Here is a 288,358-nt window from a genome sequence, read left to right as displayed (position 1 = left end):
GAGTTCAACTCTAGTGTTACACCTCGCAAAATGAACAAATGGCTTCCTCTAGCACGTAAGCATGCACATCTATTCTTCATCTCCATTATTTGCAGGCCCTGTGATCACCGCGGAACCAGCGAGATGCTTCTCGCAGTGGTCGACACGCCCACCAACACGTGTCCAGAACGCTTATCACACCCTTTCTCGGCAATGAGAAACACCTGGCACAACATGCAGGTATTTAAGAGCTGCCTCAACGAGAGCGCATTCACCGCGGAACTCTTGACCGGACAACAGGTACCAGACGGGTCTGACTTCCTTGCGCAGTGAGTATGCCATACCTAGCACTTTAGCGGTACAGCCGCCAGTCATGCTGCCACCGGCCGTGACTGAGCGAGCACCTCTTTACCGCTCACAGTGCTGGGTCCCAGAATCTCCAACTATTCCCTTTCTTCTCTCCCTTACAACTCAGAGTGCAAATCATCCTGGCCCCCGGCAGAGATCCATGAAGAGTTATTCACCGTAATTAGGTGTAAGCAACCACTTTTATACGTATTTTATGTGTATTCACATGCACGATTACCCGCATCTGGGCTCTTTTTCACGATAGGTAACGCATACTTGAGACCAGCTATCAGACACTTACCGCCACTGACACCTACACAACCACCTTGCCCGTTGACACTTCTAGGCACTCAGTGCGGACTCACTTTATGTACAAAGCCTAAAAACGATGATCCTTTACATATATGTTTTGTTTGTCTATTTCCCTTTTTTCCCCTAACAGGTACAATTTGAGAGGAAACCCCTCTTGCATATATAAGCACCTTAGCATGTGCTTTACACACAGGGCACTGACAAACACTTTAGATCCCTGTAACACCCTATCACATACAAGGTCCTGAATAAAGCCAGTAGAAGAAAAGTCCTGGCTGAAACTAGTTGACCGCACTGGACGTCGGAGACCATAAGTCAACCGTGCATGTCCCAATTCTTTGTTTTTAATGACTGTCTGGGGCCCAACCTTAAAGTAACCTTTGGGACCCCAAGGACAGTATTTTAAACCTCACACAAAGCACACCCACTGCACTCTCACAAACCAAACTAAACCCGCTCTGAAGTAACCTGGCATCGACGCACACCTGAGGCACACTCGGTGCCTTGGGTGGGGCCCGATGATGAAGCATGCCACCAACTAGGTTAGTGGGTGAGGGCCTTCATAAAAACCTAATGGTTTCCCATACAGACACATAAACCCTTTACACATAGTTAGTTCTTATTGATCTAAAACTGATAAACTAGTCTGTCATCAATTGATTGTTCATCGCAGGTGCAAGAAGACTCAGGAACGTCTTTGGCACCCAAAAATCCATCACTCAGAGATGCCATAGACCTTGCTAAAGTACTTGAACAATCTAAGCATTGCATGTGTGAAATGGTCAAAAAAGGAGGCAATAATGGGAATGTTGTCTCTACCGTTGTCAGAGAAGTCACTGATGTAGCCGCTGTACTAAAATCTGGCCACCATGCACCAAAATGTAGGTCGTCAACTACATCTTGCTATAGGTGTGGCAGAACTTTCCACACTGCAGACTATCACAGATGTGTAGCTATAGATATAAATTCTAGGAAATGTGGCTGGAGGGGTCACTTTGCGGTAGTATGCAGGCAAATGTGTAAACCCAGGGTAGCTACCAGGGATGTAGATAATAGTGTTGGGGCACATGAAGATATGATTTTAAGTGTGGATGAGACTGAAGAAGGACTGGGCAGGAGAAATAAATCTAAGGCAGAGTTCACTGTCAATGGGAAAATGGTACAACTTCAGGTAGACTCTGGTTCTATGTATATAATAATTTAAAGAGTAGTGTCTGAAAAACTGTGATCTGGATTGAATATGTTTCCTAAGGATATCAATCTGTGTGGGTATCAAGTGAGGCCATTGACTTGTTGGGATACATGGAGGCAACTATAGAATTCAGTGGAAGAACAATACGAGGCAAGGTTTATGTGGCTGTGGATGGGCCACCCATTTTAAGCTGGATTCATCAATACAACCTTGGTATTGTTGTGAATCCCAGGGCTCAAATTCAAGTAATGGTTGTTGAAGACTTCAGTTTGAAGGACATTTTAGAAGAAGGTACAGAAGTCTTAGAGAAGAGCTTGATGCTTGGAGGGGTATGTTCATAAATTAGTATTGAAGCCTGATGCAGTACCTGTACAGCACAACCTACATAGGATTCCTTTAGTGGGTCGAGCAGCTGTAAAAGAAATGCTTAAGGATATGGTGTCATCTCTTGTGATTGAACCTGTTGAAAGCTCTCTGTGGGTTTCCCCTGCTGTTACTGCCAAAAAACGTGATGGTAAACTCAGATTTTGTATTGATTTGAGATCGCTCAATCAGAATGTACTAGTGGACATATATCCGTTGCCCAACATTAATGAGCTAATCTTGGCTGCAGATATTTCTCCAAGTTGGACTTGAAGAATGTGTATCATCAAATCAAGCTGCATGAACAGTCCAAACCACTCACAGCATTTATGACTATGGAGGATATTTTCCAATGGACCAGAAGGTCACTTGGCATGTGTTCGGCTACAAGCGTTTTTCAACGCATGATTAGTGAGTAATTTAAGGACATGACCAACATTGTTTACTTTCAAGATGGTATTCTTGTATTTGGGGGTACGTTTGAACAACATAATCAGATTCTCAGACGAGTTCTACTCACGATAAAAGAGACAGGGTTTTCAGGTTTTCAGGTTTTCCCGTCTTTATTTCGATTCATAAAATAATCGTTAAAGACAGACATTTAACAAACATTACTTAAAAAAATACATAATCTTTAAATTCATAAAACTAGAACTAAATGACAAAATAGTCAAACCTGAGAAGAAAATTACTAAGATTAAGCTCATGAATAAAGAACGCTAAAGTTTACAGATAAATTCCAGGCAGTTTTCGATAACATGAGCAGAAATTAAAATTGAAATTGACAGCCTGATGTGGTGGTGCTCGGTACATCATGGAGGAGCATTAGCATGATCAGTGCAATAGTTATATTATGGTTTCAACCTTAATATCCAAGCCCATCCCAGATATTTGGCCAGGCACACTGAAATAAACTCAGAGGTGTTAGTTGTTAATACACGAATAGCCTCTTCGGATTTTCTTATGGGCATGCGCTGGAACAGTGGCTTTAACCATTTGGCTCTAGGTGCTGAATATCTAGGGCAGACAAACAAGAAATGTCCTATAGTTTCCTTGTGGCCAGGGCACCATTTGCAATGGTCCATGGTACTCATTTTCCAAGTTTTAGTGAATACATTCAACGGCAATGCACCCACCCGAAACTGGTGGTAGAGTTTCCTGTCCAGTGTTTTGGAGATTGAATCCCAATAAAATTCACGGGACGAATCCAACTTAAATGACAGGAACCTACCCGTGAGATTGGTGCAGCTTGAGGCATTAACTCTAGACTGGCGGATCATGGCCCAGTACAGTTCCTTGAAAGCTAGTTTAGATGGAAAAGTGCTGGTGGAGGGGGATATCCAAAGTTGCTCTAACCCCATATCCGTCAGGATAGATTTTACCATTTTGAACCATTTAATTTTTCCTGAACCCCCAAGTGACCTAACTTCAGCTACCTCGTTGGCGAATCGGGTAAGTTCAGGGGTTATCCACAAACGCCTCCAAAAAGCAACCATCTAAATCTGGCCATCTCATTAATCGGGGGGCAACCCATGTCCAAGCAGAGAGGGATGGAAGGGGTTGACTGTGGAAAACCCACTAGGTTACGCAGGAATTTGCATTGTATTTTAAACAGACCCATGAGATCCATATAACCCCACAAATCTGCACCATATAAAATTGCTGGGTTAATTTTGGCGTCATAGATCTTGAGAGCCGGACAAACCCGCTTAGTGATAGATCTTTTTTGTTCACTTAATAGACAGCCGGTAAGGCGGGCAAGCTTTAGATGTTGTGCTTCGACTTGTGCTTTCCATCCCAGGCGGCTGTCTAGAGTGACCCCTAAATACACCATATTCTCCACTTGATCCAGTTTAACACCACCCATATTAACAGTGCACCGGACAGGACGATTCTTTGTTAGTACCATAAACTTGGTTTTCCCGACGTTCACCTTAAGGTCGCTGATGACACAAAACTCCCCAAACCGGTCCAATGCCCGCTGTAGGCCGGAGCGTGTCCGGGAGAGGAGAAGGGTGTCATCAGCGAAGATGAGCATCGGGAATCGCTGTCCTGCGAGCATCGGGGCGTCCGTTGGGGTATCCTTAAAAAATTTGACCACTTGGTCAATAAACAATAAAAAAAGGGTTGGTGCCAGAACACACCCCTGGCGGACACCTCGGGTTACTGGGAAATGTTCCGTCACTTGCCCCTGGCCACCCCATCTCACCCTCGCAAAATTGTCTTCATGCAATTTAATTATTAAAACTAATAACTCCTCGGGCATTCCCAATCTCCTCAACACTCCCCACAGTTTATCCCTCGGGACTAGATCGAACGCGGACTTCAGATCGAGAAACGCTGCGTAGATTGTGCCACCGCCAAGCTGGACCACCTTCCAGTAGATCAGACAAAATCTGAACACCTGGTCAATGGTACTCGTTCCCGATCTGAAGCCCGCCTGCATTGGAGATAGTATGTCCTCTAGTTCGATCCATCCTTGGACCCTACCTAAGATCATACGTGCAATAAGTTTCTGGGTTGTATCAATGAGGCTAATCGGGCGATAGTTACCAGGAATTGACCTACTGCCCTTTTTGTAGATGGGTAATATCTCAGCCCCCTTCCAGGATTTTGGTATACTTGCACCGGCGGCTATTGAATTAGCCACTTTAGTAAGGTAGGGTATCCATAAGGCGGGGTCGGTTTTAAACAGGTCTGCTGGTATAAGGTCCATGCCCGGAGCTTTCCCTCGCATTGTAAGACCTATAGCCAATTCGACCTCTTTTTCCGAAAAGGTAATAGTCCTAATTTGTAAGGGTGGCTGTAATGCCGTCGCCGTGATGCTGGGGGGGTTGGGGTTCTCGGCACAAAACTGGGTTGAATAAAATGTTACCCATTCCACGGGGGACACATGGTTTACAGGAGTGCGTGCATCCGGATCTTTACCCCATTTAACTGTTTCCCAAAACTTAATGGGGTTATTTGAAGTAGCAGCCTCCAATAAATCCGACCAATGCTTATCCTCCCACACCCGCTTAGCTTCCCACTGCGTTTTCTTATAGTTTACTCTAGCTTCTTTCACTGAGATCATTACTCTGGACTTAACTGCCCTGATAAGTTTGGTATGGGCTTCCCTACATTTATTGTTATACCATTTCTTGGGACAGATTGGTATTTTAGGGTTTGCCTGGGGCCGTGGTTTTGAAAGTAGGGATTTGAGGTCAGCAAAACAACGATTGTGGAGGTTTATAATATTGCTGGCCATTTCGGGATCGACCCCCAGATGATCATGTGCCAGCATCTCACTAAGTGTGTTACTGACTTTTATATTTACCTTATCCCTTAAAGTAACATCCTCCATGATTTTGGACCATTTTAGTCTCTTCCTGTCATTGGTTAGGAAGGCATCCCCAGGGTTTTCACTTAGACGTGAGAAATGTACATTTTTATTGACAGGGTGGAGTATTTGGGAAAATATATATCTGCTGAAGGTGTTAGGCCAAAGGAACATATTTTGGATGCTATTTGGTTAGCTTCCACACCTGATGACAAAGATAAATTGAGGTCCTTCTTAGGTTTCATTGAATCTTATTCAAGAGTTGTACAAAGATTTTCTAAGAAGACTGAGACTCTAAGGTTGCTCTTAATGAAGGGCGACACTTTTGAGTGGGAGAAGCAGCAACAATATTGTTTTGACTTGATCAAAAAGGAAATTTGTGGGGCTGGTATTCTTACACCTTTTGATACTAAATTAGGGTCCATTCTTACTGTGGATGCCAGTGCCACAGGTCTTGGGGGGTGATGGCACAAGGTTATGATGGGCATGACAAAACCGTGGCATTTGCATCCAAGATATTGACTGATTCTGAGAAGAATTATTCTGTTATTGAACGGGAAACCTTAACGGCAGCCTGGCTTTGTGAGTATTTTAGAACTTACTTATGGGGTTCCAAGTTTATTTTAGGATCTGATCATAAACCCCTGGTAAAGGTACTATTGCCGGGAGGAATGAGTAAATGCTTGGTGAGACTTGCCAGATTGGCTGCTCTTTTAGAGGAGTACTGTTATAAAGTGGAGCACATCCAGAGATGGGAAACATTTGGGCGGATCGTTTATCCAGACGGTCTGTAGAATGGCAGAAAGTGGATGGGCCATATGTTTTGGTGAAAGAAATAGAAGTGGCTGTAGGTTCAGTCCATGATGTTTTGAGTGTGGTAGGAGCGCATGCCATTACATAGCAGGAATGGATCAAAGAGATGGAGTCCCAATGTTACCCTGCGGGAAGAAAGACGGTTAGTGTTGCAAGGAAGCAGGAGAGAGAGTACTGTGTCTGTCTGTGTCAGGTCTTATCTAAAACTTTTAGATGAGTTGTCTGTGTGTGGTGATGTCTTGGTGATGAGAGGTAAGCAATTCATTCCTCCTCAGGGCTTGAGGAACAAACTTATTGAAATAGTGCATGAGGGGAACTTAGGGCAAACTAGAACAAAACAGAGGTTGTGTGTGGGCCGGTGTTGGCCTGGGATGGATGTTGAGGTAGATACATGGGTGGAAAGGTGTGGTGTTTGCAAGGAGAGTGAGATGCTTGTGAGAGTGGGAGCGCAAGTGGGTTTGGGGCATATAATTGATCCTGAGCAACCTTGGCATACTCTTTGCGTAGATTTTATCAGCCCTATGAATGAATTGAGAGGAGCTTTGAGATTTGCCATGGTAGTCGTGGACGTGCATACCAAGTGGCTAATTGTAAAATGTATGAAGGAGATTACACCAAAGCGACTGTCGGTGTATTGAGGGAGATTTGGAGTGATGAGGGTATACCATCATTATTACAGATAATGGCATGCAACTGACTTCTCAGGAAATGCGAGGGTTCCTAGAGGCTTCTGATTGATGAGGGTAACGTGGACAAGCTGATGGTGCAAGAGAGGGAAGAGAAGAAAATGGAGGCAAGAAAGAGATGGTTTGATGACAGAAAAAGAGTTAAAGCTACCAAAGTGAAGGTCGAAGATCGGGTGAAAACCAGAATGCCTGGAAGTTGTAGAAGATTTTATGGGCTGATACAGGTCTTAAAAGTGTTTAAGAATGCAATTAAGACAATAGATACGAAGGCATTGAATCTGTGGTGAACCATGGGATGGAAGGCAAGGTGGATGAAGGGATAGAGGAAAATGAAAGTGGGCGGAAGGAGTAAGAGAGGGAAGGTGTGGGTTTGAGATGAAGTTTTAGAGAGGTAATGCGTCCGAAATATTTGGAAAATTATGTTCATAATAATACATCTGGTTCATTGTTTTTCTCCATTAGGATTGTAATTTTGTGTTGTTATATTCGTTGCCTCTCTCATTATCATCCTAGGTATATATTTTACTTCTCCATTGGTTTCGTAATTTTTGTTTTTTTTTACATTTCGACTACTCTTTTAGTTCTTTGGTAGGCTTGTCTTTTTTGAATAATTATGCGAGAGGGAGGTGTGTGGTAACTGGTAATTGTCTTGTGCGCCCATGCTGAGCTTAAATCTAACTACGTAGAATGTGATGGTGGGGTGTTCTATTAGAATTTCTACTTGGGTATGTTCTAATGCAATGTATTTTTATGAAAAGTAAACAGCAGCTTGCCCTTGGCGGATGGCTGGGATGTCTCTCCTATGACGTATACTTATTAAACCTCTCATCGAACCCTTCTGCATCTACTGTGCATCTCATTTGGAGAAGAGACTACTTTGTAAGAATCTCTAATATCAGTCTCTAAAATGCCACCTATATATTTCATTTCTTAACCCATTTTAGCATCGATTGTTTAAATGATGCATATTAGCAATGGGCACCGCATTACTAATTCACTCCATATTAACCCAAACTTCCATTAATAAGCATAAGTTTCATTATTACAACTTCGTTTACATATATTGATATTATTCCACATATGTTTTCTTCATCTCACTTTCTAAAAGCACACTTTTACAGTGCGTCTACTACATTTGTGTCTGTTTCATGTATCCCAATCTGTCCTGTGTAATGAAAAATGTCAACCTTTTCGTGTACTTTACTAAAAAATGTGTTGCGTATTATAATTTTCAAAATCTCACTGCATCAATGGCATGGGCTGCCAGTGTTGACAAAGAAATTCCGCCTGCTCTACCGAGCGGCCTCCCCCTACTCTCCTCCTTCCTTCACCTCAAAATCCATCTGACGCAGGTGTCAGCATTTGTACTCCGGCAGTTCTTATTATTTCGCTCCATTTCATCTGTTCAACTATCCACTTTCCAGCTAGGCTCTCTAAATAGCATCTCAATTTCCCAAATTTGAGATGTTGGATTAACCTCAGTATCCATTACATTTCCATTGCCTCCGTTGGAAAAATGAGCAGCTTGGCCCCAGGGGGAAAATGAGTAGTGTGTTTTGTGATGACACTAGCAACAGATGTTCATGTCTGCAGATGCTTGCCTTTATTCTTGTGATCTTGCAGTTCTGCATTTGTGTGCTTGTGCAAGCCTTAGTCTATAAAGTCAGTCAGCATGTGCATGAGATACAAACTTGTGTGTGTGTGTGTGTATTATTTAACTGATAACTGAATTGTGGGCTCATATTGCCATTTTGGAGAAACAGCAAACAACAGAAGCACAGACGCTAAGTGCTTTGAAAGTAAAATGAAAACCCAAGGTGCCATTTGCCAGACCCTGTTCAGGAGACCACTGGCCAGCAAGGGGCTACTGGGCCACAACCGTGGGGTTAAGGACTTTTACCACTGCTGTCCAATTGCCACTCTACTATTGCTTTACAGACTGGGCCAAAAAAAAACCTATCCGCACTTAACTCTCAGTAGTAGCGAAGAAAAGCAGTCACAAACTTTTCAGGAAGATTAGTGCTTGGGGTTACTGATGCTCAATGATAAATACCACTGCGCTAGCAACACATAAGATGAATGTCCAGCCTGGTGCTTCACTTTGTAGAAAAGACTAGTACTTTATTGCACAGAAAACATAGAATTCCACTACACAGTCAATAATACATGTCTAGGAGGTTCAAAGGTGTGAGTCTTGGGGTCTTTACTGTCTAGGCCTCCGCCTGTCTCTAGTGAGTCCCTCCTTACAACTGGTTCCCCCTTTTTAGGTTCAGAGTTTGAGGTGGGTGTAAGGGTGCAGTGTGTGCTAGGGTGAGTATTAGCACCCAGCCTCCCGGGCCAAGGCCCGTTCAGTTTCTCACCAAGTTCATAGCAGCAATACTGGGTCGCATTCGTCCCTCCTGTGGCACCTTGATCGCACCAGCAGAAGGAAGCCTCCAGGCGGCATGCAGCAGTCTTCTCTGGGGCAAAGAAAGCCAAAAGGGGAGATCTAATGCCAAAGCTTGTTGCCAGCCCCTCCTCTAATGCGCACTAGAGGGCTTGGGAAATATTGTGAGTGCTGGCGAGATGGAGGGAAGGCAGAAACCTAATGAAAGCTTGGCTTGTTTTTGTCCTGGAAGTCCTACAGGACTTTGGGCTGAGTCAGAGATAAGCATTGGGCACGACAAGCCAGGCTCGAGTCTTTAGAGGCTCACCCAGTTCTAGTTTGAAGAGACTCAGGGACACAGCTCAAAGATGATAACGAGGTGTATGATTGCAGTTTTATGATGATATAATTAACTTGGGAGAAATGGGGGACTATCAGGGCAAATCCTCCGCAGTAACTTGTATGTCAAAGTGCCCGGATGATACAAAGAAAATTAGCCCCTTGTGAAACAATTGAAAGGACGTCAATTGTTTAAGGGTGGAAGCCCTCACCCACCCAGAGGCAGCATGCTTCACCGCAGAGCCCATCCTCACATTGGTGAAAAAGACCAACAACTTCTTCTCTGACCAATCAGGGGAGCTCTTCAGGGTAGAAAAGTCCATTCCAGTGGATGTGGGAACCTCAATGATCTGGAGTGGTTATGATGTGTGGCTAATGTACAGAGAAGAACTGCTAAAACTACATTCTGGTAGGTCAGAACATGTCCCCGTGGGTAGGATGGAAATCTTTTTTCGGGGATAATTTAAAAGGTTGAATTATTCCCCTTAAAACAAATTTTCAATCCAAAATTCGAAATATTTCTCTTTAAAGGATTTTAATCCAAAGGGTTGAATTATTCTCCTAAAAAAGATTTTAATGCAAGGGTTGAATTATTTCTCTATTTTTTTATCATATCCACTGGGGACTAATTTAATGGGTGGATTTCTGCGTGTGTTCAACACTTGAGGATTATTAATAAAATCCTACTTTTCGTCTCTAATCCATCCTGGTCAATGTTTATATTAATTTCAAACTTGAATATGCTAATGGCTGCTACATAACCATTCCTGTCGTCTCCAAGGGGTATAAGATATGGCAGTTAGGCTGATACGTAATTTATCAAAAACTATTGGGTCTTTGAAGCCCGTCGATCCCTTAACCGGTTGTTAATCAAATACAATTCAAATATTTGCTACAAAACTGCTCATAATAGGAATACAATGTTTCTTCAGAAATTGCTTTCCAGGTACCCTACTCTGTGCCACCTCAGATCTAGCTCTAATTGTTGCTTACTGTTCTGGGCTTCAAACGAATTAGAATCAGGTAAGTGCTTTTGTACATTTTCCATTGCAGCTCCTTGCTTCATTAAATATCTCCCACTTCATCTTTGTCATGTACAGAATCATTCCCAGTGCAGACGGCACTGAAAACGTATCTTTTCTGTTGAGACTTCTGGCTCCTCTATCAGTCCCTTAGTATCTTGGGTGACTGTTCAGTGCTTTATAAGTTTTTATTAATTTGTTCTTCAGTCTCTGAGTTTGTTCTGCCTCTGCTTCAGTCGATTTTTCACTGGGGTTGCCTGCCGTGTTTCCTTTGGCAGTTCGGGCTGGACTGTTCCCATGAGGCACAGGTCAGACTGATTTGCATATGGCCTGTCTGAACTGGGGTGGTGGAGTGAACTAAAGAATGTTGATGGATTAAACCCAGATCAGTTGACTGGGGTGAGTGTTTGATTTGCTCAAACGCTCCGTCCATCATCCCCTTTGGTATCGCTTTGTTCGCCCTAAGTTGACAGGGTATGCCCAGACGTGGGTCCCTAGCTCACTCGGCGACTGGATTCAAGATAGCCTGGCTAATGAGGATAATGAACCCGAAACCGGTCCCAGGATGCTTGTTTCTGGTCCAGGGATGAAATGGCTTGGCAGTTCCGGCTGAACTGTTCCCGTGAATCACAGGGTCAGACTGATTTGCAAATGGCCATGTCTGAACTGGGGTGGTGGAGTGAGCTAAAGAATGACGATGGATTAAACCCAGATCAGTTGACTGGGGTGAGTGTTTGATTTGCTCAAACGCTCCGTCCATTATCCCCTTTGGTATTGGGGTGTTTCCTATGCCTGGTCGATATATAGCTTCAAAATTCTAGTGTCGTAATTGAAGCACCCACTTTTCTCTGTATTCCCTTTTCTTTTCCCTGGCTATCTAGATGTCGCATGAATTAACGGTCTTATGGCCAGATGCATGACCCATTTTTGCAGTCGCAAACGGGAGATCGGCCCGTTTTGGACTGCAAAAAAGGGTCCTGGCATGCACAAATGCTACTTTTTGAGTTACTGACTTGCAAAATAGAATTTGCAACGCTCGCTATTAGGAAGGGGCATCCCTTCCTAATAGCGAGACTCAATGCCATGTACTATTGTTTTGCAACCGCATTTGCGACCGCAAACCACTTTAAGTTTACCACCTACTTCAAGTAGGTGGTAAACCACTTGCAAACGGGAAGGAGTCCCTAGGGGACCCCTTCCACTTTGCGAGTGTGTGCGAAAATATTTTTTAAAAGCAGGCAGTGGTCTCAGGGACCACTGCCTACCCTTAAAAAATCAAACTGAAAAGTCACTTGCCTCATGAATATTGATGAGGCATGCAATTTGCGACCCCATTGAGAAACCCAAACAGTGTCTGAGACACTGTTGTACATTCACTTTTGCAAGTCTCAAATTGCGAATCGCAATTTGAATCAATTTGCAACTCACAAAAGTGAATGGTCGTACATCTGGTCCTTGGTTTCCAGCATTTTAAAATGTTCTCTGACAAAATGATCAGTCTAAGTTCACACACAATGTTCTATAGAAAGGATAGAGTCATAGCACTCACTAGCACCTAGAGTGACGGCAGGCAGGCAAACTAAGATGGCCAGGCAGGCAGTAGGTGTACCTTCCACAGCTCAAGCAGCAGAAAGGCCATGAAAAACATCTCAAGCTGCTTGCTCTCATTTCAATTAGAGCAGAGAGAAACAACTGCCCATGTCTCTCCATTCTTATCAGTCTTCTGGCATGATCACAAGTTACCACTAGAGTAAGGATGTATCCTTCATTCAGGACACACCGACCTCTCTCTGTGGATGCAACTGTGAAGCCCCATGGACAAAGGAGTGAGACCTGATCCTAGACTCCACAAACTGATGAGACCAGCTGACCCTGATTGAGTCAGATGATAGCGACATGTCAAAGGGGGATGGATGTGAAATCAGTTAAAGGTAGGGTCAAAGGCCTGGAGTCAGTACTACAAAGTGACTAAGCAGAGGAAGAGTCATCCAATTTAAGACACCATGGGATATTTGGCCTGAGACAGCGCAAGTGAATAATGCAGCGTCAACACCTGGAGGAAAGGAAACAATTTGCACCAGTAGGTGTCCCTAGTTGGGCTCGTTCTAGGAGCAGTCATATATAACAAAATAGTTTTGCCTTATCGGATATCAAGATTGTATAGTTTTTTGGATTGAGGGAACCAATGGAGCTTTGGAAATCTGTAAATAAAGTGGTTGGGAGCAGACGTATGCCACTAGTTGTCCTGCATTGGAGTTACCATATTTGCAGGTCATCTGGAGATTAAACTGGGAAAACCCCTCAACACACTCCCATAATTTGTAAGAGAATCATTTTGGCAGAGGAACTCATGTATTTATTTAAACATGTATATACTGCACATGGACCAAAAGGTATTAGGGCCCTTCACATTGAAAAATAAGAGTATTACAGGGATTACAATATGATGGGGTACACAGACGGCCCTGCCACTCTGCTGCTCTGGCATTTTTTTGCTGAGCTGCTGACTAGGAGCCTGCTTTGAGAGCAAGATGGGCTGCCATAATTCATCATGCCCCCAAGGCCTCATTATATACATGGCCTTATACAGTACGGGTTGGTTCCAACATTGCTGCTAGGGCTGATTTTGATTTCCAGTCTGACCCTGATGAAAGGGATTTCAAGCAATTAAAAACATTAGAGAGGCAATCAAAAACAGTAGCACCATTACTGTAAATTCAAGAGACAATTTGCAGAGATTAATTGAGGTATTGTCTGAAGAGGTGGACTTTTAGATTTTCTGAAAGATGATGAGCAGGGTCAAGATTCTAAGATTGGGGCAAAGGCTTCCAGGCTGTGGTTTTTAAATTTCAAGGAATAAGGGGAAGATTTCCCCCTAGCCTCCCTAGATGGTAGTTCTGCTAGGCAGGGTGGGGAGGCATAGAAAGGTTTATATTCAAGGAAGCATTTTTTACACAGAGTCCCTTGTCATGATGGCAAACCAGAGGAGGTTGTGGAGCATTGGGAGTCATGCAATGGTAATTCCTAACAAATAAACGGGTCTAGCAGCCAAGTGTAATACTGCTTTGAGTTGAGCAATGGATGTTTGCTGAGCTATTGCTAGTATGGTATTTCAGAAGTTTAGCCTTCTTGAGATTATTAAGAGTGGTTAGCTATTGTAAGCTGATCTGTGAAGAAAGACTGACATATTTTTTATAAGGTGTGGGGGTTAGAATTAGTTAGTTTTGACACCTTCTTTTATGATGGATTATTTTAAGAGGCCACTTTAGAGCAAAGCCTAATAATTTGACTGAAGGGTTGGAGTAGGTGGAAAACCATCTAGTGATAATTGGCTAAGAAGGCTAGGGCCAAATTTACTTGAAAAAGAAGGAATTCAGATGTATGGGTGTTGAGAGGAAGGAAGGCTCCTGCATCCATGTTTGAAGTTGGAAAAGACAGTTTCTTAGGTTGGGGATGTTGAAGATTCTCAAGATTTCTAAGCAAAATATTGTATGGTATAGGTTTAGGATTCATTGCTCCGTTTACTGATTGAATAGAGTGGACTGTAAAATAGACCTCTGAGCAATGTTGCATACCAATGTGGCTGTAGTGCAAATGTGAGCTCTGATTTTCAATGTTTGATATCTATTTGTCAGAAGGATTTGAACCATTGTAGAACCTTGTGTTAGAATCCCAAGTGGTCCTTGGGTGTCTGATAGCCTGCCATGGTTGATTCCATGGTTGATTGTATCAAAGATATCTAATAGGTAAATGTAAATGTAAATGTATGTAAATGTATAGGCATTTATATAGCGCACTACTTACCCGTAGGGTCCCAAGGCGCTTCGACCGCTGCGAAACCCTTCCTGGCTTCCCTGAGAGATGGTCCCTTAATGGGTATCTCCAGGGTGAGACCAGGCATCCCCGGCGGTCTGGTGGGGCCGTTAGTGAAAATGAGGCAAGCTAATGCCCAGAGTTGCCGAGTGTGAACGCTGATCAGAGTGGGCACCGAGGCGAGAGAATTATCGAGTCCGCTGACCCTGGTCCAGAAACCTGCCGCGCCGGGAATCGAACCCTGGTCCCGGGCCGTCCTCTGCTCTCGGGTCTGCCGCCTCTAACCAGTGAGCCACACTACTTCACTAGGTCTAACACCATGATTAAGCATGAGGCAAATTGATCCAGAATATGGTATATACATCACGCAGCAGCACCGGCAGAGCTGCTGTTCCAATATGAAGCCTGCTCTGAACCCAGCTCGGTAGTTAGCTCATGTATGCAAGATAAATGAACTGCAGCACAAAAAAAGGCTGAGAGGCAAGAATAACATTAGAGAGATGAGTAAATGTATGTTCAGATGACACAGAAAAACAGAGCTGAAGAACAAAATGCACCTGGAGCCCCAAGGGGTCCAACTGTCCATCAAAAGGCGAGGAGAATGAGAAGTACTTCTACAAAGAGGAAGAACTTAAAGGCACTAGATTGGCATTCTCTTTCCCCTCCATGGTCATAAGTCAGATGTAGCCTTTATGTAGAAACCAGGAGAAATCTACCATTGATAAATTTAAGCTTTAGATCCTGACGTATGTACATAAATACCAATTTTGAGTCATCTTAGGGGGTCCAGTTGTCAATCTCTTGAGATAGAAATGTTCCTTCCATGGCTCCAGAGTACATATAGAAAAACCAAAGGTGGTGATGGACGGAGCGTTGACAATACAAACACTCACCCCCAGTCAACTGATCTGGGTTTAATCCATCACCGTTCTTTAGCTCACTCCCCCACCCCAGTTCAGACATGGCCATATGCAAATCAGTCTGACCCTGTGCCTCATGGGAACAGTCCAGCCCGAACTGCCAAGCCATGTCCTCCCTGGACCAGAATCAAGCTTCCCAGCACCGGTTTCTGGCATTACAGCCGTCTTCAGCCGGGCTTGCTTGACTCCAGTGGCTAAGTGGCAAAGTGAGCAAGGGACTCAAGCAAGCCGGGCTGAAGACGGCTGTAATGCCAGAAACCGGTCCTCGGAAGCTTCCGGTCCAGGGAAGGCATGTGTGAGAAGTTCGCCTGATGTATGATGTCCACAGTTCTGTGGGCACCTTGTATCAGTCCAAACAATCCCTTATGGTGGTGGTTGTAAGTCAACCTTAAAGACAAGCTATCCTAGAGGTAGCATGGACTAAGCAGCCTAAAGGCTTAACTCAAGAGGACATGTGAAGCCAGCTGTTTTACCATATACAATCCTGTAATATCAAATGAAAGGACACCACACAAGTTATATATTATCAAAATATATGTATTTATTCTTAGAATAATCCCCACTACTCTTTATGAGCAATGAAGCACAAGCGTTTAAATAAAAGCACAGTATAACATAGACTAGTTGCACAATTTGGATGAGGCCGGTGGCCACTCAAACCATATATCAATAAAGTGGTATAACAATCACTAATCGATTGGGGGTAAGGCCTAGGGCCTTGTGAATCGCTTGGACTACACTGGACTAACAGCAGTTAGGACGGGAGTATCCCGCGGGATTCGGGTGCAGTGCCTAAAGCACAAGCTTGCACCAATGTAAAGTCAATAGTGCGTAAAAGTTATCGAGTTACAGTTTTAAGAGTCTTCCGACTGGACTAGAAGGACAAAACTTTAGAGTTAGACACTAGAGGTGTATACTACTACAGGAGCACCGGTGTTCAAGTGTTACCTCACCCACAGGAAGCGGGTGCACAGGTGCGAAGAAGTGTCGGGTTTCGTCACGAAGATCTAGCGTGCCTGGAGATGAAGATGCTGCAGGCGTCCAGAAGAGAAGTGTCCGGTGTGATCCAAGGGTGGATCGAAGTTGAAGAGTACCTGAAAGCAGAGGGGACAGAGTCTGGGTCACTAGCCAGTGACCAGGAAGGAACCAGGAAGGAACCAGGCAATGTCGGGCGCAATCAGGTTGATGTCGGGAGCCTTGTCTCCGCTGCCACGTGGACTCTGGGGCACCGAGGATGTCCTGGAGTGGAACACGAGCTGTCCCATGAAGGCTCTCGCTGTCGGCGGTGTCGGCTTCCGGATCGGAGTCAACAAACCTTGGCAAAGGCAACCCACACAGGATTCAAAGAAGGCTTAACACTCGGACCAGCAAGGTCAAAGCGGGTGCTCCTATTCAGGGGAGCGAGTGCCAGACTGGAGCAACCAGACCAGCTGTGTAAATTCTTAGGTTCGTCGGTTCTGGGGCCACTAGCCAACGGGCAAGCGACCGGACCAAAGCGTCGAGCAGGAAAATGCAAAAGGGCCCCACGCAGCACTCATCGAGTGTGGAGGGGTGAGCTTTAGTGCAAAAGCTGCTCGGGGCTGGAGCTTCTCAAACTCCAATGCACAGCTTCGAGGGAGCCTCGGGTGCTGCACGTTCAGCGCTTCGTTGTTCCTCCAAGATGGCCGCTCCCACGCTTCAGGTCACCTCCACGGGTCTCAGTTTTGCAGGGACTGTGGATCGGGCTGGTAGAAGGCAGGCACGCTGGGTCTTGTTGATCTCTGTTGCTTGAGTTCCGGCAGGAACTGCAACAAAGCAAACAACAAGGTGCTGGATGGTGCCTGTTTGCACAGGGTGGTCACTCCTTGACCACAAGGGAGATTCTTCAGTCTTCTACGTCGAGTAGGATGTCGAAGGGTCCAGAGTTTCATTTCATAAGTTTCAGTCAGGATAATCTGATGTGCATTGGCACTGCTCCCACCTATATTCCAAATCTGGGGGCTGGATTACCTGCTAGGTCCCTCCTACGGGTGGGACCCAGGAAGGGGGTGGTTACACCCCTTTCCTTTGTCTAGTTTGCCACCAGGACTGGGGCTGGATGGCCCCAGAACCGGTTTGACTGGAATCTGCCCAGTGACACCTTGTGTGCCCCAGGCAGTGTCTAGTTTCTTTCAACCCTCCCTGCTACAATCCACTATCTCCTGTCTGGGGTGGTGTGACACCTCCCTGTGGCAGGAGATCCTTTGATCCAGCATCCTCTGTCGAGTTTCGGTCAGCAGCAGGAGGCCAGACTCGTGTCTGTGGCAGCAGCATCCATTTTGTGATGCTGGGGCTCTGGTTAGGATTAACCGCCTTTTCAGTAAAGTAACATGTCTTCTCCCTCTAGAAGGGTGGAATGCTACCCCCGTCGCCAGAACTGGCGAGGGGGTAGTATTCCAAAGTGTATGACATCAAACACGACATGTTTTGATAAAGCCAAACCAAAGTTAGCAATAACCGCGAGGATTATAATGCACTTAAGAGTATATGGTATGGCAGTATCACTGGAACAGCAGTAAGGAAATGGTTCCGAACACTGCAGACAGGCTCAGCTCTTTCTAGAGCACCATCTCACATAAAACCAAGCACTCTGCCTCCAGGATTGTTAAGGCCTGCCATAGGAGTGCCTTATAGGTATATATGTGTCCAGATATAGGTTTAGATATAGGTTTATCTAAGGCTATATCTAAGCACGGGGTGATTACACCACCTTGCCCCAGCTGTGGGAACAGCCAGTTGTGTCGATTTAAGTACCAGCCTGGGGTGGCAAAAGATATGCTGCAGCCCCTGGTAGGCCTTGGATGCACCTATGACCTGAGCACCTATAGTGCATGGTACAGGGGCTGACAAGGTGTCCAGTACCAAATTGGTTATGTACCTATAGTACATGTCTGTGAATTTAGAGAGAGAACAGCAGGCTGTGGGTCTGATTAGCAGGCCCACAGCCACATTAAGTCGAAAACCAGTGAAGCAAAAAGCAAAAATTGGGGTGACCATAGGATAGCAGACCCTACTCTCCTACAGCATGGCTTGGCAGTTCGGGCTGGACTGTTCCCATGAGGCACAGGGTCAGACTGATTTGCATATGGCCATGTCTGAACTGGGGTGGCAGAGTGGGCTAAAGAACGGTGATGGATTAAACCCAGATCAGTTGACTGGGGGTGAGTGCTAGTATTGTCAACGCTCCGTCCATCACCACCTTTGGTTTTGCTTTGTTCGCCATAAGTTGGATGGGTATGCTCAGACGTGAGTCCCTTGCTCACTTTGCCACTGGATTCAAGCAAGCCGGGCTGAAGACGGCTGTAATGCCAGAAACCGGTCCTCGGAAGCTTGTTTCCGGTCCAGGGAAGGCATGGCTTGGCAGTTCGGGCTGGACTGTTTCCATGAGGCACAAGGTCAGACTAATTTGCATATGGCCATGTCTGAACTGGGGTGGCAGAGTGGGCTATAGAACGGTGATGGATTAAACCCAGATCAGTTGACTGGGGGTGAGTGCTTGTATTGTCAACGCTCCGTCCATCACCACCTTTGGTTTTGCTCCAGAGTACACATACCCTGCCCGACAATATTTTCATGTGTGGAACAAATAGGTTTTTGATTTGTACCTCAATGAATATGAAAATTGTGTTTAAGCACCTCCTCATTAACATGGACTGAGAACTCAGACATTGCTCTGTGTTCAAGGTTGTCACCTAAGTGTGCCTTTGTTTGAGAGAGTGACTACTGTCCTCTCTGCCTAGCTTTGTGAAACCGGTGGCAGTGGCAGCATAATTTATAATTACAGGGAAAGGCTGTTTGCCTGTCTTGTTGAGGTGGAGGTGACTACTGGACTTTCCTGTTTAAAAGGCTCTGCAAATCCAATTTGACTATGGCCTTTCACCTGCATCTGTGTCAAATAAAAAGGTTTAGGCTGTGTATGGTGGAAGGTGAGTGCCAAACCAGTGCATATGTGTGGCTGAATGCAATAGGGAAGTGATTTTAAATTCTCTTTGTGTGAACAGCACAAAAAAAAGGAGCACATCCTGGGCGAGGAAGACAACGTCTTTCTAACCTGGAAGGCTAAATTGTGAAAAATTTTCTTTCCACCAGAGTTTCACTGTAGATTGTTTGTAGTATCTAATAGGGGAGTTGTCAGAGTCCTATCTAGTTTCCCTCCTGTTTACCTGCCAGAGTGCCCCCAGCTCTGCCCTCTCTCCATGGATCAATCTATTAGTCCTGGCTGTCTGGGCCCAATAAGAAAAAACATATGGAGTGTTTGGAGCCAACCCACAGTATGCCTCCAGTTATTCAAGCTCCTGCAGTGGCCAGGCATAGTTGGAGAAGCCCCCAAAATCTAAAGGCGGCACCAGGGATGATTCGTCAGATCTGTAGGTTAAAATTCAGCAGTTTGCCATTTGCTGTGTTCCAAAAATCCTGACCTCCAGTAATACCAATAAGCATAACACTCACCAGTCTGTCATCTGATTATATTTCAAACATGCAGCGTAATCATACCTTTAACGGCATCAACCTCTAATACTCAGGTAACATAAAACCACTATGGGTAATGTCCACCACCCAGTACTATACCAATCTACAGCCACAAGCTACCCATCTTAAACTGAACAGGCCTAGAATAACTGAAGAGATCTGTCACATACCCTTGGCCAATAGAGGACTCTGAGGGGCCTATAACGACCTTTCAGCAGAGCTGTGGCACAGTGGGGGAAACCGCTGTGCCACCGCTCTGCCGAAGGTCGCCCCGCCCGCCACATTACGGCTAGCAAGTAGTCTGGCAGGCGGGTGGCGTGGGAGTGCCTCTTTTAATGTGGTGGTGCCATTAACAGAGGCAACATGGCAGTCCCGCCAAGCATATTGCGGCCTCTGACTGCCACTCCAACACCCGGGAACGGCGGTTCCCTGGAGAGTTGACTGTCCCAGGGCAGTCCGACTGCCCAGTTCGCAATCAGAACGTTGGTGTGGTGATGACTGGATCTGCCACCGCTGTGCCACCATGAGTCTGGTGGTCCTCGGACCACCAGACTCGTAATAGGACCCCAAGTCCATCACTGCAGGCTCCAAACTAGCTACATACTATGACTGTTTTTTGACATCTCACAATGGCAATCCTATAGGGATGCTTGTAACAAAATCCATCCCAAGCAGATATCTCCACCATCTCTCCCTCCAACCTATGCCTGCTCAGCCTTGTTTCATGAACTTTAAACAAAAATATCATATCCCTGTGCAGTAATTAGCTCATTGATCTATGATTAGAAATACCATAAAGGGACCCTTAGGGCTTGGTAAAGCTGCCAGTTTACTGAAAACAACAAACCACACACCTATCACTCACACTTCTTCGCCCATCACCCTGCCAAGCACTGCGCCACATAACACAATAACCACAACTCGGTTATCACTATGCATGACATGGACTCCCTTCCGCGTAGGATCAAAACAAAGACAACACCCCTCCAATCACACACCCTACATGGTTTAGCATGGTTTACCCGTATAGGTGGGTATTGCATGGTTTACCCGTATAGGTGGGTATTAAGCTATATATAAATGTTAAAATACAATACCGTGCAGAGGAATATTTGGTGTAGGAGACCAACTTTTGTGCTGGACAATGATCTCCCTAAAAATCCTCAATTTCCATTCGCACATTTACTTCTAAAGTGACAATGTCAAATTCCATTGCTACTATCAAAGTACATTGTAAATAACATGAGAAAACACTGCTTAATGACTGGGTAGGTTGGATTTTATAATGACAGAGGTTAACATCTCTGATGATTGTCAAAAGTTCTACTCAGCATGATTTTATCTGAATACATGGGTATAACCCCTTACACCATGGGGAATTACACAATTGTGCTATATTCAGATCTGCTAAGAATAACATGGCCTCTGACTTAATAAACCATGAACAACTCTGGTCAGTTCTGATTTATAAGGGATTAACCAACCCACTAATAAGGGTTGTTCAAGCTCATTACCAAACTGCAGCTAGAGCGAGGTATGGAAATTCAAGTGAATGTACACAAGGATTCCCAATGGAAACAAGGGTTTGACAGGCATGTGAACGTATCCCCTTTTTTATTAGGTCTTGCTTATATTGCTCATGTGCTGTTTCTTTGAGGCCTTTTGTTTTCTATCAGTGAGATTAAAGACAGCCCAATTGTGGGGTTGGTTAAACTTCTTGACCATCTTATAGAGTTCTTTGGGGTTGGATGCACGCATTTTGGGTTTGTCTTGCATAGAACTCTTGCTTATCTTTCAAGATGAGATGGGGATGTGATAAATGGTTCTCACATGTCAGAGGTCATTAGAGGAAGCCTGAGATAGGGCTCTTAGTCGTCTGAATTTTAACTTACGGCAATCCTTTTTTAATATCTGCAGAACGTCTGAAAATCAAGGGTTGTGTTTTGTTCTTTTGAATCTTTTTTAACCCCTTCAATGCTCATGATGAGCTCAGCTCGTCATGCAGTACACTGGTCGTGTGCTTATGACGAGCTGAGCTCGTCATGCAGAATGGGGATCTGCAGAGTTCAGCACCAGGGGGGAATTGCTGTAGCAGTCAAGGTGTTAATTAGGGACAACAGTGAGCGAACCAGGTGTTGACTGAAGAGAGATGTTTCTTGATGGTGGATTCAAATAATTCAGACTGATGTTTCGTCTTGGAGCGGAGTTGGGGAGTGCATTTGTGATTAGCTGTGGGGAGGGAAGGAGGTCAACAGAGATCAATAACGTGTGCTGACCAGATCATTTGATGTGGTAATGCTGAGGTTAGAGAGATGTAGGACATGGTTAGCCATCTTATAAAGGCAGTATCCCAGGATATGTGGTAGTGCTTTGGAATTGATTTCTAGACTAAGGCCATGGCATGTGAAGAAACTTCTTTAGAGGAAGGAATGGAATGATCTTCTATATTATGTCTCCAGGAGGTGACCAGATGAGAAGAGGTCTGTGAGGAGTGATAAGAAATCTTCCCAAATGCTGTGAGCTTCACTGTGTGGGTGACATGTTAACATTTTATTAGTATACCATTGTAAACACTAGAAAGAATCTGGAAAAATCACTACAATCATTGGCATTGGAAGTAGTGGTGCTGGAGGTGCTGCAATACCCTCAAAACAACCATGCTGTAGTTCAGAAGGTGAATGAGCAATGGTAATGCCTTTAAATGTTGTCCTCATCTTGTCAAATTTGACAACGGTCAAACGTCAGGCTAGAGCTTCTAACAAATTGCTGCTTATTTTTTTAACTACAAACTGATGTTCACGTTTCTTTCTCTGACTGCAAAGTGAGAGGATTTTGTAATAATGACCTAGGTGACAATCCTGCTGGGGTACAGGGAGTGATAAAGAAAGGCTGTAGGGCGTACCTTTTTTCTAATACTCAACAAAATGTAAATACCTGTAAATCAACAATACCTATATTTCGGAATATATCAGTAATTAAAAAAACACAAATTAAGGATTTTTTTGTAATTCTGAAGTGTGATCGATACAAAGATTTTAAAAGGATCAAAACAATTCAAGACATTTATTTGGTGATGTACACATTATATATATGTTTTCTGAAACCCGATTTACACACAGTTGTGAGCTATATATATTTATCAATAAAACTGCTCGTCTATGCAAATTTAGTGACCATTTCAATAGACAATGTGCTATCTATAAATGACAGTCCACACCAGTGCTCAAAATGAACCACCAACTACATACCACACCCTTACCACTCTCCTATTGAATGGGTGTAGTACATTTGCTGCACTTGTTTTTTTTGTATCGCTTGGATTTTTTACAATGCCTATGACTTTAGCGATTGAACACTAATTGCAGCACCACCCCACTGAAACTTGTTCCAGCAACACTGACTACAATTCGGAATAAGGACTACAAAGAAAACAATGTTTCACACAAAGTTGCTCTTTTAAAAAACTATAAAACAGATATTAAGAAATCAGTAGAATCGAAGCAGATAAAAACTCCCCCATAGCACTATTTAGGATTGTCAAGATACTTCCACAACCTTCAATTTACTTTCCAATGCCTCACCATCTCAGTCACCATCTCAGGCGTTATGCAATTCTTCATCTTTGTTTTGTTCTGAAGAAAAACACTAATGTCTGTCTGCCCCTCTCACCTAGCAACAAGGCAGTGTCACAAGTTATTCAAGTGCCTACCTCAATGTTATTGTCTGGTTTCTCCTGTCTTTCTGTTGAAAGTGTTATTGGAATAACAAAATCTAGTACATCAGGCTCAGCATCAGATCCTTATTCTACCTCTATCTTCCATGTGGCAATGGACATAGTGGGTGAGTGGAGATACACCTCCATAACACCCCTCTTTCTACAGCAATAGTTTTCACTCTATGGAATTGAGCCTTAGTTGTTCCTCGGCTTCAAAAACCAATCATAGAACACTAAGTCCTAAATAATTACAGACTTACCTTGCTTCTTCATTTTATCTCCAAAATCTTGGATAAAGAATTTAAACCTCAGCTGTTGCACTTTATTGAGCACAGGTCTTTCCTTACATTTTAGCAATCTGGTTTTCACAGTAGCTATAGAACTGAACCCACCCGATCAAATACATGCCAAAAGACCCCATTTAGTTGGGAGACTCCTGACTTCAATGCTCAAAAAGGGCTTTATTTTAGCTGTCTCTCGCCTAATATTGCCTCTGCTTCAATATAAGTCAATGGAGAAAATATATTCCCCGGATTTATTTTTTTCCAAACTCTCTCGCTTTCCCATTATAAAATGTTGCATGTATGCTATCAGCAATCTCTGGAGATCTTCCATTTGTCCTAGACCAAGGACATGGAGCCAACCCATCATGTTTTTAAACTTCAGCATTTCCTACTATTTTGCATGAAACCTAGATAGATTCAATCCTGGTATATTTTTATAATGGAGTCACTGCAATTCTTTGAATTAGTTATTGTTAATCGACCTTCCACAGGCATTAAATCATTCTCCGTATCGGTCTACTAATAATTCCTTCAAGAGTAGGGTGCCAGATGGCGCTTATCCCCTTCCTACAATAGTCATTCTGTACATGTCTACACTAAACCCCTTTTGTTTAAACTTTTTTTGGCTTTTCCATCATGTCTTATGTAGATGACACTCGGGTCATTGTGTCTCTGAATGATGATCATCTAGCAGATGTCTCTGCTAAATTTCCAATCTACATTTCCAAAGTTTATAAGTGGATAAATCTAAATACTTTGAAATTGAACAGTGACAAAAATCAGGTTATGATCTTTGGAGACCCTCTGAAGCTGATCCATGGCCGGGAGGCATTCTGAGTTGGAATCACTGACTTCACTTGTTACTTCAGCTCGAAACCTAGGGGTAACTGCAAACATCTCCCTAACATGCCTTAGCTGGGTTACTAAGGTGACTGCCTCTTATTTTTTTCATCTTCATATTCTTTGTAAAATTATATATTTTCTGGCATCTGATCATAGTAAAATTGCTATTCAATCATCATGACAAGGATTGACTATTGCAATTTCCTCTAGCTGAATTTGTCAAACTAAATCATCCAACATCTCCAGATGTTACAGAATGATGCCCTTTACTGAAACTGGGGTGTTCTCCTTGATCATCTATCCCAAATCATCTACTCTGGTTACACTGGTTACCAGTTTCCAAATGGTCTGTTTTTTTACGGCACTTTGTCTCTCTCACAAAGCCATTTGTATAGCTGGTTGCTCCCTTCTTCAGGTCCTTGTATCTCATTATGTCCCCACCAGATCCTTCTGCTCAGTCAATGGAAACACTGGCATTTCATCCCCACAAACATTCGCACCATTTCAGACTATCTTAGTTTCTGGAAAAAACTGAACCAGCTGTTCTGTAACAATTAACTTTACGGCCAGGACTTCCTTTTTAGGGTACCAGTGTTATTTACAAGTTTATCATTCAATAGTAGTGTAGGAAGGTGGGGGGGTAAAGATAGGGACTTCAAATTGCTGGCTTGAAGGGACAGCTTTTTTACGTGTAGAAAGTCCAATGAATGATGGCTAATCACCTCCTAACTCTAATGGCTTGTTGGGGTGAAAGAGGGAATAGTTATGAGAGGGAAGGGTGCTGAAAGATGAAATGGGAGGAGTGTGTGAAGCATCTTTCAGTGATGAAGAGGAAATGTAAAGTGTAACTGAGGATCAGGACATGGAGGTCGGGCATGCTTTGGGATGATCTCACATTAGTTAGGCAACATTTTACCCTGAAAACATTTTGATTTGCATTAACAATGCACCTACGTTGCGCGTAGGTGCAATGTAAATGTACAGTATAGATAGTAGAAGAAAGAATTGCCTAGCAGCACAAGGTTTTAGTTTTAGTGTGTAATCATAATGCCTTTGTCAGTTCTGGGTGTCTTATCTTTATCAACTCCCTGAGCAAGCTTTGGACAGCTCTGCTTGTTCCATTGAGGGGTAAGTGCTAAGGGGGGGACTTGGTGGGCACTTTGTATACAGCGATACAGAGATCACAGAGCACAAGTGGTACAGGCCTCCATGGTAACAATAGACGAAAAGAAACCCCTGAATGCCCTAGAACCCCAGAACCAAGTCTGACATGGTCTTAAAGGTATATATCCTTGAAGAAGACTTACTAGGATACACCTTAAGTATAATAGGGGACTCATCTTGTAATAACAGCTGAGGCTGTCGCCATCCCCCTGCCCACCTTCTAGAGACTGTTGCCATTCATTCCTGGCCCAAAGGCTCAACCACACCTTCCTAACCCTCCTTTCTCCCACCCGCGTCAGTTAATCCACTTATTTTGATTCACCTTTCTTACTCCCTCTCTCCCCAAAAACAGTTGTTACAGACCACGGAAGTCTAAGGCTCATCTGCAGCTGTAGTTTGGCACATATTTACATATTAACGCCTGCCTTAGTTCAAGGAGTGAGTGCATATGAAAGGTGGAAATTCCTAAATGTATCACATCTCTTGGGGTCATGGCTATATTGCAGACCTAAGAACTGAGAAGGACTTATTGATAATAATAGTAACTGTAATTTATAAAGCTTGTGTTTGGGTCCTTGGCTCCTGGATTGCCTGATATGTTGGTGCAGAGCAGTGGTTGAAGCGGGGGAGGGAGGGGGGGAATCAAAGGGTAATGCCGTGCCCATGCTTTTTTAATTTTAGGAAAAACAATTCCCCTACTTTTTATGAACAGATAACCGTTCTGGAATGGTTATTTCCGACAACAGAAAAGCCTCAGCTGTAAGGCAGGGAGGAGGGGCAGACAACTAAATAAGCCTTCTTGCCAGATTGCCTGCTGCCTGTTAAAAATGTAAATGTGCGCAGCTGATCAATCTGTAAACTTAAAGGGTGCTTTGAAGCCTGTATTGGCTTTAACCCTTTCCATGCGTCAGACGGTGGGCCGTCCAGCGTCACAGTGTGTGTGTGCCGAGGACAACCGGGGGCCGTCCAAACCCCAGCCACTCATTATTTCGCCCGCTCCGCGGGTTAAGAATAATTCACTTGAAGCTTCCTGATGATACACATTTATTCTTTTTGAGAGGTATTTGTTATATATTAGACAGGAACAAGCAGATTCTTGAAAGGTTCATTTAATGTTAGTGGCACAGCAACAAACAGCAGCTACTTGGCAGGCAGGAACAGTGCAACTGACCTGGTGCCTAGCAGCTACTTGAGTTCTATATGGAACTCAAACCATAATGAAAAATGCAGTACAATTAAAGTGACAGGGAAAAATAAATGGAAATAAATGGAGGATGTAACAGTATTGTAAGGGAGCTACCAGCTAAGCTGTGAGGTTTGTGCTTTTAAAAGACAGTTATAAGTAAAATGTGCTTCCTGATGACACACATTTATTCTTTTAAAGTGGTATTGTAAAAGAGAATCCAACTAAACTGTGAAGTGTGTGCTTTTAAAAGACAGTTGTAAAACAGACTGCACTATGTACAGTCTGAAAAAAAATCTATATTTTGGAAACACTTTTTTTTATACCTTTTTGTTCCTTTTGTAGAAGCTGATCATACTGTGTGTAATGCAAGTTTAAAATGACTTACATATTCACAGTACGTTCTCTCCCAGACTGGGACCTTGTATCACTAAACATACACAAGTCACCATTCTCCACTGCATCGACCAGGATCTAATTCTGCGGCTCTCTGGTGCAGTGCACTAACCAATAGAGCTTTCATAGCGTATGATAGTGCTTTCTCACTAAATATTATCACTTGTATTTCATTTTCTTATAAGCAGTGAATTATTTTATATGTAGTTACCGGAAGGTGAAAAAACGAAAAAAAGTTACACAATATTTTGTTTTTTCACCACACCTTTGACCATGCCCTCACACTTCCCATTCCCTTGTATTCAGCATCACAGTTCCCATACTTTTTAGGTTTCGCATGTACAGTGCTTGCGCTATTCTTGTGAAATCTCTTGTATTAAATATATCTTAAAAGGGGGCTCCTATCAGTTCTCATAGCTGAATTACTGTGTTCTTTCCTTTTTGTTTGGAGCTTTCTTTTTTGTTAACTTCCCCTTGCTGCACGTATTTACAATACTTCTATGAAAGCTGTTCACACTGTTTATACCCCATTCACTGTCAAGATAACATCTCTTCCCATGGAAAAGGCAGACAGCCTCCAATAGTATGCTGGAATACTTGCTTTTTAGGTCGAGCCTAGCTATTGCGTAAGCAATGGCTATGCGAGAGATATAGAGGGGCACCAGAAAATCCTGCCAAGAGGGCTTTGGAATGCGGATTATGGCCAGTGCATGTGCGCCGGGCACTCACCATTTGCTCCCCCCCTCAGACTTGAAAGGAAGCCGCTCGCACACCACCATTTGTCTGAGCCTCGGCATCAAACTTCAAAGGAAGCCGCTCCCCCGCCCCCCCATCAGTCTTTAAAGGAATGCGCTCCCGAACTTGCTGGCCTCGCTCTCGTGAGCCTTTATTTACTTGTATGTTTCCTCACGCACATCGATTAATGCGTCTTCCTACGTGCAGTCTTCTATTTCCTTTCAGCTTCAGATTAATTATGCAGACCACGTCAGTGACTACACCAGAATCTATTCTGCTTTTCATATGCTAAATATATCGGTATATAGAATGATGTTCTGCATAAATAATTCTCTGAGCTAAAGCATCCCGTTGTGTTGAAATTGTTCTCTTCCTGCAAACTTCTCACCTGTCTTTCTGGTCTTTCTCTGTCTCTGCTCTCCTCCCCCTGTTGTCCTCCCTGTCGTCTCTCATCTGTCCCTGCATCTCCCGCTCTTTCTCTGCTGCCCTCTGTCCTTGCAATCCTTCATCCCTCTCACTGTCCCTGCTGCTGTTTCCCTTTCTCTGCCGCTCGTCTGCTCTCTGGCTGTCTCTAGTGACGTCTACCTGCCTCTCTCTCTTTCTCTGCCGCCCCTTGGCTGCTCTCTGACCGTCTTCAGTGACCTCTCCCTGTTGCTGCTCGCCCCTCTCTCTCTGCCGCCGTCTGTCTGTCTAGGCTGCTCTCCGACTGACTCCAGTGGCCTCTGTCTGTCATGGGTCGCCCCTCTCTCGCTAACGTCCTTTTACCTGTCTCAGCTGCTCTCGGACTGTCTCCAGTGGTCTCTTTCTGCTGCTGGTCTGCCCTCTCGCTTGGATGCCCTTTGCCTGTCCCGGTTGCTCTCTGACTGTCTCCAGTGGCCTCTCTGCCGCTGTTCGCCCCGTTCTCTGTGCCGCCCTTTGTCTGTCTCTCCTGCCTGTTGTCTCCAGTGACCTATGTCTGCCTCTGCTAGCTCCTCTGTCTTTGCCACCGTCTGTCTGTCTCAGCTGCTCTCTGCCCGTCTCCAGTGGCCTCTCTCTCTGCCTCTGCTCACCCCTCTCGTCCAACCCGGACCATCTGCCCCAGCGGTAGTTCCAGGTCCGCACAGGAGGCTGGTGACTTAGTCCGTGCTTGGTTTTTTTAGATAACTTCGATTGTGACCCGAGCAGATATGGACAAACATCACTGCCACGACATTCTCTCCCTCATATTCATGAGTGAATCGCATGCTCTGGTGTTTCTCCATTCACATTTCTTTCCGATCCTTCTGGTTCTTGCAAGTGATTAGTGGGTTTTCACGCTTGTTTATTTTCTGCCTGCACTTCAACTTTCCATCCAGTCAACAAGCAGTACTTTCTTTCTGTTCTACCAGTCTATGTACATTTTTCCCAGGTCTGTCGCAAAGCTTTCAGTTTCTCGTGCATGTGTATAGCGCACTTTGAGGCTGTCTCCATAACTGCTCTTTAAACAAATGCTTTTTTTGGGAAATCTCCCCATGCCGTGCTTGCACTTCAATGGCATCCGTGCCCCTCCCTCAAGTCGCAGCTCATCGGATTCACTTTGTCGGTGCTGCTTGCACAGCTGAGCACCTCCCTTAAACACATAGGCCTCCCCCCTGCAGCATTCCCCTCCTCCACCCTTCAGTGTGCTTGGAGTGAGGTCTCGCATTTGTGAAAGTTTGAGCCATTGGCATTATAAATGACAATGCTATTTATTTATTTATATATTGGTTTAATAGATAAATAAAAAGGCATTGTCATTAACAATGCCAATAGCTTAAGTGTAAGCAAATGGTTGTTTTATTTCATTGCACTTAGATCCAGAACTGTTAAACCAGTTGAATATTTTGATGGCAACAATATAATATTTGAGTGCAGGGCTTTAAGTGGGATGAAAACACTGGAGGGGTCTCTCAAAGGGGCGTGGCCATTGTAATAGGCGTGGCATTAAAACACACACTAAAAATCTGAGCTTAGCATAGTGTGCCGCCTGACTTGTTTTTTGCGGTTTGCGTCATGGCATCCAGATATGTGATACAACAAGTAACATCATACCTACAACATGTAAGGATTATTGGCTTTGTCAATGGTTATTAGTTGCAGAAGACAAATGAGCTGCAGCTATGGCTTGTATATAATATTGACAAAGCTTCCAATTAAAGCCCTGGTGACCCTACCACAATACTCTTGCGTTTCAGAAAAGAGAAGGGAAATCCAGAAAGAAAATGACTCTTTAAAGGATTTCCCTTCCTCCACAACGCTCACCTGGCATGACACCATGCCGTAACGCCTCCACAAGTGAGAAGTGAGCAGCGCACATTGATGTGCAGGCTGTCTCGAAATGGGTCTCTATCGGGCTTTGGTTTGCATCCTGGCACTTTTTTCCAGACTGCAGTGACAGCAAACTGCTGTCACTGCAATCTGGGGGAAAAACGGACCGCCTGGCCTGTGTCAGTGCTCAAAACAGAGCCTGATATAGACCCGTTTCGAGGCCCCCTGAAAAAAACTGCCGGTGCTCAGACCCCTTGAGACCCGGCCCACTTAGAGCCCTGTTTGAGTGTATAATTGTGATTCAAGTTATTTTGTAGCTGAGTTGTGCTTTTGTCCGGAATTACTGAACTGGCATGTGTAAATAGTTGGCTGCTTCCGTAATCATGGATGACTCTGGTTACCAAGAGTATAAACACAACAGAGACATAAGTATAGTATAGGTTGGACTTGCTGTGGTACATATCATACACAGACTGCGTGCACACAGTTGCAATTTGGCCTTAGTGGTCAACTTGAGGCTCGGTTGCATGATTTTGAAAATGGCGGGAATTCGGGTCCCTTAGTTCAATATGTTGTGGTTATTACCAGATGGAAAATAGAAATGTGCTTTCTTTACTGTGTAGTGCATTCATTGGAAGCACCTCCTTTCTGCAGTGTATCTATTACGGAGTTGGAGGTAGGTCACACACATAGATTGGGCTATTATGCACTAATGAGTGCCCAACAGGCCTTTCTGTACTCCCTTAGGTACATGAGATAGATGGCACATTTTGGAACGTGATGAAGCCTCAAAATCTTAGGAAAGGTTTGAAATGTCACTGAGGCTTTATTACTTAGTATTTAACTCACAAAGAATTAGCATGGATCCATGATTGTGTATACATTTGGGTATCACTTTTGTTCCACACTTGCACTTTTGAGCACTCCGCCGTCTTCACTCACAAGACCGTTTTTAACATGTCAAGGAGAATATAATTTTGTTAAACATGGCCAGTGAAATTGTTTTTTGCTTTTACGTCATAAACTGTTGTCTTGAGTATTTACAGGTCTACATATGTGGTACTGACCGGGTGTAAAATGGACCCACAGAACCTTCTGTGTTCGTTTTTACCCTAAACCATCTAGTTTGCAGATTGTAAGCGCTGTAAATAGCCATTACTGCTATTACCAGCTTTTAATCATACTTCAAATACCAACCTCGGAAGGATGGAAGACACAGCCCGGCAGGAAAACAAACTACTGGCTGCACATCATGGCAGAGGTGCAAACCAATCTTTTGAGTGACAGAGCTAAATTGGCAACAATTGCTAATCTGCAGCACTCTCCCTCCCAGCCTGTTGTTCTAACTCCCTGCCCTCTTCTCCTGTGCTGTTCTGCTGTTCCCTTTTCACCCGCCTCCTTCTCTAACTCACTGTTCTCTTCTCCCATGCTGATCTGCTGTTCTCTTCCTCCCGCCTCATTCTCTAACTCCCTGTTCTCTTCTCCTGTGCTGATCTTCTGTTCTCTTTCACCCCGCCTCCTTCTCTAACTCCCTGTTCTCTTCTCCTGTGCTAATATGCTGTTCTCTTCCACCCGCTTCCTTCCTTAACTCCCTGTTCTCTTCTCATATGCTAATATGCTGTTCTCTTCCACCCGCTTCCTTCCTTAACTCCCTGTTCTCTTCTCCTGTGCTGATCTGCTGCTCTCTTCCACCCCACCTCCTTGTTTAACTCCCTGTTCTCTTTTCCTGTACTGATCTGCTGTTCTTTTCCACCGCCTCCTTCTGTAACTCCCGGTTCTCTTCTCCTGTTCCAATCTGCTGTTCTCTTCCACCCCGCCTCCTTCTTTTACTCCCTGTTCTCTTCTCCTGTGCTGATCTGCTGCTCTCTTCCACCCGCCTCCTTCTTTAACTCCCTGTTCTCTTCTCCTGTGCTGATCTGCTGCTCTCTTCCACCCCACCTCCTTCTTTAACTCCCTGTTCTCTTCTCCCTTGCTGATCTGTTGTTCTCCTCCACCCACCTCTTTCTCTAACTCCCTGTTTTCTTCTGCTGTGCTGATCTGCTGATCTCTTTCACATACATCCTTCTCTAACTCCCTGTTCTCTTCACCTGTGTTGATCTGCTGCTCTCTTCCACCCCACCTCCTTCTTTAACTCCCTGTTCTCTTCTCCTGTGCTGATCTGCTGCTCTCTTCCACCCCACCTCCTTCTTTAACTTCCTGTTCTATTCTTGTCTCCTGTGCTGATCTGCTACTCTCTTCCACCCGCCTCCTTCTTTAACTCCCTGTTCAGTTCTCCTGTGCTGATCTGCTTCTCTATTCCACATACATCCTTCTCTAACTACCTGTTCTCTTCTCCTGTGCTGATCTACTGCTGTCTCCCACCCCACCTCCTTCTCTAACTCCTTGTTCTCTTCTCCTGTGCTAATATGCTGTTCTCTTCCACCCGCTTCCTTCCTTAACTCCCTGTTATCTTCTCCTGTGCTGATCTGCTGATCTCTTCCACCCCACCTCCTGCTTTAACTCCATGTTCTCTTCACCCGTGTTGACCTGCTGCTCTCTTCCACCCCACCTCCTTCTTTCACTCCATGTTCTTTTCTCCTGTGCTGATCTTCTGCTCTCTTCCACCCGCCCCCTCCTCTAACTCCCTGTTCTCTTCTCCTGTGCTGATCTGCTGTTCTTTTCCACCGCCTCCTTCTGTAACTCCCGGTTCTCTTCTCCTGTGTCGATCTGCTGTTCTCTTCCACCCTGCCTCGTTCTTTAACTCCCTGTTCTCTTCTCCTGTGCTGATCTGCTGTTCCCTTCCACCCACCTCCTTCTCCAACTCCCCGTTCTCTTCTCCTGTGCTGTTCTGCTGCTCTCTTCCACCCCAACTCCTTCTTTAACTCCCTGTTCCCTTCTGATCTGCTGCTCTCTTCCACCTCACCTCCTTCTCTAACTCCATGTTCTCTTCTCATCTGCTGTGCTGATCTGCTGCTCTCTTCCACCCACCTCCTTCTTTAACTCTCTTTTCTCTTCTGCTGTGCTGATCTGCTGCTCTCTTCCACCCACCTCCTTCTCTAACTCCCTGTTAACTTCTGCTCATCTGCTGCTCTCTTCCAGCGCATCTCCTTCTCTAACTCCTTGTTCTATTATCTGCTCCTGTGCTGATCTGATGCTCTCTTCCACCGCACCTCCTTCTTCAACTCCCTGTACTCTTCTGCTGTGCTGATCTGTTCCTCTCTTCCACCCACCTCCTTCTCTAACTGCCTGTTCTCTTCTCCTGTGCTGATCTGCTGCTCTCTTCCACCCTACCTCCTTGTTTAACTCTCTGTTCACTTCTCCTGTGCTGATCTGCTGCTCTCTTCCACCCCACCTCCTTCTCTAACTCCCTGTTCTCTTTTCCTGTACTGATCTGCTGTTCTTTTCCACCGCCTCCTTCTGTAACTCCCGGTTCTCTTCTCCTGTTCCGATCTGCTGTTCTCTTCCACCCGCCTCCTTCTTTTACTCCCTGTTCTCTTCTCCTGTGCTGATCTGCTGCTCTCTTCCACCCGCCTCCTTCTTTAACTCCCTGTTCTCTTCTCCTGTGCTGATCTGCTGCTCTCTTCCACCCCACCTCCTTCTTTAACTCCCTGTTCTCTTCTCCCTTGCTGATCTGTTGTTCCCTTCCTGCGCCTCCTTCTCTAACTCCCTGTTTTCTTCTCCTGTGCTGATCTGTTGTTCTCCTCCACCCACCTCTTTCTCTAACTCCCTGTTCTCTTCTGCTGTGCTGATCTGCTGCTCTCTTCCACCTGCCTCCTTCTTTAACTCCCTGTTCTCTTCTGCTGTGCTGATCTGCTGATCTCTTTCACATACATCCTTCTCTAACTCCCTGTTCTCTTCACCTGTGTTGATCTGCTGCTCTCTTCCACCCCACCTCCTTCTTTAACTCCCTGTTCTTTTCTCCTGTTCGGATCTGCTGTTCTCTTCCACCGCCTCCTTCTTTAACTCCCTGTTCTCTTCTCCTGTGCTGATCTGCTGCTCTCTTCCACCCCACCTCCTTCTTTAACTTCCTGTTCTCTTCTTGTCTCCTGTGCTGATCTGCTACTCTCTTCCACCCGCCTCCTTCTTTAACTCCCTGTTCAGTTCTCCTGTGCTGATCTACTGCTGTCTTCCACCCCACCTCCTTATCTAACTCCTTGTTCTCTTCTCCTCTGCTAATATGCTGTTCTCTTCCACCCGCTTCCTTCCTTAACTCCCTGTTCTCTTCTCCTGTGCTGATCTGCTGATCTCTTCCACCCCACCTCCTGCTTTAACTCCATGTTCTCTTCACCCGTGTTGACCTGCTGCTCTCTTCCACCCCACCTCCTTCTTTAACTCCCTGTTCTTTTCTCCTGTGCTGATCTGCTACTCTCTTCCACCCGCCTCCTTCTTTAACTCCCTGTTCAGTTCTTCCGTGCTGATCTGCTGCTCTCTTCCACCCGCCCCCTCCTTTAACTCCCTGTTCTCTTCTCCTGTGCTGATCTGCTGTTCTTTTCCACCGCCTCCTTCTGTAACTCCCGGTTCTCTTCTCCTGTGTCGATCTGCTGTTCTCTTCCACCCTGCCTCGTTCTTTAACTCCCTGTTCTCTTCTCCTGTGCTGATCTGCTGTTCCCTTCCACCCCATCTCCTTCTCTACCTCCCTGTTCTCTTCTCCTGTGCTGTTCTGCTGCTCTCTTCCACCCACCTCCTTCTTTAACTCCCTGTTCCCTTCTGATCTGCTGCTCTCTTCCACCTCACCTCCTTCTTTAACTCTCTTTTCTCTTCTGCTGTGCTGATCTGCTGCTCTCTTCCACCCACCTCCTTCTTTAACTCTCTTTTCTCTTCTGCTGTGCTGATCTGCTGCTCTCTTCCACCCACCTCCTTCTCTAACTCCCTGTTAACTTCTGCTGATCTGCTGCTCTCTTCCAGCACATCTCCTTCTCTAACTCCCTGTTCTATTATCTGCTCCTGTGCTGATCTGATGCTCTCATCCACCCCACCTCCTTCTTTAACTCCCTGTACTCTTCTGCTGTGCTGATCTGTTCCTCTCTTCCACCCACCTCCTTCTCTAACTGCCTGTTCTCTTCTCTTCTCCTGTGCTGATCTGCTGCTCTCTTCCACTCCACCTCCTTCTTTAACTCCTGTTCTCTTTTCCAGTGCTGATCTGCTGCTCTCTTGCACCTGCCTCCTTTTTTAACTCCCTGTTCTCTACTCCTGTGCCGATCTGCTGTTCTCTTCCACCCGCCTCCTTCTTTAACTTCCTGTTCTCTACTCCTGTGCTGATCTGCTGCTCTCTTCCACCCCACCTCCTTCTTTTACTCCCTGTTCTCTTCTCCTGTGCTGATCTTCTGCTCTCTTCCACCCACATCCTTATTTAACTCCCTGTTCTCTTCTCCTGTGCTGATCTGCTGCTCTCTTCCACCCCACCTCCTTCTTTAACTCCCTGTTCTCTTCTCCTGTGCTGAACTGCTGCTTTCTTCCACCCCACCTCCTTCTTTTACTCCCTGTTTTCTTCTCCTGTGCTGATCTGCTGCTCTCTTCCACCCCGCCTCCTTCTTTAAATCCCTGTTCTCTTCTCCTGTGCTGATCTGCTGCTCTCTTCCACCCCACCTCCTTCTTTAACTCTCTGTTCTCTTCTCTTCTCCTGTGCTGATCTGCTGCTCTCTTCCACGCACCTCCTTCTCTACCTCCCTGTTCTCTTCTCCCGTGCTGTTCTGCTGCTCTCTTCCACCTCACCTCCTTCTCTAACTCCCTGTTCTCTTCTCCTGTGCTAATCTGCTGATCTCTTCCACCCCACCTCCTTCTTTAACTCCCTGTTCTCTTCTGCTGTGCTGATATGCTCCTCTCTTCCACCCACCTCCTTCTCTAACTCACTGTTCTCTTCTCTTCTCCCGTGCTCATCTGCTGCTCTCTTCCACCCTGCCTCTTTCTCTAACTGCCTGTTCTCTTCTATTCTCCTGTGCTGATCTGCTGCTCTCTTCCACCCCACCTCCTTCTTTAACTCCTGTTCTCTTTTCCAGTGCTGATCTGCTGCTCTCTTGCACCCGCCTCCTTCTTTAACTCCCTCTTCTCATTTGCGGTGCTGATCTGCTGCTCTCTTCCACCGCCTCCTTCTTTAACTCTCTGTTTTCTTCTCCTGTGCTAATCTGCTGTTCTCTTCCACCCGCCTCTTTCTCTAACTCCCTGTTCTCTTCTCCTGTGCTGCTCTCTTCCGCCCCACCTCCTCCTCTAACTCCCTGTTCTCTTCTCCTGTGCTGATCTGCTGCTCTCTTCCATCTGCCTCCTTCTTTAACTCCCTGCTCTCTTCTGCTGTGCTGTTTTGCTGCTCTCTTCCACCCACCTCCTTCTCCAACTCCCTGTTCTCTTCTCTTCTCCTGAGCTGATCTGCTGCTCTCTTCCACCCGCCTTCTTCTCTAACTCCCCATTCTCTTCTCTTCTCCTGTGCTGATCTGCTGCTCTCTTCCACCCGCCTCCTTCTTTAACTCCTCGTTCTCTTTTGCTGTGCTGATCTGCTGCTCTCTTCCACGCCGCCTCCTTCTTTAACTCCCTGTTCTCTTCTCCTGTGCTAATCTGCAGTTCTATTACACTGCCTTCTTCTTTAACTCCCTGTTCTCTTCTCCTGTGCTGATCTGCTGCTCTCGTACAGCCAAACTCCTTTTTGTCAATCCCTGTTCGCTTCTCTTCTCCTGTGCTGATCTGCTGTTCTCTTTCACCCGCCTCCTTCTCTAACTCCCTGTTAACTTCTGCTCATCTGCTGCTCTCTTCCAGCGCATCTCCTTCTCTAACTCCTTGTTCTATTATCTGCTCCTGTGCTGATCTGATGCTCTCTTCCACCGCACCTCCTTCTTTAACTCCCTGTACTCTTCTGCTGTGCTGATCTGTTCCTCTCTTCCACCCACCTCCTTCTCTAACTGCCTGTTCTCTTCTCCTGTGCTGATCTGCTGCTCTCTTCCACCCTACCTCCTTGTTTAACTCTCTGTTCACTTCTCCTGTGCTGATCTGCTGCTCTCTTCCACCCCACCTCCTTCTCTAACTCCCTGTTTTCTTTTCCTGTACTGATCTGCTGTTCTTTTCCACCGCCTCCTTCTGTAACTCCCGGTTCTCTTCTCCTGTTCCGATCTGTTGTTCTCCTCCACCCACCTCTTTCTCTAACTCCCTGTTCTCTTCTGCTGTGCTGATCTGCTGCTCTCTTCCACCTGCCTCCTTCTTTAACTCCCTGTTCTCTTCTGCTGTGCTGATCTGCTGATCTCTTTCACATACATCCTTCTCTAACTCCCTGTTCTCTTCACCTGTGTTGATCTGCTGCTCTCTTCCACCCCACCTCCTTCTTTAACTCCCTGTTCTTTTCTCCTGTTCGGATCTGCTGTTCTCTTCCACCGCCTCCTTCTTTAACTCCCTGTTCTCTTCTCCTGTGCTGATCTGCTGCTCTCTTCCACCCCACCTCCTTCTTTAACTTCCTGTTCTCTTCTTGTCTCCTGTGCTGATCTGCTACTCTCTTCCACCCGCCTCCTTCTTTAACTCCCTGTTCAGTTCTCCTGTGCTGATCTACTGCTGTCTTCCACCCCACCTCCTTATCTAACTCCTTGTTCTCTTCTCCTCTGCTAATATGCTGTTCTCTTCCACCCGCTTCCTTCCTTAACTCCCTGTTCTCTTCTCCTGTGCTGATCTGCTGATCTCTTCCACCCCACCTCCTGCTTTAACTCCATGTTCTCTTCACCCGTGTTGACCTGCTGCTCTCTTCCACCCCACCTCCTTCTTTAACTCCCTGTTCTTTTCTCCTGTGCTGATCTGCTACTCTCTTCCACCCGCCTCCTTCTTTAACTCCCTGTTCAGTTCTTCCGTGCTGATCTGCTGCTCTCTTCCACCCGCCCCCTCCTTTAACTCCCTGTTCTCTTCTCCTGTGCTGATCTGCTGTTCTTTTCCACCGCCTCCTTCTGTAACTCCCGGTTCTCTTCTCCTGTGTCGATCTGCTGTTCTCTTCCACCCTGCCTCGTTCTTTAACTCCCTGTTCTCTTCTCCTGTGCTGATCTGCTGTTCCCTTCCACCCCATCTCCTTCTCTACCTCCCTGTTCTCTTCTCCTGTGCTGTTCTGCTGCTCTCTTCCACCCACCTCCTTCTTTAACTCCCTGTTCCCTTCTGATCTGCTGCTCTCTTCCACCTCACCTCCTTCTTTAACTCTCTTTTCTCTTCTGCTGTGCTGATCTGCTGCTCTCTTCCACCCACCTCCTTCTTTAACTCTCTTTTCTCTTCTGCTGTGCTGATCTGCTGCTCTCTTCCACCCACCTCCTTCTCTAACTCCCTGTTAACTTCTGCTGATCTGCTGCTCTCTTCCAGCACATCTCCTTCTCTAACTCCCTGTTCTATTATCTGCTCCTGTGCTGATCTGATGCTCTCATCCACCCCACCTCCTTCTTTAACTCCCTGTACTCTTCTGCTGTGCTGATCTGTTCCTCTCTTCCACCCACCTCCTTCTCTAACTGCCTGTTCTCTTCTCTTCTCCTGTGCTGATCTGCTGCTCTCTTCCACTCCACCTCCTTCTTTAACTCCTGTTCTCTTTTCCAGTGCTGATCTGCTGGTCTCTTGCACCTGCCTCCTTTTTTAACTCCCTGTTCTCTACTCCTGTGCCGATCTGCTGTTCTCTTCCACCCGCCTCCTTCTTTAACTTCCTGTTCTCTACTCCTGTGCTGATCTGCTGCTCTCTTCCACCCCACCTCCTTCTTTTACTCCCTGTTCTCTTCTCCTGTGCTGATCTTCTGCTCTCTTCCACCCACATCCTTATTTAACTCCCTGTTCTCTTCTCCTGTGCTGATCTGCTGCTCTCTTCCACCCCACCTCCTTCTTTAACTCCCTGTTCTCTTCTCCTGTGCTGAACTGCTGCTTTCTTCCACCCCACCTCCTTCTTTTACTCCCTGTTTTCTTCTCCTGTGCTGATCTGCTGCTCTCTTCCACCCCGCCTCCTTCTTTAACTCCCTGTTCTTTTCTCCTGTGCTGATCTGCTGTTCTCTTCCACCCGCATCCTTCTTTAAATCCCTGTTCTCTTCTCCTGTGCTGATCTGCTGCTCTCTTCCACCCCACCTCCTTCTTTAACTCTCTGTTCTCTTCTCTTCTCCTGTGCTGATCTGCTGCTCTCTTCCACGCACCTCCTTCTCTACCTCCCTGTTCTCTTCTCCCGTGCTGTTCTGCTGCTCTCTTCCACCTCACCTCCTTCTCTAACTCCCTGTTCTCTTCTCCTGTGCTAATCTGCTGATCTCTTCCACCCCACCTCCTTCTTTAACTCCCTGTTCTCTTCTGCTGTGCTGATATGCTCCTCTCTTCCACCCACCTCCTTCTCTAACTCACTGTTCTCTTCTCTTCTCCCGTGCTCATCTGCTGCTCTCTTCCACCCTGCCTCTTTCTCTAACTGCCTGTTCTCTTCTATTCTCCTGTGCTGATCTGCTGCTCTCTTCCACCCCACCTCCTTCTTTAACTCCTGTTCTCTTTTCCAGTGCTGATCTGCTGCTCTCTTGCACCCGCCTCCTTCTTTAACTCCCTCTTCTCATTTGCGGTGCTGATCTGCTGCTCTCTTCCACCGCCTCCTTCTTTAACTCTCTGTTTTCTTCTCCTGTGCTAATCTGCTGTTCTCTTCCACCCGCCTCTTTCTCTAACTCCCTGTTCTCTTCTCCTGTGCTGCTCTCTTCCGCCCCACCTCCTCCTCTAACTCCCTGTTCTCTTCTCCTGTGCTGATCTGCTGCTCTCTTCCATCTGCCTCCTTCTTTAACTCCCTGCTCTCTTCTGCTGTGCTGTTTTGCTGCTCTCTTCCACCCACCTCCTTCTCCAACTTCCTGTTCTCTTCTCTTCTCCTGAGCTGATCTGCTGCTCTCTTCCACCCGCCTTCTTCTCTAACTTCCCATTCTCTTCTCTTCTCCTGTGCTGATCTGCTGCTCTCTTCCACCCGCCTCCTTCTTTAACTCCTCGTTCTCTTTTGCTGTGCTGATCTGCTGCTCTCTTCCACGCCGCCTCCTTCTTTAACTCCCTGTTCTCTTCTCCTGTGCTAATCTGCAGTTCTATTACACTGCCTTCTTCTTTAACTCCCTGTTCTCTTCTCCTGTGCTGATCTGCTGCTCTCGTACAGCCAAACTCCTTTTTGTCAATCCCTGTTCGCTTCTCTTCTCCTGTGCTGATCTGCTGTTCTCTTTCACCCGCCTCCTTCTCTAACTCCCTGTTCTCTTCTCCTGTGCTAATATGCTGTTCTCTTCCACCCGCTTCCTTCCTTAACTCCATTTTCTCTTCACCTCTGCTGATCTGCTATTCTCTTCCACCCCACCTCCTTCTTTAACTCTGTTCTTTTCTCCTGTGCTGATCTGCTGTTCCCTTCCACCACATCCTTCTCTAACTCCCTGTTCTATTCTCTCATGCTGACCTGCTGTTCTCTTCCTCCCGCCTCATTCTCTAACTCCCTGTTCTCTTCTGCTGTGATGATCTTTCTGCTATCTTCCATCCGCCTCCTTCTCTAACTCCCTGTTCTCTTCTCCTGTGCTGATCTGCTGTTCTCTTTCACCCCGCCTCCTTCTCCAACTCCCTGTTCTCTTCTCCTGTGCTGATCTGCTGTTCTCTTTCACCCGCTTCCTTCTCTAACTCCCTTTTCTCTTCTCCTGTGCTGATCTGCTGTTCTCTTCCACCCACCTCCTTCTTTAACTCCCTGTTCTCTTCTCCTGAGCTGATCTGCTGCTATCTTCCACCCCACCTCCTTCTTTTGCTCCCTGTTCTCTTCTCCTGTGCTGATCTGCTGCTCTCGTTCACCCCGCCTCCTTCTTTAACTCCCTGTTCTCTTTTGCGGTGCTGATCTGCTGCTCTCTTTCACCCCGCCTCCTTCTTTAACTCCCTGTTCTCTTTTGCGGTGCTGATCTGCTGCTCTCTTCCACCCGCCTCCTTCTTTAACTCCCTGTTTTCTTCTCCTGTGCTAATCTGCTGTTCTCTTCCACCGCCTCTTTCTCTAACTCCCTGTTCTCTTCTCCTGTGCTGATCTGCTGCTCTCTTCCATCTGCCTCCTTCTTTAACTCCCTGTTCTCTTCTGCTGTGCTGTTTTGCTGCTCTCTTCCACCCACCTCCTTCTCCAACTCCCTGTTCTCTTCTCTTCTCCCGAGCTGATCTGCTGCTCTCTTCCACCCGCCTTCTTCTCCTAGCTCCCTGTTCTCTTCTCTTCTCCTGTGCGGATCTGCTGCTCTCTTCCACCCGCCTCCTTCTTTAACTCCCTGTTCTCTTTTGATGTGCTGATCTGCTGCTCTCTTCCACGCCGCCTCCTTCTTTAACTCCCTGTTCTCTTCTCCTGTGCTAATCTGCTGGTTTCTTCCACCGCCTTCTTCTTTAACTCCCTGGTCTCTTCTCCTGTGCTGATCTGCTGCTCTCATCCACCTCATCTCCTTCTTTAACTCCCTGGTCCCATCTCTTCCCTTGGGCTGAACTGCTGTTCTATTACACCGCCTTCTTCTTTAACTCCCTGTGCTGATCTGCTGCTCTCGTACATCCCAACTCCTTTTTTTCAATCCCTATTTGCTTCTCTTCTCCTGTGCTGATCTGCTGTTCTCTTTCACCCATCTCCTTCTCTAACTCCCTGTTCTCTTCTCCTGTGCTAATATGCTGTTCTCTTCCACCCGCTTCCTTCCTTAACTCCCTGTTCTCTTCTCCTGTGCTGATCTGCTGCGCTCTTCGACCCCACCTCCTTCTTTAACTCTGTTCTTTTCTCCTGTACTGATCTGCTGTTAGCTCACACCACCTACTTCTCTAACTCCCTGTTCTCTTCTCCCATGCTAATCTGCTGTTCTCGTCCTCCCGCCTCCTTCTCTAACTCCCTGTTCTATTCTCTCATGCTGATCTGCTGTTCTCGTCCTCCCGCCTCATTCTCTAACTCCCTGTTCTCTTCTGCTGTGATGATCTTTCTGCTATCTTCCATCCGCCTCCTTTTCTAACTCCCTGTTCTCTTCTCCTGTGCTGATCTGCTGTTCTCTTTCACCCGCCTCCTTCTCTAACTCCCTGTTCTCTTCTCCTGTGCTGATCTGCTGTTCTCTTTCACCCGCCTCCTTTTCTAACTCCCTTTTCTCTTCTCCTGTGAAGATCTGCTGTTCTCTTCCACCCACCTCCTTCTTTAACTCCCTGTTCTCTTCTCCTGTGCTGATATGCTGGTTTCTTCCACCCCCCCTCCTTTTACTCCCTGTTTTCTTCTCCTGTGCTGATCTGCTGCTCTCTTCCAGCCCACCTCCTTCTCTAACTCCCCGTTCTGTTCTCCTGTACTGATCTGCTGTTCTTTTCCAACACCTCCTACTGTAACTCCAGGTTCTCTCCTGTTCCGATATGCTGTTCTCTTCCACCTCGCCTCCTTCTTTAACTCCCTGTTCTCTTCTCCTGTGCTAATATGCTGTTCTCTTCCACCCGCTTCCTTCCTTAACTCCCTGTTCTCTTCTCCTGTGCTGATCTGCTGCGCTCTTCCACCCCACCTCCTTCTTTAACTCCATTTTCTCTTCACCTGTGCTGATTTGCTATTCTCTTCCACCCCGCCGCCTTCTTTAACTCTGTTCTTTTCTCCTGTGTTGATCTGCTGTTCCCTTCCACCACCTCCTTCTAAAACTCCCTGTTCTCTTCTCCCATGCTGTTCTGCTGTTCTATTCCACCCAGCCTCCTTCTCTAACTCCCTGTTCTCTTCTCCTGTGCTGATCTGCTGCTCTCTTCCACCCGCATCCTTCTTTAACTCCCTGTTCTCTTCTCCTGTGCTGATCTGCTGCTTTCTTCCACCCCACCTCCTTCTTTAACTCCCTGTTCTCTTCTCCTGTGCTGATCTGCTGCTTTCTTCCACCCTGCCTCCTTCTTTTACTCCCTGTTTTCTTCTCCTGTGCTGATCTGCTGCTCTCTTACACCCGCATCCTTCTTTAACTCCCTGTTCTCTTCTCCTGTGCTGATCTGCTGCTCTCTTCCACCCCACCTCCTTCTTTAACTCACTGTTCTCTTCTCTTCTCCTGTGCTGATCTGCTGCTCTCTTCCACCCACCTCCTTCTCTACCTCCCTGTTCTCTTCTCCCGTGCTGTTCTGCTGCTCTTTTCTACCACACTTCCTTCCTTAACTCCCTGTTCTCTTCTGCTGTGCTGATCTGCTGCTCTCTTCCACCCCACCTCCTTCTTTAATTCCCTGTTCTCTTCTCCTGTGCTGATCTGCTGCTCTCTTCCACACGTCTCCTTCTCTAACTACCTGTTCTCTGCTCCTGTGCCGATCTGCTGTTCTCTTCCACCCGCCACCTTCTTTAACTCCCTGTTCTCTTCTCGTGTGCTGATCTGCTGCTCTTTTCCACACGTCTCCTTCTCTAACTACCTGTTCTCTGCTCCTGTGCCGATCTGCTGTTCTCTTCCACCTGCCACCTTCTTTAACTCCCTGTTCTCTTCTCCTGTGCTGATCTGCTGCTCTCTTCCACCCTACCTCCTTCTTTTACTCCCTGTTCTCTTCTCCTGTGCTGATCTACTGCTCCCTTCCACCCCACCTCCTTCTTTACCTCCCTGTTCTCTTCTCCTGTGCTGATCTGCTGCTCTCTTCCACCCCGCCTCCTTCTTTAACTCCCTGTTCTTTTCTCCCGTGCCGATCTGATGTTCTCTTCCACCCGCCTCCTTCTTTAACTCCCTGTTCTCTTCTCCCGTGCTGATCTGCTGTTCCCTTCCACCGCCTCCATCTATCACTCCCTGTTTTCTTCTCCTGTGCTGATCTGTTGTTCTCTTCCACCCACCTCTTTCTCTAACTCCCTGTTCCCTTCTGCTGTGCTGATCTGCTGCTCTCTTCCACATACATCCTTTTCTAACCACACACACACATACATATAACCAAGCACACACACACACACATACAACCACACACACACAACCACACAAACACACACAACCACACCACACACACAACCACACACACACACCCAACCACACAATCATACACACAACCACACACAACCCCACACACAACCACACACACAACCCCACACATCACCACACAACCACACACACACACAACCACACACACCCACAACCACACACAAACACACACACACAACCACACACACACATAACCACACACACACACACAACCACACACACACACACAACCACACAACCACACACACACACACAACCACACAACCACACACACACACAACCACACACACACAACACACACAACCCCACACACACACACACAACCACACACCCACACACAACCACAACCACACACCCAACCACACACCCAACCACACACACAACACCGCACCACACACAAACGCAACCACACACACAACCACACATACAACCACACACAGCCATACACACACACAACCACACACAACCACACACCCAACCCAACACACCCAACCACACCCAACCACACACACAACCACAACCACAAACACACACAACCACACACAACCACACACACAACCGCAACAACCACACACACAAGCACACACACACACAACCACACACCCAACCACACACCCAACCACACACACAACACACACACACAACACACACAACCACACACACAACCACACACACAACCACACACCCAACCACACACCCAACCACACACACAACCACACACACAACCACACACAACCACACACAACCACACACACAACCACACACACCCAACTACACACACAACCACACACAACCACACACACACACACAACCACACACCCAACCACACACACAACCACACACACAACCACACACACACAACCACACCCAACCACACACACAACAACCACACACACACACCCAACCACACACAATGACACACACAACCACACACCCAACCACCGACACACAACCACACAGACAACCACACACATCTATCTATCGCCCTCACTCTATCCATCTATCGCCTTCACTCTATCTGTCACCCTCACTCTATCTATCTATTGCCCTCATTCTATCTATCTATCTATTGCCCTCACCCTATCTATCTATCTGTCGCCCTCACTCCATCTATCGCCCTCACTCTATCTATCTATCTATCACCCTCTGTCTATCTGTCTATCGCCCTCTATCGCCCTCACCCTATCTATCACCCTCACTCTATCTATCTATCCATCTATCTATCTAGCTATCTATCTATCGCCCTCACTCTATTTATCTGTCTATATATCTATCTATGTATCTATCTATCTATCTATCGCCCTCACTCTATCTATCTATCTATCTATCTATCGCCCTCACTCTGTCTGTCTGTCTATCTATCTATCTATCGCCCTCACTCTATTTATCTATCTATCGCCCTCACTCTATCTATCGCCCTCTATCGCCCTCTAGTTATCTATCTATCGCCCTCACCATATCTATCTATCTATCTGTCTATCTATCGCCCTCACTCTGTCTATCGCACTCACTCTATCTATCGCCATCACTCTATCTATCGATCGCCCTCACTCTATCTATCTATCACTCTCACTCTATTTATCTATCTATCGCCCACACTCTATCTATCGCCCTCCCTCTATCTATCTATCTCCCTCACTCACTCTATCCATCTATCTATCGCACCACCACAGCATCACTCAGGGGCACCACAGCATCACTCAGGGGCACCACAACATCATTATGCGCTACCACAGCATTACTGAACGCCACAGCATCACTCGTCACCTGCACAACTTCACTCAGCGCCACCACATCATCAATCTGTGCAACCATTCAACAACAACTGGTTCAAATATGTTCTCTCAATGTTTCAAGCTTTATTACAAATATCACAAAAAGATGTTAATATTTCACTTGTGTTCTTGGATTTCGGTCACAATAAAATACACTGAACATAATCTTCACAAAAGTTATTTACAAAAGTTGAAGCTATTTCCATTATAAATTACAATAACTTTTATTTAAGTAGTAATTATTTAAAACAATTAAAAGCCATTGTTATTTGTAATATCAATACATCTAAGTCACGTAAATACAAAACATGTTGCATTACAAATGCTATAGGTGACATATTTGCAAAAGTTAAAAGTATTGGCATTGTAAATGACAAAGCTATTAATTTCGCTATTTTCAAAACCAACACATAAATAAAAAAATTGTCATTTACAATACCAATAGCTCAAACATTCCTAATTCGAGACCTATTGCATTGCAAATGCTTGTCATTACATAGTAGAGTAAAGCAGATGCTTTAGCCTTAGAACGTTTGTGGCATTTCCTATTCATGCCTCAGTACCTTCTTTGCAGTTTGTAGGCATTATTGTATTGAATTTTTAGACTTAATCTATTAGGCCATTATGATCAAATTCTAAATGTGGTTGTTAAACATAAAGTTAATATACAAGAGTGATGCTATGTTTTACTTCTAAACAGGCAGCCGCAAGTGCAGTTACCTTGCAGAGAACAGGGTCATGATTTGAATGGTGCAGCAGGTGCAGCTGCACCAGCCCCAAAAGTTGTCAGAACTCCTCTAAACACATAAGATTGTTATATTTGACTATTAAACAGGCAGTCACAATTGTAGTTAGCTTGCAGGTACAATGAACTTAATTTGAATGGTGCAGCAGGTGCCATGGCACCGGGACCAAAATCTCTAGGGACCCCATTAAACCCAGATTATTGCAAAAAAAATTAATTTAACAAGCAGTCACAAGTGCAGTTACCTTGGAGACAACAGGATCATGATGGCAATGGTACAGCAGATGCAGGGAAATCCAGACCAAAAGCTCCAGGCACCCCACTAAACACCTAAAATTGCTCTATTTCACTACTAAACAGACAGTCAAGAGTGCGGTTACTTTGCAGACAACAACGTCTTGATTTGAATGGGGCAGCAGGTGCGGGGGCACTGGGCCCACAAGTTGTCAGAACTCCTCTAAACACATAACATTGCTATATTTTACTTCTTTACAGGCAGTCACACTTGCAGTTGTCTTGCAGTTGAAAGGGGCTTGATTTAAATGGTGTAACACTTCAGTTGCACCAGGGCCTTAAGTTGTTATAACTCCACTAAACACCAAATATTGCTCTATTTTTCTACTAAACAGGCAGTCACAAGTGCAGTTATCTCGCAGGCAACAGGGTCATGTTTTCAATAGTGCAGAAGGTGCAGTGGCACCGGGACTAAAAGCTCCAGGCACCCCACTGATTATTGCTACATTTTACAACTAAACAGGCAGTCACAAGTGCAGTTATCTTGGAGGCATTATGGCATGGATTTAAATGGTGCAGCAGGTTCAGTGGCAGCAGGGCCAAAAGTTGTCAGAGCTCCACTAAACACCAAGGGCCTCATTACAATGTCGGTCGGAGTTGCCTCTGAATGACAACGTCACAGTCTCTGGACTGACCAACCTTCGGTCGGCGGTCCTGAAACCGCAATTACACTGCGACTGCACATGGTGTAGTTGCATACTCTCATTTCTTTGTGGGAGCGTGTGCTACGGTCATAAACCGTCCATAGTGCAAGCTCCCATAAACAATTGAGAGGTACCATTAATCCCTGCACTACGTGGCATGCACCTCAAGGTGCCTGCCACGGGGTGCAGGGATTAGCAGGGGGGCACCATAGGTGCCCCCTCTGCCCCCAACTGGAGGCCGCAGGGAGAAGGGTGACCTGCTAAGGGCCTCCAAAGCCGCTTTCCGACAGGCTTTCCATGGTGGAAAGCCCAGGGGAAGCGACATTGTAATCCTGATGGCGGAAAAGCTGTCCGATAGGGATTACATGCCGGTTCCGACTGGCCGACGGGCTCCTTTAGCCTGTCGGAATCCAGCCGGATGGCCAGACGGTTTCAGTTTCAATCACTTACCATGTAATTAGGCGGTCAAAAGTGAAACCGTAGATGTTGGTCACAAAGCCTCCAACCACAGGTTGGAGGCTTTCTGACTAACATCGAAATAGGCCCCCAAATATTGCTATATTTTACTACTAAACAAGCAGTCACAAGTGCAGTGACTTTATAGACAAAAGGGTCATGATTTGAATGGTGCAGCGGGTGCAGTAGCACCAGGCCCAAAAGTTATCAGAACTCCTCTAAAGTCATAATATTGCTATATTTGACTACTAAAAAGGCAGTCACAATTGCAGTTACCTTACAGTTTAAAGGGATTTGATTTGAATGGTGCAGCAGGTGTAGTGGCACTGGGGCCAAAAGCCTGAAGGCCCCCACCAAACACTGATTATTTCTAAATTTTAGTACTAAACATGTAGTCACAAGTGCAGTTCTCTTAAAGGCAATATGGTCATGATTTGAATGGTGCAGCAGTAGCAGTGGCACCAGGGCCAAATGTTGTCATAAGTCCTCTAAACACAAAATATTGCTATATTTTACTACTAAACAGACAGTCACAAATGCAGGCACTAGGGTAATGATTTAAATGGTGGAGCAGGGGCAGTGGCACTGGGCCCAAAAGTTGTCAGAACGTTTCTAAACACGTAATATTGCTATTGCCTCAATTCATTTTATTATTTCCCTCTTACATTTTTCAAAATGTTGCGATTAGTTACCCGTACTATACTACTAGTAACAGCAAAATATATTGTCTTTTTGTACACAAATAAGACATAACACTTGAACAGACTTTCTGTAACTTATAGTTTACAACTATTCAGCAAGCTACAATTTACAATAAAAAACAGCTTATAATTAATCACATAGGCTTAACCTAATGCATTTACCATTGCTTGTTTCTAATGCACTTCCATCACTGGTGCAGCTACACTGGGGCCCTAGGGTCTCTGAATATGACCCTGAATATTGCTGTCTTTCACAGTTACAGCGGCCACCGTACCCATTCCTTAGTTGCACTATGTACAATGCCACACTAAGGACCAGATGTACGACTATTGTGATTTGCGACTCGCAAATGGCGACAAATTGTGAGTTGCAATTTGCGAGTTGCAAATCACAATGCACAAAAGTGTCTCAGACACTGTTTGCGATTCCCAAAGGGGTCGCAAATTGCATGCCTCATGCATTTTAATGAGGCAGTCGCAATATGCGACCCCATTATGGATGGCTGGCCCTCCCAGGGATGGTGGCCTGCTGGGCTCAGCTGACCACCATGTCTGAGACTGCTTTTAAATAAAGCAGTTTTTTTTCAAATGCAGCCCGTTTTCCTTAAAGGAAAATGGAATGCATTTAAAAAAAAAAAAAAAAACTTAGAAGTTTCATTTTTTAAGGGCAGGCAGTGATCCCTGGAACCACTGCCTACCCCTACGAAAATGTTGCATGCATTCCCAAAGGAGAAGGGGTCCCCCGTTTGCGAGGGTCTTAACACCCTCTTGAAGAGGGTGGTAAACTGAGAGTGTTTTGCGACCACAATTGCAGTTGCAAAATATTCTTACGTACGGTACAGACTCACTATTAGGAACGGACACCCTTGGATCACCCCTTCCTAATAATGAAATGCTAACCCTATTTTGCGATTCGCTAATTAAATAGCGACTCACAAAATAGGTTTAGTACATGGGCTATAGGTTTTTTGAATGCGCAAACGGGTCTAAAACCAATTTGCGCATGCAAAAATCCATCGTACATCTGCCCCTATCTCCGCAACTGGGTAGAAGAGCTCTGCGTCCAAACCAGTGACAGTTTAAAGTACGAACAGGGCAATGTGAGGGAGTCAATACAGTTTAGACTATGCAGTGGCAACAGTTACACAGAGGAAGTCACGCGAGGCATACACTGCTGGCCTTTAAATATTAGGCCCAACGCAATGCAATGTATTATGTTGAAATGCTAATATGAGTGCAGTGCCCACTGTCACACACAAGCCCTGTAAGAACCAAAGCAGCGAACGCTATAACCGGTGTGATGTAGGGTGATCAACCGTCCGTAAATTTCACGGACAGTCTGTAAATTCGGCCGTCTGTCCATTGTCCGTGAAGGTTTCTATAACGGAAGCCATTTGTCTGTAATTTCACCTGCTGTTGGGTGACAGCCTATCATGTGCCTTTCTTTGCTAACCATTGCACCAATGTTTGTTGTGGAGAACAAACAAAGTGATCTAGGATTGGCTTGAAAGCCACGAGCCAATCCTAGAGCTCGCTGGTACACTGCAGGAGTGTTCTTCCAATGTGAACAGCTTTAGGGTACCCAGCCACGGGAGCCTTTCCCTTTTAAAAGTTTGCGGGACCTGGACTCGACCCCTGACCTGTAGGCTCCTGTGTGCTGCTACTGCCAGTCTGCCAGAGGAGGAAGACCCGGACAGGACTCACCAGTCTACTGCGGACCGCCATAATCCAGCAAACACCACTGCATTCTGATTTGGTGATCAGTAAATTCAAACACTTGTTGGAATTAATACATTGTAGAGTTTACGTTCTAGTGTTTGCACGTCGCGTCATGACGCGACGTGCTGGCGGCCATCTTTAGGATGCGCGCGCAGTGCAGGAGAATACGGCGCGAGTCTCGTAGCACAGTTGCACCGGCTCGGCGCTCTCTGGAAGAGTACTTCATAAACACAGCGTACCACTCAACCACGGTGTCCTGTCGTTCCTGGGGGGCCCTGGCATCATTACAATGGTGACGAGGTCGAGATGAGGACCTAAGGAAAAAAAAAACGGAAAGAAACGAACAGGACAGCAGAGAGGCCACAAACAGAAACCAAGGGCCATACGCATCACATGAATCATCTGCCTGTAAGCAGCTACCACATACATGCAAGTGGACACCAGAGAGCGCGGCAGAGCCTACAGGCACACTGGGGGAGTTAATTGGAGCATCGAGGAAGTAACATAAGAGCGTGCAGAGGGGCAGACGACCCTAGACACCCCACTACACCAACCTATCAAGGGCAGGAGCACTGGCGACCTATGGGAAGAGATCCCCCAGCCAAAAATAGAGAAGCTAGAAGAAGACAGTGCACCAGGCAGCCCCAAAAGCCACAACAGCACCCCACCTACAGAAAAGCGCGAAAGGATGTGTGCACAAGCAGCGTCTGCGACGGCCCCTGTGCAATTTTTATCCAAGCCAGGAGAACCACTCATGAGATGGGAGGATTGGAGAGACTATATCGACAACTTCATTGAGGTGTTAGAAGACGAGAACGAGGAAAAGTTTTCAAGCAAAAGAAAGAGGTGAATACTGTTACATAATCTGGGCCCAGAGGGGCTCAGGATCTTCAAGAATTTGGTACCCAAACAACGAGGGAGAACAGATAACGACGTGTATGCCCACGCAATTGAGGAATTGAACGAACATTACAAACCGGCGGTTTGTGTTTCAATTGATAGGTACAACTTTCAGCAAAGAAAGCAACGACCAGGGGAGTCAGTGGAAGAGTATGTGGCGTTGTTAAGGAAGTTGGCATCCACGTGTAAATACGACACGTTCCAAGATGAATTCATCAAGGATCAGATCGTGATGCACACCACGAGCACCGCGGTGCAGGACAAGCTGTGGGCCAGCGGGGACGCCACACTGCAAGAAGTAATGATAGTTGTCAAGAGAGCGGAATTGGAGCGAAGATGTGCGGAAGTGGCAAAAAGAGAACCCGCAGCAAGTCCGATGGTGAACAGGATAGAGGACGAGGAGCCCCGTAAGGACAGCAGAAGCAGGGGGGCCACGCCGAAGGGACCGAATAGGTGGCAAGGGAATACGGGACCACCAGGAAAGCAGGTGGGAAACAGCAAGAAAGCCTCCTACAGATGCGGAAGTTGGGCACATGAAGCCCACGACAGGAAGTGTCCGGCGTTTCGCGCCAAATGCATGTACTGTGGAATCGTAGGGCACTACGAGAAAGTGTGCCGCAGGAAATCCTCCAGAAGCATGGTTAAGTACATCGACCAAGGACAGGAGGACAGGGAAGAGAATGACCATGAGGAGAAGGACACTGTACTCTGCATCTCCGACCAGGTGTTGAGCGTAGACAGCAAAAGGTCAACCAAGCCAGTACTGGACATGACGATTGGAGGAGTGCCGATAAGCATAGTGGCAGATACAGGATCGCCCTACACCATAGTCCAGAGAGCGGTGTGGAATGAAACCTTCAAGCCACATTTGGGCCCAGACCTGGAGAGGCTAGACATAAGGCTGGTCACGTACAACGGAGATCGCATACCCATGTTGGGATTCCGACCGCTAAAATTTGAATTCAGAGGACGCACCGCCAACTGCAAATTGTACATATCCGAAAGGGGACCATCGGTGCTAGAATGGTTAGACCAGGGCGACCTGGGCATCAAACTGGACCCTGGAGGTAAGGAGCAGATCCTCCTCACCGAGCCGGAAGTGTGGCCAAACCTGGACAAGTGGAAGGAAGAGTACCCCAAAGTATTTGGAGGTACGGTGGGAAAGCTTGAGAAGTTTGCACACAAAAGTGTCCTCAAGGCAGGTACCATACCAGTGTCTCACAAGGTGAGAAATGTACCTCTTGCAGTGAGAGAGGTGGTACAAGAAGAACTGCAAGGATTAGAAAGACGAGGAATCATTGAACCAATCACGTGCGCTGAGTGGCTGGCGCCATTGGTAGTGGTCATGAAACCCAGCGGAAAGGTCAGGCTATGCGTGGACCTACGCGAGCTAAATAAGAACATCGTGGTAGAGAAGTTTCCCTTACCAAGAATCGAAGAGATGTTGGCCAAGATGAGAGGGGTCAAGTGGTACTCTACCATTGATCTGACCTCAGCATACCATCAAATCGCACTACACCCGGAGAGCAGGAGGTTGACTTCATTCATTACCCCATTCGGGTGCTACCAATTCCGACGCATGCCGTTCGGACTGGCATCGGCGGCAGCGGTGTTTCAGAAATTGATGCACCAGCTGTTTAAGAATATGGACAGCATCCAGTATTTCCAGGATGATATCCTAGTGATGGGATGAGACAAACTAGACCATGACGCCAAACTGACCAAAGTGCTAAGAGTGTTAGAAGAGAAAGGCCTCACGGCGGAGTGGGAGAAGTGCCGCCTGGGCATGGAATCAGTGACCTACTTAGGGCATGAAATTGGAGTGCAAGGGATCACCCCCAAGGCGGACAATGTGAAGGCGATTTGCGAAGCACCACCACCCGCCAGCAAAGAAGACGTCAGGTCCTTCTTAGGAATGGCCGAATACTATAGTAAATTTGTGCAGCATTTCGCAACAAAGACGCACAACATGAGGAAGTTAACAAGAGAGAGCTCAGTGTTCTGCTGGACTGAGGAAGCACAAGGGGAATTTGAGAGCATAAAGAAAGATGTGGTAGGAGCAATACCCTTGCAAGGATACGACCCTCATGGAAAAACTGTACTCACAACGGATGCCAGCGATAAAGGCTTGGGCGCGGTGTTGATGCAAGATCGGGGACAAGGGGTGATGGACACGCTAAGTTTTGCGTCTCGCACCTTGAGCGACACAGAAAGAAAATACAGCGTCATTGAAAAGGAGATGCTAGCTGTAGTGTGGGCAATGACAAGATTCAGACAATTCTTGTGGGGCACACGATTTCAATTAAAGACAGACCACAAGCCCTTAGGGAAGGTCCTAACCTCCAGTGGGCACGCGAGTGCCACCCCCAGGATCTCAAAAATGATATTAAAGCTACTGGAATTCAGGTATGATGTGGAGTACATCCCTGGCAGTCGGAACAAAGTAGCAGATTATCTAAGCAGGGCAGTGGCCATGGAACCCAGAGGAGATGACCAGGCAGGCGGGGAAGAGATGGTGGCCCTGACGGAGGACCAAGAGAAGGTCATAAGCAACCAGGAGTTGAAGGAAGCATACAACGAGGACCCAGCCATACAGGAAGTGAAAATGTACATAGTACAAGGATGGCCAGAGAAGAAGCGCATCAGTGAAAATCTAAGGATGTACTATGAAGTCAGGGAAGAACTATCTGTGGACGATCAAGGAGTGTATGTTTATAGGGGGGGCAAGGTCATTCCCCCAGCTGGCATAGTTCCCAAACTACTGGCGATACTCCATGAAGGCCACTTGGGGATAGGCAAGATGAAACTAAGGACTAAGCAAGGCTACTGGTGGCCAGGTATGGACCTAAGAGCGGAACGGTATGTCAGGGATTGCCCACAGTGCCAGGGAGCAGACAAGACACTCAAGCCACTGCGCCCGGCGCTGGGAAGATTTGATCCTCCACAGAACCCATGGGAGGAGTTGTCCATAGACATATTGGGTCCCATCTTGGATGGACAAGGCATTCAAAAGTATGTGTGTGTCCTCGTGGATAGATACTCGAAATGGCCGGAGATGAAGGTGGAGGAAGTAATGGACACAGAGATGATATTAAGGTTTTTGAGCGACACATTCGTGAGAGAGGGCATTCCAAAATCCATCCTGAGTGATAATGGCCCTCAGTTCACCTCAGACAAATGGACCAGCTTCATGGAAAGAAATGGCATTCTCTCCAAACACACGTTGATCTATCACCCGGCAGGTAAAGGACTAGTAGAACGGTTCACCCGTGTGGTGATGGGATCCGTGCAAGCTGCGATATCTAATAACAAAGACTGGGAGAAAGAAATCTGGCAAATGATATGGACTCCCACAGGAACTCGATATAGTCCCTTCCAAATATTGAGGGGACGTGACCCTTTCATGAAGGACAACCAAGTGTGGAAAGAGAAAACCATAATGAGCAAGTGGTCCCCTGCAGTGGTTCAGGCGAACTTGGAGAAGGCACAGGCCGTCTACGCAAAGCACTACAACAGGCGAAGGAACGTGAAGGATACCGGACTAGAGGAAGGTGAATGGGTACGAGTCAAGTTGGCAACGATGCAAAGGAAAGGGGATAGCAAATATAGTAAACCCCTGCAGGTGAAGAAGGTGTATGACAGAGCGGCCCTGTTGAGTGACGGCAACGTATGGTCTCAGGACCGCATGGCGAGATGCAACAAAGTACTACAGTGGAACCAAGGGGGACAAGACCTGGAAAGTGCGGAGGAGCCCGAGGCAGGAGATGAACAATTTGATGGAGAGATGGACTTGGGGAATGAAGAAGTCAGTGAGGACCAAAACAACGGAAGTAGCCCCGGAGCGGAGAGAGAGATGAACAGGAGTAGATCGGCGGAGAGCCAGGCCGCGCTGAATAATAGGGGAGGTAGCGCAGAGACTCCTGAGAGAGAGGCCATGGCTACCCCGGTAAGACTGACCCGCAGGGGAAGAACAGTGATGAGACCAGCCAGGTTTCGAGACTTTAATATGAACGGCGGACTGTAAGTTAAATGTTTCACTGTTTGGGAAAAAAGGGAGATATGTAGAGTTTACGTTCTAGTGTATGCACGTCGCGTCATGACGCGACGTGCTAGCAGCCATCTTTAGGATGCGCGCGCAGTGCAGGAGAATACGGCGCGAGTCTCGGAGCACAGTTGCACCGGCTCGGCGCTCTCTGGAAGAGTACTTAATAAACACAGCGTACCACTCAACCACGGTGTCCTGTCGTTCCTGGGGGGCCCTGGCATCATTACATACATGTTCTATAACATTAAAATACAAAGCGCAAAAACAGATACAAAATGTGTGTTGACTTTTATCGTGAGTGTATTTTGATTTTACTTCAGTGGTACTGTTTATGCGAACATTTTTTTAAATGTGGTATTGGCGTATGTACATTTTTTCCCCAGAAAAAGCATCAGCACATTTTCTCGATTTTTTTTGCCAGTAAAATGATAATGGAGTTTAAAAGCACACCCTGCTCTCGAATAATTTAATGTGCTTGGTGTTAACGCTGGGGTCTGAATAAACCTTTTCAGTGGTGACACCTGTGCATGGAAAGTTCTGCCATGAAAGTGTAGGTATCTCGCTGCACCTGTTTGCTGGCATAGATAAAGCAAACTGATAAGGTAGGGCTGATTAGGTGGGTAGGTTCATTTTATACGGTATGACGTTTTGCTGTTGACTTGGCTAGAAGGCATTTAATGTGATGCAGGGCACAAGTCCTAACAAAAGAAGTGGGGGGATGCTGTCACCGGAAGTGACGTCACAACAGGAAGTGACGTCACGAAATGTGGCTCCGATCTCATCCCAGAGAGGCCAAAAAGTTGAAGTCCAGCTGTTTGGCAGGGGGGACGGCGTCCACCCTGCAAAAAAGTGGTGAGACGCCGTCCACCCGCGTGGTACCCCGACTCGAGCCCTGATGTGATGCAATAATCCATTCTGTAAATCAGTGTGTCAAGCATTCGAGCAATTCGTTGCAGGTGCAAAAAGAGCAGAATTCCTCAAAGGACACTTGGGTAATACTAGGCATTTTTTCACACTTTTGATGTCAATGGCAGCACCTAGGTCGTGGACGTCTTACAAAGGTGCTTGTGTTAGCCTGTGGATTGAGACTATTTGAATAACAAGTGAAACAGGTCTTAGTTGCGGTATCTCAGTCTTGGGGGCATTGCAGTCTTGATGGCTGAGCAGAAGATCCCAGTTGTAATTACCTATGTATTGGAAGCTTTAACAAGAAGTCAGTTTTGGTGCATCCAGATTTACATGCCCAGGAGACAATCCAGAACTTACCAAAGATCACCTAGGCTTTGACGTGAGTGTCATAGGCATACATGTGTTAACCCATATTGAATCTTTCAAGTATGTTTTCAAACAGTGTCATGTCGCTATCACAGATATAGGGTAACAGATGATCCCTTTGGGACACCATAGGTTAACTAATTGAATATGGATTTGTATGAGGTGAGTTAAAGCTAAAAAGGTAGCACACACCCAGTTTAATAAAGTTCCAGTAGTTGCGCAGATCAGACAGTTAGGAAGTGTACATGGTTATTTGTGAACACTGCTAAATACCAATTATGTAGTCGTAGTGTTGTAATGAGAGGCTCTTGACATTCTTGTTAACAGTCTGAAAGTATATCAGCCAGTCATATCTATGGTACAAAATGTGCATTAGTAGTGCATATAACAGTGTCCAATGGGAACCTTCAGATAATTTTAAGTAGTGCAGCAACCAGCCAAAATATGTTTCGTCCCATTAGGAATTATTTCAAGGGACATTTATTGAAGATGGTATGTGCTGAAGCAAATTGATCCTCGAGTCTAAAATAGGTTTTTAGACAAGAGATCAGTCTCTCCTACCTACTATAGGCCCATGTGAGCATCACATGAGTGAAATGTTTAGCTTTGGCACTTTGCCGATGCCCACTTAATCTATAGCATTGCTTTTGCATAGTTTCTGCCATTTCTTACTCCCACAATGCGCGTGCGAGCAGAATTGAGAGATTGTAAATGGTGTCACTCAGAGTAGAGTGTCACTCACAGGGTGAGTGTCTTTAAAATGTTTACGAATTGGGTTATGTGTCTGAACATACGTTGACAAGTATGACCTTCAAAAGGTAGAGGAGGATAAAGAATATTCTCAGTTTCATGAATGGAATGTGTACTGTACACAATTCTTCATCTGTGCTCATTTCCATAGATCTTTGTGCACATCTTTCAAATGTTAAAACTGGGAAATCAGTTGGATGATACAGTTGAATGGCATCAAATTAATAATTTATCCTCCCACCATTAGGAAATGAGGTCCCTGGTGTACCTGTACCTGCACTAAGTCACAAAAACAAAAATAAGTTACACATGCCCAGGATCAGACAACGTATGCAGAGCTTGGGCAGGTTTTATAAATAGAGGAGGCAGTGTTCAATTAAGAATATTTTAAGATACTGGCACAATTAAGGTGAAAACATAAAATGTCCCTGTAGGAAAGTCCGCCTCTGACTTCGTATCCCATGTTTGTTTAAATTTGTTTAAACATTTCAGTTTTACAAATGCTGTGATTCTCCTATGCCTCAGTCTCCGGTGACCAGATCAGCCTAAAAACGGCTGACTTTCCGGTCACAGTATTATGTTTAGGTCTAATCATGTTGCGTGATAGTAGCATGCACAAGTTGTCACCTCAACCAAAAGAACTCCACATACTGAGTGCCTAAAGTAAGGCAACTCACCACTCTAGCCAGGGCAATGTAAGGAGTTTAATATAGCATAGCATGGCTGTATCAAACTCATTACATTGTGCTCACTAGAATGCTAAGTTGCATTACTTTAGGCTCTCAGTATGTGGAGTTATTTTTGGTTGAGGTGACACGTTGAACTTTGTTGGTGATGTTTAATTTTATTTTTTATTTACTTAAGTTAAAATACGTTCGGTTGAGAATATTTTTATTCTCATATGCTGTCATACTATATTCTCCCTTGTACAATTCCAAGTTACATTTTAAGGATTTTGGGGGCCACTCATCACAACACCCTTGAATTTATTATAAATTTCAGCTCTTTGATGCCCTATTTGCAGAGGTCACTGAAACAGGCAGGCTGGTACAAATTGTTAATGAATTTACAGCTACTGTTCAGGCCAGGATACTGATGTGTGTTTTCAATATTATAATTCAGCAGCGGGTCACTAATGTTACATATAAACATGCAACTTGCAACCCAGCATTACACTGTGTCCTGAATGCCTTTAATTTATTTGCCGTAAACCCAACATACATATTCCAGTGGGGAGGTGCACTACAAGTGGATGTTATTTTTAGATTGCTAAGCTTTCAGAAAGTTGCATTTTTAGATCTCAAAGATGTATTGAGGGAGAACATGCTCTTCCTTTGCATAATACTGAGTCTTGCCCTGAACTTTTCTTACTTATACCTAAGGATGTTTTTTCTTCCTGCTGCTTGTCGACCTCACCCTAACTGCTGTAATTCCCTTCAAACTTCAGTGTATAGCATCTCACAATATTTTTTATTGTGGACTTGATGTAAACATGGGGTTGCAGTCCGTTTTTCCATTCGATCAATCTATTTCATGCCATTTACTAAATCTGGTCCACAAAAGGTGATGCAGTGAGCAGGCGATGGGAGGTTAACGGAGCCTGCAAGGTGGACATTTGTGGGTGTTTTTTTGGGGGGGTGGCGAGTTATGAAAAGTGCAGTAGTACTTTGGCCTCAGGCACTCAGCAGTGCACACAAGCAAGTGCAGAAAGGGCTGCTGGCCTCAAAACCAGTGGCGTCACTAGGGGGGTGCAGGGGGTGCGGACTGCACCGGGTGACACCCTCACATGGGGTGACACCATCTGGTTACGCTGTGTATGTAACACAGCTCTGCAGCCTTGCCTCTGTTCTGTGTCTATTTAAATGTATCCTCAGCAGCGCGAGCACAAATTCAAAGCACATTTCATGTATTCATTTCAGTCACTTTGAGAAAAGCCAAGAACTGTGAGGGAGAAACCATGGGGGGGAGAAGGCAATGAGGAAAGGGTTAAAAGAGCAGCAGGCGGGGGAGGGGGTGCAGGCAGAGGAGGAGGATTGGTGCAGGCAGAGAGGGAGATGGTGCAGGAAGAGGGTGAGATGCTGCAGGTGGAGGGGAGATGGTGCAGGCAGAGGGAGAGATGGTGCAGGCAGAGGGGAGATGGTGCAGGCAGAGGGAGAGATGGTGCAGGCAGAGGGAGAGATGGTGCAGGCAGAGGGAGAGATGGTGCAGGCAGGGTGAGATGGTGCAGGCAGGGGGTGAGATGGTGCAGCGGAGGGGAGATGGTGCAGGCAGAGGGGAGATAGTGTGGACAAAGCGAGGAATGCTACAGGCAGAGGGAGAGATGGTGCAGGCAGAGGGTGAGATGGTGCAGGCAGAGAAAGATGGTGCAGGCAGAGGGAGAGATGGTGCAGGCAGAGGGAGAGATGGTACAGGCAGAGGGAGAGATGGTGCAGGCAGAGGGAGACATGGTGCAGGCAGATGGGAGATGGTGTAGGCAGAGAGAGAGATGGCGCAGGCAGAGGGGAGATGGCGCAGGCAGTGGGAGAGATGGTGCAGGCAGGGGGAGAGATGGTGCAGGCAGAGGGGAGCTAGTGTGAACAAAAGGAGAGATTGTGCAGGCAGAGGGTGAGATGGTGCAGGCAGAGGGTGAGATGGTGCAGGCAGAGGGTGAGATGGTGCAGGCAGGGGGTGAGATGGTGCAGCAGAGGGGAGATGGTGCAGACAGAGGGAGAGATGGTGCAGGCGGAGGGGAGATGGTGCAGGCAGAGGGAGAGATGGTGCAGGCAGAGGGGAGATAGTGTGGACAAAGCGAGAGATGGTGCAGGCAGAGGGGAGATGGTGCAGGCAGAGGAAGAGATGGTGCAGGCAGACGGAGAGATGGTGCCGGCAGAGGGAGATGGTGCAAGCAGAGGGAGAGATGGTGCAGGCAGAGGGAGAGATGGTGCAGGCAGAGGGGAGATAGTGTGGACAAAGGGAAAAATGGTGCAGGCAGATGTGAGATGGTGCAGGCAGAGGGTGAGATGGTGCAGGCAGAGGGAGAGATGGTGCAGGGGGAGGGAAAGATGGCGCAGGCGGAGGGGAGATGGTGCAGACAGAGGGAGAGATGTTGCAGGCAGAGGGAGATATGGTGCAGGCAGAGGGGAGATGGTGCAGGCAGAGGGTGAGATGGTGCAGGCAGAGGGTGAGATGGTGCAGGCAGAGGGTGAGATGGTGCAGGCAGAGAGAGATGGTGCAGGCAGAAGGAGAGATGGTGAAGTCAGAGGGAAGATAGTGTGGACAAAGGGAGAGATGGTACAGCGGAGGGGAGATGGTGCAGACAGAGGGAGAGATGGAGCAGGCAAAGGGGAGATGGTGCAGGCGGAGGGGAGATGGTGCAGACAGGGAGAGATGTTGCAGGCAGAGGGAGAGATGGTGCAGGCGGAGGGGAGATGGTGCAGGCAGAGGGAGAGATGGTGCAGGCAGAGGGAGAGATGGTGCAGGCAGAGGGTGAGATGGTGCAGGCAGAGGGGAGATGGTGCAGGCAGAGGGTGAGATGGTGCAGGCAGAGGGTGAGATGGTGCAGGCAGAGGGAGAGATGGTGCAGGCAGAGGGGAGATAGTGTGGACAAAGGGAGAGATGGTACAGCGAAGGGGAGATGGTGCAGACAGAGGGAGAGATGGTGTAGGCGAAGGGGAGATGGTGCAGGCAGAGGGAGAGATGGTACAGGCAGAGAGGAGATAGTGTGGACAAAGTGAGAGATGGTGCAGGCAGAGGGGAGATGGTACAGGCAGAGGGTGAGATGGTGCAGGCAGAGGGGAGATGGTGCAGACAGAGGGGAGATGGTGCAGGCAGAGGGAGAGATGGTGCAGGCAGAGGGAGAGATGGTGCAGGCAGAGGGAGAGATGGTGCAGGCAGAGGGTGAGATGGTGCAGGCAGAGAAAGATGGTGCAGGCAGGGGGTGAGATGGTGCAGCGGAGGGGAGATGGTGCAGGCAGAGGGGAGATAGTGTGGACAAAGCAAGGAATGCTGCAGGCAGAGGGGAGATGGTGCAGGCAGAGGGAGAGATGGTGCAGGCAGAGGGAGAGATGGTGCAGGCAGAGGGAGAGATGGTGCAGGCAGAGGGAGAGATGGTGCAGGCATATGAGAGATGGTGCAGGCAGAGGGGAGATGGTGCAGGCAGAGGGAGAGATGGTGCAGGCAGAGGGAGAGATGGTGCAGGCAGAGGGAGAGATGGTGCAGGCAGAGGGAGAGATGGTGCAGGCATATGAGAGATGGTGCAGGCAGAGAGAGAGATGGCGCAGGCAGAGGGGAGATGGCGCAGGCAGAGGGAGAGATGGTGCAGGCAGGGGGAGAGATGGTGCAGGCAGAGGGGAGCTAGTGTGAACAAAAGGAGAGATGTGCAGGCAGAGGGGAGATAGTGCAGGCAGCGGGTGAGATGGTGCAGGCAGAGGGAGAGATGGTGCAGGCAGAGGGAGAGATGGTGCAGGCAGAGGGGAGATGGTGCAGACAGAGGGAGAGATGTTGCAGGCAGAGGGAGAGATGTTGCAGGCAGAGGGAGAGATGGTGCAGGCGGAGGGGAGATGGTGCAGGTAGAGGGAGAGATTGTGCAGGCAGAGGGTGAGATGGTGCAGGCAGAGGGTGAGATGGTGCAGGCAGAGGGTGAGATGGTGCAGGCAGAGGGTGAGATGGTGCAGCAGAGGGGAGATGGTGCAGACAGAGGGAGAGATGGTGCAGGCGGAGGGGAGATGGTGCAGGCAGAGGGAGAGATGGTGCAGGCAGAGGGGAGATAGTGTGGACAAAGCGAGAGATGGTGCAGGCAGAGGGGAGATGGTGCAGGCAGAGGGAGAGATGGTGCAGGCAGACGGAGAGATGGTGCCGGCAGAGGGAGATGGTGCAAGCAGAGGGAGAGATGGTGCAGGCAGAGGGAGAGATGGTGCAGGCAGAGGGGAGATAGTGTGGACAAAGGGAAAGATGGTGCAGGCAGAGGGGAGATGGTGCAGGCAGAGGGTGAGATGGTGCAGGCAGAGGGAGAGATGGTGCAGGGGGAGGGAGAGATGGCGCAGGCGGAGGGGAGATGGTGCAGACAGAGGGAGAGATGTTGCAGGCAGAGGGAGATATGGTGCAGGCGGAGGGAGAGATGGTGCAGGCAGAGGGAGAGATGGTGCAGGCAGAGGGTGAGATGGTGCAGGCAGAGAGAGATGGTGCAGGCAGAGGGAGAGATGGTGAAGTCAGAGGGAAGATAGTGTGGACAAAGGGAGAGATGGTACAGCGGAGGGGAGATGGTGCAGACAGAGGGAGAGATGGAGCAGGCAAAGGGGAGATGGTGCAGGCGGAGGGGAGATTGTGCAGACAGGGAGAGATGTTGCAGGCAGAGGGAGAGATGGTCCAGGCGGAGGGGAGTTGGTGCAGGCAGAGGGAGAGATGGTGCAGGCAGAGGGTGAGATGGTGCAGGCAGAGGGGAGATGGTGCAGGCAGAGGGGAGATGGTGCAGGCAGAGGGTGAGATGGTGCAGGCAGAGAGAGATAATGCAGGGAGAGGGAGAGATGGTGCAGGCAGAGGGGAGATAGTGTGGACAAAGGGAGAGATGGTACAGCGGAGGGGAGATGGTGCAGACAGAGGGAGAGATGGTGCAGGCGAAGGGGAGATGGTGCAGGCAGAGGGAGAGATGGTACAGGCAGAGAGGAGATAGTGTGGACAAAGTGAGAGATGGTGCAGGCAGAGGGGAGATGGTGCAGGCAGAGGGTGAGATGGTGCAGGCAGAGGGAGATATGTTGCAGGCAGAGGGAGAGATGGTGCAGGCAGAGGGGAGATGGTGCAGGCAGAGGGAAAGATGGTGCAGGCAGAGGGAGAGATGGTGCAGGCAGAGGGAGAGATGGTGCAGGCAGAGGGAGAGATGGTGCAGGCGGAGGGGAGATGGTGTGGACACAGGGAAAGATGGTGTAACCAGAGGCGAGACGCTGCAGGCAGAGGGGAGATGGTGAAGGCAGAGGATGAGATGGTGCAAGCAGAGGGGAGATGGTGCAGGCAGAGGGAGAGATGGTGCAGGCAGAGGGAGAGATGGTGCAGGCAGAGGGAGAGATGGTGTAGGCAGAGGGAGAGATGGTGCAGGCGGAGGGGAGATGGTGTCAACACAGGGAGAGATGGTGCAACCAGAGGCGAGATGGTGCAGGCAGAGGGGAGATGGTGAAGGCAGAGGGTCAGATGGTGTAGGCTGAGGGAAAGATGGTGCAGACAGGGGGTGAAATGGTGCAGGCAGAGGCGAGATGGTGCAGACAGAGAGAGAGATGTTGCAGGCGGAGGAAAGATGGTGCAGGCAGAGGGAGAGATGGTGCAGGTAGAGGGGTGACGGTGCAGGCAGAGGGGAGATGGTTCAGGCAGAGGGGAGATGGTTCAGGCAGAGGGAGAAATGGTGCAGGCAGAGGGAGAGATGGTGCAGGCGGAGGGGAGATAGTGTGGACACAGGGAGAGATGTTGCAACCAGAGGGGAGATGGTGCAGGCAGAGAGGAGATGGTGCAGGTAGAGGGTGAGATGGTGTAGGCTGAGGGAACGATGGTGCAGGCAGGGGGTGAAATGGTGCAGGTGGAGGGGAGATGGTGCAGACAGAGGGAGAGATGTTGCAGGCAGAGGGAGAGAAGGTGGAGGCGGAGGGTAGATCGTGCAGGCAGAGGGAGAGATGGTGCAGGCAGAGGGGAGATGGTGCAGACAGAGGGAGAGATGGTGCAGGCGGAGGGGAGATGGTGCAGGCAGAGGGAGAGATGGTGCAGGTAGAGGGGAGATAGTGTGGACAAAGCGAGAGATGGTGCAAGCAGAGGGGAGATGGTGCAGGCAGAGGGGAGATGGTGCAGGCAGAGGGTGAGATGGTGCAGACAGAGGGTGAGATGGTGCAGACAGAGGGAGAGATGGTGCAGGCAGAGGGAGAGATGGTGCAGGCAGAGGGGAGATAGTGTGGACAAAGCGAGAGATGGTGCAGGCAGAGGGGAGATGGTGCAGGCAGAGGGAGAGATGGTGCAGGCAGACGGAGAGATGGTGCCGGCAGAGGGAGATGGTGCAAGCAGAGGGAGAGATGGTGCAGGCAGAGGGAGAGATGGTGCAGGCAGAGGGGAGATAGTGTGGACAAAGGGAAAGATGGTGCAGGCAGAGGGGAGATGGTGCAGGCAGAGGGTGAGATGGTGCAGGCAGAGGGAGAGATGGTGCAGGGGGAGGGAGAGATGGCGCAGGCGGAGGGGAGATGGTGCAGACAGAGGGAGAGATGTTGCAGGCAGAGGGAGATATGGTGCAGGCGGAGGGAGAGATGGTGCAGGCAGAGGGAGAGATGGTGCAGGCAGAGGGTGAGATGGTGCAGGCAGAGAGAGATGGTGCAGGCAGAGGGAGAGATGGTGAAGTCAGAGGGAAGATAGTGTGGACAAAGGGAGAGATGGTACAGCGGAGGGGAGATGGTGCAGACAGAGGGAGAGATGGAGCAGGCAAAGGGGAGATGGTGCAGGCGGAGGGGAGATTGTGCAGACAGGGAGAGATGTTGCAGGCAGAGGGAGAGATGGTGCAGGCGGAGGGGAGTTTGTGCAGGCAGAGGGAGAGATGGTGCAGGCAGAGGGTGAGATGGTGCAGGCAGAGGGGAGATGGTGCAGGCAGAGGGGAGATGGTGCAGGCAGAGGGTGAGATGGTGCAGGCAGAGAGAGATAATGCAGGGAGAGGGAGAGATGGTGCAGGCAGAGGGGAGATAGTGTGGACAAAGGGAGAGATGGTACAGCGGAGGGGAGATGGTGCAGACAGAGGGAGAGATGGTGCAGGCGAAGGGGAGATGGTGCAGGCAGAGGGAGAGATGGTACAGGCAGAGAGGAGATAGTGTGGACAAAGTGAGAGATGGTGCAGGCAGAGGGGAGATGGTGCAGGCAGAGGGTGAGATGGTGCAGGCAGAGGGAGATATGTTGCAGGCAGAGGGAGAGATGGTGCAGGCAGAGGGGAGATGGTGCAGGCAGAGGGAAAGATGGTGCAGGCAGAGGGAGAGATGGTGCAGGCAGAGGGAGAGATGGTGCAGGCAGAGGGAGAGATGGTGCAGGCGGAGGGGAGATGGTGTGGACACAGGGAAAGATGGTGTAACCAGAGGCGAGACGCTGCAGGCAGAGGGGAGATGGTGAAGGCAGAGGATGAGATGGTGCAAGCAGAGGGGAGATGGTGCAGGCAGAGGGAGAGATGGTGCAGGCAGAGGGAGAGATTGTGCAGGCAGAGGGAGAGATGGTGCAGGCAGAGGGAGAGATGGTGTAGGCAGAGGGAGAGATGGTGCAGGCGGAGGGGAGATGGTGTCAACACAGGGAGAGATGGTGCAACCAGAGGCGAGATGGTGCAGGCAGAGGGGAGATGGTGAAGGCAGAGGGTCAGATGGTGTAGGCTGAGGGAAAGATGGTGCAGACAGGGGGTGAAATGGTGCAGGCAGAGGCGAGATGGTGCAGACAGAGAGAGATGTTGCAGGCGGAGGAAAGATGGTGCAGGCAGAGGGAGAGATGGTGCAGGTAGAGGGGTGACGGTGCAGGCAGAGGGGAGATGGTTCAGGCAGAGGGGAGATGGTTCAGGCAGAGGGAGAAATGGTGCAGGCAGAGGGAGAGATGGTGCAGGCGGAGGGGAGATAGTGTGGACACAGGGAGAGATGTTGCAACCAGAGGGGAGATGGTGCAGGCAGAGAGGAGATGGTGCAGGTAGAGGGTGAGATGGTGTAGGCTGAGGGAACGATGGTGCAGGCAGGGGGTGAAATGGTGCAGGTGGAGGGGAGATGGTGCAGACAGAGGGAGAGATGTTGCAGGCAGAGGGAGAGAAGGTGGAGGCGGAGGGTAGATCGTGCAGGCAGAGGGAGAGATGGTGCAGGCAGAGGGGAGATGGTGCAGGCAGAGGGTGAGATGGTGTAGGCAGAGAGAGATGGTGCAGGCAGGGGGTGAGATGATGCAGCGGAGGGGAGATGGTGCAGACAGAGGAAGAGATGGTGCAGGCAGAGGGGAGATGGTGCAGGCAGAGGGAGAGATGGTGCAGGCAGAGGGGATATAGTGTGGACAAAGCGAGAGATGGTGCAGGCAGAGGGGAGATGGTGCAGGCAGAGGGTGAGATGGTGCAGGCTTGGGGAGAGATGGTGCAGGCTGAGGGGAGATGGTGCAGGCAGAGGGGAGATGGGGCAGGCAGAGGGATAGATGGTGCCGGCAGAGGGAGAGATGGTGCAGGCAGGGGGAGAGATGGTGCAGGCAGAGGGAGAGATGGTGCAGGCAGAGGGAGAGATGGTGCAGGCAGAGGGAGAGATGGTGCAGGTGGAGGGGAGATGGTGTAGACACAGGGAGAGATGGTGCAACCAGAGGGGAGATGGTGCAGGCAGAGGGGAGATGGTGCAGGTAGACACTCAGATGGTGTAGGCTGAGGGAAGGATGGTGCAGGCAGGGGGTGAAATGGTGCAGGCGGAGGGGAGATGGTGCACACAGAGGGGGAGATGTTGCAGGTGGAGAGGAGATGGTGCAGGCAGAGGGAGACATGGTGCAGGCAGAGGAAGAGATGGTGCAGGCAGAGGGAGAGATGGTGCAGGCAGAGGGAGAGATGGTGCAGGCAGAGGGAGAGATGGTGCAGGCAGAGGGAGAGATGGTGCAGGGGGAGGGGAGATGGTGCAGGCGGAGGGGAGATGGTGCAGGCGGAGGGGAGATGGTGCAGGCAGAGGGAGAGATGGTGCAGGCAAAGGGAGAGATGGTGCAGGCAGAGGGAGAGATGGTGCAGGCAGAGGGAGAGATGGTGCAGGCGGAGGGGAGATGGTGTGGATACAGGGAGAGATGGTGCAACCAGAGGGGAGATGGTGCATTCAGAGGGTGAGATGGTGCAGGCAGAGGGTGAGATGGTGCAGGCGGAGGGGAGATGGTGTAGACACAGGGAGAGATGATGCCACCAGAGGGGAGATGGTGCAGGCAGACAGTCAGATGGTGTAGGCTGAGGGAGAGATGGTGCAGGTGGAGGGGAGTTGGTGCAGGCAGAGGGAGAGATGGTGCAGGCAGAGGGGAGATGGTGCAGGCAGAGGGTGAGATGGTGCAGGCAGAGAGAGATTGTGCAGGCAGGGGGTGAGATGGTGCAGCGGAGGCGAGATGGTGCAGACAGAGGGAGAGATGGTGCAGGCAGAGGGGAGATGGTGCAGGCAGAGGGAGGGATGGTACAGGCAGAGGGCAGATAGTGTGGACAAAGCGAGAGATGGTGCAGGCTGAGGGGAGATAGTGTGGACAAAGGGGGAGATGATGCAGGCAGAGGGGGGATGGTGCAGGCAGAGGGGAGATGGTGCAGGCAGAGGGGAGATGGTGCAGGCAGAGGGGAGATGGTGCAGGCAGAGGGTGAGATGGTGCAGGCAGAGGGAGAGATGGTGCAGGCAGGGGGAGAGATGTTGCAGGTGGAGGGGAGATGGTGCAGACAGAGGGAGAGATGTTGCAGGAGGAGCGGAGATGGTGAAGGCAGAGGGAGAGATGGTGCAGGTGGAGGGGAGATGGTTCAGGCAGAGGGAGAGATGGTGCAGGCAGAAGGGAGATGGTGCAGGCAGAGGGAGAGATTGTGTAGACAGAGGGAGAGATGGTGCAGGCAGAGGGGAGATGGTGCAGGCAGAGGGGAGATGGTGCAGGCAGAGGGTGAGATGGTGCAGGCAGAGAGAGATGGTGCAGGCAGGGGGTGAGATGGTGCAGCGGAGGCCAGATGGTGCAGACAGAGGGAGAGATGGTGCAGGCAGAGGGAGGGATGGTGCAGGCAGAGGGCAGATAGTGTGGACAAAGCGAGAGATGGTGCAGGCTGAGGGGAGATAGTGTGGACAAAGGGAGAGATGATGCAGGCAGAGGGGGGATGGTGCAGGCAGAGGGGAGATGGTGCAGGCAGAGGGAGAGATGGTGCAGGCGGAGGGGAGATAGTGTGGACACAGGGAGAGATGTTGCAACCAGAGGGAAGATGGTGCAGGCAGAGAGGAGATGGTGCAGGTAGAGGGTGAGATGGTGTAGGCTGAGGGAACGATGGTGCAGGCAGGGGGTGAAATGGTGCAGGTGGAGGGGAGATGGTGCAGACAGAGGGAGAGATGTTGCAGGCAGAGGGAGAGAAGGTGGAGGCGGAGGGTAGATCGTGCAGGCAGAGGGAGAGATGGTGCAGGCAGAGGGGAGATGGTGCAGGCAGAGGGTGAGATGGTGTAGGCAGAGAGAGATGGTGCAGGCAGGGGGTGAGATGATGCAGCGGAGGGGAGATGGTGCAGACAGAGGAAGAGATGGTGCAGGCAGAGGGGAGATGGTGCAGGCAGAGGGAGAGATGGTGCAGGCAGAGGGGATATAGTGTGGACAAAGCGAGAGATGGTGCAGGCAGAGGGGAGATGGTGCAGGCAGAGGGTGAGATGGTGCAGGCTTGGGGAGAGATGGTGCAGGCTGAGGGGAGATGGTGCAGGCAGAGGGGAGATGGGGCAGGCAGAGGGATAGATGGTGCCGGCAGAGGGAGAGATGGTGCAGGCAGGGGGAGAGATGGTGCAGGCAGAGGGAGAGATGGTGCAGGCAGAGGGAGAGATGGTGCAGGCAGAGGGAGAGATGGTGCAGGTGGAGGGGAGATGGTGTAGACACAGGGAGAGATGGTGCAACCAGAGGGGAGATGGTGCAGGCAGAGGGGAGATGGTGCAGGTAGACACTCAGATGGTGTAGGCTGAGGGAAAGATGGTGCAGGCAGGGGGTGAAATGGTGCAGGCGGAGGGGAGATGGTGCACACAGAGGGGGAGATGTTGCAGGTGGAGAGGAGATGGTGCAGGCAGAGGGAGACATGGTGCAGGCAGAGGAAGAGATGGTGCAGGCAGAGGGAGAGATGGTGCAGGCAGAGGGAGAGATGGTGCAGGCAGAGGGAGAGATGGTGCAGGGGGAGGGGAGATGGTGCAGGCGGAGGGGAGATGGTGCAGGGGGAGGGGAGATGGTGCAGGCGGAGGGGAGATGGTGCAGGCAGAGGGAGAGATGGTGCAGGCAAAGGGAGAGATGGTGCAGGCAGAGGGAGAGATGGTGCAGGCAGAGGGAGAGATGGTGCAGGCGGAGGGGAGATGGTGTGGATACAGGGAGAGATGGTGCAACCAGAGGGGAGATGGTGCATTCAGAGGGTGAGATGGTGCAGGCAGAGGGTGAGTTGGTGCAGGCGGAGGGGAGATGGTGTAGACACAGGGAGAGATGATGCCACCAGAGGGGAGATGGTGCAGGCAGACAGTCAGATGGTGTAGGCTGAGGGAGAGATGGTGCAGGTAGAGGGGAGATGGGGCAGGCAGAGGGATAGATGGTGCCGGCAGAGGGAGAGATGGTGCAGGCAGGGGGAGAGATGGTGCAGGCAGAGGGAGAGATGGTGCAGGCAGAGGGAGAGATGGTGCAGGCAGAGGGAGAGATGGTGCAGGTGGAGGGGAGATGGTGTAGACACAGGGAGAGATGGTGCAACCAGAGGGGAGATGGTGCAGGCAGAGGGGAGATGGTGCAGGTAGACACTCAGATGGTGTAGGCTGAGGGAAAGATGGTGCAGGCAGGGGGTGAAATGGTGCAGGCGGAGGGGAGATGGTGCACACAGAGGGGGAGATGTTGCAGGTGGAGAGGAGATGGTGCAGGCAGAGGGAGACATGGTGCAGGCAGAGGAAGAGATGGTGCAGGCAGAGGGAGAGATGGTGCAGGCAGAGGGAGAGATGGTGCAGGCAGAGGGAGAGATGGTGCAGGGGGAGGGGAGATGGTGCAGGCGGAGGGGAGATGGTGCAGGGGGAGGGGAGATGGTGCAGGCGGAGGGGAGATGGTGCAGGCAGAGGGAGAGATGGTGCAGGCAAAGGGAGAGATGGTGCAGGCAGAGGGAGAGATGGTGCAGGCAGAGGGAGAGATGGTGCAGGCGGAGGGGAGATGGTGTGGATACAGGGAGAGATGGTGCAACCAGAGGGGAGATGGTGCATTCAGAGGGTGAGATGGTGCAGGCAGAGGGTGAGTTGGTGCAGGCGGAGGGGAGATGGTGTAGACACAGGGAGAGATGATGCCACCAGAGGGGAGATGGTGCAGGCAGACAGTCAGATGGTGTAGGCTGAGGGAGAGATGGTGCAGGTGGAGGGGAGTTGGTGCAGGCAGAGGGAGAGATGGTGCAGGCAGAGGGGAGATGGTGCAGGCAGAGGGTGAGATGGTGCAGGCAGAGAGAGATGGTGCAGGCAGGGGGTGAGATGGTGCAGCGGAGGCGAGATGGTGCAGACAGAGGGAGAGATGGTGCAGGCAGAGGGGAGATGGTGCAGGCAGAGGGAGGGATGGTACAGGCAGAGGGCAGATAGTGTGGACAAAGCGAGAGATGGTGCAGGCTGAGGGGAGATAGTGTGGACAAAGGGGGAGATGATGCAGGCAGAGGGGGGATGGTGCAGGCAGAGGGGAGATGGTGCAGGCAGAGGGGAGATGGTGCAGGCAGAGGGGAGATGGTGCAGGCAGAGGGTGAGATGGTGCAGGCAGAGGGAGAGATGGTGCAGGCAGAGGGAGAGATGTTGCAGGTGGAGGGGAGATGGTGCAGACAGAGGGAGAGATGTTGCAGGAGGAGCGGAGATGGTGAAGGCAGAGGGAGAGATGGTGCAGGTGGAGGGGAGATGGTTCAGGCAGAGGGAGAGATGGTGCAGGCAGAAGGGAGATGGTGCAGGCAGAGGGAGAGATTGTGTAGACAGAGGGAGAGATGGTGCAGGCAGAGGGGAGATGGTGCAGGCAGAGGGGAGATGGTGCAGGCAGAGGGTGAGATGGTGCAGGCAGAGAGAGATGGTGCAGGCAGGGGGTGAGATGGTGCAGCGGAGGCGAGATGGTGCAGACAGAGGGAGAGATGGTGCAGGCAGAGGGAGGGATGGTGCAGGCAGAGGGCAGATAGTGTGGACAAAGCGAGAGATGGTGCAGGCTGAGGGGAGATAGTGTGGACAAAGGGAGAGATGATGCAGGCAGAGGGGGGATGGTGCAGGCAGAGGGGAGATGGTGCAGGCAGAGGGCGAGATGGTGCAGGGAGAGGGAGAGATGGTGCAGGCAGGGGGAGAGATGGTGCAGGTGGAGGGGAGATGGTGCAGACAGAGGGAGAGATGTTGCTGGCGGAGGGGAGATGGTGAAGGCAGAGGGAGAGATGGTGCAGGCGGAGGGGAGATGGTTCAGGCAGAGGGAGAGATGGTGCAGGCAGAAGGGAGATGGTGCAGGCAGAGGGAGAGATTGTGTAGACAGAGGGAGAGATGGTGCAGGCAGAGGGGAGATGGTGTGGACACAGGGAGAGATGGTGTAACCAGAGGCGAGATGGTGCAGGCAGAGGGGAGATGGTGCAGGCAGAGGGTCAGATGGTGTAGGCTGAGGGAAAGATGGTGCAGGCAGGGGGTGAAATGGTGCAGGCGGAGGGAGAGAAGGTGGAGGCGGAGGGTAGATCGTGCAGGCAGAGGGAGAGATGGTGCGGGCAGAGGGGAGATGGTGCAGGCAGAGGGTGAGATGGTGCAGGCAGAGAGAGATGTTGCAGGCAGAGGGAGAGAAGGTGGAGGCGGAGGGGAGATCGTGCAGGCAGAGGGAGAGATGGTGCAGGCAGAGGGGAGATGGTGCAGGCAGAGGGTGAGATGGTGCAGGCAGAGAGAGATGGTGCAGGCAGGGGGTGAGATGATGCAGTGGAGGGGAGATGGTGCAGACAGAGGAAGAGATGGTGCAGGCAGAGGGGAGATGGTGCAGGCAGAGGGAGAGATGGTGCAGGCAGAGGGGAGATAGTGTGGACAAAGCGAGAGATGGTGCAGGCAGAGGGGAGATGGTGCAGGCAGAGGGTGAGATGGTGCAGGCTGGGGGAGAGATGGTGCAGGCTGAGGGGAGATGGTGCAGGCAGAGGGGAGATGGTGCAGGCAGAGGGGAGATGGTGCAGGCAGAAGGGAGATGGTGCAGGCAGAGGGATAGATGGTGCCGGCAGAGGGAGAGATGGTGCAGGCAGGGGGAGAGATTGTGCAGGCAGAGGGAGAGATGGTGCAGGCAGAGGGAGAGATGGTGCAGGTGGAGGGGAGATGGTGTAGACACAAGGAGAGATGGTGCAACCAGAGGGGAGATGGTGCAGGCAGAGGGGAGATGGTGCAGGCAGACACTCAGATGGTGTAGGCTGAGGGAAAGATGGTGCAGGCAGGGGGTGAAATGGTGCAGGCGGAGGGGAGATGGTGCACACAGAGGGGGAGATGTTGCAGGTGGAGAGGAGATGGTGCAGGCAGAGGGAGAGATGGTGCAGGCAGAGGAAGAGATGGTGCAGGCAGAGCGAGAGATGGTGCAGGCAGAGGGAGAGATGGTGCAGGCAGAGGGAGAGATGGTGCAGGGGGAGGGGAGATGGTGCAGGGGGAGGGGAGATGGTGCCGGCGGAGGGGAGATGGTGCAGGCAAAGGGAGAGATGGTGCAGGCAGAGGGAGAGATGGTGCAGGCAGAGGGAGAGATGGTGCAGGCAGAGGGAGAGATGGTGCAGACAGAGGGAGAGATGGTTCAGGCGGAGGGGAGATGGTGTGGACACAGGGAGAGATGGTGCAACCAGAGGGGAGATGGTGCAGGCAGAGGGTGAGATGGTGCAGGCAGAGGGTGAGATGGTGCAGGCGGAGGGGAGATGGTGTAGACACAGGGAGAGATGATGCAACCAGAGGGGAGATGGTGCAGGCAGACAGTCAGATGGTGTAGGCTGAGGGAGAGATGGTGCAGGTAGAGGGGAGTTGGTGCAGGCAGAGGGAGAGATGGTGCAGGCAGAGGGGAGATGGTGCAGGCAGAGGGTGAGATGGTGCAGGCAGAGAGAGATGGTGCAGGCAGGGGGTGAGATGGTGCAGCGGAGGCAAGATGGTGCAGACAGAGGGAGAGATGGTGCAGGCAGAGGGGAGATGGTGCAGGCAGAGGGAGGGATGGTGCAGGCAGAGGGCAGATAGTGTGGACAAAGCGAGAGATGGTGCAGGCTGAGGGGAGATAGTGTGGACAAAGGGAGAGATGATGCAGGCAGAGGGGGGATGGTGCAGGCAGAGAGGAGATGGTCCAGGCAGAGGGTGAGATGGTGCAGGCAGAGGGAGAGATGGTGCAGGCAGGGGGAGAGATGTTGCAGGTGTAGGGGAGATGGTGCAGACAGAGGGAGAGATGTTGCAGGAGGAGGGGAGATGTTGAAGGCAGAGGGAGAGATGGTGCAGGCGGAGGGGAGATGGTTCAGGCAGAGGGAGAGATGGTGCAGGCAGAAGGGAGAATGTGCAGGCAGAGGGAGAGATTGTGTAGACAGAGGGAGAGATGGTGCAGGCAGAGGGGAGATGGTGCAGGCAGAGGGGAGATGGTGCAGGCAGAGGGTGAGATGGTGCAGGCAGAGAGAGATGGTGCAGGCAGGGGGTGAGATGGTGCAGCGGAGGCGAGATGGTGCAGACAGAGGGAGAGATGGTGCAGGCAGAGGGGAGATGGTACAGGCAGAGGGCAGATAGTGTGGACAAAGCGAGAGATGGTGCAGGCTGAGGGGAGATAGTGTGGACAAAGGGAGAGATGATGCAGGCAGAGGGGGGATGGTGCAGGCATAGGGGAGATGGTGCAGGCAGAGAGTGAGATGGTGCAGGCAGAGGGAGAGATGGTGCAGGCAGGGGGAGAGATGTTGCAGGTGGAGGGGAGATGGTGCAGACAGAGGGAGAGATGTTGCAGGCGGAGGGGAGATGGTGAAGGCAGAGGGAGAGATGGTGCAGGCGGAGGGGAGATGGTTCAGGCAGAGGGAGAGATGGTGCAGGCAGAAGGGAGATGGTGCAGGCAGAGGGAGAGATTGTGTAGACAGAGGGAGAGATGGTGCAGGCAGAGGGGAGATGGTGTGGACACAGGGAGAGATGGTGTAACCAGAGGCGAGATGGTGCAGGCAGAGGGGAGATGGTGCAGGCCGAGGGTCAGATGGTGTAGGCTGAGGGAAAGATGGTGCAGGCAGGGGGTGAAATGGTGCAGACGGAGGGGAGATGGTGCAGGCAGAGGGGAGATGGTGCAGGCAGAGGGGAGATGGTGCAGGCAGAGGGAAGATGATGCAGGCAGAGGGGGGGAGATGGTGCAGGCAGAGGGGAGATGGTGCAGGCAGAGGGGAGATGGTGCAGGCAGAGGGGAGATGGTGCAGGCAGAGGGAAGATGGTGCAGGCAGAGGGGAGATGGTGCAGGCAGAGGTGAGATGGTGCAGGCAGAGAGAGATGGTGCAGGCAGGGGGTGAGATGATGCAGCAGAGGGGAGTTGGTGCAGACAGAGGGAGAGATGGTGCAGGCGGAGGGGAGATGGTGCAGGCAGAGGGAGAGATGGTGCAGGAAGAGGAGAGATAGTGTGGACAAAGCGAGAAATGGTGCAGGTAGAGGGGAGATGGTGCAGGCAGAGGGGAGATGGTGCAGGCAGAGGGGAGATGGTGCAGGCAGAGGGGAGATGGTGCAGGCAGAGGGAGAGATGGTGCAGGCAGAGGGAGAGATGGTGCAGGCAGAAGGTGAGATGGTGCAGGCAGAGGGTGAGATGGTGCAGACAGAGGGAGAGATGTTGCAGGCAGAGGGGAGATGGTGCAGACAGTCAGATGGTGTAGGCTGAGGAAAAGATGGAGCAGGCATTGGGTGAAATGGTGCAGGCAGAGGGAGAGATGTTGCAGGCAGAGGGAGAGATGGTGCAGGCAGAGAGAGAGATGGTGCAGGCAGAGGGAGATATGGTGCAGGCGGGGGGAGATGGTGCAGGCAGAGGGGAGATGGTGCAGGCAGAGGGGAGATGGTGCAGGCAGAGGGGAGATGGTGCAGGCAGAGGGGAGATGGTGCATGCAGAGGGAGAGATGGTGCAGGCAGTGGGAGAGATGGTGCAGGCGGAGGGTAGATGGTGTGGACACAGGGAGAGATGGTGCAACCAGAGGGGAGATTGTGCAGGCAGGGGGGAGATGGTGCAGGCAGACAGTCAGATGGTATAGGCCTGAGGGAAAGATGGTGCAGGCAGGGGGTGAAATGGTGCAGGCAGAGGGTGCGATGGTGCAGGCAGAGAGAGATGGTGCAGGCAGGGGGTGAGATGGTGCAGCAGAGGCGAGATGGTGCAGACAGAGGGAGAGATGGTACAGGCAGAGGGGAGATGGTGCAGGCAGAGGGAGGGATGGTGCAGGCAGAGGGCAGATAGTGTGGACAAAGCGAGAGATGGTGCAGGCAGAGGGGAGATGGTGCAGGCAGAGGGGAGATGGTGCAGGCAGAGGGTGAGATGGTGCAGGCAGAGGGAGAGATGGTGCAGGCAGAGGGGAGATAGTGTGGACAAAGGGAGAGATGATGCAGGCAGAGGGGGGATGGTGCAGGCAGAGGGGAGATGGTGCAGGCAGAGGGTGAGATGGTGCAGGCAGAGGGAGAGATGGTGCAGGTAGAGGGAGAGATGGTGCAGGTAGAGGGGAGATGGTGCAGACAGAGGGAGAGATGTTGCAGGCAGAGGGGAGATGGTGAAGGCAGAGGGAGAGATGGTGCAGGCGGAGGGGAGATGGTTCAGGCAGAGGGAGAGATGGTGCAGGCAGAAGGGAGATGGTGCAGGCAGAGGGAGAAATTGTGTAGACAGAGGGAGAGATCGTGCAGGCAGAGGGGCGATGGTGTGGACACAGGGAGAGATGGTGTAACCAGAGGCGAGATGGTGCAGGCAGAGGGGAGATGGTGCAGGCAGAGGGTCAGATGGTGTAGGCTGAGGGAAAGATGGTGCAGGCAGGGGGTGAAATGGTGCAGGTGGAGGGGAGATGGTGCAGGCGGAGGGGAGATGGTGCAGGCAGAGGGGAGATGGTGCAGGCAGAGGGGAGATGGTGCAGGCAGAGGGGAGATGGTGCAGGCAGAGGGGAGATGGTGCAGGCAGAGGGGAGATGGTGCAGGCAGAGGGGAGATGGTGCAGGCAGAGGTGAGATGGTGCAGGCAGAGAGAGATGGTGCAGGCAGGGGGTGAGATGATGCAGCAGAGGGGAGTTGGTGCAGACAGAGGGAGAGATGGTGCAGGCGGAGGGGAGATGGTGCAGGCAGAGGGAGAGATGGTGCAGGCAGAGGAGAGATAGTGTGGACAAAGCGAGAGATGGTGCAGGCAGAGGGGAGATGGTGCAGGCAGAGGGGAGATGGTGCAGGTAGAGGGGAGATGGTGCAGGCAGAGGGGAGATGGTGCAGGCAGAGGGAGAGATGGTGCAGGCAGAGGGAGAGATAGTGCAGGCAGAAGGTGAGATGGTGCAGGCAGAGGGTGAGATGGTGCAGACAGAGTGAGAGATGTTGCAGGCAGAGGGAGAGATGGTGCAGGCAGAGGGAGAGATGGTGCAGGCAGAGGGAGAGATGGTGCAGGCGGAGGGGAGATGGTGCAGGCAGAGGGAAGATGGTGCAGGCGGAGGGGAGATGGTGTGGACAAAGGGAGAGATATTGCAACCAGAACGGAGATTGTGCAGGCAGAGGTGAGCTTGTGCAGGCAGAGGGAGAGATGGTGCAGGCAGAGTGGAGAGAGTGCAGGCAGAGGGAGAGATGGTGCAGGCAGAGGGAGAGATGGTGCAGGCTGAGGGAAGATGGTGTGGACACAGGAGAGATGGTGCAACCAGAGGGGAGGATGGTGCAGGCAGAGGGGAGATGGTGCAGGCAGAGGGTGAGATGGTGTAGGCTGAGGGAAAGATGGTGCAGGCAGACGGTGAGATGGTGCCGCAGGGGGTGAGATGGTTCAGACAGAGGGAGAGATGTTGCAGGCAGAGGGAGAGATGTTGCAGGCAGAGGTAGAGATGGTGCAGTCAGCGGAAGAGATGGTGCAGGTAAAGGGAGAGATGGTGCAGGCAGAGGGGAGATGGTGCAGCCAGAGGGGAGATGGTGCAGGCAGAGGGGAGATGGTGCAGGCAGAGGGAGAGATGGTGCAGGCAGAGGGAGAGATGGTGCAGGCGGAGGGTAGATGGTGTGGCCACAGGGAGAGATGGTGCAACCAGAGGGGAGATTGTGCAGGCAGAGGGGAGATGGTGCAGGCAGAGGGTGAGATGGTGCAGGCAGAGAGAGATGGTGCAGGCAGGGGGTGAGATGGTGCAGCGGAGGGGAGTTGGTGCAGACAGAGGGAGAGATGGTGCAGGCGGGGGGAGATGGTGCAGGCAGAGGGAGAGATGGTGCAGGCAGAGGGAGAGATGGTGCAGGCAGAGGAGAGATAGTGTGGACAAAGCGAGAAATGGTGCAAGCAGAGGGGAGATGGTGCAGGCAGAGGGGAGATGGTGCAGGCAGAGGGTGAGATGGTTCAGACAGAGGGAGCGATGTTGCAGGCAGAGGGAGAGATGGTGCAGGCAGTGAAAAAGATGGTGCAGGCAGAGGGAGAGATGGTGCAGGTGGAGGGGAGATGGTGCAGGCGGAGGGGAGATGGTGCAGGCGGAGGGGAGATGGTGCAGGCAGAGGGGAGATGGTGCAGGCAGAGGGACAGATGGTGCAGGCAGAGGGAGAGATGGTGCAGGCGGAGGGAGAGATGGTGCAGGCGGAGGGGAGATGGTGCAGGCAGAGGGAGAGATGGTGCAGGCATAGGAGAGATAGTGTGAACAAAGCGAGAGATGGTGCAAGCAGAGTGGAGATGGTGCAGGCAGAGGGGAGATGGTGCAGGCAGAGGGTGAGATGGTTCAAACAGAGGGAGCGATGTTGCAGGCAGAGGGAGAGATGGTGCAGGCAGTGAAAAAGATGGTGCAGGCAGAGGGAGAGATGGTGCAGGCGGAGGGGAGATGGTGCAGGCGGAGGGGAGATGGTTCAGGCGGAGGGGAGATGGTGCAGGCAGAGGGGAGATGGTGCAGGCAGAGGGGAGATGGTGCAGGCAGAGGGACAGATGGTGCAGGCAGAGGGAGAGATGGTGCAGGTGGAGGGTAGATGGTGTGGACACAGTGAGAGATGGTGCAACCAGAGGGGAGATTGTGCAGGCAGAGGGGAGATGGTGCAGGCAGACAGTCAGATGGTGTAGGCTGAGGGAAAGATGGTGCAGGCAGGGGGAGAGATGTTGCAGGGGAAGGGGAGATTGTTCAGGCAGAGGGGAGATGGTGCAGACAGTCAGATGGTGTAGGCTGAGGAAAAAATGGTGCAGGCATTTGGTGAAATGGTGCAGGCAGAGGGAGAGATGTTGCAGGCAGAGGGGAGATGGTGCAGGCAGAGAGAGAGATAATGCAGGCAGAGGGAGATATGGTGCAGGCGGGGGAGATGGTGCAGGCAGAGGGGAGATGGTGCAGGCAGAGGGGAGATGGTGCAGGCAGAGGGTGAGATGGTGCAGGCAGAGGGAGAGATGGTGCAGGCAGAGGGAGAGATAGTGCAGGCAGAGTGGAGATGGTGCAGGCAGAGTGGAGATGGTGCAGGCAGAGGGGAGATGGTGCAGGCGGAGGGTAGATGGTGTGGACACAGGGAGAGATGGTGCAACCAGAGGGGAGATTGTGCAGGCAGAGGGGAGATGGTGCAGGCAGACAGTCAGATGGTGTAGGCCTGAGGGAAAGATGGTGCAGGCAGGGGGTGAAATGGTGCAGGCGGAGAGGAGATGGTGCAGACAGAGGGAGAGATGTTGCAGGCGAAGGGGAGATGGTGCAGGCAGAGGGAGAGATGGTGCAGGCAGAGGGAGAGATGGTGCAGGCAGAGTGGAGATGGTGCAGACAGAGTGGAGATGGTGCAGACAGAGTGGAGATGGTGCAGGCAGAGGGGAGATGGAGCAGGCGGAGGGCAGATGGTGCAGGCGGAGGGGAGATGGTGCAGGCAGAGGGAGAGATGGTGCAGGCAGAGGGAGAGATGGTGCAGGCAGAGGGGAGATGGTGTAAGCTGAGGGAAAGATGGTGCAGGCAGGGGGTGAAATGGTGCAGGTGGAGGAGAGATGGTGCGGACAGAGGGAGAGATGGTGCAGGTAGAGGGGAGATAGTGTGGACACATGGAGAGATTGTGCAACCAGAGGAGAGATTATACAGGCAGAGGGGAGATGGTGCAGGCAGAGGGTGAGATGGTGTAAGCTGAGGGAAAGATGGTGCAGGCAGGGGGTGAAATGGTGCAGGTGGAGGAGAGATGGTGCGGACAGAGGGAGAGATGTTGCAGGCAGAGGGAGAGATGGTGCAGGCGGAGGGTAGATGGTGCAGGCAGAGGGGAGATGGTGCAGGCAGAGGGGAGATGGTGCATGCAGAGGGTGAGATGCTGCAGGCAGATAGAGATGGTGCAGGCAGGGGGTGAGATGGTGCAGCAGAGGGGAGATGGTGCAGACAGAGGGAGAGATGTTGCAGGCGGAGGGGAGGTGGTGCAGGCAGAGGGAGAGATGGTGCAGGTAGAGGGGAGATAGTGTGGACAATGGGAGAGATGGTGCAGGCAGAGGGGAGATGGTGCAGGCAGAGGGGAGATGGTGCAGGCAGAGGGTGAGATGGTGCAGGCAGAGGGTGAGATGGTGCAGGCAGAGGGTGAGATGGTGCAGGCAGAGGGAGAGATGGTGCAGGCAGAGGGAGAGATTGTGCAGGCAGAGGGGAGATAGTGTGGACAAAGGGAGAGATTGTGCAGGCAGAGGGGATATAGTGTGGACAAAGGGAGAGATGGTGCAGGCAGAGGGATGGCGGTGCAGGCAGAGGCGAAATGGTGCAGGCAGAGGGTGAGATGGTGCGGGCAGAGGGAGAGATGGTGCAGGCAGGGGGTGAGATGGTGCAGGCGGAGGGGAGATGGTGCAGACAGAGGGAGAGATGGTGCAGGCAGACAGTCAGATGGTGTAGGCTGAATGAAAGATGGTGCAGGCAGGGGGTGAAATGGTGCAGGCGGAGGGGAGATGGTGCAGACAGAGGGAGAGATGTTGCAGGCGAAGGGGAGATGGTGCAGGCAGAGGGAGAGATGGTGCAGGCAGAGGGGAGATGGTGCAGGCAGAGGGAGAGATGGTGCAGGCAGAGGGAGAGATGGTGCAGGCAGAGGGGAGATAGTGTGGACAAAGTTAGAGATTGTGCAGGCAGAGGGGAGATAGTGTGGACAAAGGGAGAGATGGTGTAGGCAGAGGGATGGCGGTGCAGGCAGAGGCGAAATGGTGCAGGCAGAGGGTGAGATGGTGCGGGCAGAGGGAGAGATGGTGCAGGCAGGGGGTGAGATGGTGCAGGCGGAGGGGAGATGGTGCAGACAGAGGGAGAGATGGTGCAGGCAGATAGTCAGATGGTGTAGGCTGAGGGAAAGATGGTGCAGGCAGGGGGTGAAATGGTGCAGTCGGAGGGGAGATGGTGCAGACAGAGGGAGAGATGTTGCAGGCGAAGGGGAGATGGTGCAGGCAGAGGGAGAGATGGTGCAGGCAGAGGGAGAGATGGTGCAGGCAGAGGGAGAGATGGTGCCCCTTTGTTTCCTCTCCACCAGAGTTTTCATGAAGGAGATGCCATGGAGAAGAAACTCGTAATATACTTAGTGGGACCACTGCAGTCCTGCCAAGCATTTTGCGACCTCAAGACTGCCAAACCACCTGGTGGTTGTATGGGTGCAATAGCGGTTTGACTGCCCAACACGCAATGGGGCAGTCAGACCATCGGTGCCATGGTGGACTGGCTGCTACGTCTGCATCACCACTGCACCACAGTGCGACTGGTGGTCCATGGAGCACCAGACTCATAATCAGGCCCGAAATTCAGACTCATGTTTTTACCACATAGTTGTTTGTAGCCATAAAATATTACTGTAACACAAAAATCTGTGCAAAATAATATAATGTTTAACCACAAAGACCCCAGATAAGATCTAGGGAAGGGAACTAGAGGCATGGGGCACTAGGAGCAGGCAGCCTGTACCCCTATAAACCCAGCAACCTGCTACAGCACTAAAAACACAAATAAACTATTACATTACATTTCAAATACCTACAAATGGACAAACTATATTAGAAAACATTAACAATGTTTATATTACAATTTCAAACACATAAAAATAAAATATATGTTAAAATACATAAAAAATCAATCATTAAAAAATTATATTATTATTTTGCTGCTTTCACATCATATTGCCAGTTTGGGATTATGCCATCACGTATTGTCGCATGTTGTCACATATTGCCAGTTTGTGTTTTTGTCTCTGGTTCCATTTGACAGCTTTTATGCCCCTTTAGCTTTGATACCTTCTCTGGGACAAGAATCGCTCATGCGCGATGTTCCTGCAGTGAGACACGCCCAAAACGTCACTCCGTTCCCGTGAACGGAACAAACTGCCGAAGACGTCAGGGTGGGTCCGTTCTATAAAAGGGGACCTCGTCCATGTACCGGCGCTCGCTATTCCTGGTCGACTTCTACGCTGGAGCATCGTCTGGGGAATCGGCTCCGGAATCTTCTGCGGTGCTTTCCTGTGGCCGCATTCGGGATTCCAGTTGTTAAGAGAGTGAGCGCAGAGAGCAGAGAATAAGTTTAACAAATTAAGGCGATTTTGAAGACGAAAGACAGTATCTTCTAGCTTGACAGCTTTTATGCCTCTTTAGCTTTGATACCTTCTCTGGGGCAAGAATCGCTCACGCGCGATGTTCCTACAGTGAGCCATGCCCAAAACGTCACTCCGTTCCCATGTACCGGCGCTCGCTATTCCTGGTCGACTTCTACGCTGGAGCATCGTCTGGGGAATCGGCTCCGGATTCTTCTGCTGTGCTTTCCTGCGGCCGCTTTCGGGATTCCAGTTGTTAAGAGAGTGAGCACAGAGAGCACAGAACACGTTTAACAAATTAAGGCGATTTTGAAGACAAAAGACAGTGGGCCAGCTGTATCAAGCAAATTCACATTCGTAAAGGCTGAAATTCGCAGAATTTCGGCCTGCCTTTGCGAATGCAAATTTGCTAAATGGAATGTATGAAGCAAAATCTGGTGCAAAATAAGGAATCCCAAAATTTGCTATTCCTTATTTTGCAATTGCATTTAAGGAATCGCAATTTAGCGATTCCTTAAATGCAATGTATGTAGCAAAAAAAATTAGCAAAATGCCCTTAAGGAATCGCAGATTACCTCCAACTTCAAGTTGGTGGTAAGTTGCGAATTCCTTGAAAAAGGCACATTTTTGCAATTTTCAAAGTGCCATGTGACGCACATACATGCCCTTAGGGCATGTATGTGCGCCACATGTGCACCCATGCATATTTCTGGGGAGCAACAGGGTGTCCTTTGGACACCCCTGCACCCTTGAAATTATTCTCAATTTGCGATCAGCAAATTGCGAATCGCAAATTGATAATAACTTCCCATTCATTCCTATGGGCGTCCTGGCCCATAGAAATGAATGGGAAATTATTCCTTAATTGCGATTAGCAATTTGCTAATCGCAATTAAGGAATTTTAAGAAATCGCAAAAAAATAGCGAATTTCCACATACATCCCAATTTGCAATTCCCAAATAGCGATTTCTAAATGATGGTAATGATACATCTGCCCCAGTATCTTCTCACTTGACGGCGTCTATGCCCCTTTAGCTTTGATAAAGCGGTAAGGGTTTGAAGTTTGATTTCAAGCAAAGGAAGGTCACGCTTCTCTCCTTCGTGACACAGCATAATTTGTGACATATTTTTTGATCTTGGGAAAAAGAGCTCTTTCCATGTAACTAGAAATGAATGCAAGAATTCATTCTTGAAGGATAATCTAAGGACATTGGAACAATTTTGGACATTTGTGTCAAGAAGTAATTGGAACAATTGAACAGTTTTGTGTGGCAGGCCCAGCAAGCTATTGGAACATACTAAGCCTATTTAGACAACAACCCCCTTTTAAAGAATAACTGAATAGGTGTTAAGGTAGGTGCCAATATTAGCACTGTACTGTAGTACTGAAAATTCTGGACCCGTGTTATAAACATCATCGTACCATGACGATTTTGATATCAGAAGACCGAGAATGGTTAGTACACTATGCACAAGCATTTTCGTCATATTCGAGTGACGATTTCACCTTGAAATCGTAGTTTTCATCCTGAACCCTCGGGTTCCATTTTGTGTACGGCAGCCATTTTGTGAGTTGCCCTCACATAGGCCAATGATTAGGGCCAAACACGGTCCTGAAGGACACGTACACCTTTCCTGACTTCTCTGTGACCTGGGCAAGCTGACTCCACTGCCCAAGGCCAAACCTGTTCGGTCAGTTCCTCTCCCAGTGGCCAAGCGAGATAGTATCAAGGCACAACATGCCATAAACCTTTCATCGCACACAAACCCTTTCTAATCTTGCACACACCTGTCCCTGTTTCCTACTTTATGACCTGTTTTACGAGAAGGAGGTGCCCATTTTTATTGGGGGTCCGTCGATATCTGATGAAAGTGTTGGGCCTTGCCGGGTAATTTGTTGTGGGCTGGACGAACTGAAATATGGGCTTGTCGTCATGACTCTGCTTTTTCTTTGTAGTGAAAATATGTGAATGGTCAACTATAAACTTAACAATGTTTGCCTAAAGCGTAATATTTTGTATAAAAAGAGAAGGCTGGCTTTGTAAGTTTGAGCAGTCTCCTGAGAATATACACTGTGTTGTACTTCTAGGATACCTGTTACTTGGTTGCAGCCAATAAATTCGATCTTTGACTTCACCTAGAAGACTCTGTGTTTCTGTAGTCTGAAACAGGAAGGACCCGAAGTCATAGGGTGTTTCCCTGACACCCCTGGGTTACCGGTTCAGTACCGGTTCTGAGAAACCCAGTACTTCAGTTGGCGCCAACGTGGGGCGATTTCAGCGGTACCGGTCCAAGCCAGAGGTTCGTGAGGAGCTTCGTGTGAAAATTCTGGAGGAAGGCCGCCACTTCATCAACCCCTGCATGTCGACGTGGTCCGAAAGTCTTTGCTGCGAGGTTCCCTGCTTCCCGACGGCTACGAAGGACTGCTGCCCTGACTATCTGTCAGGGTCCAGAAGGTTTGGCACCCCGTGATGTTCAGAGTACCACTAACCTGTCTCTTTATCTTGCCCGCGGGGACCACGGTCTGAAGAGATGCCTCCCAATTCCCTTTAATGCCAACCCTCCCAATGCGATAGATACACTGGAGACAGATAGCACTCCGGGGGAAGAGGGAAGGGTTATATCCTGGGGGGCACCCTCTAGGTCTGGTCTTGCGTAGTTCTTTGATACTAGAAAAATAAAGGACACCGTTACTACGTTCAACGGAAACAGGCTAGACAACAATTTAGTAGGGTATAGGGGGAGCCACTCACTGTCTGCCCCACAGCGTTCGAAGTCTAGTCTTGGCGTGGAAAAGGGTTGGAAACTCTGATGAGGCTCCTCAGGCTGTTACCACACAGGACTCTGAGAAGTTGATCGTAGTTTGGGAGGAACCCACTAGGCGTTACTGAGCATGCTAACAGTTTGTCACACACAGTTTCTAGCAAGTCGGGGAAGTCTGACCGGGAGAGGCACTCCGGTATTGCGTGAAGCACAAAGGTTCAGACCTGAAACAAAAATAGTTATACAAGGTTGCACGGCCGTGCAAGTCTTACCTCCACTCTGGTAGTGGGAAAGAAAGCGTCCGCGGGTTCAGCTGCTTGAATCCAAAGAGCGGGAAGGAAAGCGTCCGCGGGTTCGGCTGCTTGAATCCAAAGAGCGGGAAGGAAAGCGTCCGCGGGTTCAGCTGCTTGAATCCAAAGAGCGGGAAGGAAAGCGTCCGCGGGTTCAGCTGCTTGATGTCGGGTACGGGCTCGGAATCCGGGAAGATTGACAAGCACCTCCTACTTCCTGGGAGGTGCTTTTATACCCTTCTCCCTTTCGCCGTTTCCGTACTGTTAGGGCCCCGGGCTTTCTGGGACTTGTAGTTTTATGGCGTCTTCGACGCCCTTCCTTCTGTATTGCACTCAGAATCGGAATCGCTACACTATCGCCCTGTTTTGGACCCTTGATGATTGGAAGAGCGAAACGATAGACGAGTCTTCTGGTGCCGTCATCGATACCTCAGTTAAGTATAAGTGGAGCGTCTCCCAGTCCTTAGTTGGTTCTTAGTTTTGAGTATCCCTTCGGGATCTTTGATTTGGAACTTGCAAGTACCAAAGCCGAGGGACTCGTGTATTCACAAGAACATCGTAGTCGATAATCCCTTGAAGTTTGAAGCTAGACTAGTGAGCGAAGATGCCTGGTCTTAGCAGACTTGGAAATTTGTTTTGTCTTGGTTGTAATAGGGATTCCCGATTGGAGGACTCGTGTCCGGTTCCTCCGATTGGAACTCCAACATATGAATTATATGTGAAACATGGAGTAGGCCCCATCACATATAATGATGTATGGATCAAATACACCAGAAAGGATGGTGTTTTAAAATGGCCCCAATATGGTAGCTTTGACACGGAAATCCTAGATAATCTAGAAGTTAAACTTTTTAAGAAGAAAGCCCGGCCGGCGATGTTTGACTCTTTCCGCCTATGGCGAAAGGAAGCCAAACAGAAAGAAATTAAATTAGCGAAGAAAAATAAGAGAGAAAGAAGTATTTCGATAATGCAAGCTGCCATGCAGTTTAAAGATAACGAAGAAGAACAGATGAATGAGCAGTTGCACAGGCAACGTAAAACGGCAATCGATAATTGTTATCCAGTTTTGCCGCCTCTTCAGCAAGATGCAGCAAAAGAACTTGAAAAAGACCCTCTAATGTCGCATTTATTGAGTTCGCCACCCCCTTATGCGCAGAATGCTACGGCACCTCCGCAGCCTTTAGCCGCACAACCTTCGGTTGTATTGCCTCCTGCTCCTCCACAACCACCGGCTGCTCTTCAGTTGGCTCCTACTCTTCCGGTGCAGCCTCCTCAAGGGCCACCGACTTTGACATCTGCTCTGCCTTTACTTCCTACAACTTTGACCACTATATTGACTACCACACCTGGTATTCCTCCTGCCACTGCCTCTGCGTCTGCCTTGACTCACTCTGCTCTTCCACCTGTCCTTTCATCGACTTCTCCTTCTGTTCACCAGAGAATGACTAGCACTGTTGCTAGCCTTCTATATCCTCTCTTTGGAGCAACTGGTGTATCTCCTGTCTCACAGCGTAAACAGTTGCGTAGCCAATTGCCTGATTCTAGGGAGAAGGAAACATTGAATTATTTGGCACATAAATGGGTTACCGAACCGACGAGATATGAGCTAGAGTCTGTTATGGATGTCTTCCATCAGGGGGAAGCACCAAAACAGAGATACGTTTTTGAGAAAATGTGTACTTTCCTGAGTGAGGATTTAGAGGAGAATGATTTGGAGCCCAATCCACCTGAGTTATGTCATATACGGTTCGAGTTTGGGAAAGGCGCAATTGTGGGTTCAGATGTTAAGAAAGCAGTTGCGACTTTGTTGTCGTTTAGGAGTGAGGGTGTTTCTCGGTCGTTGTTTGAGCATGATTCCTCCGTTAAAAGGAAAGCGAGACAATATCCCATGAGAGAGGTCCCTCCGGTATGGAAGGAAGCAACTCAGGCTGATGTTGCTAATAATATCGATGCTGTTCCAGCTCACTTTCAGCGTGTTTGGGTACATGTTCCTTGGAAGTGAGCTGAAGTTTTGGCCCTTAAACAGACATTACCTGATCCCCGTAAAAATCCTGCAGGGTTTTACAAGGAATTGTCACAGACTGCAGGCTCCTGCATTATGAATCTAGCGGATATAGACATGTTGTTCGGAAATGTTGTTCCCCAGCCTTTATGGGGAAAGATTCGTCATGCGGATCATGATCAAGAGTTAGGTGATACATGGGCTAATATTAGTGTTGCAAATGACCGACAAGTTGGTGGTGCTATAGCCGAGCCTTTAGTAGCAGATCTCCCTGGTAGGATCATTACTTACATGAAGACTTTAATGCCTGCGATGCGAGTGAATTGGGACAAATTGTCTGCGTGTAAGCAGAAGAAAGATGAAACAGTGTCTGATTTCTTCACTAGGTTTGAAGAGACGTTTATCGACCACAGCGGTCAAGATATGAGTACAGAAGGTGGTCAACGGTTGTTCGTTGACAAGTTTGTACATAATTTCCTTCCTGAATTGTGTAAGAAATTGAAAGATTCAGAGAGTTCTTGGGCCGTTTCCTCTTCAGCACAGATATTGGCTACTTCACAGTATTACAAAAATAGAGATAAAGATGAGAAAGATAGAGCAGACAAGAAAACGAAAGAGTTAAAAACAAAGGTTCTTCTACAGCAGGCGTACCCGCCTCGTGGTGGTCAGAGTAACTATCAGCAGCCTCAGCAGTTTCAGAGAGACACGCAAAGGACCGAATATCCTCAACAACGTTTTCCTGTAGGCCCTAACCAGTGTGCATATTGTAAAGAAGAGGGCCATTTTAAAAGTAGCTGTCCTGCTTTATTACAGCGTATGAATGGTGTTTCCAGCCCAAGAGGTAGAGGTACTTCACAAGCGCCTAGAGGTAGAGGACGTGGAAATTTTCCCCAGAACGCGCGTTCCTTTCCGCCTCAAAATTCAATGAATAGGTTTGATCAGCAGAATAATGCGTCTGGTAGGACAGCTCAGTACTATGCTGATGACTACTATGCAGAAGATGAGCACATGGAAGGTAATGATTGCTAGGACAGCCGTAGACAAAGAGAGGGAGTTGTTTCAGTTCCAGTAGATCAAAGTGGACCTTATGTTGAGGTGATTACATCAGGTGTGTCAGAGCCTTTTCTGTTGGATACTGGTGCTACAAAGAGTTCTATTATGCACTCTAAACTCCCTGGCGCACCTTTGTCTGGCGAAATGAATGTTTCAGTAGGTTTTTCTGGCGCCCCGGTTAGGAACCCGATTTCTAGCCCTATGTCCCTTTCTGTTGGACCTTGTGAATTCGAAGCACCCCTTATTCTGACGACAGGTTGTGGTGAAAACTTGTTAGGATTGGATCTTTTAAAGAGATTGTATGCGACTTTGTACTGTTCTCCTTCGGGAGTACAACTTACACTGGGTAGGAAAGTGGTTTCTCCAATGTATTAGTCGAAGGATAAACTTCCAATAGAATTGTCATTTCTTCCTGATACTCTTTGGGCTACTGGTCCTAATGATGTGGGCCTTTTGGAAATACCGCCATATGTTGTGACATTGAAAGCCAACGTTAAAATGCCACGCATTCCCCAATACAAGATTTCTAGTGAAGGTGAAAAGGCTTTGTTAGCGATCATTTACGATTTGATTGAAAAAGATGTAATTGAAGAGACAAGAGGCAACGTTTGCAATAGTCCTGTTCTGCCTGTTTTGAAACGTACTGACCCTTCTCAGCCACCTGTTTACAGATTTGTAATTGATCTTAGAGAAGTGAACAAAATAGTTGTGCCACAATATCCAGTTGTTCCTGATATCACTGCCCTATTGACTATGATTCCAGCTTCCGCGACTTGGTTCTCTGTGATTGACTTGAAGAATGCCTTCTTCAGCATCCCTATTGCTGAGGAAAGTAGGGATATTTTCGGCTTCAGTTTAGGAGGTCGAAGCTTCCGCTTCAAACGCGCTCCCCAGGGCTACTGTGAAAGTCCATCGATATATAGTCAAGCTTTAAAAGCACAGCTTGACACAATTGTTTTTTCTGATGGCGCTACCCTTATTCAGTACGTTGATGATTTGCTTGTTGCTGCAGATACTGAGGAAATCTGTAAAGAAGCCACGTTGTCGTTGTTGCGTCACTTGTCTGAGTTACACCACAGAGTGTCTCTTTCAAAGTTGCAATATTGTCGACAAGAAGTGACCTACCTAGGTCATCTCTTATCGAAGGAGGGAAGGAAACTGACCCCAGAGAGAATTCAGGCAATAGCGAAACTAAGTGTGCCAAAGACACAGAGAGAAGTGCGTGCTTTCTTGGGTATTACATCATATTGCAGACAATGGATACCAAATTTTTCGCTGTTGTCCAAACCTTTGGTAGCATTAACTTGTAAAGATACACCGAATCCCCTTCCATGGTCTGAAGAGTGTCAGAAAAGTTTTTCCGAATTGCGCAATGCATTATGTTCAGCTCCTGTGTTGGGTACCCCCGACTACAGTAAGCCCTTTACATTGTATGTCCATGAGAAAGAAGGTTGCGCATTATCAGTATTGTCACAGTTGTTCGGAAACAGGCAGCGTCCATGTGCGTATTTTTCATCGACTTTAGACCCGGTAGCTAAAGCGTTGCCGAGTTGCTTAAGAGCCACTGCAGCAGCAGCTGTTTCTATTCGACAGTCTGCTGGTTTAGTCATGAATAATACATTGATTATGAGGGTTCCACATGCAGTGGACACGTTGTTAAACAGACCAAGACACAGCACTTAACTAGTGCCCGGTTGTCAGGTTATGAGTTGACACTGTTAGGGAGTCATGTGCACATAAAAAGATGCAACACGCTTAACCCAGCTACGTTGTTGCCGATTGAAACAGAGTTAGATACTTCTGAACAGCATGATTGTTTTCTCAGAACAGAAGAAGAAACGAAAGGGAGAATAGACCTTCAGGACACACCGCTTTCAAGGTGTGATGGTACCTTATGGGTGGATGGTTCATGCTTCAAGCTTCCGAATGGAGATACGACTGCGGCATATGCTATTACGACTTCGCATACGATTGTTGAAGCTGCACGTATCCCACATAATTCAGCTCAAGCAGCAGAGTTGATTGCACTTACACGAGCGTGTGTGTTGTCGAAAAGGAATGAAAGTGACCATATATACCGACAGCCAGTATGCATTTGGTGTGGCTCACAGTTTTGGACGATTGTGGAAAGAACATGGGTTCCTGACTTCGCATGGAACTAAGATTCAGCATGGTCAATTGGTGAATGAGCTCCTCGAGTCACTTACGTTGCCGTTGCAAGTTGCGATTGTGAAATGTAGTGCACACAAGAAGGTGACTGATGATGTTGGTCGTGGAAATGCATTTGCTGACGAAGTCGCAAAAGAAACAGCGAGGGATGTGATGAGTCAAATGTATGTTGCATGCCCTGCAAGATGGATTGGTGACGTTGGAATGTGTGAAGACACGATAGAGAGTGTAAAGTCCATTCAAGCTGAAGCTACAGAGAAAGAGTTGAGTACATGGAGAGAGAGCAAGGGGAAATTGGATGTGAATGGTTGTTGGGTTGAATTGTCAGAGCATCAGAGATGGTTGTTACCTGATGCATATGTGCCTGCAGTTGTTACAATGGCTCATGGAATGGCTCACATCAGTGTGAAAGGGATTTGTAAGTTGTTGGCTCCAGTATGGCAAAATGCTGGAATTCCCAAGTGTGCAGAGAATGTGGTCAAGAATTGCATGGTGTGTCTGAAATACAATCCTGGTAGGGGAACCCCAACTCCAGCTGGTCATTTTGCGCCTCCAACGTATCCGTTCGAGGTTTTGCAGCTAGATTTCATCCACATGGAAAGGAGCAACAATTTGAAATACGTACTCGTTGTTGTTTGTGCCTTTTCAAGATGGGTAGAAGCATATCCCCTAAAGGACAAAACTGCCTTATCCACAGCTAAAGCCCTTGTCAAAGAGTTCTTCCCTAGATTTGGAATGCCGAGAATGGTCTGGAGTGACAATGAGAGTGAATTTGTGAGTCGAGTGATGAAGAAAGTATGTGAAGGGCTAGGCATCCAACAGAAATTCCATGCTGCAAATCACCCCCAATCAGCTGGACTAGTAGAGTGCTACAATGGCACGTTAAAACTAAAATTGGCCAAGATACAAGCAAGCTCTGGTCTTAAATGGCCTGACGCTCTGCCCTTGGCACTCCTATCTACCAGAATGACTGTGCACTCGCGAGTGGGACTTAGTCCCTATGAAATCGTGTTCGGCCGTCCGGCCAACATATGGGGAGTGCCAAGGCCGACCAAATTCAGTGAAATCGAACACCCTGTTTTGCTTGATTATTTATACGAATTGATGGCTAAATTGCGTGTTTTACACCAACAGGTTCTCTATACTCTGCCTCAGGTCTCTGAAGCTCCAGGACATCCAATCAATCCTGGATCCTGGGTGCTGGTTTGGAACTTCCAGCGAACAAAGAATGACCAGCCCCGGTGGACCGGCCCTCACCTAGTTCTTCTCTCAACAAGATCAGCCATTCGAGTGGAAGGGAAGAAGCACTGGATCCACGGCGTACACTGCAAGAGGGTGCCTTTGCCTCTACCGTACGACCGGTGGGTCCAAGAGGGTGTTGCTGACTCTGAGACTGAGACTGTGCCTCGTTTTCTGCCTTTCAGTGATGCACGCATAAAAGGAACAATTTCTGAACAAGAAAGTGACAATCTCTTGCAAGAAGCTGTGCCACCGTCAATTCGATTGGACACTACAGAGCCTGAACTTATTTTTCAAGACCAGACAATACCTGAAAAGAAAAGATATAATCTGAGACCGAGAACTATGGACAAATAGCCGAGAACTATGGCAAATAAATCTTCCTTTTCTTTGCTATCTTTGAAAGTGCAGCTCTCTCATCTGAGAAACTTTTTTATTTTTGTTTTTTGAACCACCATCCGGGTTCCGCTGTAGGGTCGCGGTTGCCCAAGTCTTTGGGGTGCAGCTGAAGACGTTAGGTCGACAGTTCTGGTTGGTCTAAGGGAGTTGCCCTGGACTGACAGAAGCATTCCTTAGCATAGAACACCCTACCATCGCGAGCAGCATTTTAGAGAGGATGGAGTTTTTCGAGATGGGGAGACCTGCCAAACAAATTAACTTTAAGACTACAATTTGTAGAATGATGACCAAGAAACGTTTTTTGATACTATGCATTTTTATGTTGTTCAGTGTTATGATGTTTTTAGTAGGATATGTTTTATTCTCTTTTCGAGTGACATTTGCACCCACTACATTGCCCATACCTCCTCCCACTGTTTCCTCGCATTCTTTCCACCCTTTCCCTGAACATGAATCCGCTAGGAGATTAGAGTTTATTAATAACTCCTTCGTTCAACTTTTGCACCAACACCAACTAGTAATAAACACAACTAACTGTTGGGTGTGTGGTCTTATGCCTCACACAACGGATAAAGGTATCCCTTATCTGGTTCTGCCTTTCAGCCATAATGGTTCCGTGTGGACATACAGAACAATGTTCATTTACGCACATGAGACCTACCCCCTACGTTCTGTGACAGACAATCCTAAGAATAGTGCTCTAGTTAAGGGTATAGTAGACATGGTTAAGGAAGATATTTCCTATGAGACTATCCCAAGAGAAGGGACACAAGTATATATAGGATGGAACATGACCGGATATGAAGTTATTCTGAGTGAGAAACAGAAAGCTGAGAGATCTTCCCCGATTTGGATTGTACCCCATCAGGGTCACCTATGTCTGCAAGGTATTGGCAAGAATCCCAGAGCTCAGTTAGGGAAAAGCACCTGCACTGAGACATATGTTCTTGCGTCTCAGACTTCCCCTCCGTTCTTAGCAGCTAAGGGTACCTATTTCATCTGCCATGATAGAGCCTATACGTGGTTGCCCCCTGACTTTTCGGGCACATGCTTTGTTTCGTTCCTGTTGCCTCCCACCTACACAGCGGCGGCAGATTACCATAAGACAAGGATAGTTAGAGGTGTCTTCAGTGAAGAGGACACTGCAGAACAAGAATTTGGAGACTTCATGAGGGGTTTTCTGCCGTTCTGGGGACCCATGGTTAACAGCAGGAACATAAGGCAATTAACAAGGGTGGTAGAATCCACCGTGGTTGAAACTGCTGGTGCCCTTAGTAACTTGACTGCTGAGCTCCAGTCGGATCGTCTTATGACCCTTCAGAACAGGGTTGCGTTAGATGTCATACTTGCAGACCGAGGTGGGGTATGTAGAGTGATCCAATCGAGTTGCTGTGTTTTCATTCCAGATAACGCTCCAACAGTGTACCAGGCCATCTCCAAACTTCATAAGATTTCCGAATCTATTCATGTAGACAAAGGAGATTGGTCGTTAATGGGATGGTTCTGGGAACTGGTATCCGGCTGGGGATGGAAAATTCTGATGGTCATTGGGATGGTCTTAGCCAACCTTTTCCTGTTCTGTCTGTGCGTACAGTGTGCGCCTGCTATATGTGGCCTCTGTGCTACATCGTGTATAAGGAAGCCTGTATCGAGGGACGAGCTAAGTAATATGATGATGCTACAGCAGCATCTCAATGACTTTAGGAATATAGACTTGGACTCAGATTAGCATGAGTATAGGTTATTGCCTATGTAAGGGCAAAAGGAGGGTCTGTAGTACTGAAAATTCTGGACCCGTGTTATAAACATCATCGTACCATGACGATTTTTATATCAGAAGACCAAGAATGGTTAGTACACTATGCACAAGCATTTTCGTCATATTCGAGAGACGATTTCACCTTGAAATCGTAGTTTTCATCCTGAACCCTCGGGTTCCATTTTGTGTACGGCTGCCATTTTGTGAGTCGCCCTCACATAGGCCAATGAATAAGGCCAAACATGGTCCTGAAGGACACGTACACTTTTCCTGACTTCTCTGTGACCTGGGCAAGCTGACTCCACTGCCCAAGGCCAAACCTGTTCGGTCAGTTCCTCTCCCAGTGGCCAAGCTAGATAGTATCAAGGCTCAACATGCCATAAACCTTTCATCGCACACAAACCCTTTCTAATCTTGCACACACCTGTCCCTGTTTCCTACTTCATGACCTGTTTTACGAGGAGGAGGTGCCCATTTTTATTGGGGGTCCGTCGATATCTGATGAAAGTGTTGGGCCTTGCCGGGTAATTTGTTGTGGGCTGGACGAACTGAAATATGGGCTTGTCATCATGACTCTGCTTTTTCTTTGTAGTGAAAATATGTGAATGGTCAACTGTAAACTTAAGAATGTTTGCCTAAAGCGTAATATTTTGTATAAAAAGAGAAGGCTGGCTTTGTAAGTTTGAGCAGTCTCCTGAGAATATACACCGTGTTGTACTTCTAGGATACCTGTTACTTGGTTGCAGCCAATAAATTCGATCTTTGACTTCACCTAGAAGACTCTGTGTTTCTGTAGTCTGAAACAGGAAGGACCCGAAGTCATAGGGTGTTTCCCTGACACCGCTGGGTTACTGGTTCAGTACCGGTTCTGAGAAACCCAGTACTTCAGTACAGATATTGAGTTGCCGAAGAATAGTGAACGTAGAATCTAACAAATCATGTTGTTTTGTTGCAGAAACCATTTACAGCCTCTTATTCGTGCAGTAGGGAAGCTTCAGGTGATTATAGTTAAATATAATAGAACTGACAATTTCTATATAAATGTATTAGTCAGCTTGGATATAAACGCTGTAATATTCTATTTTTCGGATCTCAGTCCCTGCTGTCCCTTTCCTCCCTTCCCCCGCCTGGCCATTCCAATACTCTGTGTCATAACGACAATTCAGAGTTTGGAGCTGCCTGGAGGTGGACCCTTTTGTCATCGCGCAAGTCCCGAGGAACAACGACTTGACAATTACTTACTTTAAACTTGATATTCTTGTCAAATATATTTTTGCACACAATATTTGTACATCACGATATTTCAAACTCGATATTTCTGCTCCTCAACATTTTTTTCAAGGTTTTTTCTTAATATTTTAATTATATTTGCTGATAGGCTTTTCATTGCTTTTATTGCCCATAATGTCAAGCCCCACGTGTGCCAAAGAGGGATGGTGGATTGTTTCCATTGTCTAGCCAATGATTTGCCAATTTCATATCCATCCGTGGACCTCCACCCTATTAGTTGAGCAAAGGCCCAGTATTAGGGTGGAAGGTTGCCAGGGGTAGGGGAACTTCACTAAATCTTCAATAGAAGCTATCACCTTCTTCAATACATCTAGATTTATGAATGCATCCACCATATATGTATGGGTAAGCCTTCAACCCCACATCCTCTTGAAAATCTGTCTAATGCTCCAGAAAACATGTTGTGGAGCCTATCAGGAGTAAGATACCCCCCCATTATGTTCTCAGAGCTAACTCTATGTGATGAATTAGCAAACATTTCTTTTGAGTGTCTCTCAACAACATTTCACATCTCTTCTTGGGTATTTTTCAATTTAGCTCTTTCACTAACTTCATCATATATTTTCAGAAACAGATAGCTGATATCCTTTACATGGATCCTTGATATGTACTGATAAAGTTTTCACCTAGGGTCACATTCTATTAGTCATCTCAGGTCCATGGTTGGAGAAGTGTGTGATGTATCTGTTGGTATCAGAATTGTTCTGATTTCAATAGTCCATAAGTTGTTCTACATTCAATCAAAGATCGAATCTGTCCTTTTCTAAACACATCAACAGTATTCAACAGCCAATTTTTCTCCATCCTCAGAAAGCAGACTGATCCAGAGCTGGAACAAAGTCAGGGTTGTATTTGTATTTATAGGTATTTGTATAGCGCGACATTCATCCCAAGGGACATCACGACACTAAGAGTGAGCAGAGTGCGGTGCCGATAATTGTAGGAATACCATTTGAAGGGTCAGTAACTAGAGAAGAAAAAGGTTTTCAGCTTTTTCCTGAATATTAGGTAGTCTTTTGTCAGGCGTAGGTTGAGTGGAAGTTTGTTTTAGAGGACCGCTCCTGATTTTGAGAAAGATCAGTCACCCATCCTAACTTTAGTCGTACATTTGACTGCTGCCTATGCTTGATGGCACGATCTCAGATTGCGTGAGGGTACATGAAAATCTAATTTGCCTTGCAAAATATGTGGGACTTTCTTATGTAAGGTTTTATGTGCGTGGCACATGAGCTTAAAGTTGTCTCTTTGGCATACTGGCAGCCAGTATAACTACTTCATGCAGAAGCATGCTGAGCTATATCTACTTTTATTGCAAATCAGTTTAGCAGCAGCGTTTTGAACCACCTGGAGTCTGGTGAAAAGATAGTCTGCCATGCCCACAAAAAGTGCATTGCAATAGTACAGCCTGCTCATAAGAAGAGCCTGGGTCACCATTTTTCTAAAGTTTAGAGGAATCCAAGGAAAAAGTCTTCTAAAACGTTTTTGTGTGGTGAAGCCTTTTCCGCACAGTGTGCGTATTTGATCCTGCATATATAAGGCATCATTAAAGAAAATGTCCACGTTTTTTGCAGCCTGCCTTGGGTCAGGGGCGATGCCCAGCACCTGGGGCCACTAACTACTGTCCCAGATTTCATGTGCGTCACGAAAAGCAGGATCTCTGATTTTCCAGCATTTCATTTTAAACAATGCCCGGACATCCAACATGCTATTTCCATAAGGCAGTGGATGAGATTGCTTTTAGTATCAGCTTTAGTCAGCCTGTCAAACAGGGGAATCATCAATTGTGTATCATCGACATAAGAACATATGTCAAAACCCCATTTCCTGCTGATGTCTGCCAGGGGAGAGACATATATATTGAAAAAGAGTGGGGCTCAAAGTAGCTCACTGTGGAAATCCATAGTCAATACTTTTTGCGGAAGAAGAGTGGGAACCCATTTGGATTATTTGGGTTTGATTTTTAAGGAAAGGCGCAAACCATGGTAGGGCTTTTGAGCAAAGACTTTTCTCATGGAGGATTTGTAATAGTTTGTTGTGTACAGAAATAAAACTGCTTTTAAACTTTTTAACTTCTGTGTGGTGTCACTTACTTTGCTGCCTTCAGACAAAGCGCCACTGCTTAAAACCTTTCAGCGCACAGCCGACCTGAACGCTGTCGCGCTTTGGAATCTCCAGCGGCCGCCATCAGCCCAGGCGTGCGCGCTGACCACGCCCCCTTTAGGCCACGCCCCCCGACCTGCCTACATAATCGCTGATCACTAGCGCAAGTTCAGACTTCCTTTCCCAGTCCTGAGGCGAAAAGCCGGGAGCTGGTGGTACGAGAGATCACTTGATTGTAATTGTTTAAAAAAAAAAAACTGCTTTTAAACTTTTTAACTTCTGTGTGGTGTCACTTACTTTGCTGCCTTCAGACAAACCGCCACTGCTTAAAACCTTTCAGCGCACAGCCGACCTGAACGCTGTCGCGCTTTGGAATCTCCAGCGGCCGCCATCAGCCCAGGCGTGCGCGCTGACCACGCCCCCTTTAGGCCACGCCCCCGACCTGCCTACATAATCGCTGATCACTAGCGCAAGTTCAGACTTCCTTTCCCAGTCCTGAGGCGAAAAGCCGGGAGCTGGTGGTACGAGAGATCACTTGATTGTAATTGTTTAAAAAAACAAAACTGCTTTTAAACTTTTTAACTTCTGTGTGGTGTCACTTACTTTGCTGCCTTCAGACAAAGCGCCACTGCTTAAAACCTTTCAGTGCACAGCCGACCTGAACGCTGTCGCCCTTTGGAATCTCCAGCGGCCGCCATCAGCCCAGGCGTGCGCGCTGACCACGCCCCCTTTAGGCCACACCCCCCTCTCTGTTAAAAATGTGCATGCACAGGAAGCGCAGTGGACGAGCGCAGCGGGAGCGCCGTTTGCGCGCCGAAGGCGCGCCTAGGGCAAGCCCGTCTGCGCCCGTCCGCGCCAAGACCGCGACTGGTGCTGGAAATCCTGCCCAAATTTTAACGCGTATGAGTTATCCATCCTGCGACCTCCATCGACTACGCGGTAAGAACTGCTGCTCCTGCCAACTCAATCTGGCGGACCTCACGGGCCCATTCCACTGTAATATCTGCCAATGGTCTCCCATTGTCACCCCAGTCCTTTCACCCTCCCCCACTCCCCTCCACAGGGATAACTTGCCGCACTTCAAAGGTGGACTGATAAATGCACGCTCTATGTGCAAACACAGCCAAGACATAAGAGACCTTATCCTCGACCTAGACCTCGACTGCCTCCTGATAACGGAAACTTGGCTCACTGAAAATAGCAATCCGGATTTAGCTATTGCCCTCCCCCAAGGCTTCTCCATCTTCAGACAGGACAGACCGAAAGGGAGAGGAGGAGGAGTAGCATTAATACTGAAAACCAGTTTTTCCTGTCATACCTTTAACCTAGACCCCCTAAAAGACACTGAAGGGCTCGGTTTTTCAATTAAACTTAATGATTCCTCGTCCTTCTCAGGTGGACTTATCTACCGCCCTCCCGGCAACCCCTCCAATTTTCTAGATACTCTTACCGATACTTTGGGTCATCTTCTGCTTAGATACCCCCATTTCACGCTGCTTGGGGATTTTAACCTTCACCTCGAATCCAATTCCGATCAACAGGCCATAAACTTCTTACAGACCCTAGATATTTTTAACCATCAGCAAAATGTGTCTTTGCCCACTCACGCCCTTGGACATACACTTGACGGTGTGTGCTCCAACCTTCCCTCCCTCACAACCCTTCCCCCTGTCCCTCAAATTTGGACGGATCATTGCCTGATCCCTTTCCATATTAAAACTTCCCGCCCACCTACATCCAACAAATCCAAGTCTCACCCTGACAATTCCGTAAACTGGAAAAAAATGCAAGAAGCTTTTGAACTCGACCCTATCCCTCAATCTCATGTCCCCATCTTCACCGGAGACATTGAATCCGACGCTAACCTCTTACACGGATGGATCACTCAAGAAGTCAGTGCACGGATCCCCTCCAATCGCTCCCGTAGACCAGTCAAAAAACTCAAATCTAATGCCCCCTGGTTTACTCCCGATGTAGCCACGTCACGTCTTTCCTGTAGAAGGGCCGAACGTAAGTGGCGCAGAACGTACGATACTGCTGACCGTCTAGCATACATTCAACTAAGGAAAGAATACCACTCCAACATAAAATCAGCCAAAAAATCTTTCTACATCAAAGCCATCAACAACTCCAACCATAAACAAAAAACTCTTTTTTCCATAGTGAAATCGTTCACCCAGCCCAAAACCCTACAAACTGAAATACCCCCATCCCAAGAGCTATGCAACAAAATAGCTGATTACTTTGAGGAAAAAATTGACGCTATTCTAAATGACTTTTCACCCACCCAAGCTAGCCTATTCTCACGGGGTCACCCTCCAAAAGCACCCCCCGAGTTTACTCTAAAAAAATTCTCGCCGGTTACCCTAGACCTAACCAGAGAGGTTATCCTGGCTTGCAAATCCGGGTCGCCCTCCGACCCTTGCCCCCCAAAAATTTTGCACCAACTCATTGACGTGGTCAACCCAATAATCAATAAAATTGTCAATTCCTCTCTAAGCACGGGCTGTGTCCCTTGCTTGTGGAAACAGGGAATAGTCAAACCCCTGACGAAGAAAGCTAACAAACCCCCGTCAGATCTCACCAACCTTCGGCCAATCTCACTCCTTCCAGCCTTAGGTAAAATTACAGAACATATGGTTTACAGGGAACTCAAACAATATCTTGAAGCTCACAATATACTACACCCCTCAACAATCTGGTTTCCGCCCCAATCACTCCACCGAAACTGCTCTGATCGAGCTCACTGACTCGATTAAAATGCTACAAGACCAGAAAATGAACGTCGTCCTCATCCTTTTAGACCTTACTGCGGCGTTCGACACCATCTCTCATACCATCCTGCTCAACAGATTGGTAGACATAGGGATCTCTGATGTGGCCCTATACTGGATAAAATCCTTTTTAACCGACAGATCCCAAACCGTCGCTCTCGGTCCCTTCCACTCCAACGAGAAGACAGTCTCCTCGGGGGTCCCCCAGGGTTCCATCTTAAGCCCTCTCCTCTTCAATGTCTACCTCATCCCTCTCATATCCCTCATCGAGTCCTTCGGCATACCTGTAACATCGTATGCCGATGACACCCAACTCATCGTACCTTTGGAGAAGAACTCCACAAATGCAGAGCTGAACCTCAAAAACTGCTTGACAGCTGTTTTCCAATGGATGGACTTAACCACCTCAAATGCAACTCCAGCAAAACGGAGATCCTCCCCATGGGGAAAAATACCACCTTCTGCCCAGCCCTCTGGTGGCCAGAAAACTCCGTCGCCCCCCCCAAGACCGTAACTACTGCAAGGAACCTCGGCGTCCTGTTTGACAGTGCTCTCTCCTTTGACCACCACGTCAGGACCGTAGCGGGCCGTTGTTTCGGTATCATCAAGTCCCTGAAAAAATTCTTCGACTTTCTACCTCTTGACTCCAGAAAAACGGTAACGGTAGCCCTAATAATCTCACGTCTGGATTATTGTAATGGTCTCCTCGCAGGAGCCAAAAAGTCCACACTTAATAAACTCCAAAGTGTCCTCCATACCGCAGCCCGACTCGTTTTGAAGCTGCCCAGAAAATCATCCATCTCCCCCGCTTTAAAATCTCTGCACTGGCTTCCCCTTCATAAAAGAATATTTTTCAAAATGCTGCTTGTCGCCTTCCGGGCCTTCAATAGCTCCGGCCCACGATACCTCACCAAACGTTTCCCTCATTACAACCCGTCTAGATCTCTACGTTCCTCCCACGACAACCTCATCCTCCCTGCCAAATTCAATCTGAAGACAAAAGGTGGCAAAACCTTACACCACTTGGCCTCTAAGGCCTGGAACCTCCTGCCCAAAAACCTGAGATTCACAACCCACGAAAAACCTTTCAGAAAATTGCTCAAAACTTGGATCTATAGCCTTAAGGATGACTACATCAAAGCCGCCATATAACTTCTTTTCCCCCTATTACTCGATTTGATCCTCTACCGGGAATTGTCAGCGCCAAGATGCTCCTTCCGGAGCGACCGTTGCGCTATACAAATACCACCACAAATCACAAATCACAGTGTCGAAAGCCGCAGCAAGGTCCAGAAGGATCAATGCTACAGCTCTACCTTGGTCGACCAGTGACCTGATATTATCAGACACCGCAAGCAGCGTGGCCTTGGTGCTGTTGTTGGCCCTAAATCCAGTTTGTGAGGGATCTAGTAAATTATTGGTTTCAATGAAAGTGGTGAGTTGTCTGTTGACCAATCTCTTCAAGACTTTGGACAGGTATGATAGTTGAGAGATTGGCCTATAGTTTGTTGGGTCTTACATTTCTAGGCCTGGTTTCTTTAGTAGGGAACCAACCACTGTTTTTTCCATACATCTGGAAAAGATGCAAGCTCTAGGGATGGGTTGAGAGCTTTGGTGACCTGGGGGCATAATACTGACACCGAATGGGAAAAAATGAAGTGCAGGCAAGGGTCTAGTCGCGACCCTGCCTTGACCTGCAGGCGGAGGGTAGATGGTGGAGGGCAGATGGTGTGGACACAGGGAGAGATGGTGCAACCAGAGGGGAGATTGTGCAGGCAGAGGGGAGATGGTGCAGGCAGAGGGGAGATGGTGCAGGCAGAGGGGAGAACGTGCAGGCAGAGGGAGAGATGGTGCAGGCAGAGGGAGAGATGGTGCAGGCGGAGTGGAGATGGTGCAGGCAGAGGGGAGATTGTGCAGGCGGAAGGGAGATGGTGCAGGCAGAGGGGAAATGGTGCAGGCAGAGGGGAGATGGTGCAGGCAGAGGGAGAGATTGTGCAGGCAGAGAATGAGATTGTGCAGGCAGAGAAGGAGATTGTGCAGGCAGAGGGAGAGATGGTGCAGGCAGAGGGGAGATGATGTGGACACAGGGAGAGATGGTGCAACCAGAGGGGAGATTGTGCAGGCAGAGGGGAGATGGTGCAGGCAGACAGTCAGATGGTGTAGGCTGAGGGAAAGATGGTAAAGGCATTGGGTGAAATGGTGCAGGCAGAGGGAGAGATGTTGCAGGCAGAGGGAGAGATGGTGCAGGCAGAGAGAGAGAGATGGTGCAGGCAGAGGGAGATATGGTGCAGGCAGAAGAGAGATGGTGCAGGCAGAGGGGAGATGGTGCAGGCAGAGGGGAGATGGTGCAGGCTGAGGGGAGATGGTGCAGGCAGAGGGAGAGATGGTGCAGGCAGAGGGAGAGATGGTGCAGGCAGAGGGGAGATTGTGCAGGCAGAGGGAGAGATGGTGCAGGCAGAGGGGAGATGGTGCAGGCAGAGGGAGAGATGGTGCAGGCAGAGGGAGAGATGGTGCAGGCAGAGGGAGAGATGGTGCAGGCGGAGTGGAGATGGTGCAGGCGGAGGGGAGATGGTGCAGGCAGAGGGGAGATGATGTGGACACAGGGAGAGATTGTGCAACCAGAGGGGAGATTATACAGGCAGAGGGGAGATGGTGCAGGCAGAGGGTGAGATGGGGTGAGATGGTGTAGGCTGAGGGAAAGATGGTGCAGGCAGGGGGTGAAATGTTGCAGGCAAAGGGGAGATGGTGCGGACAGAGGGAGAGATGTTGCAGGGAGAGATAGTGCAGGCGGAGGGGAGATGGTGCAGGTGGAGGGGAGATGGTGCAGGTGGAGGGAGAGATGGTGCAGGCGGAGGGAGAGATGGTGCAGGCAGAGGGGAGATGGTGCATGCAGAGGGTGAGATGGTGCAGGCAGAGAGAGATGGTGCAGGCAGGGGGTGAGATGGTGCAGTAGAGGGGAGATGGTGCAGACAGAGGGAGAGATGGTGCAGGCGGAGGGGAGATGGTGCAGGCAGAGGGAGAGATGGTGCAGGCAGAGGGAGAGATGGTGCAGGTAGAGGGGAGATAGTGTGGACAAAGCGAGAGATGGTGCAGGCAGAGGGGAGATGGTGCAGGCAGAGGGGAGATGGTGCAGGCAGAGGGGAGATGGTGCAGGCAGAGGGTGAGATGGTGCAGGCAGAGGGAGAGATGGTGCAGGCAGTGGGAGAGGTGGTGCAGGCAGAGGGAGAGATGATGCAGGCAGAGGGGAGATGGTGCAGGCAGAGGGAGAGATGGTGCAGGCAGAGGGGAGATGGTGCAGGCAGAGGGGAGATGGTGCAGGCAGAGGGGAGATGGTGCAGGCAGAGGGGAGATGGTGCAGGCAGAGGGAGAGATGGTGCAGGCGGAGGGGAGATGGTGTGGACACAGGGAGAGATGGTGCAACCAGAGGGGAGATGGAGCGGACAGAGGGAGAGATGGTGCAGGCAGAGGGGACATGGTGCAGGCAGAGGGGACATGGTGCAGGCAGAGGGTGAGTTGGTCCATCCTGTAAGTTGTGAGGGGATGACACCATGAGTAACCCGCACCGGGTGACACCAACCCTAGTGACGCCACTGCTCAAAACAGCGAGGTCTTATTTTATACTAGGGACTTATGGGTAGGTTTAATACCCCTACCCTATAATCTACTAGGGATTTATAGGGTAGGCCATGCTAAATGTAAGTGCGCCCTTTTATATAGTTAACACTAATGCAGGCCCTATTATATACTAGGGACTTATATTTAGGTTTAATACCCCGACCCTATAATCTACTAGGGAAATAATTTCAAACACTAGCACCAAAACTAATATTACCTGTGTCAAAACTCTGTTATTACCGTGGTCAAATTTCGCTTGGTGTGCTGTACTACTTTTTAACCTAATATAAACCTATTTTGACTTGTACTTATGTTTGTTGTCTATTTACTTACATACTATTGCACAACCTAATTTATAGTGTCGGTAAAACTTGCCCTTTGTTCCGAATTTTTTCCTGAATTTTGACCCTCCGTCCTGAATTTTTGTCATGAATTTTGTCCTAAATTTTTAAACTCCCCGTCCTGAATTCACACCCATTCCAGTTGGTCACCCTAGTTGTTGGACTTGACCCTTCTGGCAGGTTCACCCCTAAACTTTTTGCTTTTAATGGTGACCCAGTAGTAGTGATTTTTGGTTTCTGAGCACTTTCACTGTGTCCCAGTGGAAAGTGCGTGCGCACTCTGAGTGCATGTGGTAAGATAGGCCTGCCCTCCCATAGGAATGCATGGGGAATGTATGTGTCCCTGGTAGTTCCTGATGCATGGGGTGTGCAGGCTCGAGTCTGGTATGTGCGGACTCGTGTGATTGAATGCTGCACAATGATGTATGCGGCATGTATGTGTCTAGTGGGAAAGTGCCACTTCTAGACATGGCTGTGCGTGTGCTGTAAAGGTACTGGCGTGTGATTGGCTGGAGCTGGCTGGGGTGCCAGGCTCCATGAGTCATGATGGGTCTTCACGGTGGTGAGTGTTGTGATAGCATGTGTGATGTGAGGGAGTGGTGCACCTGGGTCCTGAATAGGGCTGGGCGTTCCCCACACAATGCTGGCTCCGCCCCCTGTGGTGCGTCTAACGAGCCTAGCCCTGCCAGTGAATAGAGTGAGGGGCTGAGCACATCAAGAGTGCTCACAAACAAGCTGCGACTGGTTTTTCCCCTCACCCTGAAGCCAGACAAAGGATTTTACAGTATAAGAAGGGGCTGTGTCCCCTTACAGGTTGTTCTCTTCCAGGATCCTATCTGAGGGGGGCTACTACTGTTGCTGGGCGCCAGGAGGACCGCCACTTGGACTGCCTCTCTGCCTGGAGGCCCAGTGAGCTGGCTCTGGGCCCAGCCTTGCCCCCCACCTTCCTGAAGGACTTGGTTGCTGACTTTGGGGGCCTGAACTTTCCCCTAGCGCTTGGGAGCACTTTATATTGGCCCCTAGCGCTTGAGAGCGCTTTATTTTAACCCTAGCGCCTGGGAGCGCTTTATCTTTTCAATAGCGCCTGGGAGCGCTTTATCTTTTCAATAGCGCCTGGGAGCGCTTTAATTGTCTTCTAAGTGCCTGAGGGCACTATAATTACAAAAGCCGGTGCCCACCCGGCATTGCCCCGCTGGATTTCTGCCTCGAGGGTGCCCACCCCTCTTAGACTGAAGCGACGCCTGTGAGTGCTGAGCGAGGGCCGCCACGCTGCCTGCGGCGACCCGGAAGTAATTGGCCGGCCGGCCAATTGCAGCGCGGCCTGGCCAGAAGTCCCGCCCCCGCAGCAGGAGACAAGGAAGAGGCGGCCAAAGGTGCAGGGGGGCTCCGTTGTGGAAGAGGAGCCCCGTGCTGCGCACCGACGAGGCTGTCTGGTCCCCCGCGAGGCTCTCGCCAGTAAGAGAGCCCCGCCCACCGCCTGTGAGAGGCCCCGGCCCAAGGAGAAGGACCGGGTGAGAAAGAGACGGGGACCGGACGAGGAGTCCTGCAAGCCGGTGAGTGGGGCTCCGTTTGGCAGTGCTGGGGGCATTTAGTTGCAGAGCCGCAGAGGCTCCACCTAGGGGCATCTTCTCTCGAGCCGCGAGGGCTCCGGGCCCAATTTCCAGGAGAGGGGGCGTCGGGGCACATTGCCGGTGCCCGCCCCCTCCTCCAGCACCCTGGGGCATCTTTGTGTTTAAAGCCCGCGAGAGGCTCCAGGGGCCATTGTCGTTTTGAGTCCCCAGGAGGGGGACTCCAGCCAAGCAGGCGGCATCTTTGTTTTAGAGCCTAGAGAGGCTCTGGGGGCATTACTTTGTTATTGAGCCCTGAGAGGCTCTTCGGGGCGTATTTGTTGAGCCCTGCGCGGCTCCCCGTCCACAGTTGTTTTAGAGCCCCAGAGAGGCTCTGGAGTGCCATTCTGTTTGTTTAGAGCCACGGGCTCTTGGGGGGCACGAGTGCTTTGGCCAGAGCCTGCGAGGCTCCAGCGTTGGCGCATCATTGTCTTCACAGCTGCCCAGCACTTAGTGGGCAGCTGTTACGTTTAGGCCCCTGACATTGGGACACAGGGCGTCCTAGCCCCAACAATGCCAGTTGGCCTAGGGTCAGTCACAGGTGGTGACTTATGTGAGTTTGGCGCAATTGTTCTTTTGCTGCACCTCTGAGTGTTTTGTTTGTGCGTCATGTGCCTTGTTCTTACACCTCTAAATGTGTTGGTTATACATCATGTGTTTTCCTTCCCTACACCTCTGAATGTTGTGATGCATCATGTGTAATGTGTTCTTGCTTATACCCCTACAGGTATTGTGATACTTAGGTGGTTGTTTTTCTCCTAGTACAGGTGTTGCTAGGGAGGTCCTGGTTCCCTGCGCAATCTTTTCCTAAGGTGGTTAGGATTGCGTAGGTGGTACTTACCTGGTACCAGTAATTACTGGTTGTGTGCTAAAGTGATTTATACTCTATGTTCTAAGTGCTAATTCTAACAGTATTTCTAGTTCTAAAAGTGCTGATCCCTGACAGTGGTTCAGGTGGCCCTGTCTTGTACATATCCTCTGTAAATTCTGCCCGTGCCAGTTCGCACATTGTAAAGTGTGTGTTTTTATCTAATGTGTTTTGGTAATACAAAGGCTATTTTTTTATAAATAACCTTGTGTGGAGTTTCCTTTGTGGTGGGCCTTGGGTGTTGTTGCTGGGGTGCGTGCGCAAACACTTAACTCACATTGCCTCCAAGTTTAGCCTTACTGCTTGTGCTACGTTACCAAGGGGGGGAGCAGGGGTTATATTGGCGTGTAACTCCCTTGCCCTGACGTGGAAGTGGTGGTCTCTGACTGACTTTGGCGCAAGCCCTGGCCAGCCAGGGATCCCATTTCTAACACTAGTGTGATGCACTTCTCTGCTGCACACTCATAGACTGTACATATATGGTGAAAGGGCACTGTAGGTCATAGAGTTTGCGGTACAAACGCATGCATTTCTTAGTTTACAAACCGATGGCGCAGCTGGTCTGGAAATTAGCCAACTCCGCGCCCTGTGGACAAAGTACTGGAGCTGCGTGCGTGCAATCAGTCTAAAGTCTGCCCTTCCTTCCAGCTCGCCTACCTTTCAACTGTCTTAGGATACAAGGGCGTTCTTGGAAAATTGGAAAACATGTGGAGAGGCAGGGGGGCCAGAAAAGGGAGTCGAGAGATGTGCAGACAGTATGACTATGGGTGCCACACGCCGACAGAAACCGTGACTTTGGAGCCAGGTTGTGCAGAGGCTGCTGCATGACGTGTATGAAACAACTCTTTGCAGCCGGGGATTGGCCCAGGTCGGCTGTGCTTAAGCCGTCCCAAAACATGCAGCGCCACATTAACGCTTTCACCCTCTTGTGTGACAGAGGCGTGACGGATGCCCCGTCACTCACTCCTTGGCTCTTTAAATACACATATTAGTATTGTTTCTAATATTTTGGGTTAGAACTCTTTTATTTTTTGTTTTTATTTTGTAAATATTGATTACCATATGCTGTAAAATTGCAGTCGTTCCCCATTCAATAGCCATTGCTGCAGATATCTGAAGCTGCCCGTGTAAGGTGCGAGCAGTTTGTCCATTCATGTCTTTTATGCTGAGATACTTTGGGGTTAATACACCTGCTGCAGGAATCCTAGTGCACCTGCGTGCCTCATGATTCAATACCGATGGAGCCAGCATAGCCTTTCATCTTCTCCAGGTCGATAAGTAAAAACAAGCCCATATTATTGTTACTCCTCGACCTAGTGGGTCTGCTTGTCCCTATTATTTATTATGGCTACGCAAGGAGACAAAACGTATGTGTTTGTGTTTTAGTACAGCACAGTGGGTGGCTTCTAAGTCACTTCTAGGCGCACTGTGGAGGTGACAGCAGTGCATGTGTAAAAAAAAAAGGCACTTAAACAGCTAGGGGTGACATTTTTAGCACCTCCAGACCGCGCAAAGCTTATCAGGCAGCTCATGGTTCTTGTGACAGGCTTTGGGGCTGGCTCAGCTCAGAGCTGGCAACAGTATTTCACCCAACAGAGTCTTCAGTCTCACGATCTGTTTAACAGTAAGATGAGGTTACAACAAGGGCACTTGTTTAGAGCCCTTACATTTCTGGAGCTTATCAGCAGTTTTAAGATCTTCATAGAGTTTTTCATTGCTCAAATGGGTGTAATTTCTGCTATTTATATATTTCCCCCATCGTCATTGCTTGATTTTTGATTGCGAGAAAGTGTCACTCATAGTCCTTGAATGTCACTCATAATTACACTGAAATTATTAAAATGTCACACATAAGCAATCTGAAACCTTGGTAGCTATGCAGTTTGAGTCTATGCAGAGGCGACATTTACACAGGAGGTCACTTGGAGGCGGAGTGACGTTTTGACGTATGTGCAACAGCTCGGCCATCCTTATCGTATTTCGACAGCAAATTCAAATTATCCAGGAAATATCTGGATTGGCAGTATCGACTGAACTTCAGCACTAGCTCATCAGGTGAACGCATCGCTGCAGGGCTCTGTAACAAAATGGTGACGAGTTTTGACGTAAAAACGTTCAGCCAACGGCTGTATCACTACTGGTTCACTCCCAGTACAAATGAAAAAGAGCAGTGGGCGAGGGTATAGCTGCATCAGCTCCTGCTGTAACCTGATAGTCTCCGTTTTACAATGGAGTAGTGAGGGGCGTGGCAGTGGCGTAGCCATTGTGTCAGGTAGCGCGAAGACAACATGGGACCCGTAGCCACTATATTTGAAGATGTGAAATAGAGAAATGTGTGTGGTTCAGTGGGCTCTCAAGACTGTTGCACCTTGTCCTCGATGCCACTTCACCTTTTGTACTAATTGAAGCCACACCCATCCATCGAGCACGGCACGTTTTATTCATTTATATGCCGGCCTGTTCCACGCTCTGCTTCTGAGGAAGAGAGTACGGAACTTGCAGGGGAAGTTTTTTTTATAGTAAACCATTGGTGCGATGTTCTATGTGGCGTCATTTCAGTAGGAATAAACTAAGAAGACTACAAACCCCAGAATGCACTGTGTCTCTGAACAAAATGCACCGACTGGCATTTGACTACATTGTACACACACTTGTTTACCACATCAGCCACTCACACAGGTGACGAGTTGGAACCTCCTGCCCTTCCCAGCCAACCCATCATTTGATTTAGGGCAGCACATCTTGCGCTGGTCCCATTTCTCGAAATATACCTGAATTACCTGTTGTTGACACTTGCAGGCGGAACAATGGGTGTGACCGCCGGCTTCCTAGACAGGCAACAGCATCCGGCAGTGCAGGCGGCGGAGCAGAGCGGGTCTCAGAGGTACATCTCTTATTTATTGACCTATAAACCCGTGGCGGGCATGTACGAACAGGGGGGTGGGCTGGCAGAGGAGGATACCCACCGTATTACAGGAGAAGGTAAAGGGAATTAATGAACTGGCCAACGCACAGAAAGGGGAAAATGTCGAGGTGTGGTGTGTTTTATTTATTATTATTCGATTATGCTGAGACCGTGTACTTCTAAATATAATGTCCGGGTTCAAAATCGTACAGATATTGTTCATGTCGAGTTATTGAACTAGTAGTTGCTAAACGTAGTTGACAGGGCATCAAAAGTGTCACCATAAAGTTTGAGCTAATCGAGTTATTGCACTCCTACACGCCATCGCGTCTTGGGTGTGTCACTTTTGAACCACTAAACGTCAGGTCTCTGAGTATGCCGAATTACTTCATGCCTAAGCGTCACGTGACTGACAGTTCTAGCGCGTCAAGTACTGTAAACCCAATTGCTACATAAATGTGTGTTATATCAAGACTTGGATTTATTTATCTTTTATATAGTTTGATATTTATCATGCCCACTTCCCTATTATTTACTAAAGTCAGCTAGCAAAATAAAGAGCAAATAATTAAGCGGTGGAAGCTGAGGGTGGTAACAGCACAGTCCTTTACAAAAATATTCCAGGAAGCCATACATCCTGCTGGTAAACTAAAAGAGTGTAGGAGTCAGAAAAACCAAATTAATAGCTTCGGTAAGACGGTCTCGCTTTCCTGAATGAATTTGCCTCTTTAAGAATGATCACTTTCTTAATTCTTAACACAATAATTGTCCCTACTTCTGAGCTGAAAGAAGAGAAAAAGACAGTTAAACAAGAAATTGCAATGCAGTAGGTCTGGCATTTGCGAGAGTTTAAGCAATTGACATTGTAAATGACAATGTCTTTTATTTATCTGTTTTGATTCTTAACCCCTTCCATGTGTAGGACGGCCGGGGGCGTCCGACCTCACAGGGGCGTGTGTGGAGGATGGCCAGGGCCGTCCGAACCCGTCCACTCAATAAATCACCAGCACCACGGCGGAAGTCGCACCGCGGTCAAAGTGTTAACACATAAATAATAGGCATTGTCATTTACAATGCTAATAGCTCAAATTCTTGTAAATGCGAGACTTATTTCATTTCAAAGAAACAACCGCCATTGTCCCTGGCTGCTTGGAAAGTGAAAGCTTGCATGGCGTACTGAATGTTGAAGGAAAGCATGTCTTGCCTGCAGTAGGAGAAATTCATTGTAGTTACCTTTTTAACATCAATACATACCACCACCTTCTAATTCCATAGCCTTAATCATGGGTATTCTTTTATCTAAAAATTTGCCTAATTTGCCGCACAGCTTTATCTTTTCACATTTCATTACCGTGGTAAACAATGAGGCTGTAGTCCTAATCCCCTCTGCTTTAAAAACTGTAGTATATCCCTTTTTTCTTGTAAAAAAGCGAGGCAAAAAACAGTAAGTGACTCAGTGACCATGTTCCAACTGTACGGAATGGGCAGTTTATGACAAACTGTATTAAATATCAAGGTGCATTTTTAGATTTAATCCAAACTATAGATTGTGGCACCTGTCCCAATCTTAGCTTCATCATCCATCTTCTAGTCCCCCATGCCTTCAAGTCTTTTAAATATTGCTGCATTTTACCTACACTCATGGAATCCACATAAATGCATGTTGGGGACGTTGGTCGTAGTCCATGAAATCTCTTAACAACATTGTAGAACACATTGCATGTGTTCTACCGGTTGCCTGGCATTACCGTTGTAGGTCAGAAAACCATTTAGTATGCCTAACCAGGAACAATGTGGTATAAAGGTGAGTAAGCCATTACGCACATGACTGGACATCTCTGTAATCTTTCAGAAACACAAGCGCTGCATTTAAGTGTTCCTTGCTGAGACCTGTAACTGTCTGCCCAGATATAGGTTTGTGGGATAACTAGTGAATAACTAGTACCCCAACTGGCTTCATTTATTATTGTGGCATGTGTGCAACTACAGTGTAGAGTATGGGTACTCACAAACTTTCTCTTGGGTGCCAAATTTACAGTGTGGTTTGTGGCTGAGGGGCGCACCAGTGGGGGTGGGGTCAGAGGGGGAGGGGCTAAAGCAAAAAAGAAATTGTGACCATGAGGTTGAACACAGGTCCCTGCAGCAGACGCCTTCGTCCACTAAGCCACCAGACCTGGCATACACACACATCTCTCTCTCCCCCTCTCTCTCCCCCTTTCTCTCCCTCCCTCCCTCGGTCTATCTCCCTCGGTCTGTCTCCCTCGGTCTCCCTCTCTGTCTCTCTCTCTCTCCCTCTCTGTCTCTCTCTCCCTCCCTTTATTTCCCTCCCTTTATCTCCCTCCCTTTATCTCCCTCCCTTTTGTCTCCCTCCCTCTGTCTCCCTCCCTCCTCTGTCACCCTCCTCCCTCTCTCTGTCGCCCTCCCTCTCTGTCGCCCTCCCTCTCTGTCGCCCTCCCTCTCTGTCGCCCTCCCTCTCTGTCGCCCTCTCTCTGTCTCCCTCTCTGTCTCCCTCTCTCTGTCTCCCCCCTCTGTTTCCCCTCTCTCTATCTCCCTCCCTCTCTCTGTCTCCCTCTCCCTCTCTCTGTCTCCCTCTTTCTGTCTCCCTCTCTCTGTCTCTCTGTCTCCCTCTCTCTCCCTCCCTCTCTCTCCCTCCTCTCCCTCCCTCTCTCTCCCTCCCTCTCTCTCCCTTCCTCCCTCTCTCTCCCTCCCTCTCCCTCCCTTCCTCTGTCTCCAACCCTCCCTCTGTCTCCCTCCCTCCCTCCCTCCCTTTCTCCCTCCATCCCTCCCTCTCTGTCTCCCTCCCTCCCTCTCTGTCTCCCTCCTTCCCTGTTTGTCTCCCTCCTTCTCTGTTTGTCTCCCTCCCTCCCTCTCTGTCTCCCTCCCTCTCTGTCTCCCTCCCTCTCTGTCTCCCACCCTCTCTGTCTCCCACCCTCTCTGTCTCCCACCCTCTCTGTCTCCCACCCTCTCTGTCTCCCACCCTCTCTGTCTCCCACCCTCTCTGTCTCCCACCCTCTCTGTCTCCCACCCTCTCTGTCTCCCACCCTCTCTGTCTCCCTCCCTCTCTGTCTCCCTCCCTCTCTGTCTCCCACGCTCTCTCCCTACCTCTGTCTCCCTCTCTCTCCCTCCCTCTGTCTCCCTCCCTCTGTCTCCCTCCCTCTGTCTCCCTCCCTCTGTCTCCCTCCCTCTGTCTCCCTCCCTCTGTCTCCCTCCCTCGGTCTCCCTCCCTCTGTCTCCCTCCCTCTGTCTCCCTCCCTCTGTCTCCCTCCCTCTGTCTCCCTCCCTCTGTCTCCCTCCCTCTGTCTCCCTCCCTCTGTCTCCCTCCCTCTGTCTCCCTCCCTCTGTCTCCCTCCCTCTGTCTCCCTCCCTCTGTCTCCCTCCCTCTGTCTCCCTCCCTCGGTCTCCCTCCCTCGGTCTCCCTCCCTCTGTCTCCCTCCCTCTGTCTCCCTCCCTCTGTCTCCCTCCCTCCGTCTCCCTCCCTGTCTCCCTCTCCCTCCTTCACTTTCTGCCTCCCTCTCTGCCGCTCTCTGTCTCCCTTCCTCTCCCTCCCTCTGTCACCCCATGTCTCCATCCCTCCCTCTGTCACCCTCTGTCTCCCTACCTCTGTCACTCTGTCTGCCACCCTCTCCCTCTGTCTCCCCCCTCTGTCTTCCCATGACTGCCTCTCTCTGTCTCCCTCTCTCTGTCACCCTCTGTCTCCCTACCTCTGTCAACCTCTGTCTCCCTCCCTCCCTCTCCCTCCCTCTGTCACCCTCTGTCATCTCACCCTGTGTGTGTGTCAGCCCTTAGCTCGGGCTGAGACAGCTTCCCTGCGCTCACACACAGCTGCACCCCAGTACTTCACAGGTCTTAAAAGACCATTTACATGTTAATAAAGCTTTGTTGCTTGTATTTCACCTCTTAGCGCCCCTGCATCTCCAAGCTGACAATCACTGGAATCCCCCGGCCCCCACAGAGCAGTCTCTCAGAGACAGGCTGCTGCAACCCGCAGTGTTTGCTAACACAATGTTTTTTTTAAAAACACAGGTAGGATGTCTGCAAGGTCCGCGGGCCGCCAAGGAAGGCTTGCTGGGCCGTACTATGAGTACCTGTGGTGTAGAGTAATACAATTTTATCAGTTGCAATAGTAATTACTCAATTGTATCCAACATCCCCCTCAGTATCCAGGAGGCAACGTCAGTACCAACCAACATAGGGAAGTTCCCATATAAAACCCTTCTAAATTTGTCTTAAATATGAGATACGGTTCTATGATATGTGGCATCCTTTTTAGGCCTGGGTGGTGAACTCCACTCCATTCATGGAGTACAGAAAACTCCGCTTCGCGTTGTGTAGCGGAGTTTCTCCCCCGCTCGATAATGGTAAGTTGGCGAGGGTAAGATATCTACTCGAGCGGCAGAAAGATTAGTGCGAACGGCAGTACACACTGCACTCTGCCACTTGCAGAACTTCACAGAGTTTTTTGGTCACTTTGCGGAGTTCCGCGTAGGGAAACACTGTGAACTATGCCCAGGCCTGACCCTTTTTCAAACGCTGGAACCAGTTACATTAATCACAGATTGCACGTGTCGACACAGCGAGGACTATAGAAGCCCCAGTCATTATCTATAAATGCAGCATGAGAGCAACTATTTACTAATACATTATGGTTTAGTCGCTTGCATCTGAAATCTCGTTGTTGCTAAATTTGATTCCAGTAAGCCCCAAGGTTTTATCTATGAGAACAGCGTGTAAGCAACTGTATTATAATGCATTACGGGCTAGTCACTTACATTTAAAATCGCGTCATTGTTAACCTTGAATCAATCAAATGCCATTTATCCAGATTATAAATGATTTCAAAACCAATGAACAGAGAGTTACATTCATCATTTAACCCCTTCCATGCTGATGACGGCCCCCGTCCGTCATGCATCACGGTGAGCGTGAGCTGATGACGGCTGGCGGCCGTCATGATCCCGCCCACTCTTCAAAACGGCCGCACAGCGCGAAAATTCGCGGCGGATGCAATGGGTTAAGGTCTACTTACCTGTGTACGGCATAGATGGTATTAGAAGTAGCCGCTGTGTATGAGTTCCCCTGTGGTAAACCGGAACTGCTCCTGTAAGCCCTCTATATGGAGCCACTCCCGCCCTTTCCATGGTGCTAGACCGTCAACTGCATTCCGAAATGCGTATGCGTTGGCATCTAATATTGATGAATGCAGTTGAACAATTCTATACCCAAAGCTTTATGTGTCTACCTTGTGTAGCCACACGCTACATATTTAGCCATGATAACAGTGACCCTAAAGTGTCTCACTAGTCATTACTGCCCATGCAGAGTAAAAACGTAGAAACAACCGCAATTAGTAGTGTCAGTATTAAAATGTTATTTACAAGGAGAAATAGTCAGAATCCCAAACCACATGAACAGTATGATCGCCCATTGTTGGAGTGCTAAGTCAGACCATTTAGGAGAGGTTCAATGACCTCTTGCAAGTGTCCTCGAAGGTATGGCTAATGTCAGTTTGTATTTACACCCCTTGTGCAATGTATTCAGTCCAGTACCATGTATAGCTGGGCCTGATATGGGCTGTGTATATGTAGAGATATGCAGAAACATTTTAGATTGATAAAATAAACAGGAAAGTAGAGAGGGATCATAGAAAATGGTGAAGTTCATGATCAACATTGAGGTTAGTCAAGATGGAAGTCAATGTACAGATCCACCTGTCCTCCAGTTGTCTTAATTTCGGCTTTATGTCCCGACCTCTTCTATCAGGTAGGGTTAAATCAATTCCATGGACTCAAAATTAGTCATATTTGCCACGCTAGTACATTCATGTGTACCAGGGAGTAAGTAGTATCCTGATTAATTCATGCCCTCTGGTTTTCTTGTATGTTAAGTCATGTTAGAAGATTTATACAGCGCATGGCTGCCCCAGCGACGGGGCGCCCCAGCGCTAAAAAGCGTTGCTGGATGAGGAGCATAGAAAATTTAAAATGAGGTCAGGAAGAGCCATGTTTTTATGGCCTTTCTATAGGCCGGATGCTTGTTGATATTTCTGATGGACACAGATAAGGAGTTCCGTTGTGTAGGTGTTAGTGCTTTGAAAGAGCGATCCCCGGCTCGTGCTCTATTGACTCGGGGACATGTTTTCGTGGTGAATAAGGCACAAGCAGGTTGGAAAGAATAGCTGGGGCTTGCTTAGTGAGAATTTCATGAGCAAAGCATAGGGTCTTAAAATGTATTCTCTTATCAATTGACAGCCAATGTAATTTGGGTAGGTGTTTTGATACCGAGCAAAATTTGGGACGAGCAAGAAGGGATCGTGCTGCCACGTTTTTTACCCTCTGTAGCCACGTATTCTGGATTTACCTGCGTCTAAATAAAGAGAGTTGCAATATTCCAGTCTAGAGAAGATCATCGCTTGAATAATAATCTGGCGGGTTTGTGACTCGAAGAACCCTAACAGGGGCTTGATTTCACACAGAAGCCCAAAACAGACCCCTGCAACCACGTTTGCTTTGGTTTTAAAGGACAGACAGCTGCCCACCCAGATTTTTCACAACGTCCTTGGGAGAGGGTGCAGGCCCCAGCGCTCCTGACCACCCTTGTTCTGTCCACAGGTGGCTATCTTTCCCTAGCAGCAGGATCTCAGATTTGCTGGCATTCAGCTTTAGACAATTGGATGTCATCCAGTCTGCTATTGCCATCACATCTTCTTTAAATTTAATGAGATTATGTTTGCAGTTTTTGGAAAGAGAAATAATCAATTGGGTGTCATCTGTGTAGAACACCAATGATAGGCCTTCTATTTTTGCCAACGTCGCCAGAGGTTGTAAATAAATATTGAAGAGTGTAGGACTCAATTCTTAATTGTTAATTGACGTGCGGTACTACCCACATAGCTTTTTTTTAAAAATAACAAATAATAACATATACCACATAACAAGAGTGCCAATTGATGAAGTGGCAGATGTTGTATGTCCTCCGAGTTTTGTACCAAGGTTATGGGTACTATTCTTCTCTTTTGCCTTACCTTTTTTTATCCCTCTCTTTTCATATGTTACATACAGTTATCTGTGTACGAAAATTACAAGAATATATATTGTCTTAGATTCTCTTCCATGCAATACATATATGTGATGGTATTCCAATAAGAATGCTTCTTGGACACACTTCCGGATTGATTCAATGGTTGGTAACGAGGAGGATGCCAATATCAATTACCTTCCATCTATATTTATTAAAATATGGCAATGCACCTTGCTTCATAATACGGTGCCAGAACCTGGTTGTCACTATTTGACTCTCACTAACACGAAGGTCAGTGGGCCAGGAACTTTTTAAAAGAATCTGCGCTAGAGCTCATGTGCCACACAACGTAGTTTGATATATCAGCTTACCTTTTCACAGCCCTGTCCTTCCATTTTGAGGTGGCTGCAGGATCCTCTTCCGTATGACGCAGAGCTGCGTCACTTTTTCCAAGTAGACCTGGGTGCTTTGAGGATCAGCCCTGTACTGCCTGGGGCTGCATGCCTATCAATGCTGCCTCACACCTGAACCCCACCCATTCCTAAATCGTCACAGAGCAGAGTGAGCTCACAAGCACCAGTGCTCCCACCCTCCTGCGTCACCTCGGGAAATAGGTGGAGGTTACACAGATTAAGCAGGAGTGTGTAAACCTGTGACACGATGTCTGGTCACAACTATGATATAAATAAATCCTCATGTTTATGACCTGAAGACTCTGGGCCTGCCCTTTCCTCGTGCCTCCAAGTAACAGATAATCTCTTAAACTGCCAATGCACGTGCAGAGATGTGACAAAGTTTAATATGAGAACCCCCCCCCGCACCCCCCCCCCACACACACACGCACTGCCATCACCCTCCTAGAAAAGGGACACCTTATTCGTTAGCTTGTGCGGTGGATATGACTTTCAGCTATAATTCCAAAGTTGTTTGTGATGGAAAAATACCAGTTTAGCAGTCTGTTTCATTTGCCAATCGATGGCTCACTTCTTAATTGCACAGCATAAATAGATGTCTCAAAGTACATTTATGGAGATCCTGATTAAATCTTTTACAGCAGGGTTGTCGCACCATGTCTCTGATGTTTCCAGGTTTCACTTGCGCAACCTTTTGTATTAATATATTTTAAAAGGGGCTTACATCCGGCCTTCACGTTTTATTGGCCCATGTGCTTGTCACTTTACTTTTCCTCGTTTCTATTAGCTGTAGGCATTCTATTTCCTGTTGTTCCATGTGTGTTTCTCTCCTTAGTCTCCTGTGGCCCAAGTACTCTTTTCATGCGCTTTGCTGGAACTTCTTTTCTTTATTGATTTGCTATTTAACTCATAGCGTGAACCCCAAGACTCAATACCTGTTCCCCAGCTTCCATGTCGGCCACTCTAACCCATACGCTAGTTTATTTTCTGCCTCGCCGTGCTTGCTTTTCCGACTCTTTAAATGTGAAGACACAGGTTTCTTTCTGTATTGTAACAATAGAAGTTTTGTTTATTTATTTATTTATTTTTGCAGAGTTTTATATAGCGCGAACTAGACCCGAACCGAATCAGGTATCAGAGCGCTTTCCATAGCACCAGTTACGTTACATGAGGACACACTTTCATTTTTAGGCACGGGTTTATTATTTTACAACTGCCAGATTTGCTTTTCCTTCTTAAAAAATTTATAACGATATATTTGCATTATTAATTATCTTCTTCGTAGCCGAGCTACGCCTACAGCACCAATAGTTTTGGTTTCTGTAAAAATGACAACTCCCTGTGCGCACTGTGTAAAGCGGCCCACCTCCAGAAATTCACTGGCACTTCTGTTATCCATTACACACTTCCGTCTTACTGCACCAAGAAGAAATAGAGTCTTTCCTGAGACTTTGATGTAATTATCCTCGGAACCGCTATGCGAATTTACAACTGTTTAACAACTCTGGGTGATAGTCTTAGGGGTAAGGGTGCTGTTCGACATGGGCAGAAGAAACTAAAATGTTTACAGGAGCATTCAGTACCCTTGTTTATTATTTTGGTTTGCATTTTGCTTTGCTGTTATTGTGTGTGTATGACACAAGTAAGCCCTCTCTGACTGTAAAGTATTGAATGCCGGTGTGGCTGCTATGCTTCATGTCTGAAAATATAATTTTGTATGCTGACAATATTTTTGGATGACTCATGATGCAATGACTTGCGTGGCATGCAAAAAAGCGATGAATTTAACCCAGATCTGTGACTAAGGATGAATGTTTGATTGATTCAGCATTCCGTCCATCATCTGTTCTTTTTGCATTTGTCGCCCTAAGTAGGAAGGGTATGCCCAGACGTGGGTCCCTTGCTTGCTACACTGCCAGATTCAAGCTATCCTGGCTGATGAGGTATGAAACCTGAAACCGGCCCTAGGATGCTTGTTTCTGGTCCTGGGTGGACCTAACCTGACAGTTCGGGCTGGACTGTTCTCCCTGGGGAACAGGGTCAAGGCTGATTTACATAGGCTGGGTCTGGTGTGGCGTGCAAAAAACCGATGTATTTAACCCAGATGGTGAATGTTCGATTAATTCAGCAGTCTGTCCATCATCTGTTCTTTTTGCACTCACTGAGACTGCACATATTCCAAATGCTCTGTGTCGTGCTGCTATTATTGAGCGACGTTGCCAACATTAAGAAAGAAATATTCAGATAATCAAGAAGCGCAATAAAGAAACAAAAAACTTTCTTTTACAGTATTTGTGTTCTCGCTCTGCGTCACATTGCTGGTCCTAATGGGGAAACGGCCACTACAACGAGGCCGTTTCAACGAAAACCATAACCACGCATGCATTACAACGCATGCGTGGTTACAACGACTGCCTTTACCACGCATACTTTTACTACGATGTACGTAGTAAAGGCATGTGTGGTAAAGGGTAAAAATAAAAAAGGGGGGCTTGGGGGGGCTTGCCCCCCCAAAAAATAAACCACTAACCTTTAGAGGAGATGTGCAGGAAATCGGCGGCGCAGGAGAAGGAAACGGCCGTTTTTTTTTTTCTATTTATGACGTCACCACGGAAAAAACGTGGAGAAGGAAAAGCGTGAATATAGTATTCCGTTGTAACGCATGCGTGGTAAAGGCATGCGTTACAACGGAGTTCGTTGTAAGATCATACAACCGTCCTAATGCAGGTCCGCCAAGATTAAGTAAACAATCGTTATAGTAACATCTGTGTAGTTTTCTAGTATAAATGACATTCATATGACTGTGTTAGTAACACTGAAGCTCCAACTCTTAATGTTCTATTTTATCTTCTACATTGTTTGTGGCATCGGAATACTGGGTTTCATGTTTAGTACTTTGTGAACATAACAGACATATTGGTGTTCTATATGAGAGTGCGTGGGGTGCCATAGTCTTTCAGTATATTTTAGTAAACAGATTAATGCTCATTTTTGCATGGGAACTCTGTTGTAGTTTCTTGCAAATTATTTTTCTTTTTTTTTTTTACTGTAAACTACTTTTAGCACAACAGTGGGTTTTAACCCACATTTTTCTACAATTTGATAGCAAATGATTGAGAACTTTCTTAAATTATTGAAAAAAATGAAGCATTTGGAACTTTGCATACTCTTTTTTTTTTTTCATTTGGAAATCTTTATTCGACTGTGTTCCAAGCCATAAAAGAATACATTATAAAAACAAAGATTTCTAATTTAGAAAAATAAACAATATTTCTTGAAAAGAAAAAAAGAGACAATTCATATCACCGCCCTAGACACAACAATAATTATACTGAGACAGAAAAGAATCTACATAAGTGCCATATGGCAACATTTTTAAGACAACAGTATTTATATATAGTGCATTGATAAAGTGCAATATAAGGTCATTTCCCAACAATATTTCTAAGTCGGACTGAAGAGGAGATATATCTATAAACCATCAGACAGATAAATTCATCCTTTAAAAGCTGGAGATAGTGCAAAGCTGCCTGACACCTTCTTATTTTCAAATGTTTTAAAAGTGGTATTAAAAAAGTGCGCCTTGGAGTAATATAAAGATTGCAAAAGAACATAAAGTGCAACTTGATCTGTTCGATTTTGAATCACATGGGCAGACATCCAGCCCGGCATTTGTGTAAGCCTTTCGTGGATATGAAACCAACAGATGTGAGCTTCCAAACCTAAACCTTATAAGGTAATACAATTTGACATGATTAAAATAAAAAGAAAGGTAGGGCTCAGTCCCCATTGAGCAAACCAAAAGTGAGTTGTCAAGAACCCTTCTTTTACCCATCTCCTGCATATCCCTTTCCAAGTACAGATACGCCATGTATTCTTGCTTTAATTTGGCCCTTGGAATTTTAGCAGTTTTTGCTGGGTTGTCGAAACAATCTGACAAACCCAGGTTCCTCAGTTGGGCTTTGACATAGGAGAGCCAAGGGATTTTCCTTGCCCACTCTAGTTTTAAGCAATCTACAATAATGGCACGATTCAGGACTGTTTTTTCTTTTGCCCAGATATTGTACCACAGTAAGAGAGGTGCTAGTTGCGTTCGAAAGGATAGGGGGATCACACCGAGTTCGCTATGGCACATGGTGGCAGGGGTGCTCCGTGGAAGGGTCAGTAGGCATTTTAAAAATGAGTCTTCCGCTCGCTGAAGACCTAAAGTATTGCAGGGGCCCCAAACTCCTGCGCCATATAAAGCGGCAGCGCATGTGCAAGCTTTATAGATCTCTATTATTGCATTTACAGGATGTGAGCCTAACGTTTTACTAAATCTAAAAATAGCTTCCAGGCTTTGATTAAAATCCCTAATCCTTGTCTCCATTAACTACAGCCATATGCTTTTTGAGTCAAAGATGACTCCTAAGTAGGGAAAAGTGGGCACCTGAATCAATTTCTCACTGCCTATAAAAAATGTCTTTACAATGTTAGGATGTTTACCCAGCACCATAATCTGAGATTTTGCAACATTAGTCTTGAGGCCAAGGTCACTCATAAAATTGTTAAAACCAATTAAAAGTCATTGCAGGCCCACCCCGGTTCGAGACATTAAAACACAGTCATCCGCATATAATAAAACTGGTAATAACCTACGGCCTATCTGGGGTGCATCCACGTGCCCATTTATAATAGAGGTTTCCAGATCATTTATGTACAAACAAAATAAAAATGGGGCAAGCACACAGCCCTGGAGGACTCCATGACTCATTTTAATTGGAGCAGTGAGCTCCCCGCCTAGTCCATATAGGACCCTCCTAGTGACCTCCCAATCAATAGCAGCTATAAAATGCACAATTGTTGGTTCTATGCCCATCTCCAACATCTTCTCCCAGAGCATTCCTCTCTGCACCCAGTCAAAGGCAGATGCCAGGTCCATGAACCCTAAGTAAAGGGAACCCGGCTTAGCTAAGTTATATTTGCCTATGAACAGGTGCAGATTAAGGCACTGTTCGGCCGTTCCCAGGCCTCTCCTAAATCCATATTGAATATCAGAGAGCTTACCATTCTCTGTTACCCAGGCCTACAATCTTTCTAGGATTACTCTGCCCATGATCTTACAGGTGCAGTCAATCAAAGATATTGGCCGGTAGCATTTTGGGTCAGCCCTATTACCCTTTTTAAAGATGGGGAATATTGTCACATTTCTCCAGGAGTCAGGAGGTCCTTGAGCTGCATAACAACCTAAAATATTTGTTAATAGTGGAAGCCAGAGCGATGTATTGGCCAGGAACAAATCTGCGGTATGCCATCAGGGCCAGAGTCCTTGTTCCTCACTGTCTGGTTTAAGGGCCTTTCTACCTCGTCAAATGCCAGAGGTGCCATACTTAAAGCCCCAGAATTAATGCTAAAATCAGGATCACTAGTGGTTTTGTATAAATTTGAGACATGCTCAACCCAAGTCACAGGCATAATTGCCGCATCAATTCTTGCATACTCTATTCTGCTCCTCCTTCTTTTTCAGTAGCAAATATTCTTTAAGGAGGCTCTTATGGACTAATCTATTGGTTGTGCTGTGTTCATCTGAGAATTCATTAAAAAGACTGCCAAAGTCTTGGGATAAAATATTTAGGTCACATTAAGGTTTATTTTTTAAGGCTACAGATTTAGTGCTTGGCTGATATAATGACATAATTTATTCTACCTGCACACTGTTGTCAATTATGTAATTTGACTCGTGTTTCTTCTGCATGTCGTTTTGTTATGCCTGGACAAATACATAATAATAAGTGGGCCATCTGCAAGTCGTCAACACTGAAACACCTATATCCTGATGCTCAGTGCATCTTAATTCATCCTGTCACAGACAATAACCTACTAGCCTTACTAAACTGATTTCAATATTCAAGGTTTCACAGTGCATGCTATTTATGAATGAGAATCTTCCTCCCTGATGTGCTCCACTGGGATGTCTTTCCAGAAGAAGGAGACATATCCTAATGCAGGCAGCCACTACAGTACATTTATGAAGATACCTCTACAGTCGTTGCCTTTCACCCATAAGACTGGGGACTTGGAGACATCCTTCCTCAGAAGAAATACCATAAGTCTTTTCATGGTCCTTGGGTTAAGCTATCCCTAAGGGCACCTCAAATCCCATACTATGATGGGCCGTGATCCATGGCAAATGCATGTGCCGAAGTGTTTAGACAGCCTAGGGGTCAAGGGATTATGGGCCCGAGCACCAGTTTACACATTCATCCCAATCAATAAAAACATATTATGGCAGGTCTGCATGTTCTGAGGCAAGGTGACATCTGATATGAACAGTAGCAATTTATATAGGTCAATATTTGAATTTCAGCAAATACTGAATTTGAGTTTCTTTAAAAGAGTGAAGTACACATACCAACCTTGCATGGATCAGATAAACATATTTGTTTTTCGTTTCGAATAGTCAGCACCGTGTCTACCATATTTACTTAACTAGATTAGACTGACTCAGCTCCCTGCTGTGCGGTTCCTTGTGTGTTGCAGCATATGACAGGGAGTGTGACTTATCACTGTGCCTGAGCAAAATTGCACAATTTTCTTCTGCATGAAATGTATGTAATTCGTTGAGAAACATGAATTGTATGTAGGTAGGAAAGTAATGAACACCCTTTATCTGTGTATCCCATAGCTGCACTAACTTCGAGCCTACTTATTAGGCACATTTTTTTTTTATTATAGTACTAACCCATTTACCTAATGTCCCACTTTATAATAACACATGTAACAGCACAATATATTGCCTTACTTTAAAAATAAGTCGTAACACTTGAACAGACTTTCAGTAACTTATGTTGTACAACTATTCACCAAGCTACAACTTACAACAAAAAAACAAATTATTATTAATCACAGAGGCGAAACATGATGCATTTACCAGCGCTTGTTTAGGTCATGCCTATAAAAATAATTTTGTTGTGGAGTTTTATGTAGCACAAGCTGACTGGAGGGTAGTAATCACAGGATGTTGATACGAGCAGCTGGGATTCAATAATGGGTCTTAAGCTCCATGAGAGACTCCACTAGAGGCAATACCACATCTCCTTCCTAGGTTAGTAGGTTATTATTGATGATTCCTTTGCCAATTTATTTTAAATATATTGAAAGTATTGGTGGCATCATGGAATAAAGCAGGCACCACGGAATGAATAAAGGGAGGTTGAATCTCAAAGCGAATACCTTACTTTTCCTGGTTCCATTTCAGTGAATCTTGGTCCTTCAATGTAAGTGTGGATCCAGTTACCATTTTCTTTCCATCCATGTAGCGTCGACGACGAGATTATTTCTGTTTGTGAGCACATAACATGGTGTACATTTGCTTTGATTTCTAGACTATGAACTCATATTGCAAGAGCTGAGGCCAATTTTTACTTTCCCCCACGTAGTCAGCACAGTCAGGAAACTTTTCCTTGGTGAAGTCATGTTAAGATTCCTGATATTCTGAAGTGGCACTCAACTGGCCTTCCTGCAGGCTGGGGTGGCTAAGTGAGCTAAAGAATGATAATGGATTCAACCCAGATCTGTGACTGGGGGTGAGTGTTTGAAAAGTTTCAGTGCTCCGTCCATCATTTCCTTGTGTTTGCTTTGTTTGCCCCCAGTTGGCAGGGTATGCCCAGACGTGGGTCCCTTGCTCTCGTTGCCGCTGTATTCAAGCTAGCCTGGCTGATGAGGGGTGTTTAATCAAAATATTGCATCAATGAGTAGAACTTGCTTTTTTAACTTGCAATCTGAAATACATTTTCTTCGCCTTTTCTTCTTGGATTGTTGTGGCCAATGCCTTTGTTCAATCACCATTAGGCTTCTGCAATTCAGTCTTTCTGGGCCTTCTTGAGACAATTATGAGTAAACTAAAAGTACAAAATGCCACTGTGTGACTTACTTTTATTCTACACTAGCTGTACCCGGCTACGCGCTGCTGTGGCTCAGTCTGGTTAAATGGAAGAGAAAGAAAAGAGTAAGCACGTGTTTATAATATGTTTAATTTCACAATGCTTGTGGGTATACAATATGTTTTTGTGACTATTGTCTCTATGCGTCCCTTGTAGTTTTTGCGCAGCAAGCAAATCGATAGGGTCTGTTAAAACACGCACGTATTGTACACGCAAGTATTCGAATCCAATGTTATGTATATATAAACATGCGCTAATGTTGCAAAGTGAACCAACCCTCTCCCTCCACCCACTTCCCGGTCTGCCATCCTGACACCAACTGTCGATCCTACTATATGTAGACTATTGTCTCTATGCATCCTTTCTTAATGTTGCAAAATGAACCAACTCCTCCCCCCCTCCCCACACCCACTTCCCGGTCTGCCATCATGACACCAACTGTCCATCCTAATATATGTAGACTATTGTCTCTATGCATCCATTGTAGTTGTTGCGCAGCAACCAAATCGATAGGGTCGGTTCACCCTTTCGATTAAAAACACGCACGCGTGTATTCGAATTCAACGTTGTGTATATATAAACATGCGCTAATTTTGCAAAGTGAACCAACTTCTCCCCCCTCCCTCCACCCACTTCCCGGTCTGCCATCCTAACACCAACTGTCAATCCTAATATATGTAGACAATTGTCTCTATGCGTCCTTTCTTAATGTTGCAAAGTGAACCAACTCCTCCCCCCTTCCCTCCACCCACTTCACGGTCTGCCATCCTGACACCAACTGTCCATCCTAATATATGTAGACAATTGTCTCTATGCGTCCTTTCTTAATGTTGCAAAGTGAACCAACTCCTCCCCCCCTCCCTCCACCCACTTCACGGTCTGCCATCCTGACACCAACTGTCCATCCTAATATATGTACCCTATTTTATCTATGCGTCCCTTGTAGTTGTTGCGCAGCAACCAAATCGCTAGGGTCTGTCCGGCCTTTCGATTAAAAACACATGCGTATTGGACACGCGAGTATTCGAATCCAACGTTTTGCATATATAAACACGCGCTTAATGGAATCCAACGTTGTGTCCAAACTTCAAAGCAATCGGTGAAGAACTTTTGGAGTTTTAAGATTTTGAACAAACGAACATTGACATTTTTATGTGTCTGTTCTGGCTTTCGATTAAAAACACGCGCTTATTCGACACACGCGTATTGGAATCCACCGTTGTGTATATAAAAACATGCGCGTATTCGAATCCAACGTTGTGTCAAAATTTCAAAGCAATCGTTGAAGAACTTTTGGAGATTTGCGATTTTGAACAAACGAACATTTACATTTTTATTTATATATAGATAAATAAATATGAGTGTATCTGCTCATCTGGATTAACTCGACTTGCTGTCAGTTCATAAGTAGTTTCTGTTTAAACACATGTGCAAGGCATATATGAACTATATTTATTAATGCTAATCTGTTTTTATTAAAAGTAATAACAAAGCATACACCTATATCAAAATGTTAACTGTTTTCAATCCAGAAAACAATGCTGCATAGATAGAGTAGTAGAGCCTTCAGGGTTTATTCAAGCCGCTATTCTGTGGAACAATATCCCACTGAGCATTCGCTCAGAGTCTACCCCAATGGCAAGCAGTCACAGGCTTCTTCTACGAGAGGGTGCATGGAAGTACTCATGCTCTGAGCTCAATGATCACACAGCAGCGCACAAACTGATTGTCTAACCCAGTGCATGGCTTTTAAAAAGAAAAGTACTTTGGTACACACAACGAAATACTACATATACAGTATGGCCAGTTAGAATTCAATGAAATGGCCGCTGGGGCTAGCTGTGCCTCAGTTAACTATCCTATTCCTTACCCCAGGACTCCCCCTGTTCTGGTCTAGGTGGCTCCCGTCTTTGCAGGAATAGTGGTGATGGCATGAATTCAATTACATAAATTTTGGGACCCTCTCTATGATTAATTTGATTGACCGGGGATGAGAGAGGATAATACACAAATAATACTAATAAGATTCCCCCATGGTCAAGTTATAATTTCTTATATGGTAAAAACTCACAACATTGTGCCAAAACCTTCAAATCAATACAGGTACAACAGTAATCCCTTCTTTCATTTCACATATTTTATTTATTTTTTCGTTAGTTTATCAAAAAGGTTTTTTTCATTTTTTTGGATCTTTACTTATGTACATATCTTTTCACAAACATTGGTATTAATCCAATTCATATTAAAAATTACAGTGTAAATACAATGTGTTGAAAGCATAAAGTGCTTCACAGTAAAACCTAGCACCCTGTTTGACACACACCAACCAACATACACACTTACTCATTCATACCACTTAACCAATTTACAAACTCAAAAAACCATTTCTAAGACTGAGGTAACACAGATATTGTTTGTGCGATATCCAGGTCTACGCGCGTTTCGGCGGAGTCAAACCACCTTCCTCAGGACCAAACGAGAAAGAGTTTCACTCTAATCTTTTTGTGTGTGTACAGGGTACCTGCAATTACAAACAACATATAATATATCTATAACTAGACCTTATTTACAGAACATTTAAGTTTTGATCTCTTGTGTTACATCTAACCATTCCTTTGCACATCAACCTTAAGACTTTACATTTTTTCAAAACACACTAATGACATCATTTACATAGAGAATAGCTTAAGTAAGGTGTACCTGTAACTGAACCTTAATTTGAAGGACATTTGATACAATCCTTAGTATTAAATCTATTGAATTCTTATGTGCATTGCTTATGAGACATCGTGATCTACCAGGAAAAATTTGCATCAAGGGGTGGTGGGCTCAAACATATTTTATAAGTTTAAGGGGTCTTAAGTTCAGTTGGTCACAAAAACATGTCCAAACTCTCCGACTACAACTTCTAGCTCTTTTTGAACAGATGGTTCTATTAACTAAGGTGGTTTTCATTTTATTCGTATTGTCTACTCAGGATTCCTAAGAAATGATTTTATCCTGTTTCAATCTTACCTTAAATTCAAGAACACCTGGCTGTGTCCAGTTTCTTTTACATGCGGGAGATACCTTTTCCTAATTGATAGGTCTAAAAAGATTTGCCTAAAGAAAAATATACAGTGTAAAGGCCTATTTTCGACATCTTAAACACATTTATTGCAATGATGGTAGGGACAGGACAATTCTTACCCCAAATATATTTAGAAGATGTAATTGCGGGGACTATTCTCGATTTTGATATATGCCGCCATTTAGTACTATCATATTAACGGGGCTTCCACTGTTGGTTCCTTTAAACAAAACAAACTAAGGATGTATCACTTATGCTGTGTGTTATTCTCTCACTCGTATATGTACATGAGGGGTTCTTACCCCAGTTATATCTCACTTATTGTCCCTTGTGGGCAGTTCTTTCTTTATCCGTATGGGAGCAGACGAGGCACCTATTTTTCTGTAGTTCGTGTTTCTGGTCACCTATCTCAGTTCAGATGGAAGTAGGGTCTTCCAAGGTACATACTGCGCCACGATTGATTTCTTTAAATTCTTAACTCTTAACATAGGCAGAGTCTAAAAATGAAGAGATTGTATTTTCCAAGATTATTTATCGTGTATTAATGCATCATTCATTATAATAATGCAGAGTTATGAGGTAAAGTCCCAGATGTAATAATACTCCTATGCATCATTTTGAGGGTGCACCTAATTCTAGTGGGTACCTAAGTCGGGGTGCCTCTCGTATGCGTATTTAAAAAAATATGCGACTTCTTTGTCCCTTGTTACTCATTTCCCGTATCAGTTTGCATGCTATCCCAATTACGCGGTAAGCGAGTCTTAGGCATGCAAATACTGCAGGGGCCACACAGTCAGTCTAAGTGTTGCTTCCCACTGAGCGCCGTTTCGTGACCAGCCTATATCGTGGAAGTCACCCCGTCACTAGTCTCACCTTATCACGTTTCTCAAGCCGACATACATGGTTCTCCCGCCTCGTCTCTCGCGCTCCGTCCCGCTATGCCAAACAGGAGTTGAGTTCAACCCTTTTAAATCCATTCTACGGAGGCGCGTGGTTACCGGCGTCTCTTGCCCCGGAAGCCTTTGTATCTAGTTCCGGTTCGTCAGTTAAGCCGTGCGAACGCCATCTTTGAGCGGGATAACATTATGGGATCTAAGTGTTATTAAGATATAACCCATTAATGAAGCACGCTTTACGTGTTGCAATGTTAGGCCGATCATATCATTTCCAAATGGGGTCATATACAGATGCTAACTATTTATTTTCAGTGTTTCATCACTAATCTCAGTTCAATTTATGAAAACGAATTTTGTCTTGCTCTAAAAGTGTTATTATTCTTAGATTGCATAAGTAGTCTTTCCTTCTATAAATATTCTTGTTATTTACCACTACAAACCCAATACACATGTCAGAGCTCGTAGGACAGTTTTATTTGATAGGTGGAGGCCTCAATTCCTACAAATATGATTTGACAATTAAGCAATATTACAGTTTATTGGTTATTTTGTCTTTTTCATATTATATCTTTAGAAGATTATGATCAGACTCACTATTTGGTTTATATCAGATGACAAAGTATGATAAAAGCTAGGGGTGTTTACTTGCTTATGTGTGTCTGGTTACAAACCAAGCAATATTTTCATTTAATCCTCTGCGGACACTGTCACATTGAAAGATCCAGAAACTCCCACGTTTTTTCCGTGTGTATTCCATTGATTGACCTATTTTGTGTTGCACCTTTTCTAAAATGCACCAGCTTAGCTCCATTTCATTGTGATTTAGGTCTATACAATTTTGCACTAAGGGTGCTGGCAACTTCTTCAACCTTACTGCCGATTTATGTTAGCTGAATCTTATGCGAAATTCCCTCCCTGTTTCTCCAATGTAGGCAAGGCCACATGGACATAGAATAATGTAGACGATGTTACTGCTCCTACAATTAGTTAATGATTTCAGATTTATTTTGAGGTTGTTATACTCCATTAATTCGGTTGTAATTGCAGCCTCACAGGCATGGCAAGATCCACATCTATGATTTCCAAGTACTGGCTTTTGTCCTGTTATAGATGTTTGGAGGTTACCTCTCTTTTGTTTACTTCTAGTGTGGACTAAGCGATCCTTAAGCTTTCTATTTCTTCTGTAGGCCACAAGGGGTTTGGATGCAAAGGTCTCACTCTCCTCTGTTTGTAATACATTCCAATTTTTATTGATTTATGTTCTGGATTTTGTAATTTAGTGGTGAGTGATTGATGACACAGGTGATTCTGTCTGTGGGTTTCCGTCTGGAACCCATCAGTAAAGAGTCCCGGTCATAATACTTTGCCCTTTTAAAAGCCTGCCGAATCAATCGATGGGGGTAGCCTCTTGTGAGTAGTCTTGTTTTTAGCTCTTCGCCATGGCGTTGATATTCCATTAATGTTGTACAATTACGGCGTATCCTCAAGAATTCGCCAAACGGCAAATGGCATGAATTCAGGCATTGAGGATCAGATGCAGTTTACTTACCCCCCTGGTCAATTGTCAGTGCACTCAGTTTTCACTGTTCATGCAACCTTCCACTCCCCATAAGAAGTCCTGAAATCCTTTGGCTGTTGAGCTGCACCCTGCTGCGGAAGCACGCAGCCCTTCTCTTGGTACTGGGAGGGTGTGCACGCCACAGTTCCGATGAAGGTGCCTCCGGCTGCAGTGAAGTCATGGCTGAGGAAAAGCATTAGGAGTAGATTACAGAGATCCCTGCGAGTTAGCAAAATGTAACATGGAGTCGCAATGGCTGCACATGGGCAGATCTCGTTACAGCCGCACTCTGGCCAGCTTCCGAGTGAGAGTCTTTGCTCATGCATCACATCAAGGTTAAAGTAACTCAGGCCAGGCCTTGGTCTCTTTGAGCCCAGCAGTACAAAAGCAAAGTACAGTCTTCAAATGAGATGTAGTGGCACAGGATCAGCTATGCCTGCTGCTTTCCTTAGATCACAGCAGCGCATTATTGGCCGTGCCCACAATTCTCTTCGCAGACACACCGGACAGTCATGAATCACATGGTACTTGCCTAGAACTTTAAATTTTGTTGCTTGCGAGCACCTGGGGCATTCAGTGAATCAGTGAAAACAGACTTAAAAGGCCTTCACTTGCTCCCAGTGGAAGCCAGAGTCAAATTTAAGGTATTAGTTATGGCGCACAAAGCCCTACACAACAAAGGCCCAAGTAAAATAAAGAGTCTTTTATCCCTTTACACGCCTAATAGACACTTGAGATCAGGTTCAGAAGGATTCCTACAACCAACCAGGGCCTTAAGGGAGAGGTGGGCAGGAAGATCTTTCTCGCACCAAGTCCCCAAACTCTGGAACTCTCTGCCACGCGAGCTTTGGATGATGGACAAAGAACCACAGTTCCATAAAGCAATTGAAACATGGTTGTTTAAGCAACATCTCTAGGACCTCCCAGTACCACCCAACTAGCTGTCTCTTAGCACTGGGAAGCCTTGGGGCAGCCATGTGCTTTATAAATCCACAATAATAATAATAATTCAAGTCACTCTTCTCCTTCCTCTGGCAGATTCTACTAGTACTTGTAGTCTCGCTGTACCTGGCTCCTCCTGGCCAGTCGCTCCTTTTGCAGGGTTTTAAAGCTTCTTACCTCTCTCAGCAGGCAGGCTGACTTATAGTCACTTCAGGTCAGGTGAACAGCTTTTTTAAGTAAGGCAAGGCTCAGGTGATGCCCCTTCATATCTGGGAAACTGGTTGCACAGCAGTTCTCTGAGGTCTCTAGAACACTCTGTTCCTTGGTCGTAGAGAATTTCAAACTAGGATACCACATGAATCTGGTTTCCACTTTTATGTAATCAAAGAATAAAGGAGATATGGATCCACTATCTGCACTTTCAGAATTGGTTCTCCTTTCAATTTTCCATTCCAGACTGCTCTCCAGATGCAACCTTTGTGGACCATGATGCTTCTCATTAGAGCTTAATCACCAGCATGGAGTACCCACTATAGACTCCTGAAGAGGTGTGAGCTTTATTCGCCTGGCTGTTATTAGCTGCACTAGAAAGTAATAGGGGAAAGACAAAAGGCTAACCTCAGCCAAGGGGTCCCTTTGGTATTGAACAACAGAGACTGCAGTCTCCCCATTCACACCCACCATCTACCAACTGTCAGTCCTACTGTATGTTTGGCTGGGGTCAAACAGAGATGGCTTGGTGTGAGAAATCATATTGGATTGGGATACGGCCCAAGTGTTTACCAATGGTTGAGATTAATTTAAGCATTCCATCCATCTCTTTTTGTATACTACAGGTTGTTGCTCTAAGTGGGACGAGTATGCCCCGATTTGGGTTCAGTGCACATTGTGCCACGCCACTGGAAGCAAGCTATTTCTTGCTGATGAGCCCTATTTAGGGCAAAACCTGAGAAAGAGAGAGAGTGGGAGGAGAAACGGAAGGAAAATGAAAGAGAGATTGAAAGGGAGAAAATATCCCTTAAGGGAGAGAAACTTAGGATGGACGCAATAACAATTCTATTTGGGTTAAGTGACTCTGCTTTCAGTTTTACCAGGATGTGGTCAGGGTTTCAAAATTGCCTGTGCATGTGTATGTGGTAGGTCATGATGTTGTGGAATAGTTTATGAGATTCGAGGTCGCTTGTAAAGTGTTATGTTACGTTATATTCAATTTCTAGAGCGCGCAGCTACTCGAAAGTGTCCCGGCGCTAACTACAGAAAAAGCACATTGTACGCAAAAACAGAGGTTAAAACAACAAATTTTCAGCTTTTTCTTAAACAGTAGTGGGTCCTGAATGGCTCGAAGAGCCAAAGGCAGCATATTCCATGCTATGCTGGCTTTGTGCACGAAGGAGCACCCGCCAAGTCGATGGCGGAAAAACCGAGGGGTCTGCATCAGCAGCTGGCCGGACGAGCACAGCTGTCTTCCTGGTGTATAAAAAAGTAAACCTCTTCTGCAAGTAGATGGGACCCAGCCCATAGAGGGCTCTATGTGCAATAGTTAGCATTTTAAATTTCAGTCGGAATTCTACTGGTAGCCAGTGTAAAGAGCGCAAATAGGGATGCACACTGTGCCTGGATGTTAGGCCCAGAAGCAATCTGACCGCTGAATTTTGGACAACTTGTAGTTTCTTGGTAAGGGAAACCGGGCTGCTGACCAAAAGGGCATTTGCGTAGTCCAATCAGGACAAGATAAGGGCCCGAACCACAGTTTCTTTGGCACTACCAGGCAGAAGGGGGAGAAACTTCCTTCAGGTTTTCAGGATGCCGAAACAGGTACTGGCCAGTCTCTTTACTTGAGTGGAGAAATTCAGGTTTTCATCAAACCAGACGCCAAGATTTTTGGCGGCGCCTTTGTCTACAATAGGTCATGAAAATCCGGGGGGCCAAAGCCTATCCTTAAAGTCCGTTGAAAACGAGCCATAAAGAAGCACCTCGGATTTACCCTCATTACATTTTGCTGAGCATGCGCCAGCCACTGAAAAACCGAGGACAAACAATGTTGGGCCTCCACTACTGAGTCATCGTCCTTACTCCAAGAAAACAGAAGCTGGGTGTCGTCCGCGTAAGCCATCACCTTAGCCCCTAATGACTCCGCGAGATAAACCAGCGGAGTCACATAGATGTTAAAGAGCAAGGGCTAAGTGAGGACCCCTGCGGCACATCCGTAGACACCAGCATAGGTACAGAGGCACCCCCGGGGGTAGCCACACCTGCTGAGACCGCCCCTCCAAGAAGGACCTGATCCACAGCAGGGTTGAGCCCAAAATGCCTATCTCTGCCAGACGGCCAAGAAGCAGAGAATGGGGCACAGTGTTGAATGCTGCCGAGAGATCCAGCATGACCAGAGCAGTTCTCCCGCCGGCATCCAAACACCCCTGGATCGCCTCTGATACCTCTAACCGAGCAGCCTCCGCGCTATACGAAGCACGGAAGCCAGATTGAGCCGGGTGGAGTAGACCGGATACCTCAACATAGTTGGTAAGCTGAGAGATTACCACCTTTTCGCAAACCTTAGCCAAACTTGGTAAGCGTGATAAAGGGCGGTAGTTCTCAGGTAAGAGGGGATCAAGAGACTTTTTTTTAAGGAGAGGCAGGATCAAAGCCTGCTTCCATCCCAAAGGGACAAATGCCTCTTGAAGCGACTCGTTAACCATTAGATTCACTTCTGGATTAATGGTCTCTGCCACATCTGATAAAAGCCTGGCAGCACACGGATCAGTGGGTGAGCCCGACTTAAGTGTCTTAAGGATTCTGAGCGAACTAGGCAAATCTACTGCTATAAACATAGAGAACAAGGGGGAAGATACCCACTGATGTGTTGCCGGCGGTGCCTGTGGGTGTATCTCAGAGGAGATACAGGCCTGGAGTTGTCTACCCTCCTCGCAATTGGAGGTAAATCCGGTATAAATCTGAACCCACAGTCCAAACAGACAAAATCCCTAATAGGCTCAGCTGACTTTCCAATATGAGACAGGCACAATGAGGGTTTAAAAGACTGCAAACTCTCGCTAGACATGCAGATGACCCTACTGCTTCCTGGAGCACAACGAGCATAGTGACTCGCCCTGCATGCTGACTTAGCGCTGACGGGCGCAGACGGCCTTGAAGCCTTGAATGACGTGTCTTATTAAGCTGCCTTAATGGGGCGCGTGCCCTTGGAAGGGACAGTTGTCATTGGAATGATTCCTGTAGCAGGCCAGATGGTCTATTGATCAAATGAAGGAAGGTCTGATTAGGAGTTGTGTGTTTAAGTCAGATCAATACCTGCTGAGATCATGTGAGTGCAAGATAGTGGATGGTGTTCTGTTTGAGACTTGGATTTATGGTGTATTGCGTTATTGGAATGAGTGAGTAGGAGGGATGGAGGCCAAGGATTTGCAGTCCTTTAACCAGTTGATGGTGGCAGAGGGACTCAAGGAGGAGTGCTGTACCTCACTTAGTCAATACTTCTCTGATCTGACTGAGAGGGATCCAACAAAACATGCAGTGTTAGCTTAAGTGGTTGGAATAGTTCTAAGCCAACGGGGTAGAAGAAATCTCCACAGTCTGGTTTCAAATCAGAGGGTAAGGGCCAGGGTAATTATCATGGGACTCGTGGAGGGGCCAGGAATCATTGGAATGGTAATGGTGTGTCTGGGAAGGAGCATCATGAATAGAGAAGGCTAGGAAGCCCTTTTACGTCCAAGGTGTTGACAAGTAGGACATTACAAGAGAGACAGTCAAGAGAAGGAACTTGACACAGCGACAACCATGATAGCACGCATGTAAGACGTGGGTGAAGGTACCAGTAAGGGACCTTTTGCGCTCAACCTAGTAGCTTTGAACATTTGTAAGAAGGACCCAGATGCTCTGAAGCACAGCCAGCCAAATACAATGGAATTTGTTGAGGAAGTAAGTATCAGTGGGAGGAAAGTGCCTGCCCTGAGGAATATTGGAGCTTTCCGCACTATGGTTGAGAGAAAGTTCCTTAAACCTGAAGTGCAACTCCTGGGGCCAAGAATGCAGGTTTGGTAGCCAATGGAAAAGGCACTGATATCCACATGCCAGGATTGAGATTGAGCGCAATGGCAAGACCCATGATTGATGTTGCTGGTAAGGGAAAAACAAGCAGCTGGATGTCTCTTGGGCAATGATTTGATTGCCCTTGGCGTGATGCTTGGATAATGTCAGCTGTATTGACCAGAGCACAGGCTGCCCAGCAGTCTTGGAGTGAGTCCGGGATGGTCTCTGATTTACATGGACAAGGAAGTTTGCAGGAAAGGGCAGACTCTGGGAAGGCAGAGGCCGCAGAGGTCATTGCTTCTACTGCAGAGCAAAATGAGGATGAGGCTCAAGAAGGAGTCAATTTGTTGGAATCTGGGTCACTTTCAGAGCTGTAGATTTGTTAGCTACTGATGGTCCTAACCGGGAGGATTTCCGCAAGGCACAGGAAGAGTGACCTACTCTGGGAAACAAACGGGGCCCCTGAAAAAAGGATAAAACCTTAACAGGGAAATTAACTATTTGGGGAAATATATTTTACCGGGCACAGTGCTGATTAATTATAGACAAGCATGTAAACTCTAGACACACAAAAATATGGTGCACATCATGACAACTGACCTATAAAAGTATACAAAAATATTCTGTTCTTATTAATCGATTTTTTGTTTTTTTTAGAAAGAAAAAAAAAATATATATATTTATAAATACAATTCACATATAGTAAATTACAATGTATGAACAAATACACGACAGATGATATTGTGCAAATTAGAACCAAATTTTTAATACACATTATGGTATAACCTGAGAACAATGTGACTTCAATTAATCTATGCAGGATGATTAAAAACAATTCATGTAACTCATAGTAGTCTGCATAAACAATATTAAGCTGAAAAGGATTTAAGCCGTATATAAAAACACTGGCAATGTTTGTTGAATACCAACGCATTTCGGCAAAGCCTTCTTCAGGATTTCATACCAGGGGTTACTCTGTTCAATCTTTAGATGGTATTTTTACATGCAACCAACCCTCATTGTTCGAAGTTGGACACTCTATTTACCTGCGCTGTATATCTCTTCATTCATGAAAATGATGGTTTAAATCTTTAAAATGGTCTTGTGCCGTAAGAGTCCACACAAAGGAATCCTCCTACCTCTTCTATTATGGTGTGTCCCTTAAATGGCTTCTGACTTAATATCCTGTTCTATATTATCGATCGGAGGCTTAGAGGATGAATGATTAACCTTAAAAATTTGGAAAAAACTGTCCACAGAAGCGAATTGATATACTTGTGACTTCGCTGAACTATTATTTTCGAATAGGATAGATTTACGCCGATATGGCCATGTGCGTCGCCTATGCCTCCGACCGATTGATAAACAAGAGTGATCTACACTTCTGGAACTTTGGAAGGAAGCCCAGGATTATGTCAGAAAGGAGTGGTCCAGAAACAAGATCTTGGCTGGGATGATGGGCTCCTATATAGTGAACTGGTAAATCCTGAGCCAGGTACTAGCAAGAGGCTAGTGATTCCCATGATTGCACAGGAACCTCCTGCCGTCACTGGCCCATTAAGTACCTTTATCAGGACACTTAGGGATTAGAAATACCCAGGATATGTTGGGACCTCTGTTCTACTGGCCAGGGATGCCCAGAGACACAGAGAGGTTCTGTTGAACCTGTCCAATTTGCCAGATGAGTGGTAAGACAGGAGGGAAGACTAAGGCACCATTGGTGCTTCTACCATTTGCTTCTTCCGTTTGAGCACATGGGAAAAGACACTATTGGTCCATTTGACCGACCTCCCTTCACAGTCGGGCAAAATACATCTTGATTGTGGTGGATCATGCCACCAGGTAACATGAAGCTGTACCTCTGAGGAGCATGACCACAAATATAGTATCAAAAGTTCTCCTTTTTCTTTTTTTTGACCCAATTTTTATTTGCATTTATCAATATCGCATGCACGTGTCACATCAGGATTAGGATACATGCATATTAACAGCATGCCCATTTTGTGACATGTGCTGACATTTCGTCAAACAGTTATCAGCGCAAGTCTTTGGTCTTGTCTTTACAAACAATTAGACCAGCAAAAAACAACAGGTCATGCAGTAGTATCAACTAATCGATTACCATATGAATTGTCTATATAAGCCCCTTCTGTCTCGGATATGTGCCATCATCATCTAGCCTGGAAAGAAATCTAAAATACCAACAAAAGCTGCTGCAGAGATATACAAAGAAACCAAAGTCAGCAAGGGAGGGGGTGTTGATACTTGCACAGGAGAGGAGTGGGTACTGGGGGTAAGAGGGGATGGGGAGGGAAGGGGAGGGAAGGGGAGCGAATGGAGGAGTGTGGGGGGGGGAGAAGAAGAGGGGTTACAACACAGGACTCAGAAATTCATAAAAATTGCACTAGACCTGCAGGTCTAGAACTGTGAAACCTCTACTAGACCTAACTGAAACGCATTTGACCTCTGACTCTGAAAGCTGTGTAAATATGACAAGTTAACAAGATTTAAAAGCATTTTTAATGCTCATTCACTTTGTGAGCTATGAAGATGCCTTTAAATCTTGCTATCTTGTCACATTTGCTCTGCTTTCAGAGGCAGAGGTCGAGTGTCAATTTGTCTTCCTACTCGCCACAAAGGGCGGGTAGGATCTAAAAATAGCACTCGCTTATTGGATCTGACTCGCAAATGTGAGGGGGCGAGTGGTTTTTTCGAGCCATGAAACACTCCAAGCCTGCAAGGATTGTATTTATCTGTGATCATTAATGCACATTATAGCTACCCAGCTCCTCTCTATGAGCTTGTAAATCAAGTAGCAGCACCTCCCAGTCCGCTGCTATCAGGTGTTTGCGCAGTCTGCTTGCCTTTTCTTGTCAAAGTGCCACAGCCTCTACTCGTCCCCACTTAAGTGTTGCTGTGCACCAGTGAGCAATGCCTGGTAAAGTCTCGGCCCTCCAGTGCAAGTCTATAAGTTTGTGATCCATCAGCTATGCCAAATCAATGAATTGGTTTTGTAGCTTTTGCAGTTTTCGAGTGCCTAAACAGCCCTAACAATGAGCCCTCCAATTTGCACACTTCTACATAGCCGGTCACGTCTGTTAATGCAGCAAAGACTGCTTCCAATAATGTTGCAGCCCTCGGGCACCTCCAAAACATATGCACCATGCCAGCTTCCACTTGCTGGCATCTAGGGCAGCTTGTGGATGACCCAAACATTTGGTGAAGAGTTGCTGGGGTGAGATAGGCCATGTGTAAGATCTTATACTGGTTGTACTGGAACTTAGCATTCTGTGACAACTTCCTGGGGTAAATAAGTGCTGTCCCCCTCTCGTTCTTTGCTAGCTCTCTTCCAGTATCCCCTACCAGCTCCTAGGAGCTTTGGCCCACGGATTGTGTGTGGTGTACACTAGAGCAGGGACAAACCACGCAATGAGCCTGTGGCTACCACCTATAATGTACAGTGTGTGTATCGGGAATGCTGATCTGGCCTGAGCTCTGTGATGCCCCAGAGTCTCTCCAGTGATGATAACAGAAGTGACTCACCATGATCTCACATTCTTCTTGTAATCTATCGTATGGCAAGAGTGTACCATCCTGGAACAGAGCACCCATCATGCCCGTACCTGCTGACTCCCAGGTCTCCATTCCCACCCTACCTAGCATGTCACTGGTGTGAAAGATTTTAATGGGATTTCCGGTGACTATTGAGGAGTACGTGGCATGAGTTGTAGACTGCAATGAAAATTCTCATAATCTACCTGTAACATCCCATTAGCATCTTGTGGGGGTTTGCATGCAGGAGGAAGGTTGGCTGGAACTGTTGTATTTGTGCAGTAGCTGGAAGACCTAACTCTTCTGTGAGTCGTCCTGCCAACCAGCTTGCAGGCCACCTCAATTGCACTGCTAGATAATAATTCTCAAAGTTTGGGGCTCCTCAGCCCCCTTGCCCACGGGCAATTGTAGTTTATGGAGCGCAACACAACACCTAACCTTGAAGCAAGAGCTCTCCTGGGGATTTTTTCTAGGGTTGGATTTCCAAGGACGGTACTTTCTGACCAGGGAACAAACGTAATCTCTTCCTTTATATGAGGGATGTGGGAGCAAGCTGGTGTGAAATACTACTCTCCACAGTATACCACCATCAAACCAATGGTTTGGTAGAGTGGTTAAACAAACCATTAAAGACTGAGATGTTAATTCTGCCAGACAACCTCAGGAGTAACTAGGATCTTCTCTTGGCCTATCTCTTGTTTACCTTCCAAGAGATTCTGTAGAAGGAGTAGGGTTCAGTCCCTTTGAACTTCTGTATGGGCACCCGGTGTGGGGTCCACTAGGCTTAGTAAGAGAAGGATGTAAAGGAACCTCAGAGCTCCCACACAAGGATGTGGTAGACTATGCGATTGGCCTTTAGGAAGCTGATAGCGCAATACATGAGTCAGGCAAAAGAAAACCTTCAGGCTTTGCAACCGCTGAAGAGGGAATGGTATGACCAGAAAGCTATGATACGCGTGGTATCAAGAAGGTCAGGAGGTGTTGGTGCTAAATTCTACTTGTCCCAGGGTTTTGAAGGGCAAATGGTGTGGGCCATACACGCTAGTTCAGAAAGGGTGTGAGGTAAGCATTTGGAAAACACAGGTGCCACAAGGGAACCCAAGAGGGTGTTCCATGTGAACAGACTGAAACATTACCGCCGGAAAGACTAAACAGTGAATGTCATGGCTATGGCAGAGGAAGTTGACGAAGACCATGAGCCTTTTCCTGACTTACTGCTTAAGAACATGAAGGATGGCACTTTCAAAGGGGTTCAGTTAGCCCCTGAGCTAACATCTGAGCAATAGAGCGAGTATAGGAAGGTGTTGGATTGGTTTGCCAACCTCTTCTCGCTTCTCGGGTGACACCTGTCTGTGTGCATGACATAGTCCTAGATGAGTCTGCCGGTAAAGGCCATAATGTACAAAATGTCTGGTCGTGTTCAGGGATACATTAAGATGGAAGTTGCCAAAATGGTACACCTGGTAGTCATTGAGAAATCTTATAGCCTTTGGTCTGGTCCTGTAGTTCTAGTACCGAAGTAAGGGTCTACAGACTTGCGGTTAAATGTGGACTACCGAGCACTCAATGAGGTACCAAAAACTGATACCCATCCAATTCCCAGAGCGAATGAGCTTGTGGTTCAGTTAGGTGCTGCAAAGTACTTGAGCGACTTGGATCGGACCAGTGGTATTGGACGGAATGCTTTGATAGCAAATGCTAAGGAGAAGACTGCATTTTGTACACTAGAGAGGCTGTATCCATTTAAAGTGACGTTCTTTGTGTTGAAGAACGCCCCTGCCACTTTTGATGCCTACACACCATGTTCATGTAGGCTTGAAGGTGTTAAGTGTGGCCTACTTAGATGATATTGCTGTGTTCAGCAGTCCATGGAAGGATCACCTAAGGCCCTTTGGACATGTTTGGCAAGGATACAGGAGGCATAATTGACCATCAAGGCACATGTTGAATGTCAAGATTCAGTCAGTGATGGAGTGGAAGGTATCTATTATCCAGACTGAAGTGAAGGCCATTTTAGGACTCCAAAACATTGTGGCATTACCAAAACATTGTGGCCAACTATAGAAGTATAATTGCCACATTGACTGCTTTGACCTCTAGGAAGCAGCCAAGGAAGGTAATCTGGATTGCAAAGTCTCAAAAGGCATTTGAGGAACTGAAGAAGGCACTGTGCACTGCACCAGTACAGAAAGCACCTGACTACAGTCAGCCTTTCATTGTACAGATGGATGCCTCGGACAAAGGATTTGGAGTGTAGTACGCCCAACTGGATGACAAAGATAGAGAGTGCCTGTTATCCTGTATTAGTAGGAGGTTACTACTCAAAGAGCAGAGCTGGGCGGCTTTTGAGAAGGAGTGATTTGCCGAAGTGTGGGCCTTGTGTAAATTCCAGCCATATGTGTTTGGCACTAAGTTTGTGGTGCACACAGTTCATAAGTCACTGAAATGGTTGCCTGTTAAGGGAGGGAATTCCAAGTTGTTGTGATGGTCTATTTCTTTGCAAGGTTTAGACTTTGAAGTGGAGTTTAGAGCTGGATTGAGACACAGGAATGCTGACAGAATTCCCATCCAGTTTTACCGATTTGTCCAGGTTAGGAGTTGGTTCAGGGTGTTCTGATCTGGTAGGGGCATCTGCTGGGACTGAAAAGTTCTCTGCTTGGTAAGATATATGAATCCCTGCCCGGAGTGCCCAACTGTAATTTTGTCTAGATCCTGAATGCTTACTTTTTGTCAGAGGTGAACAGAGATCATGCATGTGTATCATTACATAGGACTGTCAATCAATCAATCCGTCAATCATGTTGTATTTATATAGCACTGCTTGTCACCCATGAGGGTCTCCAGGCGCTTGCTGCCAGTCTCAGTTGAAGATCCAGGACTTGACTCCCTTTCTGAAGTCGGTCAGCGAGGATGCAGTGTTGAGGCGGAGGGGGAGGGTGTTCTGGGCTTTGGTGGCAAGGTGATAAAAGGAATAACCTCTGGTGTGGCTGCAGCACATGCTAGGGATCTCTGCGAGGGAAAGGTGTGCAGAGTGGAGGTTCCTGGGTGATTGGTGGAAGTGCAGGCTGTGGTTCATGTAGGCGGGTCCTTGGTCGTTAAGGGCTTTTTAGGCCTGGATCAGGAGTTTGAAGTTGTATCACTTGTAAACCGGGAGCCAGTGGAGGTCTTTCAGGTGCTGGGTGATGTGGGTTCTCCTGGGCAGGTTGAAGATCAGTCTGGCTGCTGCGTTCTGGATCAATTGGAGTCTTTCTATTAGTTCTGCGATGGTGCCTGCATAGAGTGTGTTGCCATAGTCTAGATGGCTGGTGATGAGGGCCCACGTTATCATCTTCCCGGTGCTGTTGGGGAACCACTTGAAGATCTTGCGGATCATGCGGAACACGAAGAAGTGGGGTGAAGAGATGTCGTTGACTTGACCTTTCATGAAAAGTTCGCTGTCGATTAATAATGCAGAGGTTGCAGGCGTGGTCTTGTGGCATTGGGGTGGGTCCAAATTCCACTGCCCACTAAGAGTCATTTCAGGGGGCGGCCCTCAACGGTTACAAGACGGTGCCCAATCGCAACCCAACTGTGAACAATTCTCTGCCTTCTTCACTCAGAAGACCCTCAACATCGAGAACGATCTCTTAAAGGACCGATTACTTTATTCTGTGCCACATTCACAAACCCCTCGTCACCACCAACTACTACACACCAAATCCCTTCAAAGTGTGTCCCAAAGAACAATGCCGCCTGGTCGTCCTTTGACACCTACTCGGAAGAGGCTTTAGGTAAGATTCTAAATGCCTTGACACCTTTCAACCACCTCATCGACCCGCTCCCTGCCAATGTTGTTAAAGACCTAACCCCATGGCTACTTCAGCTACGGACCAAAATCATCAACAGTTCACTCCAACAAGGTTGCATTCCAGATTCTATCAAGGTTGGCCAAGTCTCACCCATCCTTAAGAAACCAACAGCTGACCCCACGAATCTTAACAACTATCGTCCTATATCCAATATCCCTACCCTGGCCAAACTGCTTGAAAACTGCATACACCACCAACTAACTAAACATATCGCTCACTTTGACCTCCTTGACAACCACCAATCAGGCTTCAGAGCGGGGCACAGCACGGAATCAGCCATGACTCACATTATTGATGATGCACTTCAAATCCTGGACCAGAATGGCTCATCCTTACTCATCCTGCTGGACCTATCCTCAGCTTTTGATACGGTCAAACATGAGAGTTTGCTGGATCTGCTCAGACAGAGGATGGGTCTTTTAGGATCTGTGCTTAACTGGTTTACCTCCTTTCTTCATAACCGAACACAACAATTCAAGATTAACAACACGCTTTCCAACCCAGTTCGAGTAAGGCTGGGTGTCCCACAAGGATACTCACTTTTCCCAAAGCAAGTATAAAATCCTAGGACATCCACAAAATAAGTGACCATAGACGCTGGACCAATAGAAAGAACAAAATGTAGGGAGATGATGTGTGTATTTAAAAAGGTTGTGATATATTTAATTCAACATAAAATAAAAATCATATAGAGACTAATAAGATAAGTCAAACTATATGATACAATAAGACATTAACATATTAAAATCTTTGGCACAATACATCAAATACATTCATTGAAAAAAGAAAAAAATAACCTCATAATACAAATATAAATCCTGACTGATAAAATACTAATGTACAAGAAAACAATATATACTAAAACATTAAATGTCAACTATTACAGATTAATTCAATGGACTCGACGCGCGTTTCGGCAGTAGGAAAACTGCCTTCTTCAGGAGTCGTTGATTAAACTCTGTAAAAAATATGTTTTAAAGAACAATGTTATATATCAACATATACAAATCTTTAAACAATTTTAATCTATTTATCTACTTAAAAGACCTTAATGGTTCCGTACATAATGTGAATTGTTTGACACTTTAAATTCTCCCCTAGAGGTCCAGACATTTTAATTGGTCACTTAACGTCATATACTAGACTGATATATAGACAAGGCTAGTGCACACTCAGCTTAACTTTGACAAAGCTCTATTTGTAAGTACATTCACATTATGTACGGAACCATTAAGGTCTTTTAAGTAGATAAATAGATTAAAATTGTTTAAAGATTTGTATATGTTGATATATAACATTGTTCTTTAAAACATATTTTTTACAGAGTTTAATCAACGACTCCTGAAGAAGGCAGTTTTCCTACTGCCGAAACGCGCGTCGAGTCCATTGAATTAATCTGTAATAGTTGACATTTAATGTTTTAGTATATATTGTTTTCTTGTACATTAGTATTTTATCAGTCAGGATTTATATTTGTATTATGAGGTTATTTTTTTTCTTTTTTCAATGAATGTATTTGATGTATTGTGCCAAAGATTTTAATATGTTAATGTCTTATTGTATCATATAGTTTGACTTATCTTATTAGTCTCTATATGATTTTTATTTTATGTTGAATTAAATATATCACAACCTTTTTAAATACACACATCATCTCCCTACATTTTGTTCTTTCTATTGGTCCAGCGTCTATGGTCACTTATTTTGTGGATGTCCTAGGATTTTATACTTGCTTTGGTTTTTACCCTGCCCTAGGAATCTGTGTATTTGTGATACCCAGGGGGTCCTTGTTTATCTCTCAATACTCACTTTTCCCGACATTGTTTAACTTGTTCATGGAGCCGCTCACCGAAATTCTTTAAGCGACTAACGTGCAATATCATATGTACGCTGATGATACACACTGTATCTAAAGATTAACACCTTAGAAGACATTAAACAGCTTAACTCCACACTCATGAACACACAAACATGGTTGGCAGAAAATCATCTCAACTGAACGCTCTAAAGACTGAATTCCTCCTTTTAGCCCCCCGCTAAAATCCCTTTGATGCAAAACTTAATCCAACATCTCACTGCACTTAACGTGCAACCAACTATTGTGGATTCAGCAAAATCACTGGGACTAACTAACTAACTAGCATGCAGAAACACGTCAGCAACGCAACAAAGCGAGCAAACTTCCAGTTAAACATTCTAAGGAAGTTGAAACCATTCTTACCAGTCAACGACTTCAAACAGGCTGTACAAGTGCTAGTTATCCCTCGTGTGGATTATGGTATTGTCTCTCTATGCGGCCTCCCAAAAACGACTACAGCCCCCCTTAGAGCATCAATAAACTCTGCAGCAAGACTCATCGCCGGTTCGAAAAGAAGTTCCCACATCTCCCCTGACCTAAAATCCCTGAATTGGCTCCCGTTCGAAGCAAGAATTCAGCTAAAAATTGCTTGCATGACACATAAGGCCCTACACCACAAGGCACCCATTTATCTCGCACAGAAATTGGCAATCTCTGGTGGCTCAAGGTCCACCAGGAGTGCAGATAACCTGCTTCTGAAACCTCAAAGATTCAATAAAAAAACATATAAACAAACCTTCTCGGGGATGGCGCCTAGGATTTTGAATACTCTTCCTCCTGAAACCTGATTGAATTCTTCTTTCGTATCTTTCAAAAAGGAAGTAAAAGCGATTCTCATGGCAAAATTTATTTGACCACTCTTCCCGGCCCTGAACCCTTTTCATCCGAGACTCGCTGTCTATGTTCTTGAAACAACTCTGATCCCATGTTTTGGTATTTTTACCATTCTTTCTGTGTTTTTTTATTTTATTTATCCTTTGCTTGTTCTCTATACTGTGTCTTGCTATTCATGTGTTATAATCATCTTTGCTCATTGTAAAGCGCTCTGATATCTGCAAGGATCTTGTTTGCGCTCTATAAAACCTTCTAAATAAAAATAAATAAATAAAAATAAAAGATGAGGATTTCTGTATTTGTCCATGTTGAGCTTAAGGCAGTTGTCCCTCATTCAGGCTGAGATGTTCTTCATACAGTTGTGGAAGTTAGTCTTCGCAGTGGTGGGGTCAGCTGTGAGTGATGGGACAAGCTGGGTGTCATCAACGTACGAGGTGATGTGCAATCTGACGATGTCTGCGAGTGGTGTCCTGTACAGTGTGAAGAGGGTTGGGCTGAGAGAAAGCCCCGGGGAGTGTTACATATGTTGTGCTTGGCTTGCACTTGGACTTTCTGGGTGCATCTTGCTAGAAAGGATGCCATCCATTTGAGTGCATCATCTGGGATGCCGATCTGGCATAGGTGATTGATGAGTGAATGGTGGGAGACAGCGTCAAAAGCTGCGGAGAGGTCAAGCAGGATTTGGGCGGATGAATCTCCTCTGTTGAGTAAAGTGCAGATCTCATCTGTTGCGGAGTTTAAAGCTGTCTCGGTGCTGTGGTTGTTTCGGAAGCCTGATTGGGAGGTATGCAGTAAGTTGATCCTCTCCAGGTGTTTGGTGAGTTGGATGTTGATGGCCCTCTCCAGGACTTTGGCGGAGCGTGAGCAGCGGGATGGGATGGTAGTACAGGAGCTCACTGGGGTCTGCCGAGAGTTTTGAGGACTGCTTTGATCTTGGCGTGTTTGCATGCGTCAGGTAAAGTGGCTGTGGATATCTGGCCATTGAGGATGGTGGTGAGTTGGTGGCTGATCTCATCTCTTCTGAGGTTGAAGAGTCAGTGGAGGCAGGGATCAGAGGGTGCTCCCAAGTGGGTGGTGTTCATCAGAGTAGTCGTGTTTGGTGTTCTGAGTTTTTCCCATGTGGCAAGCTGGTGGTCGGCGGTGGTGGTGGTTCATCGGTGGCTGAGGAGGTTGGAGGGTTGTCACACAGATTGCGGTCTTGTTGGACCAGGAGGGGCACCCAAAGCATTACCCTCCTAGTGGTCAAAGGATACAACCTTTATCAAGAGTTAAGCAGCAAAAGTGTGGTGGTGGTAGTATACCGTGTAGTGATCAGTAGTAGTAGAGAGGACCTTTTTACTTTGTGTCACTGGAGTGAGGATTATAAGCTCCCTTACCTTTCTAAATGTTCCACTGTTATATGCTTATCTCACCCTTGGCCTACATCAGGTAGATGTGGAGTGCTGCATAGTGCAGGAGTAGTAACTCTGTGTTAGTTGTGTGTGCCTGGAAAGGGTAGAGTGTTGTCTGGTTGCATTGGCCCTGGGCACAAACACTTTCGTTTTGCATATTCATGTTTAAAGTTGACATCTTTTTAAACAGTGACCTTTGTATCACATTTTGCTTTCACATCAACATATTCAGAAAATAATTGCTTACATTTACATTTCTTCATAGGCTCATTATCATCTCTTAAAACATTCTGCACAAGGGCACCGGTACTCTGTGCAAACTACGTTATGGATTGTTGTCTGTTAGGCGACGGCCCCAGGTGTGTAAAATAAACAAGATGCGGCTGAACCAGAGATCAGGCACTGAATGCATGGGTTTGATTTAATATATAAACTGCATGAGCCCTTGCTTTATCAGAGGAGCATTTTGACAGTATTGTTGTTTCACTCTGTGCCTTAATTCTAGCCCAGGTGTATTCCATTCCAGAAGGATGGTAAAGTACGGTGCAGTACATTTGTGGTTAGTATATGTGTATGTATGCCTGAGAGGAATATATCAAAAGAGATGTAGTGCTGTGCAGTTGGTGCACAGGGGCCATATGTATATGTGCTTGCATGACGTACAATACATAAAGGGTGAAGAGTTGTGCAGTATGCACGTGGGGCTATATGTACAAACCATTTTTGTGTTGGAAATGACCTGATCAGGATTTTTTTTGGTGACCCCCATATGCCAGGAGGTGGCTGCTGTAGACTGAGCCATGTGTTGGGCTCCGTGAAGGTCTTGTTACACCTGTACCATCGAACTGAGGTGAACCCATATAACAGAGGGGGGCATTCTTGCTTTCACAGGTTCTCTTTCCCCCTTGATGACACGACTCTTGAGGAGTTTTTGCTGCAGAGGCCTGTCTCCTGATCTCCATTTTCCCCCTGGATTGTTCTGCTGGTGCTCAGGCTAGGACAGGTGCTTTGTTTGAGCCTCCTACTTCTGTTGACCTTAAGTTTCTTTCAGCTAAGGTTTTGTTTTTGATGGCAGTTTCTTCTGGTCACATGGTTTGTGTAATTCGAGCTTTGCTGGCTTGTCCCTCCATTTTTACGGTTTTGTCCCAACGAGGTGGTCTGCATCCTAGTCAGTTTTTTCTGCTGAACATTTTGTCAGTCTTCAGCTGTCAGGAGGCTATTGTCCTTCCGTTTTTTTTATAACTCTGTTTATTAAGATTAAAGTTAAATCAAATATAAAAAAAACTGGTGCAGTTTCAAAACAAAGTACAATTCCAGAGGACAACAGGAAGTATAAGTAAAACAAAAGAATTAATTGGGTCAATAGTTAAAGCAAATATATCATCAATCCTTGCGACAACCAGCTTATTGTGTTTCATTGTCAACAGTATCCAAACGTACATCATTAAATGGGGTGTAGATAAAACCTCTACTTTCATTCCAGAGGCCTCATACCTTGGTTCATTTACCAAGGCAACCCCTGCTTTCATATACCATTGAGTCTGAGTGCAACCTCACCCTTTCAGGTTCTAGCAATATTGCGTTTAGCGATAATACAATCCAGTGTGACCCAGAGACGTTGGAACCTGGTAAGGTCAGTTGCTTCCCAAATATTTAAAAGACAGAGACGAGGGAATACAACAATTGTTTTATGACATATTTGGGACATGGCTGGAACCACTCTCCCACAGTATATCTGAAGGTCGGGCATTCCCACCATTGGTGTAAGAAACTTTCCGGCTGCCCACAGCCACAGGGACAACCCGGAGAGGATAAAAGACCCATCTTGACAAGAGCCTAACTGTTGTAATAAGCTCTATGAAGTGGTTTAAGCTGTATCAATTTAAAACGAGAACGGATCGCCACCTCCCGAGGTGATGCCAAGGCCTCCCTCCGCTCTTCATCATCAAGCTTTCCCACCTAGTCATTCCATTTTGCCGATAATTTACCCAGGGATTCAGGCATGTTATTAAGAATCTTACGGTACGTCAGGGAAATCACTAGTTCTGGGAGGTAATCATCCAATAATCTATCCTCTAACGGGGAGGAAAAAGGCAGGTCAGAGCCTCCAGGTAGCACTTTTTGCAATACACTACGTACCTGAAGGTACCGGAAAGATTCCCCCGCCTGAAGATGGTATTGCTGTTGTAAGTCACCAAACGGGACAACCCCTCCAGTCCAAAGGTCACCCACTGTCAAAAGACCTATTAAACCACATTTGTCAAACCCTGGGTACCGTGAGAGCGTGCCTAGCTGACTGGGCTCAAGCAGTGGGGGGGCCTTAGTAATCTCACCCTTCCAACCCGACGCCGTGTACCATAAAGAAACAGTAGAGGATATCGGAGTATATTTAGGTGTATATTTTTTCCCGCCGTAGAGAGCCCTGAGGTAGTTACCCGAAGACATATTATACCTGTCCATTGTATACGCCAGTTCTGTGGTAGGTGGGTGCATCCAGTGGTTGAGTACCACCAGTTGCGAGGACCAATAATAATATTTAATGGCAGGCAAGGCTATTCCCCTATCATACCAGCTTTTAGTAAGCCTGGCGAGGGCGATTTGGGTGTACCATTATTCCATATTAGGGAGCGTACCTCGGAATCAATAGAAAGAAAATACTGAGATGAAACCAAAAAGGCCGTATTTTGCAAAACATAGAGAAAGCGGGGAAGTGTCATCATTTTATAAAGAGCAGCTCTACCCAAGAGTGTGAGGGGTAAAAATGTCCAATGTTGCATATCGGCACGGAGCCGATGGAGTGGAGGGAATAGGTTTTGTAAGTTGAAAGCCCCTTCATCTCTGGTAATGTATATATACCCAAATTTTGTTAAAAATTGTTAAAGCATAATTTTAGAAATTACACATAACAAAGAAACAATGTCAACTTTTGAGAACAGCACATGAGCAAATCAAAAGAAAACATGAGTGCAAAGTGAGGAAAAAAGACTTGGCAAAGTAAAAGAAAGTTAACTATAGATAATAAATCTTTGCAATTTTGTTTGTCCTGCTGGTCAGGTATTTGCCAGCCACACACCTTCTGTTTGCAGGGCACTAAAAGTTAAACTGAACTAAACAGACTTGTTTGGATGGCCTGAGAGGTGGTTTGGACGGCCTGAGAAGGCCGACCAAACAGTCAATGCGCACTTGGGTGGGCACACCACTCCGCCCTGATCCGTGAGCAGAGCAGCCCCGCCCACCCTCCGGCCCGCAATGGAAACATAACGAGATAATAACTGAAAGTTATTGCCATGTTATGTTTCCTCTTCTCGCACTGCTTGAAAGAAGTGTGGGCAACGCTCCTCCGCCATATGGCGGAGGAGCCGCCACTGGGCTTGAGAAATCATGAAAACGTTTTTCAGAATAAGACAGTTCATTTGGTTTAAAAAGGTACATGATCTGTCACTATTCTGCTGCAGGAAACACAAATCTGCTCGGCATTCTCAAAGGGCTGGCGTAGTTACGACCAATTGAAGACATATTACATAGAACATTACAGCTGGTTTCAGTCTAATTCTGTGAAGTCTCAGCCCACAGGTTTTTCCATTAAAATGGCGTCTACCTGACCATGTTCACTGGATTAAAAACAATATGGGCATTTTAATTATTGTAGGAGAGCTATGAAAACACCTGAGAGTTAAGAGACCTTCAGTGTGTCATATCCTGGATGCTCCATTTAACGTTAGAGCTACGCTGCAGAATTGTGCACTGCAGAAATGTGTGAGCTAGACAGTGAGTGAAATTGCACTGCAGTGACCGCTCCAGCTAAATGCAAAATATCACACACTCCACCACAGACCTCTCTGCCACGGGATGATTTAGCAGACACAGAGTAGATGTGCCCAAACGGCTAGAGGTACCGACTTTGGAACTGGGTCTAAGTTAGACTCCCAGCATTAGCTCAACATCCTGTGATTCAGGGCATATCACTTAATCTCCTACTTCCTAAAAAAAAGAAAGAAACCAGGTTTTTGTGTAAAGTGTTCCAATGCCCTTGGGCCGAATTTGCACTGTATAAAACCAAACAAACACAGGCTACTCTATTTTTTTTGCTGAGTTTTATATAGCGCAAACTTGACCCGAATCGGGTATCAGAGAGCTTTACATAGCACCAGTTTCGTTACACGAGGACACATTCATTTTTGTTGGGCATGGGGAGATTAAGTGATTTGCCAGAATCACAGGATGTTGAGCGTCATTGCCGAGACTCGAACCCAGATTCCGAGGTCGAGCGCCCTAGCCGTTAGGCCAACTCCTCTACCCTCTCTACAGCAGAATACTTCAGCAGAGACGGTGGGTGGCATAGCGGCTTTGGCAGCGGGGTCTCCAGAGCTTAAGTGCCACTTGTGCACACTGCAGCATGTCACACATAAGTACGCTGAAAAAGTGGAAATGTCGCACACAAGTGCCCTGAGAACTTGGCAGCCATGTTGATACCATATTCTGGCTTCCAGAATTCAATTATATAATTGTAGTTGTGGGATCCACAATGGGATACTATACTCTTGATTCAGCCATTGTTATCAAAGTCTCCCCAAGGGCTTCAGCAGCTATTGAATGATTTTAAACATTTTTATGATGAGCGAGGATTGGAGTTAAAGTACTCAAAAACTAAGTATGTGGTCTTTTGCAATGGCACCCTGAAGATACCCAAGAAGTGTATGCCCGTGGGGGATCGCCCTGTTGAATTGGTTTTCACCTTTGATTATTTAGGGATCTGCTTAACTCTAAACTTGTGCTGGGCCCATCACCTTGAGAAAGAACATCTTTCACTTATTCAGCAAACCTCCCACATAACCAAGATCCACAAACGGACTGTGTCAGGAAAAGTGGCTCCTGCACTAGAAATTTATAATACCAAAGCCCTAGGCTCAGTGATTTATGGAACAGAGTGGTGGGTTAGTGGGAATAATGATTGCTTATTTGTGACTGAACAATGCTTTGTAAGATCCCTCCTTAATCTTCCGGCAAGCTCCCCTCTTATCCCAATTTCCCTTGACTTAGCCCAAAGAAAGATTTCCCATAAAATGGAGTGTAGGCTCCTAATGTTTTGGCATCAACTGGGGTCTACTGAAGCACTTGCCCCATACCGAATGGGACTTTTGGACCTCATGGTATCTCCAAGGGTTAGCCAAATCTCTCTGTTTCATTCCCTCGGGGCACTGCTGAGGAAACTGGGGTTGGAAACTTATTGGACTGAGACAGCGAATATGTCCCAGATCACAAGAGGTAGAGTCAAAAACTTTACTGGGAATTCATTATGATGGAGAATGTTTCCATTGCTAAGGAATTGTTTATTCAGCAGTTCATAGTCTTTAAAGCCTTCCCTCAATTTGAAGATACTATTGACAAGATTGTCCCAGCATTGGCACGGAAATTGTTTCTTCAATTTTGGGTATAAGTCACTCCCCACCAAGGTGTTCTGAAGTAGATGGCAAAGCCAAGCTCCCTATGATGATCTGGGTCCAGCATGCAAAGGAGGTCCTGAATCCCTCCTCCATTTATCATTTTTCTGCTCCCATTATAAAAACTTGAGGACTAGGTGGATTATCCCGCTATGCAGGTGTATTGGTCGTAGATACTATTTGGAAGTACTCAGAATAATCAGCAAAGATACAAGGAGAATGGTGATATTTGGTTTCGCTAAATTTCTGATGGCCGTATGGATCAGGCGCTTGAAGTGTATTGTGTAATGTCCTTGGTTCGCTGTTTTAATGAAGGTATAGCCTTTTAGTATTGCCTTGTACCTTCTTTTATTACTTTTTAATTATTTGTCTATGAAATGACTGGTTTACTTGTTGCACCTTTTGTACCTTTACGTATATTGGTGATTAAAGCTGTACCCCCTTGTTAACTGTTTACTTGCCCTCATGCTAACAAGAAGGCAACTCTGCTATTCTAAAATATTATTTTATGTTGTTATAGGTGTATATGCTTATATTGAAATGTGCTTTATCAGATCTTTGTGATGATGTTGCCTCCCTGTTGGGCATGATATTTCAGATGTGGCTTCCAGGATGGGATATTGTACACTCCATGTGGCTTCAAGAACTGAACACCATACTCAAGCTACATGCTCGAGAATTAGAGAGTGAAAACCAACTGTGGCCTCCTGCGACACAGTACTGCAGATGTTACACCGCTAGTCACATGCAGAGGTGGAAAACATATCTCTGCAAGAAAAATTGAAAATAGTTTCCTTACCAGAAACCCTTCAGGGAATGTGTTAGTAAGAGGCACACTAATCAAATGTTGTAAATGAAAAACTTGGAAAGGGAAATATGTAGTCACCAAAGGAGCATGTAGTATAGGGGGAAGGGCAATACGTGATGCAATTAAGGTCTGCGGTTCAGGCGAGAAACAAAATAGAAGTAAGGCTCCCCTTCTGTCATCCCACGCAAAAAACTCCCTCTTTCAAGATCTACATTAGGAGTTCGATGCTTTATTATTTACATCATATGCAAGGCTTCCATTTTTCCATTTTGACTGATTCGTTCTGTATAAACACAGAAAAATGTTTCCCCAATACTTCTTTGCCTTCGAAAATAGAAAACTACAGAAAGTTATCTTCGTTTCAATGTCTGCAAATGCTCTGACTTCTGAGAAGTCAGGACAATAGGTGCACAAGTTGCCATTACGGTGAGACCACATGTGCTGTACTTTAATACTATAGGTCACAACTTTGGATATCAAAATGTAGCTATACATTTCGCAGGTAAATCAATGTGAAAATACGCTGGCTCCAACTTCTGTTATTCCACCCACCAAAAAAGTTATTAAGGATAAATGCAATTAAGAGAAATACATGTGAATACATAGAGATTGGAAATGTCAATAAATGAATAGCACGAATCCTGATGCTCAAATGATATGGAATGTAAGACGAGGAAGCTTCAACATTTGAATCTGCAGCTTGTGGGGGGGGGGGTTGTCTGCCTCCGCCCCAGGCTTCCAAGTGCTTTGTGGCAGTTCTGGCGCCTGGCGGACGCAATCTTGCGCGTTCCACGCCAGTCACAAAGGCTTTTTTGAAGACAACTGTTTTGTTGACTTCGAGCAGGTGGATTTTTAGATGACGGATACAGGCCAGGCCGGACCAGTTGACCCTGTTTCACGGCGCCCCCGGCGGGGGCTGTTGCTCGGTGCAATTTGTCTCAAGCTGTCCCGTTTACAATAACAAGAGAAGGTTGGAATTCGGAGCCTGTCATTTGGCCTGAAAGCAAAAAAAAACAACAAAAAAAACGAATCCTTTACTTCAGACAGGTACACACAGTTGGTGCCCTTCTCGCTCTGCAGCCTTTACTGGCGGAGAGGACACCCCTTTGAACGACGCTTGAAGCTGAACATCCTGTTTTTCCTGACCACACAGCAAGCTGGGTTCGTCCGTACAAAGCACGTTCTTTGTTTTACTGGTAAACTGAGCACCATATCACAGATCTCAAAGCAATTTATTAAAAAAAAAGGTTTTCTCATTTTGTTCGATCCCTGAATTTTTTGTACAGATTGATAATGAAAGTTAGGGGGGCACACCCAGGGGCATAACACAGACCCCTGAAATTCCGGGGTGCAGGGGGCCTATCACCCTTCCAGGGATCGACTTTGATTTGAATTTTTTTGTAGAGCAGGTGAATACCCAAGGGTGTCTCGGCGCTAAGGAACCTAAGGCCAGTGGTAGAAGTGGGCGGGATCGGAAGGGCACGACGTGCCACTACTTTTAAAAATTATTTCAGTCCCTTCCCCTACTTCTTTCTTTCAAAAAAGCATCCCGGGACGGCAAGAATAGTCAACTTTAAAACGATAACTTTTTCTTTCAGCATTCAAGGGCGGCTCGCACTTCTCTGTTGAACTCCAGAGGCTGCAGCAGCCCCTCCCTGAGCTCTCACAGACCCTGGGCAGGCCCATTGTCATTCCGATTGAGGCTGATCCCCTTTGGACCGACAATGCGCCGCCTTCTGCCTTTAGCATTCCATGCTGATTTAGTGATTACAGAGGAGCTTTCCCCCGACAGAGTACTGTGGGGAACTTGCCACCATGGGAAATTTGTCAATGTTATACACAGAGTCAACCGGGCAGGAGCAATGAAAGGACAGAAGAGGAGACAGGAAAGGAGAGGTGATGGGGCGGGAGAGGTGACCGGGCAGGAGAATTAATGGGCAGTAGAAGTGATGGGGCAGTAGAAGTGACAGGGCAGGAGAAGTGAAGGGGCAGGCAGAAGTGACAGGGAAGGAGAGGCAACAGGGATGGAGAGGTGACGGGGCAGGATAGGTGACGGGGCAGGATAGGTGACGGGGCAGGATAGGTGACGGGGCAGGAGAGGTGACTGGGCAGGAGAGGTGCCGGGGCAGGAGAGGTGACGGGGCAGGAGAGGTGACGGGGCAGGAGAGGTGACGGGGCAGGAGAGGTGACGGGGCAGGAGAGGTGACGGGGCAGGAGAGGTGACCGGGCAGGAGTGGTGACGGGGCAGGAGTGGTGACGGGGCAGGAGAAGTGACGGGGCAGGAGAAGTGACGGGGCAGGAGAAGTGACGGGGCAGGAGAAGTGACGGGGCAGGAGAGGTGACGGGGCAGGAGAGGTGACGGGGCAGGAGAGGTGACGGGGCAGGAGAGGCGACGGGGCAGGAGAGGCGACGGGGCAGGAGAGGTGACGGGGAAGGAGAGGTGACGGGGCAGGAGAGGCGACAGGAAAGGTGACGGGGCAGGAAAAGTGATGGGGCAGGAGAAGTGACGGGGCAGGAGCGGTGATTAGGCATGTGCAGGAGCAGTAACCGAGTAGGAGCGGTGAACGGACAGGAGCAGTGAATGGATAGGAGCAATGAACGGGACAGGAGAAGTGATGGGACAGGAGAAGTGATGGGACAGGAGAAGTGATTGGGCAGGAGCGGTGATTGGGCAGGAGCGGTGATTGGGCAGGAGTGCTGACCGGGCAGGAGTGCTGACCGGGCAGGAGTGCTGACCGGGCAGGAGTGCTGACCGGGCAGGAGTGCTGACCGGGCAGGAGTGCTGACCGGGCAGGAGTGCTGACCGGGCAGGAGTGGTGACCGGGCAGGAGTGGTGACCGGGCAGGAGTGGTGACCGGGCAGGAGAAGTGACGGGGCAGGAGAGGTGATGGGGCAGGAGAAGTGACTGGGCAGGAGAGGTGACTGGGCAGGAGAGGTGACTGGGCAGGAGAGGTGACTGGGCAGGAGAGGTGACTGGGCAGGAGAGGTGACTGGGCAGGAGAGGTGACTGGGCAGGAGAGGTGACTGGGCAGGAGAGGTGACTGGGCAGGAGAGGTGACTGGGCAACAGGAAAGGATAGGTGACTGAGCAGGATAGGTGACTGAGCAGGATAGGTGACTGAGCAGGAGTGGTGACTGAGCAGGAGTGGTGACTGAGCAGGAGTGGTGACTGAGCAGGAGTGGTGACTGAGCAGGAGTGGTGACTGAGCAGGAGTGGTGACTGAGCAGGAGTGGTGACTGAGCAGGAGTGGTGACTGAGCAGGAGTGGTGACTGAGCAGGAGTGGTGACCGAGCAGGAGTGGTGACCGGGCAGGAGTGGTGACCGGGCAGGAGTGGTGACCGGGCAGGAGTGGTGACCTGGCAGGAGTGGTGACCTGGCAGGAGTGGTGACCTGGCAGGAGTGGTGACCTGGCAGGAGTGGTGACCTGGCAGGAGTGGTGACCTGGCAGGAGTGGTGACCTGGCAGGAGTGGTGACGGGGCAGGAGGAGTGATGGGGCAGGAGCAGTGATGGGGCAGGAGCAGGGACGTGGCAGGAGAGGCAACAGGAAAGGAGAGGCAACAGGAAAGAGGAGGTGACCAGGCAGGAGAGGTGACCGGGCAGCAGAGGTGACTGGGCAGGAGAGGTGACTGGGCAGGAGAGGTGACTGGGCAGGAGAGGTGACTGGGCAGGAGAGGTGACTGGGCAGGAGAGGTGACTGGGCAGGAGAGGTGACTGGGCAGGAGAGGTGACTGGGCAGGAGAGGTGACTGGGCAGGAGAGGTGACTGGGCAGGAGAGGTGACCGGGCAGGAGAGGTGACCGGGCAGGAGTGGCAACAGGAAAGGATAGGTGACTGAGCAGGATAGGTGACTGAGCAGGAGTGGTGACCGGGCAGGAGTGGTGACCGGGCAGGAGTGGTGACCGGGCAGGAGTGGTGACCGGGCAGGAGTGGTGACCGGGCAGGAGTGGTGACCGGGCAGGAGTGGTGACCGGGCAGGAGTGGTGACCGGGCAGGAGTGGTGACCGGGCAGGAGAGGTGACTGGGCAGGAGAGGTGACTGGGCAGGAGAGGTGACTGGGCAGGAGAGGTGACTGGGCAGGAGAGGTGACTGGGCAGGAGAGGTGACTGGGCAGGAGAGGTGACTGGGCAGGAGAGGTGACTGGGCAGGAGAGGTGACTGGGCAGGAGAGGTGACTGGGCAGGAGAGGTGACTGGGCAGGAGAGGTGACTGGGCAGGAGAGGCGACAGGAAAGGATAAGTGACTGAGCAGGATAGGTGACTGAGCAGGAGTGGTGACCGGGCAGGAGTGGTGACCGGGCAGGAGTGGTGACCTGGCAGGAGTGGTGACCTGGCAGGAGTGGTGACCTGGCAGGAGTGGTGACCTGGCAGGAGTGGTGACCTGGCAGGAGTGGTGACGGGGCAGGAGGAGTGATGGGGCAGGAGCAGTGATGGGGCAGGAGCAGGGACGTGGCAGGAGAGGCAACAGGAAAGGAGAGGCAACAGGAAAGAGGAGGTGACCAGGCAGGAGAGGTGACCAGGCAGGAGAGGTGACTGGGCAGGAGAGGTGACTGGGCAGGAGAGGTGACTGGGCAGGAGAGGTGACTGGGCAGGAGAGGTGACTGGGCAGGAGAGGTGACTGGGCAGGAGAGGTGACTGGGCAGGAGAGGTGACTGGGCAGGAGAGGTGACTGGGCAGGAGAGGTGACTGGGCAGGAGAGGTGACTGGGCAGGAGAGGTGACTGGGCAGGAGAGGTGACTGGGCAGGAGAGGTGACTGGGCAGGAGAGGTGACTGGGCAGGAGAGGTGACCGGGCAGGAGTGGCAACAGGAAAGGATAGGTGACTGAGCAGGATAGGTGACTGAGCAGGAGTGGTGACTGAGCAGGAGTGGTGACCGGGCAGGAGTGGTGACCGGGCAGGAGTGGTGACCGGGCAGGAGTGGTGACCGGGCAGGAGTGGTGACTGGGCAGGAGTGGTGACCTGGCAGGAGTGGTGACCTGGCAGGAGTGGTGACGGGGCAGGAGGAGTGATGGGGCAGGAGCAGTGATGGGGCAGGAGCAGGGACGGGGCAGGAGAGGCAACAAGAAAGGAGAGGCAACAGGAAAGAGGAGGTGACCAGGCAGGAGAGGTGACTGGGCAGGAGTGGTGATGAGGCATGAGCAGAGGTGGTAACCGGGCGGGAGCAGTGAAAGGACAGGAACGGTGAAGGAGCGGTGAATGGGGCAGGAGCAGTGGACGGGGCAGGAGCAGTGGACGGGGCAGGAGCAGTGGACGGGGCAGGAGCAGTGGACGGGGCAGGAGCAGTGGACGGGCCAAGAGCAGTGACGGAGCAGGAGAAGTGACGGGGCAGGAGGAGTGATGGGGCAGGAGAAGTGACGGGGCAGGAGAAGTGACGGGGCAGGAGCAGTGACGGGGCAGGAGCACTGATAGGGCAGGATCGGTGAATGGGTAGCTGCGGTGAATGGGTAGGAGCGGTGGACGGTGCAGGAGCGCTGGACGGTGCAGGAGCGCTGGACGGTGCAGGAGCGGTGGACGGTGCAGGAGCGGTGGACGGTGCAGGAGTGGTGGACGGTGCAGGAGTGGTGGACGGGGCAGGAGCGGTGACGGGGCAGGAGCGGTGACGGGGCAGGAGCGGTGACGGGGCAGGAGCGGTGACTGGGCAGGAGCGGTGACTGGGCAGGAGAGGTGACTGGGCAGGAGAGGTGACTGGGCAGGAGAGGTGACTGGGCAGGAGAGGTGACTGGGCAGGAGAGGTGACTGGGCAGGAGAGGTGACTGGGCAACAGGAAAGGATAGGTGACTGAGCAGGATAGGTGACTGAGCAGGAGTGGTGACTGAGCAGGAGTGGTGACTGAGCAGGAGTGGTGACTGAGCAGGAGTGGTGACTGAGCAGGAGTGGTGACTGAGCAGGAGTGGTGACTGAGCAGGAGTGGTGACCTGGCAGGAGTGGTGACCTGGCAGGAGTGGTGACCTGGCAGGAGTGGTGACCTGGCAGGAGTGGTGACCTGGCAGGAGTGGTGACCGGGCAGGAGTGGTGACCGGGCAGGAGAGGTGACTGGGCAGGAGAGGTGACTGGGCAGGAGAGGTGACTGGGCAGGAGAGGTGACTGGGCAGGAGAGGTGACTGGGCAGGAGAGGTGACTGGGCAGGAGAGGTGACTGGGCAGGAGAGGTGACTGGGCAGGAGAGGTGACTGGGCAGGAGAGGTGACTGGGCAGGAGAGGTGACTGGGCAGGAGAGGTGACCGGGCAGGAGTGGCAACAGGAAAGGATAGGTGACTGAGCAGGATAGGTGACCTGGCAGGAGTGGTGACCTGGCAGGAGTGGTGACGGGGCAGGAGGAGTGATGGGGCAGGAGAGGCAACAGGAAAGGAGAGGCAACAGGAAAGAGGAGGTGACCAGGCAGGAGAGGTGACTGGGCAGGAGAGGTGACTGGGCAGGAGAGGTGACTGGGCAGGAGAGGTGACTGGGCAGGAGAGGTGACTGGGCAGGAGAGGTGACTGGGCAGGAGAGGTGACTGGGCAGGAGAGGTGACTGGGCAGGAGAGGTGACTGGGCAGGAGAGGTGACTGGGCAGGAGAGGTGACTGGGCAGGAGAGGTGACCGGGCAGGAGTGGCAACAGGAAAGGATAGGTGACTGAGCAGGATAGGTGACCTGGCAGGAGTGGTGACCTGGCAGGAGTGGTGACCTGGCAGGAGTGGTGACGGGGCAGGAGGAGTGATGGGGCAGGAGAGGCAACAGGAAAGGAGAGGCAACAGGAAAGAGGAGGTGACCAGGCAGGAGAGGTGACTGGGCAGGAGAGGTGACTGGGCAGGAGAGGTGACTGGGCAGGAGAGGTGACCGGGCAGGAGAGGTGACCGGGCAGGAGTGGCAACAGGAAAGGATAGGTGACTGAGCAGGATAGGTGACTGAGCAGGATAGGTGACTGAGCAGGAGTGGTGACCGGGCAGGAGTGGTGACCGGGCAGGAGTGGTGACCGGGCAGGAGTGGTGACCTGGCAGGAGTGGTGACCTGGCAGGAGTGGTGACCTGGCAGGAGTGGTGACCTGGCAGGAGTGGTGACCTGGCAGGAGTGGTGACCTGGCAGGAGTGGTGACCTGGCAGGAGTGGTGACCTGGCAGGAGTGGTGACCTGGCAGGAGTGGTGACCTGGCAGGAGTGGTGACCTGGCAGGAGAGGTGACCGGGCAGGAGAGGTGACTGGGCAGGAGAGGTGACTGGGCAGGAGAGGTGACTGGGCAGGAGAGGTGACTGGGCAGGAGAGGTGACTGGGCAGGAGAGGTGACTGGGCAGGAGAGGTGACTGGGCAGGAGAGGCGACAGGAAAGGATAAGTGACTGAGCAGGATAGGTGACTGAGCAGGAGTGGTGACCGGGCAGGAGTGGTGACCTGGCAGGAGTGGTGACCTGGCAGGAGTGGTGACCTGGCAGGAGTGGTGACCTGGCAGGAGTGGTGACCTGGCAGGAGTGGTGACCTGGCAGGAGTGGTGACCTGGCAGGAGTGGTGACCTGGCAGGAGTGGTGACCTGGCAGGAGTGGTGACCGGGCAGGAGGAGTGATGGGGCAGGAGCAGTGATGGGGCAGGAGCAGGGACGTGGCAGGAGAGGCAACAGGAAAGGAGAGGCAACAGGAAAGGAGAGGCAACAGGAAAGAGGAGGTGACCAGGCAGGAGAGGTGACTGGGCAGGAGAGGTGACTGGGCAGGAGAGGTGACTGGGCAGGAGAGGTGACTGGGCAGGAGAGGTGACTGGGCAGGAGAGGTGACTGGGCAGGAGAGGTGACTGGGCAGGAGAGGTGACTGGGCAGGAGAGGTGACTGGGCAGGAGAGGTGACTGGGCAGGAGAGGTGACCGGGCAGGAGTGGCAACAGGAAAGGATAGGTGACTGAGCAGGATAGGTGACTGAGCAGGAGTGGTGACCGGGCAGGAGTGGTGACCGGGCAGGAGTGGTGACCGGGCAGGAGTGGTGACCGGGCAGGAGTGGTGACCGGGCAGGAGTGGTGACCGGGCAGGAGTGGTGACCTGGCAGGAGTGGTGACCTGGCAGGAGTGGTGACCTGGCAGGAGGAGTGATGGGGCAGGAGCAGTGATGGGGCAGGAGCAGGGACGGGGCAGGAGAGGCAACAAGAAAGGAGAGGCAACAGGAAAGGAGAGGCAACAGGAAAGAGGAGGTGACCAGGCAGGAGAGGTGACTGGGCAGGAGTGGTGATGAGGCATGAGCAGAGGTGGTAACCGGGCGGGAGCAGTGAAAGGACAGGAACGGTGAAGGAGCGGTGAATGGGGCATGAGCAGTGGACGGGGCAGGAGCAGTGGACGGGGCAGGAGCAGTGGATGGGACAGGAGCAGTGGACGGGCCAAGAGCAGTGACGGAGCAGGAGAAGTGACGGGGCAGGAGGAGTGATGGGGCAGGAGAAGTGACGGGGCAGGAGAAGTGACGGGGCAGGAGCAGTGACGGGGCAGGAGCACTGATGGGGCAGGATCGGTGAATGGGTAGCTGCGGTGAATGGGTAGGAGCGGTGGACGGTGCAGGAGCGCTGGACGGTGCAGGAGCGCTGGACGGTGCAGGAGCGCTGGACGGTGCAGGAGCGGTGGACGGTGCAGGAGCGGTGGACGGTGCAGGAGTGGTGGACGGTGCAGGAGTGGTGGACGGTGCAGGAGTGGTGGACGGGGCAGGAGCGGTGACGGGGCAGGAGCGGTGACGGGGCAGGAGCGGTGACGGGGCAGGAGAGGTGACTGGGCAGGAGCAGTGATGGGACAGGAGCAGGGACGGGGCAGGAGAGGCAACAGGAAAGGAGAGGCAACAGGAAAGAGGAGGTGACCAGGCAGGAGAGGTGACCGGGCAGGAGTGGTAACCAGCCCGGAGTGGTGATAGGGCAGGAGAAGTGACGGGGCAGGAGAGGTAAAAGGGCAGGAGAGGTGATGGGGCAGGAGAAGTGACAGGGCAGGAGTGGTGATTAGGCATGAGCAGGAGCGGTAACCGGATGGGAGCGGTGAAAAAACAGGAGCAGTGAACGGAGCAGGAGAGGTGAACGAGGCAGGAGCAGTGAACGGGGCAGGAGCAGTGAACTGCTCAGGAGCAGTGAACGGCTCAGGAGCAGTGAATGGGGCAGGAGCAGTGAATGGGGCAGGAGCAGTGAACGGGGCAGGAGCAGTGAACGGGGCAGGAGCAGTGAACGGGGCAGGAGCATTGGACGGGGCAGGAGCATTGGACGGGGCAGGAGCATTGGACGGGGCAGGAGCATTGGACGGGGCAGGAGCATTGGACGGGGCAGGAGCATTGGACGGGGCAGGAGCATTGGACGGGGCAGGAGCAGTTGACGTGGCAGGAGCAGTTGACGTGGCAGAAGCAGTTGACGTGGCAGAAGCAGTGGACGTGGCAGGAGAAGTGACGGGCAGGAAAAGTGACGGAGCAGGAAAAGTGACGGGGCAGGAGCAGGGAGTGGGTAGGAGCGGTGAATAGGTAGGAGCAGTGGACAGGGCAGGAGCTTTAACGGGGCAGGAGCTTTGACGGTGCAGGAGTGGTGACTGGAAAGGAGCAGCGACGGGGCAGGAGAAGTGACGGGCAGGAGAAGTGACGGGCAGGAAGAAGTGACGGGCAGGAGAAGTGACGGGCAGGAGAAGTGACGGGCAGGAGAAGTGACGGGCAGGAGAATTGACGGGCAGGAGAAGTGACGGGCAGGAGAAGTGACGGGGCAGGAGAAGTGACGAGGCAGGAGAAGTGACGGGCAGGAGAAGTGACGGGGCAGGAGAAGTGACGGGGCAGGAGAAGTGACGGGGCAGGAGAAGTGACGGGCAGGAGAAGTGACGGGCAGGAGAAGTGACGGGCAGGAGAAGTGACGAGGCAGGAGAAGTGACGGGCAGGAGAAGTGACGGGCAGGAGAAGTGACGGGCAGGAGAAGTGACGGGGCAGGAGAAGTGACGGGGCAGGAGAAGTGACGGGGCAGGAGAAGTGACGAGGCAGGAGAAGTGACGAGGCAGGAGAAGTGACGAGGCAGGAGAAGTGACGAGGCAGGAGAAGTGACGAGGCAGGAGAAGTGACGAGGCAGGAGAAGTGACGGGGCAGGAGAAGTGACAGGCAGGAAAAGTGACGGAGCAGGAAAAGTGACGGGGCAGGAGCAGGGAGTGGGTAGGAGCGGTGAATAGGTAGGAGCAGTGGACAGGGCAGGAGCTTTAACGGGGCAGGAGCTTTGACGGTGCAGGAGTGGTGACTGGAAAGGAGCAGCGACGGGGCAGGAGAAGTGACGGGCAGGAGAAGTGACGGGCAGGGAGAAGTGACGGGCAGGAAGAAGTGACGGGCAGGAGAACTGACGGGCAGGAGAAGTGACGGGCAGGAGAAGTGACGGGGCAGGAGAAGTGACGGGGCAGGAGAAGTGACGGGGCAGGAGAAGTGACGGGGCAGGAGAAGTGACGGGGCAGGAGAAGTGACGGGGCAGGAGAAGTGACGGGCAGGAGAAGTGACGGGCAGGAGAAGTGACGGGCAGGAGAAGTGACGAGGCAGGAGAAGTGACGGGCAGGAGAAGTGACGGGGCAGGAGAAGTGACGGGGCAGGAGAAGTGACGGGGCAGGAGAAGTGACGGGGCAGGAGAAGTGACGAGGCAGGAGAAGTGACGAGGCAGGAGAAGTGACGAGGCAGGAGAAGTGACGAGGCAGGAGAAGTGACGAGGCAGGAGAAGTGACGAGGCAGGAGAAGTGACGAGGCAGGAGAAGTGACGAGGCAGGAGAAGTGACGAGGCAGGAGAAGTGACGAGGCAGGAGAAGTGACGAGGCAGGAGAAGTGACGAGGCAGGAGAAGTGACGAGGCAGGAGAAGTGACGAGGCAGGAGAAGTGACGAGGCAGGAGAAGTGACGAGGCAGGAGAAGTGACGAGGCAGGAGAAGTGACGAGGCAGGAGAAGTGACGAGGCAGGAGAAGTGACGAGGCAGGAGAAGTGACGAGGCAGGAGAAGTGACGAGGCAGGAGAAGTGACGAGGCAGGAGAAGTGACTGGGCGGGAGCAGTGATTAGGCATAAGCAGGAGTAGGGAATGGGTAGAAGCAGTTAACGGGCAGGAACGGTGAACGGGCAGGAGTGGTGAATGGGCAGGAGTGGGGACGGGGCAGGGGAAATGACAGGGAAGGAGCGGTGACGGGGTAGGAGAAGTGACTTGTACTTATGTTCCTTGCCTATTTATTTATATACTATTGCATGACATCCACTGATGTGTCTGCAAAGCATACCTGTTGCCCCGAATTTTTGTCCTGAATTTTGACCTCCTGTCCTCAATTTTTGCCCTGAATTTTGAACCCTTGTCCTGAATTTTTACACTCACAATCCTGAATTTGTGCCCATGCCATTGTTCCTGCTTATATTTTGCACGCTTTACATAAACCTGTATTCCCTATGAGTATTTGCTTTTTCCTGAATTAAACCTCAACTAAACATGGTTATCCATTGTTTGAATTAAATAACGTCATAAGCTGTAACTGGTTAGTGAAAGGCTAAACATACAAAAAATTGGTATGTTTTGCGATTTCTAGCCACACCCCTGACTCCGCCCACTGATCCAATCTTCGGTTATTCCCGCCCCCTGACTGTCCACCCACAGTTCCCCTACTTTTTATTCCCCACTTCGACCACTGCCTAAGACGACTAACCAAAGGACTTATGGGTTAAGATGAAAGAAAAAACAGCCCGGATTTCAGCTGTTTACGAAAGCTAAGAAGATTCGACTGACGTTTGAGATGTAATTGCAGTTTATTCCATAGCTGGCAGCTGGAATACACAAAGCTATCCCCACGCCCCCACCCAGAGACTCTCTTTATCCTGGGGACAGAGACTGAGTAAAGGGGGCAGCAGATCTCAGTCTTCTTTTTGGTTGATACCACCAACATTTCCTCATAAGGTAGTCAGGTCCTGCGGCGTACAAGGCTTTATGTGCCAAGCAAAGTTCCTTCAACACGGAGGGCTGCATTCTGCAGCATCTGGAGTTTTTTGAGTGCCAGTGGTTGGATGCCAAATAAAGGGTATTACAATAATGGATCCTGAAAAGGACCGAGGCAATAACCACCGATTTTTGAAGCTGGAAAGGAATAAAAGGTTGCACTTTCCTCGGGATTTCTGCATCAAAAAACAGGAAGATGTCAATTTGTTAATCTGTTCCCTGAACGACAATTCAGCACCAAAGGCTACCTACGATTCCTTTCCTTGGAAACTGGCTTGGGGAGAGAGCCAAGGACCCGCAGCCACCATGAATAATCCCAAAAACTGGTCAGCTTCCCAAAATAAGAACCTCTGTTTTGTCTGAATTTACCTTCAGATAGTTAATTGTCATCCAGCTAATAAAGGCACTCATGAATCTGTTGAATTTGTCGACAAACTCCTCCATGTTGCTTGAGACTGATACCACAATTTGGGTGCTATCTGCATAGGTTACTGTGGTGAACCCAAAAGAGTGGTTCAGCTTAGCCAGAGGCACCACATAGATGTTAAAAAGTGTGGGCTAAGCGATGTCCCCGAGGGACCCCACAGGGAAAGTAGAAGGATTTAGAGTTGAACTCTCTGAGCCACATTCAGCCAAAAGTGTATGAATAGCTTTGAGATAGCATCTCAGGGACCCTTCCTTACGTTCTTCTCGGTCCGGCATCATTTTATGTTACACCACAGGGTATATTTGAATATCTGCATGAATAGCTTTAAATTTATTGTGTTGAGTAAGACACAATACGGATGAATAGAGGGGGGCAAACTGGACGCGCAGAGGCCTCTTTCTCATGTGTGCTTTTCCAAGGAGGTGCAGTTCTTTAAAGGACCTTTGCTATAAATGGAAAAAATATATTTCTTATGTATCAGGAATATGACCCATCTCTTATTTACTCTTTCCTAATTGGAGAACGTTAAAGGACCTTGCATTATGGAACAATTAAAAATAGTAAAAAACAAATATCAATGTACAAAAGTTAGATTGGCGTAAGAAATACCTGCGTTTGCTAGAAACATTGTCGGCTTTCTGTATCACGACTCGAAGACTGAAAAATTTAAGGTGAAACTAGTTTGGATCATGTCCTTGTACATCCATCCAAAGAAATCAAATGCATGACAACATTTATGTTAAAGAATGTCATGGTCAAATCTAAGAATAAAAACTCTAAAACTGACCAGCTACAGGCATGATCACCAAGAACTAAAAGATACCCATGGCCAAATAAAACACATAACAGATTAAATTACAACAGTCAGATGAAAGAACATGACAGTCGTGAACGAGATGGTGTGAGCAGAGGCCTGTGTCTAGGGGACTAAACAATTTTCTCAGGCAAGGTCAGTGCTTAGGTAGGGGAACAGTCTGGTCCACCACACAAAGGAGGGGCCAACTACTGGAAAACATTCATGAAAAATACCCACTTTTTCTTATTGCTTGCTTTCCAGTTGGCTAAATTCGTTTTTGTTTTGAGTGCAGTAAATCCTTTCATGGTTTCTGCTCCAAATTTACCACAACTGACAAGTCCAGAGCACCCCGAATGTGCTTGTATTCGCATATGCAGCAGGACCAATGGGGTTATATTTACTCTACAGATTTACTCAGCTGCCCCTACCTCTGTGTGTAGTTTGCAAATCACAGGCTTTGGAAATGTTGCTTCTTCCAAAGCTTCTGCATTAACACCACATTTCCATGTATGAAAGGTATATAACAACTGAATTTAAGCAGTAGGTGCTTTCACCATTGGTCTGGCCACAGGAACAGTCAGGCCTTTTCCAACGAGACCCAGACACAGGTCAATCATGGGCCTCTTTTTCAACCAAGCCTGACCCTCCCAGTACTACATGTGCAGGTTAATACAACCTCAGGAGTGGCAATGCATGCCCTGGTGGGTGGCTCTTTCTCATGTACAGAGTGACTATGACCCAACCTGGATGGGCCCAAGCATGTCCTTGATCTATAGAAAGCCCACACCAGGGTCATTAACTGGGAGAATGTGCCCTTGAACTATTTCAAATTCGCTATTTTCTTCTTTCCCAACTAAGATTGTCAGACGTGAGAAAATGAGACAAAAAGAGCCTTTCCTATAAGTGCTGAAATGATAAGTGTTAGAACTGGGGTCACCAATTCCACCACGGTAGCCTGGCGCGAGGCAGGTAGGCACCCGAAGGCTAGGCGTAAAGCAGTAGTGCAGCACACACTCACACTGAGACAGGGAGGCACACGCAATAAAATGACACCACACCAGATAGTTGTTTAAAACAAGACTCTTTTATCTAGAATTCTTCAATGCAGGCAAGTAAGTCCTTCAATACCCTAGGCATCAAGTAAGGCATTGGACATTTCCTAAACATCAGGCAAACATGTCTGTAAATAGCTCGCTATTGTGTGGGGGCAAGCTAGGCAATAACATTTCTCACAGGCAGGTTCATTAAAGACAACATTTCATAGGACTAGTTTCGATATAAAACATTTCTTGTGCATGGGGATCATTGGACTGAGTAAACATCTGCTTAAATGGCACATCAGAAACATAAACAAGTCACTTGTCCCCTTATTCCAGGCCTTCGGGGCCAACCAGGCCCTTGCGGTATTATCTAGGGCCACCAGAGCCCAACTGCAGTCTCCTGCGGGGAGGGGCGGTTGAGGGGCTGCCTCTCTGTTCACTTGAGGCTCCACGGCAGCCCCTGCTTTTCTCCTGGGGCCTCCGCCCTCCTCCAGAGGTATTACCATAACCTTCGGCCCTTCGAGGGGCCCTTGCGGTGTGCTGTAGGTTTGGGCGAGGTGTGGGCAGGTCGGGGGGGCTCGCACTCTCTTGTGAGCCCACTCGCCGGTGTTCCGGGCTTTCTGGTGTTGTTTTGGCCGTCCGGGCCAATCAGGGAGCAGATGGGTGAGGGCGTGCCCACAGCCGCCAATAGCAGCGCGACTTGCGGGGTGTGGCAGCCTCGTCCCATGGCTGCGCGGCGTTGGCGGGGGCATGGCCTATGAGACGGCCGACGCCCTCATCACATGACGGTGACCGCGGCAGCTTCAGAGGCCCAGTGCGGCCTGCAGGAATTCCGTGGCAGCCCTCCCCAGGCTTCGGGGGCCGCGGCGGTGAGCGGAAGGTCAGGCACCTGGGCCGCGGCGGTGATTTACAGGCCCTAGGCGCACTCTCCAGCAGCACCCCAGAACAGCGCAGATAAATCCGGGCTGCGGTGGTGATGGGTGCAAGGCAGCGCCGGTTCAGCGACAACACAGGGGGCCGCGGCGGTGAGTGTGGCAAATAGCGCTCTGAGGCCCCAGCGCCTCAGAGGCCCCGCGCGCAGCAGCAGGACAATATTGTACCACGGAATCCCGTAGTGTTTGGTATCGAATACCGGCTAACTCGCTTCCTCAAGACAAAAAGGTTTAAGATGACCACATTACAGAATGCCCTCATACTCCTCAGGCTGGAGATTGTATGGTGTTATGTTGGGCCTCAGGAATGAAAACGTTCACATCCCCTTGCACCAAACACATTGAAAATACCTCAAGTTTATAGTAGAGGAAGAACATTATCAATTCAAAGATCTACCTATGGGCATAAAGTCAGGATCAATGGTGTACACATGAATCCTCTGCAGTGTACGTTGCACATCAAAGAATACAGGTGGTTCTTATGTATCCATACCAAGATGATTGGCCAGTAATGAGGGATTCTTTTGAGCAATGCCAGACTGTTGTGAGGAAGGCAATTCGATTGTTCTATCAACTAGGATTTACAGTATATAAGGGGAAAAAATCATCCCCGGTCTATCCCCCCCAAAAGGTTTTTTCTGGGAACGGAGATAAAACCTGACGATACTGATACTGTTGCAAAAATAAGAGTTCTAGCATTTCAAGAATAAATTCACCTCTATGAGATCTCATAATTTCTAAGTGTAAGGCAGAGCCAGCCCTTGTTCCAAAACTGTCCTGGGCGAATAAAATGCGTTGCCCTAGCTACTGCTGGTGAATAGAAACAAGCATTGGCATAGCCAGTAGATCTTTCTTTTGGGATCTTATAAGTGTTTAGCCATGCAGCACAATATCCTGGGCGCCCTGCTGCCAGGGATTGAAGACCTATACAGTTATTACACACTGGGTCATGCAGCCTGAAAGGAAACCGACATAGATACAGGTCTTTTTTGTCCACTATATTCTAGTAAGAATTGACTCTAAAATCCTTTCAGGTAATTTAGGACAGCAATGCAGCCTTTGTAACTTTTCACTTCATCTTGCATTTCTTTAAAATATTTGAGGGAGGGAGAGAGGGAGAGAGTGAGAGAGAGAGAAAATATGAAAATGAGGCACCTGCAGAAGGACTGAGGGAAAAGACAGTGATGTGGAGGAAGAAGATTCCCTGAGATGTGACGATGACATTTTAAAAAGGAGCATAGAGAGAATGCAAACATGCTGTTCCATTACAAAATACACACGATGAGTTAGTGTGGCACTTGGTGGACTGGGTCCAGTCTAAAAGGATCATAAACACAGAATGAAAGCCTGAAATATTCATTTTAGTTTAAAATTTCCAGTATTGGCCATGCGTTGCACTGGTTGCGTTGCTATTTTTGAAAAACAAAATTGAGTGGTGCACAATATATATTCTTTTAAGGCCATTGTTTTACTTTGGTTTTTTATTACACATTACTAAGACTAATGCACAGATTCCACAAAGGATAAAACCAGTTCTCGATAAACTTAACTCCCCAATCCCTATCTTTCCTAGCTAGCATGATATGGGCTGCTAATGAATAAACAATGGCACTGTCAAAATAGAAAATACATGAATACCCTACATCATTTGTCTAACAACTGAAATCAGGGAAACGATCCATCTCTTAATCTGAAATGCAGTCTATAAAGAAAGTCCTGATGCAACACATGAGTACAGAGCAATAAATATCTCCAAGTGTTCCTTGAAGAGGGTCTGACAGCAGCCCGTTCACTTTTTGAATGTTTTACTGATTGGCCAGGGCCTTCCAGGACCCCCAAGATGAGATTCCTTCAGTTGGGGGGGGATGCCTGACTAACAGAAACTGCCTGAAATTATGTGACAGGGCTCTGCCCATTGCACCTTAAGGGAGACGTGTGGGAGTTTCTGATGTTGTACAATTGGAGTCTTTTTAGCAAATCCATGGTTTTCCCATACATTTCTACTGCAGCGGCGGCCAGCTCAGGTCAACGTGGTGAGGTGGGGCTGTGCGCGGCAGGTGGAAGCCGGCAGACGATGGAATAAGTGTTATTTATTTATTCCTATTTCGTCGTGTGTCAATTTACCCCTCTCCCAGCCTGCCTCACCCCTGGCCAGGGCCGGATTGGCTACCAGGCGTTATGGAAAGCTGCCGAGCTGGGGGCTGATTTCGTTGATGGGGACCTGCGTCTACTGAACGAAATAAGTTTTGTTTTAATAATTTTGCAGTACACGCAGGTCTCCATGAACGAAATCTGACCCCACTGCAGTGAAATCAGCCCCCAGCTCGGCAGAATTCCAAAATGCCCGGTAGTCAGTCCGGCCCTGCCCCTGTCCCGCCTCAGCGCGTTTACCTTTGCCGGGCGCCGCGGTCCTACTGAATTTACAGATTGGCACCATTAAGGTCTTATTTGAAGTAGGAAAACACATCCAAAATCATATATTTCTATTTCTGTCTGAAATGTTTTCATATAAATGCTGCTTCTAAAGCAAAACAAGAGTACTGAGCTATGAAGGGGCTAACGGCAGCACATTCATTTCCTGCATTGAGTGGATATATATCAAGCATTGTTGAGTCCGTTCTTCTCAAAAAATATATTGGGCGGTCCTGCTTAACTGGAGAAGTAGTGACCTGATGAACAAAGTCTCATTTTAAGATGTTGATATACTGGTAGGTACAGGATTTAGGAATGGAACAACACTCATGATGGTCAGTATGTAGTTATTTCGACTGCACGTATAAGAGGAAGGTTTTTAAATATGTGTGAATGTGGGTTTTTTAGGTCTCGGCCTGCATAGGCTGCGCTTGCGCAGTCTCGCTGCCGAGATTTTATGTTTTCTAGAGTAGGGAGGTAAACAAACTAGCTCTTCTCCATTGGCTGGCTTCCTAAACGGCGGCCAGCCATTGGAGAAGAGCTGTGTCAGTCACTTAAAGCCCCGTCGGTTTTGGACTGAGGGGCGTGATTTTTTGCTGTCCTTTCTCTCTGTGACGTCTTCAGTCACTCAACAAAAAACACGCCCCCCCAGTCTTAAAAGGGACGGGGCTTATCTGCAGATGCTGCCACCATTTTGCTTGTTATTTTCACCCAATGCTTGTTACGGACGGGCGCCGCCATCTTCCCGTGACGTCACGGCGCAGCATGCTTGGAAGGGAGGGCGGGAGGAAGAACGGCTCCAAAGTAGAAAATAAACAGAGGGTGCGCGGTGACATCAGAGACGGGAGGCGGGGCCTCCGCGCCAGTGGGAGAAGGCTTGGAGCCGGCCAGGGCATCACGCAAGGGCCGGTGAGTGCTAGGCCTGGCCGGGCTTTATAGTTTCAGAGGCTGGGCGGCGGCGTGACAGGGTGAGGGGATGAGGCAAGGCCCGCAGCGAGGAGCTGGGGAGCGGTTGTCAGGTGAGAGAACACGTGAGGGATTCCACAGGTGGGGGTGACATGGAGGCGTCATTCATAACTTACCGGGGCCTGTCAGTGAAGCCCTCCCCGGTGCTTCCTGTGAACGTAAATACTGCTTCCAGAAGTATCCCGGGGCTGCCGCGTGCACACTGGGAGTTACAACATCCCAGGGGGTTGGGGCGACCCCCTGTTCCCCAAACATACCCTGCACGCAGCTGGTGGCCTGGGGCGCATGCCTGCTGTTGACAACTTGCAAACACTCTGCCTTCTTGCCCTAATTAGAGAGACAAAAACTCGGGGGATATGCGATAGTATAGTTTGGTGCAAACTTTACTCTTTATAATATGTCAAAAGTCAAACTAGTACTGTTGCACTTTCAAGTAATGCATTGACAAGAAAGCTGCAGGCATGGTTACATAAATGAGCTACAGTGCGAGTTTGCAGACAGTGTCATTTAGTTACATAATTTCCAAGTAACCAAGTTAACGTCGCTCCTTGCACACTCCATTGTGAAAACATCTATATTCAGTAGTGTCATCTGCTCACATAGGTTCACTGGTTTTACATGTGGTCTTGTATGCCACCCTTCCCAGTTCTCTTGTAGGATTGCTATGCTTACCTAATCACCACCCAAAGGAAGAGGTCTGCTGCAGTGTGTCCCTGCTTCCCAGTAGAAATTCCTTTATAGTGCAACATAAATACTGCTTCATTGGACTCAGTGAGTCCGGTGGTACCATATCACACCTTTTCTGTAATGAGATCTACTGGTGCTCAATAAACATCCCAAAATACTAATATTAGTTTTGTAATAGTCACCACATCAGACAAGGTTTGATTAGTGTCCGCCATATGCAACATTATTAGAAGTAATCCCCTTGGTGCACCAGGAAGGGTTTGCTAGCAGTAATGTAAAAATGTTTTCTCCGTTTCGAATACCTCCATGCAGGTAATACGTCATGGTTGTAGCTGAAATATCCCTGTCACAAATGTAATAGTATCGTTTCCCTAAAAACACATGAATTGGCACTTAAATATCACCTTTAAAAACATTTTGGAAATGCAACCTTTTTTCCCCCCAAACAAATCGCGTATGAATTCTGTAAATACACACATCTTTGTCTCAAATCACATACTCGCTTTTGTTAGACATATTACTTCACCCAACCAATAGCTTGATGTATAGTAGGTTCGACTGCTCATAGGAGAGCTACTTACGGGAGCTGATGACCTACCAGGAGAAGCCTATACTAAATTTACATAATTTACCAAAGGCTATTATGGCACCCATCTCAAAAGTTGAATGTCGCCTGTGAGTACCAGTTTTTCCAGTCGCTGTGTAAATTGTACTGCCTCACACTCCGCATGTCACTGCAAAGCACCTGACTGCTCAGCAAAAAATTGCCTGCCAAACTCTGCATTATCTTAAATGTTTATCTACAGTGTACTACTTGCATGATAAGAATGTCTGCTTCAAGACTGTAGTGTATTCCAGAATATCATTTGTTTTACCTATTTTCGCGGTTTACACCCATTTACGTTATGTTATGTTATGTTAAGTGACACTTAGAAAGCGCGCTGACACCGGAAGTTTCCTGGCGCTGAGTGACAGAATAAGTAAGTGAGTGTAAGGTCGGAGGAGGTGGAATTAGCCTAAAGAGGGGAAAAGATGAGTTTTGAACAGTTTCCTGAATTGAAAAAGAGTCAGGCTGGACTTGATGATGAGAGGAAGAGAGTTCCAGTAAGCGGGGGCTAGATGGGCAAAGCGACGACCGCCGAATATCTTGGTTTTGATTTTAGGGGCAGCTAGCAGATGAAGATGGGCAGATCGAAGGTTGCGCGTAGGTCGGTGTGGAGTGATAAGTGTGTTCACGAAAACGGGACTGGTGCAGTGGAGGGCTTTGAACGTAAGACAACCCAGTTTGAAGGCCGCCCTTTGTTCCATAGGCAACCAGTGGAGTCTGTGGAGCATGGGTTTGGCCGATTGCCACTTGGGGATTTTGTAAATGAGGCGGGCCGCCTGGTTCTGTACTACCTGAAGGCGGCGAAGCAGAGATTGTGGAAGTCCATAGTACAGGGAGTTGGAGAAATCCAATGTGGATAGTACCAAGGAGAGAATGACCTGGACCAGTGCGGCGTGAGGCAGTAAGTGGCTGACTTTACGAATTTTTCGGAGTTGGTACATACAAGAGGAGGTCACAGCACTTACTTAGGCTTTCAGGGAGAGCTCGCCATCGATGATCACACCCAAACTTTTTACAGATTTGGCCGGGACTGGGGGAGAACCTAGCTCCGCAGGCCAAAATTGCGGGCCCCAGTGGGTAGGGCTAAATCCAGGGAGAAGAAGCTCTGTTTTCCCAGGATTTAATTTAAGTTGGGTGTGGTTCATCCACTGTTGGATGTGAATCATGTCGATGTGAAAATTGCTGACGGCATTCGGGGAGTTGAGTCACAACTTCTACATTGGAATGTTGCGTGGCGGAATCCCCTTTTTCCAATAATCATGTAATACACGGTTCCTGGCCACAATTAAATAGTAGCCTTAAGGTTCACCGTTTTCCTGAGGAGTGCTTCCATTTACTTTTTTTAAAAAACAAGTGCTGGCAACCTGATTGCTGTGCAAATTAAAACAAATCATGCATACGTCTTATAATCATTTTCAGGGGTGTTTATGAATCTGGCAACTTGATTTGATCCACTATTTGAGAAAACTGTCCCAGGATTAACAGTGCTGTTCATCGTCCATTTCAGTTCTCGGAACACCATACTAGCAGCCGTGGACATACTTATTAAGTAGTGTTTTATGGTCACTATTATTTAATAGCAGGTCCTTCCTATAAATCACGTGTCTGCTGTATTTATGCATTTGAAGCATCAAAGATTATGAACAATCTACCTAGTCTGATCCAAGAAGAACAATTTTACACATTATGAGTTCAATAACTTGAGAAATATGTTGGACTTTTTCTGTACTTTTTGTATAAGCTTGATGTGATTATATTTGAAGATACCCTCCCATTGAAGGGTGGGATGTTCTATTTAATGGTTTAAATGTGTATGTAACAAGTAGCACCAGTGGGTACCTGCTGTCTGTGATGCGCCTCTTATGCCTAGTCCAAAATCTAAATACTGTTTATGCAATACACTCAAACATTTACAACATCATATTCATTCATAGCATTAGGTTGTTAACCAAATTACTCACTTTCTTCAATTATGCTAATTGAAACCTGGCTTTTACGGAACTAGAAATGCAGAACCAAACTGGTGTTTTGACATAACAAACCGCAACCATTTAAGATTTCAAAAAAAGTACTGTGCTTATATTGCTCTTCGACAGACACAGGAAGCAATCCCATTCAATTGTTCCTGTGATTTTTAAATATCGTACTGTTTCGCTGCTCACACAAATGCATTTTAAATAGGTGTATAAATATATTTTGAAAAAGTATCCAATTTAAGATATTTCAAATGATACTGGTAGGAATTGAGGAATACTACAGCACCAGGCTGATTATGTGTCCGGTCCACAGTGCTATATGAATCTTGCAGGAAACATGATGTTGGAGCAATATAGAGCCAGGTTTTGAGAAAGAATAATTCGGTGCTTTGCATATGTGTAGAGAGGTACAGTAGAGGGCATGCTTTGCAAAGCCTCAAAGTGATTGAAATATCATATCCAGCTTGCTTTATAGCCTGCTGGTCGTTTATCTCAGATGTGCAGTTCTTACTTTTATTCTTGAAGCTTGCCGGCAGTCATTGTTTGGTTGAGTCACTGGGCTTGGTGTTCTGTCATGCCTGGAAGCGCCGATTATGAGTTTGTATTTTTTTGTGGTAGGGCGTACACATGGAATTTGGAATGTTTCAGCATATACATTTCTGTGTTTAGATTTCAGTGAAAGCATGCATTTTGTAAAGGAAATATTGGTGGTAGGAGTAGATATCTAGGTCTTTGTAAAATTGTATTTTGTCTATTTTTGAAGTTAAGGCTTCTTTGTGCACTGTAGTATATATGGTTGTTAGTGCATTACGATTAGGGCAACTGGAAATATGTGGCAATGAAGGTTAAAATTCTGCCATAGGGTTAGATAAATTCTGCAGTAATAAAATAAAAATTATACTGTTTAATGCAGCATATTTCTTGCAGTATTGTCATTTAAAGACTGATTAATACTGTGTTAGCAAGCGTTTCACCGTGTTAGTTTTAATTTAAAGTCTAAGTAAAGCAGTCAACAACATAAAGGTGATTTTTGAAAAGAGCTAGAAATATTTTTTATTGATATCTGCAAAGTATGCAGGAAATGGTGGATTGTGTGCAAGTGGTAAATTTACAATTATGCGGAAACTGCCAAGGCCATAGAATCACATACTCAAGTGGCCCTGATCTTAATATTGTTTCCTGACTGGATGGTTCCAAGATTTCTGAATTACGTTATTTATTTGTTACCTAATTGGCTTTTCTATATTTTCAGTTACAGTATCGCTTAATGCCATGAGAGTGGTGGTGTTTGAGAGCTTTACGTCTGTTAAATGAAGCCAAAAAGTTTGGTTTACTTTTTCTCTTTTTTGACCCCCCCCACCTATATTTTGGAGAGGTCAACTCTTAACCCCTTCCGCGCTCATGACGAGTTCAGCTCGTCATGAGTGACGACGCTCGTACGCTCATGACGAGCTGAGCTCGTCATGTAACGCGGTTTTTAAAAAAACGCAGCGCGCAGCGGGAAAACCGCTAGCGCGCATGCGGTTAAAGCTGTACTGTTTTTCTGTGTTTGTTTTTCTGTTTACCTTTAATGCTTTATGCATAGTAATTACAGGGATGAAACGTCTTTTAGGCTCTGGAGAGTTTGCTTCTCTGTTGTGTTGATCTCCTGACAAGAGACTGGAAAGTTACTGCCACTTTTCTTTTTCCTCAGTGACAAGGAAAATTACGTATGTCCACTGAGGGTCTCCCTGTTAAAATGGACTGTAACCCTAAATTTGGCTCATAGGTGGAGGGGGCACGCAAAGGGCACTTTTTTAATACTGCACTGTTTAACCATGTTGTAGTAGACTAACTAGTGGTAGCATTAATCTATAGTCAATATGTACATACACCTCTTGTGAGGGGTTGCCATCCAACTCCCCTCATGCTAAAGTTTTGTGTAGTCTTTCTTACCTGGATTCTTTTGGCTACTGTTGTGTTGGGGATATGTATGTTTACAAAGTGAGGATGGACTGGCACGTCCTTGTGTTTTATGTAATCCAAGCTTGTATATGTTCTGGTGGGCATCCCAGCTCCCTCATGCCCTTCCCTTGTCCTCGCAGTAGCTTGGTGGGTTGAGGAAGAACCAGCCCTTTTCTGTGGTTCGCTAATGCATTCCTCCTGCTGTTTAACCCCTTGGGTGTGGCCGCGATTCTACGCCTGTGCGGCCGTTTTAATGAGTGGGCGGGTTCATGACGGCCCCCAGCCGTCATCAGCACACGCCCACCGTGATGCATGACGGCTGGGGGCCGTCATCAGCATGGAAGGGATTAATGGTGTGGGTGCCAAACCCTAATAATCCGCTGAACCCCAATATTTTTAACACCCCAACTATTACCTAATTAACTTGGCTCGAGAATCTCCAATAGATCATGCAGTTTGAGACTACACTCCTCAGGAAAAATATACATTTCAGCAGAGTAAAACAGAATAAACAAGAAAGTGCTAATAATCGAGTTCTAGGTCAAAATTAAAACAGATGTGTGTGTGGCTCTGTGTGTGTGTGTGTGTGTGTGCGTGGCTGGCTCTGTGTGTGTGTGGCTGGCTCTCTGTGTGTGTGGCTGGCTCTCTGTGTGTGTGCCTGGCTCTGTGTGTGGCTCTGTGTGTGGCCCTGTGTGTATGTGGGGCTCTGTGTGTGTGTGGCTGGCTCTGTGCATGTGTGTGGCTCTGTGCATGTGTGTGGCTGTGTGTGTGTGTGGCTCTGTGTGTGTGTGTGTGTGTGGCTCTGTGTGTGTGTGGCTCTGTGTGTGTGTGGCTCTGTGTGTGTGTGGCTCTGTGTGTGTGGCTTTGTGTGTGTGGCCCTGTGTGTGTGGGTTTGCGTGTGTGTGGCTCCGTGTGTTCACTGCTAATACTCTCTACTACTCTCTAATGCTTAACAATTGCAATTTAACAAGATAGCGACATAAGAATCCACTGCATTCTATATTCAGTTTATGTTTCAGCCACTGTACAGCAACTTTATTATTTTGTCAGGAGATTCATTGTTCTTTGATTTGTGTAATATTCTTTTGTAAATAAAAAGTAGAACAAACACACAAATGCGCAAGTTACGTGTAATTTAATTCAGGTCCTTGAAGAGGCGCGGAAGCCCACTACGAAGGTCAGCATGCTGCACCAAACCCAAAAAATTGTGTTTTTAGTGGTAATTGTTATCAAGTACAATGTATAAAAAGAGATAAGTTTCTTTCGTCATGACTACGAAGAAGTTGGCCAGAATGTGTGCATAAGCAACAATTCACATTGTTACAAGACTTCTGGATTCAGCTATGACAAGCTTAGAGCGACTGCACACCAGGGCTGGACTGGACGTAGTGGGCAACAGGCTTTTTCCAGGTTGGCCGCCAGGGTGGGGGCTGGTTTTAGACCCAGGGGGCCGTTTTTGTTACCAGGGGCACAAAGCTTTCCTCTAGCAAGCTTCCTTGGGCCTGGCCGAGCTCTTTGTCAGGGCCGGTTTTGGGTTCCCAGTCTGGCCCTGCTGCTGCACACAGCTGATCTGCCCGCCAGGTATTCTGCATATTTACTCTGGTATTGTATGTAGGGTAGGGGAGATGATTAAATAGCCTGAAGTGGGTTGTAGCCCAAATGTGTTCGAGTTTATGATAAAAGGTGTGGACAAGTAATACAAACTCATTCACAGTTGGGAAGCCCCTGTCAGAGTGAGGGGTGAGGCTGACAGCAGGGGGCGTGGCAAGAGGAAGTCTTGTGTTCAAAACTACCAGTTATAAAAACACAGTTATTGTTTACTACAGCACATTATCAAAAACGATTGAAGTAACACACAAGACAATCTATTATAGGCACCACAATTACTGCTCATGACTAGTGCAAGGATTAAAGAAAAAGTGGTAACCCTGTGTCCCTCAGAACACGGGTAATTTATGGCTAAACAAGGAAGTGGTTCTGTTGGGTAAAACACAATTGCTATTGGTACTGCTATGGAATGCAATCTAGGACAGATGCTCTCATATACACATTTGTTTTCAAGAAAGAAGGCTTAACAAAAAATAATAAGTCATACGATCAATTAATTGGCTCTACTGTATCGTTTTATCAGAATTGTGTCATTCAATGATATCATACAATACATGGGTGGACTGTCAGCATAAGTGGCAATGTGCAGTTTTTGGGACAATGGTGTTTTATGTGCTCAAAAGGTGAAAGATATATACAGTGTAGACAATATCATATATACAAATATGTTCAAAGGTTTTAGTGGCCAGCTAGCAATTTTTTAACCAAGGTTTCATATTCTTCTTTGTTGTTATCCGATTCCTCTGCAACGGACGGATGAGTTACAACGCCACCGTCGTGGAACGTCTTCAATCAAGTTTACGGGTACACGAGCCACTGTGCCAATACCTGATCAGGCTGAGAAGCTCCGGCCATGATCCCTGAACTGTCATTCCCACCTCTGTCTTGAAAAAGACCCGCCGTGACAACCGATTGGGGCACCATAAGGTCGAAACGTCAACGCTTTTCTTGGGGTCCAGTCTAACCAGGATTCCAACAAAGAAGAATAGGAAACCTTGGTTAAAAAATTGCTAGCTGGCCACTAAAACTCTAGTACATATTTGTATATATGATATTGTCTACACTGTATATATCTTTCACTTTTTGAGCACATAAAACACCATTGTCCCAAAAACTGCACATTGCCACTTATGCTGACAGTCCACCCATGTATTGTATGATATCATTGAATGACGCAATTCTGATAAAACGATACAGTACAGCCAATTAATTGATCGTATGACTTATTATTTTTTGTTAAGCCTTTTTTCTTGAAAACAAATGTGTATATGAGAGCATCTGTCCTAGATTGCATTCCATAGCAGTACCAAAAGCAATTGTGTTTTACCCAACAGAACCACTTTCTTGTTTAACCATGACCAATGCAAGCCAACTCAGCTCCCAATACCATCAGCAGGATCTCGCTGTCCTGCCTGGACAGAGCTTTGTGATCTGTGTCCCACAAGGCTGCACCCTGCCAACTACCAGCACAGGGCTGTGATCAGCCATCATAATTTACCTGTATTCATGCTGTGATTTGTCTGGGCAGCAAAAAGCACTTCACTGAGTAGTATAATACGATATCCCATATACTGTGTATCCCACTTCTCTCTTCGGGACTCCTCTCTCTTCATACATTATTGTCTGTGTGCATCTAAGCTCCACCAGGTTTCTGACAGCTCTCTGCTAAGCTGCACCTCCTTCTGATGGATAAAAGTGTTGCAGGTGTGTTTGGAACCCTCAGAAGTTGTGAATTCTTTAAAGTTGAAAACTAAAAAAAGTCAGTATCCGACTACATTACATTGTAAAGAATGTTTCTAATATACGTACAAATATAGTGTCAAGCGTTTACTTGATGTACATTTTTGTGCAGTTTTATATTGCGCAAACTGGCCCTGATTGCATAAGCACCATTTACATTACACAAGGTCACGATCATGTTTTAAGGCACAGGTTGAGCTGACACGAGACTCTAGCCTGACGGCAGCTCCTGCCTTAAAGCCACATCCTCTACTTTTTAATGTGTCCCTCATTGCTGATTGTAAAGTAAATGCTAGTGCTCTCTGTAACAGCGAAATGACCCGTGTCACACAGAAACCCTTAAGAAAATTCTGGTTTTAACCAACCACAGATTGCACAATGGGTCTTGTAAATTTGGTTTAAACTTTCTAAATACAGGCGGAACATCAGAGCTCTCAAGTTGTCCATGTCTATGTCTGAGTAGCTCATCAATTTAAGGTGTGTGCTTTGCATTATGGGGACTTGAGAGCCTTTCTATGCCATTATAAATTCAGGACTAAGTCTCAGAATGCAAGGCAATAACCCGGACTGGATATACTACTCAGGCATTTTCCCGGGAAAATTAAAGGCCAGAAAAATCTCAACATGCAAAGCACTGTGGCAATACAAAACTTGATGTGTTGCTCTTATCTCAAAATTACAGCAGTTCTAAAAAAACATTTTTCTTTTTTAAAGCGTGTCTGTATATATATATTATATAATGTATATTTTATACTACATAATTTTTCTGATCTGCAAATACTTTGTGGAATACAGTGACAGGACTTTGATCAGAGCTGGGCTGTGTGTAGGAGTGGAAGGGGTTTGGGAAGAATATCAAAGCGCTGCTCGAAAAAATCTGCTGCAGCAGGCATACTCTTTAGACAGGATTGTTTAGATTAAGGCTGAGCTGTGCATTGTTTATTGTGAAGACAGGGGCTGGACTGGTACACCTCTGCCGACACTGGCTCACAGCATAGGTGTCAGATGTAAGCTAAAAGAATGCTGTCTTCATACTGTGAGACATTACTGATGTGTGGCTAAAGTTAGCCCTGGCGACACGGAATGTGCACTCACAGACTTTCAGGACCTCTTTAGCAGGCGGATGCCTCTGAATGGGGCAGTCGGTCCCCAAAAGTGGGTGCTTCGTTGGTGCCTGTGGGGGTCTGTGGGCGTAGCACCTACTCCCCTAGCAGCAATATGACACGCTGCTAGAGAGCGGGAGCAGTGTGGGCACTGTGCTAGGATGAAATAGCATGTACAGCTCCTGCACCCTTTATCCCCCTGAACTGCATGATGAAACAAGGTGTAGACTGTTTTGATTTAAATAAAACTCAACGCGATAACACAGGGTACAAAGGTCTGTTGCTAATTGAACTGGCTCTCTCCCAGGTCTCCAGGGGTAGCAACACCCTGATTGGAGGGAACAGAGGGCATTAATCTTATGTGAGAGGGAGCCTGGACAGCCCCTGGAGAAAGGGAACTGCCTGTCTTGCCAAGAGGCAAGGCAGAGAAGCGTTCATTTCAATCAATCAATCAATCGGGGAATTGTAAGCGCGCTATTCACCCGTGAGGGACTCAAGGTGCAGTGCAGGCGAGCAAGGGAAGCACCGGAGAGTATGCTGGTCTCTAAGGTCACCCAGTGGTAGAAGGAAGTTAGGAAGAGGAGTTGTGTTCAGTCTGCTTGCACCGATTACAAAGGTGAAGGCTTCCCTCCAGCCATTTACTCTCAACAAGTAACCATTGTATAGCTCAGTATTGTGACGTCTGTGCACTAGCACTGTTTTAAAAGAACAATACTGCACTAGATATTAACTTCTGTACAATACAGAGGTACAGCTTTCCCCATAAACTGTAATAAAGTTTGCTGCAGAGGCACAGGTCTTCCTGTAAACACAGCAGTGAGCACTGCTTGCTCCGAATCAACAGCTCCCACATTGGGACAAACAGCACATAGCGCTGCGCAACAACATCAGAAAAACATATCCAACCTCAAAGGGAAAGCTTTTCTGGAAAATGAGGGGCTGCGGTAGTGTGGTACAAAACAATCATTGATAAATGGTAACCTTACAAAACCATGCGCTGGGCTCGGTCGGAAACAATGAAAAAGTGCGCCTCCACAAATAGAAATAGCCAAAAATGCCAGAACACAGTACTGGGCCAGTACTCCAAGGGAGGGAGCAAGATACGAGAAAGGCATATACCACAAATAAACCATATGGTAGCAAGATTTTATTAACAGGGATGGTGAGCTTAAAGCCCAGAGAGTGAATACAGTATGTCTCCAAGACAGCACATGCGCACTGCCCAAGCTCGACCTAAAAAATGAGGTAGCAGCTCCAGTTTAGAAGGCCCGTCTGGCTGGCTACATCAAAGCAGGAACTTGCCTATGAACACTCATGCCCGCACTTCCCCCAGGTCACCTGTTTCACCCACAACACAGCCATGTCAGCCTGTTTCCAAGTTATCTGCTGGGTTGGTGTGGGGATGTTGATGTGTGTTGGCAGAGGTCAGAAATAGATGGAAGGGCAAGGTAGGCGGCTGATATGGTGCTAATAATAGCAACTAAAGCACATTAAAAACGATTAGAAGTGCTTTAACCAGAATCACTGGAGCCAAAGAAGAGTACTTGCTGCTTGCAGGCCCTTCATGCAGTTATTTTCGACCCTCTGGAGATTGGCGCCCTGGGCATGGGCCTCAAATGTAAACACAAATGGACATGGGCCCAGCTCGCCTCTTCCGAAAGCCGGCCCTGAGTTGTGAGGAATGTAATCAATCTGCTGGGAATTATTTAATCATTCATCATTTGATTACATATGCTCCAATAAACATGTGATTCATGCACCAAATATTAACAAACAAGTAGCCGCAGATTTTGGTTTCTAGAAGGATCTGGTGGTTATCATTATAAGAATGGAGAACGCATTACAGTGATGAACGCAAGACAATCTGGTGAGGGAATACCCTTTCGTGTTACTCACTGTGTCAAAAACAACGGATTCCTCACACACAGCACCTTTCGGCAAACTACAAGCGACTGAAGCGAGGGGCTATCGTGGGGTGGAAGGAAAATGCACGTTGTTAATTTATTTTATTCTTATTTTTATTGGTATTCTTTATTGAGCGCACTTCCACCAAAACATCTTGGCGCTAGGAACCAAGAGGGGAAAAAAAGGAGCCGATTCAGAACCACTTTAGAAAACTGATTAGATTTCAGAGAATATTTGAAGGAGTTAATATGCTGCAGTCCGAAGTCGTAAGAGGGGATCATTCCAAAGCTTAGGGTCAAGCACTTGAACGGTTCTGTCCCAAGTATCACACCTTTGAAGCAGGGGACTTCAAGAACCAGCAACGAGTCGGACCACACGATTCTGGCTGCTCTGAGGGCGCCACTTTACAAGAAAGCAAAGCTTGTCCTTTATAAGAGTTACAGACCATTCCCTTCTGCATGCCCAGGAAATAGTCCAACAGTCGACCTTGGAGTTGGAAGTGGCTTGGTTACATTTTTGCAGCACTTAGGAAATGATTATGTGTTAAAAAACAGATATAGAGGCCTAAAGTAAAGATTAAATAATATTGGCAAAGGATCAGTCCCCTATGGATGTCGACGCAGTATTGTCACTTCAGCTTCGGAAAGGAATAATAGGGAGGGAAAGACAATGTGACCAGTTTGATAACAAGGAGGAAGAGAACCATGACCGGGCACAACCTCCCCTACAATTGGCATGGAAATGATCTGAAAGAATGGAATGGTTGTGTGGAGTGCCGCTGTAGGATCCAGTAACAGATATCTTCCATCTGTTTCATCTCCTAGCAGCCAAGGTCATTCCACTAGCCCTTCAATGAGCAGCTTACATTTTTCTAGATGCTGAGCCAGCCACCTTGCTAGACGTTTTCCACCCCTTTAGAGACTGCGCGCTATTGTGTCATTGGACAGCACTTCATCAATTCTTAAACACTGAGCTCAGGTTTCTTGAGCAGAGGTGTATTTACACATTTTTAGTCCTGGCATTAGCAGAAAACGTTTGATTTTACTGAAGTTATTTATATAAATCACTTACGTATAGGGGGCTATAAGCCAGACCTCTTTATCCATTGGTCTTCTGTTGTGTCATTCACATTTTTTGTTCAGACATTGGCTAGCTTCACTGTGAGTGACAAGGAGTGCATTCACACACAAAGTAGTTACCTTCAGTCTTGGAACTGCTATGGAAATATATGATTTATGAGTCCCCAAAAATGTTTTGTGTGTTTTTTTCTTCATTTTTTTTTTTAAGTTGGCAAGAGTCCAGCAGCTCTCATAACAAACAATGTCTTCTAAAAACCATGGAAAACAAAACAAATTGTGACAAAGCCAAAAGGTTGGCAGCCAATGCCAGACGAAATGGCTTTGCCCATGCTTGTTTTAGTTGCATCAGGCACTAGCCTTTAGTGTAAAGAGTTATCCCAGATCCAATGAAGTGGCCAGCCACTTGAAGAAGGTCCATAAGAGAAGACACTAAACAGGGGTTGTCCACAGGTACTGATTCAGATATGAATGGGATTGCGTTAATCGCAAGCATGCTTCTCGGTGGAAGAGACGATATTACATCCTTAACATCACCTGCAGAGTAGAGGGAAAGGCAGCGTTGTTTTCACTTATGTTTTTATAGATGTTGATTAACATTGACCTAAGCAACTTGGCCGGATTGTCATACAAGGCCTGGGACTCTGGCAGGAGGGAAGCAAGAAGTAATACGTGTCTCACGCAAGAGGGTTTGTATCGCTGTATCTGGGACCCAATTAAGTTTACTTTATCGGCAATCAGCAGTGATTTATAATTCAGCAAAGTCTTATAGGCTAGCTGACATTCAGGAAACTAGCTTCTTCACCATTGCCTTTCTGCTTGCTTGACTTTCTGCCTTTTATCCCGCTAGTGGTGAGTACCACCTATTCTGGTCATATGAGCTATGTCTAATTTAAAATAGTCTTCCATGCTTTAAAGCCTTCCACAACCAGTTATAGAAAAGGGTGGTAATGTTTTACCTCAACAAACCTGAAGGGATAGAATTATACCCATATCTAAGCTAGCTCGGGAGACCTTGAACTGGGTCATTCTCAACAATGTATCGTATGTGACACACTATTTGCCTGGAGAAAACATCATGACATATACATTAAGACGAACAAAGTAAATATCTTACGATCGGGAGTTGCATCAAAGAGTGATATTTCACCTTTCTACAAAGTGGAGAATATCTACTATCTGTTTGCATGGAAAGTAAATGCAAAATTCTTAACTTTTTGTCTATGTTCCAACATTCACAAAGGGAAAAACGCAGTCAAATAGCAGAAACCCGTTCTGTATGCTGTTTCAACAGTGCCACTGTTACCTTCTGTTAGATCTGGCAACCTTGGTGTGGTATTCCCCCTAAATGTTTGCCTTCAGACCTCTTGTTTTGCTGACTTTGTTTTTGCTGGCCTTAGAACTCTGCACATTTTACCACTGCTAACAGTGCTAAATTGCTTGTTTTCTCTTCTTAAAACATGGTGAGATGGGCTTATACCCAATAGTCATAATTTAATTTACTTGTGAGTCCCTAGTAAAGTGGTATTACCTTTGCCCAGGGCCTGTTAATTAAACACTGCTAGTGGGCCTGCAGCACATATTGTGCCACCCACTTAAGTAGCACTGGAAACATGTCTATGGCCTGCCCATTACAGCCTGTGTCTGTGCAGTTGTAAACTGCTATTTTGACTTTGCAAAATAAAACTTTTGTCAGGTGCCAAACCTTCCTTTTAATACATATGTCACCAGTAAGGTTAGCCTTGGACATCCCAGATGGCAGGGTGCCATGTATTTAAAAAGTAGGAAATGCACTTTTCAGTTTTACATGTCCTAGTAATGAAAAATTCAAACTCATTTTTACTACTGGAAGGCCTACCTCTCTCATAGGATAACATTTGTGTTACCTAATCCTATTAAATAAGCCTAAAGTTTCAAATGGAAACATGTAACCATTTTGCGTTTGGTGCAGTAGATAATTTGTAAAAAAAATAATTTCCATAGCTCTTGTCAGGAGGTCACTGCACATTACACCACTCATAACCCCTGCCAGCGCTGCCACCGACAGTACTTACACATCTATCTAACCATCACCCTCCCACAAGTGTGACAATTTAGACTATTCCAGGCCCCCAAATCTATAAGAATGGCTTAGGCGGCAGGTATTAATCGTTTTTTCTGTATAGTGAATTGATGAACACCTGTTGCTCTGCTCATCACTAAATTACACAAACATTGCCACCATGTGGCAGACTGTCATAAGTACAGGTGTTAACTATTTAGTGCTGCTGAACACTTGAAACCACCAGTACTTTTTCCAGCTGGCATAACTGGACCCCTGTAGCTGGCCCGCGCTCCATCCCAGTCAACCTAAACTTGTGACTTTGTCCCAGTGCAGGGCAACCAGATATCCACAATTGGCGCTTTTATGCTTTTTGGCTCTATTTTCCCTAAAATCTTTAAATTAGATACATCTGGTTCTACTGATTATAAATGTGTTGTTTTGGTCTTTTTTTTTTTAAAGAAAGTTATATATTTCTAACTTGGTATACTATCCTTTTTCTGTGATGATTTTCACTTTATGACTGTTAAAAATAGTTGCACAAATACTTTACACATTGCCTTTAAGTTAAGACTGACTGTTCTGGGCCAAGCTACTAGAGGGTTAAGCACAGGTTAATTCAGAGTTGACTTGAGCCTCACCCTGACAAGGATTGTGGCTGCTGCTTGACCAGAGCTCACACCCCAGTCAACTAACAACCCAATTTCTTACACCATCAGTCGTTCACAAGTACATAATCTCAAGAATGATGTTAATTACCAATTCTGCCACAGTGGGCATGTCAACCACAGTATTCCCATCTCAAGAAGATGTCAGTATTTCTATTTCCACATCTATTAACAATGCAGAACGCCAGGGTTAGGGACCCAGAACCCTTGAGTCTGAACTTGGCTACTTGGCTCTTGGGGGTCATAGACCGTGATCACTAAGACTTGCCTGCTAATTGTACGGCTCTAAAAAAGGAAGTAAGTAGATTAACTACATGTACTTGCTATACTTGTATGTGGGAAACGTGCAGTAGTTGGTGTTACATATGCAAATGTCAAGTAACATGTAAATATGCAACAGTGTTTGTACAGTACCTTTTATTGTTTACTAGATTGCAAATTCAGTTATGCACTACATAAGATTAATTTGCTTGCTAATTCAACATACACTAAGGTTCCAGGGGCATAGCTTCCAATGGTGCACCTGGTGCAGTGGTAATGGGGCCTAGGAATCTGAGATCCATCTGCATCACTTGTTACAGATGTTTTTTTTACCTCCAAACCAGGCGATGCTGGCCTTGCTTACATTGGGGCTCATGACACTCTTGCTACACCATTGGAATATTCCAAGAGCGTCAGTCTATCGATCAAAATAGCAAAAGAGAGCAATGTGGAGCTGGCAGGAGAAGCATAGGGGCGAGAAACCAATGTGGGGGAGCGAAGGAGAAGCACTCGGGTAAGAGAGATAATCACAGGAACGTGACTAAAGGGAGAAGTATATGATGGAGACAGAAGGAAACACATGCACTATGTTGGAGTGCTTACACAAAAAGAAAAAAGTAGTGCCTGAAAACTGAGTAGTGGAAGGACACAAGTAATACATCTCTGGCTTCCAAGGAGAGACAAACACAAGAAAAGCCTACACTCACTAACTAATAAGAAGCAAGCAAATGTGAGTGACAAAGAATCCAAAGTATGCAATGGGTGGTTTGTAAGCTCACTGTAAGCTAACAATACGTCTCACTGTAGACATCTACTGTGTGGTAGGCAAGACCTAAACATGCTTAGCAAGAGGGTGCAATCTGTAAATGTGGGCCAAGTTTTTTTTATAGTTCCCAAGTCTATTTTTTATCCCAATCTGATCCTGGTCCCATGTACTCAAAAATTAGTGATATTTCTCAGACACTCGCTCCCGCTGTCTCTTTCCCTCTCACCCTCTCCCACTCCCCATCCCTCTCCCACGCACTCTCCCTTGTGTGTCTCTCTCTCTCTGACACAGTTTGGAAAGCAGAAACAGTTGACAACCAAGGTACCGGGTTGGTAGTTCAGTTTACAAGTTTAATAAGCATTGGCACAGCTAATAGGTCTTGCCTTCTCAACATGTTGGGTATGCCTAGGCTTTTTGCTGATGCTGCACAATATCAGCAAAAAAAGAGAGAAAAAAGTTTATGGCTTATATGCATGCATACATCATGACATATGCGCATGCATGTATCACTACTCTTGCGTGCGCATGTTTCACGATCCTCGCATTCACCTGCTGCATTACGCAGCTGAAATGTTATTCTTTATTTTGTCCATTTCGCTTTCCAAGATGGTGGATGCCAAACATGGAGCAGTATTTAAAATTAAAATCATCATTTGAATGTGCATTTTAAGAAATGAGCCACCCGGCGGCAAATGAGAGCAGCGAGCCCTCCAAAAAATGTAAACAACATTTTCTTTGTTTGATTCTTGCAAGACCACGATGGGAAGAACAAGGGAGAAATAGAGGAGCACTGACGGGTGTAGTCGATGGAGGGGCATTGGGGAGCGGGCAGGCGAACAACAGAGTATCTTGAATCAAGGAGTTACCAATAATTAAAAAGCAGAAAACACAGCTATGGAGGGTGGAAAAGCATTGACTGAGGCTGGGGTAAGGGGTGTGGAGGGGAAAAGGAAGCAAGAAAACACGTGCATCCCCCAAAAAGAAAATAGTAGTTCCCTAAATGTGAACAGTGTAAGGGATACAAGTCATCCAATCAAAGGGATCTTAAAGAATCCATGCCTTGAGGTGGGGGTAGGAGGGGGTGTCGAGCACAGGAAGAGGAAGTAAATCCATTGAATAAGAAGCAAGAACATTTTAACAAAATCATCCAGCGATAAGCAAAGGGCTAGCCTAAAGCCCATTGGAAGTTTTGGTATTGTCCTCCACGGGTCTTTAAGACAATAGCGGTCTGTTAGCGAGATCTAAAAAGGATGGACAACAGATGCAAACTTTTCTCCTTAGTATTTGTCCTGCAAAATGTTTTGTCCAAGAGATCTTGTCGTCTTCTATAATTTTGAGCCGTATTTTAAGATTCTTTTTGTTAATCGTGCCATTTTTCCATGTAAACTGCATGTTTTTTCTGTATAAATTTTACCAGGTAAAACTAGGCAAACTTTTTGTACGCAACTACCCCGCAGTACATGTTTTGCAGCACAGATTTGGAAAAAAACTAAAGTATTAGCACATCCCACCCTCCCTCCATTCCAAGGTACTAAAGTTGGAATGGGGAGGTAATACAGCACCAGGGAAATACCGCAGCACGTGTTTTTTCTCTTAATTATAGCTTCCTGCGCTACGCCTAAAGCAAGTAGCGCAGAAGCGTACCCACATTTGGAAACCTGCTTCTGTGAGTATGTGTGACTCACTACTGAAAATTCCGAAGTTAAGAGTTTTCTGGAGTAAGAAGACAGTTACACCTTACTCGTGAAAAAATCCTTGTGAACTTGGCCCAAAGCTAATATCAACCAGCCCAGGAGGAGAGCACAGGACCAGGGCACAAGTCAAGGGTGCACAGAATCCCGCACTTTTTGCTTCACAAAGCTGAGGTTGGGTTGTGCCACTCTTTCATTGTGAACTGAGTAGCAGTTTCACATTGCGCTCTACTCCGCCTCGGTTGGGATCGTCGCAACTGGTTAAATGGCCTGTCATCCCCTCGGTGTTGCCACAGTTTGCTCTTAATTCTCGAGGCAACTGCTCACCTTTTGACGCTTTCTCCGCTTGACGAGGTGATATAAAGTCTCCTAAAGAAAAAAATACGTGTTTACCACTTACCTGCCAGATGCTTGAAGGTCTGTAGAAAAAAAAAACGGAAGTAGAAGGGGTGGTATCTTGGGACAAAGAGGATGTCGGTCATCTTGGGGAGGGATGGGAATAACTTGCAACTTGGAAGGTTCTGGAGGAGGCGTGGAAACTCACTTTGTAATGACTGTGGAGAGAAAGACTTTGACTTGAAGTAATGAAGTTTACCGTAACTGGGGCATCATGTAGAAGCAGACGCTTTGCTACTATGACCTTGTTCAAAACAAAATACCAGAAGAGATAAGCACATATTAGCTCTTAAAAATGTACCCTGCACATCATTTTTAGGTCTCGCTGAGTCATCGCGCATGCGCTACTTGGAGAGACATTTAGGAGCGGCTTTGAGAAGTGCTCCCAAAGCAGCGATCAGCTTGCCAGAACGTGCACAGGCGCAGGCGACGTGCACAGCACTTTTTCACGTCGTGCACGCGTGCACGCACGCACCACTGGCTAAACCACTTGTGTTTTTTTTTTTAAATTAATCTTTGCGTGCGTCACAACTCCCAGCCGGGTCACGCAGCCAATGCTTGTTGGATTTGTCTGTCTACAATGCTACAATATAAATTAACCTATTTGCCAGCCACAACTCTGCACTTACTGTCTTATTGGATCATCACGTTATTAACTTCTTGGAGCTCTATGGAAAGATGATCAGCTGTAATAATACCTACGTTTCGAACTGTGTTTGAAGGTACTGGTAGAATACAGTTGGAGAGAAGCCATTCATTGTTGTTCCCGATGTAGTAAGTGCTGTCTGTCATTTGTTGGAATTTAGCTTCAGAATGTTTGTTACCGTTCTCCGTGGAACTATGGCGACTGATGAAGTGACGTCTGTGAACTAAACAATGGAGTTTTTCAATCCTCAGCACTTCAAGAAAAAAGAGATGATTAAAGTGAAAGTGTGTGATTTTTCAGGACTATTGCCTTGTCTGCTTCGCTGTCCAGAGCATGTATGATCTTTCAATGTAATTTACTCAACGTATCTACATTGCTTATACTGATGATTGCATGTGACAAAATAAGGAAAAATGAGCTTCAGATAAAAAATATCTCACCACTATGGCAGATTCCTTTTGGCATCTCAGCTGTCCTTTGACAGGTCCTGCACCCAGGTGTGCTGCTCTCCTCCCTCCCTCCCTCTCCTGCTTCACTTTAGTTCCGCCCCACCTGAACGACACTCTGTAAACTAACATATCCTTTGCCTTGAGCCTGGAGCACCATCATAACCTCCCTAATGGAGAAACGGAGTGTGCAGGCCCTGACACTACTAATGTTTACAGCGGAACAGCATGCACATACTTGCCTCCCCAAAACATATTCTTATTATGATGTAGTGTGTTGTGTATTCTGTGCTCTGTATGCATGCTGTAAACTGTGCTGTTATGATGTTAGTGCTTCTTCCAAACGTGCTTCCAGTTCTGCGTACCTGCATTGGAGGACGGTTGGTCCATTAGGCAGTTTACTCTGAACAGCAGAGTTGAATAGATGCTGGTCAGTGGGCTTCATACCTTGGTTTCTTACTTCATCAATGAAGGAGATTTCTTCAACTTTGCAGCTTGCATAATTGGATGTTGTTATCCTAACATTTACCTCTTCCCCTGTTTCCTTCCCTAAACTACAAACTTGTGAGAACTGCTGTTGCATTTGGTCATTTTTAGGAGCATTCTGAGTTTCCATGTTCAAGTTTGCTATTTATTCTGATGTGGTTCACGTACACTTGGACGGGATTATATTGTATTTGTACAATTGGGCTGTCTTCTGTGGTTTTCTCCTTTTGTTTGTAATCCTGTGTGGCGTTTGCTGAAAACAACCCTCTAGTGCAGTAGGCAACCTCTGGCCTTGTGGATGGGCTCCTCCCTTTTTGCACGAGTCCATTGCTGGCCACCATTTATCAGGGGGCCAGTATTTAGGAATATTCTGTTTGGCTATTATTGTCCCATCGTTCACCAGAGCACATTCCTCTCCACTTACATTGTTTCGGATACCTAGGAGTGCATGTGGAGAATACGATCAATCAGTCTTCCCATTATTCGAGTAAGGGTGACCAATTTGTCAGGCCAGTACTTTACCAAGACGGGAAAAGTCCAGACTATATGGAAGAAATCACATTTGTAAGTACTTTATAGGGAGGACAGGGGTGAAACAATTGTGCCCACCTACAATAGCCTCTCACACGAAGAGTATGTGGTGTGCAAGTAGGACAGTTGTATGAGGCATAGCCGTGAGAAAATGACCAGCTCACTACAGTCCATTAGTATCCTTCCAATCGTTTTTATCTAGAGCGCACACCTAGCCTTCCCATTGTTCCTTAAACACTGCAAACCTGTCGCATTTATGATCAGGATTTATAGATGTATTCCGTACCTCCTTTCCTGAGGGACACACATAATTTTGGCTTCTAGCAGGATGGATTGTGAAGTTTCATGCAAGTCACATTTCTGAACAGGTTATGCAATTGCAAGTATTTATAGAATTGGGTTTTATGAAGTTCAAATTCTGCTTGAAGAGTCTGGAACAACTTAATTTGCATGCCCTGCCAAACACCCCCCAGCTTCAGTATCCCAATTAGATCCAATAGTTCAAACCCTTTCAAACATGCACTATGGAGAAGCCATCTGCCCTCCTAGAGTGGCGCCTCATGTGTGGGTCTCCTGACCTATTGAATCCTCCAGCATCGAAACGTCACTTTCGTAAACTCAGGCAGAAAGTGGGGAATGGGATTTCTATACAGTAGACGTCGTATGTTGCTATGACAAACCAGGGAAATCTTAACAGGGAATGGTTGGGTACTCATGACCTCCATATAACAAGTTATTTAATACCTGAATCTCACACCCACAAGTTTTAGTGGAGGTCAGCCATATCCAAGCCTCCGTTTTAGATAGTTCAGGTGCATTTGTTGAATGCACTACTGGGAGTTTGACTCGACCAGAGGAAGGAACAAATCTTGGCTGTCAGTTCGCAAGCCAACTATGAGGGATTACTTAAGGGAAGTTTTGTAGGACGTTTAGAAATCCCAGCAAGGCCATTTTCTTTTGCAATCTTTATTAGGATTTTTTAAACATGGGATGGGGTACAGAAAGGAAACAAGGTAAATAACAGCATTGGGAAAATACATTGGGCAATATTGCAAAACAACTACTGTCACCCCATAACAATATCCCTGATAACTTCCTCAAACAAGCATTGGCATAGCCAATAGGTCATGCCTTTGGGACTGTATAAGTGTTTAGTTATCCAGCACAATATCCTGGTGCAACAACATCAAGTTTTGCATGGGTAAACACTTATAAGGTCCCAAAGGCGAGACCTATTGGCTACGTCAATGCTTGTTGTATTTTTAACTTTAATTCCTAAGCACATTATTTTTTTATTTTTAACATTAATTCCTTAAGGCTGTACGTTTCTTTAAAAATGTCGATTTTAGTAGTTTCTCATCCGATGTGCACCTTTATTTGTTCAACATATATGTGATTTAAGAAAAAGAAAGCTGAAATTAAGATTTTTTTCACATTTCTATGTGTATTTATTAGTTTTAGAAGTTTTATAAAGTACATATTATCCAGTAGACTATGTCAAAGAGCTGATAAAGCCTGCACATTGTCCCAAATCTCATGCACAATGTCACATTATAATGTATTCGACATGATCGCCTTTGACTTCATATGTCATTCCTGATATTGACTTCGAGCTCCAAATACAAATTAAACTTTAAAAGTGTATAGCTTCTTATGAAAGTGTTGCATTCCTTAGTCTATATTTAATTGAATAGTATGTTTGTTTATGATTCAATACATGCAATTGATGTGTTTATAAATTCAAAGATTACAAATGGAATGGGGACTTACATATTGTTTAAAACACTCACTGCTTTACATTCAAAGACAATAGCAAGATGTACAGGAGTGTATGGTTCAGTTATTATAGCTAGATTGTATACACGTTTCCATACATATATTATATATTATATTATGTATTTCTCTGTTGTGACTCTAAATAAATAATCTTAAAGGGATGTACATGAAGGATGTGCTAGGGTTGTGACATCACTTCTCATATTCTTTTTAACTCCTCTTTCGTGGTCTTCAAATGTACAGTATTGTCAGTGTTGTATGGAGGTTTCTTTATTCACCAGTGGAGAGGGATGGATGCCTCACCCAGAAAAGATGTTCACAGCTCAGCATCTGCATCTAACTTCCACCCTCAATACTCCAACCACACGCAACATTTGCATACCTAACAATTCCGAAAAAAGAGCTCTAAAGGAAGACACAGTGGCAGACACTCTAAGAACAAGCAAAATATAACACCATTTCCTTACTAAATAGCAAAAAAGTACAAAGTTCCCCTAGGGAAAGATAAAAAGTATGTGTGTGTTTGGGAGGAGAACAAAGGCAGGGAACAGGATGTTCCCTTATTGGAACCAGAAGACCTCACACACCCAGTCAGCTAGGTGTCATGCTTCATCATTGGTCTCCTGCTCCTCGTCAGACTGGCGCTGCAATGTCCGGCGGGTGCCAAAAGGCGCTCTTTGTTGGAGTTCTTTTGTTCCAGCCAATGGTTGAGTGCATGTGAGGGGTCTGGTGAAGGTGTAGTCGTGAGAGAGTGGTGATATTAAAAGAAGGTGGGTCAGTCCACAAGGGTCTCACGCAAAAGAGCCCTCAATAACCCTAGAGAGGCCCTTTTGGAGACACGTCACAAAGAACCTGACAACCTGATCACTTGCGTAACTTGCTTTACAAAGAATTCAGCGTTTCTGAAAAAAACTGTGAACAAACACTGGGGGTTACTGAACACAGGGGGCCTTGACATCCCACGTCCCCGTTTTGCCTTCAAACGCACGTCCAATCTTAAAGATGCCCTCATTCATACATGCCCCAAAAAACAAACGACCACTGGCCAAAGTACCTTGTGGAGGCTTCCACCAGTAGTTGGTCACTATCAGTGCGGGGGCTGTGTTGTATGCCAATAGACAGTACAGTGTAAAGATATTAAACTATCGGATACCTTTACCTGGCACATGAATAAACATACAAATTGTAATAGCCCCAGATGTATCTACTTGCTGATCTTCCCCTGCGGAAAAAACTACATTGGCATGACAATGAGGCAGGTTAAGTTAAGAATCATGGAGCATAAGAGAAATATACGGTGCTCAAAAACCCACACAAGACTCTATGAACACTACGTCCAACATGGCCACCAGGCAGATAGCATCAAGTGGCTAGTACTCGAGTCTCACCCGACAATTACACAACAAGCCCTGTTCAGGATCGAACAGCGATGGATACACCGTCTTGTTCCCTGCCTTTTTTCTCCTCCCAAACACACACATACTTTTTATCTTTCCCTAGGGGAACTTTGTACTTTTTTGCTATTTGGTGGACTGGACATGTACACTGGACCCCGTTAAATATTGTCTACCGGTGGTTCCCTACTTTTGTATTGAGAACCATTTCCTTACTCTCTTACTTTCTCCACATTGATCGCTGGAAATCATGTGTCCGTTCTGCCTCCTCTTGGCAGCAGGCCCACTAGGTGTACGTCATCACCAGTCACTGAGTGTGCGAGATGGTGAAGGCCACAGCCTTAGGGAGTGTTTGGGCATTCCATTTTATTCTTCCCTTTAAAACAAGTCAATGTATCTTGCCCGTAAGTATGTGGTCCAGTGCATTGCAGGCATACAACCCCGACTACCACTGCTCCCACAGGCCTACGGAAAACCCTTTTTCTGGATTAGTGACTGGTAACCCATAAAATCCGAAAACAGCAGTATCTGTTCATCATCTAAGACGTGTGTTATTTTAAGGTAGAACCACCTGTTTTTTTGTAAAACAAAACTTGTACTCTGTGTTACTTATTTATTATGCTGGAATTTATTCATACATTGGCACACTAGCCTCTTTCTATTTGCTGCAAAGGTGGTTAAAACATGGGTAGGAATTTCAGAAAGCCCAGCTTTGTACTAGTGACAGGAGTCAAAAGGCCTAATTTTGTAACATTTATTTTAATTCATCAGGGCAGCATACTATCAAAGTCTGCTTCATTACAAATGTGTCTTAAAGAAAATAAATGGGAAAGCAGGGGTAGTTGGCCATAAAGAGCATTTTTAGGCCTTTCTGGAATGGCTACATTACCACCTTCTCTGCAATCCTCATGCCAGTCATTCTGTAGAAGATGACACTTCTTAGGTAAAATTAAGGTTCTGCATGGAGCAATTCATAGCTGAGATTACTTTGAAGTTATGTTATTTGGGCCAGCCGTAAGGCTTGGAAAATAGCATTATAGCAACACAAAATAGCATTGCCATAGTCTTAGATAAGGCAGGGTGATCTACAAAGATTATGGGTGAGATGTATGTAGATTGCATTTTGCGATTCTCTAATTGCGAATCACAAGGATTCGCAATTAGGAAAAAGCAAAATGCAATGTATGAAGGTGTATAGTACACTTTTTGCGATTCCTAGGGGGTCGCAAATGACCTACCTCATGAATATTAATGAGATAGGTCGCAATTTGCAAACCCCCAAGAAATGCAAAAATCACAGTGATGGTGGCCTGCTGAGATCAGCAGACCACCATGTCCGTGATTGCGTTTCAATAAACCAATCTTTTTGTTTTGTAAAGCAAACCATTTTCCTTAAAACAAAACGAGATTCTTTACAAAACGAAAAATGAAACGTTTTCCTTTCATTTTTAAAGAGCAGGCGGTGGTCTGTGGGACCACTGCCAGCTCTTAAAAATGGTTTTACAAACATTCACACAGGGGAAGGGGTCCCTTGAGGATCCCTTCTCATTTGCGAATGGGTGACCACCTACTTCAAGTTGGTGGTAAAATGTGAATGTTTTGCGACCACAATTGCGGTCACAAAGCATTCATACATACAAATGCGATTCAGTATTAGGAAGGGAACCCCTTAACACGCCCCTTCCTAATACCGAATCGCAAACCCATTTTGTGATTCGGTACCAGGTTACCAAATCGCAAAATTTGATTTGCTCCATCGGAAAAGCAATTTTTGCATTTGCAAACGGGCAGATTCTTGCGAATCTGCCCGTTTGCCAACGCAAAAATGCTTGATACATCTGACCCTATGATCCTTATCAGGATGTTCCCCCCCACCGTTGTACGTTTTTGCATTTAGTTATAATGGAAAACGTTGAGTACATGATATTAACATTTTTCATGGATGCTATTCATGGTGATCTGTTGCTGATGGGGACTTTTGACATATCAGATAGAAAGCTACCTCGCAAATGCCGTTTCGTGGTGGCTTGTCTTTTGAGGGAGCTATTATTTGTCAATTATTAGCCAAATCTCAGCATTTACTTATCTCATTAAACATTATTTTCCAATTACATTATGCATTGAAACGAAAATAGTACTACTTGTTTTGGAAAAACACGCAGATTGGTAGATGTGTCATATACCGTGTTCACAAGAGAATTTAGCTGGTTTTCAACCTCGTGATAACTATAATGGTTGCTGTTGTAATATCTGTGATGATTTTCTTGTGTATCTATTGATTATCAGTAAATTATTATTAGTACAGGGAAATCTTTCAAACCAATTTGCATCATAGATAGTGGGTAAATAACTGCATCTGTATTACAGGCTCCACTACTACATTTGTGTTATCTTAAATACTTTTCTAAAGCTCAAACAATTACCTGGAGGCATCTAGGCGCTGCTGTGATTTGGAGAATGCTAGCCCAGCTAATAATTAGAAAGCCACGTTTTCAGAGCCTTACTAAAAGACCGAAGATCAGGCATTGACTTCACGTGCAGGGCAATGGTGTTCCACAATTTCGAGACCTCTACCACAAAAACTGCTTCCACCCCAGGAGGAGCACTTGAATTTAGGGACAACAATGTACTTGGCAGCACTTGAGCAGAGAAGCCTGTCTGGATGATACTGTTTGAAACTTTCTTTAGGGAATTTTGAGACAGAATCATGCAAAGCCCTATACTTAATGCAGAGGACTTTGAAACAAACTCTTTGGTTAATTGTCAGCCAATGAGGCAGGTTTAGCTGACTGAAACTTAGGGATTCCCGGCAACAGCTTTGCAGCCGCATTTTGGAGGGACTATAGCTTGGTCATATACTGCAATTGAATGTTGAGATAAAGCCCATTGCAGTCATCTGGTTTTGACAACACTATGGCTGTCCCCACTGTTATTTGTAGGGTTGAGGGAATAAAAGGAAGTATCTTCTACACTATCTTGAGTGTGTAGAAGGCAGAAATGGTGGCATTCACTCAATCGCCACATCAAGCTTATTATCCATTAGGACACCAACATGCTTTACCTTCCTGGCTAATGAAGGTGGGGGCCTAATTCTAGTGGCCAGAAAGATGGTGTCCAAAATGAAGTATCTTGTTGCTAAAAGTGTGTATTTTACCAGCTTTACCTGGAATTCTTTTGGGTAAGTTCGGGGTGAGGGAATTCCAAAACTGGAGACTTTTCATAAGGCAGTTGTGTGCAGGGTCTGGACTCCCGAGAACCTTTAAAAGGTTCTTTTTAGGTCGAGGACCTAAAGGCTGCGCTTGCGCAGTCTGGGGTCGGAGATTTAATGTTTCTTAGTAGTGCTGTTTAACCCGCCTCCCTGCCCCGTCTCTCCTCCATTGGCTGGCTTCCTAAACGGAGGCCAGCCATTGGAGGAGAGATGCGTCACTCCAATTTAGCCCCGTCTTTTTCGGATTTGGGGGCGTAAGTTTTGCTGTTCTTTAGACAGTGACGTTGTCTGTCACTCAGAACCACAAAACCACGCCCCCGATTCCGAAAAATTCAGAAGCTTGCGGCCGCCATTTTTTTTCACCGCAGTGAAGGTGAGCATCGAGCCTCTGCCTCTGCCCCCGTTTATGCCGTTTTTAGTGTTCCTGCACCCCTGTTTGATGCTCTCTATCTCTTATGCTGCCCCCACAGTCCCCTCTCTGCTTGATGCGCGTGTTCCCCTCCCTCTACGTACTGCATCTTCGGCTTTCTCCTCCCCGCCCCCTCCTGAATGCTCCGCGCTCGTCCGTCACCCCGTCTCGTCTCTGTGACTTGTTCTTGTTTCAGTCCGCTCCATCTGCCTCTGTCATGTTTGGTATTGTCTAATGGCTTTAGGTGTAGATCCTGATGGCATGTTCGGCTCCCGGGCTCATGCAAACTGCCCTGCGTAGTGCCTAGCTCCGCCCGACTCGGCATTTCGAAGCACACACACCCACAGGGAATGCTTTTCCCCGCTCCTTCACTTTTCCTAAACATTTCTGCAATGGCCTCAGCATCCCGCATCACCCCGTGCCGAGAGTGCAGCAGGGGACTAGAGGGGTGACACCGACGGGGGCCTGACAGCCCCCTCCCCCCACACACACCCACGGGGCATCAAATACAACCCGCAGCGGCCCTGATGTTATCTGCTTCTGTCCTAGCAGAGGAAGGCTGCCCCTAGCTGGCATCTGAGAGCTCGCCCACTCCGAGCATCAGAGGGTTTGCACCTGGCGGGCCCGAGAGGACCCTCCACCCGAGCAGCTTGAGGTCAGCGACTGGCTAGCGCCTGGATGCTTCTCCGACGCTCTGCGAGGTAAGACATGCCCCTCACACCCCCACACCCTCGGACCCCAGTTTTTTGGTGTTAATTAGGATCGCAGGCCGGTGCGTGTCCACCCGACGATTCACGACAGCTCTCCCAATGCCCCTCAGTCCTGGCAGCGTCCCCTGCTATTCTAATACTCCCTCTGCTCCTCCTCCCCCCCCAGCGCCAATCCTGATCCGCTGCACCCTGCGCCTCCAGTAATGGGACTCGCCCTCAGCTCTGACAATGCCCCTCAGTTCTGGTAATACTCCCTCTGCCCCTCCTTCCCAGCTCCAACCCTGATCCGCTGCACCCCCAGTAATGAGACTCCGAATCGCCCTCAGCTCTGACAATGCCCCTCAGTCCTGGCTAATACTCCCTCTGCCCCTCCTCCCCAGCTCCAACCCTGATTCGCTGCACCCTGCGCCTCCAGTAATGGGACTCGCCCTCAGCTCTGCCAATGCACCTCAGTTCTGGCTAATACTTCCTCTGCCCCTCCTTCCCAGCTCCAACACTGATCCGCTGCACCCTGCACCCCCAGTAACGGGACTCGCCCTCAGCTCTGCCAATGCACCTTAGTCCTGGCTAATACTCCCTCTGCCCCTCCTTCCCAGCTCCAACACTGATCCGCTGCACCCTGCACCCCCAGTAACGGGACTCGCCCTCAGCTCTGCCAATGCACCTTAGTCCTGGCTAATACTCCCTCTGCCCCTCCTTCCCAGCTCCAACACTGATCCGCTGCACCCTGCACCCCCAGTAATGGGACTCGCCCTCAGCTCTGCCAATGCACCTTAGTCCTGGCTAATAATCCCTCTGCCCCTCCTTCCCAGCTTAAACACTGATCCGCTGCACCCTGCACCCCCAGTAACGGGACACGCCCTCAGCTCTGACAATGCACCTTAGTCCTGAAATGCTGCGGTCGCTGCCTCGGCCCTGACCTGCGGCACCCACAGCGTCTAATGCACAGGAGCCAGCCAATCCCTGCAGCACGCACAAAACCCGCTGTGTAAAGGTGGCTGACACGTGGAACTCATCCTGTGCGACGCAAGTCACACGGTGTTATTGTGGCAACAACAAAAACGACGGAAATGCCCACGCTCCATCAGCCTCTGTCGTGTTATGCTTAATTTACTGACAAATGCTTTCCCCACTAATACGTTCTGATCAGCGTTGTTTTCAGTGCGAAATAGGCACTAGGCCTGGGATGGTGGAATCATACTTGGCTGTCCAGTAGCAACGTAATTACTTTAGGCAGTGGGATGTAGTTCAGGACCCCAAGGAGACTACTCCGGGATTGAGAAGTTAATGATTAATTTCGTTGCTCGTTTGCTGCAGCGTTGTGTAAGCTTCTCTCTCCCATTGGCAGTAAAAGAAAGCGTTTCTGGACTATTCTGGAGGTGTGCCAGTATTTGCTGCGTTTGGCGTCCTGTGTATATATTCCGACACACAAACTATGTACGTTTGTTTTCTACGATTTTATTTAAATACTTGGTTTGCTGACATGGAGATAACCTGACCCTTTGACCCTTTTGCACCAGGTATGGTGATGTTTGATCCTCTATATTTCTTTTAGTGCTATATGTCGTGCTCAATTCTCGTTCGTTCCTCTTTTAGGACGCATTGCCATGGTGAGCGAGTTGAGCAAAAATCAGTATTACTGAAGAGAGGAAACCGGAGACTCGGAACTGCCTCTTAAAACACTTCACTATTGTATTGGGTCATATGTATATTTATAATAGTTTATAACTCGTTCGAAATTGTGTATTGTACTGAGCCACCTTGATTTTACTGCTTATCAGCGTGGTGAAATGTTATGCTTAATTTACTGACAAATGCTGTTCCCGCTAATACGTTCTGATCAGCGTTGTTTTGAGTGCAAAATAGGCACTAGGCCTGGGATGGTGGAGGTATACTTGGCTGTCCAGTAGCAACGTAATTACTTTAGGCAGTGGGATGTAGTTCAGAACCCCAAGGAGACTACTCCGGGATTGAGAAGTTAATGATTCATTTCGTTGCTCGATTGCTTTTAGTGTATACAAGCAAATATGCATTCACATTTGTAATAGAAGCTTCACTTTTTGAAGCAGTAGTGTTATATTGCTGTCCAGCACTGTTCTAGGCCTCCGCAGATCTGCCAAACACATGAACACAGTTGTTATACAGCTCTCCACCTTTCAAAAATTACAGAGGGGTTTGGATCATGTTGCCACCCGTTGGTAAACTCCATAAGAAGTGGCCGATGATCACCCATCTTCATGACCAACAATGGGGTCTAACTTCTGAGTGCTAGGCCTTCTTTCATAGCACCACCCCGTTGGCAATACTCCAAAAGATGTATTCCAACCCTGTTAATAGGAGGACGCCGATCATGTGCCAACTTCTGAAAGATAGCATTTATTATTTTAACGAGTTGACGTAACTCTTTGGGGTGGTTTTCCGACTGCCACCCCCCCTCAGACCCTTGCAAATTACGGGAGAGCTGCCACCTACCTAACCAATCCACTGCATACAGCCTTGGTCCTCCATCTACTTTGTCAAGAGCTTGATTGTGGAATTTTTAGGTTAGAGCAAGTATGTTTTCATCCATATCCAAAACACTGCGGTATAGTTACTACACCTCCATTTCCTCCACCAAGTACAGTAGGCTCTTAGTGCCTTTCCTAATCTACAGGTCTTGCAGATTGTGACTTGTTTTAATCACTTCAACTCTTTTAGGTTACCACACTTAGAAAACCCAATTAGAGATTTCTGGCAAATGAACCACTTCTTTCTAGCCGGCCTTATCATATTCCAGAATCCTTTTGACACTGCTTGTAGGGCTTCATCAACTTGACTAGTCTCCTGGAGACTGGTAGTCTTCCATTTATCTCATTACCAGTGGAGATGGGTGGTAATACAACCTACACTTTATCTGCTGGTTTGAAAATGAAATGGTTATTGTAATTAATTTCTTCCAACTTACCTGTACCAATTGGAACAGTAGTATCGTTTGTACATACCATACATCCTTTGTCTTTCTCTGTTGGTATTGCCCTTACCCTAATTCCACTGATTACTTGAAGACCTATCGCTGGATGACATGCATACTTGTTGCCATCCCCCTGGAGGTGATTGAGTGGCTTCTACCGACCTGGCAACTCATTGCGTCTGGTTGGCGAACTACATTGACCTGACCAAATATTCTGATTTAGCAGTTCTGATTCAATCTACTTCACAAACACTTTGGGTTCTCTGGCCAGCCTTTCCATTGGTCTGTGAGGACAGCCGACAGGCATACATCGACTTCAATGGCTTTTAAGAGTTGGTTGGTAGCCCCCATTCACTTCATCAATCCCTTTGAGACTGCTGGTAGACTTCCACCTGTCGTCCGAATATGGCAGACATGTTTTTCTCTTTCCCACCAACATATTTGAGATTTTTTTTATATATATGTGATAAAAGACCCCCTGCCATATTTTATAAGGATATTGCAAGTCACTACATTACAACTTCACTCTCTCTCTCTAACTCACTACCTCACTCACTCTCTATCTCACTACCTCACGCGCTCTCTTTCTATCTCACTAACTCACTTTCACTCTCTCTTTCACTACCTCACTCTCTCTCTATCTCACTACCTCACAACATCACTCTCTGTGTATATCTCACTACCTCACAACATCCCTCTCCCTCACTACCTCACTCTTTCACTACCTCACTCTCTCTATCTCACTACCTCACTCTCTCTCAATTTAAATACCTAACTCTCTCTCTCTATTTCACTACCTCACTCTCTCTCTGCTAATGCAATAGGTCTCACATTTGCAAAAATTTCAGCTATTGCCAATAGAAATGACAATGCCATTAATTTAGGGATAAAAAAAATACCAAAATTATGAGCAATGCCAATAGCTCTACCTATAATATTGCTGAGACCATTGCATTGTAAATGCTTGCTTTATATGAACTCTTTCATTGCTTGCTTTCTCCCCTTTTTATTTTTCGCTTTTACAGCATTCTACAGCTCCCAAAACACTGCTAAAGGGGAGTTTTCCTAGCCTCTGATTTCTTCTCCAGTGAGTGACATCCCACTCGGCCACTGCCTCTAAACCAGACGACCATCATGGAATGGTATTGTCCATAGCATACCACTGCTTTACTATTCCATGATCACAATAGGTTGATTCTAAACATGTCGACCATGATGGAACATTAAAAGAAGGATACACTATGTACAATACTCGTGCAATTCAGCCACCCCTTGCTATGGTAAATTTTGGTATTTTAAGTATATGCCCACCGTGTTTAGGCAGCAGCACACTTTCTTTTCCCTACTTTTATTCTTTTAGTTAATCTTGTATATGTTATTTAGTTTGTGGGTGTTGAAAGAGGGTGAACACAATAATTAGTCAATGGGTGGATCGACAGGGTGTGTGTGAGGACATATTGGGTTCCGGAACCCATCATTATCTGAAGAGCCAATTTTATTTATTAGCAGACGTGTTGGCCTTACCCATGTTTGTGCTTCAATATAATCCAAGAGTTTATGTGTCTTCCATTCCAGCTGCTTTTAAAGTCCAGATGACTATAAAATACAAAACTATGTGTTAGATGTGGAAATATTCCCTTCTGACACAACGGTGAGGTGGCTAGTAGAGCTCTTCAAACCTCCCAAATAAAGTAAAAATAAAATTAATTACATGTTAGGGTCAAAAGCTGTCCTCTTCAGTGCAATATCGCAACAAATGTTGTTACACCAGCAATTCTTATCCAGTGGTGTATTTCAAAAGCATTATACATTTATAATACATATTTGTGCCTACACCATTAAATAAAAAAGCAATTAGTGATACTTTTCCAGAGTATATTATATTGAGTAAAAAACCTTTGCACCTCAACTTTGTCGGATTCTGCAAGTCCATACTCTCTCTCTAACTTTTCCAGTAACAGCCTCTGGTTTTTGGAAGTTTTCCCCAGGTTTCCTCCTTGTCCCATCCGTGCTGTGTTTCGAAAGCAACTGAAAACCGTTACTATCTAATCATGCATTTTATACGAGTCCTCTGTAGTTTGTTGTGTCTAGATCATTGTAGAAAACAATATTTTGTACGTGGTTTTTTAGCATTTTAATTGGTAATCTTTTTGCCGTGTGATTTTTTTTCCTCCGTGTGTTTCTGTATGTTCTGTATTGCTGTTTTTGATGTTCAATGTAATACTACAGAACTTTGCCCTTGTTTTAAAAAAAACGACACTGAGGTAATAATCACTAAAGAATGTACCTGTGCAAAGTTAGAAGGGGCTGTCAGCTCCATTATTGGGCACAGCTGTTGACAGTCATTTACACCAGTTGCCACTGGTCTGGCTTCATAATGTGAAAATGCATCTAAAGCTATTTATAACTCCTTTCCTGTCTTCACAGGGAATCCGGCATGGCTTTGCAGATCTCAAAGAAGTTTATTTACAAGGGTCTGTTGTTTTTTGCATCCCTTCTGCTTCTCGGATTGCTGTTGAAAAGACCCAAGCAGGTACGAAATACACTTTGATGTTTATCTACTGGGGCTAATATGGACGGTGCCTCAACTCTCCGACCTTTACTCTTTCTTTATGAAACTGCAATCTCTCTTTTTTTTATCTTTTCTGAAGTTTCTTCCGCTGTAATGTGTTTATTTCTTTCACTTTCATTTTCTGAGTCTCATATAAGCTCTTTTCTAGAAACGTGTTTGATTCTGTATTTATTCAGCCCATGATTTAAAAATAAGTAATACCCAAATAAATCATCGCCATATTTTTCTACAAAAGGCTTGTGCATATGTTGATCTCCCAGAGTTGCACCTGTTGGTTTGTTTTCTACAGCCACTGTAACTGTGGGCCATACACCATCTGCTACACCTGCGTCCGCAGTGTTCAGTTAACTTCCTCATCTTGCCACCTATGAAGTCCAACTTTATTATTCTGTTTTACTCTTGGTTAGAATGAGAGTCCATCCACCCACCTAGTTGTGAGACTGTTACCTTTCGTGAGAGTTTTGTCTTTACCATAGTCTGGTCATTTAGTTTCGCTGATGCAGTAATATTCTCCCTCCTCCCATCCACGGGGAGCTGGAAGACCTCCACAAGCAGTGCTCCATGACCTGGTAGTCTTAGACAGCACACAAAATGGTGGTGTGTTGGATGGAATGCTTGACTTAATCTCAGCCACTGGTAATTACGCTGAACGAATTCCATTCCACACCTACTTAGTTTGTGTGTGGCATTACAGACAGGTGCCATTCATATGCAAATCAGTCTTGGTTTCGGTCCAAAAGCACAAACGGCTAGACCACCTTCTAATCAACCCAAGAAGACTTATTTGAGTCTCCTTGGTCTTTCTACAAATGAGTTGCAGCTTTATTTCTAAGGCACAGTGAACTTGTGACCCATGTCTGGCCAAGGAGTAAGAGAGTCCGCAGAAGGAACTGGTTTAAGGCAATGATACCACTCAACACTCTCCTAGTTAGCCAAAAAAGCCCCTTTATTAAGACAGGTTTGTAGAAATATTGCATGAAATTACAGAATGCATTCTGAAACCAAACCTCACCAATACATTAACTTCCTGTCACTCCCCTTCTCCCTGAAAATCCCAACTTATGAACGTTTGCATCAACAAATTGCACCCCGTGTTCTTCAAACTCTTTCCTTTTTTCTTCCCTTCACATCTTTCTCCTTGCATTACCCAATCTCTCTCATTCACACTCCATCAAGCATCGCCCTGTGAGCTCCCCTAGCATTGTGCCAAATACCCCAAACTTACTTTTTCCTTCCCTTGTGCCCCCCTCCCTGGGAAGGCTACATCGGCACCAAGGTCTCCAACTCCCCAAAAACTACCACCATCCAGGAAAACTCTATTGGGTGTTTCCTGCCCCACCTACATTCCTCCTTTCTCTGCCAAAACTGTTATACATATCTTTTTTTACACCATATTTTTTCTTTCCATATGTTTGCCAGAAGTTCCTTCAATTCCATAATGTTATACACCTTTCCAAATTTAGATAGGTAAACTCCATCAAAACACAAAACAGATAATCATCTTCATCATTTATCTGCTTATGTGATAAAATGTAACTTCCTGTGGAAGTACAAGAACCTCTCATTGCTCTATTCAATTTTCATCTTGCTTTGTCCATTGCTGTATGCTTGCGCACTCCACTCCAATGACTTCTAGGCACAAATTCGGTCCAGACCATGCAATTACCAGACCATTTACTTTTAATCACCTTTAGATCTTCCTTCATTTATGTAATCATAGTTAAACCTGACAATTGCACTAAATCATTTTCACCTGCGTGTTTTATTAACTAATAAAAGCTCTCTCTTCTGGAGAAAAGGTCCACTAACACAGACAGCAAAGTCCCAAACGCATGCCACTTTTTCCCCACCATACTACCTTATTCCTGCTGCTGTGAAGTGCAAGAGAGCAGCCATAAATATGTTGGTTTGCATATTTAGCTGCCCATCATACAAAGGAATGTCCACAATCCATGTACCCATTTTGTCTGAGTTTGGCCCTTTAACACAAACTGAAGTGAACAACAGAAAAGCATATTGGATAACAGGAACAACAGTGAAGCAACTTTATTTTCTCACATACTTCTCACAACACTGTGACTTCCATCTTCCAATTTTGTTATTCTCTGCCCATGACCACACCATTCTCGCCGCCTCCGTCACAGCCCCAATTTCGAAAAGTGTGTTTCATACTTTTTATATTGCAAGCCATTTTTTTAAAAGCCATTCTCCATACTGCTGACAAATTGGATACTGACTCTAGTTCCATTTCTATGTCTGAATATTTCTTCATTTGACAAATGTAAATAGCTCTGAAAGCGCACCCATTCCTCCACTGGGCATAACTCAACCTTACTGCACCTATTTAACCATACTCAATTTCCCCTGCCCCATTGATCTGTCTTTGAAGCCTTCAACCATATCCGTAACCTCTGTCCTTTTGAAAAAATATCATTGCCCATCAAACCTTTCTTTCCTCCTACACCCAATAATTCTGATGCTCAAAATGCACCATAAAAGATCCATAACATGCACAGCCTGAAAATTCGAACTTCAACGTCATTTTAACAACAACTTCTTAACACTACTCATAATTTCTCTAATAAGTCTACTATAACTTGTTCTCTTAGGGGTAGTCCACTGCCCTGCTCTTTGCGCAAGTCTTTTGAAACTCTTCTCACCCATTCTGCTTCAACTGGGTTATAACTCCACCATAGTTTTCCATAGAATGATATGCCTGCTAACTTGCCTGCTATAGTAGTGTGTGATAACCTTTTTTCCATCATCATCACACAATTCAACACTTGTCTTTCCTTTTCTTCTTTTTTATTGTGTTGTGTATTCCTAGCATTACCATGCTTCAGAAATTCTTGCAAAGCTTGCCAATAACTTCTTCTGGTTGACCCTGCTTTTGACTAATCTATCAATTGCGTCACTCTCATTCCCTAATGCCCAAATGTTCTGTGGTAATTGTGTCTTCTTGCTGTCTGTGCTAAAGGCGAACCTGCAAAATCTGTGCCACTTCAAATGAGAGAAATCGTCTCTTGTAATATTCTGCGCTCCACACACCTTCCTTGCCTTCAAAAACAATATTAAGCTGTAAACACTTTAACATGAATGTACGTAGCAGTCGCAACAAGCTCTCAAATCCCACACCTTCTGTTTGTTAACAAGCTCAACGACTGTCATATAATACTCATTAAACATGACTTCCCTGTTATTAAGCTCTTCTCCCCACACATGCAAAACCACCACTAAAGCAAAAAATTCAAGAAAAGCTATACTATGTCCTTGCTGCAACCAATGTTAAGGCCAGCTTTCCGCATGTAGCGTCTTCCCAGCCGTGGGACTATGCCCCACACGGAGCTTGGTATCACATGTCTTTATTCTTCTATGTGTAACTACGAACTCAATATTCCAAAGCAACTTTCACTGCAATAAACTCTCTCCATTATGTCATAGCTCTATGGAGTTCACCAGGAGCCAAAAGGGTTCTACCATTCCTAACTAGTAAGACACTACGACGCACACCACCTGGTATGTTATTGGATACTTGGTATATCGCAATGACTTGTCCCCGGAGGGGCATCCTGGCGCTGAAGAAGCAGATAAGTCAAGAAGCAACCATTAGAATAGCCAAGTTTTAAGATGTTTTCTGAAGCCTGATAACTCAGTGCATGCCCTAATGAAGACGGGAAGCTTGTTCAAGTGTTATGGAGCAAGGTACGAAAAGGCCCCTCCACCATACGTAGATGTATAAATATACCGGGGACAAAGAAGAAGTTGACTCCTTAATATAATGTTTCTTCCGGGAATGTAGGGGACCAGTTTGTCCTGTAGATACTTGGGTCCTTTGTCTGACAGAGCTTTATGCGTTGGGCAGAGGAGTTTGAATATTATTCTTTTCTTTATGGGGAGCCAATGAAGGGTTTTGAGCAGAGGGGCTGAAGGTGTGCCACCTGGCGTCCCCAAAAATGCTAAAACCACTTGCATCTGCTGCATCTGAAAATAATTAAGCCTGGCAAATAGTGACTTCTTCCAAGGAATATAATGAAACACCAGTAAAATGCTCCAGAAAATGCGTCCAAATACATAAGTCTAAAGTCTGCGTGCAGCGCTGCTGTAATTGTGATTCTGTGATGAGGTAGAAAGCCTCCGGACATTGCAAGGCCTAGCTTAATACAAAACGTCCTGCCAGCTCTTACCTTCTACATGCAAAATTTAAATGGTCTAGTATATTTTGTACATTCCTCAGTTCCAGCTTTCTTACTCCAATTACCATTTCTAGAAAGTTTTTCTTTCTTGCAACATATTCTTTGGTAATCTTGCAATAATGTTTTCAGGATCTAGCTGAGTGCCCGAAACAATTTATCTTAGTGCTCAGACCTTCATCCTTTTCTGGGGCCAATGGTACACCTAGCTCCAAAGCCCTTGCTAAAAAAATGCAATGCCCTTTTACACTGTCATGTTTGTTTTCTATCTACAAATAAAAAATCATCCAAATAGTGACATAACATGTTATATCCGCTCTGCTTCATGAAAATCCATTGTAGAAAAAGTACTAAATGATTCAAAAAGTGCACAAGGTATTGCACAACCCATTTGTAACACTTTATCGGCATAAAAAAGCAAAATCATTTGGGTGAACAGGTAACAATCTGAAAGCAGACTGTATGTCACTTTTTGCTAGCTCAGCCCCAGCTTCCCCACACCTGACCAATTTTATTGCATCATCCATGGATGCAAACTTTACATTTGTATCTTGTCCTGCAATGTAATCATTGACTGACTGCCCTTCAGGCCATGATGAATTAAGTGATATTTAATTTCTAAGTTTATGGGAATAGCACTTACAGGCAAAAACATTAACCCCCAGATTCATGAAGGCCATAATCTGCGAATTCTAAATTGCGAGAAATACCGAATCGCAATTTAGAATTCGCAGAATGGGATTCATGAAAATATGTGAGAAAATATAGCGAATCGCAATCGGCCGCAAAAGCCGATTGCGATTATCATTAAATCGCAGAAAAATCGCAAAATCAGACATTTTCCGTGTTGAAATTGCGATCTCGCCATTAGCAAAATCGCAAATAGCGATCTCGCTAATAGCGAGATCGCAAAAACGGGAAGTCGCATTTCGAGCACAGTGATGACATCACAACCAGGAAGCAGACAGTTCCCTCCCTCATTCTGAATACTGAGGCTGATTTGGAAGCAGCAGTGCCCAGAGCTCCACTCTACAACACCTCCAGCTTTGATACAGGATACACCCCACTGCAGCAATGTCACAGGAAGCAGCAGGGAGCAGTTCCACAGGGAGAAAAAGAAAACTTAAATTCTCTGAACAGGAGCTAGAACATCTTATTGAGGGAGTCAGTAAAGATCACGACAGACTGTTTGGGAAGGACTCCCAGAGGGTGCCAGAGGCCGACAAACGGCGAATTTGGTTGCACATCCGCACCAAAGTCAATGCTGTTGGAGTCACCCAGCGATCAATTGACGACCTCAAGAAGAGGTGGTACGACCTCCGAGGTCGTGCCAAGGAGAAGATCGCCGAGAGGCTGGGTGAGCGTGTGGCAACAGGAGGGGGAGACCCAACAGTCCCTCCCAACACCCCATTGGAGGACCTCGTTGAGGACACTTTGCAACCTGAGGCATGCATGGGGGTAACCCGGCTGGACTCATCCCGACCCACCCAAGAAAGCCAAGGTAAGTGCCATGCGACTGCGACCCTATCCCCGAACAATGGCCATAACCCTAGAGCTACCCATTACAAACCCCAGTCATGCAGGCCATGCACACCAGAAAATCCCTATTGCATTGTGGGACATGTAGTTGACCACAATTTACATTCAGCCCCATGCAGCCAGATATGTCCTAATAGAGTAAATCCAACAGCCAGGCAGGGAATGCTAGCCAGCATGCATGTAGCAACCTTACATGTGCAAGAAACATTTCATTAATCAACGTCCACTTTATATCACAGGTGGCGCTGAAGACACCAGCAGCGACAGTGAGGGGCTGCAAATTGTGGAGTATTCCATGGATTCTGAGGGTGACGCACAGCCATCCACACAACCTGGTCCATCAGTGCAAGCACCTGCGCCAGCAGCCATACAACCACCTGCAGCGCCAGCAGCCTTACCACCACCTGCAGCGCCAGCAGCCTTACCACCACCTGCAGTGCCAGCAGCCTTACCACCACCTGCAACACCAGCGTCAACAGGCGCACCACAACCGCCAACTGGGCGACCCATGCCAGTGGCAACGGCAACACCAGCAGCCGCCAGGCCACCAACACAACCCAATCAATCAATCAATCAATCAATCATAGCATTTGTATTGCGTGCTACTCACCCGGCAGGGTCTCGAGGCGCTTGAGGGAAGGGGTCCGCTATTGCTCGAACAACCAGGTCTTGAGTTGTCTCCTGAAGGCGAGATGGTCCTGGGTCAGCCGAAGATGGATAGGGAGGGAGTTCCAAGTCTTGGCCGCCAGGTAGGAGAAGGATCTACCTCCGGCGGTAGCTCTTCGGATGCGTGGTACGGCGGCGAGGGCGAGGCTTGTGGAACGTAGCTGGCGGCTGGGCGTGTAGAAGGTCAGGCGGTCGTTGAGGTACTTGGGGCCCAGGTCGTGGAGAGACTTGTGTGCGTGGGTGAGAAGCCTGAACGTGATCCTCTTGCTGATGGGGAGCCAGTGCAGGTCCTTCAGGTGGCCGGAGATGTGGCTGTGTCGGGGGAGGAGGCGTTCTGGATGCGTTGGAGTCTTTTCTGTAGCTTGGCTGTGGTTCTGGCGTAGAGGGTGTTTCCGCAGTCCATTCGGCTGGTGACGAGTGCTTGGGTGACCGTCTTCCTGGTTTCAGTCGGGATCCATCGGAAGATCTTGCGGAGCATGCGTAGGGTGTTGAAGCCTGATGAGGAGACCGCGTTGACTTGTCTGGTCATTGAGAGGGAGGAGTCCAGGATGAAGCCCAGGTTGCGTGCGTGGTCTGTTGGCTTGGGAGTGGCGCCCAGGGCGGGTGGCCACCAGGAGTCGTCCCAGGCGGAGGGCGATGGTCCCAGGACGAGGACTTCCGTCTTGTCTGAGTTCAGTTTCAGGCGGCTGTTCTTCATCCACTCGGTGACGTCTTTCATCCCTTCGTGTAGGCTCCTTCTGGCGGTGGCGGGGTCTCTGGTGAGGGAGAGGATCAGTTGGGTGTCGTCGGCGTAGGAGATGATGTTGAGGTTGTGCTGGCGTGCGATGGCTGCGAGAGGTCTCATGCAGACGTTGAAGAGGGTGGGGCTGAGTGATGATCCTTGCGGTACGCCGCAGATGACTTCGGTTGCCTCAGATCGAAACGGGGGGAGGCGGACTCTCTGTGTTCTTCCGGATAGGAACGAGGTGATCCACTCTAGTGCCTTCTCTTGGATGCCGATGTTGCTGAGGCGTTGAACTATGGTGCGGTGGCAGACAGTGTCCAACGCTGCAGAGAGGTCCAGGAGGATGAGGGCCGCTGTTTCTCCGTTGTCGAGCAGGGTTCTGATGTCGTCGGTGGCTGCGATGAGGGCGGTCTCGGTGCTGTGTTTGGCTCGGAAGCCGGACTGCGAGGGGCCGAGGGATCTGTTCGTCTCGAGGAAGGCTGCAAGCTGTCTTTTGACAGTCTTCTCGATGACTTTGGCGGGAAAAGGGAGGAGCGAGATGGGGCGGAAGTTCTTGAGGTCGGTGGGGTCAGCTGTTGGTTTCTTCAGTTGGGCGTTGAGCTCGGCATGCTTCCAGCTCTCTGGAAAGGTGGCGGTGTTGAAGGAGGTGTTTATGACGTCCCGGAGTTGGGGTGCGATGATGGAGTCGGCCTTGTTAAAGACGTGGTGGGGGCAGGGGTCGGTTGGAGATCCGGAGTGGATGGTGTTCATCGTGCGGGCTGTGTCTTCGGTGGTCACCGTGGTCCAGGTGCGGAGGGTGGCGGTGGGGGGCGTTGGTTCGACGGTTGGGTGCGTGGATGGTGCGCTGAAGCTGTTGTGGATGTCGGCAATCTTGCGGTGGAAGAAGGAGGCGAGAGAGTCGCAGAGATCTTGTGAAGGGGTGATGTCGTTGTTGCTGGTGCTGGGGTTGGAGAACTCCTTGACGATGCTGAAGAGTTCCTTGCTGTCGTGGGCGTTGTTGTCCAGTCGTTCCTTCAGAGATTTCTTCTTGGTGGTGCGGATGAGCTGGTGGTGCTTGCGGGTGGCGCGTTTGAGGGCGGTCATGTTGTCTGTGGTCCGGTCGAGGAGCCAGGCTTTCTCAAGGGTGCGGCAGTATTTCTTGGAGTACTTGAGTTCGTCGGTGAACCAGGAGGCTTTCTTGCTTCTGGGTCTGCTGGGAGGGTTCTTCAGTGGCGCGAGGTCGTCGGCGCAGTCGGTCAGCCACTTCGTGAAGTTGCGTGCTGCTTCGGTGGGGTCCGTTGTGCTGGCGGGTGGGTTCTGGCTGAGGGAGTTGGTGAGCTGCTCGGCGGTGATCTTGCACCAGATTCTGCGAGGAGCCTGTTGCGGGTGGTGGTGGGTCGTGGTTCTTCTGAAGCTGAAGTGGACGCAACTGTGGTCGGTCCAGTGGAGTCCGGTGGAGTGGCTGAAGGTGATGTGCTTGCTGGATGAGAAGACGGGATCACGGGAGCGACCGCTGAGCCTCCCCTTAGGCGAGGTCGCCCCACGCTACACTGCCTCCTGCCTCCTGCCTCCCGACCTGCTTCCTGGATTGCGCCTGATTGCCGCAGCTCCTCGTGGGAGACCCAGCCTCCGCTGTGCCACCCACCTCCGCTTTTCCCGCCGATTCCGGACGATTTCTTTTTTCCGCCGCTGACCCCTGCGGCCCCGCCCCCCTCCTGCCCATTCGCCGCCCCGCTGACCCTTCCTCCCGGCTCCCTACTTATGATGCCCCCTGAGCGAGCGCGCAGCGGACGCGCGCAGCGGGAGCACCGCATGTGCGCCGAAGGTGTGCCAAAGGTAAGCCCGTCTGCGCCCGCCCGCGCCTGAACCGTGCCCAGTGCAAGGACCCCTGGCCCCCACCGACGCAAGATGACCCGACATACCTACGACGCCGCTGCCCTCAACACACTCAATGCCGGCCGGAACCCCATCTGCTGCCGGGCCGCCCCGAAACACATTCACGGACCCTTCACCTGCAGAACCTGCAAGTTCACCTGCCTCCGAACCTGCACCGCGCCCGCCAAGCCAAGCACCAGCAGCAACCTCAAGTGCATCCTGCTCAACACCCGCTCCGTCCACAGACACGCCGTGGAACTCTGGAACCTCCTCGACACAACATCACCAGACATCGCCTTCCTCACGGAAACCTGGATGAACGTCTCCTCAGCCCCCGACATCGCCATCGCCATCCCGGACGGGTACAAGATCATCAGGAGGGACCGCGTCAACCAGACCGGAGGAGGCATCGCTATCGTCCACAAGAACACCATCCGCATCACGACCGACTCCAACGACACCTTTGCGGCAGCCGAGCACCTCCACTTCCAGATTCACACCAACCCAAAGACGTCCCTCAGAGGCACCCTCATCTACAGACCCGTGGGACCACGCACACAATTCAGCGAAGACATCACGGACTTCATCAGCCCACACGCCCTCACCTCCGCCGACTACATCCTCCTAGGGGACCTCAACTTCCACCTGGAGAACAACAAGGACCGCAACACCGCCGCCCTGCTGGACACCTCGCCAACCTCGGACTCAAGCAACTGGTCAACACCCCCACCCACTACGCCGGCCACACGCTTGATCCCGTCTTCTCATCCAGCAAGCACATCACCTTCAGCCACTCCACCTGACTCCACTGGACCGACCACAGCTGCGTCCACTTCAGCTTCAGAAAAACCACAACCCACCACCACCCGCAACAGGTTCCTCACAGGAACTGGAGCAAGATCACCGCCGACCAGCTCACCACCTCCCTCAGCCAGAACCCACCTGCCAGCACAACGGACCCCAACGAAGCAGCCCGCAACTTCACGCAGTGGCTGACCGCCTGCGCCGATGACCTCGCACCACTGAAGAACCCTCCCAGCAGACCCAGAAGCAAGTATGCCCCCTGGTTCACTGACGAACTCAAGGACTCCAAGAAGACCTGCCGCTCCCTCGAGAAAGCCTGGCTCCTCGACCAGACCACCGACAACATGACCGCCCTCAAACACGCCACCCGCAAGCACCACCAGCTCATCCGCACCATCAAGAAAAAAATCACTGAAGGAGCGACTGGACAACAACGCCCACGACAGCAAGGAACTCTTCAGCATCGTCAAGGAGTTCTCCAACCCCAGCACCGGCAACAACAACATCACTCCTTCACAAGATCTCTGCGACTAACTCGCCTCGTTCTTCCACCGCAAGATAGCCGACATCCACAACAGTTTCGGCGCTCCACCCACGCTCCCAACCGTCGAACCAACGCACCCCACCGCCACCCTCCGCACCTGGACCACGGTGACCACCGAAGACACAGCCCGCATGATAAACAGCACCCACTCCGGATCTCCAACCGACCCCTGCCCCCACCACGTCTTCAACAAGGCCGACTCCACCATCGCACCCCAACTCCGGGACGTCATCAACACCTCCTTCAACACCGCCACCTTCCCGGAGAGCTGGAAGCATGCCGAGCTCAGAGCCCTACTGAAGAAACCAACAGCGGACCCCACCGACCTCAAAAACTTCCGCCCCATCTCGCTCCTCCCTTTTCCTGCCAAAGTTATTGAGAAGATCGTCAACAGACAGCTTGCAGCCTTCCTCGAGACAAACGGATCCCTCGACCCCTCGCAGTCCGGTTTCAGAGCCAACCACAGCACCGAGACTGCCCTCATTGCAGCCACCGACGACATCCGAGCCCTGCTCGACAACGGGGAAACAGCGGCACTCATCCTCCTGGACCTCTCTGCAGCGTTCGACACTGTCTGCCACCGCACCCTAGTCCAACGCCTCAGCAACATCGGCATCCAAGAGAAGGCACTGGAGTGGATTATCTCGTTCCTCACCGGAAGAACACAGAGAGTCCACCTCCCCCCGTTTCGATCCAAGGCCACCGAAGTCATCTGCGGCTTCCCGCAAGGATCATCACTCAGCCCCACCCTCTTCAATGTCTACATGAGACCTCTCGCTGCCATCGCACGCCAACACAACCTCAACATCATCTCCTACGCCGACGACACCCAGCTGATCCTCTCCCTCACTAGAGACCCCGACACCGCCAGAACCAACCTACACGAAGGGATGAAAGACGTCGCCGAATGGATGAAGAACAGCCGCCTGAAACTGAACTCAGATAAGACTGAAGTCCTCATCCTGGGACCATCGCCCTCCGCCTGGGATGACTTCTGGTGGCCCCAGCCCTGGGCACCGCTCCCAAGCCAACAGACCACGCACGCAACCTGGGCTTCATCCTGGATTCCTCCCTCTCGATGACCAGACAAGTCAACGCCGTCTCTTCATCGTGCTTTCACACCCTTTGCATGCTTCGCAAGATCTTCCGATGGATCCCGACCGAAACCAGGAAGACGGTCACCTAGGCCCTCGTCACCAGCCGACTGGACTATGGAAACACCCTCTACGCCGGAACCACAGCCAAGCTACAGAATAGACTCCAACGCTTCCAGAACGCCTCCGCCTGACTCATCCTGGACATCCCCCGACGCAGCCACATCTCCGGCCACCTGAAGGACCTGCACTGGCTCCCAGTCAACAAGAGGATCACGTTCAGGCTCCTCACCCACGCACACAAGTCTCTCCACGACCTTGGCCCCAAGTACCTCAACGACCGCCTGACCTTCTACACGCCCACCCGCCAGCTACGATCTACTAGCCTCGCCCTCGCCGCCGTACCACGCATCCGAAGAGCCACCGCCGGAGGCAGATCCTTCTCCTACCTGGCGGCCAAGACATGGAACTCCCTCCCCATCCACCTTCGGCTGACCCAGGACCACCTCGCCTTCAGGAGACAACTCAAGACCTGGCTGTTCGAGCAGTAGCGGACCCCTTCCCCCAAGCGCCTTGAGACCCTTCCGGGTGAGTAGTGCGCTATACAAGTGTTATGATTGATTGATTGATTGATTGATTGATCAAGCGTGTGGCCGGCGTAGTGGGTGGGGGTGTTGACCAGTTGCTTGAGTCCGAGGTTGGCGAGGTTGTCCAGCAGGGCGGAGGTGTTGTGGTCCTTGTTGTTCTCCAGGTGGAAGTTGAGGTCCCCTAGGAGGATGTAGTCAGCGGAGCGGAGGGAGTGCGGGCTGATGAAGTCTGTGATGTCTTCGCTGAATTGTGTACGTGGTTCCCGGGGGTCTGTAGACGAGGGTGCCTCTGAGGGTCGTCTTTGGGTCGGTGTGTATCTGGAAGTGGAGGTGCTCGGCTGCGGTGAAGGTGTCGTTGGAGTCGGTCGTGACGCGGATGGTGTTCTTGTGTACGATGGCGATGCCTCCTCCAGTCTGGTTGGCGCGGTCTCTCCGGGTGATCTTGTATCCGTCTGGGATGGCGATGGCGATGTCGGGTGCGGAGGAGTCATTCATCCAGGTTTCTGTGAGGAAGGCGACGTCAGGTGAGGTAGTGTCGAGTAGGTTCCAAAGTTCGATGGCGTGTCTGTGGATGGAGCGGGTGTTGAGCAGGATGCACTTGAGGTTGTTGGTGCTCGGCTTGGAGGCTGTGGTGCAGGTCCGGATGCAGGTGAACTTGCACGCTTGGCAGGTGAAGGGTCCGTGGGTGCGTCTCGGAGTGGCTCGATGGCAGGCTCTTGTGCGGTCGGGTTTGAGTGAGATAAGGGTTGCGGCGTCGTAGGCCCGTCGTGTGGGCTGGCATCGTCGGGGACCAGGGGTCCTGGCGCTGGGCGCCCACCCAGTCCAGCTCACAGGTCAGGGAGCGGCGCAAAAGTACACCACACGCCAGCAGGAGGGGGGTGACTGTGCCTGTGCCGGGTCTTACGATAGAGCGACGCATGCTCCGCGTCCACCAACAACAAGCACGACACCTTACAGCAATACATCTGCAGCTGCACAATACAGCCAGGAATGTTGGCCAGCTGTCCGACCGGATGGAGCGCATGACCACAGCAGTTGAGGCAAACACAGAGGCCATGCTCACCCAGAGGGACCTCAACCACCGCCGCCACCGCCAGCTCCTAACACGCCTCTCGGCGTACACGCGCTCCAATTACATAATTGGCAACGCAACTGCCCAGATGTCCCGTAGATCATTGGCCATGCAAATTCAGATGGTCCAATGCTGCCAGGACGTGGCACGGGCACTCGAGCAGGCAACCACTGCAGTTCAGGCTCTGCAGGCAAGTGTCCACGGCCAGGCAGGAGGGGAGGACGCTAGTGAGGGAACATCTAGCCACAGCAGCCTGTCTTTGCCACCAGTCAGAGTTCTCCGCCGCAGCAGCAGGCCCACTGCGTCATCACGGGCAAATCAGGATGAAGATGTGGAGAGGAGAATTGGAGCCTTGGGCCGGAGGCGCCATTGACATTATACTCATCATGCAGGGACATGCTGATGCTAAAAGCATTCCCCCTTACAAAACATTAGATGTATGAAGCAATACACCTCCAATGTATCTTTTTGAAAATCTGCAATATTATTGTGAAAACAACAATAATATTTAATCTGTAACAGTACATCAGACTCATGTCATTATTTCAATTGTCATGTATGAGTGAAGTGTTGGGTGAGGGGAGTGGGGGGACTAGAAAAAGTTATTAGTGATTTGGTTGCGTTGTTTGTGTCCTTCAGCAGGATTTTCCCCAGGTGCATGACGCGCATGTGGAGGTGGGCAGTTGTCCCCTTCAGATTCACTGCCAGATATCTCAACAGGTATCCTGCGCTTGGTAGCAATGTTGTGCAGTATTGCACACACGGCAACAATGCGGCAGCAGACCTCAGGCTCGTATTTGAGGGCCCCACCAGTCTTATGCAGTATGCGGAAGCGGCTCTTCAAAAGCCCAAATGTCCTCTCAATGCAATTCCTAGTGCGGATGTGTGCTGCATTATAACGCCATTGCTGTGGTGTTGCAGGGTTGAGGTAAGGGGTGAGTAGGTACTCACGGAGACCGTAGGCGCTGTCACCTGAATGAAAGGAGCAGAGGGTGAGTCCATGCTCTGCGCAGCTACATGATCACAGTGTATTATATGGGGGCATGTGTACTTACCTAGTAGGTGTCCTTCGCCAAATTCTCCCCTGGCCAGTCGTGTGTGAATGCCGCTGTGCCTGAAAATGAAGGAGTCATGTGTGCTCACCGGGTATTGTGCCACTATGTCGGTGATGTAAGTCTTTGCGTTGCACACCATCTGGATATTGAGGGAGTGGTAGTTTTTCCTGTTACGGTACATGTACTCCGTTTGTGCTGGTGGGCAGATGTGGATGTGCGTACAGTCAATGCATCCGATGACTTGTGGAAATTGGGCAACGTTGTAGAATTGTACCGTGGTCTCATTCAAGTCCTGTTGGGTGGTGGGGAATGAGATGTAGTGGTGAAGGCGTCTCAGCATTGCATCCAGAAAACTCTTTAGGCAGCGGGACATGGTGCTCTGGGATATCCCCCCTGCAACAGCGACTATCCCCTGGAAGCTTCCGGAGGCCAGTAGGTGCAGGCAGCATAAGACCTGTACATGTGTGGGCACGGCATTGGTCATCCTTGTTGGGTGCTGCATCAGGGGGTCCAGGCCCCGGATCAGCTTCAGGATCATTGGCCCATTCAGGCGGTACTTCGAGTAAATTTGCTCCCTTGTTTGGCCCAGCAGTGTGACCCGCAAGCGGAATATTCTGTCCTGGATCCTGCGCCTGTTACGTGCTGCAGCCTGGAGCCTGCACCGCCTAACCACCATGTAAAGTCCAGGCATTGTGAGAGTTCTCATGCTACTACTTTGTTTCCTTAAGTGTGTTTGTTCAGGTCAGCACCTGTGTCTCGTTAGGGCTTTTTTTAGAATTTTTATTTTTTCCTTAATGGTTACCACCTGCTTTTGGTTCTTCTTAAATTGCACCTCGCAAAAAGCGATTTTCCACTTTCGCTAATTGCGATTTTTGATGAATATCATTTGCGATTAATTTGCGTATTCGCTAATTTTTTTTGCAGATTCCATGTTTTATCGCTAATTGCGATTCGGTATGGGGTTCCTCCATGATTCTGCGAATTCTTTTTGCGAATTCCCAAATTTATTTTGCGATTTTAATGAAACGCTAAATTTAACTTGATGAATTGCTTTTTTGTGAATTGCGATCGCAATAGCTAATTCGCAGCTATTGCGATCGCAATTTAGCTTCATGAATCTGGCTGAAAGTCTTTTAATGGCCAATACAGAAATGGACCTGAAATTCTACTGGCTTGTAATTCCTTCTACAGTTTACATTGTACTGTGTCTTGCATTGAGTTAGGAGATTTTAAATTATCTGCCCACCTTTGTGATCTGGGGACTACAGAAACTAAATGGAAACCTTCTTTGAAACCCCAGTATAACTTCAATGCTGCTTCCGAATCTGGATATGCGTATAACCTTTGTCCCAACACCTCAATGTTAACTGGTGTAGGAGCCTTTTGGCATAGACTGGAACTGTTGTCCTCTCCCTTTCGATGGCCTCCTTTGTTCTCTATATGAACCTGCTGCAAATCATTGTGTAAGAGGATTTCTCCCCCCACATTTTGAATATTAATGTTTGAAACAACAGAATTACCTTTATTGAAACTATAACATGCTACCGTTGCCATTGTGTGTCCTTTTCCACACTACCCTGTCCCTTGCTGGATGGAACAATATTTAAAAGACCGATAAGTAACTGGTAGTCCGCAGGCTGTATGCCTTGTTGCAGAAGGATGTGTAGACGATATCCATTGCAACAACAGTTCTGAATCTACATCCCCCAATGGTTTGTCATTATTTAAACTCACCCTTGCCCTAAACTCCTCATCATATCCTAACCAATCATATCCTTCACAGTACGTATGTGCTCTTCTTATAATGTCCATATATTTTAAAATTGCAATAGCCTGTCTGTGTATTTTTCACAGTATATATTAGCATATATTTAAAATGCAGACGAACAATTTTCTATATTGTGAGGCACTCTTGGTTTTCTGGCCTGCTCCTATTCCTCTTCCTATGACCCTTCTTTTGCCTGAATATCTCTGTGAACTAACTGAAATACATCTACACATTTATTTTCATATTTTGTGTTTTGTTTTGTCTGATATATGTGACCCTGATGGCATGGCAATTCCCATGTAAGGCAGCCATTTGTTGTGTTGGTTACTTCCCGTATCCTCTCCTTCACCTTTCTCTTCCTCTTTCTCTTTACCTTTTGTATCTTCGATCTGTATTTCCTTATTACACATTACCTGTTCATTGTTTTTATGAATTTCTTTTTGGAAGCCTATTCATATCATCTTGTTTTATTGTTGTCCCTTCAGTAAAACCATCAATTAAAATGTAATCTCCTATCCCAATGAACCTTTTCTGAATTGCAGCAATATTATTTTGCAACCCCCACACTGACCAACAGTTATCCCTACCTTTTTTAAATTTCTTCAGAAGTGTTTTCATCTTCACCCAATACCAACACTCCTCTTTTCTTTGTCTCTGTATGCCCTCAATGTGTGCTTGGTCCACTTCAGACTCCTGCAATACACCAACAATACTCCTCTTTGTTGTTAATTATTTTCCGCCATCCCCCACATTATCTGTATTCCAATCGCCATCTTCATCTCTGAATTCACCTTCTTCCAAATTCATCACTGTCATCCACATAGTCCCTACTCTAACACATCTTCCTCATCAAACACTCTCCCACCACTCATTCTAGGACACTCTGCATCACCAACTCCAGCATTATACAATTTCCCTTGCTGTGTTGTCAAAGATTTTATAATGTCCCTTGTAGAAGGAAAAGCTGCTAATAACCTTTCCTTTTCTTCAGTCCAAAGTTTTAGAGCCGCTGTCTGCTCTGTTGGTATCTGCATCCCTTTGCGGGCCTCTGGTGCTGACCTGGACTTCTCCACACCTCTCCCATCACTTTGACCTGAAAGAGTTCCTTTAGAATTAGTCCCCCAAGCCGCTCCAACTCTTCTATCTAAACTAAGCCTATCTCTTATTCTTCAACCCATATCCAGTGGCCTGCTCCCAAAATATTCATCTTAAACTGAAAATACTTTATTAATTGGCAGATTTTCACTCATTCTAATGTTTTGCTGAGGTTCACTATTGGCTTCAAAAGGTGCTTCAAATGCCACCATATGCTCTTTCACCTCACCATTAGCTACTCTCGACCTTTTTACATTTAAATCGCCTTTTAATATTCTTGTATTGCCCACTGTTTTGTTTCCTTTGTCTGATTTTGCTTCCATTTCCTCTTGTAGCTCTTTGTGAGCCAGCAGGACTACAACACCCATCATACACAGTGGTTCCCTTGTCGCACTCCTCAACTCCACCTCTCTTTTTATGACCTGTGACTCCTGTTCTTCATATGAGTTCACCGTGTGTACAAACCCAGTTTTACTTGAGGCCTTGCACTTTCTCTTCCCACTTCCTTTCATCACAAGCACCTCCCCTGTTCTGCCTACACTTTTTCATTTAAAGCTTGTTCCTGCCCTCTTTCCCTCTAAACCAACACTCCTGCTCGCCCTCGGTTCCACTTCTTTACCAAGTGAGTTGTCACGCTCTCGACCCAAGCCAGACGACAAGAGCGTTGGCTTTGAGGAAGGCGCCCTGGCGGGTTTTTACCCCAGGTTTTATTGTTCCCAATAACACAGCTGACAACATTGTATGCAGTGGCTTGTCGGAGTAGTACAATTACAGGACCAGTTTTGATGTACCCGATTGACACTGATATCAGTGACTTTGTCCGACGACACAGCATATTAGAATAATATCAAGAGCGAAAGAATTGATTGGTCATCCCTTTATATCGGGTCCTGAGGAGGCCTTACATTTTTTGAAAGCCGAAATGCATCAACCATTACCTTTCTGGGAGAAGTAAAATCCACATATGGGAAAGATGCATCAATCACCTGAGATGGGGAACTAACTCAGAAGGTCTAAAGGAAAAAAATGTGGTCCCCATTCATTACATGTCTTTGGTTGGAATATAAACCAGCATAGAGGACAAGAGTATCCAACATCATAGATGTGAATTTTAATGTAAAAAATATATATGTGAAACACCAAGAGTGACCTGAATTTTGTTTGTTTTTTGTGAAAATATGGATGTATGCTTACTGATGAGGTTGATAAATGTTTTTTAAAAAGTTTATGAAAATAATGCAAAAGAAAATTAAACAGCACTAAATACTAGATTTGGAAATAAATGGTTTTATGATTTTGTTTTAGATATGAGTTGCCATAATTTCACATTTTTAATTATTTTAACTTCCTGTCTGTACTGACACTCAGACTTTTGTCTCTGGGCCTTTCTAAAACCTAATGCGACCCCTTGGAGGCGAGCAAGCTGGGACCGCAGCCGCCACACCACCCGAAGCTTTTCTTTCTGTCCTTGCTATACCCCCCCATTCGAAGGCAAGAATACCTGGCTTAAACAAATCCTCCCTCCCTCCTTGCTTCACACAGTGTGCAAATTTCCTCCCAAACCAGCTGACCACTATCCATCACCTTCAATTAATATGACTCTATTGAGAATTTCTTCAGAGACCCACACACTAACCAGAAATATGTTGCCTCAAATATCCCTGTCTTCCTGACTGGAACTGCTCCCTGTGTGCTCCAATGTTGTAAACCTTCTGAATTTGTAATCATGTCTCTCCCTATCCCAGGGCACAAGTCATTAAAAAAGAAGTGGGGGGACGCTGTCACCGGAAGTGACGTCACGACAGGAAGTGACGTCACGAAAGGTGCCGAGTCCCTGTCCCAGAGAGGCCAAAGAGTGAAGTCCAGCTGTTTGGCAGGGGGGACGGTGTCCCCCCGGTAAAATATGTGGGGGGACATCGTCCACCCGGGTGGTACCCCGATTCGAGCCCTACCCTATCCCCTCCCATCCTCTCTGTGTCTATCCAAACACGGTCTAGTGCCTTGGGCCACTTGCACACAGCTACCCAGTCGCCTTTGCGCCCCCCTGGGTCAGAACAGTGGTCCTTCTGTTTGGCACATAAATTGCAGCTTGCGGTAGGCCCCACATTCGTGATGTGCAGCATGATGAGACTGCTGTGTGATTTAAGTTAAAGCTGTTGAACTAAAGCATAAACTATCTTAATGTACATGTTTCTTTCTACTTCAGATTCCTAGCTTTAAGACACTGCTTCAAATCTCCCCACCGAAATCCCACGCCTACCTGTCTTTAATACAGCCAAGTTATGAAGCCATCAACACAGATCCCGGTTCTTCGGAGAAAGACGTTGAAATCAACGAAATTCTCAACGACGTGGACACAGTTACACCGAAGGTGGCTTTCACCAGAATTGAAACCACCACTTCTGGTGCGAAAAGCAAGGCCACGTTAGTACACCCTAAACAAAAGTACTGCGTTGGGGACCCGCTGCAAGTTCGACTTGACATGTACGACTACACGGGAAAGAGGAAGACATACGGTGGGGACTACTTAAGGCCACGAATATATTCACCTGACCTCAACGCAAGTGCTTCGGGGTCCATCACTGACTTTAAGAACGGAACGTACCTCGCAAGTTTCACTTTGTTTTGGGAGGGCACTGTTAGGGTTTCTGTGCTGCTCATGCACCCGAGCGAAGTGGTTTCTGCTTTGTGGCGAGCAAGAAACAAAGGCTACGAAAACGTCCTTTTCACAGGGAAATTTACCAGCGCCACCGAGGAGGTGGACAGAAAATGCGGGTTTCAACTCGACACGGAAGACGAACTCTGCAGCTACGGCGACCAAAGAGACGGGGAATTTTTTTACTGCCTCAAACCTCCTTCTCTTCCTTGTGAATCTTTGACACACTTGAATTCCAGAAACACCAACCACTCCTACCTCAATGAAGTTGAGAAACTCGCCTTAAACAGGTAATATGCTCATAAAGATAATAATCTTTAACCTCCTAGGAGGAAATGCACACCTGCTGTGACGTGAAAGCAAATATGGCTGCTGGGGGAGTCAGACACTGTAGCATTTTAATGGTGTAGTTCACTGGTATCAACACTTTTACTAGTCTGACAAATTATTGACCTTGCAAAGATTTAAACATTGTAACAGAAATGTGTATTTGAGACTTTATCAGGGGTTTAGTGTCATATATATATTAAAATTATAGAGAGAGCTCAGCCATTGGAATTATGTGGAAGAGGATGAAGAAATTATATGCCAGGGTGAATAATTATTTGGCAAGCAAACGCAAATTGTATGGTGTAGTGCATACGTTTTTCAGTACTACTATAAAATGTTGCCATTTTTGCATATGCTAACACTGTGTGGACAAAGGTTTGACCTCATAAGTACCAGTCTAACTCTCAAATACAACAATAAACAACTGAAAGGTGACCAGGCAACCTTCACAAATGCCTTCCCTTATGCACTAACACCCATTGCTACACTTTTAGTACATTTTGGCCCAGCTGCATTAAAACGTTTCTTTTGTTAAAATCAGCAGATTATGCGGTATGTGGCAATTCCAAAACTATGCTGAATCGCCTAATTCCAGTTGCTCTGGTTATTGAAAAATGTGTCGCAGATGCCCTGGTGGCACAGTCGATCTATACCTGTAATTTATTGACTGACAAGACCTGCACTAACAAAGCTCCCTTTGAGAAGTTTGGTTCTTGACTGCTAAGGTATTAGCTATTCCCACCAGTAAATCACTTCTGGCATTTTGAACGAACAAAAAAAAATGAAGGTTCTGCGGGTAGTATCACCTCGGATGTAATTTCAGATGGTGTAAACCATTGGGGTTTTGCTGAGATGTGCTCGAATGGCACCCCGTGAAAGGTTTCATTTCAGGACAAGATCATCAGGGTTAACAACTGAGTACAATGCTTTTGTTTCTTAGTTTTTCTTGTATTCACTATGATAATTTCATATTTTTGTGTATTACATTACAGATCTAATATCGGTGTCGAAGTTCCAAATGCATTCAAGCTCCTCGGTGTGGTCAACTGTCGTAGTGAGTACTTGTCTACTTTAATATGCTTTATTTTAGCCTTTTTTTGCATCGAGCTTTATTTTCAAGCCCTGAAGTATGCCCCAGGCAACTCCTTTGCAGTCAACTTAACGATCAGGTGCTGTCTGCTTTCAACCCCTCTATGGCATAGACGTCTATGGAACTTTCCTGTTACCTCGCAAACCGACATTCTCCACGGTTTCAAAAGATTGTTAATCATAAAAAAGAACGGCGACTCCCTCCTTGCCCAGGCTTTGATTCTGGGTAATTTCTCTTGTAAACTAGTGAGTGGACTTTCTGCTTCAGATCCACTTTTTCAGTCCTGGGTTAGCTAATACTTTTTTGATTTTTAGCAAAATAATATATGATCTAATATACTTATGTTTTTTTTTTACTGAATAAGGACTCAGTAGCTTCCCCAACTACAAAGTTTTTTTTTAAAAATGACAAAGCAAGACAAGCATTGACAGAGCCAAAAGGCTGGCTGCCAAAGCCAGACTCATTGGCTTTGCCAGTATTTGTTTCTAGACTGTAGCTGAAAGGACGTCGCCCTCTGAATGTCAAAACACACACATAAATATATTGAATAGCCTGTAACAAATACACCCTCAGTATGAGGTCTGGCCAGGGCAAGCTGGTCTAATGAAGAATACGCAACAAAAAGAACATGCTGCCTGCTGTAAAATCTGGGAATATAAAAAAACAAACTTCAATGATGTGGCATTTTTATTTGTAATGTTTTTAAATAACAGGCCTTTCAGTTGTGCTACACAGTTTATCATTAGTATTGGTGATGGAGAAGAAGAAATAAAGACGTCTAAAAGAACTCGAAAGGCAGGCAGCCACAATGTTGCATTGTCACTAACACACTTTATAACAGCAACTTTAGAAAGAGGGGAGAAAAAGCAGGCACCTGAGGTACAGGTAAACTATTTCGCATTTATTTAAAGTAAAACAAAAATAATTGAAACGCATTTTGAAAAAGATTTGCCACTGAAGAGAAAGGAGATCGCTTTAGGCAGACGTGGTGGTTGTTGGGCACAATCTTTCTCAGTGACTGATAGTGAAATAAACTAATGGGTAACGGGCGGACCCTTTGGCCCGTGTTGAATACTGTGGTGAGCGAAAGTAACGTGAATGGCAATTTAAAAGACCAATACATTAATCCTGTTGAACAAAAGCCTCTCTATTTATAATAGATATGATTTTGGGGGGGAAACCAATAGCCTGACGAGACAACTATAGCTGTCAAAAACGCCAGACCTAAATAAAAGGTTGAATTAGTGCAAGCCATGGACAATATACTGGAGGAAGCATTGTGGAAGTGTTGCTGCCCACTTGTTCTATTGTGGCCCATAGCGTTTAACATGGCCAAACATCTCCGATTGACATACAGGCCTAGTTTATATTCACCCACTTATTCCCTTTCCTGTGCTCTCACTCAGCTGATATTACCTTTAAATGTTGTCTCTTTATTTGCAGCCCTGTTTCTAGTGTACTTAAGGCACTAAAAAGTAGAATACAATTTAAATTCTAGCTCTCAAGTTGATATAGAATAGAGTCCAAACGCCAGACAGGCAACCAAGATATCCTTCACGCCTCAAAATTACCTGTAATGAGAAGATTGGTTTCAGTTTCTAGCTCAAAAACCCATATCCTACTGAGTGGCAGTATTAACCCAGTAGAAAAAGGGACATGGCTTCATCATACATGTGGAGACCTTCTGCAGAAGAATGCTTGTTTTTTTTATTGTATACCTATGGAGGACGTGTTCACTTGAGTTAATAGAGTAAAACAAAAAAGGCAACTACTGGCTTCATAACTACATGCACTGAGATACAAAAAAGAGCTGAAATACCCCCATGTGTTGATTGCATACATCTAAATGCACGAGCGAGGGGCCATCAACGTTTATCAATGTAATACAATCCCTCCATATATCCGGACTGATCGTGGTGCATGTCATAGACTGCGTGGAAGAAGGGACTAGAAGACTGACCAGTCCTGATGGGTGAAGAGGGAAAATTGCTATGGGAAGAGTGGAAATTGCAGGGCACTTTCATATTTTACACTTAGGAGGTAATATGTGCTAATGTCTGGATGAAAAATCCAGAATTGAATCTAAAGGGAAACAAATTCAATTGAACGACTCCTTCAAACTAGCATGAGTTTAAGTGAATGTTTGCAAACATGACCTGTTGAAGATCAATAAGGACAATGCTTTCAACATCTTATTGCATATTTATGAAGAAAGAATGTAAGAAAATTCACACTATTGACTATTTAAATCAAGCCCTCTAGATTGGATTGGATGCTTCTAAAACACATTTTCCAGAACACTAGTTCTCGTCAGAGGATAGAAGTCAGAGCTCCCTTCCATTTCACAGAGAAGAGGAGGGTTGTGCTCCTATGCACACCACAATAATCTTTTGTACAGTGCTTTGTACAAAGCTGAAAGTCTGAAAGCACTGAAGAATCCGATTTGAAGTCAGGGCTTCTCACTGATAGGATAGATTTGAGGGAGAGTGTCCTAAGTATGATAATTGTGTGATCTCTGACAGAAACACCAATCATGAACCCAGCAAACTAGTGACAAATAGGGACCCTTGCCTCTAGTCAGGATAAGGGGATTACACTCCCAAAAAAAACCCTACTCACCCCCTTGGTAGCTTGGCACGAGCAGACAGGCTTATCTCAGAGGCCGTGTATTAAGCATTTGTGACCACATACAGTAACAACACTACAAATGGACACCACACAGGTTTTATATTAAAAATAAGTATACTTTATATAGAGTCACCACAAGACCATAAACAAAAAAAATACACAATACTGTAACTTTAAGATGGTAGATTTAGCTTAGTTCAGTTCAGTTCTTTAGATGCAACACTTTGCGTCAATGTACCTTGCTATGCGTTGCACTTCCACAACAAGCAATGTTGCAGCGATGGAAGTGCGGTGAAGTTCGGGTGCAAAGAAATAAAGATGACGCTCTGTCCTTGGTGCAATATGCTTCCTGGTGATGCGGCGGCATCTGCGGCGACGTCGGTCCTCTTCTCCGGCGATGCGAGTTGCTTCCACAATGATGCGAGTCGCGACAGGCCCTGCAAGATTCTTCCCGATGATGCGGCGGCGCCTGCGGCGACGTCGATCCACTTCTCCGGCGATGAGCCGCGACAGGCCCTGCGACACGCTTCTCAGAGATGCGGCGGCGTCTGCGGCGACGTCGGTCCTTCTCTCTTGTTTCACGCCTCCCGGTGAGCGTCAGCGGCGACATCGATTCTTTTCTCTGGTGATGCCGGGCGCTTCCTGTTGTGAAGCGGCAGCGGTGGTTTTGCAACACGCTTCTCGATCTTGAGTCGAGCTTCCAGCTCCTTGCGACACGCAAATCCCCCACAAAGTCCAGCACAGCTGCAGGCACTTCAGGAAGACTTTTAGGAAGCTGGGGGGGAACTCTTTTGTCCCTGAGACTTCAGCAGGAGGCAAGCTCTTTTCCAAGCCCTGGAGATCCTTTACAAGTTCAAAGTAAAGCACACAAAGTTCTTTCTCCTTTCTTTGGCAATCAGGCAACCACTGCCGGCCAATCCCCCAAGCAGCACTTCAGTTCTCCTCAGTTTCTTCAGGTTCCTCTCCTCAGCAAAGGTTTCTTCTTGTAGTCCAAAGTGATCCAAGGGGAGAGGAGTTGGCCTAACGGCTAGGGCGCTCGACCTCGGACCTGGGGATCTGGGTTCGAGTCTCGGTAACGACGCCAAAAAGTTCCTGGGATTCTGGGCAAATCACTTAATCTCCCCGTGCCTAAAAATGAAAGTAACTGGAAACGTAAAATGTAACGTAACTGGAAAAAATGTAAAGCGCTCTGATACCTGATTCGGTTCGGGTCTAGTTCGCGCTATATAAAACTCTGCAAAAAAAAAAAAAAAGCCCAGTCCAAACCAGTTCTGAAGCACTCTGTTTACCAGACTTCCCCTTTCCTTCCACAGTGCAGGGCAGGCACATCAGACGCCCCACGCTGAAGTGCTGCTTGGGGGATTGGCCTGCAGTGGTTGCCTTACTGCCAAAGGAAGGATAAAGGAACTTTGTGTACTTTGCTTTCAACTTGTGAAAGATCTCCAAGGGCTTGGAAAAGAGCTTGCCTCCTGCTGAAGTCTCAGGGACAACAGACTTCAACCCCCAGCTCCCCAGAGTTCTTGTGAAAGTGCCTGCTGCTGTTTTGGGCCTTCTGAGGAACTGCGTGTTGCAAGGAGCTGGAAGCGCGACTCAACAAGGAGAAGCATGTCGCTGTCGCTGGGCCTGCCGTTGCAACTCCGAAGGAGGGTGTCGCCGCTGGAACTGTCGCGCTGCACCGCATCGGAGAAAAGCGTGCTGCAACGAAGAGTAAGCGTGTCGCCGTCGCTGCTGCTGCCGTCGCAACTCCGAAGGAGGGTGTCGCCGCTGTACTTGTTGCACTGTACCGCATCGAGAGAAGAGTCTCGCAACGAGGTCGGAGCGTGTCGCTGTTGCTGTGCCTGCCGTCGCAACTCCAAAGGAGGGTGTCGCCGCTGGAACTTTCGCACTGCACCGCATCGAAGAAGAGCACCTCGCATCCCCCGAGAAGCGCACCGCCGTCGGAGCTGCTGCCGTCGCATCGTAGATGACGCCGCTGTAGTTGTCGCATCGAGCGGAAGTATCACGCATTGTGGGAGAAGAGTGTCGCCACTGGAGCAGCTGCCGTCGCATCGTCAGGGTGTCGTCGCTGCAGTCCACGCATCGAACCGAGAACTTATCGCATCCCCGAGAAGCGTGCCACATCTGGAAGATCTTCACGTCTTTATTTCTTTGTATCTGAGCTTTACCGCATTCCCATCGCTGCGACATTGCTTGTTGTGGAAGCGCAACGCAACCTAAGGTACATTGACGCAAAGTGTAGCATCTTAAGAACTGAACCGAGCTAAGCTAAATCTATCATCTTAAAGAAATAGTATTGTGTATTTTTGTCGTTTATGGTCTTTTGGTAACTCTATATAAAGTCTACTTTTTTTATATAAAAATGTGTGGTATCCATTTGTAGTGTTGTCACTGGGTTACTGCATGTGGTCACAAATGCTTAACACACAACGCCTCTGAGATAAAGCCTGTCTGCTCGTGCCAAGCTACCAAGGGGGTGAGCAGGGGTTATTTTAGGAGTGTAATCCGCTTATTCTGACTAGAGGCGAGGGTCCCTATTTGACACAAGTACCTACCTGTGCCAACTAGAGACCCCCAAATCTAACAGTGTCCATTATATTCTATTAATAGTGAAAAAGTGATTCTTTATTAGATTGGCTGGCTTGGCCGTAGAATATAACTGGTTCAGAGAGACTTCACCACTAATGTGGTAGCTCGGGTTCTGGGTTCACTCTGTTCCAGATCCCATACGGTGCCTCCAAAGTTTCATCCTCAACTTCCAGGAGCTTCTGATAGCATAAAGAGACCTCCTTACTTATGGGCTGTGTATCTTCAACCTCCCAGGCACCACCAATCTCCAAATTAGCACTCCGATAACAAGAAGAAAGCTGTACATATTTAAATCTAGACAGGGAAACCCCAGGGCTCGATTCACAGAACTAACTTAAGAAAAAATCCTAAACTTACTACCATTTTGGTATTCACAGAAGGCACTTACTCATTTTGGTATTCACAGAAGGCACTTACTCATTTTGGTATCCACAGAAGGCACTTACTCATCAATGAGTAAGTGCCTTCTGTGAATACCAAAATGAGTACATTACTCAAAATGAGTAAGTTACTCATTTTTGTATTCACAGAAGGCACTTATTTATTTATTTTATTTATTTATAAAGTTTCATATAGCGCGAACTTGACCCAAGAGGGTATCAGAGGGCTTTACATTTAGGATTGTTACAATAAAATTTACATCAGTTACAAGAGCATTGAAAGGTACAGTACACAAAAATAATGTTGCAAGAATTCGTAGGAGGAAGGGAAGGAAGGAGTCATTAGCGGGCAGATGAGGAGGAACTGTGCCCAATGTCCGGCTGGGTAGGTGACGGTTAGGGGAAAACCAGGGCCCATCTCCTCAATAGCTGTCTGGCAGCTCCACCGGACATCAGCCATGTTGCTCAGGTCTCAGCAATCAGGGGAACCAGTTTTGAGTTTATTTGATTTGATAAGTTTATATAGCGCTGGCTAGACCCAGAGGTATCAGAGCGCTTAACCAGAGGATCGTTGCATTACAAGGTAAATCTAGAAAGATTATGTATAGCGCTGGCTAGACCCGGAGGTATCAGAGCGCTTTACCAGAGGATCCTTGCATTACAAGTTACATCAGTTACCATTGAGTCGTAGCGTAGTAAGGTACAATAAACAAACAACAAGGTAGAGAGGATTCGTAGGAGAGGAGGGGAGGAAGGGGCCATAGCAGGGAGACAAGGAAGAACTGTGCCTAATGTCCGGTGGGTAGGTGATGGTCGAGTGGGGAAACCAGGGCCAATCTCCTCATTAGCTGCCTAGCAGCTCCACCGGGCATCAGCCATGGTGCTCAGGTCTCAGCATTCAGGATTACAATAGCTTAGACCCGAAGGTATCAACACTTTTTACATGATATCCTTGCTGTTACAAGATTACATCAGTTATAGGTTACATCTTTTGCAGGGAGAGCATATAGAGATCTTTGAGGACGAGGTCAGTGGAAACGTAGAGGGGTATGGGGTGGGGTAACAGGGTAGGTGGGAGATACGACAGAAAGACAAAGGGAAAAATCAGCCCAAAGTATATCCCTCTTACTTTTCAATTAAGGACAAATTAACCACAACAAAAATTATGACAGGTCTTGAGGAGCTGTTGGTTGATAGGTAGGTGAGTGTTAGGGTTATGAGATTTATGTAGCGCTGGCTAGACCCAAAGGTATCAGAGCGCTGTACATGAGGTTCCAAAAACATTACAAAATTGACATCAATTAAAACATTACATCAGTTACTAATAACAAATGTAGAGAAAATAGATTAATCATATAATCATTGTCATGATGGGTGATCCGAGTGGGGGAGGATGGTGGGAGAGCATCCCTAGCCTCGCTGGTGTGAGCTCGCAGAGCCCCAGACCATGTAGTCCGGTGTGGTTGAAGGGCTTCTCTCTTTGCTGCAGTCCTGTGGAGGGAGAAGGGGGTGGGTTGGAGGGGCTTCTCTTTTTTGCTGCAGTCCTGTGGAGGGAGTAGGGGGTGGGTGGAGGCCAGTTTGGTGGTGGTCAATTGCAGGTAGGTCCGCCATATTAAGATCGGGCATCTGAAGGCAGGACTGAGGTTGGAGAGGTGAAAGGGCTTGATAAGATTAGGCAAGGAGGATAATTATGGATAGTACATGGGGCCCCACTCTAACTATACAGTGGTAATGGCGGTAGGCACCTTCTGAGACCCAGGTTGTTCCGCTGACTAGAAGCTCTCACGTTTCAGATGAGTAAGTGCCTTCTGTGAATACCAAAATAAGTAAGTGCCTTCTGTGAATACCAAAATGAGTAAATGGTAGTAAGTTTAGGATGTTGTCTTAACTTAGTTCTGTGAATCGGGCCCCCAGTCTTTGCCTTAAGTATGTCCCAAGGTAAAAGCCCTTGCACTTTAAAAAGATCCCCCAAGCTTGTTATCCTGGCCTCACTTAAAGAAAGACTCAGTGTTATATCCTGTTATTATTAAGTGCCTATATTATTTATGCTTGTACCTCTTTAACTGCATGAGCCATGCTGTGTTTCCTTTTAACTCTGCATTCTTAACAGAGCTTTGCTCATACAGCATTCTCCACTGTTAGTCAGTTGTAACCTGTGTCCTGCTGTGTCAGGACTGGATGCTGTGCTGCTCAATAAATCATCTTAACTACAACTGCTTCCTTGGATCATTACAAAATTGGCGACGAGGACAACCTTACTCCAGCCATCTACAGCACAGGAGCGGAGTTTGAACCCATTTTTGGATATATTTACTTATTTTTACAAAATTCTACTGATCTGCCTGCTTTGAAAATACCCAAGACATCCTGCACTACCTACTGGCTTCTACCAACGTCTCTACCAACGTTTCCCTGCAATTTGGATGTTTTTGTGGCATTTATTTTCCTTTTCTGACCTTTAAATGTCTTTTGGCATCTTTCAAGCTGGTACTTTATAGCGCGATAGCTTCACGAGCGTTTCTGCTGCCTTGACAACGCGACTTCTTCACGAGTGTTCCTGCTGCCTTGACAACATTCACTCGTCATTGCCTCATTCCTTGACAACGCTTTGGTTGCCAGCGCACACGTCATCGCCTTGGTTAATTAGCGATGACGCTTTGAACATCGTCGGAGTCATTTCAGTTTTCTACGCCCTCCTTAGCAACCAGCTACAATTGGGCCGTAACTTCCAGCAACGCCTCCGCGTCATCACCCTGCGTTACCAGCCACGCTATCATTGGTCTGGATCTGCTAACAACGTCTTCGCGTCATCACGCACGCATTGTTTGGACGTCTACACGCACGCTACATCACGTGCCTCCATTTTGTTTCTTGGTTGCCTAGCAACTTCACACGGCGATCAACTTTCACGAAGGAACCTTTTCCAGTCATCGTTTTGCTTCGTTTCTTTTTGATTTTATCTAGTTTTTAGCCCTTTTTACTAGCGCTTCTCTTAATTACAGTTCACACTGTTCATTTACCTCGCCAAGCGCTCCACAACCATTATTAAAACCACAGCTTCGCCTCTTCTCCACTGACAAGCTACTGACCACGCTGACTTCAATTGGCATAAGTACTGTTACATTTTACCTTTTACCTTTTCTGCATATTTACATTTTGTTTTTTTTTGTATTTTATCATTTTATTCGTTTGTTCAATTTATTATTCTATTTTACTATTAACAACATGCAGTTTGATCCTCCTGCAAAATTTTTACAAGTCAAGGGCGATCCACCGTTGCCTTGGTCAAGGTGGAAAGAGGAGTTTTTCAATTATATGAAAGCTATTGATGGAGAGCGTATGGGTTCAGAAAGAAAAAAAAGTATTTTGTTACATTGTTTAGGCTCTGAGGGTCAGGAAATCTTTAGGACCTTGCCTCCTTTTGCTGCGCCTAGTGGTAGTGGTGACTCTGTGAATGTTTACACTGAAGCTCTAGGTAGGTTGGAAAAACGCTTTAAGCCTACCGCTAACATTGCGTTGAATCGTTTTAAATTTTATACCAGAGCACAAAAACAAGAGGAATCCTTTGATGATTTTCTTACTTCTCTAAGAGCATTAACCTTACATTGCAATTTTGGTGCCATGGCAGATGAAATGATTCGCGATCAGATCATTGTCCATGTCAAAAACAAAAAAATTCAAGATAAGCTTTGGTGTATAGGTGATCCTAATCTGGAAGAAACTATAGCTATTGCTAAGTCTACAGAAATGTCAGAGAAATGGATGAATATTGTTGTGAAACAAACATCTAATTCTCACTCTGTTAAATCCAACACTGAAGAAGAAGTGTGTATTGTTAAATCCAAAGTTGATGAAAAAAATGTTGTTCCTTTCCAATCTAAATTTAAAAATACTGTGGGTATTGGTAATAGAAGATTTGATTCTAATAGTTCATCACTTTTATGCTACAGATGTGGGAGTAAATCACATATAGCCTCTTTTCAGGGCTGTCCTGCCATAAACAGAACTTGTAATATTTGTAACAAAGTAGGACATTTCAGCAACGTATGTAGAGAAAGGAGGTACAATTCTCAACCTCGTTCTGGACGATCTGTCACTCCCTCTTCCTCAAAGGTATCTTCTGTTGGGGTGGTTGAAGTACAACATGAAGTTGAACGTGGCTATGTTGTTTCTATTCTTGGATCAACCACTAAGAAATCTCCCAAATGTACTTTTCATGTCTCAGGTATTGCTATTGAACTTATGGTAGATTCAGGATCTCCATGGACAATTATTACCAAAGAATATTTTAACGAAAAATTAACAAGTGTTTGCAATATTTCTGATTTACAACCTTCAGACATTTTAGCTGAAAGTTTCAATGGAAATACTATCGATATTGAAGGTTTCTTTGATGTTCTTTTATGTTTCAGAGGTAGATCAGCTCAAATCAAGCTTTATATAGCTATCAAAGGAGTCAATGTTCTGGGTTGGCATGATCAATGGGAACTTGGCATCACGTTGAATCCACGTGCCAAGGATCCCATCTCTCTTTGTAGTGAACAAGATATGATCAACTCTGTTTCTGATGTTAATGAAAAGGATGATGTAATTATTTCATGGTCTGAAAAGTTCAATAAAGTTTTCTGTGACCGTTTAGGAAGATTGGAAAATTTTGCACACAAAATTGTTCTCAAGGAGGGTGCTGTCCCAGTCAAACAAAAGCTTAGGGGAGTTCCTTTAAATGTTAGGGATGAGCTAAAAGAAATGTTGGATGACCTACTCAAGGACAGTATTATAGAGCCCATTGAATCTTCAGAGTGGGTTTCGCCCATCGTTTTGGTGCGCAAACCTGACCAGAAATTGAGGGTCTGCATTGATTTGAGGGCTTTAAACTCTAATATTGTTATAGACTGTCATCCACTCCCCAATATTAATGAGCTGGTTTCCTTGTTTGATGGTGCGCAGATCTTTTCCACCTTGGACCTTAGATCTGCGTATCATCAAATTGAGCTTACTGAAGATTCCAAGAAATATACAGCCTTCATTACCCCTATGGGACTATTTCAATATAGAAGGATGCCGTTTGGATTAGCATCCGCTGCCTCCGTTTTCCAACGTATTATGTTTCAAATTTTTAGGGATCTTGATAAATTCGTAAAATGCTTTCAGGATGACATCTTAATTTTCTCAAAAAATGAGGCCGAACATAGTTCACATTTGAGTATTGTATGCAAAAGATTAGAAAAATCTGGCCTTACCCTCAAAGCACACAAGTGCAAACTTTTTAGGAAGTCGGTGGAATACTTAGGTCACACCTTGTCGGGGGAAGGTCTTGTTCCTAAAAAATCTAATGTTGAGGCCATCCTCTGTGCTCCAGCCCCAAAGAATAAGGAACAACTTCTCTCTTTCTCCGGGATGTGTGAATACTATAGTAAATTTGTTGTGAACTTTGCCACCAAGATGGAACCTTTAAGAAAACTGTTAAGACAGTGCAACGATTTTGAATGGGAAACTGAACAGGAAAAAGCTTTTACAGATATCAAACATGATATTGTTAATTCCCCGACTTTGAAACCATTTAGAATTGGGAAAAAATGCATCATCACCACTGATGCAAGTTTGTACGGTCTTGGGTGTGTGCTATCTCAAACTGATGATGTTGCAGAATGGAACGTAGCTTTCTCCTCCAGAACTTTGAGTGAAACTGAACGCAGATATGCGGTTATTGAACGTGAGTTGCTTGCTTGTGTGTGGGCCATTGAACACTATAGGATTTACATTTGGGGCAGTGAGTTTATTCTAAGAACGGACCACAAACCTTTGGTGCATATCCTATCAGCCGGGGGTGGTTGGAATTCGACAGCTAGGATTGCACGTCTTTCATCCAAGCTACAGGAGTACAATTTTAAGGTTGAATATATTCCAGGGAAGAAAAATGTCACTGCTGACTGTTTGTCACGTCTTCCGTGTGAAAGTAAAGTAGACAATGTGAATAATCTTTCTGAAGTTGATTTTGTGTTAGGATTGACAGATTTAGTATCTCCCCAGTATCAAGATATTTCTGAACAGTTTTGGTTAGAATGCCAGAATAAGGATGAGAAATTTGTTAAGCTGAAGAAATACCTTCTAGAAGGTTGGCCCAGCAAGAATAACGTTGAATATGATCTGCTACCATTTTACAACATAGCAGAAGAGTTATGGTGTGAAGGGGATTTGTTCTTCAAATCTGAAAAATGTATTCCACCAAGTGGGGTGCAAGAACTTATTCTCAAATTAGCACACAAGACCCATCCGGGAATCTCGGCCATGAAGCGTATTATAAGGTTACATTTCTGGTGGCCTGGAATGGATAGATTCATAGACCGTACTGTCAGAGAATGCAATGAGTGCTGTAACAGCGACAAGATGTTAAAATTACATGTTCCACCTCTTAAGACAGTGAAATGGCCAGAATTTCCGTGGAGCAAGATAGCATTTGTTATTTCAGGACCCTTCCAAGTGTTGCCAGAAAGTTCACGTTTTGCATTGGTCATTGTGGATTACCACTCTAAGTGGCCAGAAGTGAAATTTGTAACCAAAATCACTTCTGAAGTTGTCATTTCTTTTTTTAAAGAAGTTTTTGCTAGGGAAGGCTGTCCTTCGGTATTGGTTTCTGATAATGGGGTGCAGTTAGTCTCCGCTGAAATGAAATTGTTCTTACAATCCTGCAACATCAAACACATGTGTACATCTCTTTACGAGCCACATGAGAACGGGCAGGTTGAGCGTTTCAACCGTGTTTTAAAGGGTTTTGTCTCTGATGCCATCAAAGAGAAAGGGGATTGGTTAAACCGTATCAGACAGAAACTTTGGACTTATCGTATAACTCCCCATAGCACTACTGAGATTAGTCCGTTCAAACTACTCAAAGGTAGGGATCCTGCGTCAGACACGTGCCCTTGGTGGTTCAAGGAAAAATGTGAAGCTCTGGTACAAAATAATGTAGATGTCAAGGAAGTTGCAAAGAGAGTAAGTGGGAAACAAAGTAAATCTGAAGTTTGGTACAATAAGAAGTGGAAAACAAGAGAGCATGAATTGTGTGTTGGGGATTGGGTAAGAATCTTAAAACCTTTCTTAGTCACCAAAGGTACGAGTAAGTTTGGCAGACCTATTCAAATCAAAAGAGTTTTCAGTAACTCAGTTGTTACTCAGGATGGCAAGGTTTGGAACTCAGGCAGGGTTGCTAAATGTCCTACTCAAGATGTGTCTAAATTCCAACCTCACGCTGTTACTGATAGAGGTTACATTTCTGATGGTGGGTCTGATTCATTTTCTGATTCTGTAGCTTCAAGGATCAAAGACGATAGGCGAATCAGAAGAAGACCAGTTTCTTTGCAAGATTTTGTATAGCTGTTTTTTCTCTTTCCTTTGTTTGGTCTGTAGCCCTCCCAGCCTTACTCCTTTTATTTTCATTTAATGAGGGAGGTGTGTTATATCCTGTTATTATTAAGTGCCTATATTATTTATGCTTGTACCTCTTTAACTGCATGAGCCATGCTGTGTTTCCTTTTAACTCTGCATTCTTAACAGAGCTTTGCTCATACAGCATTCTCCACTGTTAGTCAGTTGTAACCTGTGTCCTGCTGTGTCAGGACTGGATGCTGTGCTGCTCAATAAATCATCTTAACTACAACTGCTTCCTTGGATCATTACACTCAGCCCATCCAGCAGTCACTGTGGGGTGCCCAGAGAATCCCAAACTGGGGAGGAATCAGAATACTACCTAATGACCAGGATCTTCATGACCCTGTACTAAAGGCTAATTGCTGCCTTTAAAACTTTCCGACGGATAAAAAAAAAAAACTTTGGTGCCTCAAATTTGTATAGAAAGCCCATGGATCCCGCCCTGTTGGCAGTTCTGATAGAATCCGACCCCAAGTTGAACGATCCGGTGTCCCAAAAAGCATCCTACAGTTCTTAAGTTGGAAGACCATACAGTAAAGATTTAAGTCCGGTAATGCCAGACCCCCTTTCTTTAAACTCCTCCTCAATTTTCTGCAAGAGAGCATAGCTCCTCAGAAGCAAAGATAAAACTGGTTATTTTCCTCTGTATTTTTCTATCTCTTTTTTAGGAAACATGAGTGGGATACAATTAAAAAGATAGGTCAATTTAGGTAAAATCAAGATTTTAATCCAACTCACCCGCCCATAAATCACCAGTGGCAAGTTTCCCTACCTAATAAGAAGCAGATCAATCTCTTTTGCCACCCACCCTGAAATATGTACTGGGTATTCCTGAAACTCTCCATTTAATAAAATTCACACTGATGAGCTTGCATACATTCTCTGAAGAGTCGGAATAAAACAATGGCTAAACCCTAATACTCCCACAAATACGCCCAACAGATCCAGTCAAAGGCCTTGGCAGCATCTGTTGTGGCAGCAGCCATTGGAATCGAGTGAGCCATAGCCAGATCAATGCATCTCGGTAATTGCTGGGTAAGATCATGGATCTGGTGCTTAGGGACAAACCCTTTCTGATCTGTGTGAATTAGTTGTGGAGCCAACTTATCCACCCTGCCTGCCAAAATACTGTAAAAAACCTTGTAATCTGCATTTAAAAAAGAAATCGGCCGATCAGAGTCTGCCTTCTTAGGATCTTTAGCTGGCTTCAAAATCAGCAATAGTGTAGCTTCCCTCCATAATTGCGGGATCTGGGCATTCTCAGGATAGATATAATTAAACAATTTCCCCCAGAACGGAAACACCACCCCCTTTAGTATCCTATATAGCTTTAGGGGAATAACCTCAGTCCCCACAGCTTTCCCCCTCTTAGTCCGAATCAAACACTCCAAAAATTCAGCCTCCCTAATTCGTGCTTCAAGAGACTCCCTTCCGGTCTCCTTAATCCCCTGGAGATCCCTGTCCTGCAGCCACCCCAACACCATCCAGGTCTGGAGTAATCTCCTTGGTATATGATGCTGAAAAAAGGGAGACAAGATGACCTTGCATCCCCCCCGCATTGTTAGAGCTGTAACCCTGCGAGTTCATAATTAACTCCTTAATATCATTCCCTGGCCTCTCTTATCTTGATTTCCAAGCTAGTAGTGCTCTTGCGATGTATTAAAAAAGATCCTTACTCTTGGCTTGCTACCTATCCCTACGCTTCTTTTCCAGCTTCAGCTTGACATTTAGCTGGTTGTCCTCTAGCCTCTTTTGCTCTTGATGCCTACTGAAGGAGGAACTTTGTGGGCTGAGAGTGGCCTCCAACACTTTGATTTCCTGTTTTAGGACAATACACTCCGCTTTCTCTGCCCTATTCTTGGCATACCCCAGATTTTGCAAAAACCCTTGTATAATAGCTTTAAATGTATTCCACAGTACAGTGACAGAGGCTGACCCTTAGTGTTAGCAAATAAATCATTGTTACATTTTTCCACGTTCAAGATGACTTCAGCGTAAAGGAAAAGTGCATGATTAACCGTCCACCCGGGGTTCTGCCGATTGGCAGGATATTGGAAAACCATAGTTACAGCTTAATGATCAGACTTATGCCCCTGGCAGATGATTAATTCTTTTGACCTTACCTGTTATTGCTGTATCAACAAAGATATAGTCGAGCCTAGAAAATGGCCAATTCTTTGCTATGGAATGTATATTCCCTTCTCTGAGCCATTTGGTCGCGCCACACATCCATCAATTCCAGATCTTGGAGTATACTCCTTAGTGCCTTCCTAGTTTTAGGTGTAGAGATGAAGTCTCTCCTAGTGGATCTATCCAGGGTAGGCTCAAGCAGAGTTTTAAAGTAGACTATCTGTGATGCAGCCTACGTCAGACTCCACTCAAGGGTTAAGAGATGGGAGGGGCCATCAGCATTTGGGTCATAAAAAGCAGCACAAAGAAATTCATAGTTGGAGCATGTCATACTCCCCAAAAGCCATCTACAAATACTATTCGTTTTAGACAATAACATTTCCACCCCCTCCACCTTTCCTCAAAAGGATGACTACTCCCTTACAAAACTCTACCTGATCCCTGACTGCATAACTCTTGATCCACCTACAGTTAGAGTAAAGTGCTCTCCTCTCTATTGCTGTTAAAGGGGTCTCCTGCAAGATCATTACGCTGGCCCTACTCTCCTTGAGATACCAGAATACCAATCTCTGTCTCCCCTTTGATTTAAGGCCATTAACTTTCCAGATTAAAAAACATTTCTCCTTACTTACCCCCATTATCTTTTAGGAAATTCCGTCCCTTCTTTCTAAAGTGTGGCTTATATATATATATATATATACATATATATATATATATATATATATATATATATATATATATATATATATATATATATATATATATATACGGGTGATTAGAACAGCTGTTAGCTGTTTAGTGATCATAGGGTCTTATTTTTGTTGTTATTTTCCCCATTACTACTCACCCAGTACCCTTACCAAAACTCACCTTTGAGGAACCCTCCCTCTACTATTTGGCATTTCGGATGCCAATAGGCTTCCCCGATAAGGGAATACCACACACAAGAAAACCAAATGAGCAAACACAACAGGTGCACCCCCCCCCTCCCACTCCCTGTCCCACCTCACCGCCCACCCGCACTGGGGTCTCAGAGGTTCTTATGTTTCCTGATTGTATCAATCAGACCATCGACATATTCAAGAGTGCTATAGTTATACATCTAACTATTCCACATGCTGTGCAGCATTGCCGGAAACTTTCACTGCGCTTTAGCCCTCAATTTATGGAGCTCTTCCGGCCTGCTACCAAGCTTCCACTGCCACTGGTCATTGGGAGAGGTGTGGCGCCAGGGCGACTGACGCTGGAATCTGGGGACCACGGTTCGATCCTCGGCTCCGGCGGCAGGTTAGCCCAGCACCATGTGACTCTGGGCAATAGCTCGCTTAATCTTCCCGACGGCCCCCAGCGCCTAGAGACCCTTACGGGTGATTGTGCGCTTTACAAATGTGGACTTTACTTTACTTTACTTACTGGTCAGTGACCTTATAAACATCTGACTTAATGGGCAAGGGGTAATCTTTAGCAGTGCACGTTACGCCTTTCGAAGCAATGCCCAGGATGGTCTCTTTCACCGTATAAGTAGGGAAGTTCACCAGGATCTTCCTAGGTTTCTGGCGATTTGGGTTCCTTTTAAATGGTTCCCTATGCTCTCTTCAGATCTCAAGTTCTAGGTTAATGTCTGGTCTGTCCTTGAGAACTGTGTCCCGCAGTAATGCAACCACAAAGGACTTCATATCTTCCCCTTTCTCCATCTCTGGGACATTCAGGATCTTGAAGTTCCTCCTCCGAGAATGGTTATAGATCCTTTCTAGTTCCTCCCCTAGGCCTTGTTTTTGTTTAGTTCCCAGAGAAATTGTGCTAGCATTTTTCTGTACATGTTGCATAACCAGTACCACTTCTTCCTCCTGTACTTAAGTTTGTGTGACCACTTCATCCAGTTTTATGTTCAAGGCTAGATAGGAGGCTTGGATCCCAGATTGATTGGCCTCAAAAACCTTGAATCTGTTCTTAATCTCAGTCCTTAGACTCAGTAGTATGGTGGCTAACGACTCCTCCTCCTGTGTTCCTATTACCTGAGAACCATCCTCTCTGCTAATCCTACCGGAAGACTCTTGAGGGGCAGCATTATCCACCTGGAGCCCCAGGAACAGCTCTCTGAAGAGTCTGGTACCTTAAACCTATTACTAGTAGGGATCTGCACAGAAATCTGAGTGTCTCCATTCTTACCCAACCCTACTACTGTGGCAGATGCATCTGTATAATTTGTAACTGCCCCTTGTATGCTTTGATTCGGTGCTGTTATAGTCATCAGTTTAAAGTAGGAGTTAAGAAAGGGAGTTCCTCTCATCTGGGGGGCAGGAATTTTCCTTCCACTAGCCCTGAGTGTCTTATTAGGCTGTTTATAGGATTTTCCAAGCTTTGATTCCCCCCCACCAGAGATACTACAACAAGGTTTAGCAGTGATTTTACGAACTGCCAAAAAGGGGTCTATGTCTGGGCCTAACCCTGAAATATTGACAATAAGGGCACAACTCATGTACCTTGATTTTCCGCCTGGTCTGTACCCACTCTAATCCATAGGACTGGTGCTGATGTTGCTGTTGTTCCTCTTGGCGTTGGCACTTATGCTTTGTCAGTCAGTCAGTCAAATTTGCTTTGATCGAGGTAAAAACTCATAAAAGCATGATACATTTAAAACCATTAGATCCACAATAACAAGTTTAAAACATATTTACAACCTCAAAAAATTTAAAAGGATAAAGCATTGTGACTTCATTAATATTAAAATTCATCAATAAAACCTCAAAATTCATATGGTTATAGAGCCAATACCAGCCCAAAAAGACAAGGTCGAAACATTCTCTTTAGCTGGTTCGAAGAACAAGGAAGGCCTGGATTAATCTCGTCAAGCCTGCTATCGTGCAAGAGATTTCCTTCTGATAGCCCATACCCAACCCAGGAATTTAGCAACTGCCACAGAAATAGTTGGCAAGGAACTGGTGCAAATAATTCTTGGAGCCACATCACTCTCTCTCGTGCCGAGCTGTTTGCAAATAGCCCTCAACCAGACACGTCGAGGGATTGAATAGGCCCCACACACAAAAAGTAAGTGGGCGATGGTCTCAGTGCAGCTATTACAGGCTGGGCAGACATGAGAGTTACCTTCTGCCCATCTTCCAGTTAGCGATCTAATTGGAAGAGACCCCACTCTAAGTTGGAAGGAAAGATTCCTATCCTGAGGCTTGGTTATGGTGGCCCAATAGGGCTACAGGAATGGGGAAGTTTTTACCTCCAAAAAACGTCCCTCCAAAGAGGAGGGATCTGCATCATTCCAGTTCCGGCATTCTACCATTTCCCAATACGTAGTTTTTATTGTATCTTTGGCAGGAAACTGGGCCTGCTCTGGTTTCTCCCCCAACTCCTTCATGCCCATGGTCCCCAATGTTCTGCACAAATCCCCTAACCAACCTATTCTGTGAAATTTATCGCAGTTGATTACATCCAAGAAGCCCCTTGAGTAATGGGCGAGTTCAGGAGTGACCCGGTGACCTAGTTCTAGGACACCCCCGCGCCGCACGGCCACCAGCTGCTGCGTGCGCCTCCCTGCCTCCCTGCCTCGCTGCCGCCCTTCGTCCTCCGTGCTCGCCTGACCGGCCCCTGTGGCCCGTGCTCGCCTGACCGGCCCCTGTTGTCTTTGCTGTTTTAGAATTGTATTTTGTCTATCTGTATTGCCTGGTTTCCAGTTAATTGTATTTTCCTTTCTGTATTGCCTGTTTATTAGCTGCCCTTCGTCCTCCCTCCCCGCTTCCCGCCACCGCCGCTAACCCCGCCCCTTTTGCCTTCTGTACCCTCCCCGCTCCCGCCTCCCAGCTGCTCCGCCCCCCCCGCGCACTTGGCCATATATGGCGACCGTGCGACGCAGGTGAGTGTGACCTAGTTCTAGGACACCCCCGCGCCGCACGGCCACCAGCTGCTGCGTGCGCCTCCCTGCCTGTCTGCCTCGCTGCCGCCCTTCGTCCTCCGTGCTCGCCTGACCGGCCCCTGTGGCCCGTGCTCGCCTGACCGGCCCCTGTTGTCTTTGCTGTTTTAGAATTGTATTTTGTCTCTCTGTATTGCCTGGTTTCCAGTTAATCGTATTTTCCTTTCTGTATTGCCTGTTTATTAGCTGCCCTTTGTCCTCCCTCCCCGCTTCCTGCCACCGCCGCTAACCCCGCCCCTTTTGCCTTCTGTACCCTCCCCGCTCCCGCCTCCCAGCTGCTCCGCCCCCCGCGCACTTCGCCATATATGGCGACCGTGCGAACGCGCAGCGGTCACGCGCAGCGGGCGCGCCGATTGTGCGCCGAAGACGCGCCAAAGGTAAGCCCGTCTGCGCCCGTCCGCGCCTGGACCGCGCCCAGTGCCAGGACCCCTGGCCCCCACCGATGGAGGACGACCCGACTGTCCTACAGCGCCGCCGAACTCATCGCACTCAACACCGGCGGCATCCCGGGATGCCACCGAGCCACCCCGAAGCACACCCACGGACCCTTCAGCTGCCACGCCTGCAAGTTCACCTGCATCCGGACCTACCCTGCACCAGCACCCGCCAAGCCGAACACCAGCAGCAACCACCTCAAGTGCATCCTGCTCAACACCCGCTCCGTCCACAGACACGCCATCGAACTCTGGAACCTCCTCGACACCACAGCCCCTGACATCGCCTTCCTCACGGAGACCTGGATGAACGCCTCCTCAGCGCCCGACATCGCCATCGCCATCCCAGAGGGCTACAAGATCACCCGGAGGGACCGCACCGCCAACCAGATGGGAGGAGGCATCGCCATCATCCACAGAGACACCATCCGCATCACGACCAACACCGACGACACCCTGACAACCGCCGAACACCTGCACTTCCAGATCCACACCGACCCCAAAACCACCCTCAGAGGCACCCTGATCTACCGACCCCCGGGTCCACGCACACGATTCAGCGAGGACATCGCCGACTTCATCAGCCCGCATGCCCTCCCCTCCGCCGACTACATCCTCCTGGGGGACCTCAACTTCCACCTGGAGAACAACAACGACCGCAACACCACCACCCTGCTCGACAACCTCACCAACCTCGGACTCAAGCAGCTGGTGTCCACCCCCACCCACCTCGCCGGACACACACTCGACGCCGTCTTCTCATCCAGCAAAGACATCGCCTTCAGCCACGCAACAGGACTCCACTGGACGGACCACAGCTGCGTCCACTTCACCTTCAAAAGAACGACCATCCACCACCACCAGCAACAGATTGCCCGAAGAAGCTGGAACAAGATCACAGCCGACCAGCTCACCGCCTCCCTGAGCCAGCACCCTCCTGCCGGCTCAGCAAACCCCAGCCAGGCCGCCGACAACCTCACGAAGTGGATCAGCAACTGCGCGGACGAACTCGCCCCTCTGAGGACCCCGCCCAGCAGACCCGGCAGCAGAAAAGCCCCATGGTTCACCGACGAACTCAAGAGCTCCAAGAAGAACTGCCGAGCCCTCGAGAAAGTATGGAGAAGGGAACCAACAATGGACAACATGACCACCCTCAAGCTCGCCACCCGGAAACACCACCAACTGATCCGCGCCACCAAGAAAAATGCATACAAGGACCGGCTGGACAACAACGCACACAACTGCAAGGAACTCTTCAACATCGTGAAAGAGCTCTCCAACCCCACCGCCGGAAACAACGACATCACCCCGTCGCAAGACCTCTGCAACTCCCTCGCCTCCTACTTCCACAACAAGATCGCGGACATACACAACAGCTTCAGCATCCAACCGACGCATGCCACAACCGCAGCAACGCCACCCACCACCACCCTCCGCGCCTGGACTCCGATCAGCACCGAAGACACCGTCCGCACAATGAACCCCGTCCACTCCGGATCTCCGACCGACCCCTGCCCTCACCACGTCTTCAACAAGGCCAACGTTGTCATCGCACCCCACCTGCGGGACATTATCAACACCTCCTTCGACACCGCCACCTTCCCTGAGAGCTGGAAGCACGCAGAACTCAGCGCTCTACTCAAGAAACCTACAGCGGACCCCACCGAACTCAAGAATTACCGCCCCATCTCGCTCCTCCCGTTCCCGGCCAAAGTCATCGAAAAGACCGTCAACAAACAGCTGGCCGCCTTCCTCGAGACGAATGGATCCCTCGACCCCTCACAGTCTGGCTTCCGAGCCAACCACAGCACCGAGACCGCCCTCATCGCTGCCACCGATGACATCCGAACCCTGATGGACAACGGAGAAACAGCGGCCCTCATCCTCCTGGACCTCTCCGCGGCATTCGACACTGTCTGCCACCGCACCCTAGTGCAGCGCCTCGGCAACATCGGAATCCAGGAGAAGGCACTGGAATGGATCACCTCCTTCCTCGACGGAAGAACACAGAGAGTCCGCCTACCACCGTACAAGTCAGAGGCCACCGAAGTCATCTGCGGCGTCCCTCAAGGATCCTCGTTGAGTCCCACCCTCTTCAACGTCTACATGAGCCCCCTCGCGGCCATCGCACGTCAACACAACCTCAACATAATCTCCTACGCCGACGACACCCAGCTGATCCTCTTCCTGACCAACGACCCCGCCGCCGCCAGAGCCAACCTGCACGAAGGGATGAGAGATGTAGCCGAGTGGATGACGACCAGCCGCCTGAAACTGAACTCAGACAAGACGGAGGTCCTCATCCTGGGCTCCTCGCCCTCCGCCTGGGACGACTCTTGGTGGCCCCCCGCCCTGGGCACCGCACCCAAACCGACGGACCACGCACGCAACCTGGGCTTCATCCTGGACTCCTCCCTCTTGTAGTGTAGTTCCTATTATCCCAATAGGCTCTGCGCATTGGAATAATACCTTCAATAGTAAAGGCCTAGACCAGACGTTAACTAGGTCTACTACTGTCGATATTAGACTTAAAGTTTTGGGTTTGCCAGCTAGCTCAGAGTTCACTAGAAACTTTCTCGAATGTTCAGGAAGGACTTAACTTCCCTGATTAGACAAGAAGGGATTTAGTTTCTGACAACCATAGAACATGACAACTTTGCTCTCCCCTAATCAAGAGTATATCTCGAGAGTCGTGTGAACAAAAGGCAATTTATTTTACTCAGTCAGTACGTGCATTCTTAGTCTCATCAGATTGTAGAGAAAAGGAAGAGACGGGCGTGTTCAATAAAAAGGTGTTATTTATTGATCAGTCTCTTTTCTCATACAAGAGAAATGGATCGATATTATTGCAATACTTATAGCTAAGTAAAGTGCATACATTAAAAGCAGAAGTATAAAATAATACTGTAAAAACATTGATATGGTTTCTAAGCCATATGATGTTTTAAAATGATTAAAATATATTACATACACATATACATTTGACTAAACGTACTCAACTGGTGTTTCTAAATACGCCTACCCCGTGTACCTGACCTAAGCCTAATACGTGGGCGGGAATAGAAAGTTACAGTTTAAGTTAAGTTTGTTTTTGCCAAGTGACTAACTAAAGAATTCTCTGTGAGGGGTTATTCAGTTCTGTACCTGGAAGTTAGGATGAATGAGGGATGGTATCTCTCTCTCTGGTCTCGATATTCCAGGCTGCCTGCGAGGGCTACCCAGAAGCGCCGGTGCTGGATTTCTCGGCAGGAGAAAGCAGCGCGTCTCGTTCTCAGCGCGTCAGGAAGGCGGGGCTGCGCCAGCGGGGTCTGCTTCTGCTCTGGGCTTCGGCAAGTATGGTTGCTCCGTCTCGTCACCACCGCGTGTCTTTGCATAGGGCAATATCGGTAATATTTATACCTTTAAGGTGCCGAGATTGACGTAAGGATGGACATAGATACATCAATAAGGATGGCATACGACTAGCTCGTTAGCACATTCTTTTGCTGAAGTTCTCGGTGAAATCAAAACAATGGCCGCAGGGTTTTGCCCAGGTTGTCATAGGTTTGATTTGTTTAGAGAACTCCGTATGCCTTATCAGGGGCTGGAGGAATATCGCTTGTCTAATTAGATCGCAAGCGTTATGACCTAATCAGATAACACGTTCCTGTGCCGTAGTGTGACTGCGTCAGATAACGGTATCTGCATCATGGGGGTTTTCTGCCTCATGGGCTGACTGTTAGTTAACTTGTTGGTTTGTTTAACCAGAATAGGGTCAGGAATAGGGGGATCGATTCAGAACCTATAGGAATACATCACACTCTCCATGACCAGACAAGTCAACGCCGTCTCCTCGTCATGCTTCAACATCCTGCGCATGCTACGGAAGATCTTCTGGTGGATCCCCACCGAAACCAGGAAGACTGTCACCCAGGCCCTCGTCACCAGCCGACTGGACTACGGCAACGCCCTCTACGCCGGAACCACCGCCAAGCTCCAGATGAGACTCCAGCGGATCCAGAACGCCTCAGCCAGACTCATCCTCGACATCCCACGAAACAGCCACATCTCCGGACATCTGAGAGACCTGCACTGGCTCCCCGTCAACAAAAGAATCACCTTCCGTCTCCTCACCCACGCACACAAAGCCCTACACGACCAAGGCCCGAGCTACCTCAACAACCGAATCAACTTCTACGCTCCCAAGCGCCACCTCAGATCAACCAGCCACGCCCTCGCCGCCGTCCCCCGCATCCGAAGAGCGACAACAGGAGGAAGGTCCTTCTCCTACCTGGCCGCCAAGACCTGGAACTCCCTCCCGACCGACCTGCGCCTGACCCAAGACCACCTCTCCTTCAGGAAGAAGCTCAAGACCTGGCTGTTCGAGCAGTAACGGCACCCCCCCCCCTCCTAGCGCCTTGAGACCCTACGGGTGAGTAGTGCGCTCTATAAATGTCTTGATTGATTGATTGATTGATTGACCCAAATACGCCGCCAATATAAAATGGGTCGTAGTCTAGCCATATCTGAAATGGCTTTCCTGCCTAGTTCGCAGCGCAGTGGCTTCATGGGTGTACTATTAGGGAGGCCAATGAGGTTTCGAAGAAATTTGTTTTCGGCGAGCGTTAGTGGTGCCACATTGTCATAGCCTCCGAGCTCTGCACCATAAAGCGCCGAGCTAACTGCTTTGGCCTCATACTTGGAGTGCTGGCACAATAGGTTTGGTCAAAGACTCTTTATGCTCAGCACTTATAACACCAGCGTTTTGGCGGAGTTTGAGAGCCGCCATTTCTGTGTGTTTCCCCCACTTTAAGCCCATAGCTATGTGGATTCCCAAATAAACAAAATCCGAAACCATTTCTACCTTTTGGCCATCCATGAAAAAGTTCCCTTTGAAGCTGGTATGGGGATTAAATGTCATGAGCTTCGTTTTTGCAACATTTACTTCAAGCCCACGATCAGAACAAAAGCCTTCAAAGATATTCAAGGCACGCTGCAGACCGCTGGGGGTTTTAGATAATATAAGTGTATTGTCTGCAAATAATAGGACTGGCGTTTTCACACCACCCAAAATCGGAGCATCTACAGAACCAGACAACATACGCTCTACTACTCCATTAATGTAGAGGGAAAAGAGCGTCGGGGCCATGGCACAGCCTTGGCGTACGCCCCGCTCTACCGGGAACTCAGCAGATACTTGCCCATGTCTCCCCCACTGGATTTTAGCGTAGTTTGACTAGTGCAGTCTCATCACTAGCGATAGAGTTTCTAGTGGCATACCCATCTCAGCTAAGACTTTCCATAGCAGGGGGCGAGGGACTAAGTCAAAAGCTGCACGTAGATCGATAAAGGCAGCATAGAGACTGCCCTTCGCCAACTGCACTGTCTTCCAATAAAGCAGCGTGAACCGGAAAATCTGGTCTGTAGTACTGGTCAGTTTGCGAAAGCCGGCTTGGTAAGGAGATAAAACATTGTTTTCTTCCACCCAGGTCATAATTTTAGCTAGGGTCATTTTGCCTACCACCTTTTGTACCGTGTCTATTAGGCTAATGGGCCTGTAATTCCCTGGTAGAGTTTTGTCACCTTTTTTATATACAGGGATTATTACGGCCCCCAGCCAAGACTTTGGTACTGGTGCCCCTAGCGCTACAGCATTGGCCAGCTTCAGGATATACTTGCCCCAGCATGATTTCTCGTGGAGGAAGACATCCGCAGGGACCCCATCGGGTCCCGGCGCCTTCCCCCGTGCGACTGAGTCCAAAGCCGCTGCGACATCTGTATTGATGAAAGGTGGAGCTGGGAATACAGTAGTGGCCACACACTCCCTGATCCTATCCTCCGGGCGGCACCTATATTGGGGCCCAAAGTAGTCCAACCAGCTACTCTGGGAGACATAGTTTGAGGGTGGTTCTGGGAGACCCTCTTTCCCCCACTTACCAATGTTTCAGAATAATCTGGAATCTTTAGCAGAACTGGCAGCTTTAAGATCTTGCCAGTGCTGCTCGTCCCATTGCTTCTTGGCTATGGATACACTGGCCTTATACTTGTGTCTCGCCTCCCTGACGGCGACTGGATCTTTGTTCTTAATGGCTGTCCCCAGAGAAGTTGTAGCCGTCCTACACGCCGCGTTGTACCAGCCCGCTGGGTGAGGGCGACTTTCCTTACCCGGCTGCAGGTGAACTACCTTGTAGAAATGGCCTTTTATCAAGCTAAAAAATTTGCAGTACAAATTAGTAATCTTTCCCATATCCATTCCGCTCCCTAATCCTATCTTCAGTATATCTTCCATGGCGGAGGTAGTAAGCTCCAGATCTTTGCTAATGCTTTCTAGCACCTCATTGTTCATTGCAGCTTGGGACCACTTAACCCGCCTCATGTCGTTCGTTGGAACGATCTCTGCTACCGCTTCTACCACAGTATTTTGCTCCTCTAGGCCCCCCCCCCCCACAGGAGATGAGTAATGCATAGTGGGTTGTGGTCACTCCCCTGCCTACTGACCACCTTCATGTCTTTCATCAAATGCCAGATTGCCAAATTGCAGATAACATAATCAATCCGGCTTTGCCAACTGCCGTTATCGAAGGTGTTAGCCCCTTGACCATCACCCGCTGTCCTTCCGTTCAAAGCTCTAAGCCCCCTTTCACTGCATAAAGCATTCATCTGTATTATGCCTGCTGACCATCTACTTACAGGTTTTAAATCCAGCTTAGGAATCCCCCACTCGATGTCTGCGTCCTCTCCGGGGTACCAGTCTCCTACAGAGAGAGGCTCAAAGGTCATGTTCAAATCCCCAGCAATTAATATATTGTTCTCGCTTGGCTGGGTGCCGATCAAATGGTCAAGTGCTGCCAAAACCTGGGATTTCCTCCCGTCTGGTTCTCTTATGTACAAGTTATAAATGTCTAAGGGTTTCCCCGAAGCCATACTTAGCCTAATGAGCTATATGTCATTATTACCCGCAGGGAACTCTACTATCCTTTCAAAGAGTGTCTGCCGTGCCCAGATGGTTAAACCCCCTTTTGGTCTGCCCTTAGGGCCCTTAACGGCTGGGATAAAAAAATTAAGCAAAACCCAGGAGAAACAGAGGCTCACAGGCTCACGTCTCTTGGAAAATACAGACGTCAAAGCCATTTATAAACGACGCCCATTCCGGTGAGTGCATTCTGGAGCCCAATCCCGCTACGTTCCACGAGACTATTCTTCCACCATCCCCGCTAGATTCACACCACAATACTGCGGAAGTTAAGGACTGGTCCCTTGGGCCATGTACACTTGGGGGATCACAACCTCCTACTATCTCCTTATTGGAGACACCAAACTCCCTCCCACCATTTAGACTAACCACTTCCACCTCTACCGAAGGAGAGCCTGCCAAATCCAAGTGTTCCACCCCCTCTACCCTGCTACATGTCGTAGGGTGGATCCTGCCTTTAGGCCCCTGTTGGACAATTGTCAGCTCTCCTGCCCCGCTATGAAATAGTCAATCAATGGAGTTAAGCCTGGACCTATGTGGCCCTTGTCCAGTCTCCCTTGAAGACGTATCTGTTGTTAACGAGAAAGGAATAAGGGGGAGCATTTTCCTCAACTGGATACCTGAATAGATTGGGGGACTTGATCTAAATTCTATCTTGAATAAGTTCTCGGCTAGATTGTCAGACACCAGGGTTAGTTCTATGACATCATGTGTGGCCCCAGGGTGGCTCATTCTCCTAGCTCTAACTATGTCTTCTCTAATAATTGACCGGCACCCTCTGACATGCCTTATCCAGTGGATGGCCTTGTTTGTCAAGGAATCTGCCCCCTCCCTCATTCCATGCGTTCACATTTGATACTTGGGCACATTAGTCATGTATATTGTATTCGTGGCAAAAGTACCCTCTGTGTGCACTTGGAACCTAGATGGCTCCATACTGTGGCTTGTTAGCCCTTTAGAGGATGTTAGAGTATCGTAAAGCTGAGCCCCAGATGGCATTCCTGACCCTTTCCGTGGTTGTGGCCGTAACGGACCTCTCCCCCCAATGGGTCCCCTCTGGGTCCTCTGAGCGCTAGCACTAAACTTACTTGCCACCTTAGATTCTCTCGCAAGGGATTCCGAAGTATTAGCAATCAAAATAGGGGCAGTACCTGTAATGATTGCTCCCTCTTCAACATGAGCGGCCCGGGGCGACTTACTGCTTGTAACATCATTTTTCCCTACTGCTCGATGTATACCTTGGAATTTAGTTGGATAGGCAGTAGTGGTCATGGAAGAAGGCCCATGTTGTTGACAAGGGGCACACGAATTGGTGTTTAAAGCAGTGGTTAAATTTAAAATTAAATCTTTCATGCCCTCTATCTTGTCTCTCAATAAAGAGACTAAGTTAACCAGATCACTGATAGTGCCACCAATTACAGCTTGTGAAGGGGAGCTATTAATGCCACAACTAAGGGTTTTTCCTTCTGGCTCCTGTTAAATCTCTGCCAGAACTGTAAACCTGTTAGTACATATGATTGGATCATTGGCAGTGATAGATACAATCTGGGGGTTTGACACACTCATATCACTTAGGAGCGAGTTTACACTTTCACCCATTGGACGGCTGTCTTGTCCAGACGGATTTAAAACGGCCGCCCTTTGCTTGACACTGGCTCGGAACATTTCAGGAATTGTAATTGATGGACCAACCACCTCTTGTTCAATGGGATTTGGATCCCCTACCACCCTCGCCACCTCAACGGTCTGTGAGAGCCTCACATCAGCAGATAAAATGTCTTGGCAGTCCTCAATGATAGTATCGATATTATCCATTATGCAGTTCAACCCCGCATGCTTAGGTGGTGCCTTTGATTTCTTCTTTTTGTTCCGTTTTTGGCGTTTAGCTGCCTCTATAGCCCCCCCCTTCCTTCCATGGATTTGCGCTTGCCCATTTCCACTCACAGCAAGAAAATAATTAAATCCACACAGCTAGGTGATTGTCAATTGCAACACGCACTAAACCTCTGGTATCGAAGTATCACGCCCAGCTTCCATACCAATGGCCAGACAGAGGGGGCGAGGAAGATGAAAAGAGTTGTTGCCCGCCACGTCCTCTACAGTCCACGGACGGCCACAGACGGCCCGCCCTTTGCCCGGGTTTCGCCCGCGCGCGTCCCGCGCTGCGGGGGGATAGGCAGCGCTATGTGGCGCGGTGGAAATGCCTCCCCCCTCACTCGCAGCAGCTGTTGGTGCGCCGGGGCTCCTGGAACACGTAGTCTCTGCCCCACTGCACTTGCAGGCTCGTTGGCTCTCGGGTCAAAGAGGTGCTTGCAGGAGGCTTGGTGACAGCTGCGGGGGTCCAAAGAAGGAAGAAAGAAACCCCCGGGACTCCGGTCCCTCCAGGGAGGATGCAGCAGGCAGAGAGAAACTGCAGGCAGGGATTGAATCGCCGGCACGTAGTTCCTTTGATTCGCTGCCATCAGATGTCAGCGAATCAAAGGAACTACGTGCTGGCGATTCAATCCCTTCACTACTAGGAAGCGGATTATAAGGCCAGTGTGCCCCATCCTAACAGGCGATTCACGACGACCTGTTAAATTCTGGACTGTCGTGTAACACAACACTGTCTTGATAAAGACCCGCCGCGACCTCAGACATAGGCGCAGAAGTGTCGAAACGTCGACATCCTGCAAAGGCCCATTACTTCTAGGATTTTGCACAAACTTAAAGAAACTTTGTGAATCTCTAGACACCCATCAGTACATGGCCTCTGACAAAGAAAAGAGAATTGTATATATATGTATAGACTTATTGTATATATTTTGATTCTTCATTGTACATATTACCTCACCACGTGACCACTATTCACCATTGTCACTATTTTTGCACTTTATCAGTCGTTGTATGAATTGCTTGAAATATTTATTGAATTAATTCAATTCCGATAAATACAAAAATACAACGAATAAGACACTGGGCCTATTTTCATTAATTGCGAGGTTCCAGAATTGTGTTGTCTAATTAGTCATGTTTCTCACCCGACAGAACCATTTTTATATGAATCATTAATTACCCAGGTTCTGAGGGACACAGGGTCACCCCTTTTTCTTCCATTATTGCCTTTCTTTACCTGCCCTTATCCTCACCTACCTCGGACCCACCCCAGCACTAGTGACAGCAGTATGTACCCAGCTAAGATGGAGCTCAGATTCATTGCCCCATGGCACCAATTGCCGCGTCTCCTCTCCTCTGAAGGTAATAAGTGTGTGCCAATGGCGCACTGCTGATCCCCCATATTGTGTAGTTCTCTGTTGCTCTACCTCCGTGTTTGTGCTATAAGCACCCACACAAAAGGGAAAGATATCCTTTGAGGTTTTCGAGGGGGGTCAAAATCTCGGTAAGAAGAGTTGTGTGTATTTCTTTTGGATTTTTTGCGAGTGCATATTAAGTTAAATGCATGTGACAGTAGATGGCGCTGTTGCTGCATTCTCGGAGTGACCAATTGCGAGTTTCTCATCGGCTGAAATTAACTTTTTATGCAAGGAGTTTTTTGTTCTCCCCGGATTAACTGGCAGGGCTTTTTATGGGCCAGTCTCTGGCCCTGAAGAGGGTGATACTTCTTTACCAGTACAGATCAAGCAGGTTGCTGTATCAGTACCCGCCCCCCCCCCCCCCACCCCTTCCCCCGTAGGTCCTGTTGATGATGATACCAGATATCTCCCCTCCACTAATAGACCTAATGTCTAAGCCTTAACTTTGTCTATTTTGAACTAATGCAATTATTGATTCCTGGTTATGGGGAGCATCTTGCACAGTGGCGTCTTTGTATGTGGGATGCAAAGTAATAGTGGAGCATCCCTACCTTTAAGAAAAAATAAATAAATGAAAGCCTAAACTACAAAATATATCAGATTCACAAAATCTTTGATGCTTAGTGAGTTTAATATTTTTAAATCGCCTTACCACTTCCCTCCCAGCCTCAAATTGCTTCATCGAATGCAGACCACACTCATTACTGGTGTTCCCACTCCACATTCTTGCCTCTCAAGCAGAACTGTGGACGTGTCATCCATGACACCTGCATAGTATGCAGCTATAGGGCTCCCTGCCCCCGTGATAGGAGGATAAAAAGGGGAGGGAGCGTGTCGCTCCGAGATTTTTGCCAGACTGGGGGAATTACAGGGACTGGTCCAGTCTGCAGCATCTCCATCCTTCCTTTCAAGGCTCCCTCTCAGAACCTATAGCAGCGTTCATCCCAGTGCTGCAAAAAGTGTTTTCCGCTCCCTTCGGAATGCAGCCCCCATACAACAGGCATGCTTTATGCTGAGTGCCATCTGCACACCGTTACAGGCGCGGTGCGTCCATTGGGGCATGGGGGCATAGCCCCCCCGCCCGCCTGCAGCCGCCCGCAGCTCCTGGCCTCGGCATTAAGTAAACTGAATCAGTTCAGTTTACTTAAGTTCACAGTAAAGACGCCAAGGCGGGAGAACTGACATTCCAATCATGTCAGAGTCTGAAGGGGGTGGGCGGGGTGGCGTCATGTTGACTAACATGATGATGTCATGTCACCAGGGCAAGCAACACAGGTGCGCATGCGTGGGGACGGAGGGTGAATTTTTTACCCATGCCCGCTCATGCGCACTTGCGTTTGTACTTTTTTGCGCATGCCCATTAGGAGCCCTTTGGGCTCCTAATGGGCGTGCTAGGGGCGAAGAGAAACCTGTGCCCGCAGCACCAGGATTGGCTGCGAGGGGCTGCCAGTCCCCATTCGTGACGTAAGGCGCCAAGGGGTCGAGGAGCAGGGTGGCGAGGACCTGGACCGGCGGTGACTGAGGTAAGTTTTTTAAAAATGTATTTAATATTCAGGGGCGGCTGGTGACATTTGAAAGTGGTGCGGCATAAACTAATTTGCATATTGCACCGCAGCGAGCGAGCGCAGCCCAAACCACCTTGCATCCATCCATACATCATTCATGCATCCACCCATCCATCCACCCACCCACCCATCCTGCATCCATACATCATTCATTCATGCATCCACCCATCCATCCACCCTGCATCCATCCTGCATCCATCATTCATTCATGCATCCACCCATCCATCCATCCTGCATCCATCATTCATTCATGCATCCACCCATCCACCCATCCTGCATCCATCCTGCATCCATCATTCATTCATGCATCCACCCATCCATCCATCCACCCACCCATCCATCCATCCACCCATCCATCCATCCATCCATCCTGCATCCATCCGGCATCCATCCATCATTCATTCATTCGCCCCAATGGACGCACCACGCCTGCTCCACTCTCCCTCCAGTCTCTCTCTCTCCATCTTCAAGTCTCAGCCTCTCTCTCTCTTCCACCTCCGAGGCCCCGCACCCTCTCAGTCTCTCTCCTCTCCACCCTCAAGCCTCTGCCCTCCTCAGTCTGCCTCCCTCCTCCTCTTCCAACTTATCGCAAGAATGTATTTTTCATGCTGCTGTTGAAATCTGCAGTCTGTCTGAGACCGTATTCGTGGATTGGCGCACATGCACCAGTGAAATATGTTCACCCCTAGGGTTTTTCTCCGAAACTTGGCGTAGCATACTTGCAACTTTTGGACACTAAAAAGGCTAACACGAGTGTCCTGCTGAAATAATGTTAACATCAATTAGGAGCGATTTGAAGCTTTGACAATTTACGGCACATGAAATGCCTCTATCACTGTAAAATGAGGCATTAGTACGATTGATAAACTGGTTAGACAATGGTATGATAATACGCCATGTTTTTGGACTATAAGGCACAGCGTTTCTTTAAAGTACTTTATTTTTTAATAATTTTAAATGCTTTGATTATTTTGCGCTCTCTAGCCCACAACTCCGCTCTTTCCATTAGCCCCCTCCCTGTCTAATGTAGCCAGCAGAGATCTGCGTTGCCGCCGGTTTAGATTAGGCTATGTTTCGCTGGGCAGTCCGTTCAACAATGGTATATTCCAGTGAGGCTGGAACTCCTTACCTATTCTTTACATTTCAAGCACAAAGTACGAGGACGGATAGCTTCAATTTCCTCCCGCGCGCAGACCGGGAGATAATAAGAGAGAATGCCTGGTGTCAGCTGGAGCATTGTGCATAATGATTGGCCGCCACAGTCGCGGCTCGCGGGGGGGGGGGGAGGGTGGAGGGGGGGTTGGCATGGGGGTAGGTGGCACATGGCAGGGGGGGTTGAATTAAATATTAAATACATTTAAAAAAAACGTACCTCAGTCACCGCCGGTCCAGGTCCTCGCCACCCTGCTCCTCGACCCCTTGGCGCCTTACGTCACAAATGGGGACTGGCAGCCCCTCGCAGCCAATCCTGGCGCTGCGGGCACAGGTTTCTCTTCGCCCCTAGCACGCCCATTAGGAGCCCAAAGGGCTCCTAATGGGCATGCGCAAAAAAGTACAAACGCAAGTGTGCATGAGCGGGCATGGGTAAAAAATTCACCCTCCGTCCCCACTCATGCGCACTTGTGTTGCTTGCCCTGGTGACATGACATCATCATGTCAGTCAACATGACGCCACCCCGCCCACCCCCTATAGACTCTGAAGGGGGTGGGCGATGTGATGTCATGCTGACTGACATGATTGGAATGTCAGTTCTCCCGCCTTGGCGTCTTTACTGTGAACTTAAGCAAACTGAACTGATTCAGTTTACTTAATGCCGAGGCCAGAAGCTGCGGGCGGGGGGGCTACGCCCCCATGCCCCAATGGACGCACCGCGCCTGTTAATATTTATTTCAACCCCCCCCCCGCCATGTGCCACCTACCCCCGCGCCAACCCCCCACCCGAGCCGCGACTGTGGCGGCCAATCATTATGCACAATGCTCCAGCTGACACCAGGCATTCTCTCTTATTATCTCCCGGTCTGCGCGCGGGAGGAAATTGAAGCTATCCATCCTCGTACTTTGTGCTTGAAATGTAAAGAATAGGTAAAGAGTTCCAGCCTCACTGGAATATACCATTGTTGAACGGACTGCCCAGCGAAACATAGCCTAATCTAAACCGGCGGCAACGCAGATCTCTACTGGCTACATTAGACAGGGAGGGGGCTAATGGAAAGAGCGGAGTTGTGGGCTAGAGAGCGCAAAATAATCAAAGCATTTAAAATTATTAAAAAATAAAGTACTTTAAAGAAACGCTGTGCCTTATAGTCCAAAAACATGGCGTATTATCATACCATTGTCTAACCTGTTTATCAATCGTACTAATGCCTCATTTTACAGTGATAGAGGCATTTCATGTGCTGTAAATTGGCAAAGCTTCAAATCGCTCCTAATTGATGTTAACATTATTTCAGCAGGACACTCGTGTTAGCCTTTTTAGTGTCCAAAAGTTGCCAGTATGCTACGCCAAGTTTCGGAGAAAAACCCTAGCCACAGCAGCATTAAAAATACATTCTTGCGATAAGTTGGAAGAGGAGGAGGGAGGCAGACTGAGGAGGGCAGAGGCTTGAGGGTGGAGAGGGGAGAGACTGAGAGGGTGCGGGGCCTCGGAGGTGGAAGAGAGAGAGAGGCTGAGACTTGAAGATGGAGGGAGAGAGACTGGAGGGAGAGTGGAGCAGGCGCGGTGCGTCCATTGGGGCGAATAAATGAATGATGGATGGATGCAGGATGGATGCAGGATGGATGGGTGGATGGATGGATGGGTGGATGCATGAATGATGTATGGATGCAGGATGGGTGGGTGGGTGGATGGATGGGTGGATGGATGGATGGGTGGATGCATGAATGAATGATGGATGCAGGATGGATGCAGGATGGGTGGATGGATGGATGGGTGGATGCATGAATGAATGATGGATGCAGGATGGATGGATCGATGGGTGGATGCATGAATGAATGATGGATGCAGGGTGGATGGATGGATGGGTGGATGCATGAATGAATGATGTATGGATGCAGGATGGGTGGGTGGGTGGGTGGATGGATGGGTGGATGCATGAATGATGTATGGATGGATGCAAGGTGGTTTGGGCTCGCTCGCTGCGCTCGCTCGCTGCGGTGCAATATGCAAATTAGTTTATGCCGCACCACTTTCAAATGTCACCAGCCGCCCCTGCCGTTGGAGTGTCCTAAAGGGTATTCTAGCAGTGCCCAATGGGCTGGTCTGACCAGTCAGTGTGTGGGTTGTTTTTGTGGCTGTGTGTGGTCTAGTTTTGCTCTGGTGGTTTGGTTTTGCAGTTGTAAGTAGGCAGCTTTTGTGATCATCTTTATATAGTGAGTGGGGGCAGTAGCAGATAGAACTGCTCAGGCAACAGTAGGTTGCATTGGGAACACAATGCAGGATAACACTGAAGGAGCTGCATCATGAACTACAGGGTGCTAATTTGAAAACATAGCCACTGCCACGTTTGGCCAGCGGCCAAGCCTTGGAATACTCTTTCTCCATCTATTTCCTGTGTAGAGCTACATCTTCCTTTTCGAAAGGCCTGGAGGATCTGGCTTTTTGCCTTGTGAACATGACCCGTGAAGATTCTTTGCTCCTATCAGATAGTTGAACTGTTTGCAGCACCTTGATGCCTTCGGGTATTTGTTCGTGTTACATAAATTGATTCATTCACATGACCTACAATGTCTGCTGCACACACTCTTACCCAAGTTAAGTCTCTCCAAGTTCTATTGTGCATCTAGCCATATGAGCACTAAAGGCTTCACAAATGAATGACCACTGCCAAATTTCCCTTGAAACGTGAGCATTGGCCAATTGGCTGTGTAGGAAGTTCCTGCGTTTTTTGTTACAGAGCCATACACATGGGGGCATACTGGCGAAGTGACTGTGGGAGCTTTCCAACTGATGGCCACCGTTTGCTCTGGTTTATAAAGGGGGGGAGAGTGATATTATTTTGGTGATCCCTGGTCTATTTTCTGTTCCAGTCCTCCTGTAAAGCACCACGATGGCACTTGGAAATATAGCTAGTATATGCAAAGTCACCTAAAAAGATCAACTTCAATTACAGGGGTGTTTTTGGACAGGACAAGTCTGTTTTAAAGCCCAAAACCTTGAGTACAACCACAATCAGAAACCTTAGTGACACGTGCCTTGAATTGAAAAGTTCTAGTGGATTGAGAGTGGAACCAAAGATAGAAAACTTAGTGGAAATCAGTCATAGTCAAGTGCTGTCACTAAAAGAGAATTCAGTGATAGAAGTGAACCCGTGACTATCTTAGCCACTCCATTGCACTAAAACAGCGCCACATTTTTCAGTGCCAATATCTTGTAGCTGAGAGACATCCAGATGTAAAATGAAATCTAATGAGCTAGTAACTGTCAGAAAGTAGATCTTCTTTTGGGGACTCAAACCTTGATGGCTAAAACCATGTTGAAAAAGACGGCTTCTATTATCAGAACATACACAACGCATGCTAAAGTCAACTCCTTACTTTTCCAGGGCCAGATCGAAAGGTGAAAGAAAAGTGCAAGATTGGTACAATACCCCCCTTCCCGGGTGGCTACTTCTATAAGAACACTTGGAACCCAGTTTCCTGTGCAATGACATCCTTTGAATCTGCAGAACAAATTAAAACCTGCCTGCAAGGAAAAAAGGTGTTTCTCATCGGAGACTCCACGCTTCGCCAGTTCATTAAACACTTTGCGGAAACCATACAAAGTAAGACATTTTCCTATGAATACGTTTTTTTAAATGATATAGTTACAAATGGTGCTAGCAACAAGATCCAGTTTTGCACAAGACAAAATTCCTGGCACAAAGGAATCCAGATTTCCGGAGGACTGGTTATGATTATGGGGATGTGAATTTTATTATATGGTAGGTTGTGATCATGGAGAGTTGATGATGATGGAGAGTTGGGTTGGGTCATGGTGGGTGAGGTATGATCATGGAAGGTCAAGAATGATTGTGTATGTTTTTGTTCGGATATATTCACGTAGTATCTTGTATGATCATTTGAGGGTCAGACATGATCACAGAGAGTCAGACATGATAACAGAGAGTGGGGAACAGGGCTTTAAGTGCAGGGCCGTACTGGCCGTAGCGGGCATCGGGTATTTTCCGGGTGGGCCGCCAGGGCTGGGGGCCGGTTTTGGGCTCCTGGGGGCCGATTTTGTTACAGGGCCATCAGCCGCTGTAACGAAATCGGCTGAAACCGGCTGTGGCAAACAGCTCGCCGCACCTCCAACCCCCGGGGGCGGGGGGGGGGGGCGTCGGGGGGCAGCCAAGCACTTTGCCAGGATTGGTTTTGGTTCCCAGTCCGGCCCAGTTTAAGTGAGGCATGATTATGTTGAGATACCTTCATGTAGTTTCTGGAATGGTCATTTGAGGGTCAAACATGATCACAGACAGTGGGGAACAGGGCTTTAAGTGGGGCATGGTCTCAGACCCGGCAGTAATTAAAAACTGACTTTCAAACAGCTCCTTACCGCCACCCTATATTGAGGTAATCCATGGCAGCAATGCAGCGCCAATGAGTATGTTTCATGTTTCACTTCATCTTGCATTCCCTAAAAGTATTTCCTTTTTCTAGATGACGTGTTTCTGTAATTGTATTTTCCACGCGACATGTGAATCTTGTGCAGTGCATGCTGGTGAAATGAGTTCCTGTAATTGTTTGGGTGATTTCAGGTTGTGACTGGGTGTATATGGTTGGGCAAGATTGTAAGCTCGGAACTTAAGACTGAAAGCAGTGCGAGTTTGTCACAGTGCTTGTCAGTGTGGCATACCTTCAGGGGCAACAAGCGCTATGTAAATGCAAAACGTTTTTCCCAGTTTTATCCGTCCGCTATCCTTCTCAATCCAAATAACTGACTAATATCCACCACTCAAATTACTTTCATATTTCACTATACTAATTCATCACTAATCCTTTATGGGTTCCGGAGTAGCGTGCTACTTGCCAAAAAAGCACCTCAACACCCCATCAGGGGTGGTAATCTCTATATAAATGAAAGCCTTTTTCCCTCTTCTACCCCTCCGCTATACTTGTGAATCCAAATAACTGACTAACCTATCCACCACTCAAATTACTTTCATATATCACTATACTAACTCACCACTAATCCTTTATGGGTTCCAGAGTAGCGTGCCAAAAAAGCACCTCAACACCCCATCAGGGGTGGTAATCTCTATATAAATGAAAGCCTTTTTCCCTCTTCTACCCCTCCGCTATACTTGTGAATCCAAATAACTGACTAACCTATCCACCACTCAAATTACTTTCATATTTCACTATACTAGTTCAACACTAATCCTTTATGGGTTCTGGAGTAGCATGGTACTCGCCGAAAATCACTTCAATGCCTCGTCAGGGTTAGTAAGCGCTATATAAATGCAATTACAATACAATTACAATACAATAAAGATGCTCACACTATATGATTATACAGTCCTTGTTGTCTCTGCAGACCGCATAGAGCACTAGTTACATATGTGACAATCGTATCACCATTTTACATGGACAAGGTACAGAGCTGTCAAAATAGGGATGGCACCCAAGAAAAAGAAATGCTGTGTTTACAGGTGAGGAGAGAAAAGGAGAGTGTGTCTGAGAGAGACAGAAGGAGGTCATGGTGACCTGGAGCTGATGCAAGAAAATATGTGCAGATAGAAAAAAACAGCAACAAAGAGGCAAACATGGGAGTTATGCAGATGAAAGTTTTCGGAAATATGTTGGGAGAAAAGGGGTGACAGTGATTAACAGAGTAAGATATTGCAGGGGAAAGTGGTGTGAAGGGGAGAAATGAAGTGACTGAGACACTCCAAAGGCCATTACCCCTTCCACATACATTTGTAATGTTTATTTATTTGTCATATTTACATTTTTTAAACATTTTCAATTCTAATTGTCCACAATGAAATTGTTGGTAATCATGTCTCTAATACTGCTAAAAAGCATTGGCAAAGGCAATCAGTCTGGCTTGTTTTAAGTGAATGTTTGTTTGTGTGACTTATCTGGGCACAGTAAAAGAGAATTTAGAGAGGCACAAAAGTAGTAGTCAGGTGGCAAGCGGAGAAGTAGATAATCTTACATGTCACAAAATCAATCAGAGAGCAAGGGTATGTAGGGCGCGTCCTGTCCCCAAGGGTAATATGTAGAAAACAATGTGGACTAGCCCACTATGTATCTGTGATTCTCTTAGTCACTCGTATTGGTGGCCTAGAAACTGGACCCATTGGGTGTTGTTAAAAGACCCCTCACACACCAACCTGGTTGGTGTCATGCTTCATCATCGGGGTCCCAACCAGACGGCCGAGTGCCACCTGGTTGTGCTTCGACACCTGACTACAGCGGAGCGGGTGTGGTGCAACAATGTGATGTGAGTGAAGGTGAACTAATAAAAAATACCTCTGGGAAATCTTACCTAATGTTTTAATATTGGCGGCCCAGGGTATTGGTTAACACTATGTGTGATGCAACTACTAAAATAACGTTATTCCTATGAGTTGGCTTAAGTGTGGCGGTCTACATGTTTCAGTCCCATCTAGGTATTTTACGGGACTTTCTTCAGGACCAATAAGTGAACAGTGAGTGGCAAAATAAGGTGCCACATGAAACAGTGTAATTCCTACACACTTGCTAAGGTGTGTGGAATAAAGGAGAAGGATAAGTGTCAACGTACTTAAAGGTTGCAAAAAAATTCAATGCTACAACAGTTTTTTGGCAGATATGGGGCATGGGGAAGAGGCACTTCAGTTGGCCGATTTGGTATTGCTGTGTCCTCTGCGGGAGAACCTAGATCGGGTCCCTCGGCGTCTTATGCTGCGGGACCCTTTTGATCTTACATCATTTGTTTTAAGCCACAGTTTTATTTATATTAGCCACACCCTCTGAAAATGATTCCTGGTTATGCTTTCATTGGCCACACCTCGTTTAGAGACCCCACCCCCATTCCCATCTCCCCACCCCACCTTTTTCATCCCATGTAAGGCACTGCTCAGGAATGATCAGGGATAGTGGAGTATGATCATGAGAGGGTTCAGTAAGATCACTGATATTGAAATGTGGTTTTCTGGTGTCCAGTATGAATACAGAGGGTCATTTATGATATTGTGAGTGTTGAGTATGATCATGATGGGCCATCTATGAATATGGGTTACTGGTCATCACCATATACTAGGTTCCTGCTTGTGACAGTTGCCCTTTGAGTGTCAACAGTAGAGTGATGCGTGAATCTAACGTCTCCAACAAAACACGTATCAGGATCTGTGCCACATATCAAAAGAGCCGTACCTATTAATCACAAAAACACTACTCGTAAGTGTGTAGTATTCAGTGCACTTCAGTTTGGTCTACGTAACACTATAATTGTGGTGGAAAATAAATGATGCAGTTTTCAAACAATGCTTTCCTTGTTCTACCTTGAGCTAGGAGTGCACCATTATTAATAGTGCTATCTAGTAAACAAAGCAATGTTTATTTTAGACACAGGTTGTGGACAATGGACACACGCATCCCGTTAAGTGATGTAGTTATTGAGGACAGAACTATCCAAAGCAGTTCGTTGACTCAGGAACCTCCCGCAGAGGACTGTACGCCTGAATCCGTCTTGGAAACGATTTACTAAGATCAGACACCTGGACTGGGCTAAAAATAGTCTCAGGCCCTTAAAACGTAACGACAGATGGATTCTAAAATATTGTTCTGTCATTTTATGTTCAAATATATTTTCAGAACTTTAATCAATTTTAGTAACAAAATGAATAATTTGTGTTTTCCTTTTTTGTTTCTCCTTTCCCATAAGTCGTGGAATACTTCAGCCACAATGAAACAGAAATGCAATCCTGGCAAAAGACCCTGCTTGCCATCAACATGGAGAGGAGCATTATGGTGCAGTGGAAGAAGCACACCGTCCCCTTTGTGAGCCTGACCTTCTACTCTGTCAAGGAGGACACCTATGCTGCACGCCAGATCGACCAGATAGGTGGCGGCGAAAACACAATCGTCATCCTGACAATGGGCCAGCACTTCCGGCCCTTCCCCCTCCATCTTTTTATCCGGACAGCCATCAATGTCCGGCAGGCGATCCAGCGCCTGTTCTACAGGAGTCCGCGGACCACTGTCATCATCAAAGAAGAGAACGCAAGGGACATGGAGATAAACCAGGAACGCTTCAGCGACTTTCATGGCCATGTGCAGTATCTTATTCTCAGGAACATTTTCCGAGGTCTGAATGTTGGCTTTGTAGATGCGCTGGACATGACTATTTCTTCAGCTACCAACAATATTCACCCCCCTTTGGAGGTCCTGCAGAACTTGATCAGCATGTCCCTAACATATGCCTGTTGACAAACAAACTAATGCTTTGGGTGCAAAATACGCATTCAGAGTGCACAGAGGCTAAATACAGGGGCAGGGGCACAGCGCCACCTGCTAGTCACGGTAGTACTGTAATGAGGGGTTTGTGTCATTTAAATATGCAAATTTAAAGGAAATGTACCGTCAACATTGCGTGGAAATGGTACAATATTTGAGGAAACCAAAGAGCAGAGTCTGTTATTTCTATATAAATGCTGCCGCCAATATGGAGAACAGTTGTACCAGTGACTCGCTTTTAAGGGAACGGGGGACAAGGTGCAATGCAGCGTGAGATCCTTTGTGAAGAGTGCAATAGTAACACTGGTCCCAAACAACAACAAGCATCTACAATGCAATAGGTCTTGCATTACCACGAGTTTGAGCTATTGGCATTGTAAATGACAATGCCTTTTATTTATGTTTTGGTTTTTAAAACATAAGTAAAAGGCGTTCTCATTTACAATGCCCATAACTTAAACTCTTGAAAATGCGAGACCTATTGCTTTCCAAATGCTTGAAGGCATCGCTGAGTTGCCCCCTTCTGTCTCTAATGGCCCCTGAGGAGCTCCCTCTTTGCTACGAGTAACAAGCCAGTGGTCACAACTGGGCGAGCGAGGCCCTCCTGCCCACCTGCAGTAAGAGAAACTCATTAAAGAAAATAGTGCTTACAGACTAAAGAAGACGTACAGTGAAACAACAAATTAAAAGGGCCAGTCCTCCCGGAAGGTTACAAATGAAGACAAGGCGGTACTAAGGATGGGCTAACAAGCCGAATACCAAATCAGAAGCCAGCATTTAAGAAGGACAATGACAAGCCAATGACAAATATGGGCGACGCGTGGGCGGGGCTTCAAGTACATACTCCAATACAGCATGGCTTGCCGAGCATCGCATGCGTTGCCCAGGCTCAACCTAAAAATGAGGGGGCAGATTTATGTTAACTGGCGCATCCCCAGGGATGCGCCAGTTAACATGCGCCACAGTGCGCCACTGCTCCGCCACCCATGGTGCGCCGCATTTATGATGCGGCGCACCATGGTGCAAGGCAGTGAGGATGCGTGACGCATCTCTCGGCGTAGGGCGGCGCATTGCAGGAGTCATGTCGCAAGTGCGACATGACTCCTGCAATGCACAGGAGCCACCTATTCAATGCATTGTGCGTCACCCTTACGCCTGCTTCAAGCAGGCGTAAGGAATTGACGTAGAAAGTGGCTGAGTTAAATCTCATAGATTTCACTCAGCCACTTTTAGGAGGCGTTCCTGCGCAGGAACGCCCCCCCCCTGCGCAGGAACGCCTCCTTATGGCGCAGGGGTTTCCAACGTGACGCATCTCCTAGATGCGTCACGTTGTAAATAGGGCGCATTGTTTGCGCCGCCGTTGCGTCACATTACGTGACGCAATTGCGGCGCAAGGAGGCGCAAGGGCATCATAAATCTGCCCCGAGAAGTTTCAACCCATTCCTTTGAAAGTCTAGTTTATTGCATTTGTTTCTGCTCTCAGATATAGCATGCACTCGATAGCCTCGCCTTCCTTAGTGCACCGACTCACTGATGCAGCCTCTTGGCACCATAAATTCAACTCCAGAGGCGGACAGGAGTGGGTGCCCATGCACAGAAATTAGACTGACCACCTTCTTTTCACGATTGTTCTGTGCTAAGCAGACATCTTGCAGTACCCAGTGTACGAGTGTTAACAAGCATTTGCAATGCAATCGGTCTAACATTTGTGAAAGTTAGAGCTACTGGTGTTGTAAATGACAAAGTTTCTTACTATTGTTTTTTTGTTTGCAATTGAGTGATTATATTTGTATAGCTCTATTGCTATTCGTATGACCTCGTGGTGCAGGAGAACCAGAAAATGGGAAATAGGTTATGAGGGGGGAGATGGAAAATAAATGACACCAATGTAAAAAGGAATTAAAAATATACCGGACCACCTGCACTCACCTTTCGATTAAAGCGCATTGCCATGTGGCATGAAGCCAGAAGCAAAGGGCTCCCGCTGGCAGTGAACTGCTCTGCACGAGGTCCAGGAGGTTAGACAAAAGATGAATAAAGGCCCCAAGTCTTATTTTTGCCAAATAATTTTTATTAGATTCATACTATTCCATTGCATGATATTAATTCTGCAAATTTCAGTTCACAGGACTTTGTAATTCCCACTAGGAAACAAAAAATAGAACTATGTTTTATCAAACGTTTATGGCACTACAGCGCTTGTAAATAACTTCAGAAAGGGCAAATAAGTGATTTGCCTACACCATTTAATCAACGAAAATGTTGCAAAGACTAAGACAATGGAAAAGATTGGTTATTATAATGCTCTTTTCAGCGACCCTTCTGAGAAATATCTAGGTAAAATGCATCTTGTTCAAACTCAAGCTGCTGGACACATGTTTCAAGGACAATCCACAATCACCTCAGTCCTCAGTTGAAGGCATTAAATTTGAAACCCGCAGAAGCATAATGAGTTTTAAGACCCATACACCAGGATTTAGAACTTTTATAAAATTCCACCTAAAGGGAATATCAAGTACTGGCATTAAAGACACCCACTTCAGACATATTTTAAACTTGTCTTTGAGTTTTGCAAGACTAACCAACACAAGCATTATTTTCTTTAGTTATTACCACAAAACTACCCCTGCTGCAAAGGGCAGCCAGTGTTGTGTAATATCTGGTACGTCCTGTTACGTGCATAGTTCATTCTTGATATGGCAGGGTACCTCTCTACAAGTTACTCAGGAACCCTTGGTCAACGAACCTTTGCTGCCTGCTGAGAAGTGTAGAGGGGAGAATTCACTCATTAAGGGGAACTCAACAACTTTAAAGAGTCATAACTCTGAAGAATCACAGACTCCGAATTCAAAGTAAGTGGGTTTATTACAAAGCCAAAAATAACTGGACATACAGACACCGCAAGACGAGGTTGTAGAAGTACATTGGAACTAATACAAATCCGAATCTATGGGCAAGATGGAAATGCTGGATCATAAAAAGAATGACAAATTCCTGAACCAGCACACAGGCAATGATTGCTCCCATGTCAAGATCATACTTCATCATGGGGTGAATAAGTGAAAAGCATTAGTCTATCCCTACAATTCCACTATCGTGACATTCCTACTTAGCATTCCCTAGGCAAGATCAGGAAAAGGAAGTGCCCTCACGTTGTATGGGTTCCGTAGCCAAAGCTAAAGAGTTCTTTCTAAGATGCTCCTTCCCTCTTCATCGATCTTACCTCCTCTCCTGACTCAACCCCTCGGGCACTGTCCCAAATTCAAAATACAACACACCCACTGCTTGCATCTTGATCACCTTATCTTGTTGGGCACTTCTCATAGGTGATTTTCCATTAGGTTTGATACCCTCAGCTCCTCGCTCGATGACCTTGATTCCCAAACCTCCTTCAGTGAGAAAGAACACCAACTCCCAATTATCAGCATTCTTGCATAAAAGTATCTTCTCCTCCCTTTCATGAGAACAGAACAAATCCAACATAAACATGACATTTATTTCTCTACCCGACTACGAGAGCCGTCAGGGAGAATACATTTCAGGCCTACAGACATCGGCTAACATAAGAATGAAACACATAGGCCCTACGGAAATGCACATAAATGAACAGATTTGCTTAAGCATTTCATGTTACATAAACCTTTCAAATGCACAAATCATTGTGAGCAACCTATGATTTATTTCACATTTAAATCTGAGTTGGCACATCCTTGTGCAACGTTAATCTGGTGCACGTTTCAACTATACATTACATTACAAATGAGCTACTTCGTTAATCCACTGCAGAAAAATGCTAAAGGTTACATTATTCAAAACACAACTGCCATGTTCTTTCTTTACATGGCACATACTAATTCTAACATTTCATGTTCACATGTTATTACCAAGTACATCCTAATGGTCAAATGTTAATACAACAAACAAATAGATGTAGGTGCAGACTACTCGGGAATATGGTGCACCCCAAACATTGAAAGAGCACCATCACACTCCATGAGTCCCCCCTCTAATGACAAGAGTCATCACAATCAATCACAACTCCTTGTAGAAAGGACCGACCTAAACAGAAGTCGTAGCCAGTCTTCCCTGTTGAACCTTTTCTAGGCTTTTGAGATTCTCCTAGTGACTGTCCTGCTGTCTCTCCATCCTTCTCTCACGTTCCCTGAGAGATCTCTCAGCCTGTCCTCCCTTTTTTTTTGTAAGCTTTCAATAGTCCCAACTAGGTAATCACAAAAACCACTACGATGATGATGGGCTTCAAGATGTAACCAATGATTCCTTTTCCAAGGTTGGCAAACCTTTCCAAACCCTTTCCTAACCTTGTTCTAAACAGCCTTTGTGGCCAAATCATGCACCTCGTGGTGAACCTCAGTGATGTTACTTGTATACCTCTTCAGAACTTTTACTATTGTCCATTATATAAGTACTGCACTGTTAAACCCTCAACATTTTACAGACTCCGCCCTCTTTTGTGAATAAGACATCTAGAGCAAGACGGTTCTGCATCACCATAGCCCCTATCGATACCATCTCTCCAGCCACAAGTAGCAAAGACTGAGCTGTATTCGCTGACAGCTTATCCACAATGGTAGAGAACCTTCTAATCTTACTATCATTCAGAACTACTCCCAGACTTGGTATCATTGCTCCAGATACATCTCCAGCAATTTCTCCTGCACTCACACCTTGCTTTTCCCTATGATGTAATCCACCTTCTAAAGGCCACAAATCTTCTACATGATATATTTTGGGGAACACAACAGCCACGTAACATGTACTGTACTAATTCAGTGGCAATCTCACATAGGCATTTGTCCAGCATACAAAATACACATTTGGCACCACTTGCACCACATCTTGCAAGAACGTCTTCGCAGTGGCCTCAATTGTGAAAATGCGATCACACTCGCTCTGTTCCACAAAGACCTGTACCTGTAGAAGCAAAGCTTTCCCTCGCTGTTCAAAATCTAACGCTATTGGATCATAACTCCCCATTGCCTTGTGTGCCAACTCTTCCTTGGTCCATTCAGTTTTCCCTCCTCTACTGTTAAAGTTTACTGTTATGTTGTCTATGTCTGTCTTCCACTTGATCAACAAACTTCTTCTCTATATCTGTTAGCATGCATGTTAAATTATGATGATGTGCGTAAGCTGTATCCAATGTAACTGCAGGTATGAAATACTTACCCACTCTATCTTCCTGCTTGTAGTAATCATATTTATTCAGTTGCTTGTAAGCGGGAACTTCCGAAAGCACTACATCATAACTGGAGAAATAGTATTCATAATGACCCTTACCATAAAACATACTAAGCAACAAACTACAGGTAATACCATACATTAAAGGAAGGTGGTGATCACAAATACCCTCCTCCACAGACGCAGGCAACTGCATACACACATAGCAATCTCTCACATACATCGTGCTCGCATACTCATACAGCAGCTTTGCATAAGCATTAAGCGTGTAATCATCTTTAGTCTGATCTAGCATAACCTTTTCAGCTCCTACGATACCCTCTTATTTTCTCTTTTTTTTTTGTCCTCATTCGCCTTGTATTAAAAAGAAAAGATATAAAACATCCTCTGGTGTCTCTCTAGACATAGCACCAGCCAGAGATCTTTGTTTGGAGCCAAGGATGGGTCACTTTGCACCCTGCTTCAACTTCTCCAACCATATATAGCTCAGTCTGACACAGCCACCTGTTGAGCTACCGCCGGAATAATGAAGCAATGTAGTGTAAAGGCCTACTCATAGGACTATAAACAAGCAGAGGAGTTCACCCAATTTTCATAAGGAAGCCAAAACTCATTCCTCTTACTCTCTGATGCCCTGTCTAACCAGATAGTGTATTTTACAGTGGTCATCCAATCTGCTTTAGTCAGGGAGGTGGATTTTATCCAATTCTTGCATATCTCTCTCTGCGAGTAAGCAATATGAAATACAAAATCAGCTTTCTTGTGTTGTTTGATAAAAATTCATAATATTCTGAGACCCCAAAAAGGACAAGAGTTTTGCTTACCTGGAGCGTCTCCCCAGTATCACTAACACAGAATTACTCACGTCTAGCCAGAACCCTTGGATCTCGGGACACTCCAAGAACTTGTGGATGTCATCCCTCTTTTCCTGGCCACCTTTTAGACATCTCTGTGTGGGGCCTTTCCCCAGTTTGGATAGTCTAAGCGGAGTCCAATAAACCCCGTGAAGACAGAAAAGGTGGTTCCTCCTTAAATTTGCAGCACGCACCGAGGAGTATAGAATATTTCAAGATACTTGCCATAAATCTTATGGCTGCATCCCCGGCAAGCTCTTCCCCCAAAGTTCTGTTGGCAAATTGAAGTCTCCATCCGATAGGTCCACCAGCAGCCAGCACCAGTTCGCCACTTTCTTTTTCCTAATAACACTGCTAATCATATGGGACTCTAGTTCGTTTGAAGAACCCATGTCCGTTCCAGCAGCGAGCCTCCAACCTTTCATTTGAAGATATGTAAATCTTGACAGCCTGTTGTTGGTAATCTCTTGTCCCATATTCCAAGGAATCAGGCTTCGTTATCTATCAGTTGGCCCCAGGTTAATATCCCTACTCCCCTTAATGGAAGGGCCAGGCTGTCCTTAGTCCATTCCGGAGCCCCAGGGGTTCCCAAACTGATGCCAGTCCGCTCTAATAGATGAGTTTTAATTTTTTCCTAGTTTTATGCCATGAGGCTGCAAAGCACTGCAGTCTCGAGACACACTTTTTTGAAAGAATCTGGGATCCCCAAATCCATTTATAAAACCTAGTTTGCCCCCTTTCACATCAGATAGCATTGCTGTGAACATCTTCCCGTATCAGATTCATCCAGTGTATTAAAGAACATCTTCCCTCTTTTTAGCAGAAAGACCCAAGCATAATAGGACAGATTAGGCAATCGCAAGCCCCCCCTTGTCATTCTTCCGTCTAAGCTTCTTCCGTGCAATTCGAGCCCCCTTCGAGGCCCAAACAAAACTACCAAATTTTGACTGCGTACTTTTAAGCCAAGGTTCCTTAGAGGCCATGGGAATGTTCTGAAATTAGAAAGTAAGCTTGGGGAGAATCATTAACTTCACAAGGTTTACCCTACCATAAATTGTCAAGGGGAGGTGAGACCAACTCCGCAATAGCCTTCCCACTTCCTACAAACCTTCTGGAACTTAACTTCAGGGATTCTCTCTATGTTTTGAATGATTTTAATACCTAAGTATCTCATTTCCTTTTTAATGCATTCCTGCTGTGAGTTGATGTTCCAGGCCATTACAACCATTTTTTTCTGATTTACCTCATAGCCTGAAATACACCCAAATTGTGATGACAATTTGTATACTAGAGGCAAGGGAGTACTTAGATCGGAAGTGTATACCACCAAGTCATCCGCATACAGTCTCACCTTTTTCTACCAACCTCTAAACTTGAGAGGGAGTATTCCTTCATGATTTCTAATCTTCACCACCAAGGGTTCGATGTACAGATTAAATAAGAGGGGGGGGGAAATGGGCACCCCTGCCTGGTTCCCCTAGAGATATTGAAGGACCTTGAGAGATTCCTGTTTACCAAGATTTGTGCTGTAGGATTTTTCTTTATTTTTTTAATATGTTTATTAAGGTTTTCGTAAAACAAAGAGAACAAAAACAGGATAATGGGAGGTAGACATTGGCATGGTCCAAGTATTATCATTCACATTCAGCAATACAGAAATCATACATTGTGGTAGCAGAAAATAAGAAAGAGAGATAAGCCCTCATCACAACTGAGACACATGTGGTCCCACCCACAGAACTATGCATAGTCCCATTACTGTTGTATCATAACCCAGAGGGGCAAGGTGCGTGCAGTAATGTAACGTTAAGCAACAAAAATGCGGACCACTTTTACGTTATAGGGTCTTGACTGTCTTGGGCAGCTGTAACTGGAGGTAGAGGGTCGTCTCGGTCAGGGATCATTGAGGTGGGTCTCCTGGTTATATATAGGGACCAGAAGTTTTTAGGTCTGTTGCGGGGCGGTAGTAACTCGCTATCATTTTCCATTAGGGTACAGCAGTAAAGCATGTCTCTGGACCATTGCGCCACTGTAGGAGTTGGCCCGCGAAGCCAGCAGAGCGCCACGCACCTTTTCGCCAGGAGGAGTACCATGTCCACAAGCCGTCTATGTGCCTTAGGGCGTGTTTTGGAATAACACAGCAGCGCGAAGAACGAGTCAGGAGTCGGCATCATATCTGTGACGCAGTTAATCTCAGAAAAGACCTCTTCCCAGAAGCGAGCAGACCCAGGCCAAGTGAAAGAAATCCGCAACCAGCTCCCCGCATCTTTTGCACTGAGAGTCTTCACGTAGGCCATATCGATATAGTCAATCCGGAGTGTAATAAACCCTATTAAGGAATTTAAAGTGAACTCACCTATGTCGTCCATTTAGCGGGATACGCTTGGTGCTTAAGCAACATTAAAGCCACTTGTCGTCCGTCAGCTCCACCTGTAAATCCCTTTGCCGCGTGAGACGCGGTTTGGTATATTCGCCATCCCTCAAAGATAGCACCGTATGATATATTCTGGATACCAATTTAGCGGATGATTTTGCCTTAATAACTACTGTTAGCGCCGGAACCTCCGGGGGTTCCGCCATATTGTCCCCGAGTCGCTCCCTGAGCGTGTGTCTAACTCTGTGGAATTGGAATTGAGCAAGGAGTGGCTGTACATCGTCCCCTTCCTCAACAACCTCCCAGGAACGGGCAGTGCCGTCTGTGAAGAGATCTCCTATAGTGTGTAGGTTTAGCATCTGCAATGCCAGTATAACTCCCCTATCGGTGCACGGAGTGAGCCAGTGGCACCAGTCTAGGCGAGCCACTTGGGCATACAATATATTACCGGCTTGCGCATCCAGTAAGTAATGCCAGGCATGTGTGACCGAGTTCAGAGAATCCAGTATTCCAGTGCATCTGTCACGGGCGAGAACAGCAGAGCCGGAAGGGGCTTGGGATCTGCAACTATGGTCTCAATCCATATGTGAGGTATGTCAAGGGGTCCATGCAGCCAATGGTATGCATGTGAGCATTGCGCAGCTCTATAATATAGTTCTAGTTCGGGAGCTCCGAGTCCCCCCATCTTGTACGGCAGCATCAATATTTTCCAGGTTACGCATGGCTGTTTGCCCGCCAGGCCAACCGGACTATTAATGAGTGTAGACGCTGGAAGAATGTTTTGGACAGGACCATGGGGATATTCGTAAAGAGGAAAAGGAGGCGAGGTAAGACAATCATTTTCATTTATGATACCCTGCCCTTCAATGATAGCGGGAGGCCGACCCATCTCTCTACGTCATCCTCCAGTTTGTCCAACCTCATCAGGGATGTATCCACAACTCTGGCTGTGGCAGAGGGCTGTCTGTCTGAGCCATCAGACCTATCCAGGGCCGGGTGTCTGGTAAAGTTAAAATCCCCTCCCCACAAAATGCGGTCCTTGGTGTGATGTTGGGTCAAGGCTGTCAGCTGAGTTTAGAAATCTGGATGATCATAGTTAGGACTGTGGACATTAAAAAGGAAAAGTTCTAGCCCCTTCCCACAGCACCGAGATATGGCAAATCGGCCCTCTCTGTCTGTTTCCAAGGGTGAGTGGCAGCTGTGACCTCAGGTTTACCCACGTCAAGACCCCCCTAGCGTGTGATGTGAAGCCCACAGCATGTATATTTCCCTGTAGACGTTTAGTACATAAAATAGGGCTGTCCGGTCAGAGGTGTGTCTCTTGTAATAGGGCTACGTCAATGTTGTGCCCGTAAAAGTAGCTTAGTATTTTACGAACCTTGCAGTGGTCTTTAAGACCATGCACGTTCCAAGTAAGTGGGACCAGGGCGTCATGCATGATATAAGGGGCAACCGTCAGTGTATCTGCCATAAAAAGTGGATGTAACTCAAAGGTAACAAGGATATTCTCAGCAGGACCATGTCACTCCGCGCCTGTACAACAAGTTAACATGACAAGGAATACGTCCAAAAACATTACCAAACCTGTGCTCACCACCTACTCGTGTCCGACCAGACTCTTGAGTACCAATATTTTTTAAAAACAATCCAATAATCATGCACCACATAGGAGCAATACGTGGGAGTGAGCATTGTAACTTTTCAAGATACAATCCCCCCAACCCCCACCCACGCCTGCCCACCCCCAACTTTGCCGCGGTACCATCCCTCCCACCCAAAAGTAAATCCCGCCCAGTCCCAAACAACAAAACACATCCCAGGTGTGATTCATGCAGGGGTGGATGTAGCTCGCACCACTATAAGGGTGTGGAACCACCAAGGGTCTGTCTCCTCACTCCGCCAGTTATAAATACTCACAGCTGTGAGTTAGTGTAGTATAACCCAGCTTGGCAGATCCCCAGGAGGCATAGATATATTGTAGATCGTTTCCCCAAATCAGCCTGGTGTTAGCCTATAGCGGCAAACCCTTCCCATCTTCATCACCATGCGTGGTTAGAGCTAGGTTGTATTTAAAGGTCACATCAATGTGTTCGCCTCCTCCCGAGAAAGCTAAACCCCCCCTCCATGTAAATAAGGAAAAACGGATCACCAAGGAGTGCTACTAAGGGGCTCAGCCATACCGGCCCTGTAGGTCACAACCCCAACACAGTGTCATCAAAATAACAGAACCCCTACCCCCCTAGCAACATCAGGCCGCACTCAATAGTTCGAGGCTTCATGTCAGCGTCATTCCTGCTCGTCCATGTGGCCTCCCAATGCTTCGCTCAGGAGATGTTGTTCCGGGTGAGGTCGCTTCTCCTTCATCCAGTCTTTCAGCACTTTTTGTAAGGCCTTCGGGTCCGTGAAAATATCGAGCGTCCCTGTTGATTAACTCTCAATTTCGCGGGGTACAACATGGCGTAGTCCGCTCAGAGTTCCCGAAGTTGTCTTTTTATAGGGGCAAACAAGCGAAGCACCACCTGAACCTTGACTGTAAAGTCTGGAAACAGTGAAATTGTCGACCCCTCAAATCTTAATGGTTGTTTCTCATGAGCCAGCTTAAGGGCAACATCCCGGTCCCTGTAGTTTAGCAGTTTCGCTATGATTGGTCTCGGGGGTGCACCCGGCGATGGTCTCGGGCCAAGAGAGCGGTGCGCCCTTTCCACCACAAACATAATTGAGAAAGTCCCCCGTAGTGTCCTTAGCAGCTTCTCTGTGAAGAGTTCCATGTTCCCAGTAGCAGTAGATTCCGGCAGGCCCGTGATACGAAGTGTACAGCGCCCGGAACGGGCCTCCGGGTCCTCTGTTTTATCCTGTAAGACGTGGAGCACTCTACCCAGCTGTTTATGTTCAGTGTCGAGAACAGTTTGCGCCTCCTCTGCTTCAGTGAACCTGCACTCCGACATGTCAAGCTGTTCCGCGTGTTTGTCCAGTCTTTCACCATGTGGTCCATTCTATAGGTTAGGGCATCCATCTTGGTGCCTGGGGAGGATATTCCGCCTTGGAGGTTCTTTTCCATGGTCAAAAGTAGGCCGCAAATGTCTTGGCGCTGGTCGTCTATGACCTGTTCCTGTCCTCCAATGCCATCCTCCGTGGCAGGCTCGCCAGGTTTGGTCCGCTTTGGGTCGAAAGACAATTTGGATTGTGTCCTATCCACTCGCCCCATATTGGCGTTGCATAAGGGTCGACCCCCTGTGCAGAAGCCGAGACAGGCCGTGGGGTGGCAGTGGGGTGCTCAACGTGGTGCAGCCAGAGCTCACACAGGGAGAACCTTGAGTTTGTCCGGCCCAGTCCCGGGCCCATTGCAGTCTCCGCGTGGCAGAATAACCACTCAGATAGTCCGCCGCAGATGCTGCAAAATGCCGGCTCCCCCAGGCCAGCATGCACTGAACCGGAGGGGCCTCTTAGCTGGCGTCCGCACATCTCCCCCCAGCCGGCCTCGGCCCATGGTCCAAGATGAGAATGGGGGAGGGGGGAGGGAAGTCTAACCACAGTGCCCAGCGTATACACCCGAGGGGGGCTTTAAACAGCTGTCATCCCTCACCAGCCCCTCGGGACCACCTGAGAGCGGTCAACTCGTTGCAAGGTCGACCACCGTCTCCTCTTTCAACAGCAAAAAGGGGGACTCAGCCTCTGTCAGCTCCGGCCACTCCGCCTGCGGCCCACCCACCACAACGCGCTGAAGGTCGAGGAGGGGGTGGAAGGGCAGCGCACCCCTCCCAAAGCGTGTTTCCAGTGGGCAGGGCAAAGCGCTCGTGTAGGCAGGGCACCAAACAGCGCACAGCCAGAGGTAGCAGGGCGCCCCCCAATGGGTACCAATGACCCCTGGGACACGCTCGGCTCACCTGTGCAGTCTAAGGGGGGGTCCGCAGCAATCCTGGAGAATCTGCCCACGCACTCCCCAGAGCGTCGTGTCCCGCAGTACTTCTAGACCAAGCTGCCCTGACCCGCAATCAATCGGTCCCGCCACCAAGTCTAGCTGGGGGGGGAGGGGGTGATCAGCAGGCCCCACCACGTAAGGGACTGCGGGTCACGGAAGAGCAGAAGTCCAGGGGAAGGGGGAGGGGCAGGGAGGCGTTCCACACGTCCGCCCGCTCCCAGAGAGAAGGGGGGGCTCTCAGAGGAGGTGCTTCGGCGGATTCAAAAATACTCCGGGGCTTGCCACCTAGCCCCTTCCCCGGGGGCCCGTAGACAGCAAATGAAGCGCGGTCCACGCTCACCTCCAGGCGCCGGTCTCACTGCCTCAGCAGGGCTGCTCCGCAGCTACCTCAGGCTGCCAGCTCCTCCTGCGGCAACCGCGGCGCAACTATCGTGAGCAGGGGCAGCCAGCCCCTCTTCCCAGCAGCCAGGCTGGATCGCAGCCTCGCGACAGTCGCAGCAGGGCCACCACGGGAACCAGTTGTCCTCTCCCGATGTAGGGGGAAGAAGGAGACCCTCAAGTCTCAGCTGGCCCACAACCTGGGCCGAGCCCGCTCCAGCATCGAGAGGATCGTATCTTCGCTGAGGAAGCAGGTAGGTGAGCCGATCCTCATGCAGTCAGCTCTCCGATGCCTCTGGGGAGCTTGAGACACCTCGTAGCGGGAAAAGAAGAGGCACAACTGTAGGATATTTTATCGGATAGTTGGCGGTCTATCGGAGCTCTCGTCTCCAGCGGCCATCTTGGTCGCGAGCTAGGTCCGCCCCCCTGTAGGATTTTTCTACATCAGCTCTATGGACCTGAAGAAATTTTAACCCAGATTAGATAGACTTTACATTTTCTGCAGATATGACCAGTTCACCCTGTTGAGGCTTTAGTCACATCCAAAGTAATAACTGCTAGAGGCACTTTGTAAACAGATGCTTTGTCTATATCTCCGATTAGGTTGTATGTAAGACCTTTAATCCCCCTTCCCCACACAAAACCCTTCTGGTCTTCATGTAAGAGATCCCCCACAACCGCATTCAGCCTTTCTGCAAGTATCTTTGCGAAGATTTTATAGTCGCAATTCAGTAGCGAAATGGGCCTGTAGGAGTCGCAAACATTGTTTTTTTTAATCTGGTTTTGGGATCAAGGTCACTGGGGCCTCATTCCAAGAAGTGGGAATCTCCCTTCATTTCTCAATTGTAGCTGAGAACAACCTCGCCATTACTGGAATGAGATATTCCCCCAGTTTTTTTGTATATCTCGCAGGGAGGCTGTCCAGACCTGCAGCTTTACCTGATTTTCCTGCCATGATTGAGTTTCTGATCTCACCTTCTGATATAGCGCTGTTAATTATATCCCTTTGAGCTTCGCTAACTAAGCGGGGAACATCCTGGCCCACCCATCCCTCCACCTCTACCCCCGTTGTTACTAAGTCCTCCAGATATACCTTCTTGAAATGGCTTAAAAAGGCTTCTTCTATATCCTCCCTTTTCGGAATAGAGTTTCCTGAAACCTCGCATTTGACTTCCTTTATATAGCATCTTGCCTGATTGTTTCTCACTTTCCAAGCAAGTAGCTTACCATATCTTCTCCATGATTAAAGTGGGCAAGTTTACATGCTCGCCATCTTTTTTGTAATCTCTCTTCGACTACCCCTGTGAAATCCATTTTTAAAACCTGAAGAGAGTCCTGCAGCGACCCCTGATCTGCTCCACTCCCTAGTAACTGTTGTTCCAGCCGCTGTATCTTACTTTCAATTTCCGCCACCTCCGCTCTGTGTTGTATACTTTTATAGGATTGGACAGACATTATTTTCCCCCTCCGAAAAGCCTTATATGCATCCCAGACAACCTTAATGGTGCGCTATCTATATTAACCACGAAGAACTCCTGGGATTCCAAACCTAGTTTCCCAACTATGACGTCATCTAATAATATAGTGTGATCCATAGTCCATCTCCTCTCTGCCACGGTTTTTGTGGGAGCCAACACTAAAGTAATAGCCGAGTGATCAGACAAGTGCGATTCCACATGGTTGACTTCATGGACCTGGTCTTTTAAGTTTTGGTTGATCAAAAATAGATCTATTCTTGATTGCTGATCATATTTTTTGTTTGTTTAATGTAAAGCTTTTCAAGGCATCCTTTTTCTCTCTTCGGATATTGCACCATCCTAATTGCTTAATATTGATTTTTTATCAAGGACTGCGTCTTGTTATTTACTACAGCTCTACTTTTAGCAGAGCGGTCCAAGTTCCAGTCAAGCACAACATTAAAATCCACGGCTAACATAATTGGATTGGGGAAAATTAATAGCTCTAACAACAAATTACTGAATGGGCCAGGGTCATCTAAGCTGGGGCCATAGTATCCGACAACAAGGTAGAACTGATGATAACATCTCAATTTAACAATACCCCATCTACCGGCCTTATCCACTCTACTATCCTCTATTGTAATATGAGGGTTGTTTTTTACTAATATCTCTACCTCTCTTATGGTTAGTTGTTGGTCAGAGAATAAGGCCTTTTGCAACCACCTTCTAGATTTTAAAGTCTCTCATCTCCTCACTAGTCAAACCTGAGAAGGGGCATCCCTCAAGTATTGTAGAATCCTCTCTCTCCTATGCCTAACTCTAAGCCTGTTTACATTCTACAGTAAAAACTCAATCTGTATGTTCTGACTGACACTCATCTCTTATTCCATAAGGTTATTGCCATAAGGGAACCAGAGTCCCAATTTAGTCAGGATTTAAAAAAAAAATGTTTTACCCACTGCTCTCCACCCGTGCACTTAACCATATGAGTGAACCCATCATACCCCCACTCTGGAGAACCCTCCTCTTCCTCCTTCATGGTCAACACCTTAAGAGCCCCTCCCCCAGAGTCACAAGACAAAGAAACATAATATCTAACAAAATGTTGTCTCGCTAAAGCAATCTGTTACACTAAATCAACTCACAGACAAGAGCGGGATACAGAAAGAGTGTAAATAACTTGAAGGAAAAGAAGGAAATGAAAGGATGAAAGGGCAGAGATTAGTAAATGTCACCACCCTCAACCCTCACTAACTTGTCCCCGTTTCAGATAAGAATTGAAGAAATTCCTCAGCTTCCTCCACTCGATGAAAATTCTGCGTCTTATTGTTATGCATTTCGCACAGACTGGCAGGAAATCTCAGCTGCGCTGTATCATCCAGCTTTTTTAGGGGTTCAATTAGTTTACCCAGCTCCAATTATTTGTTAGCCGTGATCTGAGATACGTCAGACCTTATCTCGAAGTTTATGCCGTCTACTGCTAGTGTCTTCTTTTTTAAAGCCTTTGTGAGAATTTCTTCTTTAATTTTGTAGTTGTGGAAATGAACCAAAATCTTCCTCAGCTTCATTTTATTTGGGGTTAACCTGAATGGGTTGCTGTGGACCCTCTGTATATCATTAATAAGATCTTGCTCTGTGCAGTCAATATGGGTTCCTAATTTAATCTGTCTTGCCACAAAGACCTTCACATCGTCGCCCTCCGACCTCTCAGTGACTTTCAACAAATGGAGGTTGTTCCTTCTTTGGTTGTTCTCCAAATATGCCAGTATTTCTTTAATAACTATTTAATTCCCTCTTCGAAACAGGATCTCTTCTTATTAGCTTCCGACTGAAGCGTTAAATCTCGGAATTTTCTAGTATTGATGTCCTGGCTGCGAGGATGTCTAACTTCCTTTCCAGCTTGTCACACGCTGACCTAATCTCCATTTGATTAGTCTCAGAAGTTTCAAATTTGCTCCTAACTTCAGATGTTAATAGCTGGATTAAGTCTGAGACTGATTGGGATTGGGCTGGTGATTGAGAAACAGCTACTGAGCTAGCCCCACCCCCTGGTCGAACTGTGGGGGTGAATCACCATGTGATGTTAAACTCATGTGGGGGCTTTCTGCTGTGGGGGCAGGGGGTCCATGTCTCTAGTAGACACTGGGTTCCTCTCCTTCTCCCACCTCAATGTGTTAGAAGCAGTTTCTTCTGGAGATTCGGGGGCACTTGCCAATACCTGAAACCTATTCAGGCTTATAATATCTTTTCCTTCTAGCAGGTGTGACTCATTCAATGGAGGAGCTATGTCCGGCTTCTTTAGTATTAGGGGTTTTGGCACCACTTGTATTTAGAGAGGGCGTAATTTACAGATTTTGTATTTGTATATCTACCTTTCTCCTCCTGTGTTTCCTCCTTCTGGTGCTAACACAGTCTTCTGTAGTTGCACAACCTAGTTTGATGCTGTATTTTCTTTAAAAAGATCTATCCCAGCTGTGCCTTTTGATAACTTGGATTGTGTATCCCCAGTGAGCCTCTCGCTGCTAGGCTTCTAAGCTGGTATCTGCCCTGAGGAATACTACTTTCCAGTACCTCCTCCCCATTATCTAGTGCCTGGGAGGCCACTGTGTTCTGTTGGGCTGTCTCTTTTATATTTAAACAACGGGAGAGATAGGGTTTAGGAGTCGCTCCTCTTCCCCTGAAACCAAGTATGCAACAACAAAAGAGTGACTAACGGCGCAAAATAAAGTAGAATTTGCAACCAACTACAGACTGAAAAACAAACAAACAAACAAACAAAGAAACAGCAAAGGGTGTGTGACTGGTGAAAAAAACCTTCGTTTTTAAAAAGAACCCTCACTCACCAACCTAGTTGGTGACATGCTTCATCATTTGGTTCCCACCAGGGAGACCGAATGTCTCCTCGGTGTGCTACTACGCCTGAATTACAGCAGAGCTGGTTTTTTGGTTGTTGGACTTGTGAAGGGGTGCCCAAAATAAAGTGAATGGTGGTTTAAAAGATGGCAAGCTGATCCCTAAACCAACTTTAATAAAGGGACAGCCAGCAATCATTAAAAACAAGTGAGACGGACAATAGGTGGTTTTTAAACTTGAACTACTGTATCCTACAAAAGTGAAAAGGTCGACAAGTTTCTGCTATCAGATGCTAGGTCAGCAAAGCATTCATCAGGACCAAAATAAATGCCCCAGCGGTATACGCACGCTAAGGCGTACCCTAACCTTGGGGATGTGTGTGTGTTAATAAAAACGGTTCTACCCATGTGTGCTCTCCCGGTATTTCCAAGGGCCCTGCTTTTTCAAGATAAGTAGGCTTTGCTTCATGGGCTCTGCGGCAGGGGAAACCTTCACGCCGAGCTTTATTTCAGCCTCAGCAACTCCCCACAGGCAACCTGCTGCAAGCACATTTGGGCCGCGGATGTGCTTGCAACAGGCTGTGCTTTGCTGACCTAGCATCTGATAGCAGAAACATGTCGACCTTGTCACTTTTGTGGAATACAGTGGTTCAAGTTTAAAAACCACCTAGTGTCCGTCTCACTTGTTTTTAATGATTGCTGGCTGTCCCTTTATTAAAGTTGGTTCAGGGATAAGCTTGCCATCTTTTAAACCGCCATTCACTTTATTTTGGGCACCACTTCACAAGTCCAACAACAAAAAAACCAGCTCCGCTGTAATTCAGGCATTGATGCACACCGGGGAGGCATTCGGCCTCCCTGGTGGGAACCCAATGATGAAGCATGTCACCAACTAGGTTGGTGAGTGAGGGTTCTTTTAAAAAACGAAGGTTTTTTTCACCGGTCACACACCCTTTGCTGTTTGTTTGTTTGTTTTCAGTCTGTAGTTGGTTGCAAATTCTATCTCTTTTATAGCCAAAAAACTCCCCTTTTTTTGTTTGTTAGCTGAGGGTACCTGTTTTGTTATGCAAATGTTACTTTTTAAAAAACTTTTTCTCCCTTCAGGCATCCCCCCTACAACACCTCCCTCTTTGCTGAGGCTCTGACTATGTATTTTCTGGGATCCCCCGGGCATCTGTGGCTTCACGATAGTCCAAATTGGCTGAGGATCCTCCTGCTCCTGTGCTGCCTCTGCCACAATTTCCCCAGATGAAGCGCTGGGCGGCCGCACTCCACCCCCAGCAAGAGTCTCGGCCGGGCACTCTCACGGACTCCACTGGTGCCACCGGCCCTTCGAAAGCCCACCAACATGGGGCAAAAAGATGCGAAAACGGAAGGTGAGTAGCTAATGTAAACAAGCAGTGATTTTCACCGCAAAGCTATCATGTTTTCTTTAGCGAGAACCAGCGAGAATAAGAACAAGCATTGAAAATGCAATAGGTCTCGCCTTTGATTAGGTTAAAGCCATTTGCTTTGCTAATGGTATTGTATAGCAAAGCAAATGGCTTTAACTTAATAACAGGCGAGACCTAGTGCATTTTTAATACTTTTTTAGTAGATGAGGGCAGTGGGCCTAGTCACACAATATTTTACAGAAGGTCAGCTCTATTGCTGTTCCTGCTCAGAGTCTGAGAGCCACTGGCAGATACAGGGCCCCAGCACTCTGGACAACATCATCACCCCCTGCTTACAGGAACAATCACAGGGAAACTGGGAGTGCCACACAACCACATAAACTCTGACCCGACACAGACAATGCATTGTTTTAATCTTCTGTCAAGGGCAGCAAATGAGAAATGAGAGTAATCCTCTTGGCTAGTTGTAGAGGTCGAGCCTCAAGCAGACTACTAATTTCAAACCTTGCTATGAAACAGGTCAAGAGATTTCAGTTTGCGACCCCCTGAGACACACCTGCAGGTAAAAGGAGCACCTTTACTCCTTCTCTTAATCTGACCTCAACCCAAGTCTAACTATCTACAAAACAGAACAGTATTACCTGTGATTTCTGGTAACACTCACTGGTCCATTTAGTCCATTTAGACAAAAAGTGCTTGCTTGCTAAAGTCTGTAAATGTCCCTTCCATTCTCTCTTTACAGCCTCTGTTTTCTTCTCTCTATCTTACGCTTTGCACCCGGTTTTCTTCTCTCAACCTACACTGCCACTCTCAGCCCGTCTGCATTTTCTAGCTCTGCTCCACTTTCTTTGCTCCACTTTCCCACTTTGCAGCCTCTGCTTCCCCATGCCCCTGCTCTCTCGGCTAACTTGGCTCTCCAAGGGAGAGTAAGGCTCACTGGTTAGAGGAGGCAGACCTGGAAGCAGAGGTCAGCCCGGGACCAGGGTTCAATTCCCGGCTCGGCGGGGTCTTGAGTCCTAAAATGTCCATGGACTCGACAATTCTCGCTCCGGTGCCTAATCGATTCATGGGTTCACACTCTGCGACTCTGGGCAATAGATTGCTTAATCTCCACAACGGCCCCTCGCGGCGGGATGCCTGGCTTTCACCTTGCGGATACCCTGCCGGGGTTATCTCACAGGGGAATACCAGGACGGGTTCCCTAAGCAAGCGCTTAGAAACCAGTGGTGATTTGCGCTATACAAATCCATGTACATTTACATTTACATTAAGGGAAAACAAGGGTACCCCGATTTGCGAACCTGGGGTGAGTATATGTTTGACCCTTAGGGCCACCTCTGAACCATTGTTTTTCAAAAACAACTTGGCTCTCCAGTCACAGGCCCCTGCTGACTACCTGAATCTGCCCAACAGCTGTGCACCCCTCTTACTATAATTGTGCCTTTTTAGAGTCACAGACTAGCATGTTTGATAACAAACGGAGTATGTGTTACTTCTAAAAGCTTGTGAATTTTGTGCAGTTCTGCCCACAGTACAAACCTTTCCTGCTGCAGACCCATGTTTTCCGACCGACCGACCTCCCTCCTCTGCCCCTCCATTTTCCCTCATCCAACCTGCTCTCCTTGGCACAGCTTGAGGATTATGAAGTTCAACATACCCCCTCCAGGTGCTCTTATTTGGTGATTCTTGGGCAACCACCGAATCAGCTAGCTTTTACTGCCCCTTCCCCAACCAGTCCAAGACGGCTTCCGGAGACAGGAGGTGGACGGTAGGCGCACATGTAATGTTAAAGATTAGTTGGCAAAGAGCGACAGGTTTTATTCTGGTCTGAAGCAGCTCCTTAAATAGCTGAACTCGCTGCCCCCTGCCTCTCCCCTACTCTCGCTTCCGGTAGTTAAGGCCTGAGGGAGGGGCTGGGGAACTAACAGATATTGCCGGCGATGCTGAATTTATTTTCATCCCTTGCATATTTTCCATATCTCTATATTCTTAAAAGACATTGCCATTTACAACTCCAATAGCTCTAACTTCAATAACATGATAAACCTATTGCATTTCTAATGCTTGTTTTCTTAGGCAGCACTCCACTGTAAAATCAAGTTTCAGCTCACTTCAGAACCTTGGAAAGATTCATGACAAATGGGGTCAAAGTCAAAGTTGCAGCCAGAGGCAGAGTGTCTAGAACTTTCCAGTGCCCGCCCATATTTACCTTGTCAGAGAGAAACAGGAAATGTGGAGGAAGCGGATCCTGGCTGCTTGTTACAGCTGACACAAAGAAATCCAGAACAAACCTGTGGTGGCTTCAGATCTCCGATCCCACTCGTTACTGTATGTGACAGAAGGTTGCCAGAAGGATTCATGCGCTGTACCATCTTCTGTGCAAGTGCCAGAAACTTGCACCGCACACGGTCAAAGACGTGAATAGTGGAAATAAAGAGAAAAAAAAAACGAGCAGCAATTTCATTAGAGGGCAAAGTAGATTGTCGGGGCGAGAAGGGGTCAGGCTGTACCAGAGCTCACAAGGGGAGGAAGACCGGAGTCATCTTTATTGCCTTAAGATCGATTTCCTGTGCGCCTTGCACGTATGAACCCAGATAAAGCAGCATTTACGTGTGAGTGAAAGACACAATAAAATACCAATGGAGGAGCACAAACTAAAGGGGTGGGCATAAGGAAGATAGATGAAAACTCCACAGAGAGTGTGCACCGCTCTTTGCATATAAGCTAAGAGCATTTTCTTAATGTAGGAGTAGCTAAAAAAGTAATATTTCGAAAGTAAATGTATTCAAGTTTGTGTGTCAGTAATGTCAGCCGTGCATAGTGAGCAGTTTATGACGGCGCGTGATGAAAAATGCCGTGGGGCGGGACTTCCGTTTCCTGATGGAAGCCTGCGCCCACGGAGTGGCTGGCCAGGAGAGGAGCAGTGGTGACGCGGGGCTCCCATGCCCGAGGGAGAGCTCCGTAGTGGTGGCTGAAGTCTGGAGTTGCGCCGATGCGGTAAGTGGGGCTTAGTTGTAGCGAGGATGGCGGCAAGGGAGGGAGGGGGAGTGGGGGGCTTGTGCGTGTGTGTGGGTGTAGCTGTGTGTGTGCGCGTGTGTAGCTGTGTGTGTGTATGTATATGTGTGACTGTGTATCTGTTAGCTGTGTGTGTGTATATGTGGGGCTGTGTGTCTGTGTAAGTGTGTCCTGATGCATTGTGCCTGCGTGGGTGTATGTGTGTGAGTGGCTGTGTGTGCCGCGTGATTGTGAGAGGCTGCCGCTGTGAATGTGGAGCAAGAGATGTGCACGGCGCCGGGCTGGACATGCGCGTCCACACACCAGAATCGCCGCACGTGCCCTGGTCTGTCTCCCTTG

At 47.3% G+C, this 288,358-nt stretch overlaps 1 protein-coding gene across 1 annotated transcript; it reads left to right on the top strand.

The window, feature by feature from the left end:
* Positions 1–108,729: 108,729 nt before the first annotated feature.
* Positions 108,730–266,790, top strand: LOC144823337 (NXPE family member 4-like). Its single transcript, XM_078681786.1, has 6 exons — positions 108,730–109,105; positions 204,626–204,731; positions 223,969–224,708; positions 225,741–225,802; positions 261,696–261,914; positions 266,003–266,790. The coding sequence occupies exons 1-6, from the start codon at positions 109,029–109,031 to the stop codon at positions 266,545–266,547; spliced, it is 1,749 nt and encodes a 582-aa protein (XP_078537912.1). The 5' UTR covers positions 108,730–109,028; the 3' UTR covers positions 266,548–266,790.
* Positions 266,791–288,358: the final 21,568 nt, after the last annotated feature.

This window comes from Lissotriton helveticus, chromosome 3_1 (assembly GCF_964261635.1).
Source record: "Lissotriton helveticus chromosome 3_1, aLisHel1.1, whole genome shotgun sequence".
NCBI classification, from domain to species: Eukaryota; Metazoa; Chordata; class Amphibia; order Caudata; family Salamandridae; genus Lissotriton; species Lissotriton helveticus.
Note: the sequence above shows the minus strand (reverse complement) of the source record. Positions and strands in the feature narration are given on the sequence as shown.

Coding starts and splice junctions, on each gene's coding strand:
- LOC144823337 (XM_078681786.1), top strand. CDS start 109,029: ATGGGTGTGACCGCCGGCTTCCTAGACAGGCAACAGCATCCGGCAGTG. Junction 224,709..225,740: donor GAGAAACTCGCCTTAAACAG/GTAATATGCTCA, acceptor ATTACATTACAG/ATCTAATATCGGTGTCGAAG. Junction 261,915..266,002: donor CTTTGCGGAAACCATACAAA/GTAAGACATTTT, acceptor CTTTCCCATAAG/TCGTGGAATACTTCAGCCAC.